This window comes from Manihot esculenta, chromosome 15 (genome assembly GCF_001659605.2).
Source record: "Manihot esculenta cultivar AM560-2 chromosome 15, M.esculenta_v8, whole genome shotgun sequence".
Classification (NCBI taxonomy): domain Eukaryota; kingdom Viridiplantae; phylum Streptophyta; class Magnoliopsida; order Malpighiales; family Euphorbiaceae; genus Manihot; species Manihot esculenta.
The window spans coordinates 11,230,951-11,469,512 of NC_035175.2; the positions used below are offsets into that span (position 1 = coordinate 11,230,951).

At 33.0% G+C, this 238,562-nt stretch overlaps 25 protein-coding genes and 1 long non-coding RNA gene across 44 annotated transcripts in view; 12 read left to right on the top strand and 14 right to left on the bottom strand.

Moving 5' to 3' along the window:
- Nucleotides 1-7,207, top strand: part of LOC110601765 (IAA-alanine resistance protein 1) — an 8,581-nt gene extending 1,374 nt beyond the window's left edge. The window contains exons 2-11 of the mRNA XM_021739054.2: nt 182-265; nt 451-500; nt 2,111-2,162; nt 3,879-3,998; nt 4,565-4,830; nt 5,319-5,471; nt 5,681-5,788; nt 6,554-6,655; nt 6,747-6,791; nt 6,870-7,207. Coding sequence (XP_021594746.1) covers nt 182-265; nt 451-500; nt 2,111-2,162; nt 3,879-3,998; nt 4,565-4,830; nt 5,319-5,471; nt 5,681-5,788; nt 6,554-6,655; nt 6,747-6,791; nt 6,870-7,022 — 1,133 coding nt within the window. The 3' untranslated portion in view covers nt 7,023-7,207. The remainder of the gene's footprint in view (nt 1-181; nt 266-450; nt 501-2,110; nt 2,163-3,878; nt 3,999-4,564; nt 4,831-5,318; nt 5,472-5,680; nt 5,789-6,553; nt 6,656-6,746; nt 6,792-6,869) is intronic.
- An 809-nt stretch (nt 7,208-8,016) lies between these two features.
- LOC110601766 lies at nt 8,017-9,503 on the bottom strand. The gene is made up of 3 exons (XM_021739055.2): nt 9,328-9,503; nt 8,979-9,173; nt 8,017-8,500 (listed from the first exon to the last, which is right to left on the bottom strand). Exons 1-3 carry the CDS (start codon nt 9,361-9,363, stop codon nt 8,243-8,245), a joined length of 489 nt encoding a protein of 162 aa, XP_021594747.1. The 5' UTR covers nt 9,364-9,503; the 3' UTR covers nt 8,017-8,242.
- An 11,602-nt stretch (nt 9,504-21,105) lies between these two features.
- Nucleotides 21,106-23,336, top strand: LOC110602649 (protein BASIC PENTACYSTEINE2). Of its 2 annotated transcripts, none has more exons than XM_021740220.2 (2): nt 21,106-21,320; nt 21,873-23,336. In XM_021740220.2, the coding sequence occupies exon 2, from the start codon at nt 22,185-22,187 to the stop codon at nt 23,022-23,024; it is 840 nt and encodes a 279-aa protein (XP_021595912.1). In that variant the 5' UTR covers nt 21,106-21,320; nt 21,873-22,184; the 3' UTR covers nt 23,025-23,336. The 2 variants fall into 2 exon arrangements, with proteins under 2 accessions (XP_021595912.1, XP_021595911.1); XM_021740219.2 differs by having other exon boundaries at nt 21,120-21,320; nt 22,181-23,336.
- A 2,897-nt stretch (nt 23,337-26,233) lies between these two features.
- Nucleotides 26,234-27,420, bottom strand: LOC110600822 (putative clathrin assembly protein At1g25240). Its single transcript, XM_021737710.2, has one exon. It carries the CDS (start codon nt 27,418-27,420, stop codon nt 26,290-26,292), a length of 1,131 nt encoding a protein of 376 aa, XP_021593402.1. The 3' UTR covers nt 26,234-26,289.
- Nucleotides 27,421-42,792: 15,372 nt separating this feature from the next.
- On the top strand, nt 42,793-45,428 carry LOC110600776 (zinc finger protein SHOOT GRAVITROPISM 5). The gene is made up of 3 exons (XM_021737642.2): nt 42,793-43,258; nt 43,364-43,763; nt 44,397-45,428. The coding sequence occupies exons 1-3, from the start codon at nt 43,150-43,152 to the stop codon at nt 45,145-45,147; spliced, it is 1,260 nt and encodes a 419-aa protein (XP_021593334.1). The 5' UTR covers nt 42,793-43,149; the 3' UTR covers nt 45,148-45,428.
- Nucleotides 45,429-48,420: 2,992 nt separating this feature from the next.
- On the bottom strand, nt 48,421-52,294 carry LOC110600881 (serine/threonine-protein kinase BRI1-like 2). Its single transcript, XM_021737791.2, has one exon. It carries the CDS (start codon nt 52,089-52,091, stop codon nt 48,684-48,686), a length of 3,408 nt encoding a protein of 1,135 aa, XP_021593483.1. The 5' UTR covers nt 52,092-52,294; the 3' UTR covers nt 48,421-48,683.
- A 10,066-nt stretch (nt 52,295-62,360) lies between these two features.
- Nucleotides 62,361-63,805, bottom strand: LOC110601062 (non-functional NADPH-dependent codeinone reductase 2). Its single transcript, XM_021738057.2, has 4 exons — nt 63,402-63,805; nt 63,053-63,296; nt 62,794-62,973; nt 62,361-62,710 (listed from the first exon to the last, which is right to left on the bottom strand). Exons 1-4 carry the CDS (start codon nt 63,716-63,718, stop codon nt 62,465-62,467), a joined length of 987 nt encoding a protein of 328 aa, XP_021593749.1. The 5' UTR covers nt 63,719-63,805; the 3' UTR covers nt 62,361-62,464.
- Nucleotides 63,806-70,559: 6,754 nt separating this feature from the next.
- On the bottom strand, nt 70,560-72,322 carry LOC110601148 (non-functional NADPH-dependent codeinone reductase 2). Its single transcript, XM_021738184.2, has 4 exons — nt 71,845-72,322; nt 71,496-71,739; nt 71,228-71,407; nt 70,560-70,914 (listed from the first exon to the last, which is right to left on the bottom strand). Exons 1-4 carry the CDS (start codon nt 72,159-72,161, stop codon nt 70,669-70,671), a joined length of 987 nt encoding a protein of 328 aa, XP_021593876.1. The 5' UTR covers nt 72,162-72,322; the 3' UTR covers nt 70,560-70,668.
- Nucleotides 72,323-84,268: 11,946 nt separating this feature from the next.
- On the bottom strand, nt 84,269-87,885 carry LOC110602116 (transmembrane 9 superfamily member 2). 2 transcript variants are annotated; one of them, XM_021739538.2, is made up of 7 exons: nt 87,678-87,885; nt 87,284-87,324; nt 86,281-86,866; nt 86,024-86,161; nt 85,780-85,936; nt 85,188-85,672; nt 84,269-84,829 (listed from the first exon to the last, which is right to left on the bottom strand). In XM_021739538.2, the coding sequence occupies exons 1-7, from the start codon at nt 87,824-87,826 to the stop codon at nt 84,610-84,612; spliced, it is 1,776 nt and encodes a 591-aa protein (XP_021595230.1). In that variant the 5' UTR covers nt 87,827-87,885; the 3' UTR covers nt 84,269-84,609. The 2 variants fall into 2 exon arrangements, with proteins under 2 accessions (XP_021595230.1, XP_021595231.1); XM_021739539.2 differs by lacking the exon at nt 87,284-87,324 and having other exon boundaries at nt 87,678-87,866.
- An 874-nt stretch (nt 87,886-88,759) lies between these two features.
- On the bottom strand, nt 88,760-91,995 carry LOC110602114 (transmembrane 9 superfamily member 2). The gene is made up of 7 exons (XM_021739537.2): nt 91,736-91,995; nt 91,443-91,483; nt 90,688-91,273; nt 90,464-90,601; nt 90,198-90,354; nt 89,604-90,088; nt 88,760-89,309 (listed from the first exon to the last, which is right to left on the bottom strand). The coding sequence occupies exons 1-7, from the start codon at nt 91,882-91,884 to the stop codon at nt 89,090-89,092; spliced, it is 1,776 nt and encodes a 591-aa protein (XP_021595229.1). The 5' UTR covers nt 91,885-91,995; the 3' UTR covers nt 88,760-89,089.
- Nucleotides 91,996-92,812: 817 nt separating this feature from the next.
- Nucleotides 92,813-96,932, bottom strand: LOC110602113 (transmembrane 9 superfamily member 3). The gene is made up of 7 exons (XM_021739536.2): nt 96,621-96,932; nt 96,244-96,284; nt 95,120-95,705; nt 94,902-95,039; nt 94,634-94,790; nt 94,038-94,522; nt 92,813-93,291 (listed from the first exon to the last, which is right to left on the bottom strand). The coding sequence occupies exons 1-7, from the start codon at nt 96,773-96,775 to the stop codon at nt 93,072-93,074; spliced, it is 1,782 nt and encodes a 593-aa protein (XP_021595228.1). The 5' UTR covers nt 96,776-96,932; the 3' UTR covers nt 92,813-93,071.
- An 18,781-nt stretch (nt 96,933-115,713) lies between these two features.
- On the top strand, nt 115,714-144,539 carry LOC110601711 (sodium/hydrogen exchanger 7). 7 transcript variants are annotated; one of them, XM_043950841.1, is made up of 23 exons: nt 115,716-116,167; nt 117,098-117,148; nt 117,250-117,341; nt 118,158-118,235; nt 118,316-118,473; nt 118,684-118,785; nt 118,863-118,980; nt 119,249-119,301; nt 119,376-119,441; nt 127,938-127,982; nt 133,418-133,491; nt 134,806-134,990; nt 135,214-135,261; nt 135,983-136,090; nt 136,430-136,658; nt 137,387-137,689; nt 139,823-139,920; nt 140,119-140,250; nt 140,348-140,566; nt 140,691-140,897; nt 142,019-142,310; nt 143,347-143,642; nt 144,071-144,539. In XM_043950841.1, exons 1-23 carry the CDS (start codon nt 115,960-115,962, stop codon nt 144,380-144,382), a joined length of 3,474 nt encoding a protein of 1,157 aa, XP_043806776.1. In that variant the 5' UTR covers nt 115,716-115,959; the 3' UTR covers nt 144,383-144,539. The 7 variants fall into 7 exon arrangements, with proteins under 7 accessions (XP_043806781.1, XP_043806776.1, XP_021594656.1 ...); XM_021738964.2 differs by having other exon boundaries at nt 133,418-133,473; XM_043950842.1 differs by having other exon boundaries at nt 118,863-118,956.
- Nucleotides 144,540-153,949: 9,410 nt separating this feature from the next.
- On the top strand, nt 153,950-158,509 carry LOC122721949 (uncharacterized mitochondrial protein AtMg00810-like). Its single transcript, XM_043951364.1, has 3 exons — nt 153,950-154,031; nt 157,994-158,319; nt 158,480-158,509. The coding sequence occupies exons 1-3, from the start codon at nt 153,950-153,952 to the stop codon at nt 158,507-158,509; spliced, it is 438 nt and encodes a 145-aa protein (XP_043807299.1).
- Nucleotides 158,510-160,985: 2,476 nt separating this feature from the next.
- On the bottom strand, nt 160,986-162,411 carry LOC110601339. Its single transcript, XM_021738436.2, has 5 exons — nt 162,251-162,411; nt 161,962-162,119; nt 161,792-161,876; nt 161,499-161,681; nt 160,986-161,427 (listed from the first exon to the last, which is right to left on the bottom strand). Exons 1-5 carry the CDS (start codon nt 162,351-162,353, stop codon nt 161,150-161,152), a joined length of 807 nt encoding a protein of 268 aa, XP_021594128.1. The 5' UTR covers nt 162,354-162,411; the 3' UTR covers nt 160,986-161,149.
- A 1,449-nt stretch (nt 162,412-163,860) lies between these two features.
- Nucleotides 163,861-164,822, bottom strand: LOC110601337 (non-specific lipid-transfer protein 4.1). Its single transcript, XM_021738434.2, has 2 exons — nt 164,411-164,822; nt 163,861-164,091 (listed from the first exon to the last, which is right to left on the bottom strand). Exons 1-2 carry the CDS (start codon nt 164,754-164,756, stop codon nt 164,075-164,077), a joined length of 363 nt encoding a protein of 120 aa, XP_021594126.1. The 5' UTR covers nt 164,757-164,822; the 3' UTR covers nt 163,861-164,074.
- Nucleotides 164,823-166,819: 1,997 nt separating this feature from the next.
- On the top strand, nt 166,820-171,416 carry LOC110601835 (protein NRT1/ PTR FAMILY 8.3). The gene is made up of 5 exons (XM_021739178.2): nt 166,820-167,085; nt 167,507-167,612; nt 167,696-167,913; nt 169,045-169,595; nt 170,352-171,416. The coding sequence occupies exons 1-5, from the start codon at nt 167,032-167,034 to the stop codon at nt 171,172-171,174; spliced, it is 1,752 nt and encodes a 583-aa protein (XP_021594870.1). The 5' UTR covers nt 166,820-167,031; the 3' UTR covers nt 171,175-171,416.
- Nucleotides 171,417-172,123: 707 nt separating this feature from the next.
- LOC110602554 (eukaryotic translation initiation factor 3 subunit I) lies at nt 172,124-177,558 on the top strand. Its single transcript, XM_021740103.2, has 8 exons — nt 172,124-172,428; nt 172,594-172,809; nt 173,812-173,939; nt 174,465-174,584; nt 174,709-174,798; nt 175,829-175,915; nt 176,008-176,087; nt 177,344-177,558. The coding sequence occupies exons 1-8, from the start codon at nt 172,245-172,247 to the stop codon at nt 177,417-177,419; spliced, it is 981 nt and encodes a 326-aa protein (XP_021595795.1). The 5' UTR covers nt 172,124-172,244; the 3' UTR covers nt 177,420-177,558.
- Nucleotides 177,559-178,224: 666 nt separating this feature from the next.
- Nucleotides 178,225-179,200, bottom strand: LOC110602007 (short-chain dehydrogenase reductase ATA1). The gene is made up of 2 exons (XM_021739436.2): nt 179,148-179,200; nt 178,225-179,029 (listed from the first exon to the last, which is right to left on the bottom strand). The coding sequence occupies exons 1-2, from the start codon at nt 179,198-179,200 to the stop codon at nt 178,225-178,227; spliced, it is 858 nt and encodes a 285-aa protein (XP_021595128.1).
- Nucleotides 179,201-180,000: 800 nt separating this feature from the next.
- LOC110600701 (NADH dehydrogenase [ubiquinone] 1 beta subcomplex subunit 7-like) lies at nt 180,001-184,249 on the top strand. Of its 2 annotated transcripts, none has more exons than XM_043951446.1 (2): nt 180,001-180,385; nt 184,066-184,249. In XM_043951446.1, the coding sequence occupies exon 1, from the start codon at nt 180,032-180,034 to the stop codon at nt 180,338-180,340; it is 309 nt and encodes a 102-aa protein (XP_043807381.1). In that variant the 5' UTR covers nt 180,001-180,031; the 3' UTR covers nt 180,341-180,385; nt 184,066-184,249. The 2 variants fall into 2 exon arrangements, with proteins under 2 accessions (XP_043807381.1, XP_043807382.1); XM_043951447.1 differs by having other exon boundaries at nt 180,032-180,385; nt 184,082-184,249.
- A 3,692-nt stretch (nt 184,250-187,941) lies between these two features.
- LOC110602728 lies at nt 187,942-188,361 on the bottom strand. The gene is made up of 2 exons (XR_006348838.1): nt 188,159-188,361; nt 187,942-188,051 (listed from the first exon to the last, which is right to left on the bottom strand). It is a non-coding gene; the product is annotated as an uncharacterized LOC110602728 (long non-coding RNA).
- Nucleotides 188,362-196,168: 7,807 nt separating this feature from the next.
- Nucleotides 196,169-199,980, top strand: LOC110600922 (myb family transcription factor MOF1). Its single transcript, XM_021737854.2, has 6 exons — nt 196,169-196,946; nt 197,063-197,139; nt 197,298-197,334; nt 197,897-198,017; nt 198,160-198,403; nt 199,571-199,980. Exons 1-6 carry the CDS (start codon nt 196,820-196,822, stop codon nt 199,865-199,867), a joined length of 903 nt encoding a protein of 300 aa, XP_021593546.1. The 5' UTR covers nt 196,169-196,819; the 3' UTR covers nt 199,868-199,980.
- Nucleotides 199,981-201,002: 1,022 nt separating this feature from the next.
- Nucleotides 201,003-205,004, bottom strand: LOC110600802. Of its 2 annotated transcripts, none has more exons than XM_021737686.2 (7): nt 204,670-205,004; nt 204,485-204,531; nt 203,352-203,499; nt 203,070-203,247; nt 202,170-202,299; nt 201,475-201,639; nt 201,003-201,374 (listed from the first exon to the last, which is right to left on the bottom strand). In XM_021737686.2, exons 1-7 carry the CDS (start codon nt 204,905-204,907, stop codon nt 201,210-201,212), a joined length of 1,071 nt encoding a protein of 356 aa, XP_021593378.1. In that variant the 5' UTR covers nt 204,908-205,004; the 3' UTR covers nt 201,003-201,209. The 2 variants fall into 2 exon arrangements, with proteins under 2 accessions (XP_021593378.1, XP_021593380.1); XM_021737688.2 differs by having other exon boundaries at nt 203,070-203,235; nt 204,670-205,003.
- Nucleotides 205,005-206,899: 1,895 nt separating this feature from the next.
- LOC110601526 (endonuclease V) lies at nt 206,900-214,149 on the top strand. Of its 5 annotated transcripts, XR_002485843.2 has the most exons (13): nt 206,901-207,276; nt 207,413-207,686; nt 207,918-207,980; nt 208,086-208,125; nt 209,061-209,125; nt 209,317-209,433; nt 209,994-210,122; nt 210,751-210,822; nt 212,189-212,242; nt 213,274-213,552; nt 213,674-213,739; nt 213,811-213,865; nt 213,956-214,149. XR_002485843.2 is itself a non-coding variant. In XM_021738691.2 (12 exons), exons 1-11 carry the CDS (start codon nt 207,182-207,184, stop codon nt 213,719-213,721), a joined length of 1,212 nt encoding a protein of 403 aa, XP_021594383.1. In that variant the 5' UTR covers nt 206,900-207,181; the 3' UTR covers nt 213,722-213,739; nt 213,811-214,149. The 5 variants fall into 5 exon arrangements, 4 of the variants coding, with proteins under 4 accessions (XP_021594383.1, XP_021594382.1, XP_043807077.1 ...); XM_021738691.2 differs by having other exon boundaries at nt 206,900-207,276; nt 209,085-209,125; nt 213,811-214,149; XM_021738690.2 differs by lacking the exon at nt 213,811-213,865.
- A 464-nt stretch (nt 214,150-214,613) lies between these two features.
- LOC110601527 (endonuclease V) lies at nt 214,614-217,143 on the top strand. Its single transcript, XM_021738692.2, has 9 exons — nt 214,614-214,775; nt 214,875-215,157; nt 215,263-215,325; nt 215,489-215,528; nt 215,931-215,995; nt 216,147-216,263; nt 216,370-216,498; nt 216,576-216,632; nt 216,778-217,143. The coding sequence occupies exons 1-9, from the start codon at nt 214,759-214,761 to the stop codon at nt 217,060-217,062; spliced, it is 1,056 nt and encodes a 351-aa protein (XP_021594384.1). The 5' UTR covers nt 214,614-214,758; the 3' UTR covers nt 217,063-217,143.
- A 3,881-nt stretch (nt 217,144-221,024) lies between these two features.
- On the top strand, nt 221,025-226,351 carry LOC110600836 (protein indeterminate-domain 5, chloroplastic). Of its 3 annotated transcripts, none has more exons than XR_006348857.1 (4): nt 221,025-221,671; nt 221,860-222,256; nt 224,005-225,257; nt 225,846-226,051. XR_006348857.1 is itself a non-coding variant. In XM_043951581.1 (3 exons), exons 1-3 carry the CDS (start codon nt 221,518-221,520, stop codon nt 225,197-225,199), a joined length of 1,746 nt encoding a protein of 581 aa, XP_043807516.1. In that variant the 5' UTR covers nt 221,025-221,517; the 3' UTR covers nt 225,200-225,667. The 3 variants fall into 3 exon arrangements, 1 of the variants encoding a protein (XP_043807516.1); XR_006348856.1 differs by lacking the exon at nt 225,846-226,051 and adding an exon at nt 226,084-226,351 and having other exon boundaries at nt 221,027-221,671; XM_043951581.1 differs by lacking the exon at nt 225,846-226,051 and having other exon boundaries at nt 224,005-225,667.
- A 2,905-nt stretch (nt 226,352-229,256) lies between these two features.
- Nucleotides 229,257-232,897, bottom strand: LOC110602325 (protein indeterminate-domain 5, chloroplastic). 3 transcript variants are annotated; one of them, XM_021739815.2, is made up of 4 exons: nt 232,513-232,897; nt 232,196-232,359; nt 231,647-232,043; nt 229,257-230,594 (listed from the first exon to the last, which is right to left on the bottom strand). In XM_021739815.2, the coding sequence occupies exons 2-4, from the start codon at nt 232,332-232,334 to the stop codon at nt 229,460-229,462; spliced, it is 1,671 nt and encodes a 556-aa protein (XP_021595507.1). In that variant the 5' UTR covers nt 232,335-232,359; nt 232,513-232,897; the 3' UTR covers nt 229,257-229,459. The 3 variants fall into 3 exon arrangements, with proteins under 3 accessions (XP_021595507.1, XP_021595506.1, XP_021595508.1); XM_021739814.2 differs by having other exon boundaries at nt 232,196-232,376; XM_021739816.2 differs by having other exon boundaries at nt 232,196-232,412.
- Nucleotides 232,898-238,562: the final 5,665 nt, after the last annotated feature.

A 238,562-nucleotide genomic window follows, 5' to 3' on the forward strand; every position in this document is an offset into this window, starting at 1 on the left:
CTTTCTTGTTGTCAAGCTGCTTGTGTGTTTCATTTGAAAAAATTTGCATCAGCTATGGTTAGTTTTTTGAATTTTTGAAGGGTATGTGATCCCAGTGTCTATCTAACTATCTTATCTGGTGGGTCACATTGACCATTTTGAATGCATGATTTTGCTGATTCTGATTGTTGTTTCTTTGTAGGTCTTTGGTTACATGCACTGGGATGCTCACTTTTGGTGAGCTTAGCTTCACTTATCTGCCTGATTATCTTGCCAGTCATGTTTAGTAAGTGATTTCATTGTGAGTACATACTTATGTTTCAAATTCCTGAGTTGGAAGATGTTTATTGAAAATTGTCTTTGCTTGCTCATATAAACGTTTCTCTAGTTAGCTGCATTTTTTAAAATTGTTGTAGCATACCTATTTTAATGGGAAAAGTCTGAAATTGTTGTTTTATGCATTTATTGCAGTACAAGGAAAACCATCAAAGGGAGTTGTTGATTCATTGGCTTTATTCGGGGTCAGATTCTTTAACCATGACCATTTAGTTTACTTTTTTATATGATTGATATCTCTTGATTTCTTGGAAAATCTACTCTGCCTTCATTGCCGAAGATATAAGCATAATTATTGATTTTTTTTTTTTATTTTGATGTATTTCTCTTGCACTTGTGCTGCACTTGTCCTCTTTCGTCCCTTGTGAACTTCTGGACCTTAACGGTGTGGATAGTTTATGTTAATTAGTCAATATCTGCCATGCTGGTTGTAATTCTGTTGCTTGCCTAAAATTCATCCTTGTCCGGTCATATTTATAAATCCTAATGCTGAATGTACTGAAAGTTTATTGATGCTTAAGTTCTTCCTTTCCCCAATGTGAATAATATGATATTTAAGTTGTGTTGTATTATGATATGATCAGAATCATAAGCCATATAGAAAGAAACTTATTTATATGTATTCCTATGATATGTGGAATGGGTGCTAAATCCAGCTGTCATGACAGTCATCCAATCTGAGAAATTGAAAGTTATGGCATGTGTTCACATAGTTATAGGTCTTTCTCTAGATTAAGCTGGATGATTGCTAAGGGTTAATGTTATATTTACCATGTTGAGATTGAGGCTTTGTTGAGTTTTTCATGCCTATTTACTCAGTTGCAGATATGTTTGGAAAGTTTACCCTCCTTTTAAATTTATATTATGAAAAGAAGTGTCAAAGCCACTGTTATTGTGCTATGAAAGAAACTATCAAGTTCTGCTGCTGTTAGTTCTTGAATCACCAGTGCCTTACAAGGACTGCTTAGTAATTGGTTAATCACATATTTTTTTGTATTATCTCTTACATCTGCCTTATTTGTGGTTTCCTTTTGGGCAAGGCAAAGGCAATTAAATCTCTTGCTATTTCCTGTGGTTTTTGGTAACATTCTGCGTGTATAGCTCATCCTACTTCCAGGTTCCTTTCTTTTTTTTTTCCTTTTTTTCTAAGATTGGTTTCTCACCTCATTAACCTTTAGTAACTTTTGGTTGCTCTGTTCTGCTTGGCTAGCTAATCCTATTTCCAAGCTCTCTCTGAGACTCTTTTAACTGAAGATTGGGTTTTTCACCTCATTAACTAATTAAATGTGGCAGACTTCTTTCTCTCTCTCTCTTTTTAATAGTTATTCTTTGAATGGATGCACTTAGCTTCAAACAACAACTTTTCTCCTTCTACTGTATGACTAAGGTGCTAATTTTTCTTTTGGGCTAGGCAGATAGTTGACTTTTTTTTCCTGGGGTGGGGGTTAGGGTCGCAAATTATAGTAGCCAAGACCTCGTAGCCCTGTATTAGTTCCTAAAGCTTTCTTTTGAGCACAAGATACTATAGTCCTTGGCTGCAAATACATTATTTTGTGTATTGAAGTATATGATGGAAGAAAAGTGGTTTAACTTCAATTTTTCACTGATGGTTTCATTACAATTGAATAAAGGTTTTCCATTTCCCTATTTTGTTCAATTTTACATTTCTAGTTATATTGCATTTTCAAGTGGGCTTAGTTGCAGTTTCTGCTATTACATGGATGTTTCCCTTTTCTTCTTTAGTTCTATATTATGGTTCCATTAATTTTGATAAGTTTTCCTTTACCATTTATAGGCAGGAGCTATGTTAGGGGATGCTTTTCTTCATCAGTTACCACATGCCTTTGGTATGATATTAATCAATTGCCATTCTTTCTTTTACTTTTAATGCTATCCTGTATTTGTTACCTTAACTCATATTTTTACAACATAAAAATCATTATCCACTTGACTTTCTTTATCATAATAGGAACATTTGATATGTTTTCCATTGCCTTAAGAATGAAGGGTGGGAGTACCCACATTTCCTAGGAAGCCAAATGGCTACTGAAAGTATTTTACTCTCTTTGCCCCCTCCAGCCAGGAGTTCTATAGATCCCCTTCAATAATCAAATTCAGTGAGGGAAAGATGGCAATGCACTTAATCCATTTTTTTCCAACGACCTATACAAAGAATTCACCTCATATTCTTACAACAAAAAAGTCCTCATGTCCATTGCCTAAAGAATGAAGAACGGGTGTACCCACATTTCCAAGGAAGCCAAATGGCTACTGAAAGTATTTTACTCACTTTGCTCCCTCCAGCCAGGAGGAGCATTTTGTATGAATTCTGAGATCCCCTTCAAAAATCAAATCAAGTGATGGAAAGATGGCAATGCACTTAATCTATTTATTTCCAGCAACCTATACAAAGAATTCACCTCATATTTTTACAACATAAGAATTCTTATCTACTTGACTTTCTTTATCATAATTGGAGCATTTGATATGATTTCCATTGCCTTAAGAATGAAGACCGGGTGTACCACATTCCCTAGGAAGCCAAATGGCTACTGAAAGTATTTTACTCACTTTGCTCCCTCCAGCCAGGAGGAGCATTTTGTATGAATTCTGAGATCCCCTTCAATAATCAAATCAAGTGAGGGAAAGATGGCAATGCACTTAATCTATTTGTTTCCAGCAACCTATACAAAGAATTCACCTCATATTTTTACAACATAAGAATCCTTATCTACTTGACTTTCTTTATCATAAGAGGAGCATTTGATATGATTTCCATTGCCTTAAGAATGAAGACCGGGTGCACGCACATTCCCTAGGAAGGCAAATGGCTACTGAAAGTATTTTACTCACTTTGCTCCCTCCAGCCAGGACTGTGAATTCTAAGATCCCCTTCAATAATCAAATCAAGTGAGGGAAAGGTGCCAATGCACTTAATCCATTTGCTTCCAGCAACCTATACAAAGAATTCACCATGAAAGTTGTATTGAATTGATATGGTACCTTTAGATTTGTTGTTTGCTTGTAAACTATTAGATATTTGTATCAATGTACTTGTTGCTAGCACAAACTTATCAGTAGCTCTGTTGGGAATGTCAGAGTGGCAAGAGCTGACTGCAAAGACTGACACTATGTTGCGAGTTAACTCATCATGCAGATGTTGGATGTCATGGAATTGAATTGAAAGTGGAGTTTTTGTAAGAATGTAGCAGCACACCCCTTTTTCTTGCTTTTCAACAGTTCATTTCTATTCCCTCTGAAATTCTCAGATAATCTTCTCCTGAATTTTCAGTCCCAAATCTAAATTCTTTTCTTATAAAAGCGATACTCTTTCCCATCTATTTAACATTGCAAGTTGACATTTCATAGTTTTCATTAAATGGCATCTCTTTACAATGTCGGCTTCATGGATAGGTACTTGAAATGTGAGACCAAGGGAGTACCACTTTTTGACTTGATTTATGAAAGTTAACTGGAACTTCTGATACAGCATTTATTTTCAAAGTGCCAGGGATTAATTAATGCCATTAGTTGGTGATAAATTATTAAATCATGTTTTGTAGGTGGTGATCACTCTCACTCTCACGACCATGGTGCTGACCATTCTCATCATGCTCATGTTGGAGATGGGCACTCACATGCCCATTCTTTGAAAGATCTTTCTGTTGGGTTGTCTGTGTTGGGTAAGTTTCCAGATATTTATGCAATACTCTTGACTAGTGTCAGCTTTTCTTGATCAAATACAGTAATACACAGATACAGATCAGACATAACCAATCCCATTGGCTTAATATCCAGGAGTTATAAAGGACAGCCTAAATTTCCCTATTTCTTAGATGATGTGGGACAGATTCTTCTGATTTCTTTAACACCTTAACTGAACCAAAACACTAATTGAAAGTTTGGTTTGGTACAGTTTGGTTCTTTCAGTAACAGTTGTTTTTCAGTTCCTGTATGGTTCTTCAGTTTAGTTTGAGACCTCCAGGGACCATGTACTGCCCTATTTATGAGATATTTACCTGTGTTTAAGTGCTAACCATAAAGAGCAGGAAACATTTTGTTAAATTAGTCATATACAACTTGTTTAACTTTTTCCATTGCTTTCATTGTGGAGATTTGCAGTATAATCTCTTCATTCACCTTGGTAGCTGTTAGGTTTTGTTGATCTTGTGTTCTCATTATCATCAGGGATTCTGCAGATTGGGTTACAACACCTTGAATTCTTATTGTGGTATATTGGTTCTCGCAGCTGGCATTATACTTTTTCTTCTTGTAGAGAAGCTGGTTAGATATGTTGAAGATAACTCTGATGGAGCTTGGGCACACAGTCATGGCCATCACCACCACCGCCACCATCATCATAAGAGCAATAAGAAATTGAAAGATGATGATGATGTTAACAATGTGATGCAGTCACAAACTCCCAAAGACACTGAAGGAAAAGTGTTGGATGAAGTTTCAGATAACTCTTTGAATGGGGATAATTTGACTGGAAATGAATCTCTTCTTCGGAAGGTAATCTGAGGATTAGTGTACTGATTTGTTCTGCAACTTTAGGCAGTCAGTGATCAACCAGATTTCTAACAATACTACCTAATCCCAAAATTAAGGCCAGAGGGTCAAGAAGTATGGTTTACGTGGTCTGCCCACAATGCATAAAGTGAAACATAAAATCTTCTTATTTGTGAGGTTGTGGTTGTGGTTTTTCCTTCAAGGGTATTTTAATACCAACGAAAGCAACATTGATTTCCTGTGTTATTCATTATTTTCTTTTTGGGGGGTGGGGGTGTGAGGGGTACAGTGCAGGAACCTGCCTGAACTTGGAGGTTAGCTTATCTCATTACTGGATATAAATTTATTGATATCTAGATGGATATGAAAATGGAACCTTGTTTTATGCATCCTTTCAAAGACAGTTTACCCTAAAAATGATATAACCAACCCATAGTTTAGAGTTATTTGATTGCTTATGTGGATTTGGGTTAATATGCATTTTCCTGCAGAGAAAGTCTACTCTTGACGGCAAGGATGGCATATCCGATGCCAATGCTACTGATGGCTCTACCAGTGCTGAAAAATCCTTGAACAAAGAGGAAGTTGCTCAGGCACCATCAAACCTGGTGTTTGGCTATCTCAATTTGTTTTCTGATGGTGTTGTATGTGTACCTGCTATTTCTTTAATTTTGTCCTTTTTGTTTTCCTTTGACCTCTCCTGTCATTGCTCCTTCCCAAAGAATCTTGAGTTGTTAAAATACTGTCTCAATTTCTTTCTTTTTTTTTTTAAAAAAAAAAAAAACAAATAAACAAAACAAAACCAAGAGGAGAATGTGCTTTAATTTTTTATGGTTTGCATGTTACCTTGCAGCACAATTTTACTGATGGAATGGCTTTAGGAAGTGCATTTCTGCTTTATGGATCTATTGGAGGATGGTCTAGAACCTTATTTTTGCTTGCACATGAACTTCCTCAGGAGGTATGTTTTCTTCCTTATTTAATCAATATAGTTTTTGAAGGATCCTTTCTTGACAATTTAATTTATGATGTTGGCCTCACTTTCAGGCATATATTTGTTTTTTATCTATTTATTTTGTCCTCTTCCTTTTGGCAAATTTAGATATCTACGAAACAACCTTACCATTGTTTGGCTATATTTCATTTCCTTAACTTCATTCTTTCTTGAGTATTGTCCCTCTCTCTCCTTTTTCTTCTTGTTAACATAGATCTTTCTCAGTCAAGCTTGTCTTATGCAAGATGGACAGAAACCAGGGTGAATTTTCCCTTATTTGATGTTTCTTCCATGCATTTCGTTGTGTCTCTTAAGAACTTGTCATTGGATTGTCACTGAGTTGAAGCAAAGATCACTTCCTGTTATCTGCCAAAATTTGGGATTTAATGGTGAAAATTATGTTAATGCACATATGCATGTTTTGAATTGATTATGCATGACAGATATTAGGGGTATTGGCTCAGGAAACCAATTGGCTTTGTGTTCATACAACATGGGAGATTAATGACTATCAACTCTCTTTGCCGTCTTATAGGGATACTATATTGTAATTTTGAGCACAAGTTGCAACAGTGTAATATTGATCAAAGCTAGTTATTTCTCCGGCAAACGATGCATTTTTTTTGTGCCTCCCCCCTCCTCCTCTCTCTCTCTTTCTCCTCTTATGATTCTCCTTTTACTTGGGAGATTGTATGCGCAGAAGTTTATAGCTTAGTTTATCCTTCTCTGCAGGTGGGAGATTTTGGAATTCTTGTAAGATCTGGTTTTAGTGTAACTAAAGCCCTTTTTTTCAACTTCCTCTCTGCATTATTGGCTCTAGCAGGAACTGCATTGGTAAGTGTTAACGCCATAGTGTTTGTTTCCTAATTTCAAACAATGAAGAAAACAGGGAAAAATAAAATGAAAATTACTGCTTCTGTTCTAGGCTTTACTCTGGGGACAAGCTCCAGGACAATCATCTTTGATCGAGGTGAGTCCTCTACGTTGAACAATTCCATTTTGACTCTGATAATTTCAAGGCTACACAAAGATTTCCTCTTTGCTACAGGGATTCACAGCTGGCGGCTTCATATACATTTCTGTTGCTGGGGTGCTTGCAGAAATGAACAACAGCAGCTCAACTTTTAGGAGTTCAGTAGTCCATATAATTTCACTCGTACTGGGCATGGCTGTTGCTCTTTGTATCTCACTTGTAGAATGATAATTTTATTTAGATGTGTAATTCTAGCCCAAGTCAAATGCAAATCAGATTCATCTCCATTTCTAGCCATACAAATGACCCCATTGGTACTCTTGTAGAATGAAAAATATTTTTGATCTGTTCAATCATAGGAAAAGTTGAATTCTGAAGGTACAAAGATCATCTAATATCATTTTGATGTGGCCTAAATTTTGAATTTTTGTTATTTAATCCAAGCTTTATAACTTGGATAGAAAAACTTTGACTTCAGGCCCTCCCAACAAGCATCATGATAGCAGAGGTGGAGCTGCAACAAGTTGATATGCAAGTTGTCAAGTCTCTCCCTCTCTTTCTCTAGAGAGGACAGAAAGAGGAGGTGAAATCATGATCTCTCTCTCTATCTCTCTTTCAATACAAAGAGATCTTTAACTTTTTCGAAGTGTAACTGAGAAATAGTCTGTGATGCTATATTGAACAAGTAATGATTGGAGAAGCCGACTGTCTCCGCTTTTGATAAAGTGAATATGCTTTTGGTCCGTGCAGCTCAGGACTGGCAATTTTGGGGAGACTGCTTTGAAAGAAAGAATTGGCTTCTCTTTCGGCACATTACCTTATATTAACGGCTTATATTCTCTGTCTCACTATTGCTTTCTCCCACCCAGTTTGAAATGCTTCCATCTCTTTGGTCTTAAAAGAAAAAGCTGCTCCTTATTTCAGCCATTTCAATCATATTTTCTTTCCGTGTCCCCAAATTAATCAAGAATATTGTTCTCTTCATATTATTCATTAATGGCACCAGTAAAACTTTTTCTATTTCAGGGGTTGAACATTTATCTCATAATAGAAGAATTTGAGTTCTTTTTTCTTTTGTAAAATTCAATCTTAATTTGAACAAGGAATATATGCATGTGAGTGATGCAGAAGAGTTTCCTTTCCCGTAAAGAAGGAAAGAAAAGGGCTTGTAGACCATTATTTCTATCAGATATCTTGTCACTCGGGAAACCAACAGGAAATGTGAAGAAACTCAGGTAGGAATTGGATGATATTACACAGAATATTACATATTTCATATTCCAAAATGCTAATACGATATATGTCCTTGCTATATCTAAAGGATTCTTTTATCTATTGAAGCTGCATAATCTAATCAACAAGAAGAATTCTCATCACTCCATAATGGATTCATAAGAAACGCTAGATAGATGAGAAACATGGATTTCAATTACAGTTTTATCTTTTTGCTAACTCTCAAACTCATCAAACTGTTGAAGCATTTGAAAGATGGTAACATTCTGAGTGGGAAGAGTAGGAAGAGGAGGCATTCTTGTTAAAGATGTTACCATATGATTTCCATGGCTAAGAGTGTGATGCCTTTTTCGCACTGCTGTAAGTGGAGGTTCTGCAGCCACAATAACAACCCCTTCTTTGTTCACCATTGCTGGAACCTCTGCTCTCTTCCTCAAGCTTTCACCCTCTCTCTCCTCGCGCATGCTTCCATCCTTCAAAACCATTTTTATTTTGTCAAGATTGAAGTAGTTGAATACACTATACAGTCTATGCAGCAGCTTAATGTAGCCAAGTGAAAAATCATCAGAAAATTAGCCATTGAAGAAGCTTTTAGATACAGAGTTTTCACTCAGTCCATGGAAATATATATATCAGAGAACTAATCCATGTTGAACAAAATTTTCAACATTTCGTTTATCTCAGAAGTTTAATTTTTTTTCAAGCATTATTATGCTTAAATTCATTCGCACTTCCATTTTATTTCTACTTTTTGTTTCTTGACAAAAAGAACTAATAAATCTGCTAGCTACAAATTAAATTTCTTCCATGCTCTGCTTTCCCTGGCATTATAGTTGGTATTCAATCTGATGAATGTCGAACTCATCAAGAATGTAAATGCATAAAAGCGGCTGATATACAATGGTGGAACTTTACCAGGTCGTATAAATTAAGACAAAATAAAATTCTTACATTGACAACAGAAGAGGTTGGAATGGGACATCTGACAGGGCGATCTTCGTCCTGGGGCTCCATTGGGTGCTCAACAGGCCAGAATTCTACATCAAATTCAACTGCATGATGATGGTGGTGGTGTATATCCATTTCGCCACCTCTCCTCTGCCTGCTACTCTCATCTACAACTGGAACTTCACTTTCTGTCTCATCCTAAGAAAACCCAAAATTACACTTGCATTAATTAATCAGAATCAGGGAAAATTAATTAGACTCAAGAAAAGAAAACTCTGACCCAAAATCCTCCACTTCACCATTTACCAATTTTGTGAAAAATAGAGGAAGAAAGAAAAGAAGGGACACTTACAAAATCATGCTCCCCATCCCCACATGACAAACCCATAGAGATAAATGCACATACGCTAATGCCAGAAACACAGAAAATCTAACTTTGTCCCAATATGTGTGTGTGAGAGAGAGATAGAGATAGAGACAGGGAGAGGGAGTGCATGAAAAGATGAAAAAATCAATAAATAAAAAAGAGAGAAACACATAAAAGGGAAAGAGAGAGCATGAAAAGGAGTAGTACCCAGGAGAGGAGAGGAGAGGAGAGGTGGCGATGTGGGATCAACTAAATAGTGAAAGACGAAGAAAGATTCCCACCCATTTCCTTTACTTGTTTAATTTTCATAACCTTTCTCTTTCTTTATTAGGTCTCTGTACCTTTGGTTTCTCTATGGAGGAGAGACAAATAGCTCATTTTCACTTTCTTGCTTTTGAGAAGAGTGGGGACATAGCTTGGTTGAAAAATCTTAACAATCTGCCACTTTTTTGCTTTTCTTGGATTTGCAGAGGATGGGAAGATAGAGAAAGAAGCCTTCGAGGCATGCATGAGGTGTTGTTGAGCAAAGATAAATCAGCAGACAACTGCATAGAGGAAAAGCAAAAGCTTAGGAAGGAAGAAAGAAACCTCAGCGCCTGAGGCTCCCTAGCTAAGACAGCGGAAAGCACCAGACATCTAATTTCCTTCAGCCGCTTTACCGTAGCCGTTTGTTCACTTCTGTTATATTTTTTTATTGAATATAATTGTTATATAGGGTAAATTGATTTAATTATATTATTCTATTAAAATGAATTAGAATAGCAGCAGTAAAATAAAGAGAGAAGAGAGAACGGAAAGAGTCGAGTGCTCCTTTTGCGGGTTCCGTGAAGCGGATACTTGAGTTTTGTTTGCGGCATGGTTTTATTTTCTTAATTTTGTGGGATTCAATAGTACGTGGATATGGTTTTCCTGTTTGTCTGTGTAGTTTGTGATCTAGTTTTGTGTTCTCTGCAGCGATGCTCGATTGTGTTCAAAAGAATGTGGGTTGATGATTATTGGATACCAAAAATTGATAATGGGTCTAGTGGTTCTTTTAGATGACTTTATGACTATCGCAAATAAAATAGTCATGCCCAGCTTTTCCTTTTCAGAATAGTGGATAGATAAGTGTTTTGAGGTTTCTAACTTATTTGTCAATTTTAAAATGTGAATATAATCTGTATATAATTATATATGTTAAAATGTGAATATAATCTGTATATAATTATATGAGATTACAGGATCATAATCTAATTGATTGACAAATAATTATTAGAAGTTGTCTTAACAAGATCTTGCAATCTATTAAGGATAAAGACTAACTATAACAGTTTTATCTATTTTTAAGTATTTGAGTTATAGTTGTATACTTATCTTATATTTAGTTAGTTGTAGATATTAAGGATAAAGACTAACTATAACAGTTTTATCTATTTTTAGTATTTGAGTTATAGCTGTATACTTATTTTTAGTATTTGAGTTATAGCTGTATACTTATTTTTAGTATTTGAGTTATAGCTGTATACTTATTTTTAGTATTTGAGTTATAGCTGTATACTTATATTGTATTTAGTTAGAGACATTATATAAGCTTCTGTAATACGTTCAGTAAATAATACAAAAACCTTTTTCTCTATATGGTATCAGAGCCGCAATCTGCTCTCACGAGTTTTCTGATCCAATTTTCTTAAACTTTAATTAATGGCTTCGTCATCTATTACTATTATTCAATTAAATGCTCCAACGCATTTTCCTATTAAACTTACTCAGGAGAATTTTCCTGTTTGGAGAAAACAGATCCAATCAACCTTAATTGGTCTTGATTTACTTGATTTTATTGATGGTTCACGGGTTGCACCATCACAATTTCTTTCTGAAAAAGACAAAACAGCCAACCCAGCTTTCGCCTTATGGTTTCGACAAGATCAAATCTTGATCAGTGCTCTTTTAGGAAGTTGTTCCGATACTATTCAACCCTTGATTTCTTCAGCCAATACTGCCAAAGAAGCATGGGATCGGCTTCACCAGAGTTTTGCTAATGTTTCTCGTTCTAGAATTTTGTCCTTAAAGACTAAATTAGCACAGAACTCTAAGGGAACCAAACCGATTGCTGTTTTTCTCAATGAGATGAGGGCTATTGCAGATGAGCTTGCTCTTACCCAGAATCCGGTGAGTGATGATGATTTAATTGTTTATATTATCACGCGATTGGGAGATGATTACAGTCCCATAGTTGCTGCGTTAAAAGTTCGTGAAACCCCAATAACCTTTTCTGATCTCTTTGAAAAACTTACTGATCATGAACGATCCTTACAAGAAAAAGATTCCACAACTGTTTCAGCTACGTCACAAGTGATTGCTACTGTCAATTACACTCAACGTTCTAGAGGGCGTTCACAAAATCAGAATGGCAATTATAATCGATCTCCACAAAACTACAATTATTCTGGAAATCGACGTGGTGGTCGTGGTTCTTACTCTGGTGGTCGAGGTCGAGGTTCTTATCGACCTGATGTGGTATGTCAATTTTGTGAATATACTGGGCATACTACTGCTGAATGTCGCAAATTGGCTCGCTTTCTTAAGGAGAATAATATGTCTTTGAAGACTGATACCTCTCATTCTTTAGCACCGATACCTGCAGTTAATGTTACTTCTGCTATGGCTGCTTCTTCTCCACAACAATGGTTATTTGATAGCGGAGCTTCTCATCATGTTGTGTCGAATCCAGCTTCTTTGCAAAGCTATTCTGACTATGGAGGTCCTGAGGAAGTACAACTTGGTGATGGTAAAACGCTTGCTGTATCACATACTGGTTTTGTGCAAATTCCTGCTTACTCTAAGAATTTATCATTGCCTAATGTGTTATGTGTGCCTAATCTGCGCAAGAATTTGGTTTCAATTGCTAAGTTATGTCGCACTAATCATGTTTCTGTGGAATTTTTTCCATCTTATTTTGTTGTGAAGGATCTGTACACGGGGGCGTCTCTGCTACGGGGAGAGAACATTGATGATATATACTGTGCAAGTTTTTCCAGAGTTAATTCTCAACGTCCTCAGCTGAATGTTACTACTCGGTGTCTGTCTTTGCTTTCTGAATGGCATCACAAGCTTGGTCATCCCAACAATAAAGTCTTTTTGTTAGTACTTCGAAATATTGGTCTTCAGTCTATGTCTAACTATGTTTCTAGTTTTCATTGTACTTCCTGCTCTATGAGCAAGAGTCATAAATTACCATTTTCTGAGAATTCTCTTGTTAGTAATAAGCCTTTGCAACTTGTTTATTCCGATGTTTGGGGTCCTACACAAAAATCTATTGATGGCTATGAGTATTACGTTACATTTATTGATCACTATTCTAAGTATGTTTGGCTATATCCCATGAAGAAGAAATCTGATACTCATGATTTGTTTATCCACTTTCAGAAATTGGTTGAAAATTATTTTCACACTAAAATTGTTTCTGTGTTTACTGATAATGGTGGGGAGTATCAAAAGCTTAAGCATCATTTTTTGTCTTGTGGTATTTCACATTATACAACACCTCCACATACGCCAGAGCATAATGGTACTGCTGAACGTCGTCATCGCTCAATAGTTGAAACAGGTCTTGCTATGTTACAATTTTCGTCTTTACCTTCTAATTATTGGTCTCATGCTTTCCAGGCTGCTGTTTATTTGCTCAATCGGTTGCCTTCGTCCGCTATTTCGTTTCAAACACCTTTCTCTAGATTGTTTGGTATGTCTCATAATTTTAAGCGATTAAAATCTTTTGGTTGTCTTTGTTTTCCATGGCTAAGGCCATATAATAATTCTAAACTTCAGTGTCGTTCATTGCCTTGTATTTTTCTTGGATATTCTCCAACTCAATCTGCATATAAATGTTATGATCCAAAGGCTAATCGTTTGTATTTGTCTCGTCATGTTCAATTTGTTGAGCATATTTTTCCATCTGAAACTTGCACTAGTTCTCATCAATTTACAGATTATTTTCGAGATGCTTCTTGTACAGGTTCGGCACAACAACAAAATTCATCACCTGTTGCACCAACTGCAGTTGCTTCGGTTCCATTGGCAATTTCTATTCCAAGTGATTCTGATTTGTTGGTTTCGAGTACTGGTTCAGAATCTATTACAGCATTATCAGCAGAATCTGATCAATCTGCCATGCCATTAATTAGTACTGAGACTCAACAAGTTGAACCTTTGATGACTGAATCTTCTACTGATGATTTAGATTTGCCACTACCGATTGTTTCACAAGACTCAGTTCCAGCTCCTGTACAACGGCAGCAGCGACAAAGGAAGCCTAACTCAAAGTATTTTAATTCTTCCTTTGTTAATCTTACAACTAAATATCCTTTACAGGATACACTTGAGCCAAGAACAGTTAAACAAGCTCTGGCAAGTTCACTTTGGCGGCAGGCGATGGATTCAGAGTACAATGCTCTTTTGCAAAATAAAACTTGGGAGCTGGTTCCGAGAGACAAACATCATCTTATTAGTTGCAAATGGGTGTTTCAGATTAAGCGTAAACCGGATGGTACTATTGATAAGTACAAGGCACGTTTGGTTGCCAAAGGATTTCTTCAGGAACCTGGGCGTGATTATTTTGATACATTTAGTCCGGTTACAAAACCGGTCACAATTCGGGTAGTTCTTACTCTTGCAATTTCTAAAGGATGGCAGTTAAGGCAATTGGATGTAAATAATGCCTTTTTACATGGCACACTTTATGAAGATGTCTACATGCAGCAACCTCCAGGATATGTGCAACCTGAGTTTTCTGATTATGTTTGCAAACTGAAGAAGTCTCTTTATGGTTTGAAACAGGCTCCACGAGCTTGGTATCTTGAACTTACTTCTTTTTTGCTCAAACTTGGTTTTCGCAAATCAAATGCTGATGCGTCCTTGTTTATTTTTTCCTCCAATGGGATTACTGCATATTTTCTAGTATATGTTGATGATATTGTACTTACAGGTAATAACAATCATTTTCTGAATACCTGTGTACAGAAGCTCTCTGCTCAGTTCTCTATCAAAGATTTGGGAATATTAAATCATTTTTTGGGGGTTGAAGTAATTTCTACAGCTGCAGGATTATTTCTTTCACAACATCGACATATTGCTAATTTGTTAGACCGATTTGATATGGCTGGAGCTAAAGAGGTGAATACTCCTATGTCTACAGGAGACAAGCTGATCTTAAATGATGGTTCTAGTTCGACTGATTCCACCGTATATCGCCAAATTATTGGATCTCTTCAATATTTGGCAATTACGCGTCCTGATGTTTCCTTTGCAGTGAATCGGCTGTCACAGTTTATGCATGCACCGACGCAAACTCATCTTCAAGCACTGAAACGTGTTTTGCGATATCTCAAAGGAACCATACATTATGGCTTATTTCTCAATCGAAATTCCACTCATACTCTGTCTGCCTTCTCTGATTCTGATTGGGGTGGTGCCCTTGATAATGGGAGGTCTACAACTGCTTATGTTCTATATCTTGGTTCTAATATTATCTCTTGGAAATCTAGTCGGCAAAAGACTGTCTCACGATCTTCTACAGAGGCTGAGTACAAAGCCTTAGCCAATGCTGCAGCAGAGGTATTTTGGGTTCAAAGTTTATTACAAGATTTGGGAGCACCAATATCACAACCACCAGTCCTTCATTGTGATAATCTTGGTGCGACTTACTTCTGCGCCAATCCAATTTATCATACTAGGATGAAACATCTTGCACTGGATTACCATTTTGTTCGCGAGAAAATTAATGCTGGACAGTTAAGGGTTCTTCACATAAGTTCAAAAGATCAAGTTGCTGATGTGCTTACAAAGGCTTTGGGAAGAACTCAGTTTTGTTACTTTAGAACCAAGATTGGAGTCTCCAATGGCGCCTCAATCTTGCGGGGGCGTATTAAGGATAAAGACTAACTATAACAGTTTTATCTATTTTTAAGTATTTGAGTTATAGTTGTATACTTATCTTATATTTAGTTAGTTGTAGATATTAAGGATAAAGACTAACTATAACAGTTTTATCTATTTTTAGTATTTGAGTTATAGCTGTATACTTATATTGTATTTAGTTAGAGACATTATATAAGCTTCTGTAATACGTTCAGTAAATAATACAAAAACCCTTTTCTCTATACAATCTATATATATATCAACTTACTTCAATAGAAAAATATATTGAAATTGTCCAATTATTCATTATCTTATTATATGGTATCAGAGCCTTTTCTGTATAGATTTAATTTTTTCTCTTTCGTCAAGTTTTAAATTTTTGGGGGTTTAGAACTCCTGTTCTTTTGTGTTATCCATCTAGAGTAATATTTATCTCTCACTGTCTACCTAGAGAGGACGCCAAAGTCGCCGCTCCCTTGTCAAATCTGTAATTCGTTTACCGTTTGAGTGTTGAGTAGAGGCGTTTTTTGATACTGTTCAATGAGTTAGATTTTGTTATTTTCCTTTAATTCGTTTCAATGTATAGGAGTATAGGGTTTTAGTTGAAATGATTTCTGACAGTAAGACCCATATTATTAAAATTATTCCAACGTCTTTAATAGCGGCTAAGACAGACAAAACGCGTCTTATTTCCTCTTCATATAAATGGCTCATTGATTCGGTTGTCACAGATCACATGACAGATAATCATCATATTTTTACTAGCTTTCGATCTCATACAGCACCTTCTCCTGTTATTATAATCGATGGGTCAACCTATAATATTGAGGGTTATGGGACTGTTAAACCTACTCTTTCTATTACCCTATCATCTGTGCTAAATTTACCTAATCTTGCCTTTAATTTAATCTCTATGAGTAAACTTACCAAAAACCTAAATTGTTGTGTTTTCTTTTTTTTTTTTCTGATTATTGTCTCATTCAGAATTTTGTGATGAAGCAAATTATTGGCAAAGGACATGCATTTGGGGGTCTCTACATTTTGGATGCATGGATGTCTCAGTCTGTTGCCTACTCCAGTGTTGTGTCTCCGTTTGAAGCACATTGTCGGTTGGGACACCCTTCTTTACCGGTTTTGAAGAAGTTATGCCCTCAATTTCATGAGGTAACTTTATTGGAATGTGAGTCATGTCATTTTGTAAAATATCATCGAAACTCTTTAAGTCCTAGAGTCAATAAACGAGCTGAGTCTGCTTTTGAATTAATTCATTTAGATGTTTGGGGCCCATGTCCAGTTAAATCTAAGACTGGATTCAGATATTTTATCATTTTTGTGGATGATTACTCTAGAATAACTTGGATTTATTTTATGAAGTATCATTCATAAGTATTTTCTCATTTTTCTGCCTTTTGTGCTAAAATCAAGACTCAATTTAATGTTTCTATAAAAATTTTACAGAGTGACAATGCTAAAAAATATATGTCAGAATCATTCCAGGCTTATATGACTCAACATGGTATTTTTCATCAATCGTCATGTGTTGATACACCTACTCAAAATGTGGTAGCTAAAAGAAAGAATCGACATCTCCTTGAAACTGCTAGAGCTCTATTGTTTCAAATGCAAGTTCCTTAGCAATTTTGGACCGATGTTGTCTCTACTGCATGCTTTCTCATTAATCGCATGCCCTCCGCAGTACTAAACGGTAATACTCCTTATAATGTCCTCTTTTCTAAGAAGCAATTATTTTCTCTCGAACCAGAACTGTTTGGCAGTACTTGCTATGTTCGGGATATTAGACCTCATGTGACTAAACTTGATCCTAAAGCTTTAAAGTGCATTTTTTTGGGATATTCTCGCCTTAAGAAGGGGTATCGGTATTATTCTCCAAACCTCAACAGGTATCTAGTCTCAACAGATATAGTCTTTTCCAAACAAGTTCCTTTTTATCCTGTTGCACAAACCTCTCCTGATCAAGAGGATGATGATGAGTGGCTCATCTATAGAATCATATCTGATGGTGGGACCTCTTCGAGTATGCCTTCTGCTATACAATCTGATGATAACATTCCTCCTAATACTTAGCCTCCTGTTAAACCGTCAGTTGTTCAAGTTTACTCTCGGAGACCAGTACCTGATAATAAATGTCCTGTACCAGAATCTTCTTCGCCATCAGATCCACCACCAAGCGACCTTGACCTCCCCATTAGTCTTTGTAAAGGTAAACGACAGTGTAAATTTATCTATTCTGTTGCTAACTTTCTGTATTATGATCACCTGTCTCCTTCTTCTACCTCCTTAATTGTCTCTCTAGATTCCATTTCTTTGCTTAAGATAGTTAAAGAGGTCCTGACTCATTCTGGATGGCGTGATGCAATGTTTGAGGAGATCAAGACTCTAAATAAAAATCATACTTCAAAACTAGTTGATTTACCCTCTAGCAAGAAGGTTGTGGGCTGTAAATGGGTTTTTGCGATCAAAGTCAATCCAGATGGCTCCATAGTGAGGCTTAAGGGGCGTCTAGCGAGGCTTAAGGCCTGTCTTATCGCCAAAGGTTATGCCCAAACCTATGGCGTTGACTATTCTAACACTTTTTCTCTTGTGGCAAAAATAACCTCAGTTTGCTTATTCATCTCCCTAACTACTTCTCAGCATTGGCCTTTACACCAATTAGATATCAATAATGCATTTTTACATGGTGATCTCCAAGAGGAAGTATATATGGAGCTACCACCAGGGTTTGTTACTCAGAAGGAGTGTGGAAAAGTATGCCATTTGAAGAAATCTTTGTATGGTTTGAAGCAAAGTCCCTGTGCATGGTTTGGCAAGTTTAGTGAGGTTGTTCAAAAATTTAGGTTGAAAAAAAGCAAGTGTGACCATTCAGTCTTCTATAGAAATTCAGATACTAGTATTATTCTCCTTCTTGTATATATTGATGATATTGTCATTACATGGAATGATAGTACAGAGATCTCTTCTCTTAAAAACTACTTGCATGCGAGTTTTCATACCAAAGACTTGAGTCAGCTTAAGTATTTCTTAAGAGTCGAAGTCTTGAGGAGTAAAAGGGAAATTTTTCTGTCTCAAATGAAGTATGTCCTTGACTTATTTACAGAATCTAGGAAAATGGGAACTAAACCATGTAGCACATCAATGATTCCTAATATATGTCTTATAAAAGATGACGGAGACCCTTATAATGATCCAAAGAGGTACAGGAGGTTGGTTGGAAAGCTGAATTATCTTATGGTGATGACTCGGCTAGATATTATTTTTGCAGTAAGTGTTATAAGTTAGTTCATGTTTGCACCTACGGTGAAACATTGGACCGCTCTAGAACAAATTCTATGTAATCTAAAAGGGACTCATGGACTCGGTATACTCTACAGAGATCATGGGCATACTGCACGAGTGTTTTTCTGATACTGACTGGATGAGATCCAAAAGTAATAGAAGGTCGACTACAGGCTACTGTGTATTTGTTGGAGGAAACCGAGTGTCTTAGAAAAGTAAGAAACAAAATGTGGTATCCAGTGCCGAGTCAGAAGGTCATAACTCAATCCACTTGTGAGATTATGTGGATAAATCATCTGCTGAAGCAAGTTAGTATGGATGTTGCGTCACCCACAAAATTTTGATGTGATAATCAGGCTGCTCTTCACATTGCTTCAAATCCAGTATACCGTGAACGAACTGAGCATATTGAAGTTGATTATCATTTCATCTGTGAGAAGATTCAAGAAAATTTAATCTCCACCAGTTATGTGAAGACAGGAAAGCAACTGAGTGATCTATTCACCAAAACTTTAAATGGGTCTCGAATAAAATATCTTTATAACAAGTTAGACATGATAAATATCTATAATCCAACTTGAGGAAAAATGTTAGAGTATGAACATAATCTGTACATAATTATAAGAGATTACATAATTATAGACTAATTGATTGATAGAGGATTACTAAGAGTTATCTTAATAAGACTTTATAATCTATATATATACCCACATACTTTAATAAAAAAATATATTGAAAATTTTTTATCTTATTACGGTCGACATTTGGACTGTTTTGATTTATTAGCCTCTAACTTTAACGACTTGTGTTTTTTTGACATGCATAACTTCTATTTGTCCGTTGTCCTTTTATGAGTGTAATAAGCAGTTTAGGATAAGTTGATTTCATCATTTCTAGCAACGATGTGCAGAGTGCATGCTTGGCGTTGCTTGATAGAATAGCTAGCTAGTTGTGCTTACAATGGTGCTAGGATTAACGGTGTCATTCTAGGTTGGACTTGTATGTTGTGTGGGTCTTTAAAATGGTAGTTTGTTTTGCTTATTTTATTGTATTATTTTTGAAATTATAGCTCATTTGATCTTTTAATGCAATAGTTTATTTATATAATAAAATAATAAAATTATTTTAAATTATTTTAAATTTATTAATCAATATAAAAATGCATATTTAACATTTGTAGTCTGCTATAAATTTTTTAAAAAAAAGTTTCTGACATCTAAAACTCTAAAAAAAATTGTCAATGGATATTTTTATAATTAAATAAGAAGTTAAGTTTTTTTTTAAAAAAAAAAAATTTGTTTCAAAAAATTATTTCCTATATTTAAAAATTTTATTAACACCATACATAAATTTATTAATATGCTTTATTTTTTTAACACTACAATTAAATAATGTAAAATAAATATATCCTTAAAAATATTTTTTCACAATAAATTATTTTTTAAGAAATAGTTGAAATCTCAAAATAATTAATAAAAAGTTAATATATTTGAAAAAACAAAAAATTAATGCAGAACAGATTAATGAAAAATATTTAGTGTATAAATACGTGGATATTCCACATTAAGGAAATAACTTTACCCTGAGTTTTCTATAAATAATTTTGTCAATATCAATTACTGTATTTAGATTTTTTTTATTCAAAATAAATAATTTTGTCAATATCAATTACTATATTTAGATTTTTTTTTTAATGCACTTATTTCATTAGCTCATTTGATAGAGCACTAATTTAATTTCAATAAAAAAATAAACATTATTAATTGATTATAAAAATTATATTTCCATAGTTTGAATACTTTATTTTAATGATTTTATTTTAATTCAAAATGCTACCCCATATTTTTAATAAATAAACATATATATTAAAATTATAAATGTAGCACGAATATCTCTGTAAATTAATTGGTATATATTTTATTAGTAAAAATTTGAGTCGGAATCAGTTAATACGAATGAAGGAGCCCAAAGGCCTAAAACGTACAACTAGGCTTAAACATATAATCTCCGCACCCAGAAGCTTGACTCTATTGGTCTGAGCCCAAATCCGAGAGGCCCACATATTACGGAAATTACAAAAAGAAAAACTAAGATATGATGATAGGTTTTTTTTTTTAAATAAGGATCGAATGTTGAAAAGTAAAATTTGAAATCTCTTAAATTTATTTAGATATATTTATTATCAGATTAAATTTATAAATACATATAATGATAAGTTGGATGGTTAAAAAAGCATTTTTGTCTATATTAATAGAATTTTTATCACTCATGGATAATGTTAAAAAAATAAAATAAAAGGTGAAATATTAAGAAAAAAGGTAAAAATTAAAAAAAAAACATTTTTATTTTTATTAGAAAGGAAAAGGAAAGCAGGAGCCAAGTCTTGAAAAAGGAAGAATAAAATAAAGTGGGTACCCTCAAAATTGGAAAGGAAAGAAGAATAATATATAGAAGGGGATATCATATGCCCAACAAAATAAAACCTCTCTCTCTCTCTCTCTCTGGAGTCTCTTACTCTTAGATTTTGTTTATTTTATTTATTTATTTCTCTTTCTATTAATATTTAAAAAAAAAAAAAAAAACACTTTTACGAAAAAAATATATATTCTTCCCTTCATAGATGCACATTTTTGTTCTCTCTCTCATTCTTAGGGCTTTCTCTCTCCTCTCTCCTCTTCTCTCATTCTCTATCTGTCTTTCTCTCTCAGGTTTCTCTCTCCTCTCTCCTCTCTCTCTCTCCCTTTCTCTCTCCAGAAGGGCAAAACCCTAAAGAGCCGTTTACACCCCCACAAGTAAGTTTTCTCTTTCCTCTCTCTTTCTAAAATTTGAATATATGGGTCCTGTACTTATTATAAACTTGCCTTATTTACACATACATGTCTATGCATCTGCATTTTTTTTGTTTGTTTAATTTAAATTGCTAATGTCTATTCCTGATTTCGCTCCAGATCGCTGAGATCTGCTGTTCTTTTCAAAATTAATTTTTTTGGAACCCTAAGTCATTGAAATGCTTTCTATTTTCAAAATTTCAGTATTCTAGATCTGATAATGGATTTCTGGTTTGGTGCCGGTCAAAATGCTGGATGTTGCTTGGAGCTTTGAATATCAAAAAATTATTATTATTATTATTATTTTGTCATTGGGTACTTAGGGATTTAACTTCTGTTGATGAGAATCTTAGAGTTCCTCTATTTAGATCTGAAAATAATTGAGTTCTTATTACAGTCAGTATTGGTTTGGATATGAATGTGAAATTAGAAAATGTGATTCAGGTTGTACTTCCTCTCTTTTTTTATAGCGGATAACAAGCCCATGATTTGGCATTTTTGCTTCTTTATATGCAGATGCCCTCTTCCCGGATCTATTTGCATTTGAATTTGTTCTGCTGAAAATTTGGATGGATCTGTCTTGGTTCTAGCACTATTTCGTTGCACAATGTTTATTATGTTTATTTTAGTTTTGAAGTTATTGCTTTATTTATAATTTTATAGCTTTTTAGTGCTCTTTGATAGCTGCAGTCATTAGGATTGCAATGTACATATTGTTCCAAGATTTGATGAAAATTTAAGTTTCAGATAGCAACTATACAATGAGTCGATCTAAAACACAGAAAAAGTCTAATCCCTCCTGTTGTGTTTTCATAACTGTGTAGTTTCATGGATGATGATGCACTAAACATGCGCAATTGGGGTTATTATGAACCGACCTTTAAAGGGCATCTTGGTCTGCAGCTCATGTCGAGCATGGCAGACCGTGACACAAAGCATTTCCTACCCGGGCGTGATCCTAATAACATAATGGTTGGTGCCAATGGAGCTTTTCATCCGCGTGATTGTGTGGTTTCAGATGCCTCTGTCCCTATGCACTATGTAAGAGACGGTTGGATAAGCCAGAGAGAGAAGTTTTTGAATATGTTACCTCCAAATCCTAATTATGCTGTTCTCCCAGAAGCATCTGGAGCTCACTCCATGCAAGTTCTACAACCACCCAATTCATCAAGGGATGAGAAGGTGGGCAGGATTGAGGAGCCAACCGTAAACAAGGAAGGTAATCAGTTGAAGAAAAGACAAGGTGGGGGTGCCCCAAAAACACCAAAAGCCAAGAAACCTAGGAAGCCAAAAGATAGTAGTAATAATGCAGTTCAGCGTGCGAAACCAGCTAAGAAAAGTATGGATGTTGTCATAAATGGGATTGATATGGACATTTCTGGTATTCCTATTCCAGTTTGCTCTTGTACTGGAACTCCTCAGCAATGTTATCGATGGGGCTGTGGTGGCTGGCAGTCTGCTTGTTGCACTACCAATGTATCAATGTACCCCTTGCCAATGAGCACTAAAAGACGTGGTGCAAGGATAGCCGGAAGGAAAATGAGCCAGGGTGCATTTAAGAAGGTATTGGAGAAACTTGCTGCTGAAGGTTATAACTTTGTTAACCCAATTGATTTGAGGACTCACTGGGCAAAACACGGTACCAACAAGTTTGTCACTATCAGGTAGATTTACGTTGCTGGCACGATGGTGGGGCTCGCATTGCATTTGGTCTGTTTCTCTTGTATATATCTGTGGCCTTTTGCAGAGATCTATCTGGTTCATTGTAGTTCATGAATCTTCACAGATATGATACATGTTTCTGAGAGTCAAACTTCTGCTCTTTTTCAGAATTGTTAATTTTTCAGTTCTGTTTGTGTTATAAAGGCAACTACTAACTTCTCGCCACTGGGATGTAGGATGCAGATGAATTTATTTTTTGTTGGATTTTGGATAACCTCTTTTTCACCCTTAAATTGAATCTTGCAAAGATTGGTAAAATCAATGCTCCTCATATCTTATATTTCTGTATTTCACATTGGTGGTAATTTTTTTATTCATTTCAATAGGTTCTTATGACTGTTTTAAGGGCTGTTTTTTAATATTTGCTTTATCATTAATGTTGCATAATCATGTAAGGGTGATGGTCGCAGAGATGCCAAAATAGGTGTGTCAGAATTCAGATAATTTGGAGTTTTATTTCTCAAATAATAATGCTATTTTTCTCAAATCATGTAAGCTTAGTATTTGTTTCAAGTCTATTTTATCAAGAATGACAGTTGCCCGAAAGTCCAAATGCAGACTCCATATATATACATGTGCAGTTATGTACATTTTGTTTCATGTGTATTTCTGAGCCTGGTTTATGTGATTATTTATTTATTTATTGTAATTGGTGCGTGCATCTGCTTTCTGGATAACATCGTCTTATTCATTTATGCAGCACAATGATTGGGCATGATATAGATACAATTAGGTTTAGACAAACTTGGGAATTCCTGAACTCATGGTCTGCTAACTTATCTTCCCTAGTTATTTTTTGTATTTGATGTTTGCTTTCATTGAAGTTTGCAGTGTCGCTGTTCTAGAGATTTATTCTGATGCATTTGTGCTCGAGCTTCATTAAACTAGTATATTCGGATTTTGGGGTAGTTGTCATGCCATGCTTAGATTATTTCTTTTTGGACCATTTTGGTTCTGTTTTTGGTAGATTGATCATGTAAGCTTTGTTCTTCATCTTGACAGAAGATTTTTCATAGTGAAGGAAAATGTTTGTTAGTGAAAGGTTTTTTCTTCTCTTTTTTTCCCTCCCTTTTATTCTCCCTTTTGCCCTCTACCTTTTTGTTTTTCTCTTAGAATTGAGGGGTATGTGCAGAGTTTTTGGGTATTAGGTTGTTAGTCATCCGTTAGTTGGCAACGGATTGGTGTGTATCTATTGATTCCTTGTTATACTGCATCACTCATGGATGACCTTATGTGTTCACAAGTGTCCTAGGAGGAATTGTACTCTTGCGTATATTTTTCGAGTCACAATTTGATTAAGATGCAAGAGAATGAGAATTATGTTTGCATTAGAGTTTTGGGCCTGCTGATAGATCTTTCATATTCAACACCTGCTCCATATTCATTTGGTCTGCTGAATAAATTTTTGAACAACTTCAGCTCAAAAGTTGGGAAATTAGTGTCTAAAGCTATATACATACGCACACACATTAGGGTTATTTATTATTGATTTATTGATTATACATGTATATATTTATTTATCTTATTTATTTATTTTAACAATAAACAAAAATGGTATAAAAATAAAAATGATATATTTAAATAATAAAGTAAATGATCATATAATAAATTAATAATTATATACTTGGTTTTAATTGTGGCAATGTAGAGGTTGTTTCCAACATAGAAGTTCCTCTGGAAATGGATGACACATGGTTTGAACTCCACAATTAAGCTTGGTTTGTGTTTGTTTTATATGATTGTCATCTATGGTTTTTGGTTCTCTGGGCCTTTCTGCCCTCTTTTTTGAATTGCAATTCTATAGTCAAAATTTTCACTGTGGCATGCCATCAAGGTAGCTTTAATGAACTAATAGCATTTATCTAGAATTGTGGATTGTTTATGTTCGCCAGTGTTTACAACATTATAGCTCATTGCTAATAATCCAGAGTGAAAATAACTTTTTTTAAAAAAAATTTTAAATTTACTCATTCCATACATAATTAGGCTCGAGTAAGTAATTTGTTTAGTTTCGCCCTTCTTCATATATATGAATTGCAAATTTATTGCATTAAAGCCTATAGGCAAGAGTTACGGAGACGGGCCCAAGACCTGAATCACAGACTCCTATGAAGACGAAGGCTGCAAGAAGACTACCTCCCTGAGCCATGCATGATTGGATAAACTGTATCAGGGCTTAGAAGACAGTCCCATATAAAGAAATTTATTTATGTCTGCTAGAAGAGGAGCTTTGAAGAACATAATAGTATTTGAAAATAGTTTGGTTCATTTCATAAATATAAAAATTTCATTACTTAATAAAGAGAGAAAAACAACTTTAGTTCTAAGAAATGTATGTTGTACTTGAATTTGATGTTGCAACTTTGCATGCGACACTAATAATTCGCCATGAAATAAAGTCATTTATCCATCAGTATCTACACTGATTCTTCAATTAACAATGAAAATTACTCTTAAATTAATATATCTTTTCATTTCAAATTATAAGAATTCGAGTGTAACGATTAATAATAAAATTATTTATTTATTAATAATATTTCATCATTATAATTTTTTAATGATTCAATTTAATACAAATAAAATTTAATTTCAATTGGATGGGTAGGAGATATCTGTTATATATATATATACACGTTACAATTCTTGAATGAATGAAGGGCAAGGGAAATTAAACCTTAAGACCAGAGGCTATGGTCTCTCTTGCTCTCAATATAGCTATGGCTTAAAATCAACGTTTGCTTGGATCTGGGTTGCCTTTTTTAACCTCTTTTACGACTTATTTTCGTCACATCTTAAGGAGAACATGGATAGTGTTGAAAAAGTTTGTGCCATATTATAGAGTATATGGACTCGGCAGCCTTTGATGTTATACAGACATATTATAAAGCATGCCTAATTAAAGAAGATATAATGGAATCATATCCGATTTCAAATACAAATAAATATCTAATTTTTCGTAAATTAAATTATATTTATATCGGGACAGTGCGTTTCATTTATAAGAATTTAACTATTGATCTCACTTAATAAAAGAAAAATATGGAATCATTATCTTAATAATCATTTACAAATTCCATCACTCTTTTACAAGTAAATTAAAAGTGATAATCCATTTCCTATCTTCAACAAAAAAAGTAATCCATTGATGAAGAAGCACTCACTAAACTCATGAGGTTGCAAGTCTCCCAATACAAAATTGCAATTCCAAGAACTAGAAACTAATTAAATCTGGAATTTCTTGTCTACAAACAGGCGAAAGAGATTCCGAACTACAATTTGAAGGGTTTCCTGTTCTAAAATCGAAGAGTTCATTCTCTTGAATTCTATACATGAAATTATCTTCATCAAAAACCTCCCATTTGTCTGTAATTATCGTCTGCAATCCATTGGGTTTCTTATCTTCAACAATGGCACAAGCATCTTCCCTTATCACCATAGCTTTATCATCATGCAAGTAATCATAATAATTCTCTTGAGCTTTATCAGAAACTTCATTAATTATACGTTCAAGATTTCTGATATCTTTTTCTGGTATATGATTGACTTTTGGGACTTCCATAGCGTGAAAGACGCCAAAATTCCTGCATAATTGAAGATAGAGAGCAAGATCCTCAACTTGAATCATTGCCTTTTGAAGAACTTTAAGTGCCATGCTTGCTTCAGGCTTCCCAGCTGAGTAAATTCCCAACGGAATCTTATCAATCCCATTACAAATTCTGCTATAAACATCAAATACTTCGATGATAACACAATCCATGGCTTCAAGTATCAGGGTTTTTCTCATGTTATTGGCTTCTGGTTTGATTTGAAGCAGCATATCAAGCAAATATTGCCAGTTTTGTAGCTGGAGAAGCTCCTGCACTAATGGTTCTTCATTTTGCTTCGGTTGCTCGTACAAGTGTACAGATCTTTGATCCAGATAAGCAAAATAACTGCGAACAAAGGCATTGAATCCCCACATTTCGCTGTTTTTCGAGTCTCCATCGATGAAATGTGATAAATTAAATGGTAACCTTCCAATTCTTTGCACGGCTGGTGTCTTGCAAGAGAAAATGTCATGCAGTAACATCAAACCCTTGAGAGCCACAACCCAACTCTGCGTCTTCTCCATACGGCTACTTAGAGCTCGAAGCAAAGGCTTTAAGGTCACTGGGGAGCTACGAATCCATGCAAAGACTATCTGGGCATTCTTGTAATCGACGTGGCTGTCATTATGATTGGTTGCCTTAATGATTGCCGTTTCGAGATCAGGGTTCCGATAAACTGACCGGCGAGAGAGGCCAGCGAGGAGTATGCTTCTCTGGTCCTTGAGGGCACCGGCTGCCCTCCTCCAGAGCTTCATTCGTGCTTTCTTCCCCAAGAGTTGGTGATTGAAGGGCCTTTTCTATTTAGAATATGGATGCTTGCTATTTCTGAACTGTTCAAACATAACTTAACCTGAAAAAAGAAAACTTTCTTAACCGGCCAAAACCTTCGAGTTTCACAACCGTTAATTAATTATTTGATTTTTTTAAAATTAATTCTTGTTTTGTGGACAACAATTCCTGCCAATGTTATTTCTCACAGATTCTATGAGTTGGTTTCTTTGACTTTGTCATTTGCTGTCCTCTAATTTAGGACAGCATTAATGATTATACACTTTTCTCTTCATCTAATGTCAACTCCATTTCACATTAATCCTAAGTTTATTTGCAAGGTTAGTAATTTCAGTTTTGAAGTACTCAATGTGAAGAAAAAAAAAACTTACCTAAAATGGATTAACATGGATTGAAGGTATAAAATTATAATAAAGTTTAAATAAAAATTATAAAATTATATGTATTTATAAATGGGATTTTTTTTTTCAAGTGTTAAGTGGGATATAATCCCATAAATTCAGTAGCTCCAACCCCTCCATTGTCTCTTGTGGGTGTGCTAAAGGCCTCAATTTATGGACCTTGTGAGAATTTTTCCTCATTGCTCTATGTTAACAAACCCTCATGGGCCTTCTTTCAGCTGACCCAAAACCAACCATTTTATCCGTTTCTTCCTCCGATCAGTCCGTAAAGCATGGGTTAGGTCAAGCAATGGCTACTCTAAAATATGAAAATTTCTTAAATGCACCTGGTATGTATGTCCTTGATTAATAAAATTTCTTAAAAGCATGGGTTGGGTTATAGTTTTGATGAAAAAAGGTAAGAACTTTTAAGATGTGACAACGCAACCTACAAATGGTTTAGGTGGTAAGTTTGTGTTAATGTACCAACTCCATCTCTTCACAACCCTTTACTTTTTGTGGCCTCACAACCTTTCCTATCAAAATTATTTTCTTAAAAAATTTACAAAAACTGATAAGGAAAAAAATTAATTATATTTATCACTAAACTTTAGTGATGATTTTCTATTAATTCTTATAAAAATATAAATTAATTTGTTAAAATTATAAAATGTATTTAGAGTAGGTACGTTTTTTCTCAATTATTTAGATGTTACATCTACTTTTCACTATTTAAAAAAGATTTTGCATAGAAGTAAAAAAATATCAAAATATTTTAAATGATTGATTAAATTTAATAGTTTAATATTCTGTAATATGGAAATTTAATGTTTAAAATTTTTAATTTTTTTATTATACAATTAAAATTATATTAAAAATTACCAAAAATCAAATTCATATACAATAAAAATTTACTCATCACAAACAAAAGAAAAAAAAAATACAAACAAGAAAAACCAGCAGACTGAAGATGTAACGACCCGAAAATCGGACCGCTACCGGCGCTAGGATCCAGGTCGGCATAAGGCCGCCGGGACCCTTAGCACCGGTAGCGGTCTGATTTTCGGGTCGTTACAGAATGGTATTAGAGCCCTAGGTTCATAGGATCGGACCTAGAGTGTTGGGCTCATAGATGTTCTAGAAGGTCAAGCACAATAGGAAAGATCATGTCCACTAGGATAGGATGTGGAGTCCTGTCTTGTATGATGATGTGAAATGCCATGATTATATACATGTGCATTGATGCTATGATATGAATGATGTATATGTGATGAGGGTTCATGTGTGCCCACATGAACCATATGATGCTAATGTTTGTATGATGTGTACTGTTTTTCAGAAAACAGGATGAGAGGAACTCGTCGATCTGCACGATTGACTGGAGTGCCACCTGAGGATGAGGGCACGAGCGCCCGTCCTCCTACATTGCCTAGGGCAATGTCTTGTAGAGCCAACAGAGAAAGAGTGTCAAGGGACCCTAGAAGGTCTTTTGATGCTAGCAGAAGGGGAACTGATAGAGGAGGAAGTTCGGCAGATGTGAGGGAGGTTATGGAAGAGGATCAGAGGAGGGATGGGAACCTGGATGTTAGCATGGAGGAAGAAGGGACAGGGGAGTCTCAGGGAGGCGTTCAGGCCTCGGGGTATGGTTTTCCACCCCACTATCCACCCTTCCCACAGGGTTCAGGGTATCCGATGGGAGGCACATCGGATTTCTCCAGTTTTAACCCCTATCCTACCTACATGCCTTATCCACCTTTCTATCCACCTTACACACAGTACCCAGCTTATCCACCCTCACCCTTCTATCCAAACCCGGCAAACCCCACCTTGGAGAATGCTGCACCCCCACCTCCACCACCTACAGAACCAGCAGCCCCAGTTACTCAACCTCCCAGACCTAGCTCAGCTGATGGGAGCAAGGTAAAGATGACAGATTACCTCAAGCTGGATGCTCCCAAATACAAGTCAGGGGATGACCCCTTTGAGTATCTGAGAGTAGTGAAGACAATAACTGATGAGCTAGGGGCAAGTGACAGCAGGGCCATTCAGATGGCAGTTCACCTTAAAGTGCAAGAAGGCACGGGAATGGTTCAAGTGTTATGTGGACCCGAGGCTAGACGGTATGACATGGGAGGAATTCGCGAATGAATTCGCGGGATGGGCTTTTCCAGACAGTTCCAGAGAACTGAAGATGATTGAGTTTGAGCAACTGAGGCAGTCAAAGCACATGGGTGTAGAGGAGTTCATGGATAAATTCTTGGAGCTATTGCCTTTTTCAGGGCAAGCTCTAGATACAGATACGAAGAAAGCCAAGAGGTATGTTATGAAGCTGCATTCCAGGTACTCCTCGTTGATTCAGTCAGCTGAGAGAGGAAGTTTCCACACTGTGGTGGATATGGCTCGAAGGATGGAGGCGAGTGCTATAGTTGAGGGGTCAGTGAAGCAGTCAGTGACCCAGTCTTCAGGGGTTAAGACCCCAGGCAGAGGAGGACCAGGTTTCTCTTCTCAGAGCTCAAGTAAGAAGAGGTGGGATAACACCACCAAGAAGCCGAAGAAGAATAAGTTTTGGAATAAGCTGAAATCCGGTCTGGGATTTGGCGGTGGCTCGAGCTCAGGCTCAGATGGTACTGAATGCCAGAGATGTGGAAGGCCGCACAGGGGAGTGTGTCGAGCTGGGACTAATACATGTTTCAGATGTGGACAGGAGGGACACATAGCTCGGGAGTGTCCTAGAGCGCCTTTTATGGGCCAGCCCCAGCAGACAGCTTCTGGTAGTGTGGCACAGCCAGCAGTTCTAGCCACAACTCAGGGCAGTGGCAGAGGTAGAGGGAGAGGGGCAGCCTCTTCTTCTGGTTCCCGAGGTGAAGGTCCATCAGCTCCAGCCAGGATCTTCACCATGACTCAGCAGGAGGCTAACACATCCAACACCGTGGTGTCAGGTAATCTTGTCATTGGGTGTTCTGATGTGTATGCATTAATGGACCCGGGTGCATCTCATTCATTTATTGCTCCGAGAGCCATAGAGAGGTTGGGTCTGATAGTCTCTGGGTTAGAGTGTCCCCTATGGGTCAGTGGACCCAAGTGTGACCCGTCAGTGGCAGTGTCAGTCTGCCAGTATAGTCCAGTTTTTATTGAGGGAAGATGCCTCTCCGCCGACCTTGTGGTTCTAGATTTGACAGACTTTGACGTCATTCTAGGGATGGATTGGCTATCTACCCATGGTGCTACCTTGGACTGCAGGGACAAGGTAGTCAGGTTCAGAGATCAAAACGGGTCAGAGGTCGTCTTCAGAGGAGACAAGAGGGGCACACCTAGAGGTCTGATATCAGCTCTTCAGGCTCGTAGGTTGCTTAGGAAGGGATGTCAGGGGTATTTGGCTCATGTGAGAGAGCTTAGCAGTCAGGTCAGGGAGCCAGCCTCAGTGCCAGTTGTCAAAGAGTTTCAGGACGTCTTTCCTAATGAGCTTCCAGGTTTACCACCTGCTAGGGAGATAGAGTTCGAGATAGAGTTGGTGCCTGGAACTAGACCGATCTCTATCCCTCCCTACAGGATGGCCCCAGCCGAGTTGAAGGAGTTGAAAGAGCAATTGCAAGAGCTGGTAGAGAAGGGCTTCATCCGACAGAGTACCTCACCTTGGGGTGCTCCGGTCTTGTTTGTGAGAAAGAAGGATGGATCCCTCAGACTTTGTATCGACTACAGGCAGTTGAACAAAGTCACTACCAAAAATAGGTACCCTTTGCCAAGGATCGATGATCTATTCGACCAGCTAGCAGGAGCGGGTTGTTTCTCCAAAATAGATCTGAGATCGGGGTACCATCAGCTAAGGATAAGAGATGAAGATGTGCCGAAGACAGCTTTCAGGACTAGATATGGGCATTTTGAGTTCCTTGTAATGCCGTTCGGGTTAACCAACGCCCCTGCAGCATTCATGGACCTCATGAACAGAGTATTTAGCAAATACCTGGATCACTTTGTTATTGTCTTCATAGATGATATCTTGGTGTATTCCAGGAATGCAGAGGAGCATGCCCATCATCTGCGTTTGGTCTTGCAGACTTTGAGGGAACATGGCTTGTATGCCAAGTTCTCTAAATGTGAGTTCTGGCTGAGGAGCATTTCGTTCTTGGGGCATGTAGTGTCAGAGAATGGGATTGAGGTGGATCCCAAGAAGACAGAAACTGTGGCTAACTGGCCTAGACCCACTTCAGTGACAGAGATTAGAAGTTTCTTGGGTTTGGCAGGTTACTACAGGAGGTTCGTTCAGGACTTCTCTAAGATTGCAGCTCCTCTGACCAGACTAACCAGGAAGAATCAGAAGTTTGTGTGGACCGACCAGTGCGAAGAGAGTTTTGAAGAGCTTAAGAAGAGGTTAACTTCAGCACCAGTGTTAGCTCTGCCATCCAGTGATGAAGACTTTACAGTCTTTTGTGATGCGTCCCGTGTGGGACTGGGTTGTGTACTAATGCAGAATGAGAGGGTGATCGCTTATGCTTCTAGGCAGCTGAAGAAGCATGAGTTGAATTACCCCACACATGACCTGGAGATGGCAGCAGTAATCTTTGCACTCAAGATGTGGAGGCACTACCTCTATGGGGTTAAATGTGAGATCTTCACAGATCATAAAAGCCTGCAGTACATCCTGAGTCAAAGAGATTTGAATTTGAGACAGAAGAGATGGGTGGAGCTGCTGAGTGACTATGATTGCAAGATTCAGTATCATCCGGGTAAGGCGAATGTCGTGGCAGACGCCCTAAGCCGGAAGTCATTGGGCAGTTTATCCCACATATCGGCAGAGAGGAGGCCAGTGGTGAAGGAGTTTTACAAGCTCATTGAGGAAGGTCTACAGATGGAGTTGTCTGGTATAGGTGCCTTGGTGGCCCATATGAGAGTGGCACCCGTGTTTCTGGAGCAGGTGGCTCAGAAACAGCATGAGGACCCGGAGTTAGTGAAGATTGCCAGGACTGTTCAGTCAGACAATGACAGTGAGTTCAGATTTGACAGCAAGGGGATCCTCCGCTATGGGAGCAGACTATGTGTACTAGATGACATTGGGCTAAAAGGAGACATTATGAGAGAGGCTCATAATGCAAGATACAGCATTCACCCCGGAGCCACCAAGATGTATCAAGATTTGAAGAAGGTTTATTGGTGGCCAGCTATGAAGAAAGAAGTGGCACAGTTTGTGTCAGCCTGCGAAGTGTGTCAGAGGGTGAAGCTGGAACATCAGAAGCCGGCTGGAATGCTTAACCCGCTACCTATTCCAGAATGGAAATGGGAAAATATAGCTTTGGACTTCGTAGTGGGGTTACCGGCGACGTCCAATAGATTAGACTCCATATGGGTGATTGTGGACAGACTCACCAAATCTGCTCACTTCATCCCTGTCAGGAGTGGCTATTCTGTGGACAAGTTGGCACAGGTGTATGTCGATGAGATCGTCAGGCTGCATGGGGTTCCTGTTTCTATAGTGTCAGATAGAGGGCCCCAGTTCACCTCCAGGTTTTGGCGGAGTCTGCAGAATGCCATGGGTACTAGGTTGGATTTCAGTACTGCCTTCCACCCACAGACGGACGGACAATCAGAAAGGACCATCCAGACCATAGAGGATATGCTCAGAATGTGTGTGCTGGACTTTGGCGGTTCTTGGAGGCAGCATCTACCTTTGGTGGAGTTTGCCTACAATAACAGCCATCATGCTAGCATCGGGATGGCTCCATATGAAGCTTTATACGGAAGGAAGTGCAGATCACCTGTTTGCTGGGAAGAGGTTGGAGAAAAGGCCTTGGCAGGGCCTGAACTTGTTGAGATCACCAGCAGGGTAGTACCCATAATCAGAGAAAGGATCAAGACTGCTGCTAGCAGACAGAAGAGTTATGCAGACATCCGCAGACGGCAGTTAGAGTTTCAGGAGGGGGATCTGGTATTGCTCAAGGTGTCTCCTATGAAAGGAGTGGTTCGCTTTGGGAAGAAAGGTAAACTAGCCCCACGATACATCGGACCCTTTGAAATCTTGCAAAAGATTGGGAATGTGTCGTACAAGCTGGATTTACCTGCTTCAATGGAAAGAATCCATCCGGTTTTCCATGTTTCGATGTTGAGGAAGTTTGTGTCAGATCCGAGCAAGGTTCTTAATGAGCCTGATGTGGAGGTCCAAGAGGATCTCACCTATGTTGAACAGCCAGTACGGATCATAGACACCCAGATCAGAAAGTTAAGGAACAAGGAAATCCCGATGGTGAAAGTCCTGTGGAACCACCACAACTTGGAGGAATGCACTTGGGAGACACGGGAGTCTATGCTCCAGCAGTACCCTCATCTCTTTTAAGGTTAGATCTCTATGTGTTTATGTGTATGTATGTATGTTATGTTTTATGCCATGCTTTGTGTGCTAGTTGAGGAACATTCGGGGACGAATGTTCTTAAGGGGGGGAGAATGTAATACCCGGCTAGACTCCGGTATCGGAATTCCTACCGTCCGGTGGAATCTCGGATGTCGGAAGCCTCTAGTAGGGTAGAATCATGTTTTCATAAAATGTTTTAAGGTATTTCATGGTTTTAAGTAAAGTGGAAATGAGTTTTTGCACGAAAACAACCTTGAAGGAAAACTCAGGTTCGGCCGCCGAATCTCAAGTTCGGCCGCCGAACATGCATGCCTTCGGGAGCGCTTTTAGGCTCCCGAAAGCATAAGTGAGGAAAGTCCAGGTTCGGCCCCCGAACCTCAAGTTCGGCCGCCGAACATGGCATGCATGCGGAGGCACGTTCGGCCCCCGAACGTGGCCTGGCCAGCCACTATAAAAGGGTCCCTTAGCCGAAAATGGGCGAGCTTTCTCCCCATTTCCGGCCAAGGTGAGCTCTCCGCCGCCCCTCACCGATCTTGAGTTCTTTCCTTCCCATCTTACTCGATTTTCATGAGTTTTTATCTGGTTTTGAAGATTTTCAAGCTTTGAGCAAAGTTTTGGAGCTTTGAGGTTCAAGAACTCAAAACCTCCCATCTCCGAGTTTAGGACGCCTCTCCCTCGATCTACAAGAGGTAAGAGCCGATCTTAAGCTCATTTTATGTTTAAAGTAAGTTTTATGCAAGATCTATGGGTAAAATGCATGTTTAGCTCATAGTTAGGTTTATGGGTTTTATATGTGTTTTTGAGCAATGTGAGTTGCTTGTGTGTTGTAGTTGGGGTTTTTGATGATTTGATGCCCCTAGGAGCTTGTATGTTTGCTTGTGAATGCTTGGGAATGTTGTAGAATAGGTTTATGCATGATTGGTTAGTTTTGGAGGCACAAATGCATAAGGGAGCCAAGTTTCTGCCCTTTGGCAGAAACCAGGTTCGGCAGCCGAAGGAACTTTCGGCCGCCGAACATGGCTGGGGAGGCAGGCCTTTCGGCTGCCGAAGTTGCCCCCGAAAGGAGACTTTCGTCTCTGCCTGGCACTTTCGGCCGCCGAACATGCATGAGTTTCGCCTCTGTCTGGGAGTTTCGGCCGTCGAAGGTGCCGCCGAACCTGCCTGACTTTCGGCTCTGGAGGGACTTTCGGCCGCCGAACCTGCCGCCGAAAGTGCCCTGTCTAGCCCTTTCTTGCATGTTTTTCTATGATTATTCTATGATGTTTTAGGGGGTTTCTGGGGGATAGTTTAGAGTTATGTTCATGTATGTTTGGTCCCTCATTTGAGTCCACCTGTGTAGGTTCGGACCCGAGGAACCGAGGACCCCAGCAGTGAGTCTGTTGGCCCAGTGTCTGGTCAGAGCTATCCAGAGGTGAGTGGAATATCTCATTATGTTTTAAAGCAAATGATGAACTTTTTAGCATGATTCACGCATCATGAATGCCATGTGATGAATTAGGTTGTTTGCATTAGAATTCACGAATATGTTGCATTGCATATGTTAAATGTTGATGTGGATGAATGTTGGATGATCCATAGCCCTCGACCTATGATATGACGATATGATATGTACGGTATGGAAAGTAAGACCAGTGGGACCCATTCTACGTTCGCTGGCACTATGTAAGGGAAAGACCAGGACCCATTCTACGTTCTGGCACAGTTGGACACTGTTATGTTATGATATGTAAGGGAAAGACCAGGACCCATTCTACGTTCTGGCACAGTTGGACCATGTAGAGGGCTATTGGTGACAAGTTCATCCTTGATGTGATTAGCTGTGATGTGATGCATACCATGATTCATATGATTTAAATGTTTTTATTATTCTGCTCACTGGGCTCTAGTAGCTCACCCCTCTCCCATTTCCCCAGGTTTGCAGGTACAGGGTAGGCCAGGAGGTTTACAAGAGTAATGAAGTCGTGTATGTAATAGTTAGTGTGGACATGATAGACGTATGAATGTTATGTAAAAGTACAGTTTCAGTCTTGTATTGATATTGAGGATTAGATATTGTGCTTGACATTGTGTATGAGGTATCCCTTTTATTACATGATCAAAATGTTTTATAATGTTTATGAAAGCCAACTCATCTCATGTTGTATCGCCCGTTGGGGTATTGATGAGATTCCACAGAGGGATCATGATTATGATCATGACTATGTACATGTATGTTCAGGTTGAGTTGGATGTTTGAAGGAAAAGTTTTAAATTTTTATGTTTGTTGTTGATCATGTATGGGATTATACAGGTTTACAGGTTTCATGATAGGCTTGCTACGGGTCCCGGCGGCCTTATGCCGACCTGGATCCTAGCGCCGGTAGCGGTCCAATTTTCGGGTCGTTACAAAAGAGGAGACCAGAGGCTGAATCCTCTCCCAACAAAATAGCATACTCTCGCACTCGCCTTGCTCTTTCTCCCTTCAAATCTTTAATTGTTATCCATTTAATTAAAAAAAATTAATAATATTCAATATATAATGATGAAAACTTATCTGAATAATATATTAGAATATATAAATATTGATTCATTAATTTATTTCAAAATTAACATTTTTTTTTAAAATAATTTTATTGAATAGATATGAGCAAAACAGAGAGCTGGTGCTTTGATAAAGTTTGACAGAATGCTCAAAAAGCTCTTCTAGCTTCTTAGTGGACCTCCAACTCGGACCCTCTGCCATCAATTAATGAAAAAGCATGAAATGATATATAAAAGATATAAATATATATAAGGAACAAAGTCTAATAATGTAACAATTGAAATTATAAAAATTTGTAATAAATATAGTACAAAGAATTTTAACTTTTTATAAGATAAGATTGTATTAGCTAAAATTGAAAAACATCTAAATAAATAAAAAAAATTAAATTTCATATAATAAAATTATTTTTTTTTATAAAAATGCAAAAGAAAAAGATATATATGATCTAAAAGCGTAAGGACAAAGATCACATAAATATTATGGAAAATCTTGAATAATTTAAAATTTAAATAAACTATTTGGATTTTGTGATTTAATTTTGATTGCTCTCTATTTATATACATAAAGATTTTATATAAATTTGTAAATTGTGGACTATTGTAAATGAATTTGGAGATCGACCATTGTTGATTAATACTTAAATTTAATTATTTTTAGTGGAATAAGTTAAAATATAAAATAAATATTAAAGATTAAGAAAAAAAAAAAAAAAAAGGAAGATCGACCTTGTGGTGAATGGCGACAGGGAAATCTAAACATTCCCACGTACTCACACGCACATAATTTGTCTTATCACAACTAACAAACATTACACGCTCTCACACAACTGTGTTTTTTCACATCTACATCTAGGGTGAGCATTCGGTCGATTCGGTTTAAAATCGAATCAAATCGAATAAACTGAAAACCAAAATATGAGTGTTTATAAAAATCGAATCGAACTGATTTTGGTCAGAAATCGAATCGAACCGAACCGGTCTGATTCGGTTCGGTTCGATTTGATCGGTTTCGATTTTTAATAATTTTTTTTTATTTTTTACACTTTATTTTTAATATTTTAAAATTTAATTAAAATATTTTAATTTTAATATGATTTAATTTCTATATATTATTGAAAAACATATTATTATTACTAATCGTTTCGGTTTGGTTTTTTTGGTTTTTTTCTGATCAAAACCGAACCGAACCAAAATAACCGAAATTTTTGAAATTAAAAACCGAACCGAACTGAAATATATAAAAAACCGAACTAAATTTTCAAATCGATTCGATTCAATCGATTTTTTCAGTTTGAACCGAATACTGCTCACTCCTATCTACACCTACTTCAGCAGTCTGTTCCTTTTTTATTTTTCATTACTTTTTTTTTTAATTTTTTAAATTTTAGTCGGACTTGAATTTACTATCCATAAATTATATTCGCCTAATAATAGTGCTTCTTGCGTTAGAAATCATCTCTGTATGCTAAAATAAAATTTGATGCAAATGGTCTTAGTAATTAGTTCATTTTAAAATATTATTTTTATTATTATTTAATGTTTATTTATTTATACTAATTTTTAAAAATTGAACGAGTAATTATTAAAAAGTTATCATCCCTTGACTTTTAATATTTTACAATAATTTTTGACGTTTATTTTTATTTTTATAAATTTACAACCCAACTCTTAATATTTAAATCACCATTTATTATATTTTTTTAATGGTTCTCTTGTATTATTTTTTATTATTTTAAATTTAACAATTAATTTGATAATAATTTATTTTTTAAATATTATATAAATAATTAATAACTAATAAAATAATAAGCTATTAAAATAATTAATATGCTAAATAAATCCATAAACTTATTAATTAAATACCACTAACTAAAGTTTATTTTTACTTATAAAATTTATTGGTGGAAAGAAAACTAATTAAACATATAAAATTTGAAAATTCATTTTCAATTTTATAATATAATAATTTTGAAATTCGGAGATGTAGACTACCGTATATACAATTATCTAAATTTTAAGGATTATCGTTATGCCACTTTAATCGTTTTACTTTGATTAAAAAATTTATTAGACATGATCGTCTCTATTTAAAATGATATCGCTCTTTATTTGATAAAATTTTATTAATACAATCAGTAATTTTGATTTAAAAAACAAATCACTTCTTAATTAATTATCTATTTTCTACTTCTAATTAATAATTAATTAATGAAGTCCACCACTTAAAGTTACTTGATGTTTACGCTTATAAAATCTTCAGCTGTCTTAAGAAATAAGCCTTCTGGATTTCTCTGTTTCACGAAATTTCCATGGCAACTTCAATTATTGCAAAGTTTGTCCCTTCTATTATCATCCTTATATTATGATTTGTGTTGATAGCTAACCAAAAGGTCCAATTATTCAATATTTATTTAATTTAAGGCTGTATTTCACATATAGCAATAAGGCAATGGAGATGGAATGATTGCCACGTGTATATGTTTAATTAATAAATTAATTGATGTTTGTTGACATGGAATTGCTGAGCACCAATGCTTCTTATTAGATATGTTGATTCTATAACACATCATCACCATGCATCATTTTCTTTCGTACCCATAAATTCTAGTCATCTGAAAATAAGCATTAACAAATTAATCTGATCATAAGTGTATCTAAATCAATATGAGAGGTCTCAAAACATCTGAAAAGAAATATGGAAATAAAATTTTAAATTTCATATACATAGTAGATGAATGAGATGATGAAAGGAATTAAATGATATACAAGTGAAATAGCAATGGCAAGCTTTTTCTTGACTACAGCATTAAAATCATTCAACATGTTGTTTGGATTTAGTTGTTGGATGAAGTACGTAAATAACACAGCTGCACAAATAACCAACAAACATATATACAAACCAGATAAATGAGATGGGTCCATGCATTAAAATCATATAACCAAAATGGTGGATTCGAATCATGGAAAAAGGATTTTCTTTTTCCCGAGAAAAACAAGGAAAAGTTTCAGATATTGCCATAAGCCTCAATCAGTATCTCTATCTCATCTCTCTATATAGCTTGCTAGCTTTTTTTGCATTTTGTAGAGATGAAGGTCCTCTCTGAAGGATATTTTAGGGTATATTTGTCCCTAAGATATGGACCAAACTTTCAAACTGTACTTTATTGACTTGGTAATAACTCGATTCTTAGCATTTTTGTCTTACTTTTATTATTTTCTTTTCCTTTTCCTCTTTCTTTCCTTTCTCTTTTTTTCCTTTTGGGTTAACTTTTTCTTTTTTTCTTGCTTGTTTATTTTAATTATTAGGTTAGGGCACGTTGCCTTTTCAGAACCCTGACAGAACCCACCAAACAACTTGTCACTAATATTTTCTTTCTATTTTCTTTCTCTTTCATTTGCCATGTACAAAAAGAAAACCACAAAAATCTCTACAAAACAAAAATGAAAGTTCCATGAAGGTAAGAGAAAACAAACAATGTGCAATAAACAAACAAACAAACAAATCTTCTCTGCTTTAAAAGTAAGTGAAATGTTGTTTGAGGGAAAGAGTGATATGTTTCCTACATTTCTTTCTTTTTTTCTTTTAATGAATTTGTGGATTTTTTCCCTCTATTTATAGATTCCCACTTTGTTTTTCTTTTCTTTTCTTTGGATGCCAACAACCCTAAACCAGACAAAGGCCACAATTTTCAGTGAAATATCATGAGGGGCCATTACTTGCCATCATGAAATTATTGAAGGACACTGATTATATATTTCTTTCTTTTTTATTTTACATTACAATTTTTTGTTTCTTGTCTTTTGCTTAGCTTCAATGATACGTTTTTTTTTTTTTCTCAAATTTCAAGTACATAGTTTCAAGTTTAGAATACAAGTTCTTGAAGTTATTTCATTTGGGAAGCTACTGCTTGGTTTGGAAAAATCTTTCTCAAGATTTATATATCACACAAACCTAAAGACTAAACATTATTTCAAGAATAAAAAAACAGAAAGAAAAGAGAGAATATTGTGAAGATTTGTGTTAACTTTGTCACACTGTTGCTTACGAGTTTTCCAAGAGTAAAGAACTAAAGTTATTCTGGAATCAAAGGCAGCTTTAGCCAAAAGTCAACAAAATGCATTTTAAAAAAAAAAGAAAGAAAAAAAGTAAATGTTTTTGAATGCTAAAAATAAATAATAATATAATTAAAAGTAATTAATTAGATTAAGCAAAAGATAATTAGATTTGGAGTCCTGGACAATTGGGAAGGATGATTGCTATCTACTTGCTTTTTGGATGCAGCATGTTTTGAGAATCCCATCTTCCCTTGCTTTCCAACTCAACCAACAAGTGTTTAGGCATCTTCCCATTTTTGTCATCATTATCCTATTCAATTATTTATATAAAAAATTATCCTCTTGGAATAATTTATGGGTTTTTTTTTTTCTTTTCTTTTATTTCTTAATTTGTTTTTCTTCTGTTTTATTAATTTTTAAGGTTTATTTGTTTCAGCTGAGAACTGACTGAAGTGCTCCCTGGTCAAACTCGATGCTTGTGTAAATGTTACAATCACATCAATCTTGACTGCTTATATATGTCTGAACATATACAAATTATATTATTTATTTCTATATTTTTATTTAATTTTAATTAGCTCCTGCATTATGAATCTCGCTCCCATGGATCCCACATATCGACTAACTTGATTTATGGTAACAGTGTCTCATCAATGAAATAGAAGTTTCTTTCAAATATCAGAATTTTTGACGTTGCTTTTCCCCTTTTGATTGCAAGATTTTAAATTTTTTTTTTTATTTTTCTTATATAATGCCTAAATATATTTTTTGCTAATTGTATTTTTGTACCTTTAAAAACTTGAAATTCTAAAGTTGGCCCCGTTTCCACACACATCCATATGGACATCTGTGTTAATTATAAATTCTCGTAGCTTACAGTATCAAAAATTCTCATCATGGCTGTATAAAATTAAGAGGGTTGATGGAAATTTCAAAATCGATCTCTCGTTATTTCAAAATCGAGTGAAATGTCTTTGAATCGAACGAGCTAAACACTCCAGACATGAAGTTTAAAAGTAAATTGAGGTTTGGGGGAGAAGTAGCTGTGGAGATGGGTGTCCAGGTAAGAACAGGAGGAGGACAGGTGGATGGGGATATGGATAGAGGATTAACGAAGAGAGATTGGATGGTAATAGGGATTTGGTTAGGATGAAAAGAAGATAAAAGGGGAGCTTTTTAGAAGATGCATTAGTTGGTTAAAGAGTAGATAAAGGTGGAGAAGCAGATATAATTAGATCACGTGAAGGAATATTGGGTGCTGTTTCAAGAACTCATAGTTTTGATACCTGGTAAAATTATGAGAATTGACAGAAAAAATATAATTGTTTTACTATTACTATTACTATTACTTGCAAACTGAAATTCCAAAGGGAGTCCAACATGACTTTGAATCTTTTTGAGAATTCAATTCTTTCTTGAGCTAAAAGCCTAAAGCCCAAGGACAAAAAATTCAAGCCCAAAGGACAAAATTTTCATACAGGCAATGAATGCATTTCCCTGTAATGAACAAAGCATTTAAAGAGTTTCCCTTAAATTCGAAGACCTAGTCATGCAATTATCAAAGCGGCAACATTTGGTTGTAACCAGGAAGGGTTAAAAATTCCCATTGTTTAAATGATTACTACACCTATTGAAAGAGACTCAACCCTCTCTCTCCCATTACAAAAAGCTTATTTTGAAAAACCCTTTTTTTACAATCCCTTTTACTATGCTATCATTAAATCAGGCTTACTTTTAAGTAAGAATTTTTCATTAATTTTATAAAAAAAAATTTATAACTTGCTCAATGGGGAGAAGGATTATGTAAGAGGAGAGAGTGAGGTCACGTGTAAGGAAGGGGAGTCTGGCCTGCATCTATTCATGCAAATTACAGTGTGATATGAATGATGAATGTTTGTTTTCTTGTGAAGCAGTGGAGGGATGTTTTTTTGTTTCTGTCCAAATGCTGTGTGTGGGCTCAAAGTTTCAAGCAATTGGGATTGGGTCAGCCTCTCTCTCTCTCTCTTGATCTCACACACACACAGAGATAGGATACTGTAGAGAGAGAGAGCTTTATATAGAAGAGACTTTGCGTCTAACCTTTACTTGCACAAGGTGAAGGGTGAGGGGTCAATGAAAATACAAAGCCAAACAAAGCCCATGGCCAAATACAAAAGCTAAAAAGCTTAAAAGCTTAAAGAAAGTTGATTGCAGAAAGCAAGAGCTTTTCTTTCTCTCTTTCTTTGTCTTAAAAGCTTTGTTTCTCTCTCTCTATCTCTCTCTACCCATTTCCTTCTTTCAGTAAAGCTGAAAACCCCACTACACCAAAAACTTCACCACCTGTACAGGGTAAAGATTGATTTCTTTCACTTCATCAATAACAACATATAATCCTCCAAATCCCCACAATCCATCTATGCTGGATAACACTACTTCAAGCCTTCCATCTCCTTCTTCTGATCCCTTCCCCGCCTTCGATAATGGAGTCGCCAACAAAAGGAAAAGAAAACCTGCAGGAACACCAGGTACCATGCTCCCACAAAAACAAAAATTTCCCCATTTATTCAATTTTATTTTCCCTTTTATGTTTATTTAAATTCTTGAGTTTTTATTTTCTATGGTTAATATAGATCCAGATGCAGAGGTTGTTTCTCTATCTCCCAGGACCTTGCTGGAATCAGACAGATATGTTTGTGAGATCTGCAACCAAGGATTTCAAAGGGACCAGAACCTACAAATGCATAGGAGAAGACACAAAGTGCCATGGAAGTTGTTGAAGAGGGAGACACAAGAGGTGAAGAAGAGAGTTTATGTATGCCCAGAACCAAGCTGCTTGCACCATGACCCTTGCCACGCTTTAGGCGATCTTGTTGGGATAAAGAAACACTTTAGAAGGAAACACAGCAATCACAAGCAGTGGGTTTGTGAGAAATGTTCTAAAGGTTATGCTGTCCAATCTGATTACAAAGCTCACCTTAAGACTTGTGGCACAAGGGGTCACTCTTGCGACTGTGGCCGTGTCTTTTCCAGGTAAAGTTTTTAGCTTCCTTTTCCGAGTCTAGATTAATTAATTAGATTCTCAACAAACCCTAAAAATCCCCATGAAAGTCATGCTCTCGTTTTCAATAAATTTTTCAGTTTAATTTATTCTTGTTGTTCTTCTCAATGATCCCACATAGAAATTCAAGCTCTTATTCGTTTTTAATAAAGAAAAAAACAGGAGTTAGACGGATATTTTAAACCCAACAATCATTTCCGGTGGTGGATGACGATTTCTTGCTTGCCCATGTATGTGATCCATGGGCAGCGTATCACTCATTCTAGAGAGAGTTTCCATTGGCTAAATAGAAGCAATACCCAATTACCCGTGACTTAAACCCAAGACAAAAAAAAAAAAAAGGAAAAGTCATTTCCATACACAGACCCCATTGCATTTTTAAAACCCATTTTATATTTAATGGGAGGAAACCTAGTCCACGGTACAGATCCTTAATCAATATTATAATACGTTTTTGTTTCTTGGCAACCCTACATGAGGAAACCCTTAATTGCGTCCTCCACTTGGCTGTAATCACCAACCAAGAATCCAAAAATATACTCACGTAATCTGATACTTATAATAATGATAATCCCTTTGAATCATTCTATTTTTTGTCTTTCCAGAGTGGAGAGTTTCATCGAACACCAAGACGCTTGCACAGTAAGACGACCTCAGCCTGAGCTACAGGCGTTGCAGCCGGCCTGCTCTTCTAGGACTGCTTCTAGCACAAGCCCTTCAAGTGATGGCAATTTTAACATCGCCCCATTACCAGGACTGCCGCCAAAACCAGCTGAACCTGTTTTCTTATACTCAGCATCTGATAGAAATGATGCTTCTACTTCTAGTCGGCAAGAACACAATCTTGAACTTCAACTCCTACCATCATCCATCACTCGCTTATCACAAAATGCTGATGACCCTACAAATTTGAAGCTTTCAATAGGGTCAAGTGGCCGGAGCGAAAAGAATGAATCAAACCAGCTTAGTTTGGAAGCAAGTAGAGAGAAAAGTGGCGGTGATCCTACACTGGAAGTTGCAAAACTGAAAGAATTTGCAAATGAGCAGATGAAGTTAGCTATGGCTGAAAAGTCCTACGCTGAGGAGGCTAGACAACAAGCAAAAAGACAACTCGAGATGGCTGAACTGGAATTCGCAAATGCAAAGAGAATAAGACAACAAGCTCAAGCTGAACTTGAAAAGGCTCAAGTTTTAAGAGAACAAGCCACAAAGAAAATCAGTTCTACGATAATGCAAATCACTTGCCAAGCTTGCAAGCAACAATTTCAAGCACCAGCAGTGGCTGCACAGGCAGATGAGACCTCCCTTGCCATGAGTTACATGTCCTCGGCAACAACTGAAGGGGAAGGAGAGTGATCATATAATAAAATCCAAGTTCATTTTGTCGTCATCATGCAGCTGGGTTAAAGCTTAAACACATATCGGGAGCCTTATATTTAAGCAAAACCTTTAAGCTTTTGATTTGGTTTTGGTTGTTGATTTAGATTTGCTCTGCCCATATCAACTAGGTGTTTTGAACCATTGTTGTGGTGTTATTAATCAATTTGGAGTGGTGCAAAGGTTCTTGTACTGATTTAAAGGAATATATATCTATTTATATAATAATAATATTTATATATATTCTCATTTGTTTCAAAGAAAAGCAGACACCATGATTGGTTCTTGTAGTACCTGTGAGGTGCATTATTTACATGAAGATTCCCAGAAGAAAACTGAAACCATACTCAATTATATTCATACTGATCAGACCATACTCAATTATAGTCAAAACAAGTAATTTGAATTCCTTTTTAACTTTTTTTCCCCTCTTTTTTAATGAGAGACAATAGCATCTAATGATATCTTTCTTAGGACATAATAAGCTTGAATGGTTTTTCATGTTTCTTTTGCTCTAGCTACCATGATTGAAAGGTTTGTGTTTGCCCTTTAATCACTACTTCCTTCAAGAACTTATCTCGCAAGATATAAATTATTTGCTCGACATGATGGGTCATTTCTCAATAATAATAAAAAAGAAAAGTAGAAGTGTTTTGATATTCGCAATTATTAATCTATTAACCCAATAACACGATAATTTTTCATAAGTGAAAAGCTTTTGTCGGTTGATCCTGCAATAATTTTTTGAGTAAAGGATGCATTGAGATTGGTCATGTGACCGTTGGTTTTGAATATATTTTATTTGCTTGACATTTGGGTTATGTCATAGATTAAGAATTGTGTCAACAAAAAAGTGTAATCATGAGGGACAGAGGGAGGAGAGCTGACTTTAAAATTATATATATATATCAAGGGAAGCTGTCTACAATTCACATACAGCTTTGCTCTTTAGCTTTAAGGAATAAAAAATTTTATTAAGTAAAACAAAGGAAGGTTCAAAGATTAGACTAAGACATGCACTGTGTCTGCATGCTAAGCAAGTGTGCATGACAAATGGATTAAGCTTCTCATCTATGGAGGATTTTGGTTTAATATAGAAAGCAAGAAGGGGACCATGTCGCTAGAAAATAGGAAGAACAATTCAAAGGTTGCTGACCCTTATTTCAACCATAATTCAATATCATGAGAGAGAGAGGGAGAGAGAGAGAGGGAATGTCGTTTTCATTGCATTTGTGTCTCCTTTAAATGCTTATAAAAATGCCATGTTTTTCAGTGCCACAGTTGAAATGGTTATGGACAGGGACTCGTCCCTCTCAACACATAAACAACACACAAACTCCCTCGCGGCCTCACACACACACACACACAACACAACACAAGCTTTATCAGAATTTGTGCAGTATCAGCAGTGAGAAGAGAAGAGAGAGGCACAGTACTATTGTCATTAATGGAGAAAGAGCCCTCCATGCTTATTGACTCTCAGTTTTAGACTCTATTTTGCAGTGGTTAATAACAGGGTTTCCTCTTTTAAACTTCATTTTTGTTTATTTGTTTGCAGGATGATTTTTTTTTTTTGGGCTTTCGCAATTGAAACCAAAGCTATAGGATTTTTTAGTGAAGAAGAGATGGATCGATGCACCAAAATGATTTTGTGTCTTTCATTTTTCTTTCCAATATTGCTTCCTTTATTGGGACCACGTGCTCCTCTTTCCCCAGCTTTTAATGCAGCTTCCTTTTTTTGTCCGCTCTTCCCTGTATGCATCTGTGGATGGCATTTTTGTTATTTTCACTTTTATCAGGGCTTCATTTTCTCTCCTTTTTCATTTTTTATTTTTTTTTAAAATAAAAAAAATAGAGGAGTAAAATCTGAAATTTCTCAAAAATTATAAGCAAGCAAAATACATAAACATGAATTCTTTAAAAAATGTATAATATAATGCTAATGAGTATTTTTAATTATAATTTTTTGAAATATTTAATATTATGATTTAAATTCAATAAAGTTGAAGAAAATTTTCATTTTATAAAATATTAACTTTTTGGAGGCTTTACAGCTTAAATCTATATCATTATTATTATAAAATTATAAAGATTTTCTTTTTGAAATCTATAAAATTATAAAGATTGAACAAATACTTTTACTAGAATTAGATGAAAAATACAAATAAAATAAATAAAAATATTAAAAATATAAATATATAATCAATAAGCATATTTGAGTCTCCTAAACTATTTAATTTAAAAAAAAAATGGGAAATGGGTGATCATCCATTGAGGATTTGAAATTAATCTAGGTTAAAGTATACAAATTCTGCCAAAAAAAAAATCCGAAAAAAGAAGAAGAAGAAAATAATGATAAGATAGGCTACAAAGTAAAGAGAAAAAGTGAGTGAAGAGGTCCTAATCTTCATTGAAAGCATAGAAAATCTCTTCCACATGGAATGCAATAGTGGCAAAGAGATGGAAAGAGACTCTACCCTACCCTTCCACGAAGATGCTTCCATGAATTCATCCTCCTTGTCATTTCTTCTCCATTGCAATGATGCTTCTTCTCCATCAATTCATTAGACACACATGCATAATTTATTAGACACACACACACACACACACACCTCTCACCCACACCATACATTTTCTTAAATATATTCATAAAAAATAGATATCAAAATAAAAATTTCTGATATTCATTATAATATATATTAATGTTAACCGTTTTACTTTTAATATTATTAGATTTAGAGTTAGTAAATTTAATCATGAACAGTTGTTCTAATTTTATACTCAATAAAAAAGATTTGTACCCAACTCAAAACTCTAAATCGAACCAACCACCTACCCAGCCCAAAGCACTAAACCCATCAAGCGAAGGTTGGTTATCACTTTTCGGGGCTCCACCCATAACCGTTGAGAGAATCCGGCCCATCTTTTTTTTCTTTTTACCATGGGGGTTTTTGGTAATGTCGTGTTGATATAAACACCCGTAACTACATGTACAACAACAGATCAATAATGACAAAATATTTCTTTTTCTTTTTATTAGATAAAAATTTGAGAAAATAATTAAATGAAAAATAAAGTGAACTTTAGAAAACAATAGGATGAGTATCCGAAGGATTGATAAGAAAACAAGTCCATAATGAGCTAGTTGTGGACCGTCTTGGATTGGGCCAATTCAACCCACTTCTGTGGATAGCTAGTTGTGGCCGTCCAAGCAGTCTGATTAATTGTGAATAAAATTTCAGGAATGATCAATTAAGAAAAAATACGAGAGAATCAATGTGCTCATATGTACATTTCAGAAAGTTATACAACAATAGTAATAAAGAGCTATATTCCTGAAACATTGCTTAATTTCGGAGAAACTCTTGAACGTACTCATTGCTTAATTTGCTGTTAGGAACTGATCAACAAAGCAAAAATGAAAAAAGAAAAAAAAAAATTGCAATTTAGATACAGGAGAGCTCTTAAAAACTTAGCATAAAAATCATGGACAACCTCATCTTCTTACACTTTCTTCAACCGCTGTTGCTGCTTCCATTGGCTGATCCAGGCATCAGCTCTCTTAACATGGCCACCACTTGCAACATGTTTGGCCTTTTTGAAGGGAAATCATCAACACATTGCAATGTGATCTCCAAGTACCTAACCATTTCTTTAACTTCTTCTGCTTCAGCTTCATCAGTTACTTTAGTGACAGAGAGCAATTCTGGGTCTATCACTTCCATTTGTTTCCCTTCACTTACCTTCATTTTCACCCAACCCACTAAGTTTGTGTCTCCAAAATCATCCTTATCTGTTGGGCGCTTTCCTGTCAGGAGTTCCAACAGAACAACCCCAAATGAATACACATCTCCTTTTGCAGTGCACCTGAAGCTTTGGTAGTACTCCGGGGGGACATAGCCAGGTGTTCCAGCCAGTGTGCTTACGCTGAGGTGAGTGTCGAGTGCGTTTATGAGCCTTGCCATTCCAAAATCTGAAACTCTTGCTTCCAATTCATGGTCCAGGAGCACATTGCTTGATTTCATGTCTCGGTGAATGATGTGTGGGATGCAATTGTGGTGTAGAAAACAGAGTCCCTTGGCTGCGCCTCTTGCAATCTTTTTCCTTTCATCCCAAGTTAGAATTCGCCTGTCTCTCGTCCTCACTTTTCCATGGAGCATTTCATCTAGGCTTCCAAATTCCATGAACTCATATACGAGTAGTCTCTCTTCACCAATCTTGCAGTAGCCCAGCAGAGGGACAAGGTTCTTATGCTTTATCTTCCCTAGAGTTTCCATTTCAGCCATGAATTCTCGATCACCCTGGCAGCTTAATCTTATGAGCTTCTTGATTGCAACACTTGAGCCATCCTTCAATGTGGCTTTGAACACCTCTCCGAACCCACCACAGCCAATAAGACTTGCTTGAGAGAAGCCATTTGTAGCCTCAATGAGTTGGGAGAACTTGAGCTTCCTTAGCTGTCTCTGGAAAGTAGCTACGTTGATGCTCAGTGGCTCCTTCTCTTTATCAATCTTCCATGTTGTGGCTGCATGGGATGCCTGCAAGCTATTAAGCATCTTCACTTCCTCTGCTTCCTTGTGCTTCACTCGCATTGCTACAGCCCACACAATTAAAATGCATAGAGATGCGACGGAAATAAGGATTCCTAAAACAATGCTATTAGCCCCTGATGCGGCTGATTTCTTCCGGCCTCCTCTGTCACCATCCGTTGTCGGACTTGATGTTGCTTGGCCATTCCCGCCGTGGCAATCCGGCAATGGAACCCCACAAAGTCCGGGATTGTGTGAATACTGTGAAGCAGGAAGTGTACTTAGTTGCCCTCTCTGTGGAATTTCCCCTGTTAAATCATTATAGGACAGATCAATTTGCACCAAGAAAGACAAGTTGGAAAATGAATCAGGAATTTGGCCTTGTAATCTGTTATGTGATGCATCAAAAACTCCCAAATTCTTGAGCTGACCAAGCGATGGAGGAATCTCTCCTGATAGCTGGTTGTGAGCTAACACAAGAACCTGCAAAGCTATCATTTCCCCCATTTCATCTGGGATCTTCCCTCGAAGCTGGTTGTTTGAAAGATCCAGATACTCCAGTGTTTGGTATTGTGTAAAAAGGCTCAGGACTGGCCCTGTATACAATCTTGTGAAATCACAAGTCTTCAGTGTTGGGACCAGCATAAATCTTTCTGGTCTGATACCAGCAAATTCCAATAAACCTCCAACTCCTTCACATGAATTACCCACATTTCTTACAAACACCAAAGTGTTCCCGGACGGAATTACTCCTGGTGTTTTCGCTCCAGGCTGCCGGCCAAGTCTAGGCGGAATTTCACCAGTAAGCCTATTGCTGCCCAGGTCTAACCAAACCAAGCTGTTGCAGTTTCCAAGCTCATTTGGTATCTCTCCACTCAAGGTGTTATTTCCAAGCTGAAGAACAGCTAACCGTGACAAAAGGCCAAATTCCTTTGGGATTTTTCCTGAGATCCTATTGCTTGTGAGAGATATCCACTCAAGATTGCTGCAACTGAATAATTCAACAGGAATTTCACCAGTAAGGTGATTGTTATTGAGAATGAGATCTTTGAGGTTTGTGCATTTCCCCAATTCTGGTGGAATTCTCCCTTCTAAGCCATTATACCAAGCTATAAGCTGCTCAAGATTCTCAAGCTTCCCAAGCTCATGAGGGATGGAACCGTTGAGGAAGTTTATACTAAAATCAAGAGTCTTTAGCTTGGAACATTGTGATAATTGAGCAGGGATTTGTCCGGTTATGAGATTATCTGGCATTCTGAGCTCCTCAAGAGAAGCTGCACCTGGACATATGTCTGGCGGGATAGAACCAGAAAATCTATTGGAACTAAAATCCACAATTCTTAAATTTTTGCAGTATGAAATGGAAGCAGGAAATGATCCAGAAATGAGGTTGAAACTCAGCAGCAACACCTCTAATGAATTAAGATTTTGAAGGACAGTATCTGGAAAAGGACCTGAGATATTATTGTTGGACAAATCAAGAAGTTGCAGAAAAGAACAAGAAGAGAAAGTTCCAGGTATAGATCCTGAAATGTTGTTGAAAGAAAGCTTAAGTTCCAGAAGTGAACCACACGCATTTGCCAACTCAGAAGGGATCCAACCTGTGAGATGGTTATGGGAGATATCCAATCTCTGTAAGCTGCTGAGTTCACCAAAAGATCTTGGGATCTCTCCTGTAAGCATATTGGTGGACAAATTCAATGTCTTTAGATTTGTACAATTTGCAAGTGATGCAGGAATGTAATCCATTAAATGGTTTCCAGATAGATCAAGTTGCGACAAGGAGTTGCAAGAGTTGTCAATTTTCAGACCCGAAATCGACCCTGTAAAATTGTTGTAGGAAAGGTCAAGGTTCTGTAGTTTATCAGAGTTGGACAAGAGATCATCGGGTAAAAAACCTGTTAAATTATTATGAGAAAGATTCACGTAAACTAGATTCGGGTTCTGCGAGAAAAAATTCTGGGGAACCACACCTACAAGTCCAGCAGAAGATAACTCTAGATATTGCAGGGCATATGGGAGATGAAGCAGAGAAGTTGAATTTACAGTAAACAGATTTGAAGATAATTTTAAGGAAGATAACATATCAAGAGAAGTTAAAGGATCAAAAGATATAAACCCGACAAGATTACTCCCAGAAAGATCAAGCTGAGTGACTCTTCCAAGAGAGCAAGTGACTCCATACCAGGCACATGGACTCCTATTAAGCTGCCAACCAGACAAAACTCCATTTGGGTCCTTTTGGATCAGCTTCTTGAACAAAAATAAGCCAGCAGCATCGGTCTTAATCGAAGTACCAACGCCTTGCTCGGCTGTAGAAACCGAAGCCAATACAGCAAAGAGAAGAAGTGAAAGTAAAAGATGATGGAAATGCTGAACTGGTCTGCTCTCCATTGAAGAAAGAAGATGGAAGCAATAGAGAGAACTGAGAGGAGAAAGAGATAGTGGTGAATATGATGAGAATTTGGTGATGTTGCAAAGATTACAAAGAGAAGAAGAGCTTTTTCAAAAGGAATTTCTTCTTCTTTTTTTTTATATCTATTACGAAGGACAGCAGGAGGGAAAGTGGGGATAATTAACAGGAGAAGAGAATATGGAATTTTCACTGCCCAAGCAAGTAATTGATTTTTAACCATTGAATTTCATATTATGTCGGAGTGAAAAAGCTTCTGAACTACTGATAATATTTTTTATATTTTAGAATATTACACAAGACAGAGAGAGAGAGGGGAGAATGGGAATTTGATAATTGGTCAAAAGGGTGAGGTGGCAAAAAACAGAACACAAGTGTTTGATCCGAGAGTCAGTGAAGCGTGAGAGAATGTTTGCTGGTAGATACAGTGTTGTGTAGGTGACTTTACATTTCAGAATTCAGATAACCATCTGGACCATAATCATTGCCTCTTCTTTATTTAATATTTTTTCTCCACTTCTTTTTATTCGATGGAGGCTGTGTATAGATTTTGATATAAAATATATTCATTAATTATAATAAATCTTACATAAATTCAATCAGAATCATTGACAAATTGAATATATACATATATATATTTAATCTGGAGATTAAATAAAATATTTTATCGTTTCTCTATTCCTAGTCAAGAAATCTTAGAGGACGATTTTTTTAATGGAGCAATCGATATAGTTAATAAATTTTATCTGATTGTTTGGTTGATTTAATTTGATTTAATCTTATTTAATTTAGATTAATTTGATTTATTTATTTGAGTCTTTAAATTTTTTAAAAATTTTCTTATATTGTCTTATAAACCTTATTAAATATTATGAACAAAGTATTGATAAAAAAAAAAACTTTCATTTTTTTTTTATGTTTAAATAGGTGGAAGAAAAAATGAATGGAGGAAAATAAAAATAAGAAAGCAATGTTTAGGAAAGCAAGCAAACTTTTATTAATGTGTTTTTTTAAGAAAATATTGAAAGGAAAGCTGTTTTATATAGAAATTATAATTTTAACACTAAATAAAAAAGGAAATATAGCAAATATGGAGATAAATCTGTAATTTTAAAATTATTTTCCTCTTATTTTTCTTTAATTTAAAGAGAAAATAGAAGTGAATTAAAATTTATTTTCCTTTTAATATTTTCTCTTCAATAGATCGAAATGAAATTTTAAATTTATAAATTCATCGATATTAAATTGTTATATTTTTTAAAATTTATATGATATATTAAAATTTGGTCTTATTTTACAACAAGAAAAAAATTTTCAATTTGATAAGTATATCTTTCTAAGGAAAAAAATACACAACAAAACTTTGTACTAACTCCAACTAATATATAAATTCATATTTATTAAACGTTGGTTATTTCATAAAATGCATTTTTTATAAAAATATTTTTTCACATATCTTACATTTGAAATACTTTAAAAAATTAATTAATAGAAGACTTTCTAATAAAATTAGTTTATTTCTTTAAAAAAAAGTGTTTCTTTAAGTAAACAGAAGTTTTTTTTTTAATTTAAAATGTTTTATTAGCACTGTTATATATAAATTCAATAGATTCTTTATCTTTAATATTACCACTAAATAATAGAAAATAAATTATATTTTTAAAAAAAATATCGCTGAAAATATTTGTTTTTATTCCTATCCATATAAAAAAAAAAAAATCCACCTCTCTATTTCAATCATGAGTTAGCATATTATACCACACTTGAGTAATATTTAAGTAAATTATTTTCTCTTATTGGACCAATCCCTAGTTTTTTTTATATATAAAAAAATTCCAATTGGAGTATAACATAATTTACATCTAGACTTCCACTTACCAAAACCTCGTCTGCAGGCAATAATGACTCTAGCTAACTGATGTTGGGATTTTCTTTTATTTTTTAATATTCTCAATATTTCCCTCTAATTAACTAGGTTTCAACACCTTTGAAGAAAAAAAAAAGTTTTATGCAGTATCAAGTTTTATAATTTATGAAAAATCAAATTTCTTTTTTTACATCCTTAAGAATACAAGTCAAATATATGTTTTTTTTAAAGCAAATTTTAAAGATATATATTCTGATTAACTTTGTAGCCTAAAGCCTAAGGTAAAAGCAATAAATCTGGAGATTAACAACACTAATAAAAGGGTCAATATCAATCAATCATATAGTTGTTGAGACATTTATCTTAATTTTAGGGTAAGTGAGAGTCCCAGCAGGCCGACGATCATTATTATCTGTGAGTGCACAGTCCAACTTCACCACCAAAAGTTTTTTTTTTTTTTTTTAAAGTAAAGGAAAAAGGCAATCACAAATTTCTTCAACTCCTTCCTCCAGCTTAATTTCTTTCTTTCTTTCTCTGCACTGCAAACTAAGAGAATCACAGGCACACCCAAGACCAAGTAGCTAGAACTAGAAGAGACCTGAGCTTCATTATTTGTCATGATTATTTAGGATTGCATTTTTTGACCGTTAGCAAAAGTTTTGTCATTATTAGGTTTATTATTAGTGCTCAATTTCATAATTACCATTGATGGGTCCATGAGAGAGAGATGGCCATTTTGCTCTTTAGAGGATAAGCTTTTCTTTTCTTTTCTTTTCTTTTCTTTTCTTTTTTTTTCAAGAGATCAATATGATACCCTTTTATACATACCCATTTCGAAATGCTTATGATATCTCTTTTTTAATTACTTCCACTCCTTACTAAAACTTTTTATTTCATATAATATAATTTGCAAATTCATTCCTTTCAAAAAACTAAAAAACGCCATAAATGAAACTTTATAGAGTTCATTTTTTTTATTGTGGAGTTAACCATTTTACCTAGCTTGCCTTTTGATCATAGAAAGAAGCAAGCTTGTTTCCCTTGCCTAATGCACACGCATGGGCTCAATTCAAATCAATTTAGTTCGAACGTCTAATCCTTTGATGATTTACTGTTAATCCTCACACGTAAAATTATTCTAATCATCGAGTACTTGGGCTGCCACACTTCATGAAAATTTTAACCTAACTAGCTTAATAATATGCAAGAAAAATAAATTATTTCAAAGTTTGAACTGCGTGCTCATAAACATATTATTCAGCTGGTCCTACCAAGATTTTCTTATAGAAAGCCCAATATCTTGATGATATAAACTAGGCAAAAGTGGCTAAAAGTTGACTACTAGATGTAAGCATTTTAAGCTATTGTAAATGTGTGCATGAATACTAAAAATTAGAGAACTGCTAAACAGTCAAAAGGGCTAGCTACCGATTAGAATTGATATTGGATCGTGGAATAATATTTCCATAATTTAGGGTTTTGTTTTAGGTTTCTTTTACAGAAATGGGGCGTGACTTTTAATGCTGAAAAGGTTGTAAATAGCATAGAAGAGGCGAGAACTAGGAAGACCAGATTGTCGTTCATGGCACGCCAAAGGGGACCCGACACTTTTACATCACTTCCCACTAATGAGATTTTTATGCAGAATCCAAATGATTGGTAGTCACCTCAAAACATGCATTCCCTTTCCTCTCTCTCTCCCCCTCTATGCCAACTCCAATTCCTCTCCTGTGTGTGAAGATTCGCACAGAAATCAAATTAATGTGAGTTATTTCAAGAAATGAAAGTATTCACAGCTTGGCGTTCATTGACCTTTTCTTGCTGGAGTAGATTTGCCATGCATGGACGTGTGGTTGAATTTTGTGGGTTTACTAGCTTCAAGTTAAACCGTCACATTAAAATAAATCCCTTATGAGCTTGGTTTATCTGAAGAATTGTGACTTTACTTGCATCTTTCGTCCATAACGATATTTTAAGATTTAAATATCGATATTTTAACTGTAATTATAAAATTATTATTTAATATATTAAGATAATAGTTTGAAAATAATTTAAAATTATTATAATTTTTATTTACTACAGATGAATTCATATTTTAAGATTGATGTGGTTTGAAATTGGAAAATCTCCAATTCGAGCTATTATTTTGAAACCTTTTTTTCAAAATTATTTTGTAACTTTGAAATATAATTGTTGTAAAAAAAAAAAAAAAGGCAGAGGGTTGCGTTGCTCAAAAGCCCATCTCAGGCAACCCTGATTCAATTACAGAATCTCAGAAAGCAGCTCATAATAATCTTTCTGGGCTTTTGGTTTGTGTATGTAGAGTTAGCCATTTGTTCTTTCCCTTCCTGGATTGGGCCATCTGCTCTTAACACTCTGGAGAAAATTTTACCTAAGACTTTTAAAAGTCCGTAAATTTTAAAAAATCTATTTGTTTCATTTTAAAATAATAAATTTAAAAACAGTATTTTTTAATACAATAAATTTTTTTATTATTTCCATAGATTAATTTTTTTTGATATAAAACTATTTTCTTATTATAAATATGTTTTATTTTATGTTGGATAATCATTAGGAAAACAATATAATGATTGAGAAAATGATATTTCAAAAATATGATGAAAGCATGAAAGAAAAAAAAAAAGAAAAAAGTATATAAAATGAGAGAAAATATAAAAATAGCAAACGATAAAAAAAAAGTGAGAAAATAGATGAAATGGAAAAAAAAAAGAAAATAAAAGTGATAGAAAAAGGAAGAAAATAATATAAAAGAAAAAAAGAAAAATAACAGAAATAATGAAAAATACAAATCAGATTACAGAAACGGGAAAACCTAAGATATAGAAGAATTCAGTAAATTTAGATTTTTATACATGATGTTAACGGAAAATTAAAATAATTTTAAATATATATAAAATATAATATTATTTTTAAAAATTTTAAAAATTGAAATACATAATATTTGTGTTATAGATTTTCTAAATTTATATAAAAAAATATATATTTATGTAAATTAATTATTTTATCAAAATTACTAAATTAATAAAAATAATATATGAGTTTTTTAAAAAAATAAAAAATATTAACATTTTAAAATATAAAATAATAATGGCTTTTCATAAATAATAGAATAAAATATTATTTTTATTTAATAATAATGTTATTTATAGGTAAATTTTAATATATTAACTCAATAACACTCACAAACATAATTCGGTGGAAAGTATATCTAGTAAATCTGATATCTCAAGTTTTACTCCACCGATCCTCAATTCCCATTTTAAAAAAAATATTAACTCATATAAAAATATTAACTCATATAAAAATATTCTTATATATTTGAAACTTTAATTTTCATTAATTTTGTATATTTTTCACAAAATAATTACTTTGAAAATAGGTATTATTTTATATAAATTTATAATAAAAATGTAATATCTGTAAAATTTTATTTTATTTTTATAATAAAATAAATCTACTTTAGTTTAGACTTTAATTGATTTTTTTTCTTATTCTCAGAAAATCAAAATTATTTTTTTAATAGAAAGGAAGTAAATTATTAATTTTTAAATCAATTAAGTTACTTTTAATAAAATTCACATTTTAAAAAATAATTGATTTTATGGATTTGTTAATGATAATTTGTTAAAATGGGTGATGATATGTTTGAGTGTGGATATTGAATTACAGGTTTTTGTTTGATTGAGTACTTGAACTTTTATTTTTATGTTTTAGATTTTATTTAATAACAAATAAGAAATAATTTTAAAATTAGAGAAAAGTAATATTTTTATTATAAAATATATTATTTTATTAAGATATGGAACATTTGGACTTACTAAGAAAGATTTAGGGTTAATTTGTTCAAGAAAATTTTAAATCTTTTGAATAAGTACCAATTATTTCATGCGATATCTTTACAAATCCTCCCAATTGTTAGTACATGTACTATTAGATATTCTTTGATTTGAGAGGTGGGAAATAATATTTATTTATTTATATAACACTAATTTATACCTCTTATTTAAAATAAAATTTTATAAAAATTTAATTTAATTTTTGTATTTAAAATAAAAGAATTTATTTTGATAAATTATAAAATTTTTATTTTATAAAATAATATAAATTCTTTTATTCAAAAAATAAATCGAAAAATCTAAGGTAACAAGCAAAGCACAGGGAAGTCATTGAGCTGTCTTGTCCATGATTATTTAGGTGATGTGTATCCAAAAATAAGTACTGAATTATTGTTGGAGTTTTCTGCTATTTAAAGAACAAACGTCAGCATTGCTTTTTAGTCTGTCGGTTGAAGCATTATTCTAAGTGGGAGTAATAAGAATTTGCTTCAAATTAAAAATAATTTATCAAATCCATTTAAAAGTTTAATTTTGATTTAGACTTGGATTTATTGAATATTTGATGAAAATTTTATATTTAATTATAATAATAATTTAAATTTTTAAATAAAATTACTATTTCATTTTTATAATAAAAAAATTTCACTATTTAATTTTTTAATTTAAAAAATATTAAATTTTTTTAATATTTTAAAAAATATATTGGTGAATTTTTTATTAATTTTAACTATTAAATATTATATTAAATATTATAAAAAATCTGAAATATTTTTTATATAGAAAAATTAATTAATAAATGTTTTAAAATTTTAAGAGATTAATTAATAAATATTTTAAAATTATAAAAATTAAATAATAAAATTAATTGAATGACTAAATAATAAATTTTTTAAAATATTAAAAGTATTTTAATATATTTTTAAAATTAAAGAATTAATTAATGAGTTTTTACCTAACATAAAAACTTAGTATTTTTAATTTTTAATTGAATAACAAGATATCAATTTTTAAATTTATTAGGATTATTATCAATTTTTAAGATAATTTATTGTCTTTCCTTATCAGCAAGTACAAGCCATACACCAAAACAACATTGTTCTTCTTATGCCATTTTCTTCTTCTCCTCTTTTCTCTCTGCTGCTCCCATGGTTTCTCCCCATCCTGCATGGATCCTTCTTCGTCTTCTCCTCTTATTTGCTTCTTTGTCTTCATTACAACTCAACAAGCAAAACACTGTCACCGCTGCCAAAAGGCAGCCGCCCAAACCATAAAAACACTCTTGGCCTCTTCTTTTCTTGGCTCTCTCTGTTCTTTTTTCTGTCTTGTTTTTTTGTAAGGTTAATTAAGAGGCTACTATTTTACATATTATCATTTACCCTACTTTTGCGGATTAATAATTAAGTGAACGCGTGGAAACAAGACGGAGGTGGGGCAGGATCATTTGTGAGTGGGGCTTGGCTGACTCATTTTCATTGATGCTTGAATTTGAGTGGCACTTCAACTTTATATCAACTAGAAAGTTAACTCAGTTAAGAAAACAAAAATTTGAGACAAAGGCATCCACATAGCATCCTTATCTACCTTTAAAAAAATCTACAAACAAAAATATGAGAAAAAGGCATCCACGTAACATTCTTATCAACTTTTAAAAAAATTTACAATTTAATACTTATATTATAAAAAAATTTATTAATTATTCTCTTAACTTTAAAAATATATTATAACATTTTAAAATTTTTTAAAAATTTATTTATTAAATATTTTACTATTCTTAACATTTTAAAAATTTATTAACTAATTTTATTTATTAAATATTTTACTATTTAATTGAAATGATAATTATAAATACCACATCAGTAAAATTAAGAATTAAAATTGAGTTTATTTATATTATTATCGATTCATTTATGACACGTAGTACTTATATTGTGTTATGTATTGATTTGCTAATCTAATTTAATACGTTTACGACACATTGTGTTACATATGGAACTATAATCCATCAAATCATTTTAATCCACTGACTTACAGTTATATTATTAAAAAATATATTATCTAATATAAATATTAATTTTTTATATTTTATTTATTAAAAATTATTTAATATCTGTATTTATATAATATTATAATATTTTATAATTTTTTAAAATATTAATTTGTTAAATATTAAAATCTCATTTTTAACAACTTGTAATTTAATATATTATTAAATTTATGAATATGAAAAATAAATATGTATTAATATAGTATTTTAAAATATTAAATAATATTGAATCGTGATAATAGAGTTATTGTGTCAAACATGATAATAAATTTATTCGTATCATATTAAATTGGATAAATTGTATCGTATCATATTAACTCAATACGATTAAATTTTTATATAAAATATTTAATAAGAGAGCTATATTAATATTTAAATTTTTAACATAATTTATTAATCGCATTATGTATTTGTATCGCTTTCTATTGTATTTATATTAAATTCATGTCAATACAAATATGAGGGATAAATTTAAATTATCATTCATATTATTTAATAATTATAATTTTTAAAAATATTATTATTTATTTTTTAATTTTATAAAAAATCTATTACTTAGTCACTATCTAAGATGCAGAAGGCATGACCCCCACCCTTCTAAAAATCGGCAACTGGAAGGCATCGACCCCCACCCCTCTTAAAATCCCTCATATATGAATGTGTATATTTACTTTATCTTTTAATAATATAAAATAATGTAAATTATTTGATTTTTTTTGTCATTCTATATTTAATAAGTTTTATAATATTTATATTTATCTAATTATACTTTAAGTTACTATAGTAGTTTTAAAATATATAAGATTAATTCTTTTAAAATATATAAGCAATGAGTGTAATTAATTTATTTTTAAAATTAATTTTATATATAACATTAGTTTTAAAAATTTTATTTCATGAATTTCATTTTTTTTAGTTATTCAAATGATCAACTATATATATATATAATCAAGTCATTTTATAATTTATTTTTCAATACATTAAAATATTAAAATATTATTTATAAATTAGGAGTATTTTTATATATGTGCTACTTACAAAAATTTAAATATAAATATTTTGATGTAAATCTCAAATTTTTATATATTATTAAAATATTTTGGGCAAAATTTTATAAATAAACTAGTTAAGTTTAAAAAAATAAATTATTTTTAAATATAAATTAATTTTATATTTTAATTTAAATATTTAAATTTAAATTTATATTATTTAAATATTTCAATATTCACGCGACTTTACTATTCATAAATAGTAATTTATCTATTACTTTTTACTGTAGATAAATAGTTTATCTGCCGCATTCTTTTACTGTTTTTATTTTTAACTGTTCATAAATAGTAATATATCTGCCACCGAATTTTACTGTATCTTTATTTTAGTCTGAAAATGAAGATAAAGAGGTGTTCCGTATTTTCTTTCCCTTTCATTTTTCTTTTTTTTATTTTTTTTTACTTTATCAATTTTACTTTTAATTTTTATTACTGAAAATATTTCATAGCAGCCATCTTTATTGCTGGCACAGTAGAAAAACGTTAAATTTTTATTGGAGGATGACGAAGTTTAATTTAAATATTTAAATATTTATATTTTATATTTTAATTTAAATATTTAAATTTTAATTTATATTATTTAAATATTTAAATATATTATTTAAATATTTATATTTTATATTTTATATTTTAATTTAAATATTTAAATTTTTTAAAAAAATATTTAATATTTATATTTAAATATAATTTTAATAAATTTTTAAAATTAAAATATAAAAATTTAAGTAGCGTAACATATATAATTTTTTAATATTTTTAAATATAAATTAATTTTATATACAAGAATAATATTTATTTATAACTATAATTAATTAATATATTTAATTTTTAAAATAATAATAATTTAAAGATTAATTTTATTTTATAATAATAATTATAAAAACTTTATAATAAATATATTATTTTTAATTATCTTATATATATATATATATATTTACTAATAAAATATAATTTATAATTATTGAAATTGTGTGTGCATAATTAAATTGGATTGGCTTTCAAATTTTAATTTTAAAAATTAACTAAAATAATAGTCAAAGTGCAAATGCTAAATAAACTAATTCAAAATTTAAATATTTAAACTCAAATATAAAATGACAAAAATGTTCTGACTGTTTCAGTACGTCTTATTATGATTGATCATCGATCACGTGCGTACTTTATGACCGGCTCTAATGCACGTCATTCTTTTGTTCACACTGATATTTAAAAGCGGTTATTATTTATTGATATTTAGCGGTTGACAATAATTAATTGTATTTTTTTACATTTTTTTATTTGTTATAAATTTATAAATTTAGTACTTAATAGTTAAATTTTCACTATTGTTATCACTTTTTTTTATCATTTATTTAATTTTATGTGTTATTTTCATTTAACTGTTAATTCAATGATTGGGAGTTCCTTGAGATCAAAACAAAGAGGCCTGAAGATTAAAACAAAGGGAGAATACATTTATTTTGCCACTAATTGGGAGTTCCTTGAGATACAATACATAATTAAACATTAAAGATAATTCCCAATAATTATTATCTGGCTAAACATTAACTGAAGATAAATCAATCTCTTCATCCCAAAGCTCTTCAGTAGTTTTGTAAGGACCATCGTCGGAGATGAATTCGAGAGCTGGAAATCCTTTGCGCTGGGGAAGTTCATTGATCTTCTGTAAATCATCTTCACTTAGTTCCAAATCAAATATGCTAAAATTTTCTTTCATCCTCTCCTTGTTGAAGCTCTTCACTAGCACACTTACTCCTTGCTCATAAGCCCATGTCAAGCACACCTTCATATTCAATAATTAGCTAGCGACAGTTTGCTAATTAGTTTTTTTTTTTTTTTTAATTAAAAGTATAAAAGATTTTGTACCTGGGCTGTAGTTTTTCCTTTAGCCTCAGCAATCTCTTTGAGCACCTTACAGTCCAAGACTAGGTTTGTACCCCATAGGGTTCCTGTGGCTCCTAGGGGAGAGTAAGCACTGATATGGATACCCTTTTGCTCGCAGAAGTCTCTCAGCTTCTTTTGCTGCCAAAGTGGGTTCATCTCCACCTTCGCCAACAAAATCATCCATTAATATATTCTTAGTCAAATAACCACAGCAATCAAGAACATAAAGAAACTCACTGACTTGATTAACAGCAGGTGGAATCTTTGCAGTAGCTAACAGTGTCTCAAGCTTCTTGCACGAGAAGTTGCTGACTCCAATGGATTTTGTGAGGCCAAGCTTTAGACACTCTTCCATACCTTCCCATACAGATTTGACATCAAATGGAACAAGGTCTTTTTTCTTGACAGGCAGCTCATATTCGTCTGACTTCAAGCTCACAGGAAAGTGAATCAGGTACAGGTCGAGGTAATCCAAACTAAGATTCCTGCATAAAAATCAAAAACCTTAGTAGCACATATAACATAAACTTGATATTTCTAAAAGAAGAAGGAGGAGGAGGAGGAAGAATTGCTGGACTGGTGATAATTACTTGAGCGTTTTACGTAATGCAGGGAGGACAGAGTCATGATGAGAGTCACAGCACCAAAGCTTGGAAGTGATGAAGAGCTCATCCCTGGACTTTACAAGGCCAAGCTGCAAGGCATCTGATATTGCTTCGCCGAGGGGTTGCTCAGATTGGTAAAGAGCAGCAGAATCAAAGTGGCGATAGCCCAGTTTTATCGCATGGAGAATGGAGTCTTTCATGGTCTCAGATGAAGCACCAAAAGGGTACTCAGCTGTTCCATAACCTAAAAGAGGAATGGTTTTGCCACTTGAAAGAAGGACGGATCGTGGAATGCTCTCCATTTTCTCTTAGCCTTAAGCTACTCTCTTTTTTTTTTTTTTTTTTCCGAATAACTAAAGCTTCTCTCCTGCGAGTTTCTTTTCTCTGCATGTCCATTTATATTCACGATGCAATCATTGTACGTGCGAATTTTCTTCTTGTTACACAGTGGAGCAGGGCTGGACCTAAAAAATATCTCAATAATTATATATAATTTTAATCCCACACTTAAAAATAAAATTTTACCCGTTACTTTTAAAATTTATATTGTGAAAAGATATTATTTTTATTATTGTTTTTATTTAAAAATAAAATTTTATTCTATTACTCCTAAAATTTTATCATGAATAGACATAATTTTTAACATTATACTATCTTAAAAATAAAATTTTACTCTCGTTTATTAAACTATTAATTATTATAATCTAATACTAATATTTATTTTTTTATTGGATTTGATAAATTAATAGTTATTTTATACCCTTTAAACTCGTATATTGAATAAATTATCTCCTCCTCTAAAATTAAATCTTAGAATTTGCCTTATGATAAATTAATTTAATTATAATTTAAAAAATAAATATTGTTGGCATCATGAATTTTTGGAGAATGGTTTCTTGTTATACCCATCTCGATGAGATTGGTAGTAGGGGCTACCATTGTCTCGTGCCCCTAGCTCTACTAGTAGTTGGCTCCTTCAGCCTCTCTATCTTTTGATCTATATTATACTATCTTCTCTCATTGGCCTTTTCTCTAGGTGGTAGTTTCTCTCCAACTCTTCATTTTCTGACTTTTCTGCCGACTCAGAAGAATAACTTTCAGCTCCATCGTGACCTTTTTGACCTTTCTGCTGACTTAGAACGATAGAGCTGAAAGCTATTCTTCTGAGTCAGCAGAAAGGTCAGAAAGTAAAGAGTTCGAGAGAAACTATGACATGGAGAAAAGGCCAAGGAGAGAAGAGGTAGATGTAGATCAAAAGCTGGAGAGGTTGAAGGAGCAACTACTAGCAGAGCTAGGGGCACGAGACAATAGCAACCCCTGTTACCAATCTCATCTCTATTCGTGAGATGGGTATAACAAGAAACCATCCCAAAAAATTCATGATGCCAACAATAGCCGCGTGTGATGGCATGGAGAACCCTTGGGAACACGTCCTGAACTATAAGACGTTCATGGAGATGGAATTCAAAAAGATCAACTTGAAATAGATACTGCTCCCATTGAAGATGATTGAATCGGACGATGAGGATGTCAATCATGTGCAACCACCAGTCTCTGTAACTTCTCCAATCCCACAAAGGAGATCTGAAAGAGTCAGACAATCCTCTACTAGTGTTAGTTGGCTACGCGAATGCAGATATGGACGATGATGTTGACTCGAGAAAGTCTACATCAGAATATTTGCTTACATTTGCAGGGGAGCTGTGTCATGGCAATCAAGATTACAAAAGTGTATTGCTCTTTCCACTACTGAAGTAGAATTTATTGCAGCAAGTAAAGCATGTAAAGAGTTGCTATGGATAAAAAGTTTTTAAATGAACTTGGACTCTAGCAGAAAAAATATCAATTATTTTATAATAGTTTTAGTGTTATTCACATCGGGAAGAATGCCTCCTTTCATTCAAAATCGAAATATATTGACGTGAAATATCATTGAGTTAGAAGTGTATTGGCGATAAAATAATTACTCCTTGAAAAGATCCATACAAATCCATACAAAAGAAAATGGATAAGACATCATAATTAAGATTCTACTAAAGAAAAAGTTTGCGCACCGTCAATTAGCAGCTGGAATGGTAAAGTCCCTCCATGTAGTCAAGAGGGAGAGAATTATTAGGTGAGTCCTCCAACATGAAGAACGCACACTAAATGATTATCAATTAAAAATAAAAATAAAAGAAAAAATTTCAACCACAAATAAAAAATCATTAACGGGCCACCTCTTTCATCAAATGGAAAAAATCTCCTCTGAATGTTGCCTTAAATGCTTAGGGAATATTTTTGCCTAGGTAATAGCACAAGACATAAAAATGCATCGGTTGAAGAGCTTCAATAATTTGGAGAGCTTTGAGTGTTTGTTTTTTTTCAAAACTTATAGTTTTGAAAGAGAAATAGTTTATTTGGAAAGTGATAAAATTAGTGAAAAAAATGTTTTAAATTTTTAAAAAATTATTTGAGTGATTATTTTTGAATAGATCTTATTTGTATTTATTATTTTTATAATAAAAAAATTATTTAAATTTCAACTCGTGAACTAATTTAAAATTAAAAGTGAATACTTAAAATTATTATATAATATTTATTTACTTTTTTATAATATTTTATTTTTATTATTTCAAAAGCGATGTTATACCACCAATGGCATCATTAATTATAACAGTTAGAGTAAAAATCACCGCAGAATACCAGTTTTAATTTAAATTAAAAAATAGGAAAACATTTCGCATGGTATGCCATAGGCATAAAATTGCAATTTTGTATCTTAAATTTAAATTTGGCCACAATTACGATTTATTTAAAAGATTGAAACAATAAATCTAAAAATTAAAATGTTTAAATTAAAATCTAAAAGTACATAAATATTGAAATTTTTATGCAATTAATTTAAATACATTCTTATATCTAGGTACTATGTTTATACAATATTATTAAATGAATTAACAGTAGAATACAAATTTAGAAAAAAAACAGTAGATTAAAATTAATTCAATTATTATACTTATTATATCATTTTTTTTAAAAAATAAAATTATTAGAAATTAATTTATTTTTTTTGCCATTGTACTGGAAATGTTAACCTAATTAACATAGGCAACTCATCTTCAACGGCTTAAATGCGATTGTTCAATAAATTCTGCGTCAGGTTATGAAACTAATTACGATTTTTTTAAAATAAAAAACGCAAAATTCTCGAGTACGAATAGATTTTATATAAATTAAATATAATTTTTAATAATTATATATATATATAATATAATTTTTTTCTTTATTTTAAATTAATATAAAAGTTAAAATAAAATTATTATAAAAATAAATATATTTTTTATAAAAAATAATGATAATTTAAATATATTTTTATTTTCAAATTAAAAATAATTTTCTATATTATTCATGAACATACTTTCTAATTTTTATGGAGAATAAAATAATATATATTAGGAAAAAATCAAGATAAAAAACAAAAAATATTTTTTGTAACTAAATAATGTTTCAGTTTTATTAGATTAACGTTATTATGTTGGAACTGGTTAAATGTATATTAAACAATTGTTAAATATTTTTCATTTTAATAGATAAAAAATATTTATTATATTAATTATTATTTTTTAATTAATCTTTCTCTAGAAACCCATTTTGCTACTTTTAAAAGAATAAATTTACAAATACAAAAACAAGTATAAAAATTTTGTACCTGAGCAATAGATTTTGCTTTGGCATCAGCAATCTCTTTGAGCACCTTACAGTCCAAGACTAGGTTTGTACCCCACAGAGTTCCTTTGCCTCCTAAAGGAGAGTACACACTCACATGTATACCCTTTCTCCCGCAGAAGTCTCTCAGCTTTTTTTGCTGCCAAAGTGGGTTCATTTCCACCTTCACCAACAAAATCATCCATAAATCTTTGATTTGTTTTTCAAGTCAAATAATAAATACAGTGAAGAACAAAAAGAAAATCACTCACTTGATTGACAGCAGGAGGAATATTTGCAGTAGCTAACAAGGTCTCAAGCTTCTTGCACGAAAAGTTGCTGACTCCAAAGGTTAGTGACTTTCGGATCTGGAAAGATTTTCGGCTGCCGAACCCTGCCCCCGAAAGTGCCTGACTTTCGGATCTGTAGGGATCTTCGGCTGCCGAACCTGCCATCGAAAGTCCCCTGTCCAGCCTTCCTTTTTTAGTTTTCTATGCATGTTTTGATGATGTTTTAGGGGGTTTTTGGGGAGATGTTTAGAGTTTTTATAGAGTCGTTTGGTCCCTCATTTGAGTCCACCTGTGTAGGATCGGACCTGAGGAACCGAGATGATCAGCAGTGAGATAGCTGCTTCAGAGTTAGTTCAGAGTCAGCCAGAGCCCAGAGGTGAGTAGAACATAACTTCTTTTATTTTTCAAAGTAATCAAACTTTTAAGTATGTTCATGCATCATGATATGTATTAAGCTGTTTGCATTAGATTTCACGAATATGCTGCATTGCATTATTTGTTGTTGATGTGGATGGACAACAGGACGACCCATTAGCCCTCTAGATGTTATGTTATGTAATGAAAGACTAGGGCTGCCATTCTACGCCCCTGGTACAGAGTACAGGAAAGACCAGGTGTGGCCTGTACTACGCCCCTGGCACACAACTTATGTTATGTAATAGAAGTCCTGAGGAGCTCCACCGAGGGCCGGGCACAGAATAAAGGGATTTTTGGGTCAGTTCATCCGTGATGTGAATTGTTTGTGTTGTGACGCATTTCATGAAAGCATATATTTAATTAACCGTTTTTACTGTTATGCTTTCTGGGCTTTAATAGCTCACCCATTTCCCCTAACCCCCAGGTTATAGGGTCAGAGATAGCTCAAGAAGTCAGCAAGGGTAAAGGCTATGTATATATAATAGATTAGTAGTTGATATGTAATGTAAAATGATATAACGTAATGTAAAGTAGAGTGATGTTTTATGGATTAGTATTGTGCTTGACCCTACAGTAGTGGTAATCCCTTTTGTACATGATCTGTATGTAATGTTTTTAATGATATTATCTAATGAACCAAGCTTGATATATGAAATGTGGACCCAACTAGAGCATTTGATGAGAGCTCTAGTATAGGGTTTTATGTTTACAGTTATGATGCATGCACAGGTCAAGTTTGGTGTATGAAAAGTTTAAAATTTTTATGCAAATGTATGATCATGTATGAGATTTTATCAGGTACACAGGATGTATAGTAGGCTTGCTACGGGTCCCAACGACTTTAAGTCGATTTGGATCTTAGTGCAGGTAGCGGTCCGATTTCGGATCGTTACACAACTACTGCTTGAAAAGATTCATACAGAAGAAAATGGATCAGACATAATAACTAAAATTTTACTAAGGAAAAAGTTTGAGTACTATCGACTAGCGGCTGGAATGGTAGAGCCCTCTATATAGTTGGGAGGGGAGAATTGTTAGGTGAGTCCCTCCAATATGAAGGGCTACACTAATGATTATCAATTAAAAATGAAAAAAAAGGAAAAATTTCAACCACAAATCAAAAACCATGGCCATCTCTTTCTCCAAATATCTCCCCTTGATTTTGCATTAAATGGTTGGGCGATATTTTTGCCTAGGTAAGAGCACAAGGCATCAAACTTTCACCAAATAGAAAAAATCTCCTCTTATTTTGCATTAAATGGTTGGACGATATTTTTGCCTACATAAGAGCACAAGGCATCAAAAAGCATCATTTGAAGAGTTTCAATAATTGGAGAGCTTTGAGTGCTTTTTTTTCTTCAAAACTTATAATTTTGAGAGGGGATAGTTTATTTGAAAAGTGAAAAAAATATTTTAGATTTTTAAAAAACAATTTAAGTACCATTAGTTTTGGATAGATCTCACTTGTAATCCTTTTTTATACCTACTATTTATAAAAATAAAAAATTATTTAAATTTTGGTTTGTGAACATAGTTTAAAATTAAAAGTGAACCACTTAAAATTATTGTACACCATTTATTTATTTTTTATAATATTTTTTTTTTTTTGAAATAGGGGTTGGGAGAGTCGAATCTTAGACCTCTCAAACCTACAAAGATGCACTTTCCACCAGACTAAGACTCGAAGTGCATTTTTTATAATATTTTATTTTTACTATTTTAAAAGCGATGTAATCCCATTAATAGTATCATTAATTATAACAGTTAGAGTTAATGATAATAGTTAGAGTAAAAATCACAGCAGAATACCGGTTTTAATTTAGATTAAAAAATAGGAAAACATTTCGCATGGCATGTCATAGGTATAAAATTGCAATTTCGTATCTTAAATTTAAATTTGGCCACAATTACGATTTATTTAAAAGATTGAAACAATAAATCTAAAAATTAAAATGTTTAAATTAAAATCTAAAAGTACATAAATATTGAAATTTTTATGCAATTAATTTAAATACATACTTATATCTAGGTACTATGTTTATACAATATTATTAAATGAAATAACAGTAGAATACAAATTTAGGGAAAAAAAAACAGGAGATTAAAATTAATTCTCGAGTACGAATAGATTTTATATAAATTAAATATAATTTTTAATAATTATATATATATATATTTAAATATATATAATTTTTTTCTTTATTTTAAATTAATATAAAAATTAAAGTGAAAATTATTATAAAAAATAATGAAGAATTTAAATATATTTTTATTTTTCAAATTGAAAATAATTTTCAATATTATTCATGAACATACTTTCTAATTTTTATGGAGAATAAAATAATATATATTAAGTAAAATTGAAGATAAAAAACAAAAAAAAATATTTTTTATAACTAAATGCACTCTTAATTACTGTAATGTTTCAGTTTTATTAGATTAACGTTATTATGTTGGAACTGGTTAAATGTATATTAAATAATTGTTAAATATTTTTCATTTTAATAGATAAAAAATATTTATTATTTTCATCATAAAAGGCTGTACGTAGATTTTCACCAAGAGGCCAGACAATGGAAACTCTGTATAATTTTCATCTTGTACAGAAACAGAAGCAAAATGACGTAAACGAGACATTGTTGCATATTCCAAACAAATCATGTACATCTTCCCCCACCAATCAAAAAGAACAGGAGGAGATAGTGTTACTGATTTGTTTTTCATCGGATCAACAGAAAAACTTAAACAATGGAAAAAAAAAATATTTATTTATTCACTTATTTGGCCAGTAACTGGAAGTTCCTTGAGATAGATTTAACATTAAGCAAAAAAGATAATTCCGAAAAATAATAATTTGGCTAAATATTGTCTGAAGATAAATCAATCTCTTCATCCCAAAGCTCTTCAACAGTTTTGTAAGGACCTTCGTGGGAGATGAATTCAAGACCTGGAAACCCTTTACGCTGTGGAAGTTGACTGATCTTGTGTAGTTCTTCTTGACTCAGTTTCCAATCAAATATGTCAACATTTTCTTTCATCCTCTCCTTGTTGAAGCTCTTCACTAGCACACTTACCTCTTGCTCATACGCCCATCTCAAGCACACCTTCATATTCAGTCAGTTTACTTAGGTTTTCGATTTTTTTGTTTTTTGAATTCCTAATATAATTTGATAAAGAAAAGCTCACAACAATCTTTTAGGCTTTAATTGTGTTGATGGATTTTGCCCTTTGATCTTTTCTTTGTGGGAGAAAAATTTATAATATAATTCAAAATCATATGAACGTATGTTTTGTAGAATTTATAATAAGATAAAAGTTTTAGATATTTCTAATTCAAAATCTTTCTCTAGAAACCCATTTTGCTACTTTTAAAAGAATAAATTTACAAATACAAAAACAAGCATAAAAATTTTGTACCTGAGCAATAGATTTTGCTTTGGCATCAGCAATCTCTTTTAGCACCTTACAGTCCAAGACTAGGTTTGTACCCCACAGAGTTCCTTTGCCTCCTAAAGGAGAGTACACACTCACATGTATACCCTTTCTCCCGCAGAAGTCTCTCAGCTTTTTTTGCTGCCAAAGTGGGTTCATTTCCACCTTCACCAACAAAATCATCCATAAATCTTTGATTTGTTTTTCAAGTCAAATAATAAATACAGTGAAGAACAAAAAGAAAATCACTCACTTGATTGACAGCAGGAGGAATATTTGCAGTAGCTAACAAGGTCTCAAGCTTCTTGCACGAAAAGTTGCTGACTCCAATGGATTTTGTGAGGCCAAGCTTTAGACACTCTTCCATAGCTTCCCATACAGACTTGGCATCAAATGGAACAAGGTCATTCTTCTTCACAGGCAGCTCATATTCGCCTGGCTTCACGCTCACAGGCCAGTGAATCAGGTACAGGTCGAGGTAATCCAACTTAAGATTCCTGCAAAAAAATCAAAAACCTTAGTCGCACATATAACATAAACTTGATATTTCTAAAAGAAGAAGGAGGAGGAGGAGGAAGAATTGCTAGATTGGTGATTATTACTTGAGCGTTTTACGTAATGCAGGGAGGACACAGTCATGATGAGCGTCACTGCACCAAAGCTTGGAAGTGATGAAGAGCTCATCCCTGGACTTTACAAGGCCAAGCTGCAAGGCCTCTGATATTGCTTCGGCGAGGGGTTGCTCAGATTGGTAAAGAGCAGCAGAATCAAAGTGGCGATAGCCCAGTTTTATTGCATGGAGAATGGAGTCTTTCATGGTCTCAGATGAAGCACCAAAAGGGAATTCAGCTGTTCCAAAACCTACGAGAGGAATGGTTTTGTCAGTTGAACCAAGTTTCGCCTTTGGAATGCTCCCCATTTTCTCTGGCCTAGTCTCCTGACGCCTACTGGCTTCTTTTCTTTTGCTTGTGTACTTATATAAAACCAAAAATTCTCAATATATTAATTTAATTCGAATTATAATATAAAGTTGCAATAAATAAAGAAAATTAATTGTCATTTTAATTTCCCTAACACCTTCTTCTTCCACGCCCTAATGCTCTTATCCGCTGTCGCTATACAACAATATCATTATCATCATAGTTGTTAAAATCGCAAGACAAATTAAATTTCAATTTCGTGGTTTTAACAAATGCAACTGATTTAGGGTGGCAGATAAATTAAAGCAAGACAGTCAAAGTCGCTGTTCAAAAAAGAAAAGAAAGTCAAAGTCGTTCGCCAAGAATGATTGCCGTCCGGCGTCCGCTTAATTTGAATATTCTTCAAATCTTCAGCACGACCAGTCAACGGACTCTTCACTTGTCCAGCAAAAGGCCTATAGCTTTCGACAACGAAAAATATTTGGAAGTCCGCTTGATTTAATACCAGAAAAATAATAATAATAATTGTGAAATTAAATATTTATATTTAAATTATACACTATTTTATTTATTTTATATAAATCTCATATAAATATTTGATTTAATATTTTTAAAATAAAATAAAATTATCTTAAAAAAATAAAATTAAATTATACTAAAACCCATGGATATTTATAAAGCATTTACATATATAATTTAAAATAAGTTAAATTAAAAAAAAATTTACGCTTGTATATTTAATTAATAAAATTAAATAAAATATTATTTATTTAAATCAAATCTTTAAGTCGATGGTTTACTATAAAATTAAATAAAATTTTATTTATTTAAATTTATTTATCTATATTAATTATATTTTCTTAAATCTTGTGGAGATAAAAGTAAATTTATTCTTATGGATTAGAATAAGTAACTTTTTATTAAAAAATCTAACAATTCATAAAAATAAATTTCACATTAAAATTATTTGTATTTTTCACATTAAATAAAAATATAATTAAAAAAATTATTTTATTTTATTTTTTCTAATATACCATTTATTTATATTACTCTATTATCTATTAATAAATTATTATTGTAAAAAAGTGACATACAATTAATAATATAAAAAAGAAAAATAAATTTATAAGTCAAAAGATTATTTACATCTTCTTCGAATATCATTTCAAGAAAATGAATGCATCCTATAATAATAACGAAACGGATCTAAATTGTCATTAAAAATAAAAAAATTTAATAAATTTAAAATTCTCATTATATATATAATATAAATTTAAAATTTTAATAATTTAAATTTATTTAGAGATAAAATATTTGTGTTTAAATTTTAAAAGTGATTTATAATTAATAATTCGTAATTAAGTTTCGAATCCAAAATTTTTTATTATAAAAAAAATCCACTCGAGGAATTCGATGTGATGTAATTGTATGAATGCTCTAATTACATAAAGAAGCACGGGACACGGAATAACAACGCAAGAACCGTTACGTTTGGCCCCACTTGCCTCAAAATATCAAGACCACCAATAGTGAGCATTCCAAGGCTCAACAGCTCCAAAAATCCTCCTTTTGCACAGCTGTATTTTCATTTAAATCCAATTAATTTTTTTTTAAATAAAATAAAAATCTTATCACGTGGAGAAGATACGTTTGATCTGATTTTTTTTTATTTAAGAATTAAAAAATAATATTTAATTGTGGACATGGCACAATTCTGCAGGTAAATTAAATGTTTTTTAAGGGTCACCGAAAGCGATGCAGAAAGCACTGACCGCAGACAATTCTTAATGGATCTCAAGCATTTTTTATTCACTCCTATGAATTATGAAGCTCTGACACGAGTTGATTTTCTGTCCATTCCGAAAAATTAGGGGCGTAAATCTACGGAGCTTAAATTTAAAATGCTTAAATTGACTCAAAATTTTATACAGATTCCAATATGATTTCAAATTCAATATTAGATTGAAATTAAATTATATTTCATTAAATTTAAATTTTATTTAAATAAATTATTTAAAAAGTTTGTGTTTGAGTTTGAATTTGAGTGTGATTCGAAAGTTGATAAGATATTTTTATAATATTTTTATTGTCATGAATTATTAATTATTAATAATATAAATACCGTGAAAATAAAAAGAGTTCACATTGCAAGAATATTTAAAAGATATTAATTAAAACAATATAAATAAAGTAAAAACAAATAACTTTCATCAAATAACGCAAAGAAACTAAACTTAAAAATAAACTCAATTATTAATTATTATTAATCATCTTTTTTAGGAATAGTTTAATATAACACGATGTCCCTTTCTACGATAGGTAAGATGTCATTTTCTCATTGGACAAAGACATTCTCTTCAATTGGGTAGAGTGGCTCCTCTCAATGGGCAAAGCAAAATATAATATTATCTTAAATATTTACTCCGTTATATTTACGACTCATATATTTTTTATTAGAGTGAAAAATCTAAATAAATAAATTATAAATTATTATATTTTTTTAATAATTTATAATTTTAAATATTATTATTTTTTTGAAAAACATAATTAAAATAAATATAATTCTAAATTTATAAAATATTAATTAATATAAATATTTAGACGAATCACAAATCATTCAAACTCATGAGTTTATTTAACAAATTTATAAATGATTCTGATGACCGTCGGGTTTTCTCTATCCTGGGTGAGGTCGGACCCAAGAGGAGAACAGTGGCCCAAAACCCATCAAGCCCTTCTTAGGCTGACCAACTCAGCATCTCAGGCCTCGACCTAGACACGCCGGGCCGGATGGATTACCTGCGAGCTCAGACCCAGCAGGAAGAAGCCCAGCTCGGTGATGTGATGTAAGGGAGAGGAGTTGGTCCAGTCACTTCGCAGCCCTGCCCGCACGAGCGCCGAGAGAATTAAATAGCCGCCTGGCGTGGAGAGAGGGTCTGACACGTCCGTACATACGGGATTGAGTGACATAGACATGTAGCAAAATAGCAAGAACAAGAGGGGCAGGTAAAAAAGGGGGTCTTCTCTTTCCTTCCCTTCTTCCTTCTTTTTCCGGGACTCCATTTTTTTTTATTTTTCTCTCGGCAATTCTTGCCTATCCATACTACTCTAGTTCATAAAATCTGACTTGAACGTCGAATGGTCTCCACCGGGGCATCCCCGGTAGACCCCTGACTATCTTTCTTCATTTTGCATATTTCTTCTTCGAATCAAGTATTGCGGGACCCATATGATGGACAAAAAAAAAACCAGATCTATCAAATGGAATAGGAGGAAAACCATATTTATCAATTGGCGCCGTCTGTGGGAACGAAAGAGATTTTACTATCTCTAAAGTTTCTAAATTCACCTATTGAGATCCACAAGAAAGTATGAAAGTTTGTGCGAAAATAAAGCTAGAGGTTTACACTAACCCAGCTGAAAAAAAAAAAAGATTCATTATGTTCAAGAATATTTTGATAGTTTTTCAGATAGTTTATTTTAATGTTTATTAAATTTTATTACTATTAACTTTTCTTTAAAATTTGGATAAGTGAAACTTCAAATCGAAATACTTGTCTATCAGTATAAAATTTTAATATTTTCTATAAAAAGAAAAAAAAGAATGAGTGATATACATATTTTTTAAAATTGTGAGGTCGGCCGTATGTATGTTGTAAAGGTTAAACTGACATTTCAGCTATAAAGTTCAAGATAGCAAGTTAGAGAGAAAATTAATAAAAAAAGGGGGGGATTCGCGAGGAAAAATAAAGCAGGTTGGATAAATTAGACAGTTCTGGACAACAAATAGGCGAGGTCGGACAACACAACAAATGATGAAAAATAGGTCGGTGGAAGAACTTGAGATAAAGGTCAATGAAAGAGCTTGGTCGGACTCCTTAACAAGTCAGAGGAAGAATCTGACCTGACAACCCCTGATAGGTCAGTGGAAAGGCTCAAGCTAAAGATCGATGAAAGAGCTCGGGCTAGTCACTTTCGGAAGATCAATAAAACGAATCGAGCAGGATGACCTCGATGGACCAACAGAGCAAGTTGGCAAAGGAACTCAACAGGTCAACTAGCTTGCGAGCTCAACTAGAGCAGGTCCCAATTAATCGTGGTCGGCAACACATACTCCAACTGGTCGGACCAACTGGATAACCTCTTAGTGATAAGAGCATACTAGAATTTCAGTAGAACAGACGAGCTGATTTAGGAGAACCTTTGCTAAACATGTGGGTCAAAAGTTGAAGACGAGCTGCATGTCGGCGGACTGAAAGATGATCCAAGTTAATGGGCAGTTGGATTCGCAGAGGTCGAAGTCAGGATTACCTCTTGAAGAACCAAATATTGGAGTGCAACTTTGAAAAATTGGGCGAGGTCGATGATGGAGAATCCAAGAAGCCAGATCGAGTCTTAGAAAGAGATTAGTTGAGGTTGGCTAACCATGTTAGAGGGCTCCAAAAGCTTGTAAAGCCATAAATTACACAGAGCTGGTCACGCATGGCCTCAGGAAGAGGACAACAAATCAAGCAATTCCAGTGAAGCTGGAAGGCTACAGTGGGACAAAACTACAGAAGATCACGAGTGAGGAGCTCGGACTATAGCAGGTCGGCCAAATACCAAAATTATCAATTTTTCAAGATTGAGTTTGATGGGATTGGAGTAAAGTGACGCGTCAACACAATCCATGCAAAAGTGGTCGACGTGGCTCTTAATCACTGGGAGGTAAGTGCCCAAATTCTTTACAAATATTACAACAATGCCATTTTAAATGATTTTCTAAAATTAGCTTACACACAATCCACTCCTACTGCAAGCAATTAATCACAACTGGACAAACTTCAAAATCGAGAGTTCTTTACACTACTTTCATTGTGTTTATCGTTTTGTAGTCATTATTGATTACAGAATTATAAAGTGTAAATAATACTTAAACTTTTTACAATATTTTACATGTTCAAGCATAATATTTTATAAGTTGAAAATTGAAATATAAAATTAAGTGTCTTGCGTGATATATTATTTATTGATGAATATTATTAAATTAACAACGAGCATCCTCGTTATATACGCTCTGTGCAACCTCTTGTTTTGCAGAAAAAATTCTGAATCCTAAGTGAAGACCTCAGTGAGGTAGGTGACCGAGCTCCCAAAGTGACCCCGGCGCCACAAAACCGGCTAGGATGATGAAGTGACAGTAAGGCCAAAGAGCCTGAATCTTGTTCAAGACCTCAGTGAGGTAGGTGACCGGGCTCCCAAAGTGACCTCGACACCACAAAACTGGCTGGGATGATGAAGCGACAGTAAGGCCAAAGAGTCTGAATCTTGTTCAAGACCTCAGTGAGGTAGGTGACCGATCTCGAAAAATGACCCCCGGCACCACAAAACCGGCTGAGATGATGAAGCGACAGTAAGGCCAAAGAGCCTGAATCTTATTCAAGACCTCAGTGAGGTAGGTGACCGGGATCCCAAAGTGATCCCGGCACACAAAACCGGCTGAGATGACGAAGCGACAATAAGGCCAATGAGCCTGAATCCCATGCAAGGCTAGAGAGTCTAGAAGCGACAGTAAGGCCTAAGAGCCTGAATCTTATTCAAGACCTCAATGAGGTAGGTGATCGGGCTCCCAAAGTGACTCTGGAACCACAAAATAAGCTGGGATGATGAAACGACAGTAAGGCCTAAGAGCCTGAATCTTGTGCAAGACCTCAGTGAGGTAGGTGACCGACCTCGAAAAATGATCCCTAGCACCACAAAATCGGTTGAGATGATGAAGCGACAGTAAGAGCAATGAGCCTAAATCCTATACAAGGCTAAAGAGCCTGGAAGTGACAGTAAGGCCTAAGAGCCTGAATCTTGAGCAAGCCCTCAGTGAGGTAGATAACTGGCCTCGAAAAATGACCGTCAGCACCACAAAATCGAGCTGAGAGGATGAAGGGAACTATTCTTTCGCCTTTTATTAATAAAAAATACTGTATACTCTTAGCAAAACAGCAGCATACGATGACAACACGCAAAAACAACACATAAGAACACAGTTCCGACCTCACATAAAAAAATTGGGGCATGGGACCATAAATGAAAAGTTAAACTCCGACCTCCCAAAGGAGCTCGAGTCATAAGGTAGAGACTTTTACCTCACACAACAGCCCAAAAGCACTAAAGCGCCATGCTGACCTTAAGAGGGTGCTGGAACAGAAATAAAAAATCTAAATCCAACCTCTCGAAAGAGCTCGGATTACAGGGTAATAAGACCTCGATATTGCAAAATAGCCACCATATAACAAAATTAAACTAAGGCGCTCCAATGCCCATACCATGTAGCAATGTGATCTACTAAAGGCCAATGCAAGGCTCACGGCGCCAAAGCGCCATGTCGATCTCAAAAAAATGAGCTCGGTACTGGTAAAACTAATAGGAAGACCAAATTAAAGCGAGGCGAATCCTAAGCAAAATGCATACCAAGATAGAGAATCAAACAAAGGACCAGGGGCAATCATAAGAGGCACTGACCTTGAGAATTAACTGTTGGCACTAAACCAACTCGACTAGCCTAGAGAGAGGTCTAAGCAGCAAAGAACCCACAAAATGCTCGAGGGTAGACAGCCCAGAAAACACTCGGGGGCAAAAAATCCAACTAACCGAGACATACTCGAGAACCAAATGCTCAGATAAAGAATCAAGAAGACAAGAGCAACGTAAAAGGCCGAATAAACCATTCTGAATGACTGGATGGGGCAGTAGAAAGCCTTGACTCATTAGGATACAAAAGAATCGAATCGCAGTATAGTCAAGTCCAAAACAGATAGTACGACCTCTTCAATCCAGGGTCGATCTCCCCAGAAGCTTGGAGGGGCCTTATGTCTGTACCGGCAAGGCTATAAGCCTATAAAAGAAAAGTTAAAGCCGAACAAACAATCAGTTAGACTAAAACATAACCCGTATAAGACTTGACAAGAAAGCAAGAAATTAAGTCTGACTTCACAAAAGAGCTTGGGGCACCAAAGTAAAGAAAATGAAATTTCGAACTCTTGAGCTCATAGCACAAGCAGCATCACGGGTTATAGGCATAAAAGCCTAAGCAAAGAACAAAAATCCGAGCTCCCGAACTCGCAGTACGGACGGACTCACAACAAGTAAACAATCAAGCTGAATAAAGCTAAGTGTAGAAGAAACAACAGAGAGCCGAGCTCCCTATATGAAAAGGCCCGCCAATGCGAAACGCATAAAGGGATAAACGAAAGCGAAAGGTCGTGCTCACAGCTTGGATTAACCCACAGTAAACAAACACTTAGCAAAGATGATCCAAGAAGAGGAAGACGACAAAAGGCCAAGCTCCCTATCCCAGTGGAGCACACAACTTAGACCGCACTGACCGCCAGAAGGTTACATCTAGAGGGACAAGATGTCCGAGCTCGTAACAAGAACAAGATTTAAAATCGTCTAAAGCGAGGCACTCATGCAAATAAGACATTCCTCTAGGTATTATATATCCGAGCTCGTAGCACTGACGAAGTCATGAGCCAAAAACAGAAATGCCCTCATGAGAATAAGAAAAACTCGCAAGTCAGAAGCTTAACCAGACTCCGAGCTCTTAGCCTGAGTCAGTTCGACTAGCAAAGTCCCAGTAGAGCTAGCCTGGTTCATCAATTAAGTAAAATTGACAAAGCCAGAAGACAATTTGAGTAAAAAATAATAATGAGGTACAGGCCGAGGTGAAATATCATTCATCATCAAATACACATCTCCAGATCGCCATATATTCAAACATCAAAGTAGAAAGACAAACAAATAAAAAGGCAAGGAAAGGACGTTTTTCACAGGAGCTGTTCTCGGGCCACGCGGTCATATATAGAATCTTAGATTTACCCCCTCGCCACTCATGTAATAACTGCCGAGGAGGTAAAGGGGCAATTGATGACCGCCGGGCTTCCTCTACCCTGGGTTAGGCCGGGCCCAAGAGGAGAACAGTGGCCCAAAACCCATCAAGCCCTCCTTAGGCTGACCAACTCAGCATCTCAGGTCTCGACCCAGACACGCCGAGCCAGATGGGTTACCCGCAAGTCTAGACCCAGCAGGAAGAAGTCCAGCCCGGTGATGTGATGTGAGGGAGAGGAGCTGGTCCAGTCACTTCGTAGCCCTGCCCGCACGCACGCCAAGAGAATTAAATAGCCGCCTGGCGTGGAGAGGGGGTCTGACACGTCCGTACGTACAGGACTGAGTGACATAGATAGGTAGCACAATAGCAGGAACAGGAAGAGCAGGTAAAAAAGAGGGTCTTCTCTTTCCTTCCCTTCTTCCTTCTTCTTTCGAGACTCCATTTTTCTTTATTTTTCTCTCGACAATTATTGCCTATCCATACTACTATAGTTCATAAAATCTGACTTGAACGTCTTGACTATCTTTCTTCATTTTGCAAATTTCTTTTTCGAATCAAGTATTAAGGAATCCATATGATGGATCAAAAAGAAAATCAAATCTATCAAATGGAGCAGGAGGAAAATCAGATTTATCAGATTCTATCATTAAATTTGTTTAATAAATTTAATCACATGTTGACTCTAATTTAATAAACAATACAAAAATCTGTCGGAATAGTAATGGATATTAGTAACGGAATTTATAACGGATTAGTAACGGATTTTATATTCCGTTACTAATTTTTATTATTTAGTAACGGATTAACAATCCGTTACTAAATCTGTTACTTAATAAAATTATTTATAAATTTAATAACGGATTTTGAGATCCGTTATAAATCCGTTACTAAATTAGTTAAAAATTAGTAACGGATCTCAATCCGTTAATAAATTTGTTACTAAATCGATTATTAAATAAATTAATTAAATAAATAAAATAGTAACGGATTTAATAACGGAATGCAATCTATTATATAATTAGTAACGGATTTAGTTTTAATCCGTTACTATTTTTTTAATAAAAAAATTGATTTTTTATTTTTTAAATTTCAAATTTTCTTTTCAAGTTAGTAACGGATATAATCTGTCACTAAATCCGTTATTGATTCAAAAATTAGTAACGGCTTGTATAATCCGTTACTAAATTTTAGAAAATAAAATACCGCACTTTTATTTTAAATTTCCGCATTTTTTTTTAATTTAGTAACGGATTAAATCCGTTACTAAATCCGTTACTAATCTAAAAATTAGTAACGGATTAAGAAATCCGTTACTAAAATTTGGAGAATAATACCGCCTTTTTATTTTTATTTGCCCGCGTTTTTTTTTAAATTTAGTAACGGATTTAATCCGTTACTAAATGCGTTACTAATTCGCGTATTTATACACTCACCCATTTTGTCTCCCTTCACTTCATTCATTTTCTTTCTCCCCATTTTATTTCCCTTCATTTCATTTATTTTCTTTCTCCTCTTCTCTCCTCATTTCTTCATTTCTCCCTGATCTTATTTTTTTTCTTAATTATTAACTCCATTTTTTTTCATTTTCTTTCATTTCCTTCAATTTTCTCTATAATTTTCTTTCATTATTGACCTTCCTTTTATCACTTGATTTTTATTTTATTTTCTCTCATATTTTTTTCTTTCAATTTCTTCTATTTTCTTTCATTTTCTCTTCCTCTTTCTATCATTTTCCCTTCCTTTTTCTTTCATTATTTATTCATTTACTTTTTTTTCTCTCATATATATACTCTAACCTTTTTTTTACATTCTTTTGTATATCTTCATTTTCTCTTTATTTTTCTTTATTTTTTTCTTCATCTTTCTCTCATTTTCTTTCTTTTTTCTATTTTTTTCTTCCTTTTTTCTCATTTCCTTTAATTTTCCCTTTTTTCTTATTTGCTCTTCATTTTTATCATTATTTTCTTTTATTTTCTTTCTTTTGTTATTTTCTCTTTTATATCTCATTTTTTTTATTCTCTCACATTTTTTCTTTTTTTAAATTTTATCATGTAATTTTATAATAATTTTCTCATAAAATTAATAAAATTTAAAATATTAAAGTTAATATTTAATATAAAATACAATGAAAAAATTAATAGTTTACCATAATTAAATTATTATCTAATGTAAAATATAATGAAATAAATTAATTTCATTTCAAAAAAATGAAATAAAATAATAATTTAATATAATTTTTTAAATATTTTTTAAAATTAACAATAGATTTAATAACGAAATATAAATTTAATATATAAATATTTTTATTTTTATTTTATCAAATTAGTAACGGATTTCTATCCATTACTAAATTTAATAATAAATACAATTTATTTATATATTTTTAATTTTTTTAAATTAGTAACGAATTTAAAATCTGTTACGAAATTTCATTACAAATCCGTTACTAAATCAGTAACGGATTGCTAATCGGTTACTATTGCATTAGCAACGAGATTCATAGTAACGAATGTAAATCCGTTACTAATCCGTTACTAAACTGGTTAGTAACGGATTTTTCATTGATTAGTAATGAAAAAATCCGTTACTAATCCGAAAAAATTGAAACAAATTTATTTTATAAATGAGTGTACAATATATTTAATAAATTTATTACGTATCTGTTTATAAATTTAAAAAAGTAAATATTATTAAATTCAAATTCAATCTTTTTCATAAAATTAAGTTTCGAATAATTTAGAAATAATATAATTTATCAAAAGCTTTTAAAATAATATTTTGTAATTTAATATAATTTAAACATTAATGTTTAAAGCGTGAATAAGTAAATTATAAAAAAATTACTTAATTTTTATTAATCAGTGCTAAAATAAAAGTTGGCATTGCAGAATGGGACATGTAATAAATTTTAAATTTTTTTATTAAAATGCACATTTTCAATAAAAAAATCAAAATTATACGCGATTATATTTAATTATAATTAAAGAAATATGTAGCTAATAGTAAAAAATGATTTTGTATCAAATCAATTGATTTCACACCCTACTTTCGGCATTCGATCATTGAGGGTGTGGGCCTAATTTTTATTTGATTAATGCTTAATTTTGGTTAGGTTTTGAACTTTGTATCAACTTGAAGCAACTCAGGAATTTATGTGAGAGAAATTGTATTGTTAAACCCATATAATCTCAAGTGTTGAAAGAGACTAGCAGTGCCAGAGGAAGATGGTGACTCCTCCAATCTCATGTTGAATATTTTATTTTTATATATATAAAAAAAACTCCTCCAATGAGTTTTTTCTGGTATGGAGTTGGAGTCGTCTTTTGTGTATGGAGTTGGTTTATCATATATGCAAGTGAGTTTTGAAGCTCCAGTCCTCACTTCATCCCCTGTTGGGTGGCTTTCGACGCTGATGGATGCGTATAATCATATTCAATTTACTTGAAATTTAAAATCAATAATTTTAAATATTAAAAATCTTAAAAGAAAAAAAAAAGTTACTTATAATAAAATTTCCATATTTAATGAAATAATTAATATGATAATATACCAATGTCATAAGTAATTATAAATATAAATAGCTATTAATTTTAACTTTAAAATAAATTAATTCCTATCAAAATATAGAAAAAAAGAAAAAAAATCAAAATTCCTAAATAAAAGAAAAACATTTATATTACAGAGTGAGAGTATTTCTTGTCCTTTGCTTTTTTTAATTAAAATAAAAAAATGAAAAGAAAAAAATTCAAGATGACAAACCAAGCATCTTCAGCCTGGAAATACAAACCTATCTTAAACAAAAATATCAAATTTAACCCAAATTAAAAAAATTGAAATCACAGAACTATGTCTGCATCTCATAACATAATCCTAAACCTAAAAGAGAACTACGGAGAATGGATTGGAATGCTGAGTGATTCAGTATAGCAATGCAGCATCCATAGAAATTCGAGACGCACGTCTTCCTTCTCTTAAATTGTTTCAAGTTCTATTATAATTAAAATAATAAAATACTTTTAAAAATTTAATATTTCTATTTTGATTAAATATTTAAAATATAAAAATTAATATTTTATTAATAATAAAAAAAATTATTAGGACACAGCTAATTTGAATTGTATCTAAACTTTTAGATTTATTTTCTAAGGAAAATGATAATCTGAAGTTATTTTGATTCGCACAAAAGTTTAGAAGCAATCAAATTCTGATTACACTGGAGTATGGGAACTAGATAAAAGAGTCCAATAACAAAATGAATTTTCCTTGTTGACATTGATAAGTAATCTGAAAAATAGGTTCCATTTTCCAGGAAAGTGAAAGAAGTCGGTTCTATCAACTAAAGGTACATGCATTTTCACATTTTTATGTATGATAATTACATATACCCAGAATGTCGCGGTACCAAAAAAAACACTAAGCCAACAAGTAACCGAAATCTCAAAAAAAATAGAACAATAAAATAATAAAAACCCAAAGATTGGGTTCTTTCACTTCTTTCAGACAGCCAATGCAGTTTCCAGCCTAGCTTCTAAGAAAAATCAATGATCTTTTTTCTGACAAAATTGATGGAAAGAAATGAGAACCAACTACTCACATTTAATCGACCAGTAAATGTGGCGAACAAAGAGAAGGGAGGCACGGAATCCCACTGTTCCAAGCATAAGAAAGAAGCCATAGCATATGCATGCCATGTATCCAAAGAAGAAAGAAGTTTGCATGAAGCCAGACATATCTGACCGTGCATAGTAGTAATACAAGCAGTAAGCATAGATAAATAACCCAGTTGATCCACCACATAGAAAAGACCTGTGAACATCAAAATTAAGTTCCTCAAAAAGCGGCACTTCAAAGATAACAAATGAGAACATTCCGAGTTATATCCATGCATGCTTCTACATTACTCTTCAGCAAAATTTTTGTGCCAAAAAAGGACAAATATCAACCAACAAATGAGAAGTTGATGAAGCTGAAGTTTAAAACACAACTATAACTAACACTTCAGAACTAAACCATGACAAGAACGGATGAATATGAAGATGGGGAAATTTATACAGCAAAGGTTAGGCTAAATAAAGAACTACTACACAAAATCATAATGTTTGTTGAATCTTTGAATATATCAATTTAATAGTGAAGCATAATTTTTACGCGATAATTTATGTACCTCCACCACCATTCATGATCTTCAGCAGCAAGTTGGAAGTACGTCAATGCCACAGTTATGAAACCCGTGACAGTTAGAAGAATAATGAAGACGATAAACAGGATGCTATAGATGGTGTAAATCCTGTGACCCCAGACACTTGCAAATATGTAGTAAAGCTCAATGTAGATAGCACTAAAAGGCAGAAAACCTGCCATTGCCATCTGAGGAAGAGCACACCTGTACCATGGCAACTGTGGGATCTCTCGAGGATATTTTGTGGTTCGACAAGGGGCTTGAAACTCACCCTTGCTATTTTTCCCAGCAATGCCACCCAATACAAGTAATGGAGACGTTACCAATGTCCATATAAGGAATATCACCACAATAGTGCCAAAAGGCAATGCAGCAGTTGCGCTGTAAATTATGGCAACAGTGTTAAGGAAGCAGAATGTGAGGAACAGAGGTCCACAGAAAAGGCATCCTGTTAACAAAAGATTCCTCACCTGTCAACCCAGAAAAAAGGAACTTGGTTCAGTTTTTAAAAAAATCTAGCTATTGAAAGAATCACATTAAAGCAACTCCAGTGCAAACGAATGCCATATAAGCATACCCAGTTCTTTCCTTCCAGCTGACAATAGAAAGAGGTTGCAGTATATCCAGCAATTCCAGAAGTAAGCGCATAAATAACCACTAGTGCAGTAAATAGAGCTCCTCGATTATATGGATAAAATACGCCGACCAAGGCTAGCATAAAAATAAAAATGGTGCTGGATGGACATAAAATTAGATGATGGACATTAAAGAATATAGCCAAGGACATGCTATAGAATGTAATCTGTAAATGGGTTCCTTACAGTGTAAACAACTGGGTGCCAGAACCAAGGGCAGCAGCAAACAAAGATTTGTATGTTGGGTACCTAAATACATCACCATGGATGTACTTCCATCCAGTCTCTTCCCGGTCATCAGCAGCTTCCTCATCTTGTGCATACCTTGAAAAAATACACATGATAAATAAGAACTAGATTAATAAATATCTATCTCAAATAAAAAAACTAGATTAATAAATATAAATAGGGACTATATCAGAAAGTCTTCAAATAAATATTACTTCATGAAGTCATTCTTCAAGACCCGCATGAGAATTGTAGTGAGAAAACCGGTCAAAAGGAGAACAGTTACACAAGAGTTTATAATTGAGAACCAATGGATTTCCAAGTGATGTGGCGATGAAGAAGACAAGGAATACTTCTCCATCCTCTTCTCAAAGGGAATATCCGTTTGCTTCCACTTCACAGTATAAAGGAACTCCGCAACAATTTCCTTGTCCTCTGTCAGATCCAACAGTGAATGAGGATCCATATGGGCACTTACTTCAATCACACGGTCCTTATTATAAAGAACATCGAATTGGATATGCTTGTGAAGGAAGTATTTGTATTCACTTCGGTCAGCCTTGCCTTCCCTGTCAACTTTTCCTATGAAACCCCAAATTGGCAAATCGTCATAGTACATTTGAAAGTAATAGTCTTTGTCAACTGCAGATCGGAACCGAGCAACTTCTTCCTTTCTAAGCTTCTTCCGACAAACAACTGCTGTGTCTTTCTCATCTCTAAAGTTGAGTTTGTAAGGCGCGCTGACGAGACGATCTCCATTCAACACCTCACCAAGGGCTTCTGTTTTCTCTTTCAGGTGTTCTGCCATTAAAATTTACGCAACCATGAAAAGAAGAAATTGGCAAAATTCTCGCATCCTAATATAATTTCATCCTAAAGGTTCAAAATTTCTTAATACGCACTCTTTTCAGTTCAAAAATTTATTACAGAACATGCCAACAAATATAATGCCCATTGCGTTCAAATTAATTGAGCCTAACAACCTATAGAAGATATCAGAATTTGTAACCCTCTTCTGTTTCTTCCTACCTTTTCTTTTTACAGGTACGAAGTACTATGTCCACTCTTAACTTAAACAAGCAGCTTGCTTAACAAGTTGCAATTGGAAAGATTTCTTTGGGAATAAACACAATGCAGCATATATTACAAAAACATTTACAAATAAAAACACAATTCATATCTATATATGAAGGGGAAGCACAAGGCAGAGATAAGAACCTGGAACACAGAAGGGCAGATCAAAATAGCGATACGTTTCACTGGAATTTCAGACAATAAACAATACAAAATTATTCAACAAAAAAGTGATAGCAAGAAAAATAAGCAGAATAAGCACAATCTTGCAATACACTTAAATTATGTGTCCCCAAAAATAAAGAAATGAAATCGCCGTATTCAGCATTGATCTCCAGAAAATATTAGCTTAAGGAAAAGTTTGGCATTGTCATTTCTATTAATTTTCCAAAACTGAAAAGCCCTTTGCTCGTTGTGTCTCATTTCTAACTTCTAGTTTTCATGGACAAATACTGAATATATCCAAATAAGACCTTACTGAAAACTGAAAATGCGAGATCGAAGAGACAGATCTAGCAAATGAAATTGATCGAATTACCTGGGATTGTGAAATGGGCCGACCTTATTGGCATAGAGGGGAACAGAATCGCCATCCTTGTAACGGTGATCGGAGGCGTCCGATATCACTTGAGTTACAGAACAGGCAATTAAAAGCGCGAGAAGAAGAATTATTGAAGAAATTTTCATGCTTGTCCGTTCGAATGAACTAAGAACAAACTATATGCATATGTCTTGTGAGCAGCAAGGCATCAACAGTCTCTTCTTTTTTTTGTTACAGTAAATTTATTTTAAAAAAATTACTTTTGTAAAAAAAAAAAAATTAAAGTTACATGTATAATAAATAATTAAAAATTACATAATAAAATGCGGATTAGATCAAACAATTTATCAACAAAATTTAATTGATCTCTATTTTTAAACTAATTATTATTGAATGAGTATTTATTTCTTTATTGGTCGGGATTCGAATTTTAAGGCCAAACTGTCGATGAATAGTCTTCTCATTTATAAATTCTCTAATTTTAGTATAAATAATTATTTTTTTCTACCAAAACAAATTATAAATAATTTATTTTAATTAAATTTAAAAAAAAATATAACAAAAATTATAATAACTAGCACGTATAAAAATATATTAATGTTATATATATATATATATTAATTTTTTAATTCAACCTAAAAATAAAGATTATGATGACAAATGATAAATAAACGAATCAACATGAAAATACTATGGTAAAATTTATTAATTTATTTTTTTATTTAAAAAATATATTAAAATATTTTTATTTTTAAAAAATTTATTAATTAATTTATCAATTAATTTTAAATATTATAAAATTATTGATTTTAACGATTAAATATTATAAAACTATTTAAAATACTCGCAATATGAAAAAATTAATTAATATTTTTTTAAATATAAAAAATTAATTAACAAATTTTTTAAAATATTAAAATATTTTAATTTATTTTTTAAAATAGAAAAACCAATCAATCAATTTTCTCCAAATTTTCAATGAAATTTTAATAAACATTTGATTGTATTATATTGCATTGCAGCATACCAAACGTATTTTATAATTTGCCTTATTATTATGCATTCATAGAGTCCATAACTATTCTGGAATGATCACATTAGAAACTTGGTGAACAGTTCATTCTGTATTTTACATGAAGAAGAGCTAAACCGAAAAATTAAATATACTTTCAAAAGCACAAAGAGGGATGATGTTACTCTTACAAACTTTATGGTATATGAAACAGTACAAGAATTTTTAACTCTTTATATGTGTCAATAAACCCCACACTTCTCATAAGGTTCTTATGCTGCCATGGCTGAGGTTTTAGTTTCCTTCATTCTCTTCAGATAGCCAATTTAAGTCTTCCTGCCTAGCTTCTAACAAAAATGGACCTGTGTATGGAAACAAATGAGGAAGAACTGGAATACTACTCGCACTTAATCGACCTGTATATGTGACGAATAAAGAACAGCGAGGCACGGAAACCCACTGTCCCGAGCATGAGAAAGAAGCCATAGCATATGCAGGCCATGTACCCAAAGAAGAAAGAGGTTTGCATGAAGCCAGACATATCAGAGCGCGCATGGTAGTAGTACAAGCAATAAGCATAGATAAACAGACCAGTTGAACCACCACAGAGAAAAGATCTGTGACAATCAAAATCAAGATTAGTCCAGAAAAATATCATACACAGGATATTATGTGAAAGAATAACAAGTTGACCACTGCTATCTCAAATTATGCATATACAGAAAGCAGCATGCAAGAAGTTTAAGACATTAAATAGCAAGCAGCATGCAAGAAAATGTATGATTTTCTTTATGAAAGAGCATCAACACATAAATTCTGAAAATCATAAAAGAGTGCTGAAAAGTTTGTCATATTCACTTTTTATGCAAAGGTACAACAAAGGCATGAAAATAGAACAGGAAAACTTGTACCTCCACCACCATTCATGATCTTCAGCAGCAAGTTGGAAGTATGTCAATGCCACAGTTATGAATGCAGTGACAATCAGAAGAATAATGAAAACAATAAACAGGATGCTGTAAATAGTATAAATCCTGTGGCCCCAAACACTTGCAAAAATGTAGTAAAGCTCAATGTAAATGGCACTAAAAGGCAGAAAACCAGCCATTGCCATCTGAGGAAGAGCACTCCTGTACCAAGGCAATTGTGGGATCTCTCGAGGATATTTTGTGGTACGGCAAGGAGCTTGAAACTCAGCCTTGCTGTTTTTCCCAGCAATGCCACCCAAGACAAGCAACGGGGATGTTACTAATGTCCATATGAGGACTATTACTACAATAGTGCCAAAAGGCAATGCTGCAGTAGCACTGTAAACAATGGCTACAGTGTTAAGGAAGCAGAATGTGATGAATAGAGGCCCACAGAAAAGGCATCCTGTCAACAAAAGATTCCTCACCTGTAAACATGGAGAACAGACAACTTAGTTCACTTTGAAGAGTCTCACTTTTGAAGAGAACCATTAAATGGTATTCTAAAGCAAACAAAAATCTATTATATAAACATACCCAATTATTTCCTTCCAGCTGGCAATAGAAAGAGCTTGCTGTATATCCGGCAATTCCAGATGTTAGTGCATATATGACTACCAGTGCAGTAAATAGAGCTCCTCGGTTATATGGATAAAATACACCAACAAGTGCAAGAACAAAAATGAACACAGTGCTGCACATAAAAAGAATTAAATAATCATGTTAACACCATAGCAGGAACCTAGCAACACAGTACAGTGCGCATCATGCTTTAGAATATATGTGGTAAATGAGTTCCTTACAGAGTAAATAGCTGGGTCCCAGACCCAAGGGCTGCAGCAAATAATGATTTGTATTTTGGGTATCTAAAGACATCACCGTGGATGTACTTCCATCCAGTCTCTTCCTGATCATCAGCTGCTTCCTCATCTTGTGCATACCTTGAAGAAATTAACATTTTTAATATGAGAAAAAGCAACCTCTAAACATATAGGTTAATTACTGCTCAGTGACAAATAAGTCTTACTTCACGAAATCATTTTTCAAGACCCGCATGAGAATTGTTGCCAGAAAACCGGTTAATAGAAGAACTGTCACACACGAGTTTATAATAGAGAACCAATGAATTTCCAAGTGATGCGGCAATGAAGAAGACAATGAGTACTTCTCCATTCTCTTCTCAAAGGGAGTATCTGTTTCCTTCCACTTCACAGTATAAAGGAACTCCGCATCAACTTCCTTTTCCTCAGTCAGATCCAGCAGCGAATGTGGATCCATCCGGACACTAACTTCAATCACACGGTCCTTATTGTACAGAACATCAAATTGAATATGCTTGTAAAGCAAGTATTTGTACTCACTCGGATCAGCCTTGCCTTCTTTGTCAACCTTTCCTATGAAACCCCAGATGGGCAGATCATCATAGTACATTTGAAAGTAATAGTCTTTGTCAATTGCAGATCTGAACCGAGCAACTTCTTCCTTTGTAAGCGTCTTCTTACAAACAACTGCTGATGTCTTCTCATCTCTGAAGTTGAGTTTGTAAAGAGCACTGACCAGCCGGTCTCCATTCAACACCTCACCAAGAGCTTCTTTTTTCTCTTTGACGTGATCTGCCATTGAGATTTACCCAATAATCAAAAGGGAGAAAGAACAGAACTTTAGGCTCAGCGAATAAACTGAAGCAAAATTTAAAGATATATTTTTAACTTATTAGTAACCAAAGTGCAGATAATGAAATAAAACAAAAAATCTAAAATGTAAGCAGTTTGAATTAAGAACCTGGTACACAGAAAGGCAGATCGAAATAGCGATATGTTTCACTGGAAAAAAAAATGAACACAAAACAATTAGTTAAGTAAAAAATGCAGAGTTCACTCCTAGATAGAAAGTAAAATCAACTAAACACATGGCCTCAATTCAAGAATAACACAGAACAATTCAACAGAACTCCTATTATCTGTTCAGAATTTGAAACCAGTTTCAACAGTATCACATGAGATCACAAGAGGTCTTAAGAATTCCAAGAAAAAAAATTGAAAATGTGAAACGGAAAATGCTAGATCTAAAATCACCTGGGGTTGTGAAAGGGGCCAACTTTATTGGCATAGAGGGGAACATGGTCGCCTTCCTTGTAGCGGTGATCGGAGGCGTCAGAGCTCACATGGGTCACAGAGGAAGCAATCAAAACCGCGAAAATGAGGAAGATTAAAAGCTCATTCATGTTGGTTGCAGAATATGGTTTTCTCCGTTGGATTCTGCAGAAGTGAAAACGGAGAAAAGGTGAGGAGGGGAGGGGAGGGGAGAGGTGCGGAGCGGTCAGGTCAACTATAAGACTATTATGTAGTTGAGATCTGATATTATTCTGGTGAGATATATCATTAATTTCCTCTTTTTTCTTTTTGGGTGGGAACTATAATTTAATTTAATTCCTGTAACTTGATGAAAACTTACATGCTAATATCTAAGCATTTACTTCTTATAAAATCATCATATTATTTTTTAGAAATTAATTTATTCTACGTATTTAATTTTAAAATTTATAAACTTATAGCGATTGAATTGTAAATGAAATTAAAAAATTTACTTATTTAGATTTTATTAATTTTAAGAACCGATGGATTGTAACTCATCGGGTGTGTTGGAGTTATCATCAGAATTGTTTAGTTTCAATTTCAAGTTTTAATAAGAGGAATTTGTAAATAAAAAAAAAAAGCTAAATTGTCATTTGCTTTTTTTAATAAAATAATTTACTTTTAGTTTTAATTAGTTGGATGCATCTAACTTTTTTTGTGGAATTTTCTTATCTTTCACTCTTTCATTAAAATAATTATTATCGGCAATTCTATTATTATTTAATTTGATCACCTCCAACATTTTAATAATAATATTATTATTATTATTATAAAAAAATAAAAATAAAAAATATTTGAGAAATTAAACAAAAAAAATAGGATGATGAGGGATTTCATTCAAAATTCCAATTTCATTGCCTGCCCAAAAATTTAGAACACATTTCCTCCTAAGAAATAAGAATCAATAGAATTGCAAAGGTTGAATTCAGTTAAATATCAATATGTTTTTGCTTAAGCTAGTATATTTGATTTTCATTTTAAAACCTACTTGAGTCCATACAAGAAGAGAGAAGTAAATTGTACAAACTGCAACAGAACAAAGCATTTTTCATTTTGTGTAGCCTGAATCTGATGATGGTCCTTAGAATTCCTACAACGTAATGCTAAGCCAATGCATTTCAGAGATCTGAGGAGACCCCTTGAGACATGCATGCCCAGGGTAAAAGGCCTACTTTAACTTTTGATACTCAATACAATCTCCAACCTAAATTCCAACAAATCATAGACATTTTTCTCATATGGTGTTCACTGAAACAAAATCGAGAAACGGCCCACTCTACTCACACTTGATCGACTTGTATATGTGGCGAACAAAGAACAGCGACGCCCGGAAACCCACCATCCCTAGCATGAGAAAGAAGCCATAGCATATGCAGGCCATGTACCCAAAGAAGAAGGAGGTTTGCATGAAACCAGACATATCAGATCGTGCATAGTAGTAGTACAAGCAATAAGCATATATAAAAAGCCCAGTCGATCCCCCACATAGAAAAGACCTGTGACAATCGAAACCGAGTTCAGTCCAAAGAATTCCTGGAGATACTCCAGCTTTAATAGAGAAGCTCAAAATTATATAGGAAAATTGATAGTCAAACATAAATAAGCACATAATAGATAATTGAAGATTGTAAATTGATAATCAAGCACGCTATTGTCTGAATACTGAATGTCCCTTTTGCCAGTAAGTAGCAGTCTTATCTAAGAATATTGATCTACAAGCATTACAAATAGATTTAGAAACACAAGGATCCAAAGAGATAGCTTAATTGATGATGAAAAGTTGTTTTAAGATGAACTTGAGATACCTATTGAAAAGAGTAATATTCCAAATAGTCCGTAAAAAGTAGTTGGAGCTCCTTCCTTTCGGAGTTCAAATCTTTACTCAAATTTTGAAGCAAAAATTAAATTTCATGTTCTCTATCCAAACACAATCTCAAAGTTTCTCTATTGCTTATCATTGAGTTAATAGAAAGTTTGACAACCAGACCACTACTCCTATACATGAATCTTTCTGACTAGCAAATTTTGATATAAGAAAAAATCTATTAAACTCAAATCAACAAGCTGATCCAGTTTTAGCATCTCTAACTAACACTTCAAGAACTGAACCACAATAAATGTCGATATATGAGAAGATGAAGAATGTTAAAGGGCAGGAGGAAAGGATAGCCCAACATTGACCATATTTAGTTATTATGCAAAATACCAATAGGATGAAAACAGAAAAGGAAAACTAGTGTACCTCCACCACCATTCATGATCTTCAGCAGCAAGTTGAAAGTATGTCAAAGCCACAGTTATGAAAGCAGTGACAATCAGAAGAATAATGAAGACAATAAACAGGATGCTGTAAATGGTGTAAATCCTGTGTCCCCAGACACTGGCAAAAATGTAGTATAGCTCAATGTAGATAGCACTAAAAGGCAGAAAACCTGCCATTGCCATTTGAGGAAGAGTACTCCTGTACCAAGGCAATTGTGGGATCTCTCGAGGATATTTTGTGGTGCGGACGGGGGCTTGAAATTCAGATTTGCTATTTTTTCCAGCGATACCGCCCAACACAAGTAATGGTGATGTTACTAATGTCCATATAAGGAGTATCACAACAATGGTTCCGAAAGGCAATGCTGCAGTCGCACTGTAAATAATGGCAACAGTGTTAAGGAAGCAGAACGTGAGGAAAAGAGGCCCACAGAAAAGGCATCCTGTCAGCAAAAGATTCCTCACCTGCAAACAGGGAAAATAAACAACTCAGTTGACTGAGAAGTTTGAGCCTTGCTTTTGAAAGATACTATTAAAGGGTAGTCGTAACAAAAAACAAAATCTATATAAACTTACCCAGTTGTTTCCTTCCAACTGACAATAGAAAGAGGTTGCTGTATATCCCGCAACGCCAGACGTCAGAGCATATATGACCACCAGTGCAGTAAACAAAGCTCCACGATTGTATGGATAAAATACACCAACCAGGGCAAGAAGGAAAATAAATACAGTGCTGGAAGCAGATAAGAAGTGTTAAACACCAGACAATAGTCTTGTAGACAAAAGCTAGAAACATAAAGTGAGCATCATGCTTCAGAATAGATGAGGTAAATAAGTTCCTTACAGAGTGAACAGCTGGGTGCCAGACCCAAGGGCTGCAGCAAACAAAGATTTGTACTTTGGGAATCTAAATACATCACCATGAATGTACTTCCATCCGGTCTCTTCCTGATCATCAGCTGCCTCCTCATCTTGTGCATACCTTTAAGAAATAAGTACACAAAATCAGAAGGTACCTATAGAAATTGGTAATAATTGGCACAACTTAGAAACAGAGTTTACTTCACGAAATCATTCTTCAAGACCCGCATAAGAATGGTAGCAAGAAAACCGGTGAGAAGAAGAACTGTCACACATGAATTTATAATGGAGAACCAATGAATTTCCAAGTGATGTGGCTGTGAAGAAGACAGAGAGTACTTTTCCATTCTCTTCTCAAAGGGAGTATCTGTTTCCTTCCACTTCACAGTATACAGGAACTCAGTTTCAACTTCCTTGTCCTCCGTCAGATCCAGCAGTGAATGGGGATCCATCCGGACACTCACTTCAATTACACGATCCTTATTGTAAAGAACATCAAATTGGATATGCTTGTAGAGGAAGTATTTGTACTCACTCGGGTCAGTCTTGCCTTCCTTATCAACCTTTCCTATGAAGCCCCAGATGGGTAGATCATCATAGTACATTTGGAAGTAATAGTCTTTGTCAATAGCAGATCTGAACCGAGCGACTTCCTCCTTTGTAAGTGTCTTCCTACAAACAACTGCTGAGGTTTTCTCATCTCTAAAGTTTAGTTTATATGGAGCACTCACTAAACGATCCCCATTCAACACCTCACCAAGAGCTTCTTTTTTCTCCTTCAGATGATCTGCCATTTAAAATGGACTAAATGAACAAATAACATATATATTTTCTGTTCAACACCTCAAGGCTTCTTAAGTAGTTTTGATTCATCAAGTATGAAATGCAGAAAGACTTCCAACTTATTAGCAACCAAGTTGAGCAAATGAAACAGATTCCACAAAGGGTAAACTATAATTTAGCCCTTGTAGTTTAGCAAAGCCTATGTATTAATTCCTGTATTTTTAGAAGTTAGCTATTTAGTACTTGTAATTTTTTTTAAAAAAAATTAGTTAAATCACGCTGTTGTATTATTTATTTAAAGACTAACTTGTTATATTTATTTAAACTACAAGGACTACATTATTGAACTGCACAAAATTGTAAGGACTAAATTGTAAATGAAACAAAGAAATCCTAGCTGTATTTCTCACGGAAATGACTAATTTGTTGGTTTTTCAGAATTACAAGGACTAAATAGCTAACTTTTAAAGATAAAGGGTATGCGTTGATTTTACTAAACTACACGAGTAATCGTAATCCAATACTCAAGTTAAGATAAGAACCTGGAACGCAGAAGGGCAGATCGAAAAAGCGATACGTTTCACTGAAAAATCAGCCAATTAACAGAACAGAATCAATAACAACTCAAAAGTGCGGGAAAAATTATTAAATCAAAATTGGAAATAAAGAAACATTGCAAATAAAATTAGCATCACATATGGACACATTTAGCACATACTTCTATTCAATTTCCATAATTTACATCCCAAATATACGCTGTGCATCACATTCTGTAAATCACATGTTCTTAACCCAATATTCAACGTCCATTCAAACAGGGCCATATGAATTCAAACGCAAAATCAAGAACCCAGATCCAACAAATCAATAAGACAGATCCAGGAAAGGGAGGAGGAAAGAGGGCAAATGATCGAATTACCTGGGGTTGTGAAAAGGGCCGACCTTGTTGGCATAGAGAGGGACAGAGTCACCCTCCTTATAGCGGTGGTCGGAGGCGTCCGATCTGACATGGGTCAAAGAAGAGCCAACTAAAACGGCGAGGAGGAGGAGGAGAGTGGGTAAAGGATTGTTCATGGCTATTAGTTTAGCTTCGGTTCTCTTGGTTCTTCTGGAAGTGCGAAGACGGAGGATCTACTATTAAGCGAAGAACACGGACGTTATTTACCATCACCTGAAAATTACTTTAAGTAAGGTCTGCTTTAGCTTTGAAGCTCTACCTATTTCAATTCTTGACAAAATCAGTGGAAAATGGAAAATTTAATTATTAAAATAACATTCCCTCCATCCATAGACTTACCTTCCCTCTTGTTACCTAATTAAGATTTAAATAGGGAATAATTAGTACACCTAACGAACTAAAATATTTTTATTTTTATTCCATTAACTAAAAAAATAAATTCATTAATTTTTTTATTAATTTATTAATTAAAATTAAAAAAATATATATTTTTATTTTAACTAATTAGAGGGACTTTTAATTTTAAAATTATATTAAAATGTCATTATATTTTTAATTTATTAATTAAAAAATACATTTTATTAATTTTTATTATTAATTTATTAATTAAAATTAAAAAATATGTATATATTCAAAATTACCTTTTATTAAATAATTAACTCACTACTCGTTAATTAGATCACGATTATATACATTGTCAATATTTTATTATTAATTATAAATCTATATTTTTTGAAAGAAATATAAAAGGAAATACTTAAAAATATAAATACCGATCAAATGAGATGAATAGTAAATTTTATTCGAGTAGAGTAATCGAAAATAAAAAAATTTTTAAAAATAAATTCAATTAAATCTTTATATTTTTTTTTCAAGAGTCATTTACGTTTAATTTAATTTAATTTTATTTAATTTTTTTATTAATTCGGCTCATATACTTTTATTCAAAAAGTCAAATAAGTTTTGGTTTGATATAATTTTTTTAATAATAAAATATTATTTTTATTTTAATTTATTATTTTAATTAATATGAAAATATTTAAAAAATACATTGAAATAATAAATAATTATAAAAATTATAAAAATAATATTTTATTATTAAAAATATTATTATTTTATGGCTGGATTCATTTGATTTTTAAATAGAAGTATATGGGCTTAACTGGTAAAAAATAATAATAATAAATTAAACTTATATAGCTTTTATACTTTAATTTAATTAAATTTATATTCAAAAATTTTTATTTTTAATTAATAAACTAAAAACAAAATAGATAAAAACTAATAAGTATTCTTTTTAACTACCAGCATTATATAATTATTTAAAATAAATTTAATGATAAAAATAAATATAAATTAATGAATATTTTTTTAATTAACAGAATAAAATTATAAAAATATTTTAATGTAATTTTAAATTTATAAAAATATTTTAATTAATTAAAATAAATTATAAAAATATGACGGTAATTATTTTATTTAAATAATTTATATTAATAAATTATTTTTAAATTAATAAATATTTTTATAGCAAATTAATGAAGTATTACTTATCAATACCTTAAATAAAAATATTTTTAATTAATTAATATTTTTGGAAATTAGTGACGATGTAATTTGAGAGGACTTTTTTAAGCTTATTACACGGAGAGTAAGGGAAATATCCTAAAATTTATATTTTTTAATAAATATTTTTAGTGATAATCCAGCTATTGATGCTTGGAGTTACCATTTAAAAAAATAATAAAAATTTTGAAGTATAAATTAATTTTTTAATAATAATAAATATTGAGTTTTTTATTAAAAAACGTGTATTTGACCAAAGCCAGGTGGCAAAACGTTAAAATGCTAAATTAGTAATATTATTACTTTTGTCAGTAATAAAGAAAACTTTAAGATTTTATCTAAGAGAATCAACTAGGTCGGAGATGCGACATGTCAAAACCGACACACCCTCTTTTTCAGCGGTAACAGATTTTTTCTTTTTATTTAAAAAAATTATTATTTGATTTATATAATGAAAAAATGTGTAATTGCTCTTTAAATTTTAAAAAATATATTAAAATATTTTAAAAATTTATTAATTAATTTCTCTTTCTAACAGTTAAATATTAAATAATTTTTTATAAATTTAAAATATCAATTAATAAATTTTTTAAATTATAAAAAATAATAAAATATTTAATAATAAAAATTAATAAAATAATTAACTAATAAATTTTTTAAAATATCAGATATTTTAATATATTTTTTAAATTTGAGAGATCAAAATTTTTTATATTATAAAAATTAAAATTTTATAAAATTTAATAATTTTTAAATTTAATAATTTTTTATCAAAATTATTTGAAATTTAATTTTTAACTTCAAATAAGAAAATTATTTTAAAAAAACTCAATTAAAATAAAATTTTACCAAAATTTTTATTTTAAATAGAATTACTAGTTTTTAAATATTTAGAATTGACGATAAAAATAAATTATTTTCTATAAAATATCATATTAATAAAATTCTAATAAGAAATAAGAATCCAATGGAATTTTAGAAATTATGAAAATAAAAGATTTCTAATATAATAATAAATTTAAATTTATTATTTTTTATTAATATACTAATAATGAAAATATTTACTCGCATTATAATCCCTATTTCACGTTTTATTTACAATTATTATTGAAATAATAGACCTTAAGTCTAAATTAATAAGTAAAGAATTAAAATTAACTATTTTTTTTTCCCAAGGCAAGGTGATTCATTAAATTAAAACTATTATTGATAGGTCTATGTCCACATATAAAAGCATTCAAAGAAAGAAGCCCAAACTCAGCCCAAGAGGCCCACAGCTTGACCCGGAAGAGAAGAATACAGTTCCTCTCTTCAACTACATTGGTCACTTAGGACCACTAAACACAGTAAAGGTGAATCTCTCGCTACTAAAGCCCACAAGGAAACACATTAAAGATCGGGGAGATCAAACAAGAACCTTATGGCTAGAGCCACATCCGAAAAGAAGAAGGTGACCTATGTAGAGACATAAACCAAACCACTGAAAACGAAGCAACCAAAATGTAAACAAGAGAGTACGCTTTGTCCGCAAATTGTAGTATTAAGGGAGACTTCAAAAGGTTAAAAGTTACGGGAGGAAAGGCACGCTTCTCAGTGACTCTATTGCGCCTTTTGATGATAAAACTTTGCGAGCTACGACCCATTAAACATCGTTGGTCTAAGCCAAAGAAGATCAACCAGTCAAAGTTTTATTGCATGCAAAACAACTACATCTAAAATGACCAAAAGAAGACATATATATATATATATATATAGGAAAAGGGAAAAAAAAAAAAAAAAAAAAAAAAAAAAAAAAACAGATCTATCAACTTAAAACCAAAGAAAATCAAGGAAAAAAATTATTTATAATAACTATCAAAAAATCCAATTGGATCTGCCATTCAACATAAATATTTACAAAAAATCATTTGCAAGAGAGATTCACTATCCGGGTAGGAAGGAGGTGAAACCAATAGTCACGGTGGAAATGAGGAAATTAATTCTAAAAATTGAAAAATTGAGAAAAAATTCTTTCTCTAAACAAATTGAGAGATGATAGTAGTGGTATGTATTTTTCAAACCGAATTAATTTAGAGTGAAAAAGTAAACTCAATATTTAACCATATTTATAGTCTTACTCTATAAAACAACATTTACTTTCATGATAATATATATATATATTTTTTTTTCATTTTATAGTCTTACTTTTACAATAATATATATATATAACTAAAATGAAATTGTGTTGCGATTGATCAATCTGTAAAAAAGAAAATATAAACTGGTTGGTGTTTACGGTAGCCATTTTAACGTTCAAGTTAGTAAACTAAAGATAAGGGTGAATATTTGTGTACTTGTTTATAACCCTTATCCGACCATCCTCAAACAAGATTTAAATAATCTTTTTAAAATATTATTACGGAGTTAACACCCGACTAAGCACCTAGCATCTTCTACTTTTTGCCATAAAATAACTTTAATATTTTTAATGGGATTTATTCTCCACCTTGTGACTTGTACGGCGGATACCTACCTCGTGGTTATGAAAAAAATAACTTCAAAAAATAATAACCCGAACTTAACACTTGGTCATAATAACGACTTAAAGGATTTTATTAATCGAGACTGATATCTGGGCGTTAGCTTGGCGGATACCCGCTTTGTGACGCTTTTTGGCAGAAATTTGACTTTGTTTTTGGGATTAACACTCGAAAACTCGCATAGCGATTACTCGCCTTATGGCGTTCTTTGGCAAAAACGTGCCTCTGTCTTTTAGGACTAACACCCGAAAAGACTCATCTAGCGGTTATCTGCCTTGTAGCGTTCTTTGGTAGAAACTTGCTTTTGTCATTTGGGATTAACACTCGAAAGACTCGTCTGGCGGTTATTTGCCTTGTGGCATTCTTTGGCAGAAACTTACCTCTATCTTTGGGACTAACGCCCGAAGACTCGCCTAGCGGTTATCCGCCTTATGGCGTTCTTTGGCAGAAACTTGCCTTTGTCTTTTGGGACTAGCACCCAAAAGATTCGTCTGGCAGTTATCCGCCTTGTGGTATTCTTTGACAAAAACTTGCCTCTGTCGTTGGGACTAACGCTCAAAAACTCGTCTGGCGGTTACCCGCCTTATGGCGCTTTTTGATAGAAAATTACCTCTATCTTTTGGGACTAACGCCCAAAAACTCGCCTGGCGGTTACCCATCCTGTGACACTTATCTTTTGAGACTAACATATCCAAAGACTCGCCTAGGAGTTATTCACCTTGTGGAGCTTTTTGGTAAAAACCCGTATTTGTCTTTTGGTACTAACAGCCAAAGACTCCTCTGGTGCTTACCTACCTTGTAGTGCTTTTCGACAGAAACTCGCCTCACCTTTGTCTTTTGGGACTAGCACCCAAAAACTCGCCTGGCGGTTACTTGTCTTGTGGAATTTTTTATGAAACGAGACTAACACTAGGTTGCATGGCTTGGTGCATACCCACCTTGTGGCTTGACATAAAATGTCTTAGGTAGCGGGACTAACATCCAATTGTGTGGCCTGGCGCATATTCATCTTGTGGCTTTGGCATAAAATGCCTTAGGTAGAGAGACTAATACTTGAATTATGGGCCTGACGAATACCCGTCTTGTGGCTTTAGTATAAAATGTCTTGTTTAGCGAGACTAACACCAGAATTATGGCTTGACAGATATCCACCTTGTGGCCTGGCATAAAATATCTTGTTTAGCGAGACTAACTTTCAGATGTATACTTGTCCTGTGGCCTAACATAAGATGCCTTACAAAATTTTTATAAAATGAGACTAACACCTGATTGTGTGGCCTAGCGAATACCCACTTTGTGGCCTTGGTATGAAATATCTTGTTTAACAGGACTAACACCCGGATTACGGCCTGGCGGATACCCACCTTGTGGCTTAGCATAAAATGCCTTGTCTAGCAGAACTAGCACTCGGATTATGGCCTAGCAGATACTCACCTTAAAGTCCGGCATAAAATTTATTATTTAGTGGGACTAACACCCGGATCGTGGCATGGCAGATACCCGCTTTGTAGCCTTTCATAAAATAACTTGTTTAGCGGGACTAACACCCGTATTATAGTCTAGCATATAATGTTTTTTTAGCGGGACTAAAACATCAATACCTACCTTGTAGTCTGGCATAAAATGTCTTGTTTGCCAAGACTAACACTCGAATTATGACTTGACAGATACCCGCCTTATGGTCTGGCATAAAATGGCTTGTTTAGTGGGACTAATACCCGGATTATGGCTTGGCGGATATCCACCTTGTGGCCTTCTTCTTGTCTGCACATATCCTTGCCTCTCTGACTTTTGGTTTTGCTTTTGACTCGTCCTGTTGTCCTCTCTCAATGTGTGAACTTCATCATCCAACCTGATATACTTTTGGGTTTTATCTATTAGCTGCTAGTATGTAGAAGTTGGATTCTTGATTAGGGAATCCCTAAACTTAGTGTTGTGCGTTTCTTTTTTCAATATTTTGTATACTATGTCATGATTTAATTCTTCAATCTGTATTGCTTCTGTGTTAAAACGTGAGATAAAGCTCCTTAAAGACTCACCCTCTCTTTGGTGGATCTTTCGCAAGTCGGATGAGAGTTTTTCAGAAGGTATACAAGTAATAAACCTGGATTTAAATAACATAACAAATTGTGTAAAGTTCTAAATTGAACGTGGGCTTAGATGTTGGTACCATTTCTAAGCCAAACCTATGAGTGTTGACGGAAACACTCGGCAGAACACAAAGTCATTGACATCTTGGAGTTACATTGCTATTCTAAAGATCGTCATGTGACTTTTGATATATATTGTTTCGTCGTATTTGTCCAAATTTAGCAGTTTAAACTTGACGGAGAATGTCTCTGCTAGATCTCTTCTGATAGGATCAAGGCATCGTCCAGCTCATAATCCTCCTCCTACTCCTTCTGGTACCTTTGCATAGCTCGTATTAGCTTCCAGTCGACATCCTTTGGAGTCTCGTCTGATGACTCCTCTTCCTCCAACTTTGCCTTCCCCTTGGATTGCATTTGAATTGTTTATGTCCGAGTCCTTGAGGTGTCGATTGAAATTTTCTCTCTTATCCTGGGAACCATGAAGTAGGCCTCCTCCCGAGCTTTGTACTGCTCGATAGTGGTCTGTACCCTTTTTATGTATGAAATCATCTTCTTATTATTTAAATTGCTCAAATCAGTTTCATTGACCATTAATGGGATGTTTTATCTACTATCAGGCATGGAGAAAATGATTACGCCCTTGTTGGCAGCGACCGTAAATTGTCAGCCATTTTAGAAAATATAAAAAATAAATAAATATTTTTTTTAAGAGAATGAGAATAAGAGATCGGTTTCTACTCCAATTGAACGGAGAAAATTCAATAGATTTTTCGGCAACGAAACCAAATGATGTGGCTGAAATGAAATAGTGCTGCGATTGGTCAATTTACAAAAAAAAAAAGTGAAGTGGTTGGTGTCTATGGCAACCATTTCGATATTCAAGTCAGTAAATTGAAAATAAGGGCGAATGTAATACAATGCTTTGAACTTAACAATATTTGTATAATAATTGTGCATATTAATCTCAGTATTCATATGTTTTTATACTATAAAAAGATAGAGTTAGTAATCACATCTTCTAAAAATCTGACTAGTACCTGCTAGTGGATATGAGATCCCACGATTATAGGTGTAGTGGAAATCTAATAGATTGTATCCGCTAATAATAACATATCATGGAGTTTCGCCTTATAGTTGAGAGAGCGAGTATTAACAAAGAGTTGAGACTTGAAATATCTAGATTTCCTTTTCCCTCAATGGAAATAAGTATCATTTGATCAGGCTCTTATCATATAACTCTATTTTCGAGTGTAAGTACACAACCTATTTTAAATGATTATTATGTTATATTATATATATATATATATATATAATTAAGATGCAAATATTAAATAAAATTAAACCAATTCATATAAATTACCCTGTATTTGTAACAACTAAATTAAAATGAGATGAAATAAATAGAAACCTTAATTATAATTCAACACATAATAACATGTTGGTATGTAGGCATAAATAATATAATCAATGATCTGGAACATCATGTGCAACTCACCAAATATACTCAATAACAAATTAATTTGTTAATTAAATTAAACAATTCATATAAATAATTAACATAATATTTATAATAAGTACAATTAAAATAAGGCCACATCAATGAAAACAACATCATAATTTAACATATCATAATGTATGTCAATATGCAAATATAAATAATATAATCATCGAATGCAACCTACCTAATATATATGCCTCAAAAAAAAAATTATTTTTATATAGGTGATAAATGAAATCAGCCTTTTGTATTATTATTATTTTTTTTTTTTACATTTTGATCAAGGACGGCTAATCTTGTATTCCAAGTCAATTTATTTGTGCATAAACAAAATATAAAAAAAAAAATATTTTTTTATCTTAATCTCAAACTCAAGATTAAGTGATAATCCTTTATACATTTAACTATATTTGAAATGGCTAGTTAATACCGAGTCACCATCCCCTAAAATTTTCAATTTTTAGCTAGTAATAAATTGAATATGAACATGTCTAGTGGACTTTTATATTTGACTTTCTTCAAATGAAGTTTTATCGCCAAAAATACCGAATCAAATATGTAAACCCATATTCTAAAAGCTTAAAATTTATTTTTACATTATTACGTGATCATGTGTTCCACCACCTAGGTTAACAAAGTAATCCATTTTTTTTTTTCTAGTTTGCGATACGTATCAAATTCTAATTTAGTATCTCAAAGCTAATAATTAAAATAATTAAAATATATCAAAAGAGAATACATTTATTCGTTAAAACATTTTTTATTTTATTAGTTGAAAAATATTTATTATATTTTATTTTTTAATTATTTATATTTTAATTAATAAATTAGAGAATGTTAAATAATTATATATTTAAATAAGTGTCGGTAACATTCTTTTATTATTATAAAATTATCATTTTTTTAAATATAAATTAAAAATTAAAAAAATAAAATTTAAAATTTTTCAAATTTACTCACATATTTTATCACCGAAGTAACTGTGGGAGTGGAAAAATTACCAAGCTTATTAACCTTGATTTTAATAATTTTCTCGTAAGCCCAAAGGTCATGATTAGCTGTTGAAGGATTGAATCTAGGGCACATGAGTGGTCCGCAGCCTTTGTTCTTGTCTTCCTCAAATTATGATTAGCACTATATCAAATTTTGGTGTCATTCACACATTTTGCGAGGGTGCTCGTGCTCCAAATGACCCTCGTTGCAGTATTTGTTTTTTTAATATAACAAAAAAGACAAGCAGTCGATAAGAAGCATTGTTTTTGCAAAATTTTACAGAGGCACTATCTTTACTAGGGTTCTATATGGTTTTTCAAATTTAAATCGAATTGAAAGTTATTTTAAATATAAAGAATAACATTAAATTAAATTTATTTTATGATTTTAATTTAATTTTAATTCTTTATTAAAAATTATTTTAAAATGACACCGAAAATTAATTTATATATAATTTTTAAGTATATTATATATTATAAACATAATTATATATATATACTAATATTATACATAACACATGCCTATATATTATAATTATGGATAAATTTACATATTATTTTTATCTTTTATTGATCAATATTTTTTAATTTATTTAGTTTTAAAATATTAAATTATTTTATTATTCTTAATTACAAATATATTACAATATCTATAATATATTTAATTATTAGTTTCATATCTATTTTATAATTAAATATTATATTATAAAAAATAATTAAAATATATATTAAATAATATATTTATATTATTATTTTCATGATTAATTAAATTTATGTATATACGCCTCACATAAATTATAAATAATTTAAAAGTGTATTATGTATATAATGTAATTATTAATAACTAACATACATAAATGGCATTAAGTATGATTTTTTATAGAAAAATTATATAAATTTATTTTAAAAATCAAAATTAAAATTATATTAAATTGAATTGAAACTCAAGCACTGAAAATTATACCAAATTAAAATTAAACCAATAAAGAATCAGATCAAAACCGTAACAAACTAAACCGAAAATGGAGTGGCACGTTTACCACCATTACTTTATTGCAACCAATACTATGAAAAAGCCTTTATTTATTTATTCATTTTTTCCTCCAAAGGAATAAAGCCATTATCACGTGCTGCATGAAGCTGGTGATTGGTTGACGAGTATAACAATACTTTATTACTTTTTTGGCGGAAAGCAAGAGCATTTTGTGTCTCGCTGTCAATTACAAGATAGCCATCTTCATGTGCTTTATGTAATATTTTATTCATTTACAAGGTATGCCATCAATTATTTGCCAATAGAATTTTGATTTTCGTTTGAGCTGAGGAAGGTTTGGTCATGGTTTCGGCGCTATGTTTCTTTCCACCGTGAGCCTGGTCTTAGAGTTTTTGTGTTTTTTTTTTTTTTTAATCGTTGATTATTTTTAGGACTTATTTTTTTGGAGATTAAATGCTAGAGCTTGTGTGTTATCTCTAATTTACTTGATTGACATTTATCGGACTAGTTATATATCGGTAATAATTAGTGTCGAAACTTTGTATTTGGCTTTAAAGTGGCTCTAGATAAAGAATGTTAGAAATTAATCTGTTGTTCGGAGATTCTAATTGACGAGATATACGATGATCCAGACCAGTCTCATTTCTTATTGTATGACTGTTTTAGGTAGTTTATCTTCTTTGCCTTCAGTTGGGTTATTGTTTTTGATTTTTATTTGGCTTGATGCTTAATCAAGAATAGGGGTCAGCATTTGGTCGGTTCGGTTCAAAATCGAACCTGTAACAGCCCGGAAACCGGTACACCTCTTGTAACGGCCCCAAACTGCTCGGCACTAGGATCCAGATCGGCTTAAGACCGCCGGGACCCGTAGTAAGCCTCTAGACATCCTGAACTCTAGGTATAATCCCATACATGATCAGCATTTTCATAAAAACTTAAGCTTTTTCAGAAAGCCTTTAAACTTTTTCTTTATTTCAGCTTGACCTATGTATAGAAACATAGAACTTCATACTAGATGAGTCATCAAGCTAGCTGTAAAAACATATCCGCTTTGGGTCAAGGGATTGAGACCCTTTCTTCCCTCACGGCCATACATACTTCAAACCATTAAAACATTTCATATAACTTGAAAACATTCTTAAAACATTTCTTTAACTTTCATATTGATCATGCAAAACCAAGGGATTTACCAACACTAGGCAAAACACAACTCTATACTATACATCTCACATACTTCTCTTAGCTTGGCTCTATCTCTTATAACATACTCATTACTCTTTCCATTCATCATATTCTTTATATACATAAGGACCATACATCAAGTCCATCTATCATGTCCATATATCATCATTATCATCATTATCATCATGTCCACTACTAAGCTAAACAAGCATACAAAACATTCACAGCATTACATAACATATCATCTCTTTAACAACTTCCTTACATAACATCCACTATAACCATAAACATACACATCAAGCCTTACTCAAACGTAAACAAAACATAGCTAAGCTATTACAACCAAACATGGCAACCCATGCTTTAACCTCTTCTTTCCCATAGCTCTATCTGACTTACTTTGGCTCTGCAAAACTGGGGTTAAGGGAATGGGGTGAGCTACAAGAGCCCAGTGAGTAGAAACAGAGAAAAACAGTTCATTAATTATGATTTCATTTTATTCTTCATTATTTTTTTTTTATTCTTTCTTTTATTTCATGCTTTCATGAAATGCGTCATATCACAACGAATACACATCAAACATTTCTTCCCCGCTTGAGTTCACGCTAGCAATCTCTTCCTCTTGCGGGTGATTTTAGAGGGTTCTCGAAACGTCCTTCCCCTCAGGGTTAGACATGACCCCAACATTCCCTCTGTCAAAATTTGGCCCCGAAGGAGCTCTCATAGGGCTTTCCTACATGTACTTGCCCGACTGACAAAGACTCATTGACAAACTTGTGGGCTATTGAGGGTCGCCTTGGTCCACCCATCACATCATATACACAGCAATTTATGCAATGCGTCATATTCGTGAAACTAGTGCAATAATCCTATTACATATAAACATGATGCATGCATATGCTTTAGGCAATTGAATTCCTTAAAATAAAAGATGCATTAGACATTTGATTTCTTAAAATAAAAGATTAGGTTTAGTTCTACTCACTTCCTGGCAGACGCTGACTGACTCTGCAACTGCTAGCACTACTGGCCTCCTCGGTCCCTCGGGTCCGATCCTACACAGGTGGACTCGAATGAGGTGCCAAACATACTCTAAACAACTCATAAACATACCCCCAAAAACCCCTCTAAACATCACTAAAACATGCATAGGAAACACCCAAGAAACGGCTGGACAGGGCACTTTCGGCGGCACCTTCGGCGGCCGAAAGTTCCTTCCAGAGACGAAACTCGGGTAAGTTCGGCGGCAGGTTCGGCGGCCGAAACTCCTGGACAGAAACGAAAGTCCCTCCTTCGGGGGCACGTTCGGCAGCCGAAAGACTGCCTCCCATGCAGGTTCGGCGGCCGAAACTCCTTTCGGCGGCCGAACCTGGTCCCCTCTGGACGACAGGTCCGATTCTGCCAAGCCAAAAACCAAGCTCAATACACCCAAATCCTTACATACTCTCTCCCGAACATGCATACTCACTCCCACATGCATCAACTAGCTTAAACCTTCAACAATACATCCTAAAAGCATACATATAACATACATTGGCACAAAACCCACATAATCCTTAAACATGCATTTCTACCCAAACTCAAACATCAAACTCTATAAAACTTACTTAAAACTTCATGAAACATAAGGGAAACAAGGATCTACACTAACCTCTTGGAGATCGAGGGTTGGTGTGACCCGAACCTTGGAGATGTGGAGGAAACTAGCTCCGGGGTCTCCAAGCTCCAAATCCTTGATCCAAGCTTAAAACTCTTCAAAACCAAGAATGAAACTCATAAAAACCATAGAAGATTGAAGGAAAACGTGAAATCGACCAAGGGAGGACATGAACTCACCTTGGCACGAGAATGGGGAGGAAAACTAGCCCATTTTCGGTCTGAGGCCTTTTATAGGCGACCGGCTGAGTCACATTCGGCGGCCAAACCAGCACCCTAAAGTCCCCCATGTTCGGCGGCCGAACTTGAGGTTCGGCAGCCGAACCTGGTTTCTGCCCAACTCAACTTTCGGAAGCCAAAAGTCCATCCGAAACCATCTCATGTTCGGCGGCCGAACATCACCTTCGGCGGCCGAACATCACCTTCGGCGGCCGAACATCACCTTCGGCGGCCGAACCTGGGTTCTTCCTCCTTGGCCTTCTTCTCTTCAAAACTCAATCCATTTTCATTTAAAACCATGAAATCATGTGAAAACATTTTAGAAAACACATTCTACCCTTCTAGAGAGATCCAACACCCTAGATTCCGCCGGAAGGCAGGAATCCCGATGCCGGGTTCTAGCCGGGTATTACAGAACCGAACCGAATAAATCGAAAACTAAAATTTTAGTGTTTATGAAAATCGAACCAAACCGATTTTGATCAGAAACCGAATCGAACTGAATTGGTCTGATTCGGTTCGATTCGGTTCGGTTTGATCGGTTTCGATTTTTAATAATTTTTTTATTTTTTACACTTTATTTTTAATATTTTAAAATTTAATTAAAATATTTTAATTTTAATATGATTTAATTTCTCTATATTATTGAAAAAACATATTATTATCACTAATCGATTCGGTTCGGTTTTTTCAGTTTTTTTCTGATCAAAACCGAACCGAACAGAAATAACTGAAATTTCTGAAATTAAAAACCGAACTAAATTTTTAAATCGATTCGATTCGATCGATTTTTTCGATTTGAACCGAATACTGCTCACCCTTAATCAAGAATGGCCTTGAGTAGTGGTTTAAAAGATTGGGAGGGTGAAGATAAAATCATAACTAAATGAGCTTTCATGGTGTCTCTGACGACCAAAATAATGTTTAGAGAGGCTACTAGAATCGCTTGCCAAATCCAATCAAGGGAAGCATTATCTCTTAGTTCTCTAGAAATTGAGCCATAAAAGTAGGGCGAGAAGTTCTTTGAGAGACCTATAATCTTTTTTTATAGATTTGCAAGACACATGTAAAAATAAAAATGCAAAACATAAAGGAGGCTGCCCATCTCGAAGGAAGTCTAAAATAGAGGAAACTACAACAAATATAAAACCCAAACCCTCCTTATTAATATCCACTGGCTCTGCAATGAAATCAAACTTAAAGCTATTCTTTTTAGACTCCATCTAAGTGTGAAGGAAAAAATCCATTTTCAGACAAGAAAGGAAGTATAGTACTTGCCCCAAAGGACAAAAAGGGATGGACAAGCTTCAGGGAGAAAATAAAGAGAATAAAGAGAAACATTATCCAAGATAAAGTTAACTTAGGTTTTTTCTACTTCTACTTCCTTAAGCTTTGAGGAGTAAAAAAAATTGTAACACCCTATTAGTATGTATTTTATTAAAGTATACGCTCATTTAATTTAAAGTTCACATCCTATTTAAAATTAAATAAAATATAATCTATATAATAAAACTCGCGTATTAATATGATAAATTAAATATATAAATGAATTTATCCGATGCAAAAATCTTCCTTTATTGAGCACAACATGCACAAATAAGATTGAAAGCTACTGAGGTGACAATTCAGGATTTGGGAAAAAGAAAAGGTGACAAATCAGGATACGACACTCATCATTTAATGTAAAATAAATATACACATGCTTTCAAAACTTAGATCACCCCTTTATTTTTTTTTTCAAATTACTTAGTGTATTTTTTAATCACTGCGTATTCTCCATTTACAATATTTTATTATTACTATTATTATTTTTCAAATTGATTATCATTCCCATGATGCTACAAAATTGTTGTAAAATTAGTTTAGATTTCAAAAAAAATTATAGTCATTAAAGATTTTATGGTCGTCGGAGATTTCATAATAATTAGAGATTTTATGGTCGTTAAATATTTTATGATAATTAAAAATTTTATGGTTATTAAAGATTTTATTTCAAAATTCTTATAACTATATATAGCGGTCAAATTTTTCACAATAAATAACTTTCGTCTTTATAAAGATAAGTACTTTCAATTTTCTTCTTTATTCTTTATTTTCTGTGTATTATTTGCTGGGTTATAAATCAGAAATAAATTATTATTGTTCTGATCCTGGAAAATATATTCCAAAAAAATCTGTTTAATATGAAAAATTACAAAATAAATCCTTAAGAACAGTATTCAACACGACTCAGATTTCATTGACTTACCCAATATTTCCAACAAAAACAAATTTGCTTTGGCATTATTAGAGCACAAATCACCATCCATGCAAGATTAAAACACTTAATTATCTCTAACCCAGTTTTCTATTTGTTTTAAATTATAGTCCAATTTTTTTTTTAATATAATAAATAATTATTATATTATTGATATATTCCTATTTCATAATATTAAGAAAATTAAATATATCAATTTCAAAAATAAATTAATACTATAAATTATTTAATTTTAATGGAACAATATTAATATAGAGTATACTAAAAGAATTAAATAAAATATGTTACTTTAACTAAACTAATTATATACATATATTTTTAATTTATATAAAAATATAAATAAATTTATATTTTGGGACGATGTTGCTTATTGTATCACACTTGATAAGGCTAGATGCGAAAGTGGATCATTTTATTTATATTATTGTTGTTGATTGACTTAAACATAAATTTGGAATTATTATGTATTAAATTTTACTATTTCTGTATTATAATTTTTGTTATTTTTTAATTATTTTAAAATTATTATTTATTTTTTTATTATAATAATATATAAATTAATTATTATAATCACTACAAAAAAGTTCTGATTTACCAACGGATTTTACTAACGGATGAAAATCCGTTAGTAATTTTAACGGATTTACTAACGGATTTAAAAATCCGTTCGTAAATCTTAATATAAAAAATTTTATGTAAAAATTTATCAACGGATTTAAAATCCGTTGATAAACCGTTAGTAATACTAACGGATTACTAACCGATGAATATTTATTAGTAATTTTAACGGATTTATTAACGGATTTTCAAGTAAATTTTAATATAAAAAATTTTATGTAAAAATTTACCAACGGATTTCAAATCCGTTGGTAAACCGTTAGTAATACTAACGGATTAATAACGGATAAATATCCGTTAGTAATACTAACGGATTTACTAACAGATTTAAAAATCCGTTAGTAATTTTTGGAGGGAAAAAGCACTCTCTTTTTTTTTTTTTCAGAATTTACTAACGGATTTGAATCCGTTAGTAATTTTTGGAGGGAAAAAGCCCGTTTTTTTTTTTCCAGAATTTACTAACGGATTTGAATCCGTTAGTAAATCCGTTAGTTATCTACTTTTATAAATATAATACAAACTTTTCTCCTATTATCATTCATTCATTTTATCATTTTTACTTCTTCAATTTTCTTTCCCTTTCTCTCATTTTCTTTCTTTTTCTATTACTTTCTTTCATTTCACATTCTTATCTCATTTTTTTTTCTATTATTTTCCTTTCATCTCTTATCATTTTTTATCTCATTCTCTTCCCTCTTCAATTATTTTCTTTATTTTCCTCCATAATTTTCCTTTCACTTTCTCTATTTTATTTTCATTATTTTCTTCCTTTTCTTCTCTTATTCTTAATTTTCTCTACAATTATCATTCATATTATTTCCTCTCATATTATTTTCTTCTATCATTTTCTTTTTATCTATACTTTTTCTATTATTTTCTTCTCTAATCATTTCCTCTTTTTTTCTCATTTTTCTATCATCTTTTTACTCTACTCTCATTCTTCCTTCTTTTTCATAATTTTTATTTTTCTATCATTTTTTTTTCTTTTTTTTCTTTCTTTTTTTTATCATTTTCTCTCATCTACTTTTCTCTTATTTCTACTTTCTATATATTTCTAATAAATATTGGACATAAATTACAAACTTAGTAACAATAATAATATAATTTTAAATCTTATCGAATTAATAAAAAATAATATTAATAATGAAATTTATTATTTAATTGAAATAATAAATAAAAAATAGTATTAATAATAAAATTTATTATTTAATTGAAATAATAATTATTTTAAAAGTATTTAAATTTTCAATAGATTTACTAACGGATTTACCAACGGATTTAAAATCGGTTAGTAAATTATTTTTCTCTCAATTTACTAACGGATTTAAAATCCGTTAGTATTACTAACGGAAATTCCGTTAGTAAATCCGTTAGTAATACTAACGGACTTCAAAACCGTTGGTAAAAATTTACCAACGAGCTTTTTAACAACGGATCGTAATCCGTTAGTAATCCGTTGGTAATTCGTTTACCAACGGATTTTTACAGGATTACCAACGGAAAAATCCGTTGGTAATTTTGAAAATTTTTGTAGTGAATTTTATTTTTAAAAATTACTCAAAACATTTATAAGTATTTAATAAAATTTAATTATTTAGGATGAATATAATTAAAAATTAATAAAAATTATATTTTTTAATGTGTAAAAAGAGAATAAAAATTATAGAATGAATGAAATATTAATTTTGTGGAACATAAAGCTGCAAGGGTGAAAATTATAAAAATTAAAATTTTTAATTTAAGAATTTTTTATTTTAAAACTTTATTTATTTATAAAAAATAATTTATATTTAAAAAGTATTTTTCAATAAAATAAAGTAAAAATTTTACATAATTTTACAAGTATTTATTTAAATTCTTGTTTTTTTTAAATGAATCATATCAAAACATACAGTTAATGATATGACCAGGCATATTAAAGAAAATTTTAATAAAAAATAATATTTTTATCTCAAATTATATGTGCAAATCACTTTTATTATTAGAATATTTGTATTATTTTTTATTAAAATTAAATATTGTAAAAATAATGATTAATTTTTATAATTTAATGAAATTATTTTTTGGTCTTTTAAAAATATACTACATAATTTTTATTTATTTTAAAACAGTTAACTATTTAATTTTTTTTCTTTATTTCACCAATTAACATATATAGAAAATTTTAAATCGAAATAATTATTTGAATTGAATTAATTTAAAATTTTAATTTAATTTTATATTTTTTTTTGATTTAACTTGATTTAATTGGCTGGTTGTAATTATCCTTAAACTATGAAATAAAGAATTATACACAACTCACCTACACAGAAATATCTACAACGATTCTCTTTTTCAATAAGAAATGAAAATATGCTCCATATAATTTGATTAAATAGTTGATAAGCTTTTTAGTGTTATTATATAGTTTTATACCGATTATGAGTTAGAGATAAGTGAATTTAAATTCCTGACATTCGCCATAAAGTAAATTAGTCTTTTCAGACCTATAAATTTAAAAAATTTAAAGTTATTTTGATTTAATAAATTTTATTTTTAATTAGAAAAATTTTAAAAATTCAAATTAAAATAATTATTATAATATTATGTGATTTTGATAATATAAAAAATTAAACTCAAATAAAAGTTAAAATATTGTAATTAAATTTTAAAATATTAAAAATAAAATATAAAAAATAAAAAATCTATTAAAATATCTAATCAAACCGATTCGAATATATACGTGACATGATTAAAATGCCATTGATTTAATTAGTAATTTTTATAATTTTAAGATAAAACTATTTTTACTATAATTTTGAAATCACCACCCTTTAATAATTAAATGGTTGGTTCCTTCATACTTTATTTTTTAAAAAGAGGGACAGTTTTACTAAAACAGATATTTCTTATATTAATTAATTAATCCGATAATTATTTGTATGTATTTTAAGAATAAAGTCAACATGCATATATAAGATGAAAGCTATTGAGGTGACAAATCAGCATCTCATTTGGATCATCTCTCTTTTCTTTAATTTTTTTTAATATAATTTTTTTTTCAGAATAAATTATTTTTAATATAGTTGCTATGATATCCCAAGTTTGATATTATTCACTATTATATTTCTGAATTTTAATAATTACATTAAAAGTTCCTAACTTTTAATTTCGTTTATTAAGTAGCCCTCCAATCTACTAAAATATAAAGCCAAATACAGCCCTTTTGTTTCTTGGAAATGAATTTTGAAATTTCTTCCATGGCTATGGCTAAATTTGATAAAGAAAGAAAGAGAGGGAGAGGAAAAAAGAAGAGAGTATAAATGCTAGACGGGTATTTTAGTCTTTTTATTATTAATATACAGGGATAAAATAATGATAATGTAAATGTTAGGGACCTTAGGGTAATTTATTGTAAAATTTATTATTTTAATTATATTTTATTTATTTATGTGGAAATAAACATAAACTTTATGCAGCAGACATTGTAATAATCCAGCAAATCAACTGCTCAGATGAATGAGGTGGCGTCAAATTTTTAAACAGCCAAACCAAGTAGCAGACACTGGCGAAATTTCCATCTTCACCCGCTCTCTTCCATCTGCTTCTACTCCATTTTCTCTCTACCCGACCAGATACTCCATTATCGACCCAGAGCTGAGCTCAAACTTCAGCTTTTTTGGTTACTTAACCCTCTGTGAGAGGGGAACCTTCTTCAGTTGAAAACTCAATGGCGACTGTGATCGAGGGCCAGTTTCCGTACAGGATTTTGGCTCAGAATAGCTCTTCTCCTTCTTCTACTTCTAATCCAGTAGATGCCGTCATTTTCTTCGGATTATGTTTGGTGCTTGGGATTGCTTCCAGGCATGTTCTGCGTGGTACTAGAGTTCCTTATACTGTTGCTCTGCTCGTCATCGGAATTGCTCTTGGATCCTTAGGTTTAACTATATCCATTTTCTCCTTATTCCTTCATTTTCTTAATTATTTTGAAATACTAATTTTAACGAAATGATTTGGTTTAATAGCTTAATTCTTTTCCCTTTTTTTTTGCCATTCTCTAAATATTTCGTTGTTGAAGTTAAAAACTGTACTAACTTATGCTGATCATACTTCCTATAGAGTTTTTGTTTTAAAATATGAATCAAATTAACTTGTGATCAATCAAGTGTAGAGACGAGTGCTTTCTTGGTTTTCTCCTTTGAATTTTGCATTTCCTGATTTATAATTTGTACTTTCCCTCTTTCTCCAATAGAATGCTAGCCAATATGATGTTTTTATTGCTGAAGCAATTCTTCTGTCTTTTTATTCATAATGTCTTGTAACTTATTTGCTTTGAAAATGATGATCATGAGTCATTTGAATGGAATAAAACTCCAAGGAAAAAGCTACCGAAGGAAATAAAGAAGGATCAACAAAATAAACAACTTTGGCAATTTGACAGTATCGGAATGTACTTTCCAACAGCCTAGATGCTAATATTCAACTAGAAGTTTTAGGCAACAAGAACAATTACAGAGTATGGAAAAGCAATCCTTGATTCCTTGTAGAAATAAGAAAATTTTTATAATGAACCTATTACCAGAAAACATTTCTTGTTTTCTTTAATTTAAAATCTCAAAATAAAATCCTTTAGTAGTAACATATACAAGAACGTTCCAAGTGATAGTGATAGTTAGATAGAATTGACTGCTCGCGTGTGGGTTTGAGTGTGTTTGTGTCATTTTTCAAGTTAGATGGAAATCTCCGTCTGACCAAATTTTATTTGTCTTTGTAATTTCATCCGCTGTTTGTCTTGAGCGCTTATTAATATGTTTGCCATCAATAATAACTTGGTAGACCATAAATCTCATGGAAGGATTTATGTGCAGAATATGGTACAAGTCATGGATTGGGGAAGATTGGGGACAGCATTCGAATTTGTAAGTTCAGTATGCGGTTTTTTATTTACTTATTCTTTTATACACTTTAGCTTGCCAAGCATGGCTAACTATAAAAATCAACTGCTGTCGTTCATGTGCAGGGGCACACATTGATCCTGACCTTTTGTTGGCTGTTTTCCTTCCTGCCCTTCTTTTTGAGAGTTCTTTTTCAATGGAAATGCACCAAATCAAGGTCTTTTGTTAACTTTCTTTTCCAGTGTGTCCCAATTCTGGTTTAACACTAACTCAATTGGCCATAAATATTAAATAAAGCATTGAAGTATGGACTTTAAGACAAAACATCTCACTAAACATGGAGTCCAAGTGTTGTTAAGGATCTCTATCACCTTTATATCTCTGACTTATTTCCTTCATCCTTTAATGTGCAAGAAACTGGTTAAACTTCCAAATCAATTATTATTGTGCCACTGTTACAGAAAACCCCATCCTTTTTTTCTTCTTTGGTTACCGAATTGGAAAATGGCCATGCTCTGCCAGTAGCCATGACCACCTGCTTGACGAAAAAGTTAAGCAGAATGTGCAGTTAATGAAGGTATAAACAGTTCAGAATGGTTTTGGTGAAATGTACATATTTAGTTTGGAGAGCTGCTGATTTGTTTTGTATTTGGTGTTTTTCAAATGAGGCACATGCAACTTGGGGAAGTTGAGCTTTCCTGGTAAGAGATAGAAGGCTTACTTTCCTTAGATGCATGGTCTCTTAGTTTTCTACTCTCTTTCTATTCTTTGTTTTTCTCCATTTTTTTTTATAATATATTCATATGTATTTATCTGAGGTTCTTTCTCTCCAGATCAATAAATATTATTAGTTTTATTTTGGTATTTTATTTACTTGTTTGACACTGCATTATGATTTGAAACCTTAATAGAAAAATCAGTGAAATTTATCCTATATACTCCTAAGAGGTGGAACTTTATGCTAGTCATCAGGTGAAAAATTTTAGTTTTATTGCACTTCTGAGTGACCAATGCTTTTGCCAATTTTCTATAGAGATGTATGGCACAAATGCTTCTACTTGCTGGTCCAGGAGTTCTAATCTCAACATTCTGTCTTGGGTCTGCTCTGAAGGTATCTTACAAGTTACAAGACTGCAAACTATTTTATAAGCTATAATCCCATAATAAAATTTGCACCTATAACACCTGCAGCTTGCTTTTCCATATAACTGGAGCTGGAAAACGTCATTGTTGCTGGGTGGACTTTTGAGTGCTACTGATCCTGTGGCTGTTGTTGCTCTGTTGAAAGAGCTTGGTGCAAGCAAAAAATTGAGTACAATAATTGAGGGCGAATCCTTGATGAATGATGGGTATTTGACTCATACTGATTTTTCTTTGTTTTATTGTCTGACAGATTGCAGATTAGTTGGGATTCTGAGTAGGTGAAATCAGTCCAAGCATATATATATAAATATCCATATATATATGTGTGTATATATATATATCCCAAGATAATCAGTCTTAACATGTCATTTTGTATCTTTGTTCTTCTCTGAGTGCACTTTATTTTATATGTCCAGGACAGCAATTGTGGTATATCAGTTATTTTACCGGATGGTCCTTGGAGAGAGCTCCAACTGGGGCGGAATAGTAAAATTTCTGGCGAAAGTCTCTCTTGGAGCGTAGGTATCTGCTACTTCTACTCAATATTGATAGGCTACTTTTCTGTGGTATGTGAGATTCTTTTTTCTTGGTCCAGTGTGGGCATTGGTCTTGCTTTTGGAATTACATCTGTTCTGTGGCTTGGATATATTTTCAATGACATGGTGATAGAGATTGCATTGACACTTGCTGTGAGCTACATTGCTTACTTTACTGTATGTCTATCTCTAACTAATTTAAAATTTTTTTTGTTCACCATGTGTGATTCATGAAATCAGAATTTCAATTAGTATATTTGTGAAATAATTCTGATACCATTATTAACTTCCCTCATTGTGCTTACAAATTACTGCGCCACATAGTTTCTCTCAAACTCAATTGAAGTGCAGTTGAAAACAGCTTATACAATTTTCTAGCCTTTTGTTATAAATCAATTTCTTCCTTGAGTGTATGACAATATTTGTAATCATTTTTTTGTGATAGGCGCAAGAGGGTGCTGATGTTTCTGGCGTTTTGGCAGTGATGACTTTGGGAATGTAAGTTGATAAAGTATCAACACTTCCTCTGCGACTTGGAGAAGTGACATAATGAAATATTACACTTTGGACAGGTTTTATTCTGCAGCTGCTAGGACTGCTTTCAAGGGTGACGGTCAACAGAGCTTGCATCACTTTTGGTACGTTAAATGCCTCTGTTTTAAGTGAGGAAATAGCCTCTAGTTACGGACAGAAAGGTGAAAGTAACCTAGCAGAATCTTTGTGATTGTTAAATTTGGGCCAGGCCCAAGGGGGAGGAGTGCCTATGGCCCATATAAGGGGCACATTACCCCTTTCCACAAGGATGTGGGATTCAACAGTAATCATTAAAATGAAAATGGAGAAAGAGAAAGGTTAGCTTCTAAATATTTAAAATCTTTGTTTAAGAGGATTGGCTTTTCACAAGGACAGAATAGGCTTGAGGTTTGCATCATTTTAATGCTAATTTGAGGGTTACGTATTGCTTGCTAAGGGTGTGCACGGTTCTTGGTTCTCCCGAACCGAGCTGAAAAGAACTGACATTGTAGGAAAATTTTTTATTCTTTTCTATCATCAATCCAATGAGCTAAAGCCAGAACCAATTTTATACATATAATTTTTTCAATATCTTTTAGTTACATTATACAATTTCAATATAATAATGTGGTGTCTATGTGTGTATATATGTATATATATGTACAATTACAATTATGTGTTTATATAATTTATGTTGAATCCCACATCGATTGTGGAAAGGGTAATGTGCCCTTATATGGGCCATAGGCAATCCTCCTCCTTGAGCTAGCTTTTGGGGTGAGTTAGGCTTGACCCAAATTTAACATGGTATTAGAGCCTCCCTATCCGATGTTGGGCGCCCCATAAATGTGCCACGCACCAGTAAGAATTCTGGGCGTGAGGGGGTGGATGTGAGGGGTGGACGTGAGGGGGTGTGTTGAATCCCACATCGATTGTGGAAAGGGGTAATGTGCCCTTATATGGGCCATAGGCAATCCTCCTCCTTGAGCTAGCTTTTGGGGTGAGTTAGACTTGGCCCAAATTTAACAATTTATAATAAATCTAATGCAGTATGGGAAGAAGAATGCCTTAATACAGTTTAGGAATTTTGTTGATTAGGAAGATTTATAGTTCATTATTTAGGAAGTCTCGTACTTTATTACTATTATTTAGGAAGCTTATTTCATTTAATGTTCTTAATTAGATTGAATTAGGGTTTTGTTGTCCTAATTTAATTAGATTTATAAGCTTTATAAGTAAGGCTAATTAATTTTATTTAATAGCTTTAGATTATAATAATTACTTGATAATAATACAATTTAGAATTGTTTCTCTTCTAAGGATTTGTTCCTTATTTTACCTTTATTCCTTTCTGGTGCCACATTAATTTGGTATTGGAGCACAACATCCAACGGCCTTAGAGTTGGCACTAGAAGGCTCATTGGCCCCTAGCACAAAAAATTGGATACTTGGTATCAACCATACACAGATTTTCCTATGGACTGGATTTCCAACCTGACCGAGATATGACCAGAAACTCAAAATCTGGCATCTGATCCTCCTCGGAGGCTCTCCTTATGCTGGTGACCTCACTTCCACTAGGGAACAATCCAACGGTAACACCACTAGAGCCAATTGGACTAGACCCAGCCCTACTCCAGACTGGCCTAAAACCGACTGTTTCCAACTTCTTGACCTCCATTGCACCTCTCTAATGGCTGAAAACCTTGTCCCAAGTGCCGGTACTCAATAGGGTCAAATTTGCAGTAAACTCAGTTGAGCTGGCCAACATTACCATGATTGAAGTCCCATCAGATTTGGTTCTGGCAACGTAATCATCTGCCATGTTAGCATGGCTCACCTGCAATATCATGAGCGTCTCAACAATAAACCGCACCTTCCTGTTCCATGTCAGCTGCCACTTCACATGGCCACATATCAGCATGTCAATCAGACAAATTTGAGTCTGTCTTTGCTAATTTCAATTTTTAAATGGGTTTTGGCACAAAAACAACTCTTAAAGGTGAAAATTTTTGGGTAGATTTTTCAATGAGGTATGCTTCTTTAATTTCAATGGTTATGTTGTGGGCTGATATTGGTGAGGTACTATTAGATGAACCACTACTGTTCAAAACATACAAGCTGAAATCGGTGGCTATAATGAAATAGCTTGATGAAATATGTTATTTCATGATTTATTGGTGGTTCTTACTTTGCTCCTTGTTGTTTATTTAATGAGTATTGAGATATCCAACAAATCTTAAAATTTGGGGAGAAAGCACTTGAAGAGTGTAAGAATGAGTATCAGATTCAAGAGACCCATTAATAAGCTAACGAGAGAGAAATGGAAGAATTAAAAGCATAGAAAGAAGCTCTCCTTTGAATTGAGAGAATAGTTGGATGCAAAAAAATATATTGAAAATTGTAGAAAGATAATATTTGTTGTATATGACAATAGAGATTACAATCTATTTATACATGAGAGACGGTATCTAAACAGGAAGGAAAATCAAACCTATGATTATAAAATCCCTAAGATTAAGCAACTAACCCATCTATCAATATTTACTTCTTATATTAACATATTTACTTCCTATAACCTATAACACTCCCCCTCAAGTTGGAGCATAAATGTTAATTATGTCCAACTTGTTACATATATACTCAACTCGAGTTCCATTTAGAGTTTTAGTGAAGATATCTCCTAATTGTTATCCAGTTCGGATATGTCCTGTTGATATTATCTTTTGTTGAACCTTTTCACGAATAAAATGACAATCAATCTCGATGTGTTTAGTCCTCTCGTGAAATACTGGATTGGAGGCAATGTGGATAGCTGCTTGATTATCACACCACAACTTAGCAGGCACCGAATTTGAGAACCCAACTTCTTCCAATAGTTGACGTACCCACAAGATTTCACAAACGGCTTGTGCCATGACTCGATATTCAGATTCAGCACTAGAACGGAAGACCACATTTTGCTTCTTACTTTTTCATGAGACCAAGTTACCTCCCACAAAAATACAATACTCAGTAGTTGACCTCCTATCAACCTTCGAGTCTGCCCAATCAGCATCAGAAAAGCATTCAATATTTGAGTATCCATGGTTACCATAGAATAGGCTTCGCCCTAGGGCCCCTTTAAGGTAACAAAGAATTTGTCCCAAAGCATTTGTCCCAAAGCATCCCACTGGGCAACAGTAGGAGAGGACATAAACTGACTTACCACACTCACTGAATATGCAATATCGGGATGAGTCACCGTCAAATAATTCAGCTTACCAACTAATCTTCTATACCTTTCAGGATCTGCAAATGGCTCACTATCTTTTATGGTAAGTTGAAGGTTAGGGGTCATTAGGGCACTACAAGGCTTAGCACCCAATTTTTCTGTTCCTGCTAACAAATCAAGAACATATTTTATTTGAGATAAGAAGATGCCTTTCTTATACTGCATAACTTCGATTCCCAAGAAATATTTCAATGAACCCAAATCCTTTGTATGAAACTGTGTTTTAAGAAATTCTTTTAGGGATGCGATGCCAGCAATGTCACTTCCTGTGATAACGATATCATCCACATATACTACAAGCAGAATTACTCCACTATCAGAATTTCTATAAAACATTGAGTGATCACATTTACTCATCTTCATTCCAAACTATTGGACCACCTCACTAAACCTGGCAAACCATGCACGAGGACTCTGTTTTAAGCCATAAAGGGATTTTCGAAGTCTACAAACCTTGCCTGACTCCCCCTGAGCAACAAAACCAGGTGGTTGCTCAATATAGACCTCCTCTTGAAGATCACTATAAAGAAAAGCATTTTTAATATCCAGTTGATGCAAAGGCCAATCATGTGTAGCTGCCAAGGAAATAAACAATCGAGCAAATGCGAGCTTGGCAATTGGAGAAAATGTATCAGAATAGTCAACTCCATAAGTTTGTGCATAATCTTTGGCCACTAAACGGGCCTTGAGGCGAGCAACGGATCCATCAGGATTTACTTTCACTGCAAACACCCATTTGCACCCAATAGCCCGCTTTCCTGGGGGCAAGGACATTAACTCCCAAGTACCATTAGTGTCAAGAGCCATCATTTCCTCTTCCATTGCAATATGCCAACCAGGATGGGACAAAGCCTCAATAACAGTTTTGGGAACTGAAATAGAATCTAAAGCAGTGGCAAAACAACGAGAAGAAGAGGATAATTGATCATAAGAGACAGACTGAAATAGGATAAGTGCAAGTACGTTTACCTTTGCGAAGAGCAATGGGCAAATCCAAATCAGACAGTGAAGGATCAGTGGGAGCAGGATCTGTCGACGAAGAAGCGGGTAGCGGAGCGGAGTCAGAATTCTCTAAGCATCTGGAATACACATGAAAGATGGGAGGGCAACCTGGCACATGAGCGAAAGGTGTAGGAGTAGTCTGAGGAGACAGAGAGCGAACAGTGTATAACAAAAGGTCATCTTCCTCCCCTTGGGTGTTATAAACAGATGATGGCGGAAAAAACGGAGTGGACTCAAAGAATGTTACATCTGCAGACACAAGATACCGATTGAGATCAGGAGAAAAACAACGATACCCTTTCTGACGTCGAGAGTAGCCAAGGAAGACACATTTGAGTGATTTGGGATCCAATTTAGTAACCTGTGGACGAAAATCATGAACAAAACAAGTACACCCAAAGATACGTGGCTCAATAGGAAATAAAGATTTAGTGGGAAATAAAATATTATAAGGGATATCACCATGAAGGATGGAGGAAGGCATGCGATTAATAAAAAAACAAACAGTGGATATAGCATTAGCCCAAAAACATTTAGGTACTTTCATTTGGAATAAGAGGGCTCTGACTACTTCAAGAAGATGTCGATTTTTTCTTTCAGCAACTCCATTTTGTGAAGGAGTGTCAACACAAGAGGACTAATGAAGAATCTCTTTTTGTAACAAATAAGATTGAAATTCCCCAGAGAGATACTCTTTAGCATTATCACTTTGCAATATACGAATGGGAATATTGAATTGGGTTTGGATTTCAGCATAAAATGCACAAAAGATATAAAATAATTCTGAACGACTCTTCATTAAAAATAACCAAGTTGTACGAGAGAAGTCATCAACAAAATTAACAAAGTACTTAAAGCTAGACTTAGACACAGTAGGACAAGGATCCCAAACATCTGAATATACTAACTCAAAGGGGGACGAAGCCTGTTTATTGACTCGAGATACTGAAGGCAAACGATGATGTTTGATAAATTGACAAAACTCACAATCTAAAACAGACAAAGAATGAAACTGTGGATATAACTTCTTCAAAGCCGAGAGAGAAGGATGCCCCAAATGACAATGAACGTCAAAAGGTGTTAAACACGTGGAACATGCAAGTGATCTAGGTAGTTGCTGATCCAAAACGTATAGACCCTCTGACTCACGCCCTCTACCAATAATCTGCTTCGTCGAAAGATCCTGAAAAATACAGTGATCAGGAAAGAATGAGACACAACAATTCAATGCACGAGTGAGTTTACTAACAGAAAGCAAATTAAATGCAAACTTAGGGAGACATAACACAGAGGATACAGAAAGAGAAGGGGTTAAGTTGACATGACCAGAACTCATGACAAAAGATTTAGTACCATCAATAAGAGTAACATAAGAAGTCGATGCATGAGACTCAAGATTGGACAAAAGGGTAGAATCACCTGACATATGATCGGTAGTACCAGAATCAATAACCCATTTGGAGGATGAAGACACAAGACATACAGTAGAGTTACTTGGCTCGACAATTGCAGTGATAGAGGAGGAACTAGAGGATTTCAGAGATGCCTGGTATTGGGTGAATTGTGCATACTCATTTGCAGATATCAAAATCCCCTGATCTAAAGGGGCCTCAACTGCCATATGCGCCATTTGTGTGCGCTGATTCTTATTCTGTAGTTTTTGACATGTCTTTTTAGTATGTCCAGGTTCGCTGCAGTAATAACAAATGATTCCTCCTGAGTCAGAAGTAGAACCTATTTTCCCAGAACGCTGAGATCTTTTACCACCATTAAAACCTCCCCTTTGCCTACTTCTATTATTTTGTCTGCCACTGTCATTGCCGCTAATAAGGGCACTAGTGGGGTGTGAAGGAATTGGAGATTCTGTATGCAATATCCTAGTGAACATATCATGTAACAATGATATTTTAGAGTCAGAAAGAATATGAGATTTAGCTGTCTCAAACTCTGGAGGGAGACCTGCAAGAAAGCTCATAACAGCCATTTGCTCTCGCTGAGCTTGTTGAGTTTTTACATTTGTACTAAAGGGCATCAATACATTAAGTTCTTCATAAACTCTTTTAAAATCCATAAAATAGAATGTCAAAGTTCTATCATTTTTCTCGGCTCGGTAAAACGCTTTACACACATCATAAATACGGGAAATATTCCCTTTGCCAGAATACAGAAATTCCAAATACTCCATTAATTTTTTAACAAATTCACAGTGATTAATAAGATTAATCACCTCACTATAAATAAAATTTCGAATCTGCAGAAACAAACGAGCATCATCCCTCATCCAATCTCTACGAGTTTCATCAGTTGGAGGATCCTTGGTAAGATGATCATCCATTGCAATACTTCGTAAATAAATACGGATAGTTTTACTCCAATCTAAAAAATTAGATCCATTTAATTTGTGTTCCTTGATTTTAGTCATCACAGGAATCACATCAGTTACGGTGGTTTTAACTTCAGCCATCAGGACAACCAACCCAAAACAATCAAAATAACAAAGGATCAGAAGAACAGTACCCGTGAACAGTACCGATGAACAGTACCCAAATATGAACAGTACCAAAAAACACTTCCACCCAACACCCGAACGGCAAACAAACCTCAGATCTGACAAGGGGTCGGTGTGGCGACTCCAGCGATGGTGAGATCCAAATGTTACCCTTTATGGATAACCCAAATGAACAGAGCTCTAAATCTCCAAAAAAATTTTAAAACTTGACGAGAGAGAAAAGAAAAAAAAATCTCTATGAGAATGGCTCTGATACCATGTAGAAGGATAATATTTGTTGTATATCACAATAGAGATTACAATCTATTTATACATGAGAGACGGTATCTAAACAGGAAAGAAAATCAAGCCTATGATTATACAATCACTAAGATTAAGCAACTAACCTATCTATCAATATTTACTTCCTATATTAACATATTTACTTCCTATAACCTATAACAAAAATAAAGGGAGAAGTCTTGAAAATGAAAGACAAAAAATAGAAAAATAACAAGATCAGCTTGAAAAGCAACTTGAAGTTGAAGAAGTATTTGAAGTGCAGTTTGAAAAATCTGAAATTGAAGAATTCAAATATTTGATTGTTGTTTTCACATGTTGAAGAGCCTATTTTAGAGCCAGAAATTGATACATCCAATCAAGTTGTGTAGACTTCGATGGAGACTAAAAAAAATGAAGTAGTTCCTACTGAAACAAAGAGCCCTTGACTTTTTGTTCGGATTGATTTTATTTGCTCTGACGTTTTTGTGGATGCAAAGGAAAGTACAACATTCTTCATTTTGATGTTGTCTTCCAAGGAGACAAGAATGTTTGTTCTCCTCGCTTAGTTTCTGATCCTTCAGAGCTTCAAAACTTCTGGTTGAGTTTTCACCAACCACGGGGAATAATGCAGTATAGAAAGATGAAGATCCTAATACTATTTAGGGATTTTGTTTATTGTAAAATTAGGAAGATTTGTATTTCATTTATTTAGGAAGCCTATTATTATGTTGGAAGCTTATTAAAAATTTATTATTTGTAATTAGATTTGAATTACAGTCTCCTAATCCTAATTTGGCTAGGATTATAAGCTCTATAAACAGGGCTAATTTCTATTATTTAGTAGTTTTGAATTATGATAATTACTTGGTAATAATACAATTGAGAATTAGTTCTCCTCATTTTGCCTTTGCCATTTCTCAAAGCCTATCTGGTGCTACATCAAAGCCTATTGAGACCCTATGCCATTTCTCATTCTTTTTTCTTTGAAATAATTTTGATTACAAATGTATTTAAATCAATTATATTGTAATGAACTTTAGTTAGACTTTATACATAAGTCAAGATTTCTAATCATTATATCATAATAATAAGATACCTATTGTTGTGAAACAATTATTATAAATCTTGGACACATGTTAAATTTCATTATTAAATGATTTTACTAAAATTAATTTAATAATTAAATTTATCATGTGATGGAACTAAATAAATTAGTTGAAAATAAAACTATAAACTGAATGTGTTATAAGTTTTGCTATAATTCAATGAAACATATGAATCGATATGCATCTAGATATGTAGCTGTGCAACTACCGCAATCCTTCTCCTTTCTCCATGCTTGAGAGGCGTTCTGTTGCTGCTAAGATAAAGGATAATTCTGCAGAGGATGTTGTAAATAGCTGAAAAATGTGTTCGGTAGCAAACTTAAAATATAAGTTGTACACTTTGGCTCTGAAAGCATGTTTGAGACACATAAACACTATGTTTTCTCTTGTTAACCCGTGGACTTAATTTTTCAATCAAGGGTGTGATAAATAGCTATTAGCTAATCCATTTGCATAATTTTTTTCCCAGGGAAATGGTTGCATATATTGCAAATACACTAATTTTCATCTTGAGGTAAAGCTATTAAATTGGCATTATTTAACTGTTAACTGTTTGTCCTGTTATGTATGCTTAGATCAAATTCAAAGTTTATGCTTTATTTTATTATTAATTAATTGTTAATGACAACATTTTTAAGAAGGGAAAAACACTGAAGAGAAAAAAGACAACATTAATAAACTTGTAAATGAGAAGTCTGAGATGAAATGGTTCTTGCTAAGATTGAGGCTTTATCGCTATAGGCACATTTGCTTTCCATATTGGTATATCACAATTGATTATTTGTGCTTGAGACAGTAACTCCCAGATCATATAAGAAAGGAACCAAATGGGATGCTAATCAAATCAAGAAAAGGTGCAAAAGTTCTCTTTTGTTCCAATCGTGATGAAATTGGGATTTTATCTTAGATGTTTAACTTTTTTAGAACCAAGAAATTCCCATGAAGTAGGTGACATCATATGCACTTGGCTTTTATTCCAGCTTAGAATGGACTTTTATCCATAACAAAATGTTACAACAATCCAATATTTAATTATGAAAAAAGCCATTTGTTAAATGGCTTACCTTTAAAGCTCGACTCTTATCCTTTGTGGGATGATGATTAGGTCTTAAATAAATTCAAATTTTATCAATTGAAAGAAAACAAAATATAAAACTTTAGGAATTTTTGATTGTATTCCAATTGAATTGACATTTACAAGGTTTGAGTATTTATATACAAAGAATAAACTTAAATTAAGAATATTTAAAATCCCTTAAATAAGTCTAATTAGGATCCCAAAGATTTGAATCCTCCTAATTAGGAACCTTCTATATCAGTCAACACTCTTCCTCAAGTTCGTGCATAGATATCACACATGCCCGACTTGCAAACTAACGTATGATAGGTCTTGTTGCTGAGCCCTTTGCTAAACACATCAGCTACCTGTCATCGGAAGTCACATGATTTAACCTTAAGACACCATTTATCAACTTTTCTTTAATAGAGTGTCAATCAATCTTTATATGCTTCGTTTGGTCATATTGAACCGAATTGTGAGCTATACTGATGGCAACTTTGTTGTTACAGTACAAGAGGAGTTTGTCCCTCTCAATAGTTTCAATTCCTTCAACAATCTCTGCAACAATAGAAGTTCACAAACATCTTGTGCCATCGCTCTATATTCTGTCTCAGCACTTGATTGAGCAACAACATTTTGCTTTTTGCTTCTTCAAATGATAAGGTTTCCTTCTACAAGTGTACTGTAACCACTAGTCGACCTTCTATCATCAAGAGATTCAGCCCAATCTGCATCTGTGAATGAATGTATGTGAAGATGACTGTATTTAGAAAATAGGAGACTTTTTTTAAGAGCAGACTTCAAGTATCACAAAATGCGAAAAATAGCTTGTATGATGCGAGACTCATGAGGATCATGCATAAACTGATTGACTAAGTTGGCTGCATATGTTATATCTAGTCGAGTATGCGAAAGATAAATCAGTCTGCCTACCAACCTCTGATATCTGCCCATATCCACTGATTCACCAATCCCTCGTTGTAACTTGTGATTGCTCTCAATGGGAGTTTCTGCTGGTTTGCAACCTAACGTACCAATTTCTTTTAAAAAATCAAGAATGTATTTTCGTTGAGAAATAAAAATTCCCTTCTTTGACATGACAACCTCGATTTTCAGGAAATATTGCAGTTTTTCTAGATATTTAATTTTAAACTCCTAAGACAAAAGCTTTTTCAACCAAGTCATCTCTTCAATGTCAACCCTTGTCATTACTATGCCATCAACACAGACTATAAGAGGAGTAATTTTACTATTGTGATGTTCGATAAATAGGGTATGGTCAGCATTGCTCTATTGATAGTCAAAGGAAATCATAGCTCTATTGAATGGATCAAACCAAGCTTAGGGTGATTGCTTCAATCAATACAAAACCTTCTTTAGTCTACACATCTTTCCTTGTATTTTTTTCATCAGCAAATACAGAAAGAATTTTCATATACATTTCCTCCTCTAAGTCTTCGTGGAGGAATGCATTTTTCATATCAAATTATTATAGATCCTGGTCAAGATTGACAACGCAAGATAGACAACGCAAGATAGCAATACTATGATTGAGTTCATTTTGGCAATAGGATAAATGTCTTCTGATAATCCACTTCATAGGTTTGAATACATCCCTTGGTCACTAGTCTAGCCTTGAATCTTTCAATTGATTCATCTGCTTTGTATTTCACAGTGAATACCCATTTGCAGCTAATAAGTTTTTTCCTAGGTGGGAGAGTGACAAGTTTCCAGGTTTCATTTTTGCCAGTGTTTTTATTTCTTCAATCATTGCTCCCTTCCATTTAGGATCTGCAAGAGCTTCCTTCTAATCTTGTAGAATAGATACGGAGGAAATAGACAAGGCAAAAGTTTTATAGGATGGAGATAAAGAATCATAAGAGAGAAAGTTAGAAATAGAGTGTTTTGTGCAAGATCTAACTCATTTCTTTTGAATAATTGGTTTATTTAGATCATCAAAAGGCTCAAGGTTTAGGGATGACTCACCAGATGGAGAAGAAAAAGATTCATGACACTGAGTAGGTTACATAATAGCCTTTTCTGCTTCTGTTTTGTCTCTTAATGAATATCTCTTTAAATCTAGTTTATTCAAACGCCAAATTTGATCACCAATAGTCTCCCCTTATATAGTAGTCTCCTCTAGAGTAAAACATTCTAAAGTTACAGGACTAGAAATCATCTGTTCTCTCTTATTGCCCTCTTCCTGAAGAGGTGATGGGGTAGTACTGAAGTAAGGTTCAGTCTCTCTAAATGTAACATCCATATTGACAAAGTATGTTATAGATGGAGGGTGGTAACACTTGTAACCCTTCTGCGTGGGAGAGTACCCAACAAACACACATTTAATAACTCTTGGATCGAGCTTCCCACCTGTCCTAGTATAAACAAAACACGTACATCCAAACACCTTTGGTGGAACAATATAAGCATTTTTCTCTTGTAGCACCTGTAAAGGACTTTTAAAGGTAAGAGTATTGAAAGGCATTCTATTAATGAGATAAGCTGCGGCTAAGACTGCACCTCCCCAATAGGTTTTTGGAAAGTTCATGGTGAAAAAGAGAGATTGGGCTACTTCCAATAGGTGTCTTTTTTTTTTTCAGCAATACCATTTTGGACATTAGTGCAAGGACAATTAGTTTGATGTAGTATCCCATTAGACTCTAGATAAGCAAAAAAAGGGCCATCCATGTACTTTGTACCATTATCAGTTCTCAAAACTTTTATCTTAATATCAAATTGAATACAAATCATCTTATGAAATGATTAAAAGCAAGAAATCACATTACTCTTTGCTTTTATCAAATAAATCCAAGTCATGCGAGTGCAACAATCAATAAAAATAACAAATCAACGATTATCAGATAGTGAGACCGTTTGAGTAGGTCCCCAAATATCAGAATGGATAGTCACAAAAGAGATCGTACTCCCATTATTACTGGAGGGATAAGAGGTTCTTGTATGCTTAGCATACTCACAAGTATCACAAACTAAAGAACCACATTGAGCCTTGAAAAGTAAATCAGGATAAAATTTGTCAAAAACAAAGAAGGATGGGTGTCCTAACCGTCAATGCCACTGTATGATTTCCTAGTTGATATCCTGATTTCTTCCAAAAAGAGCCCGAGGTGAATTTAAACTCAGATTCCCTTTCAACATATATAAGCCATCGTGTAGTTTACCATTACCAATATTTTTTCCAGTTTAAAGGTCCTGAATAACACAATAGTCAGGAAAAAATTGAATTTTACAGTTAAGTGCTTTGGTGAGAGCACTAACAGATAAAAGATTAACAGGAAAATAAGAAACATGAAGAACAGAGGATAGCTTGATATTTGGAGTACAGACAATAGAACCGGTTCCAGATATAGGAGTAGAAGAACAGATATAGAAGTAGAAGAACCATCTGTTATTCTGACAGTGTCTTGTTGTAGACATGGATGATAATTAAGGAAGCTTTCGGAAGAGTCCGTCATATGTCTATTTGCACCAAAATCAATAATCTATGAAGCAGAATAAAGAGACGAAACAAAGGTATTATTAGAAGTCCTTAGATTACCCACACAAGTCATTGTCATTTTAAGAAAAAATCACTATTTTTCTGTAAAAAACAGTGAAAAATTATTATTACTGAAGAAAGAAAGAATTATTGTTTACTGGCGAAAAAGGCACGGGTCCAGCAGTTCAGAAGTGCGACTTGAAGTCGAGTCTGCCAGAAAGGATCACTGCTGGAAAAACCATCGGAAAATGTCTCATACGCCTGAAAAAGGTGAAACAAGTCACGGGTCCACACAGATCGGAGGCACGAATTGAAGCGAGTTTGCCGGAAAGGATCATCGTTGAAAAAGACCACCGGAAAAAGTCACACACGCCAGTGCGTGGGAAAGACGCAAAATCTTGCAAGGGCGCGTGAGCTTCACGCATGTGGCTTTTTGGCGTCGGAGCTGGCCGGCTGGCCGGCAATGGTTCGGCGATCCTGCCGATGGCGGTAGTGAGATGAAAGAAGGTTCCTAGATAGAGTAGTACCAAAAAGGTAGATCTAAAGTTTTAGAAATCCTAAAAAAAAAAAATAAATTTAAACCTTAAAATATGGAAAAAAGCTCTGAAATGAAGAAGAGTTTTGGGAGGAATTTTTGATTCTATTCCAATTAAATTGATCTTTATATGGTTTGAGTATTTATGTACAAAAAATTAACTTAAATTAGGAATATTTATAATAAGAATAAAATCTTTTAAATCAAGCCTAATTAGGTTCTCAAAAATTTGAATTCTCCTAATTAGGAACCTTCTACATGTTGGTCAACACTTTAAAATCTCTTTTGATGCATCTTAATAGTCGATGGACTTATCAAAGGAAAAATCAACTTGGTAAATTTAGCATATGGAAAGAATGAAGATTCACATTGTTTCCATACTCATTTGTGATGTAGTAGTAACACCTAGGTAGTTGATCTAGTTGGAAATTTGTGTGGATATTCATATACTTCAATTGATATTTTAGTTATTCTTTTTCCTTTTTTGTTGAAATATAGAAATAAGCTTGATTTGGAGTTAGTATAGTCTTTACATCATATCAAAATGCAAAACTTTGTATATTCATTGGAGCAAAAGGCTCAAGAAAGTAAACAGTTATATATATATTATGTTCCACTTAGCAATTGTGTGGACGTTATCCTTAGATGTTCCTTTCTTTTCAATGTTATATCATTTTTATGTAGGTAATTCATCAGCTAACAACAAATAGAGAGGAAAGGAAATTATTTGATTATTTTGCTCTTGATGGTTTTTTTCCATGTTTTTCTCATTAAAAAATGCATTTAAGTGCCTTATTACATTGTTGATTCATAATGAATTTTGAATTCATTAAATTTCTTTTCTCTTTTGCTTTGCAGTGGTGTTGTTATAGCTGAAAGTGTTCTCGACAGTGACAATATTTTTCATAACCATGGTAATCACTTTTTAAATGGTAAACTACAATTAAATCCCTGTAGTTTAGTGAAACCTGCACACTAATCCCTGTATTTTTAGAAGCCAGTTATTTAGTCCTTGTAATTTTAAAAGCAAAGAACAAATTAGTCCCTGTACAACATGATTTATTTATTCCCTATACAATTTAGTCCCTTAATTTCATACATTTCAATAATTTAGTTCCTGTAGTTTAAATACATACAATAAATTGGTCCTTAAAAATTTATATGATAATGGTGATTTAACTTATTCTTTATGGTAGAGATTATTTTTTTTTAATTGCAAGGACAAAATATTTGGTCTTTAAAAATATAGGGAAAACTATGTAGGTTTCACTAAATTGTAGTTTACCCCTTTTTAAATACCAATATCTATGTGTGCTTATACTAAGTATAGTTTCTTTTACAAAGTTCACTTCCATAATGGGATTTGTTTTAGAACATGTTTAACAATCTGCCTATTGTAGCTAATTTATTGGGTTATGGATTGGATTATGTAGATTGGATTGATGTTCATTAGTAGAAAAATGGTTCAGGACTTTTTAGTTTGATTAGTTTTCCATTTTACGAAGTATGTTTATGGGCCCTAGCACAAAAATTATTGAGTGAAGGACTGAAGGCCTCTTCATGAACATGTGGAATGTACATAGATTCAAGGTCTTTAAACCATCTAACGACTTATTGAAGGATGCATAATCCAACAGAGATGTCTTGTTGTTAAATCCATCAAGGCGAAACATCTAGGCCAGTAATATAATTGATTTTATCTCGTATCTCGAATTAGTATTGCTAGAATGTTTTGTGTTCAAGTAGATATGAAGTAGAGATTTCCATATATGAAAAATATGCACATAATTTACAATGTTGAGCATAAACATTTAATGACATACTTTAATATATAATATTTATATGTGATATTTTATGTAATAGGAATTCATTTATGGTGAATATTTATTATTATATATGAAAAAATATAAAATATTTATTTTCAATATAAAATTTAAATTAAGGGACTATATGTTTTATTAATATAAAATTTTAGGGACTATATTATAATTTATTGTTAATTTTTTCAAATTCGATTTAGTTCTCTTGGCTATGATTATGACAAATTGAAAATGTTTGGCTTTATTATCCAAAATTTAAAGTTTTGGATGTAAATGTAAATTGACGTAAATGTTCGGGTTGCCTTTCCCCTATCGTTGATGTGGTGAATGTTCTACAATAACCATGGATTCTCTCTATGTTTTCTAAATGTTCAAAAACTTGCTTTTCTTAAGATATCTATATGACACTTGTTGTTTCTGTTTCAGGAAATTCATGGGGCTACCTGTTTCTTCTATATGTTTTCGTGCAAGTCTCTCGGTTTATAGTAGTTGGAGTTTTGTTTCCATTTTTAAAATACTTTGGCTATGGTTTAGATTGGAAGGAAGCTACTATTCTCATATGGTCAGGTTTGCGGGGAGCTGTTGCATTGTCACTCTCGTTATCTGTTAAGGCAAGTAATCACGGATTAGGTAGTCTGTAGGCTAAGATTCTTATAACTTTTCTCAGCTCATTTTGAGTGGTTAGATTTTTTGGTTCATATGAACATAACTACTACATCATATTTATGCCTCTGCTTTTAACATATTTTGTTGGGCCGTTGTTCTATGGTTAAGTGTTTTCTTTGTAGCCATATTTTGCTGCTGACAATTATTTTCCTAAATTTTATGTGTCAGCGCACCAGTGATAGCTCAACTGTTCTCACTTCTGAAACGGGAACCCTGGTAAGTTCTAGCAACATCCACTTTTTTATTTAATTTTTTCCACTTGGAATATAAGTATTAATTTGTAATGGTCAGCTGCTTGCTTCCGGTGCGGAAGCCGTCCCATATCGGAAGATGATGGTAATTTGGAATTGTATATAATAGTTAGCACAAAACTATTAAATAATTTGGATTAACCATTTTGAGTCAAGTGGAAAGTGGGTCCAAAAGTTTGGGCCCGGCTGTTTCAATTAGTATCAGAACCACCCTGGGTCAGACAAATTGTGTGGAGCTAGTAGGTTTGCGAGGAAAGGGCTACCCGTGAGAGACGAGGTGGAGCCGTTAGAGGTACTAGCGAACCACAATACCCGAGGGTCCAGTCCTGATTAGCAATTGTAATCGATTCAGTTGCGACGAGGACGTTGCAAATTTAGCGGGACCGAGTGTAACGGTCAGCTGCTTGCTTCCGGTGCGGAAGCCGTCCCACATCAGAAGATAATGGAAAATTGTAATTGTATATAATAGTTAGCACGAAACTACTAAATAACTTAGATTAACCATTTTGGGCCAAGTGAAAAATGGGTCCAAAAATTATTTGGGCCAGTTTGGGCCCGGCTATTTCATAATTGCATTCCAAATATTTTATAATTTGATGATACTTGATAGTAGAACAATTTCACATATACCTTCCAGTTAACACATGCTTATTAACTGACTAATGTTTTCTTCACCATTTTGACAGTTTGTTTTCTTCACCGGAGGAATCGTATTTCTGACACTTGTTGTGAATGGATCAACTACACAGTTTCTTTTGCATCTTCTAGATATGGATAAGCTATCATCTGCCAAGGTGAGGTTTATGGTGGCACCCAGAACATAACAAATTTTCAATTCTTTAGATGAAGTATTTTACTTTGCAGAAATGTCTTGGTGACGTAGCATGTTTACCTTTTCTTAAATAAAAAAATTGCATAATGGCTGTCTGATATTTTCATAACTGATTTACTTAGAATTTTGCTAGTAATTGAGGTATCGGAAGTTGTCTTTGTTGAGTGACAAGTGGACAATATCTTATATTGTAAATAAGGATATCTTTGCTTATAATTTACCATGTAAATTGTGCAATCTACATTCTCCTTCATAGCACTATCTACTTCATTCATTTGTGAGATTTATTTTTCTTCTACAGAAACGTATATTGGAGTACACAAAGTATGAAATGTTGAATAAAGCATTGGCAGCTTTTCGTGATCTTGGAGATGATGAGGAACTTGGACCTGCTGACTGGCCAACTGTTAAAAGATATATTGCAAGCTTAAATAATTTAGAAGGATGCGTAGACCCTAGAAACAGAACTGAATCTAACACTAATCTAGACCCGACAAATTTGAAAGATATCCGTGTACGCCTTCTAAATGGTAAGTCTGTTTTCTTTGTTGCTTCTGTACTTTCTTCTTCTTCTTCTTCTCTCTCTCTCTCTCTCTCTCTCTCTTGTACTTGTGCTCCTTTCATGGCTGGGATCAATGAGTTTAAGGTTGAGAAAATTGTATTCTGTGTATAACCATATTCATGGTTTAAGGTCCTGTGATTCCTCAATATAATGAAATTTAGGAAACAACTTAGATTTGGGCTATTCAGGTTTTTGGTATTTCGCTTTATTATTAGGATTAGGATTATTTCTATATATAAGCATTATTTTGGATTTTGCACATTGAGAACTAATATAGTATTGGAAGTGTTGTTTCTTCCATTGTGTGTTCCACTTTCATGTGGTTCTACATCAACTACCAAACGTACCCTAAATAGTCGACATACCTAAAATCTCTAACAAATGCTCTGCAGCCTGCTACACCCAGGCACCGCTGCCTCAGAACTGCTCTCTCCCTCATTTTTCCTCCCTTTACTGGGCATGTATCTACTTGGAATTTGATGTTTCACTAACAATCTAGAACTTCCATTGCATTGAGTGTTTTCTTTAAATGACACCTCATAGCTAAAATATCTGTTGTAAGTTAAAGACCGAAATTCTCCTCTTTTCAAGTGCTTTGTATTTTAGTAAAAAAAAGTGCATTGTATTTTGGAATTTGCAACTTTCTATATCTGTAAAAGGCCAATTTGCTGATGGGGAGATGTTTTCATGTACTAGGTGTTCAAGCTGCTTACTGGGGAATGCTTGATGAGGGAAGGATAACACAAATGACTGCAAATATTTTGATGCAATCTGTAGATGAAGCAATTGACATGGCTGCTACTGGGCCTTTATGTGATTGGAAGGGCTTAAAAGCTAATGTTCATTTCCCAAATTATTACAGGTTGCTTCAGGCGAGCATTTGCCCACGCAAACTGGTTACCTATTTTATTGTAGGGAGACTGGAATCTGCTTGCTACATTTGTGCTGCATTTCTACGTGCCCACAGAATTGCACGAAGACAACTGCATGAGTTTGTAGGTAAATACTTTGGTTTAGGTTTTTTCCCCTTATCCAGTGGACAAAAATCATTAGTTTTGGTTTCTCCTTTAGATGGATTCTGCAGATTTCTTTTTCATTCATGAAATATCATTCTTAAAAAATTTCTTGCAACTGGGAACTATGAATTGCCTATGCTATTATGATGTAATGCAAGTATATTCAGCATTTATTTCTTATTGCTGCCCCTGCTTCACAAAACTAAATTGCTGTAAGAAAATTGGACCTCCCGCAATTATTATGATTGCATTTTGATACTTTTCCTTTTAGGGACTTAAATGCTTCAAATTTAGATGATTTTAGTATTTGAAATTGCATGCAACTCACTGCTTCTGCAGCAAGAGTTTTTGATGCCAGAAGCGCTATTTGATATTGAGGTCATTTCTTTTCTCCGAGGCACTTTATAGATTTTTCAGATCCCTGTATTTGTATAGGAGCCTTGTGGCTACCATTACTAATGATTCTGGAGCTTCAAATTCTCCTGGATTTCTTTTTTTTTTTTTTGGCATGATTCAGTTGATGGAGACAGGACACAACTTCTCTTTATCTTCTGGTGTCCAAATACAACATTTGATTAGATAAGACCAGGAATGGATCTAGAAATTTTTTAGTGGGGGCATTATATATACATGTAATTAGAAACATTTTGTAGATCAATTAATCATGAAATAAGACATAAGACATATAGTATGGTCTGTGTATTTTGCATGTGAATTGCACGTATTTTTATTTTTGATATTTCATAATTCGAATCTAAACAAAATATAACTATATATTTATACCCTTCCTCATTTGGTATGTTTAGTGTATTTATGTGTGTATATGTGTTGGATAATTTGACATAAGATTTTTGGATTTGATATTAATATAATCTATTTTAATAAAATGTTTTATCATATATGAAATTATACTTTATAAATAAATTTTGATCCATAAATTCATTTGATAACTCATTTAAAATGATTTAAGCAACTTATTTATAAAACATATCAAATTTACTTTCACTAAATTTTCCCTAAACTTTTTATTTAGATTACGTTTGCTTACTAGGAGATATTTTCTGCATTTTCTAGTGTTCATGGCATTCAGGAGAAGTCTATCACCAAAAAATATTTTCCCAGTCAAAGGGAAAATTAAGTCATTTTTAAGGAAATCGAGTTAATCTTTCAAAAGAGGAAGCTATTTTATGGAATTTGAGAATATTATTAACACCACTAGATTTTTTATACATGAATTTATTAATATTTTTTATTTTTTAATATTACAACCAAACAATGGAATAAGATATTTTTTTGGAAAACAATTTTCTTAGAAAATATTTTTCATATACAAGTTTTTTTTTATTTGTGAAACAAACAAAGCCATATAAATATATACATATATATATACACACACACACGTATACATATGTATAATTTCATGGCTCTTCAATAAAATCGGAGTTATTATGATTTTAAGTTTAATATTTCAATAATTTTATTTTATTTTTAAGTGGATAATATTAACTAGAATACATATTTTATTTGAAGGTAAAATATATATTCTTAAAAAATGGGCAAACATAAATTATTACATAAATAATTTAAATATTTTGTAAAGAAAATTGTGGGAGCAGTGGGGGCAAGTGCCCCATTTGCCCCCTCTCTCTATCCGTCCATGGATGAGACATTAGAGTTTCTGGTCCATCAATGTTGTGGTTATCATCTTTTGAGATCCACAGAAAAAATAATTTTTTCTTTAAAACAAATCTGATAATTCTTGGGAGAGAGAATTTGATTAGTTTGTTGATAGTCGCAAAGTATGTGCGAAGATAGTGTAGGTTAAATGAGATTTAACTGAATCTGCTTAAATAATTTGGTTGGGTTGATGATTCTTGCTTTTCTCTTGCACTTAATCTACAGTAGCATTTTGGCCCCTGGAAAACATCCTCTTAATCTATAAAAAATGTTCTCCATGTCAATAACTTAAAATACTTCTGGTATTAATGGTGATGTTAATTTAATATGCTTCTGATAGCTATTAGCCGGATAATTTCTTTTTTCTCTTTACTGAAACATTGGATTTTAGTCTTTTTTAACAAATTTATGAGAGGTTTGATTTTCTCATGCACTTCAGGAGACAGTGAACTCGCTTCTATAGTCATTAATGAAAGTGAGGCAGAAGGAGAAGATGCTAGAGAATTCTTGGAAGATGTTCGTGTTACATTTCCTGAGGTTTGCCAATTCAACTACCCCTGTATTTTGTTCACTTAGACTGGACTCTTAGTGGTATAAGTGGGTTGAGGTCCATTTGGGATGTGATTTTCATACCTTTTTTTGTCCCTATTTCAGCTAATCAGAGCAATTTCATTTTGCAATGATACATATATTTTCTAATTTAGAATAAGAATTAACTATTAAGCAAATTTTCAGGTTTTGCGTGTTGTGAAAACTAGACAAGTAACTTATTCAGTGCTGAACCATTTAATAGATTATGTCCAAAACCTTGAGATGGTTGGCCTGTTGGAAGAAAAGGAGATGCTTCATCTTCATGATGCTGTCCAGGTACTTGTGCTTTGTAATTATAATCTATAGTCTTTAAACATTGTGTTGCATTTCTCGCATATGTAACAAAAGAATTTATTTTACTAATTTGTTGCAGACTGACTTGAAAAGGCTTCTAAGGAATCCTCCTTTAGTAAAGATTCCCAAAATAACTGATCTGATTAGCATCCATCCCTTGTTGGGGGCCCTTCCTCCTACAGTACGTGAACCACTTGAAGGTTCCACCAAAGGAACAATGAAATCACGCGGTGTACCACTTTACAAAGAGGGCGCAAAGCCAAATGGAGTTTGGCTTATTTCTAATGGTGTTGTCAAGGTAAATGAGCAAGCTAGCTACAAGAAATGTGTTTCTTCCTTTTATTTCTCTCCTTTTTCAGTTAAAAATAAAACAATTTGATTGCATTGGGGCATGTCATAAATGTCAAATTGTTGTTTGGCAGTGGAGGAATAACAGCATAAGGAACAGGCATTCTCTGCATCCAACTTTTACACATGGGAGCACACTGGGCATATATGAAGTGCTAGTTGGGAAGGCTTACATCTGTGACATGGTAACAGATTCTGTGGTACTCTGTTTTTTTGTTGAAAGTGAGAAAATACTTTCAGCAGCAAGGTCGGACGCCAAAGTAGAAGACTTCCTGTGGAAGGTATTTTTTTTTAATAGGAAAAATAATCTTTTTTCAAGTGAAGCAAAAGAGAAAATGCAACGAGGATAAGGACTGCTATAAATCAGCAAACAATGACAAACAACAGAAACATTCCTTAAAAGACTTCTAAGCAGCATTTCTATGCAACTAAACTGGATAACTTTTCTTTGGAAAAAAAAAAAAAAAAACTGGATAACTTTTCAAGACATCCCTTAAAATCCCCTCAATCTGAAGCTCACGGAAAAGTTAAACAACCACCTTTTCCCACAGCAAATTAGAAGACAACAACTTGTTTTGAAATGTCAGCATCTCTTTCCATCTAAATCTTCATATAACTCATAAAGACGTCACTTAAAAAGCCCCTGAAGCTGAAGCCCATGGAAAAGTTAAAAAACCGCCTTTTCCCACAGCAAACTAAAAGACAAAAACTGGTTTTTGAAAAGTGAGCATCTCTTTCCATCTAAATAAATCTTCATATACCTGCACGAAAAAACATAGTTACAGAGAACTTTTCATCTGCTCTACTACCAATTCCTTGTCACTTTAAGCCAGTAAAAGGCTAAGAAACCCAGTTGTCCTCAAATGAATAACAAGGTCGTCCAAATTACTTATGGCCTCTTGCAATGCAAATGTGAATATGGCTCACTGTGCTTACAATGACACACCAATCAGGGGCAAATCGTACTATGCCTGCTTTTTTATTCAAGTAATGACACACCAATCAGGGGAAAATTGTACTATGCCTACTTTCTTTTTCAAGTCATTACTATTCATCTTGTTAAAACTGCAAGTTGAAAAAAAAATGCTAAGCTCTAGTGGTACCATAATATTCCAAACTTTATTAGCTGAGAAATAAGAGCAGTCATGAGAAGAGTAAACAAATTGAGTGTTCCTTCAGGTGTAATAATGTTAGATATATGAGCATCTATGTCTCTATTGATCAAATTACTCAACATTTCTGACTGTCCAAAGGTTCTGAAGTTTCCAACTGATGTGGTTGGTTGCTTTTTAATGCCTGGTTAACATATATCTAGGTAAAATGACTAAATAAATATGGGATACAACTGTTGTCTATTGTTCAATAGCTCAAGCTATTTTGTGCACTCTGTTTTATTTTTCAGGAAAGTGCTATTGTACTGGCCAAAATTTTGCTTCCTCAAATATTTGAGAAAATGGAAATGCAAGATTTGAGAGCTCTTGTTTCAGACTGGTCAATGATAAATATACACTTAAGGGGAGAAATTATAGAAATTCCTCAACATTGCATTGGCTTCCTCTTAGAAGGATTTGTAAGAGCCCATGTTTTTCAAGAAGAATTGATTGTATCACCTGCAGCACTCTTGCCTCTGCATGGAAATCAAAGCTTTGGAAATGCACATGGGAGTCAAAGCATTCAAAATGAAGAAATAAATGGTAACTTAAATTCTGAACTTCAAAGGGAAAAAAAAAAGAGGAGGCTGAATAGGACTCTCTCTTTATTTTTCTATAGTCTCCTCTTATCTTTCACCATGTCTAATAGTTATGCTATACTATTTTACTACTGGATGGAAGCAGTGTCTTAACAGGGTGATGTGGTGTTTATACACGCTGCTCCTGCATATTTCCATATCATATACATCCAAGTTTATGTTACCTAATGGATGATTACTGTTTAAGACTATTTGCTGTTTGTCTTTTCAAATTTGCTTTTGGTAGTTAGTGAATTCATGAAATAAAATGAGGAAGAGGAGAATAAGATGGCTAAATTTAAAAGCACTACCAAGTTAGGTTTGGTTCTCGAGATGGTGATAGGCCACATTGAACTGCTTGGGTTAAATCCCAACACCTTACCCAATCAGATTGAGGTTGTGTTAAAGGTCAACCTGTGTGTTGACTTGTGCAGTTTTATTTTGGATTCCTTGGTTTTTGTAATTCTTGGGATTTTTCAGCTAATACTCAAAATTGTATGGAGTCACCTGGGTTTCCCTAGCCCACTCAACTCAAAAAAAATGTTTGGACCATTTTGAGTTCGGAGTGCGTTAGGTTCAGGCTTTAACCCAGCTTTTGAGCAGATTAGGCTTGTAATTAGAAATTCCAGAATTGTTGAAGAGTTATAGACATTTTTAGGAAAGCCAAGGAGATAAGGATAGGAATATGACAATTAACAAAAACTATCTGCACATGCTCTGGGTCAACTTTTTGGAAACATATAGATCCAAAAATAATGGTCAACTCATTTTCAATTTTCATGATAGAAACTTGATGAGTTATTGACTGAAGATGTAGATGTTCCTTTTGGTTCTTGTCACTGTTCCAATTACTTGTTGCTATTTTGACAAGGAAGCAAAATGAACTACTTATCAGATGCATTTTGATTTTATTTATTGCGCTGTCAACTAAGTTCTTTTGTCTACAGTGAACCATGATGAATGAGAGATCAAAGTCAGGTCATTAAAACTTTTAAATGCAGGTGCCAGGGCAGCCAGTTTATCTCATCAAAGATCCTGTTATCAAGTTGAGGCGAGAGCAAGAGTGATAATGTTTGATATGGCAGCTTTTGAAGCTGATAGGGCTCTTGTGAGAAGGTCATCTTCTTTGGTACCACATACAGGTGATCATCCCCATAGACCTCTAAGCAGAGAACATGGTCTTATGAGCTGGCCTGAAAATTTCTACAAGGAAAAAATGGAAAAGCAGAAACTTGAAAGTGGACAAGCAAATAGTTTGCCTGCAAGAGCAATGCAGCTGAGCATTTTTGGCAGCATGGTATGGTTGATTTACTTCTGTTTGCTTGGATTTGTTGGGAAGTACCCTTGTAGGATAATTACTCTAAAACACATTGAACAAATTTGGAGGTTTTATATTAGACTTTATAGTTAATGCGTAGAGACCTTTTTTCCTATTGAATTCAATAAATTATAGGTATTTCCTTTTGGGGAAAAGTTAAAAGAGTCTACTCTGGTCAGTGAAACGGTGATAAAGTTAACCCATTGGTATCAGTTTGCTAATTGTCATTAAAATACACTCCCCCCCCCCCTCCCCCCATGGTGAACCTATGAAATATGGAAATAGAAATCCTTGCTTGTGGCTATTACAAAATAATTTACTTTTTGACAAAACAAAATATCGTAAATTTTCACTTTGGTACATCTTTTTTCTTTTGAACTTACTGCATTATCTTTTCATTTCACAAGGTTGACGTTCAAGGGAAAGCCCACCGTTCTTCAAGCAGTCTGTTCAACCGATCACAAAGCATGTTATTCTCAAGGGTTGCATCACTTAATGGCCGTCCGCTTGTCAGCGTTAGATCAGAAGGATCTACTACTTTAAGAAAGAACCTTCGGGTGGAAAAGTTTTCACGGACTGTACCAGCTCCCCCACAGCAGAGGACAGACACAGATGAGAGCCATGTCTTGGATTATTCTAGTGATGACTCTGGGGCTGAAGATGATCACATAATAAGAATTGACTCACCAAGTAACCTTTCTTTCCGCCAGGCTACCTAAATTTGCTTTCTCAAATGTCTCCATTGTAGATATATTGTGTCCACATGTTCCTACGTTAAACATCTGATACAAAGGTATGTCATTATTTAAAATTTCCAAACTTTTCCTTTGCTTCCATCATCTATGATAGAATCAGTTACCTTGTTTTGATTGTTTAGTTAAGGCATTATAATGTTGAGGAATACATGGAGCATCTATCTCACTGACCAAAATTAGTGAAAACACAAATGCAGTTACTAGATTTTCATGAGAATATATTTACGAGTAGAAAATTCTTAAGTGATGGATTTCTCGACTCCATGTCAATGTTATTTGTAGATTTGCAAATATTCTTGATCTACTGTTCAATAGATAGGCTAGGGTCAACTTGAGACATAAAAGAAAGACAAAATGAAAAATGAAAAATAAAAAAGGTGTGCCATGTTTGTTTCTAGCAATTGAAAAAATAAGGAGTCATTTCCTACAAATAGAATTACACGACAAAATACTCAAAGCAAACAATAATAAGGATTTGATAAGACAAGGAATAGAAGAAAGATGTCAAGAAAGAAAATAACAACCATGACTGTCTACCTCGGGCCTTACATCAAGCCTATTCTTAAAGAAGGTTGAAATAATATTATAATTAAATCTATTTAATAAAAAATTGATTAAATTAAAATTAAAAATAAAAATTGTTTAAAAACCAAATTAGAACAAATGGATTTAATTGAATTTTATCCTCTTTATAAAGAAAAGATTTAAAAAGTTTCAACCTTTAAATTTAATCAAATCTAAAATGAAAACTGAGAGATCATGCGATTCTAATTCAATTAAAATTATTGATCGCCACTCCTAACCTAATAGAATACCGCCAGCAATCAATTGATTACAATGGACTTTTTCTAATAAGAATTTGACTTATTTTACGTAAAATTGGTACTTTTTTTTATCCAATCGAATTTAATTTTTTACATAAGCTTAACAAAAAAGAATTGAAGTTTACGCGAAATTAAGCCAATTGATTATAATACTCATAAGGATTATCAAGAGATAATGATAAATGTTTATCATTTTAAGGCTTAATAATTCATCATTATATGAAATAATATAAAAGATATTAATTTAACTTTCTGCTATTTATTTTATGAGGCCAATTGGGTAATAGAAAGGCGCAATGTTTGTGTGTTTTTTATATTTTAATATAAATATTTTAATTTTAGATTTATTGTGTTGATATTTTCATTTAGGTGCAATTTTAATTAATTTTTAAAATTAATATATGAAATTCAATTTAATGTATATATATAATAAATAAATTATTATGTTTATAAAAATTGAATTTCAAAACTAAAATTTTAGATATTTTAAAATTTATCTAAAATAACAATAAAAAAATTGAAACAGTAAATCCAAAAATTAAAAAACTTGTCATGTAAAAATTGGATTTTCTTAAGTCCAGTAGCATTTTTTAAAAGGTGAATTGTCCATTCTTATAAAGAAATAATACTTTCTTTTATTTATGTAAAAAGAAAAAAGAAATGGCTTACTTTGTCCCTAGTACTTATAAAGAAATAACACTTTCTTTCTTTTATTTATTTATGTAACCAATTGATTTTTTTAAATGTCTCAAAAAATATTTTTAGTCAAACAAATGAAATTTAACATAAATAGTGTAGGAAAATTTAATAAATTAAATGTTAATGATGTTAAAAATTATTTTATATCATTTTAAAATGAGTTATAAATTCATTTATGATTTAATACTTATTAATAATATAGTTTACAAGTAGCAAATATTTTTATTAAAATAAATTACATTAATAAAAATACATTAAAACCATATCCAAAAATCTTATGTCAAATTAATTATCTGCCATATATACATACATAGATGTAAATACCAAACATACAAAAATAATAAGAAAATATAAATTATAGTCATATTTTGTTTAAATTCAATTTATGAAACATTAAAAATTTTAAAAAAAAAATTCACATGCAAAACAGATAAGTCCTATAATATATTTTAAGTTTATTCATTAACAAAAATTTCTAGATCCAAACTCTAATTAGAATCATAGATGATATTTACCCATTTCTAAATGCAATATCCTCAAAAAACAATACAAAAATATAATGAAGGAAAATAAAAATAGTGGAAAAGCTTTTTTTTCCTTCTATTATCTAAGTATCACAGTGAGAAAATAATTTTTTAACAACAAAATATTTATTTTACTCTTTATATTTATATTTATAATAATAAATTTATTTTCTTTCTAAATTCAAAAGAATATAAATGGTAACTTTTATTTGTATTTCTCACTCTTATTTTCTTTTAATCCAAATAAAATAAAAAGAATTTTATTTTATTTTTTCTCCCATCCAAACAGCAAAAAAAAAATTTATAAGAATTCAAAATATTTATTTTTTCTGAAAAAAAAAACAATTTTTTTAATTTAAAAGTCTTTATTTAAAAAATAATTCTTATATAATTTTAAAAAATTTATTTAAATTCTTCTCTAATAAAAAAGAATGACGGTAAATAAAGGGAACGGGCAAAAGCTGACCGGGCTGAAGCCAAGGCGTGTGAGAAAAATAAAGACCCATTCAAAAGAAAAGAAAAGAAAAGAAAAGAAAAGGGCAGCGACAGACTTAAATACAACTACGCAGGAACAGTAACCCGCGCACAGGAGACTCGGGTTTGTCGGATATTGAAACTTGAGCAGTCCAGTTCTTGAGTGTTGGTGATGTCAAGAACGAGTCGTTTATAATCGAGGATCTGCGCCACACGGCTTCTGGGTCTTACTCGGTGGTCCCGCGGTTCCCACGCTTCCATTTATATAACATACCGACTTCCTCTTCGCTTCCACCACCGCCCAACACAACTAGAAAATTCTTCAAATTTTTCTTTTGTTGTTTCTCGCCACCTCCGCAGCCGCCGCTTCACATGGCTGCTGCGCCTATTCCAAATGGTAAGCCATCACTTCGGCCAGGGCTGGCTCCTCGCTGGATTCCTAAACGAGGCCGAGTGCTCAAGAGTTCTGTAAAACGAATGTTTTCTTTACTTGGTCTCTGCTTGGGCAAACAGAGAAGCACTTCAGTTGTTTTTCCTTGTTGACATGGTTAATGGCTGCGCATGCTTCGAGTTTCGATCATTTCTTCAGATTTTAAGTTTACCCACTTCTTCAATTTTGTCATTTTCTTCAAGTCTTTTTACACTTATTGATTTGGATCATGATTCTGTTTCAATGGCGATCGAATTGTGAACTAACAATGGGTGTCTTTTAATTTTATAGGATGAAAGGAATCTCTGTTTCCTCTCACTTTTTAATTATTAAAGCCAAAAACTTCTTTTTTTTGTTGGGTAACCTTCTTGGTTCAGAGTCCAGTCGCCTTCAAGCAATTTTTGCAAATTTGCATCTTCCTCTGTTGCATGGGTTTTCAGTTTGAAGGAACTCTCATTTCCTTTCTACCTGAATTCTAACGTCTAATTCTGACAGCTAACTTTGAGAAAAGGAAAAAAGAGAAATCTGACAGCTAAAACTGAAAATATACAAATTGATAGTGATTTTCTGGTAACCTGTCTGTGCATTATCCGTATGCTTTATTTGCTGCTCACATATCACAGCACTTGAAAATTGATATCCAGAATGGAGATTGGATTACAATTAATTCAATAACTTTTGTTTAATTTCTGTTCTGAAGATAAGACTTTATTAATGAAAAAGACTCTTAAAAGATTTATGAATCCATAACTAAGTATGTGTATATATACATAGATAGCTACATACCAAAGGTTTACAGAAGAAGAATTCAGAAAATACAGGTCAAAGTCTTGAGTCTTTTAAGGTCTTCTTACTAGTCAATCACAACAGCAATAATAAGAATACACGAGGGTTGGTGGTCATAGTGGAGCCGACGAGGCCAAATATATCCCTAATAATTACTATATATATTTTATTACAAAAAATTTAAATTTATTAAAATTATTTATAAAAAATTAATTAATTAATTTATTTTATTTTTCTCTCTAATAATAATATAATATATTTACTATAACTATATGTTTAATTATATTAACAAAATTTTTTATTAATAGATAAGAATTATTTATATTTAAATCATATGTTTTATTTTTTCAATTTAAGTTGAAATCTCTCTCTTCTTATTATAATGGGATTGCATCTGCCAAAAGATGCTCTCTACAAAAAGTAAAAATACTCTAATAGGTAAAAATTATTAGACTTTTTAATACGAATCTAATTAAAAAATTTATTTAATTTAAAATAATATATATAGAGAGGAAATCTACTCCATCTAATAAATAATTATTCACCTATTAAAAATATTTTTGCTCCCCTAATTAGAAAAGTCTTTAATCCTACTGTCGATTTTATGGTAGAAATTTTGGCATTGTTTTAATAATTTATACATGCCAACAAACCCAAATTCACAATAGCCCAATACAGTAACCCAACTCAAACCTATCTGTAAATGGAATTTAAATCTCAAATCAATAAAATTCTGAGAAAAAAAAAATAAAGGAAGATGCAAAATATTTAGAATTAATAATTGAAATTCACGACGGTTGGGTCACTGACACTCAATCCGTAGTCGAACTTTTATAGAAAAGTCAAGCTCAAAATCCATCAGAGTTCGATACGCAAGTTGACCTATTGACGCGTAACTCAGTCCCTCAATATACAAGCTGGCCCATTAGCGCGTAACTCAATCCACAAATCAAACTGACAGGAGGTCCGGACTCATCAAAGAGAAATCCAGCTCGTCTGATGTGATGAGAAATAGAGAAACAGGTCCAGTTACACTACGATTCTATCGGTACGGGTGCCGGAGGGAAATTAAATAGCCACTAACTATAGTGAGAAAGTCTATATGTACGATTCTATATGATAGCGACAAATAGTATTATTAGTATTATAATAGAATTACATTATTAAAAAATAAAAAAAAAGAAAAAAAAAAAAGAGCGTGAACCATTACAACATTACATCGGACTAAGTATAAATCAGTTTGGATTCGATTTTTCAATTAAACTCAATTAATGGTAGCTCCACCCTGACTTTACCTTCATTGCCAGCTCTTTTATCTCCCTTTATCCGCATATTCTTATTGATCAATTGCTCAAAATTTACTATTATTATAAAATAAAACCAAATGTCTTTTATATATTTTGATAATTAAGATAATTGATTATTTTAAAATTATGAAAACATTAATTAAAAGATTAAAAACCAACTTATTGTACTCATTTTTATAATATTTTGAAGTTTATATGTGCCTCTAATTATCATAATTATGAGTGATGTGGACAAAAATTTAAATTTGTCTTAGCTTCTATTATAATTGCATCAAATTTCTGTATATTCTAAAATTAATTAAATATATAATTATAAATTCTGCAGACAGTTGGATATACTTTTATATATTCTGCACGTCCAATTCGCCATTTTTAGAATAAAATATATAAAGCAATCACTCTCACTCTTATAATTTAGAATCAACTTACCTTAATTTTATTATTTTAAAAAGCAAGCAAAGGAAATTGAAACAAAATTCTGCTATGAACATTTTATACTGAGAATATATTTGAAAATAACAGAAAGAGACGAAGAAAATTTAATATCATAATGAATTTAATTAGAAGAATTAGGGTGCGAGGATGTGACACCGCCTTTGAATTATGTATCTAAAATTGTAAGTTCTCATATTTAAATTTCAGATTAATCGTATTTTAATAAAAAAAATACGTATTAAATGTTAAAAACAAATACATTTTCTGTAATGAATTTTTCTAAACCTAGATTATACAGCAGAAAGAATAAAACTATGTACAAGCTAAAATCATTCCAGGGTCTTACTTAACTTGTGTATTTGAAGAATATTTGCAACATCAACATACATCCAGAAGCCATGATTCAAGCTCCCTATATGCATCCACAGCCTGGTCCATCCACACAAGTCCTTGGCTGTGTTTCTGCAAATCAACAGCTGCATCCATTGATACATCCAAGTTATTATTTTCTAGATCTGCAGCCAAAAACTTTTCACTTATCGTCTGTGGTCTATCAGGAGATGGTGAGGACGAAACTGTGGATCTTCCATTTCCAGTTAGCTCTTGAACAAGCCTCTTGAAGCTTGAGATGTCAGTGATGTAAACCTTAGGCCTCAACACGCCATGCAAACTCTGGATTACTTGCTTCTTCTCAATATTTTTGGCTATTTTCATCATTCGTGGACTTATTTTCTTCCCCATGATTATTTCAGAACCTCAAGTTTCTGTATCTCTGGATCATAAGCTATATATGCATATACTCTAATGAAAAAGATCAAACGAAAAAGATGCTGAAAATGATGCGGATATTGCTGTGGTTTCAGAATAAGAGTCCTCACCTACCAGGATCTATATGAACGTTTTGCAGATGGAGATGTTAGTGACAAAAGTTGCTGGTTTCGGGTATCAAATGTGTAATTAAATAATATATAAGATGATAAGGTAATGAGTCAGAAGAGCAATGGGGGTTTGCAATGTATTGTTCAAATTTTTGTCTGCTTCTTGTTTGTTTTTCTTTCTCTATGCAAGACAGAAAGAAATGATGTTGGTTAACTTCATACTTAAATGGCAGGTAATAATATTTTATTAGTTAACTGTTGATTTTCGTAATTGAAAATTAGTGCAACTCTTATATTTAATTTTGGATCCATTAATTCGAATCAAGTGTAGATGATAAATTCTTTGCATAATCAACAGACAAGAGATATTTTTCTAAATGCATGAATCAAATATTTAGGTATGCTAATTAGAGGATTATTAGGAGTTATCTTAATAAAATCTTGTAATCTGTATATATATCTACTTACTTCAATGGAAAAAATACTGAAATTGCCCAATTATTCTTTATCTTATTATATGGTATCAGAGTCATTTCTGTAGAGATTTAATTTTTTTCTCTTCTATCAAGTTTTAAATGTTTGGAAACTCAGGGCTCCTGTTCTTTTATATTATCCATTTAGGATAATATTTGTCTCTCATCGTCCATTTAGGGAGAACGGCGAAGTTGCCTTGCAGTCTCTTTGTCAGATCTGTGGTTTGTTTGCCGTTTGGGTATTGAGTGGAGGCATTTTTTTGATACTGTTAACTGGGTTAGATTTTGTTATCTTCCTTGTTTGAAGGTATAAGGGTATAGGGTTTTGGTTGAAATGGTTTTTGACTATAAGACCCATATTATTAAAATTATCCCAATGTTTTCAGTAGCGGCTGACACAGGTAAAACGTGTCTTATTTCCTCTTCATATAAATGGATCATTGATTCTGGTGTCACGGATCACATGACTTGTAATCCTCATATTTTTACTAGCTTTTGATCTTATAAAGCACATTCTTCTGTTATTATAGCTGATGGGTCAACCTATAATGTTGAGGGTTCTGAGACCGTTAAACCTACTTCTTCTATTATTCTATCATCTATCTTAAGTTTACTTAATCTTTGCCTTTAATTTAATTTCTGTGAGTAAACTTACCAAAAACCTAATTTGTTGTGTTTCTTTTTTTCCTGATCATTGTCTCATTCAGGATCTTGTGACGAAGCAGATTATTGGTAAAGGACATGTAACTAGGGGTCTCTACATTTTGGATGCATGAGTGCCTCAATGAAACAAGCCGACCTAAACTGGCCCAAATAACTTTTAGACCCATTTTCCACTTAGTCCAAAATGGTTAACCCAAATTATTTAGTAGTTTCATGGTAGCTATTATATACAATTCAGAATTTTTGCAATTCGCCGATGTGGGACGGAAAGCAGGTGAATCTCACACTCTCCCCTCCTAAATTTGCGATATCCTTGTCGCAACTAAATCGTATACAATTGCTAAGTCAGGACCGGACCCTTAGGTATTGTGGTTCGCTAATATCTCGGGCGGCTCCACCTCATCTCACACGGATAGCCCTTTCCTTGCAGACCCACTAGCTCTGCACAATTTTTCTGATCCAGGGTGACTCTGATACCAATTGAAACGGACCGGTCTAAACTGACCCAAATAACTTTTGAATCCACTTTCCACTTGGTCCAAAATGGTTAACCCAAGTTATTTAGTAGTTTTGTGCTAGCTATTATATACAATTCAGAATTTCCGTAATCTGCCGATATAGGACGGGAAGCAGGTGAATCTCACACTCAGTTTGTTGTCTGCTCCAGTGTCGTGTTTCCATTTGAAGCACATTATCGGTTGGGACACCATTCTTTATCGGTTTTGAAGAAGCTATGCCCTCAATTTCATAAAGTATCTTTACTGGAATGTGAGTCATGTCATTTTGCAAAATATCATCGAAACTCTAAGTCCTACAGTCAATAAATGAGCTAAGTTTGCTTTTGAATTAGTTTATTCAGATGTTTGGGACCCATGCCCTGTTGGATCTAAGACTGGATTCACATATTTTATCTCTTTTGTGGATGATTACTTTAGAATGACTTGGATTTATTTTATGAAGCAACGTTCGGAAGTGCTTTCTTATTTTTCTGCCTTCTGTGCTGAAATCAAGAATCAATTTAATATTTTTGTGCAAATTTTGCGGAGCAACAATGCTAAAGAATATATGTCAGAATCATTTTAGGCTTATATGACTCAACATGGTATTGTTCACCAATCGTCATGTGTTGATACACTCATTCAAAATGGAGTAGCTGAAAGGAAGAATCGACATCTCCTTAAGACCGCTAGAGCTCTGTTGTTTCAAATGTAAGTTTCTAAGCAATTTTGGGCTGATGTTGTCTCTACTGCATACTTTCTCATTAATCGCATGCCCTCCGCAGTACTAAATGGTAATACTCCTTATAATGTCCTCTTTCCTAAGAAGCTACTATTTCCTCTTGAAATACGACTGTTTGTTAGTACTTGCTATGTTCGAGATGTCAGACCTTATGTGACTAAATTTAATCCTAAAACTTTCAAGTGTGTTTTTTTGGGATATTCTCGCCTTCAAAAGGGGTATCGGTGTTACTCTCCAAACCTCAACAAATATCTGGTCTCAACAGATGTAGTCTTTTCCGAACAAGTTCCTTTTTATCCTGTTGCACAGATCTCTCCTAATCAAGAGGATGATGATGAGTGGCTCATCTATAGAATCATATCTGATGGTGGGACCTCTTTGAGTATGCGTTCTGCTATACAATCTGATGGTAACATTCCTCCTAATACTCAGCCTCCTATTAAACCGCCAGTTATTCAAGTTTACTCTCGGAGACTAGTACCTGATGATACATGTCTTGCACCATAATCTTTTTCGCCATCAGATCCACCACCGAGTGACATTGACCTCCCCATTAGTCTTCATAAAGTTAAATGGCAGTGTAAATCTATTTATTTTGTTGCTAACTTTCTGTCTTATGATCACCTGTCTCCTTCTTCTACCTCCTTAATTGTTTCTCTAGATTTCATTTCCTTGCCTAAGGTAGTTAAAGAGGCATTGACTCATTCTGAATAGCGTGATGCAATGTTTCAGGAGATCAAGGCTCTAGATGAAAATCATACTTGGGAACTAGTTGATTTTACCCTCTAGCAAGAAGGTTATGGGTTGTAAATGGATTTTTGCCGTCAAAGTCAATCCAGATGGCTCCATAGCGAGGCTTAAGGCCTGTCTTGTTGCCAAAGGTTATGCCCAAACCTATAGCATTTACTATTTTGACACTTTTTCTCTTGTAGCAAAAATGACCTCAGTTCGCTTGTTCATCTCCCTAGCTGCTTCTCAGCATTGATGATACGGATCCAATAGGGCAAATTTCTAACAATGGTGTGGAGCAAACTTATGTCATTCAAATGGATCTAAAAGGAGTTCAAAATCATATTCATATGATCCATATATATTTGGGGCGTGCTTCAACTCATATGGGACAGATTTGGTGCAACACTTGCAATCATAGGCTTAGGGAGCCTAATCAAACCTATGGGCTAAAACTACACAAAGGGAAGCCTAAAGTGAAGATCAAGTAAGGTTTTTGTGAAGATTCAGCTTTGTTATGATGGGCTTGCTATGTTTTATTATTTGAACACTTATTTTATTTTAGCTTTGTTTGGGCTTGTATTCTGGCCATATTTTATCTTTTAAGTTTTAGAGTGTTGGGCCATGTTTTGGGCTTATGTTTTAATACTTATGTGTTATTTTAGTATATGATTGGGCTTGGGCCTTATGTGTTTAAGTCAGGCCCAAGAAGAGTGTCTTAGGGTTTTAATTGTTTTTCTCCTTACTATATAAGGATAAGAAACAATTGTAAGAGACAGCTTTGAAATCAAATTATCAGAATTATTTTCATGCCGTTGGCGTGTATTGCTTTGAGTGAGAGTGAGGATTTGCTTTCATCAATTGCACCAGGAATCTCGATTAACTTATCAACTATTTGTTGTGGCGTTTGTCAGATTCTCATCTAAATCCTTCAATCATTGGTGTTTCAGCTTCTCTAAGTGTGGGGTGCCATAGGAGGTGGGTTTATCAGATCTTTGGATTCCATATCTACTTGTGCGTGTGGGTTTGAGGCTTGTGCCATAGGGTTCCGCGTCAGTTGGTATCAGAGCCAAAGTGAGGTAAATTCTTATTTATCTCAGGATCTAGAGTTTTTTTTTCTGAGTTTTCCTTTTCTTCGTTATTGATTTCTGTGAGTTTCCTTTCCTTCGTTATTGAGTTTTCCTTTTTTTCTGAGTTTTTTTTTCTGAGTTTTCCTTTTCTTCTTGCATCACAAAAAAAAAAAAAATCGCAATACAAAAAAAAAAAAAAAAAAAAAAAACGAAAAAAAAAAAATCCCTTTGCCTTATCTTGTTCTGGCAGAAATTGTGATTGTATCTATATTTCCGTACCTATCTCAATTGATTGCTATAGTTTGTGGGAATCAATTTGGAAATTTGAAATTTGAATTGGGTTGAATCCAGATTAGAGACAAAAGAAATCTGCCTATTGAATTTTATTTGATTTTTTTTTTTTTTTCTGTCTCTATTTGTGGGTCTTGATACTTGCCTTTTTGGGTAGATTTTAATAGATCCATATTTAATTTACTTTGAAGTGAATTAAATTCAAAATTTTCCAGATTCGTTTTTATTTGAATTCTAAGTTTCCTTTTTGGTTTAAGCTTGTTTTTATTTCCTTGACATTGCTGGAGTATTATTTGCTTGTGTCTATACTCTAGGTGATATTTTCAAGTAGCACAAAACCTAGTTCGTGTGTTACTTTCCAAATTGTTAGTGTCTTCTTTCTAGTTTTTGCGCTCTTCGTTCTTTCTTTAGGTTTTCTTTTTTTTTTTGTTTCATTAAACGCACCTTGTGGTTAGTTGGTTGACCTTAGTTTCTGAAGTGCAATTGAAGAATCAGCAAAAGAGTGGTAGGATGAGTAAAGATCAGAATGTCTCACCAGCGTCCACTTCTACAAGAATACCTCAAAGAACTCATAATTGCAATAATGACTATGATGATTCGGATGTGTTTGTTAATAATGTGTTGCTTGCTGCACATTGTGAGATGCTTGTTGCTAGGCGTGCTCTGAATATGCAGGTTAAGGAAGAAAGCCTGAAACAGCGGGAAAACATATTTCACACTAGGTGTTTGGTTAATGGAAAAGTGTGTACTGTCATTATTGATGGAGGTAGTTGTGCAAATGTGGCTAGTGTGTATATGGTGGAGAAATTGGGCTTGGCTTCTATTAAACACCCTAAGCCATACAGATTGCAATGGTTGAACGACTGTGGTGAGGTTAGAGTTACACGCCAGGTGGTTATACCATTTTCTATTGGTAGGTATAAGGATGAGATCTTGTGCGATGTGGTACCTATGCAGGCAAGCCATATATTGTTGGGTAGGCCGTGGCAATATGATAGAAAGGTGCAACATGATGGGCTCAATAACAAGTACTCCTTCACTCATGAAGGACAGAAGCTTATACTCGCTCCTTTATCACCTCAAGAGGTATATGCCGATCACATAAAAATGCTGGAGAGGGAGAGGGAGGCTTCGGCCTTGGCTACAAAGGTGAGTGAGAGCTTGAGTTCTGTGGAAAAAATGAGAGAAAAGAGTGAGTTTGAGGGTAACGAGGCTGGAAAAGAATCAAGACTAGTTCAAGGAGGGAAGATGGAGAAAGAAAAGGAGAAAGAAGAGGCTAAAGTTCCAATGTCAACTTCCATAGAGATTGAAATTGAAAATTCCATTAATGAACTTATAGAAGAGGTTGTGAATGATGGTGGACATGGGGAGCACATGATTGATGAGGTGGAGGAGGTGAATAAGACTGTTTTGGAAGTTGTAGAGGAGAATGGGTCACATCCACATGATCTTTCTATGACTAATATTTTTATGTCTAGTTCATTTGTTCTTGATGTGCAGGTTGTTGATGAAAACATCCATGATGAAAGTTTTATACTATTTCCACCTATTCAAAAGGAGGTCTTTGAAGATACATGGGTGCCTAAAGCTTTCCTTCTTGACATAAATATCAGCAAGATTCGAGGACGAATCTTTTCTAAAGAAAGAGGGAATGATACGGATCCAATAGGGCAAATTTCTAACAATGGTGTGGAGCAAACTTATGTCATTCAAATGGATCTAAAAGGAGTTCAAAATCATATTCATATGATCCATATATATTTGGGGCGTGCTTCAACTCATATGGGACAGATTTGGTGCAACACTTGCAATCATAGGCTTAGGGAGCCTAATCAAACCTATGGGCTAAAACTACACAAAGGGAAGCCTAAAGTGAAGATCAAGTAAGGTTTTTGTGAAGATTCAGCTTTGTTATGATGGGCTTGCTATGTTTTATTATTTGAACACTTATTTTATTTTAGCTTTGTTTGGGCTTGTATTCTGGCCATATTTTATCTTTTAAGTTTTAGAGTGTTGGGCCATGTTTTGGGCTTATGTTTTAATACTTATGTGTTATTTTAGTATATGATTGGGCTTGGGCCTTATGTGTTTAAGTCAGGCCCAAGAAGAGTGTCTTAGGGTTTTAATTGTTTTTCTCCTTACTATATAAGGATAAGAAACAATTGTAAGAGACAGCTTTGAAATCAAATTATCAGAATTATTTTCATGCCGTTGGCGTGTATTGCTTTGAGTGAGAGTGAGGATTTGCTTTCATCAATTGCACCAGGAATCTCGATTAACTTATCAACTATTTGTTGTGGCGTTTGTCAGATTCTCATCTAAATCCTTCAATCATTGGTGTTTCAGCTTCTCTAAGTGTGGGGTGCCATAGGAGGTGGGTTTATCAGATCTTTGGATTCCATATCTACTTGTGCGTGTGGGTTTGAGGCTTGTGCCATAGGGTTCCGCGTCAATTGACCTTTACACCAATTAGATATAAAAGAATACATTTTTACATGGTGAACTCTAAGAGGAGGTGTATATAGAGCAACCACCAGGGTTTGTTGTTCAGGGGAAGTATGGAAAAGTCTGTCATTTGAAGAAATCTTTGTATGGTTTGAAGTAGAGTCCCCGTGCATGGTTTGCCAAGTTCAGTGAAGTTGTTCAAAATTTTGGATTGAAAAAAAGCAAGTGTGACCATTCAGTCTTTTATAGAAATTCAGATACTGGTATTATTCTTCTTGTTGTATATGTTGATAATATTGTTATTACAGGGAATGATAGTACATGGATCTCTTCTCTCAAAAACTACGAGCATGCGAGTTTTCATACCAAAGACTTGGGTCAGCTTAAATATTTCTTAGGAATCGAAACCTTGAGAAGTAAAAGTGGAATTTTCCTGTCTCAAAGGAAATATGCCATTGCCTTACTTGTAAAAACTGAGAAGATGGGAGCTAAACCATGTAGCACACTAATGATTTCTAATATATGTCTTGCAAAAGATGACGGAGACCCTTATGATGATTCAGAGAGGTATAGGAGGTTAGTTGGAAAGTTGAACTACCTTATGGTGATGACTCAGCCAGATATTGCTTTTGCAGTAAGTGTTGTAAGCCAGTTCATGTCTGCACCTACGATGAAACATTGGACCGCTCTAGAATAAATTCTATATTATTTAAAAGGGACTCCTAAACTCAGTATACTCTACAAAGATCATGGGCATACAGCACTTGAGTGTTTTTCTGATGCTGATTGGGCAGGATTCAAAAGTGATAGAAGGTCGACTATAGACTACTGTATATTTGTTGGAGGAAACCTAGTGTTTTGAAAAAATAAGAAGTAAAATATGGTATCCAAATCCAGTGCCGAGTCAGAATACAAGGCTATAGTTCAATCCACTTGTGAGATTCTATGGATAAATCATCTGTTGAAAGAAGTTGGTATGAATATTGCGTTACCTGCGAAACTTTAGTGTGATAATCAGATTACTCTTCATATTACTTCCAATCCAGTATACCATGAACGAACTAAACATATTGAAGTTGATTGTCATTTAATCCGTGAGAAGATTGAAGAAAATTTAATCTTCACCAGTTATGTAAAACAGTAGAGCAACTGAGTGATCTACTCACTAAAACTTTAAATAAGTTTCGAATAAAATATTTTTCTAACAAGTTGAGTATGATAAATATCTATAATTCAATTTAAGGAGAGTGTTAGAGTGTGAATATAATCTGTACATAATTATGGGAGATTACATAATCATAAGCTAATTGATTGATAAAAAATTATTAAGAGTTGTCTAAACAAAATCTTATAATCTCTAAACAAAATCTTATAATCTGTATATATACCAATTTATTTTAATAAAAAAATATTTAGGGTATGGTTGTGGATTCATCCATGAATTCATTCAAGAAATATACAATTAAGAAGGTTAATTTTTATTTAAACTCAATATTATAAATATGAGGAATTCCTCTATATAAAACAAAACAATTTGAATCATAAAGAAGGTTTGAAATTTAAATTAAGCAGGCGATTAGCAATTAACTAATAGGGGCCTACCTGATCAAATTTTTGCAATAAACACAAGCATCCCATATAAAAAAGGTCAAAAGCTTCTTCACCTAAACAACAATAACCATTTTCACAAGGAGGAGACAAAAGCACAAAGCTTCCCTTTAATATTTGTCGCAACCCCACCAAGTTTTCAACCACGTAGATAGTCGCAGCACATGCTAACACATATTTTTTGCCCTCCAGCTGTTTGTTGTCTATCCCCTAAACTATGCTGCCCTGCCTCAAATCAATCACTACCACAAATTTTCCTGACAGGAATCTTGTGCTTCGATCAATGGGTATTAGAGGGTGGAGATCTAGATTGTAATGACTGTTGAAAGATTTATGGGCCCCAAGATGTTTGATATTATCTTGGAGCAAGTGACTTTTGAACATGGTGGGTGTTGACCATTACACAAGATGACACGATAGGAGAAGAAAAATGTTCATATTTGATAAATGATTGAAACAATCTATGAATTTTAGGAGCTATGTGTCTCCTAAACTCTCTGGTTCTGAAACTTATAATCTAGTATATATAGTAGATTTGGAATTAGAACTCGTGATGGGTATGGAGAACTAGGTACACGGGTCAGACTGTATATGCACCAGGGCATGCATGCATAGTACAGAGAATTCTGCACTGGCCATGGTCGTGCAAGATCGGAGATATATAATTTAAGATTAAGGGAGTGTAATATAATGGAAGATTATTGAATTACAGGATGAGCACTTGGATGTCAGGTGATTTTAAACTTGAGACATATAATACCTGAAGAACCTAATTCAACTTGAGATTCAGACACTACTTGGGATGCGTGTTAAGGTTTTAGAGTTTTAGATATTAAAACGGTAATTTTTTAATTATAAAATTTTTTAAATATAATATTAAAAAAATAATATAAATTAGTAGTAAATAAAGAATCGAGTCAACAGTATGTAATTCTCTTATAATTATTTATTTTGAGATATCATCGGAAACATATTGATATTTTTTTCTAACATAAACTATTTTATTCATAAGATTTTTTTTAGAAAAGTAATTAGTTGGCTACCAATAAAAATTGTACCTAGCAGGCTATCATAGATTTGAAGTGTTGCTGTGTTGTGTCTCTATTCTTTGTAGGCTATTCTCTGTCTATATGTGACGTGAGGATCACTATAACAATTGTATTAATGTGAATGTACAATTACGATTTTGCTCATTAAGTAGTTTGTTTATAAACTTTCATATTTAGTTCTTATTTATCGTGACTGTTGTGAAATTTATAAATATATGTTATTTTAGAATTTCGATATTAGCTGATATAATTTTAACTATTGAGACTGTTTGAAATTGCAGATAATACGAACATAAATTTATTGAAAAAAAATAAACTAACTTATAAATTATTAAATAACTTAATTAACTATTTTGAATAAGTCTGAAAATAAATCTAAAAGTTATTGGGATAGACCGCCAGCTTTATTTGCTGAAGTGATTTGAGGGCCGTGCCTCTTCCTGCAGTTATTGCCTTTTGCTAGCTAACCTTATCAGGACCATTGTACAACTATAAGCATGCAACATTATAGGACTGATGTCTCCGCCAGACAAACATTGCTACTCCATATATGTATTTTGAACTTTTTCTTTTCTCCTTCCACTCTCTCTTTCCATTTTTTTCTCTTTTTCTTTCCTACACAATTCCATTTGAGTTCACATCATAAAAAATGAGTATAGATTCAATAAACAGTGATTATACCTCTTGGGAACTAACCATTTTGCAAACATGGAATCTTCTTTTCCCTCTATACAATTTAACCAGATCATAGAGAAAGAACTATGCAGGGTAAAAATGAGTACAATATATAAGTATATGGCTGGCTTTTTAACCTTTGGTTCTGATAATGGTGATTGTGCCTCTTCCTTGTGTGTGGATTCTTGTAAGGGCCACTACAGCTTTCCCTGAAAGGCCTGTTCCTTCAGCCGACACACATGGCCTACAAGCAAAGTCACCGACCGGATGCCTTACAGGCCTTGTTGGTGGCATTGAGATTCTCTCATTGATATCGCTTATGGTAAAGTCACCTTCAACTCCTCCAGGCTTCACCAGTGCAAATGGATACACCACCCGTGTTATCACCCTCTTTTTTCTGTTACCCTCACCTGAAAACCCCCATTAGTTATTAACAAATAATATGTAATCATACTTAAGGAAAATTAGTGATAATTAATACCAGGATGATGCAGGTCATCCTTGTCAAAAATGGACTTGGTTTTAGCCGAGCCTGTGTAGTAAGAAGATGAAGAATCAAGAGTTTCAGGGGCCTCTGATATTTTCTTTTCTGGTGTTTTCATCTCTGTAATAACAGTTGCCTCCTCCTCGCTCATATTGCTCATGGACTTGCTTATGGGTTCATCTACATTTAAGAATAGTGATTAATTATTCCATAGGATTCATCAAAGTAGGACATGGGTTATTTATGCAATGAGTTTGAGAAATTATATAAACTATATAAAAAAGAATCACCTGAAACTCCATGAATAGTACTGGTAGTGTGGCTCGTGCAACTAAAATTCTCAGAATCCCACTCGCAGTTCTCATTCCAGTAGCTCTGTGCAATGATATCAGAACCAATCATTAGAAAAGATAATGAAGACACTTACCTATTAATTAGAATTCAGAAGTTCTGTAATTACATGATGATGATCCTCTGATAATTTGGTTCGATCGTCAGTGTAGGACGGCAAGCGTCGTCGTTTAGAACTTGCATTAAATTCAACCAAAGCATCTTCTAAATACCCAGTAGAGAAATCAGACTCAAGATATGAGAAAAACGGTGAAGCTCCATCCATCACTGCAAATACATTGAAAAGGATAAGGTTTTCTCTAAATCTACCCACCGAGCCACAAGAACGAAGAGCCCATAACAGACAAGAACAGTGTAAAGACAAAGTAATTAAAGAAAGGAAAAAAGACAAATGTCACCTAAAGACATGGTGTCTGCATGGAGAATTCCAAGGTTTTGAAGATCCCAGCAAGCACCTAAGGAAGACGTGCCATGAAAATAGCTAGAAGCAAAATAAGCCATGGAGTGAAGAGGCTTAGTGATTAAAATCTTGACGACTCATGCACTAAAATAATGGAGGCAAGTGCTATTTATGCAGTGAGTTGGGAAAAAGAAGGGGTGAGAAAATGTATGACTTTTATTGAAGAAGCAGTCAACCAATCACTTTTGAAAAATTAATTTGTTTAAAATTATTTATCATTTTAAAAAAATTACAAGTATTAATTTATTTATTTTTTAATTTAATTCTTATCTCTAGTAAATATAATAATTATTTTTATAATTTTTTAAAAAAATTTTATTATTTATTTATCTCTTAATTATTCCATTTTACCATTAATAGATTAACAGAGGAAAAAATTATTAAATTGAAGAATTAGGTAAGATAAAGAGTAATTTAATCAAATTAAAAGTTATTTTGTTATCAGGTAAGTGATTTAATCATTTTCTTAATTATCATAAAATAGACCAGGGAGTAATTATTAAATTAAATATTTACATTAAACTAGACATAAATTAATTAAAATTGAAATATTTAATATATAAATATAAATATAAAAATTTAAAATAATAATTGGCAAATTTATCTTTATATAACTTCAAAATTTTTATAATTCTATTTTAATAATAAGGTTTAGAGGATGTGTGTGTTGGGATGTGGGAAAATGGGGTGGTTATCATGTGGGGGGCCAAATAATTGCTAAGGTTATGATGCCATGTTGTTTGGTGCATGTAAAGAGGAAAGGAAAAGAAAAGAAAAGAAAAGAAAAGAAAAAAGAAATTTGGTTGGCGAGGAGAAAGCGAATGGGACCATAGATTTATGCATATTCAAATTTCAGCATTTTATTTCTTTTCAGCTTTTACCTTCTTATACTTTCCACAATTCTTCACATTGGTGGGGTGGTGTGGGGTTAATCATAACACTTATCTCCAATTCCAAATTTTCTTTTTCTTTTTTCTCTAAGAAAATATTTCTCATAGAATTTTTTATTATGATAATTAAGAAAATGATTAATAATAACTTTATAAAACTTAATTAATTAAGTACTTCACTCATATAAGTGGAAAATGGAATTTAAGAAACTAGAATAATTAGCTATTATTCCAATTAAAATTCTTATGTACTATAGCTTTTCCCCTTGGTGAATTTTTTTTGAATTTTTTTACAAAACATTGTCAACCACAATTTTATATTTCTCATAATTATCAAAATAAACTCAACTAATATATTTCATTTCATTACTTTATCGCATGATTAAATATCTTTTTCTTATTTGGTCTTGAAAATTCTTTTTTATTCAAGAAGGAAAAAAAAAACTTAACTAAATATATTGAATTTCTTTTATTGCCCTTCAATTTTTTGTCGAGGATATTCCTTGAATTTACCCATTTAAATTTGTATTAAAATTTTGAAATTGGGTTCTAACAGAAACCCTTAGGGGAATGATTTTATGCCTTGAGAGTTTTAGAGGGTGATGAATGCCTAAAGGTACTACGGATAATAAAAAGCCAAAGCACAATTCAAAGAGTACCAAGCAACAAAAAGAAGCAAATAAGGCATAGCAATAAACTTCTACTCATAACAACAGCAAAGCATTGTCACACCAACTGCTGCCATTGTGAAGCACAACTGCACCCTTAATGGCAACTCTTATTTAACAAACACACACTCCAAGCTCAACTCTCACATGGGAATGGGATTTTCTTCTCTCCTCAGCTTTTATTCTCCTCTATCAATTGGAGTCTCATGGGACAGTGTAACCTGTCATCAGAGAAGCAAAAGTCATACAACGGCTGAATTATAAAATTTCTCTGATATTTTGACATTTGAGTTAGCAATAGCCTGCACACTTGAAGCTCTGGCTAAAAGTAAAAAAGAAAAGCTCTAAGAAAATGAATACTATTTTTTTAATTTTTAATTATGGAATAACTTAGTTCTAATTATTTTAGAATTTGAAAATTGAATTAGTGAGTAGATAAGGATAAAATTGAAAGCATAATATATTTTTTAATAAAAAATATGAAAAGGTATATATATATTTACTAAAAAATTTAAATTAATGAGAAGTATAATTACTTACTTCCACACTTCTTTCCAGCGGGTCTATTCTTAATGTTGCATCGCTTGGGAATTGTGATAGCAATTCCAGGCTTGATTCCAGCTTGTTTTGCCAAAGGTGACAACAAAACAGCGCAAAGACATTTGGGGGCAGTGTTAATCAAGGCACCAACTTTGGCACAGCAAGCAGGAGGCACGCTAGCTCTCACATTCCCGGCTGCTGTCAAGCAAGGGCTCAAGCTCGCCGCCGCAGACCCAATTGGAGTTTTCCCACACTCTCCTGCCGCATCAACACCGCCTAGAAAACCATTTGAAGCTATTAAAATGACCAACAAGGCAGCAATGCAAGCTCTCATTTTGCACATCATCTTCGCTGGCTCACTACTTGAAAACAACTACAACTCACTCTACTTGATCACTTGCCCAAGTGACAAAAATGTATCACACATTTATACATGTCCATAATATTAATATTCAGGGGGAAAAATTAAAAAAAAAAGGTATCTGTTAGTGGGGTGGTTGTCTTGTGGAAACGTGGAGGAAGAATGTGGAATTGTGCACTAGGTTTTCAAGATAGAATGATTTGATTCATTTGAATTATATAGAATGTTCCCACAAGAGATTCACAATAGCTTCAATCAATGATATATTATGTGTTTAATTTATGAGAAAAAATATTTATTTAGATCGATTCACGTGAATTTAATACATATGAATATAATCGTTTTATAAAAAAATTATATAAATTTATATTTATATATTTTGGAGTGATAGAGTTATTTTAAAATTTTTAAAGTTTTTAAATTCATAATTAAATTTAATATATTGGGTTTTCTTTATTTTTTACTTTTGAACACTTTGTATTGTTTGAGAGAATGAAGAAAGGTTTGGAAGGTAGGTGAGCTGAAAAGCAAGTGTGAACCAAAGATTTTTAGCATAGGATGGGATGTTTAGTATGTTTATAGTCTATGATTTTCTCCACTATGCATGCTTTTGATATATGACAAATTTGCGTGAGGCATATGCAATCTATGTGTCATATGATAACTCCAAGTAAAATTTATACCTACAATCTTCTGTCTTTTTTTCAATAAAAAATTTTAAAAAATAGAGCCTCGAGCTTAAGTCCAACTTAAATTTATTAAGTGATCGATGTGTATAACATTTACACATTTTTACCATTTATGATTAAGTCAATAAATATTTAAATTAAAATTATAATTTATTAAATACCTAAATTTATAAAATTATATTAATTAATTGATAATTCGTAAAAAAAAATCATAAATAATTATGAATTTGTTTAACTTTTTAAATACCTAAATTTACAAAATGGGTTGATCCTGATTCTTCCTATGTTGCTCTCAGAGAGAGGGCATATTAGAGACGTGATAAGACGCCGAGTGGGTGCATTCAATCTCTCAAGGCCAAAGACGAGCTAGAGCTCTGCTTCGCCTGTGGTTGTGCTGTTTCGACTTCTGGGTCCAGCAATGCTTTAACAGTTGTTCTTCATCCATTAGTCTTGGCTTGTTTGCAGGTTGTTGTGGTTTGGAGCTTAGGCAAACTAGCCACACAATTCAGCTACCAGCTTTAGGGTTGCATGCGGAGGAGATCCCTGGTTTTGCTTCTCCATATGGATGGCAGATAAATTCCATCACGTATAATCTGTAACTTTTTCTTAGTTCAGCCATGGAGTGCTAGGGTCTGAATGTTTTGGGCTTGATCTCTTCCTCTGTGGGGCCTATTATTTATATCTTGAACCTTTTGTACTGGCCCTTGATTATGTGTTGTAAACCTGGCCACTTTAATGAAATCATATTTAACTTGGGCTAAAAATTAAAAGAAAGCTATGAATATTGAATACAAAATTTGAAGCCAGGTTATTGCCACCGCTGTACAGTCTTGGCTTTCTGGAAAAATTTGGCCTTGTAAGGTTTCTTTTGGCAGCCAGTTGTTTTTAACTTGTTATCTTTGGATTTGCCTCTAAAGAAGTTTCTTCTTGCTCACGGTGCTCTCCTCACCCTTCTTGTTCTCAGCGATGATGGTTTTGGGACGGTATGGGTGTGGGCTATGGGCAATGGGCCAAAGCTTGGGGTTTGTTTGGATATTATTCTTTTGGGGCACTTAGCCCATTAATTGTATTCAGCTTAAAAATAATAAGAATAATGAAGAAAATAAATTAATATATATAAAAATAAATTTTATAATATACATATTTTAAGTGATATTGATTTCATATGTAAATATTCTTTTGGATTTTTATTAATATTATATATTTTATATAATATAATTAATTTATAAAAAAAATAAACTATAACATTTTTGTCATGTTAATTTATTTTTAGTAAAATAATTATTATTTTATTTTAAGCGAACTAATTATGGAAGTCATCATAATTTATATATACATAAATAAATAACCTGGACACAAAATGGCTACACATTCCATGAGCAAGTTGGCAAATTGACCCTTAACTTTGTTCACCATTATACGTCACCACTTCTCTCCTCGGCCTACCCTTTTCTTTTCTTTTTTTTGAAGTATCTCCGCTTCTGTCTGCTCTGATTGATCGACGCAAAGTATCCTCTTGTTTAATAATAGAATCTTTAAGGCACGCGGAGACAGAAAGAGAGGAATCTGACATGGGTTCGGTGGAGGAACGGACATCGCTTTTGGAGGACGGGCCCCTGGAACAGGTCTACCTTTTTCTTGTACTTGATTCTGTTTTGCCAAATTTCTGTTTTCTATGTTGATTTTTGTATTTACGCAAATTGGTATGATATAAAATCTTAAAATCGGCTGAAAAGAACAAGAGGTACAGAGTAGTAATTTCTCAAGATATGAAATTTATTTATGGGTTTTTATGGGTTTTACGGATTTTGAAATCTGCCTTGGTCACTGTGAATAGCCAAGTTTTCTTTCTTTTCTTTTTCTTTTTGGAGGAAGGGGGCTTTAGGTTTTGCTTCTTGAATGTCGTTTCCCTTATGAAGTTTGAAGCTCTTGTCTGGCTTTTGTTCTTCTAACATTTTAGAATTGTTTGTTTCTGCTTTAGGTAGTCTAGTTTCCTTCACTATTTTTTCATGTTTAATTATATGAGCTTCCTTATTTTATATTTAGGACAAAAGCAATGATGTCTACACTGGTGATGGCTCTGTTGACCTTCATGGCAATCCTGTCCGTAAGGAGAAGACAGGAAATTGGAAAGCATGTCCTTTCATTTTGGGTATGTTATATTTTTAAGTCTTCAGGCTGCTATCTTGCATACGGTACCCACCATATTCTTGACGATTGTCATATAACATACAGGTACTGAATGTTGTGAACGTTTGGCCTATTATGGGATTGCCACTAATCTTGTTACTTATCTTACCAATAAGTTGCACGAAGGAAATGTTTCTGCGGCTAGAAATGTTACCACCTGGGCAGGCACTTGCTATATTACGCCCCTCATTGGAGCTGTCATAGCAGATGCTTATTGGGGAAGATATTGGACAATAGCGGCTTTCTCCACCATCTATTTAATTGTATATTATTAACTAAACTCTCTGTTTCTTTTTCCTAAAATGCATTTTCGTGCCTTGGCCACTTCTGTCTCATTCATCCTCACATTGCTCAATAGGAGAGAGTTAAACCTGAGGATTGTATAATTTATAGTTGGGTTTGAGTCTCTTGTACTTCCTTTAACTTTGCTTTGAGGCTGACATGCATATTATTCTCTTCAAGTTTTCTGGTAAACATTGTGGTTGGTTGATGAAATCATCTTCACCATAAAAAGAAATATGAAAAAAAAACCCTCCTGTTTTCTAGTTCATATGAGTATTGCTAATGATCAGTGGAAACCAACATGTGGTATTCTTCTGGAATTTTACCTTCTAAGGGCTACATAATGCTTCATTACAAAAATGGATGAACGAAGTTGAAGGTTTTTGTTTGAATTCCGGTCCATCTGTTGAATTCAATTATTGCATGAGTTCTATCAGTTCTTAAGATTTTAGCAAAGGTGTGACTTCTAACCTTATAGCATAGCAATCTAAGTGCCATGGGCAGAAGGGATAGGCAGGATGTTGGCTCACCTGGATAACAATATTGCTTTAAAACAATTCTGAAAAAGAAAGGAGAATAATTCTTTTTGTGATTTATGTGATTCAATTTTTAAGTATTTCATTTGTAACCTAGCGTTGGACTACTAGAATAAGTATGGTCTAAAGTATTCTAAAATATTAGATACAAATCTATTACGGTGATTGATATGTTGTGGTAAACATAATACTGATGGCAAAATGTTCATGTAATTGGGTTTTGGACTAGGGTGTACCAGATTTACAAATTAAAATCTTGTGTTGTTAAAAGAACATGGGGAAATGAACAGACACTGATTTGATGGCCTGCTTGCGAAGTGCAAACTATAGTTTGTATTTCTGTTATCTTTTCTGGTTGGGGTATATATATTTATTGTTTTGACTGTTGCACCAACCTGAGAATTTGAATCAACTTGTAAGGAAAGTTGGATGAATATGAACTCTTTGAATTGTGATAGACTTGGGATGTTTTTTGCTATGTTTTTCCTTTTCTTTATTGATTACTGCTGCCTGGATGTATTTTTTATGATATCTTAGGAAGTAGAACGTAGGATAACTGAAGTATTAATTGTGTAGGGAATGTGTACCTTGACACTCTCAGCATCAGTTCCGGCATTAAAGCCAGCTGAATGTGTGGGTTCTCTATGCCCTTCTGCAAGTCCAGCTCAATATGCAGTGTTCTTCTTTGGGCTCTATCTGATTGCACTTGGGACAGGTGGTATCAAGCCATGTGTTTCTTCCTTTGGGGCTGACCAATTTGACGACACTGATCCTAAAGAAAGGGTGAAGAAGGGATCTTTCTTCAACTGGTTTTATTTTTCTATCAACATTGGTGCTCTTATATCAAGTAGTCTATTAGTTTATATTCAAGACAATGCTGGGTGGGGCCTGGGATTTGGAATTCCTGCATTATTTATGGGCATTGCTCTTGCAAGCTTCTTTTCAGGCACACCCCTCTATAGATTTCAGAGGCCAGGGGGAAGTCCTATTACAAGGATGTGCCAGGTTTTGGTTGCATCATTCCATAAGAGGAATCTGGAGGTCCCCAGAGATAGTAGTCTCCTATATGAAACACAAGCCTCTGTGATTGAAGGGAGCAGAAAACTAGAACATAGCAATGAACTGACGTAATTTTCTTCATCATTCTTCATTAGTTATTCTACTTTGCTCCATATCGAACTCATTTAAGCTCATTGAGATGACAAGCTTTCTTGAACTTCTATGCAGAGTACATCTTTACTCATGAATTAGTGAGGCTTATGCAGGCCTCCACCGTGAAGTTTCCTATTCTTTCATGAGTTCCTTGTTAAATTTTGTTCGTTATGTCACTTTTAACCTGTGGTATATCGAAGTAATTTAATTTTGGATTCATGCATATATGTAAGTAAGGACTAGATGGTTGCAGGAGTTATTCAATTGTGCATATTATCTTGTAAAAGGCTTCGTATCTATTTAGTTGCAGATAATTATGGAAATTTCTGCTCTGATAATTGTTAGCAGATAATTATGGATATATATTATATTGTCTTTTTTATGTTAATCTGTTTTTTGGAAGGTCTTTTCACAAATTACCATAGATTTTGACCTCTTACGGTTAATCCTTAGCTGTTTAATTTGGTAGAAAAATTGGAGAATAAAAATAGTACTTCTGGAATCTCTTCTACTTTCTAGATTTATTAACCTAATATGTAAAATGGTTACCGGAAAACATGCTATCTTATCCTTCTCCTTAATAATTGGTCCTGTATTCATGTGTTTGTTTGAGATTAATTTAAATCGCTATGGTTAGACAGACATTTTCCTGTTTGTGCAAGTTTCGTTAGTTGTCAGCCATTAATTAATGTCTTCAAGCAATTCTAAAGTTAAATTGTTTTTCTTTGCAGTTGCCTTGATAAAGCTGCTGTAATTTCAGATGCTGAGGCCAAAAGTAATGTCTTTTCCAATCAGTGGAGGCTTTGCACAGTGACACAGGTGGAGGAATTGAAGATTTTGGTCCGCATGTTTCCAATCTGGGCAACAGGAATTGTCTTTTCTGCTGTCTATGCCCAAATGTCTACAATGTTTGTGGAACAAGGGATGCTAATGGACACAACCATTGGTTCTTTCACCATTCCTCCTGCCTCTTTGTCAACATTTGATGTTATCAGTGTTATTTGCTGGGTGCCAATCTACGATGGGATAATTGTTCCGATCGCAAGGAAGTTCACTGGAAAAGGAAGGGGCTTCTCTGAGTTGCAGCGGATGGGAATTGGTCTTTTCATTTCAGTTTTATCCATGTGTGCTGCTGCTTTGGTAGAGATAAGGCGTCTGCAGCTCGTTAAAGAGCTTGGATTGGTTGATGAGGATGCTGCTGTGCCTCTCAGTATCTTTTGGCAAATCCCCCAATATATGTTAGTTGGTGCCGCTGAGGTCTTTACATTTATTGGGCAGCTTGAATTTTTCTACGAGCAATCTCCAGACGCCATGAGGAGTTTATGCAGCGCATTGTCGCTTCTGACTACATCTTTGGGCAATTACCTGAGCTCTTTTATTCTGACAATGGTAACGTACTTCACAACTGCAGGTGGGAAGCCAGGATGGATTCCCGACAACTTGAACAAGGGCCATCTTGATTATTATTTCTGGCTCTTAGCTGGATTGAGCGTCTTAAACATGTTCGTCTACGTTGTCTGTGCCAAAAAATACAAACAGAAGAAGGCTTCTTAAGGTTGTTACAATGGATGTTCTCATATACACATGCAGAAAGGAAGTTAGTTGCAATTGATTTGTACATAAAAGAATCATGTATCACAACTATGACTATATGATCTCCTTCAATGCTCGAAGGGAATGTGTAACATATTTGTTAATTTGCTTGCAGTATAAAATGTTTTTACTGATGCATTTGATTGACCATCAAAGCGTTCACTTCTTATTTAGTGCTACCTTTGGTGGGATTTAGGTTGTTTGGTTTAGTTGTCTGAGCGTGGAATGTTAGTCTTATCAGGACAGGAACGCTGCATTTGATCTAGAGACATGCCCTTTCTTAAACACCAAGTCTTCCCTACTAGCTACATTTTGAGGCTGATTGCAGTTTTTGATTTGGTAACAGGGAAGGATGGCCAAGCCTAGATTGCTCTTTAATCTTCATACGGTGAGCTCCTTCAGCAAGATATACTTGCTTTATTTGAGAGAAAGACGAAAAAAATAATATTTTTTAAAGTTTTTTTTAAAGGTTTTTAGACTTTTAAATCTTAATAGACTTTTTTTATTATTATTTGAAAGGAAGGAAAATTTATCAAAGTTATTTTCTAGAGAAATTTCTTAATGCACTGATTTAGTAAATAGAATAATCAATTTTTTAAACCTTACTCTGAAAAATTAAGTGTTTTTTCAAGTATAATTTAATAGGTTAAATGCATATTTTTTTAATCTTAATAGATTAACGGTTAAAACTAAAAAAATTAATTAATTAAATTTTTAAAATTTTAAAATATTTTAAAATATATTTTAAAATAAAAAAAATAATTAATAAATTTCTACGTAATATAAAAATTAAGCAGTAAAATCGGTCATGCAAATATTTAATGGGCCAAGGCCTTTAAATGAGCTGGATAGGCCAGTGGGTCCATTCTCTCCCCCTAACCGCCAATGTCATAGAAATTTCATATGACATATTTGCTATTCCTGCCCTTTTGATTCTCTTTAAACCCTAGCTCTGTTTGTGCTGGTGAAGGAGAGAACTCGAGAGAACTTTCCTCTTTGTGATTCGGATTTCATATCGGAATCAGCTAAAGATGAGACCGATTTTGATGAAAGGGCATGAAAGGCCCTTAACTTTTTTGAAGTATAACAGAGAAGGTGATCTCTTGTTTTCCTGCGCTAAAGACCATACTCCCACCGTCTGGTTCGCTGACAACGGCGAGCGTTTGGGTACTTACCGCGGCCACAATGGTGCAGTTTGGTGCTGCGATGTCTCGAGCAAGTTCTCTTCTCTCTATATATATCCCTTTTTTTTCCCAGCTGTCTGTTGATTTTTACTCATAATTTATTGATATGGTGTTGCATTGATTGGAATCATGTGAAATTATGCATCTTCTTGTCCTAGTCAAAAACCAATAATTTTTTTTGTTTTGAAAACATCAGGAGATTCGATGCGGCTTATTACTGGAAGTGCAGATCAGACAGCAAAGCTGTGGGATGTTCAAACTGGAACTCAATTGTACTCCTTTAATTTTGATTCACCTGCCAGGGCTGTGGACTTATCTGTTGGAGATAAACTTGCCGTCATCACCACTGATCCCTTCATGGAATTGCCATCTGCCATTCATGTAAAACGCATTGCAAGAGATCCCAGTGACCGTAAGTTTTACATGCTGTTTTTTTGTTTCTTATGGTGATGGATATGCTTTTGCATTTCATATTGTTCAAATTCACTTAAATTTACTATGGTTCCACCTCGTTAACCATGCGTTATGTATGCAAACAAGTGTTGATAGAATGGATGAACCATTTTTTTCCCTCTCTCACATTCTTACCCCTTCTATTTCAGTTATTTTGAATTAGCCATACAAGCAAGAAAATGAAGAGTGAAATGCATCTCTGCGTTCACTTGTTCAAGTTGTTTCATTAATAACTTGTATGCAGATAAATTAATTATAACTTCCTTCTCCTATCTTATAGAAACTTCAATTGCATATATAATGATCTTCAAATCATATAATGACAATATAGTACTTTCAAAGCATTAATTTGGTCATCATAGTTTGGCTTTTCAATGCATCAATGCAAAGTGTTTTCCGTCTTTGGTCTTTTCATTCTCAACTGAATTTTATAACATTTATTTTAATTGTTTGATTATTTGCATTGCTAGTCATGATTTGATAGAAATTCACTTTAGATTCCAGATTCTTTCATCTCCTGGATAGATTCTTCTTTCTTAGAATCATTGTTTAAGATTATTTTAAAAACAAACCTCTATATGAATGTAAGTGTGTGCGTGATTGGGGGATTCTGATTTTTGTTTGAAGATGCGGCAAGGGTATGGAGTTATAAAGTTATTGTGTCAGCATTAATAGCATCAACGAAGAGATATTTATGATGCAACTTGTTCAGTTACATTACAGAGGCCATTCTTATATTTCATAACTTCTTTTTTATCCACGCTAACTTGGGCATTATGCACTCGCGCAAACATGAATTACTGTATTTGTATATATGAATTTATTTAATATAATGTAGATGCTAAAATTGTTCTTGTTATTGAATTTTCACATGCATTATATCGTGCTCCTTGTTGTTTATACTAGGGAAACTTTATATATAGTTTTGTGCCTATCTAAACTTGTTGTTGCATGTTTTCAGAGACCGGTGAATCTGTGCTTATTCTCAAAGGACCGCAAGGAAGAATTAACAGAGCTGTTTGGGGACCCCTTAACCGGACTATCATAAGCGCTGGAGAGGATGCTGTAATTCGCATATGGGATTCTGAGGTAACTGGCTATTTAATTGCATAATTAATTTTTGCAATGATTTAGAATGGGTGTGGCGCTATTAAACTCTGCAGAGAGATGAATCTTAAAAAGATTGTTTGGTGGATTCTTGAAAATTAGTTTGTTAATAGATTTGCAGACTTGGTATAGAGAGGTGGAACTGGTGTGTGAACAGTATGTTGGGGTTTTCTTGTGGTTTAACCACTATTGTTGGATAGCTTGCAAGGTTTCTGAAGTTCATTAGAAGTGAAATCTGAATTTTTTGTTGTAAAAAGAAAAAATACATGGGTGTAACTAGGGTCAATTAGCTCATGCTCATAAAGTCGAAAATTACTGAATGATTAATGCGTACAACTTAAGAAAACTCTTATTGAAAATAATGTATTTCTATTGCAAATAAACTTCTTTAAAAGAAAAAAAACAAGTAAGCTAATTCTCGACAAGGAGCCTATAGTTTAAAGTTGGAGGTCAAGAATTTGGTTGAGGTTTTGAGTTTAAAGTTGCATTCTTCTTTCAAACTTGCAGACTGGAAAGCTTTTGAAAGAGTCAGATCGGGAAATTGGTCATAAGAAGACAATAACATCACTTGTAAAGTCTTCTGATGGTTCTCACTTCATCACTGGTTCTCTAGATAAGTCTGCTAAGGTAGTGTTCTGCTGCATATATTTTTTAAATTTATTAATTCTTACTGATCATTCTAATATTTCTCATCTACAACATGGAGTTCAGCGGGCCCTTCTAATATTAATTGTATGTCTGCAATTTTTAGCTATGGGACATCAGAACATTGACACTCATCAAGACCTATGTGACAGAACGTCCAGTCAATGCTGTTACAATGTCCCCTCTTCTTGATCATGTAAGTGTAAATGTACTGTTGACTATTTTACTGTTATAATGGAATTTTTTTTTTATTTAAGACAGGTGGCATAACAGAATTATGCTGATCATGAAAGTTTTAAAAAATTTATATCTGAAAGGCAATGGCCCCCTCCCCCCTTTCCTCTTTGTGCCTTCATTTCCTTATGCTATATCTACTATTTTGTTAGTGAGTTTCACCTTTTTCTCTTGGTAAAGATTGTGATGAGTGTTAACTTGTCTCAATGATGAAAAATGGTTTGTCTGTTGAAGTAGTTGCTATGTTGGAGTGCATATGTTGTTACAGTTTGGAATTTGAAGTCATTTATTTGAAGATGAGAATATTGATGTGGAACTGGTCTCCAACAAAGTTAAATTTTTTTTTTTAAAAAAAATGATCCATTTAGCCGACTACTAGTTGGGTTAAATGCTTGAAGTTCAAAATAGGCATTTAAGTCAAAGTGATCTGAAGATTTCTGCCTTCTGCAATTTTGAGATTGAAGTAGTCACGTTAACTCAAAGTGGCTTCAAAGTCAAATTTGTGGATATATCTATGCGTAAGTGGATGCTAAAATGACAGAAAGATTGATGGGCAGCCTCAAGGTTATTACAGTGGCATCGTATGTGGTTTGCCCCTGGGGATTTGACTATGCCTCTGGAAAAAAAAAAAAAGAATGCTTTATAGAGGGGAAGTGTAAATCAAAAACTCTCCTAATGATTTGCTTGCTTAGGCATTTAAGCTTGTGGATGAGGACCAGTATTTAGTGCAAGGATAAGGGGCTGTGCCTGATCCAAACAGGTTGAGGTTCCTGGCCCTACGACGGCCCCATAGTGCACCTATGCCAAAGGGTAGGGGATCTTTGGATTCACTGAATGGCTCGTATGGTGATTAAATTGGCTGAAGTCAAATGAGTGTAGAACTGTAGATGATGTAAAAGCTGATTAAATGCCGCATGCATTGTGTTGCTCCATTTCTTTTTTTCTGTTCCTTCTTGTAATTTTTCTTAACAAACTGCCCTTTTGCTCCACAGGTTGTGCTTGGAGGTGGTCAAGATGCTTCTGCTGTCACTACCACTGATCACCGTGCTGGGAAGTTTGAAGCCAAATTTTACGACAAGGTTATCTTTCATGCTGATGGTGTTTTTTTATGATGTGAGGATCTATGATTGTTCAATGTGTTGAACATATATTCCTGTCTTTCCTTCTTCAGATTCTTCAAGAAGAAATTGGAGGTGTTAAAGGTCATTTTGGACCTATAAATGCTTTGGCTTTCAACCCTGATGGGAAAAGGTTAGTTTCCTTTACCTTGGTTAAAATTCATAAATTGGTGTGTTCAGTTTCAGAATCAGATACTCCTTTTTCTATTCTTCAGCGTAGCCAACAAACCCTCGTGTATAGTTGAAAATTGATCTCTAAACTTAATTTTTTATTGTACTAAAAAATTGTCCCTCTTTTTCTTCCCCATCAATGATTCGTGCCTGCAAGACTATATGGTTAGATATGCATAAATTAACTGCAATTTACATCCATGCAATAAACTAAGTTTGCATATTATGCCAATGTATTTTGAATATAATCAGTGAGGTTTATGCAAAGTGGTTGTGTCAGGTCTAGTACTGTTGGCAGCAATAATGCACCAATTTATTTAAATATTGCAAAACAGTCCGTTTAGTATGCCTTGAGGCTTTGTTTGTGCATAGTTATTCTAGGTCAAAAATTGTGGCCTGAATGAACAAACAATAAGAATTATCAGTAGTACAAGGAGTCATTGACCAACATGTGTCTTGTTGAGTGGGAAATTAGGAAAAAAAAATTATTTTGGATATTAGTGAATACTAATATTCATGTTGGTTTCTTTATGATCATGTTCTCTATTTATTTTGTTGGTCTTGTTTACTTTTATTGATTATTTACCCCGCATAATAAACAATGAGATGCTATTCATTACTCAACACGATTAGATAACTTGCATAGGATGGGCAAATTGTATTAAGTGGTTAATTTAGAAGTGTTTTATTTGTTCAGTTATCAACTCTCAACTGATTAGTCAAGGTCCTAATTTTTTCTCTTCTAATTCAATTTCAGAACTTTTGGTCCGACTCATTCATATTGTGTGGTAGTAGTCATAAGCAACAAGAGTAATTAAGTTTGATACAGCTGGTGTTGATTTTTGGTTTGTTTCTGTTTATTGCTATTGTTTGTTCTATGGAATCTTTTCAGAATGCGTGTGAAATTTGAAGTGAAATGCGTAATTATGCAGTGTTCTAGTTTACAACCAATCATGCATTAAATTAACCATTTTTGGAGTAAAAATAGTTGTAGCCGGTGCCTAGAGTGAAACAATACATTAAATAAACATGGCTACTGTTGCATGATATCCTTTGGTAGAAATATTAGCACCATCAAACGTAAAAACCAAAATTGAAGCATACAACAATGAATTTTTACCTGTATGTTAATCTTGAACCATTCTTTTCCTAAATGATGTCAAAATTTTAACTTACTGTTAAATGTTTTACTAATATTTTGAACTTGTGGTTTTGTAGTTTCTCAAGTGGAGGTGAAGATGGGTACGTGAGGTTACATCACTTTGATCCAGATTACTTCAATATTAAGATTTAGATTTGGCATAAGTTATCTGTATTGGAAAAGGAATCATTTTCGTAGAGCATGGGAAGGAATTTTGGTATTTATGTCGGAGGAAGTAATATAACGAAATACTCTATTTATGCAATATATAACCATTTTCGTTGTGTAAGAATTCCATGCTTAATTTTTCTACTATTTTACAAGCTTTGATATGGTCTGTCTACAACATCAATGAAGGGGATTTCCTACTTATTAGCCACAATGCTTGTACTCATCAAGTAGTTTTAGAGGATTCCTATTGTTTACCCGTTGTATATACAGTTTTCCCGATGAAATAACCCATGCCAAAAAGACTTTTCAGATCATTTAAAGAGAGAAAGAAAGAAAATTCAAGAGAATCAAGAGTGGTTTTGCCACTATTGGCTACAAAACTGCATTACAATCAAATGAATTTAAGGTTTGTTTTTATTCAAGAAATGAAAAGGATGAGGAGTGAGTGATCTGTATCAGATAGTTATGGATTAATACTGGATGTCAGCCAGGGTTTATATTTAATAGCGATCATATTCATGCATTTGACCTCTCAACCAAAAACTGCCAGGCCGGGATAAGCTGTGGAGCTTTATATGGATCACATTACTAGAAGCTGCATTCCTTGGTCAGAAGGATATATCTTTCAAAACCTTACGACGTCGTTCTCTGTAAATGCTATCACATTTGAAGATTACAGTTACGATCCTTAATTTGCAATTCTAGGCAAGGCATTGCAAAAGAAAGTAATAAAACTACTCAATTGTTCTTATTCATCACATTGCTGTTTCATATTCCTCTATATACTTCATTTTGACAACCGATAAATGAAAGCCATGTTATTATTAGCAGATGTATATCCTCCATCAATGACAAGATTGTGTGCTGTTATAAATCCTGATTCTTCACTTGCCAGAAACAATGCAGCCTGAGCCACATCTTCTACACTAGCATATCTCCCCCGCAAAAGACTTCCCCTTTCTCCAATAATCTTCCCCACTTCTTCAGGCTGCATGTCCTCTTTCCCCAGTATCCTTCTGTATGCACTAACAAGCATTTCCGAAGGGACCCCATGTGGCGAAATGCAGTTGACTCGAATTCCATGGACTCCTAATTCACAGGCAGTGCTCTTCATCAATCCAATGATGGCACCTTTTGACAATGTGTAAGGATGTGATCCCAGGCCTCCTACTACAGCTGCAGAGCTCGCCGTGCATATGATGCAGCCTCCGTTTTGACCTTCTATCATGACCTTCGACGCGTGCTTGATCCCGTGTAGATTACCATTCACATTTACTGAGAAGACTTGCTTTGTTTTCTCCATGTCAAGATTGGTGATGCTCCCATCAGGACCTGAAACACCAGCATTGTTGAACATGATGTCCAATTTGCCTTTCCAAGCCAGTGCAAGATTGATAGCTGATTCTACATCATCTTCTTTAGAAACATCACAGTGGATGTATTTGCCTCCTATTGAATAAGCTAGGCTGGTTCCCAGGTCATCAAGGATATCAGCAATCACCACATTAGCCCCATTTTCTGCAAATAGTATTGCTGTGGCTGCTCCAATCCCTCTTGCTCCACCAGTTATAACAGCAACTTTGCCCCTCAACCTATTAAAATTCAATCATCTGGGTACAGTTTATTTACTAAACTACAACTGATTCACATTATAAAAACTCTTATCTTACAAGTTCACAGGACCACAGACAATGAATTTGGTGGACAAACCTGTTTGCTGGTGACTTGCGGGCATCATCATGCATATGAATATGCGACTCCATCGCAGTTTGGGGTGATGTCTGTTTGCAGCTTGAAGGTGATCATATATAAGGGAGGTTCAAAGGCTATGAAGATGGAAGAATGTTTGATTGAAGTTTGTGTTTGGTTTAATATATGAAAGAAACAAAGTAATGCACTTTGAGAGGCTCATAATTTATACATAAATGCTTTTTTCATTCCTTGCAACAACCTCTTAACCTAATAGCTTTTACATTATCTAATTCTCAACAACATTTGCCTGTAATTTGAGGATGAAATGTGAAAAAAAACCATAAGTATTATAATAATTAAATATAAATTAATCATATTATTGATATTTTATTTTAAAAAATTAAAATTTATGACAGTATTATTAACCATAATTTAAATTTATTGCGATTTAAATTTTTATAAAATGTTAAATTAATTTTTTACGGTTTTATTATAAAATAAAATTATAATAAACTAAAAAAAAAGGAAATAACAATAATTGGACAAAAATTATAAATTTTTGTTGTATTACAGTTTTTGAAGTGCAAATTTTTTCTAAAAAAAACTTGATACTTCGCTTTTGGTAATTATTTTTTATGATAATTGACAGTTTTTATTTTTTTTCCAAGATAATTGACAGTTTTGTTGGACCAAATATTGGGGTAATTATCCAAACGGCAGAGGTGAAACCCAAACGACAACTACTCTGAAACCCAAAGATCATTTTCATCTTCCGCCCGATTACGCCCCACAAGAAGCCGAAGACCACAACCAGAAGCACAACCGATTGTGCTAATAGCAGTGTAGTGTGAAATTCTCTGCCTTTGTAACCCAAAAGACAGCGGCGAGTTTGCAAGCCAATCATGGAAGTAGAGGGATCATCGAAGCCAATGATAGCAACGCAGGCAGAGATGGTGGAGGCGAGGGTGCCCATCTCCTACAGAGACCAGTGCGCTCATCTGCTGATCCCGCTCAATAAGTGCCGCCAAGCGGAGTTCTATCTTCCATGGAAGTGTGAGAATGAGCGTCACGTTTATGAGAAGTGCGAGTACGAGCTTGTCATGGAGAGAATGCTCAAAATGCAAAAGGTCCGCGAGGAGGAGGCCAAACTCAAGCAGGCCCAGAAGCAGGGAATCCCCATCCCTCTTATCCCCAAAACTGCCAATGCCTAGCTTTTGCAACACATCAAGTTCCTTCCTTCTTTTTCTTCTTTCGTGGTAGGTGTTCTTCTTGGATTTTTGTTTGTGGGTCTGTTTGGTTAATCTGGTTTTTTGTGATCTTTGGTTTGGATGTTAAAAATTTAGGGACTTCATGTTTTGCTCTTAGTTATAATTTTTCAGAATTTCAGGTCTTTGTCGTCTAGGTTTGATTGAGAGAGTAATACTTAGCGTTTTTTGTATGAATTTTCTAATTAACTAGATTTTTTACGAGTTGCTTAGTGAGTTTACCATTCAATTGAATTTCTGTTCGTGGGTTATTTGGATTTGAATCCTAATTGTGGAGCTTGTTGAAATCCACCTTTTCATTTTGGAGATTTTGTTCCGAGATTCTACTGCTGGGCTATTGCTCGAGGGTTTATTAATTGATGGCTGTTTGCTTGAAATGATGTTTAGGTATGGTACTTGTGTAAGAATCCACAAGTATTTTTTGTGGGTTTAATTTGAGTCCAGGAATTTATGTTCTTTTGGATGTTGCATTGATAGTTTTTTGTCTTTTCTTCTGAAGGGATGCGTTTAACTGAAAATTTTGATTTCAAATTCTAAAGTCTGTTTCTGTCTGTTCAGTAATTTTATGCAGGTTTATTTTATTGGGGTTTTTTTTTTATGAACGAGTCCAGCTGCACTTTTTACTCAAATTTCGGTTAAGGTTCCAGCTTTGGGAAATTTATATATTTATGATCATGATGGTTCCTTTGCAAATTGCAAAATTATTGTGGACTTTTTTGAGAATGCATTGGAAACTTGTGGTTGCAAGGACTATTGTCTGTGTATTGGCTTGTACAATGGAACTACTCCCATATGTCTTTACAGAGTGATCCAAAATAACGAGGTAACAACAAGAAATTTGTTTGTTACCTTCAAATAACTTTGTAGTGTACTCTTCAATTGACTTCTTGTTTTGCATAAGATAATGAACCTTCTCATATAATCAGAAAGTGAAAATTGCTTCGATAGCCTATATATTTATGATCAAGCTGGACTATTGTGTGGATGATAATTGCTTTGTTGTGCACGTTGCTTTTCAACTCTTACGCTATTGAACCGCAGTTGTCTCAAAATTAAAGCTTTACAGATAAATCCTATCAATTTTCTGCTATATGCTTTTATTTGAAAATAATTCTCCAAACTGGTTTTCCAATCCAAATTATCATCCACTTGTAACTTTCTGTGAAAATCAGCCACTTCAACTTTGACTCCTCCATTCAAATCAGTGGCATTCGTAACTGCTCTTCCAATATGCCTCTTGTCGCTCAATCAATGGGTCCAGCTTGATGAAAGGGGCTGTCCTCTAATTTCTCCTCAACCCTCAAGACCACCTTAAATCTGGAGATGGTCATGGTCATATCACCTTCCAGATTCTCTATCCAGGCTCCCACTGGTTCCTGATGGTTCGAGGCTTGCACAACTCTGGTCAAGGCCCCAATCATTCTTCGCATGTTTGCAACTCCATTTGTTGGGGCTGGTTGCCTCTATCTCAACTTTTGCCTCTGCTAACCACTGTTTCCTAGCATACAATTCTAGTAGCAATGCAGGTTTTTCAGCTCTGATACCACTTGATGTGGTGCAGAAGGTTAAGATAATTGGGTCTCAACAATTGGGCTAAAACAAAGGTTAATTGTTGTTGGAACAAAGCAATAATAGTTTACAGAAAACCACTTGGTAAATTTCTGAATTGAAGAAAAAAAAATTATATATATATACACACACACACTGATATATTTGCTATTAGCATAAATCTCATTCAAAAGGAAAACTAAACCTACTTAGTAAAAGAAATGGACAAGAATCCTAAATGAAGATGGAAAAGAAAAATAAATAAAATCCATGACTGAATTGGAAAAACTGAATGGGACTTCAGATTTTGCTGCATCAGCTAGGTTGAAATTGCTGATATAGATCAGCTAGTTGGAAGTCATAATGCTTTTTTCAATGCTTAATATGATTCATACTATTGCTCAAATTCTTGAAACATATAAATATATTTTGTCGGAAGCTATCTTCTTTCTTATTTAGCTGAAGAATCCCTTTGTCTTCGCATTATTAAATGCTTAGTGATTAGTGAAATAATTATTGAGACCTGAGTGATGGATGAAATTATTGAAAGTCAATGCCTTTTTCTTGGAAGAGGCAAAAATGGAAGTGCAGTAACTGTGATTACTGGCATGAAAACTGTATCACACTTCAGACAATGGTACTTGGACTTCAATCATTGTATTGCTATGTTTTATGGTAACTAGTTAATGTTCTTCTCTGAGCCTGAACTACAAATAGAAGAGGAAGAGGAATTCTTTACTGTTTCTTTGTTTTGCTTACAATTGGGAAATGGGAGCTAGGAGAAGAATTGAGTTGATGCCTTTTAGCTTTCTTTTAGGGCTCATCTCTGTAACTTATCCTTCGCTATGGGTTGGATGTTATGGATTATGTTCTCAGACACAAGATGTACATTTTTCTGACCTGGATTATGTTGCTGTATTAGTTTTTTTCCCATGATATAGTATCTGTATGCTTTATGTGTATTCAAGCTTGATTTTCTGAGATTAGACTAGAGACAGATTGGGGGGAATGAAGTTTCTTCATGTAATTGAAAAGAATGCAGAAAGTTAAAGAATTCTTCTGTCAGATTTTCCCCCCTTTTTCTTTTGGATGAAGCTGGTGTTCTAGGGTTAGCAAATGAAACTAATGCTAATATAAAAGTTGTACCAACCAATTTGTATTTTTTATTGCAGCCTTATATTAATAGCTTAATAAGGAACATTGTAACTAGCACTTTAAGTTCCCTTAGCCCTTGCCTTTCCCCAAGTTACAGTGAAACAGATGCCCGTTTTGGTTATACAAATTATCTCATGATTTCTAATGCCTCAATAGATCACTACAATTGTTGGTAGTAACGAGCTTATTCATCAGTTTGGTTTATTTCCTACCATGTGAAAGCTGCTTTATTTTCCAAAGCTCAAATAATTTATGCCCATGAGTTCTTTTGAGTTTAAATCAAAGGCCATTTTGTTCTTCATGGAATCAAAATCCTTGCATGTAATTTGAACGAAGGATTGCATTTTGATGGGGAAACAAAGATGAAATGGAATATGGAAAAAGAAAAGATGTGTTATTTCCATTTCTGCATCTTTGTTCTTCATAATTAATGATCTTGAAATTTCAGTCATTGTTTTGCAATTATTCTTTCATTGCAAATTTCATTGTTCTTGAACTGTGTTATATGTGCATGCTTGCATGTGTAAGATCATGAGTCTTCTTCAGTTGTAGTTGGTAGTAGCTTAGTTGCTTGCAGCAGTCATATGATTGTTAATGAAGTTCTTGAAATTTGGGAGCAGCACAGGTGAAGGCATTATCCATTGCACAACTATAGTTTTTTGTTTAACATAGAGGAAACCATTTTAAATTAATTAGAACATGTGCAGCTGAAAGACATGCACATGCTGCTGTGGGGATGGGCAGATGGGTAAAATGCATGTAGTTGATGCTAGTCACGATGGATGTGTTGCCAAGTACAACTCTTCTCTCAGCTTTTTCCTGGAAGCTTAGCCATTGATTGGAAAGCTACTCTTTGCATCCAATTGTGGTCCATAATGCAGTGATTTATGTTTTGCTTTAGTTGTGTTCTGGTTCGCAGTTTTATTTTTGTTGCTGCCATGACATTGATTCAAGTTTTTGACATGCAGCTTTCAAAATTCGCAGAGAGATGGATCATCCAGCGCCCCTGACCATTGACGGTGGAAAATGGAAGTAATTTGGGAGTGTTTATAATTACACAAGACACAAGTAACAGACTCCTTAATACTTTAATGGAGTTTCATCAACTGTGCAACGTTGTTTTATGTTTATGGAATAAAATCATTTCTGCCACACTCATTTTTTGTTACTGCACAATAAATCAATGTGTATACGCAGAGTACTTCTAACCTACGCCTGGGTGTATAAATCCAATCAATAAAATAACTTTCAATCATAGTAAGTTTTTCATTGATTGGGTGTTTGTACAGCTCAGCGAAAGCAACAATTTTCCACACATTAGTTGCTTACATCAGACAATGTAGGTTTTTAAGATTCCATCAAGTCCACCTAAAAGCCAACGTGTGAAAGAAATTGATGTGGTTTACAGTTAAGCATATGAGCTTGGGCTTAGGTATAAATAAATGTAGCTATTTCAAAGTTTTCACACCCAACTCACCATATACAAACAACTTTGCACGTGCCTTTGCTTTTGGTTTTGGTTTTGGTGCAGTCCTGATAGACTTGGTGCCGCCTTCCTGCTTTATAGCATCATTAGCTTCTAAAGCTCTCGGAGCATCTTAAGCTAAACAACAACTTTGGATTCATTCTTTTGACTTTTTGGAATCAATCTTTACATTCACCCAATTGATACTGTTATTATTATTATTATTATTATAAAGTTTACAAATGTGGGAGGGAATAAAACATGATTATGACATTATTGGACATATCAAATTGGGTAATTGTAATAACCATTTCCTGCATTGTCTTCATCTCCTTGTTAGGTATTTTTAATTAGAAACTTTTTGGCTTCAATTTTCTATAAAAAAGAATCAATTAAATTAAAAAAATATTAATTATTTTTTATTATAAACAAAAAAAATAATTAAATTGAATATATAATCGTAACAAAATCACCATTTAGGAGTACTTTCTCTTTCCAATTTGGTTTATATGATACTCCAAAATGGGTTTACTCTAAGCTAAAAGAACTATTTTTATATAGTTTTGTATGTGTTAATTAGCAGAAGAGATAATTATGATTAAATATAAAGACAAAGCATATTCAAAAATAAATATGGAATTCTTTGACAAAAAATAAAATAAAAAAACATGGAATTATAAGAATAAAAAAAAAAGATGGGTGATGCCATTCTCTCCACATTGTTGACTGAAACTTTTTCTTCTGAAATTAAATAATTTATGTGAGAATTTCTTTTCTTTCTTTCTATTTTTTTATTATTATTACCACCATACTGAATCAGGGGATACTTTCTTCTAATTTTTTAAATTTAATATATTTTTTTTTCAATGAAAAAATATTTGTCCATGATCAAACAGGAGATTTGAATTGAACATATTGTAAAATTAATTTGTGACTTATTAATTATATGTGTGTGTGACAGGTGTTTAGAAACTTTTTTTAAAAAATATATTAATAATAATAAAGAAATGATGTTGAGAACAATATCGAGGTTACCTAACCCTTTGATTTTGTGTAATTTGGTAGAAAAATGTAACGTGCAAAATGAGTATGAACTTTGTCCAATAGCCATGTCTCATGCACCTTAATTAATTAATTAATAAAAAGAAAATGTCACCACTCATGAAATTCTAATTAGTCTTTTATATATTCCAAGATTTTAATAATTAAATTTTATAAAAGCTGAGTAAAAAGTTAATAAATAAAAAATCAAAATGCCATTTTTTGTTAAATTATATATTTGATGAAATTTGTTTTTTATTAAAAAAGAAGAAGAAGAAGAGGAGGTTGAAAGGGACATTGGTGGATGCCAACTTAAAGGAATTTTGGTGAAGTTGGGCATAAAATGCTCAAATTGAAGAGTAGAAAAGGTCAAATGAAATTAAAAGACTTAATTAAAATTTCTAAAGCAGAAATTGTCCTTTACATGTGAGGGGATGTTGACACATTTAATTATATTAATAATGAATTAATGTTCATATCACCTTTTTGTTTTTAGTCTTTGAAAATTAATGCAGTGTTCCAATTATTAGGAGTTTGACGAGTGATTCAGAGTTTTTTTTTTTTAAATAAGATTAAAAATTTAATTATTATAAATACGAATTTAAGAAATTACTTATTTTTTATACCCATAAAATTGTTCTAATTTTGAAATTAAATTATTTATTAAAATTCATTTTTTTTTTAATGTGGAGGTGGGGTAGAAGAGAAAGGTAAACATATGTAATCCAGTAAATTGGATGATGAGGGGGAGATGTCTCTTCAATCAATAAAAGCAAACACAATTATTCAAACTTTTCTACCTAATTCAATACCTTGAGTTGAGAAAGTCAAAATGGTGGGTACCTTTCTTCAATCATTATTCATTCTCTAGCTAACTTATATGAATGAATTTTTTTCCCTTTTCTTCCATCAAATCAAACCCCTCTATCATGTTTTCCCCCATTCTTCATTCCATCATTCTATGTAGCTTTCATTCATGCTTAATTAATTTACATTTAATTTATAATTCAAAACATATTTTAAAAAAATTATAATATCCAATATAAATATGATTTAATCTTAAATCAATAAATTGAGAATATATATAATTATACGAGATAAAATTTAATTATAAAAATTAAAATTTATTTATTTTTAATTAAATTTAGTCAAATTGACAATCTTTTCATATATACTCTTGAAAAACCAGTCAAAAAAGAAACTTTTGAATTCAATTTCTCTATTTAATAATATAGAAGTTATAGAAGGAAGAGAATTGTCTTTGTTATGATATTGTGTCTCATTTGACCCTAAGGATCCAATTCTTCTTTAACTTTTCCACTACCCAAAACTGGCAATTGTCATATATGAAAGGTCTTCAATGCACGAGAAAAAGCAATATAAGGAATACAGTGGATGTTCTACATGTTCAAAATTTTAATTGGATTTCACAATTTGGTCAAAAAAATAAAAGGGTATGCACATAAGATTTGGTCAACATGTTTGTTATATACAGTTTCTTATAGAGTCTATAACTAGCAAATTAAATATATGCAAGGATTAAAAAGTTAAATTTATTTCTAAACTATAAAATAGAGATTCAAAATGTTAACAGATCTAAAAAGTGGTGGGTGAATTGTAATGTCCCTTTCAAGGGTTACTGTTTGTTGGATTTATTGTGTGTGGGTGAGCTTGAGTCTAGGCAAAGTTGTGGAAATGGTGGAGCTAAGCTGGCTGCTGCTTTTACCTCACTTATTTTTTTTGACTCAAAATGGTTTTGCTACTAAATTTCAAACTTTAATTAGTGTACCACTTCATGTTACCAAAACACCTCACGTGGCCTCAACTTTGCTCACCCACAAATAATCTCAGTTTTTTTTTTTTTTTTTAATATTCCAATAATATTTATGAATTATAAAAATTAAATAATTATGTTTTATAGAAATGTAATAATTAAAAAAGTTAAAAAATGAAATATGAAAAGACGAGACCTAAGAAAAGAGAGAATGAGAGAATACGGATGAAGAAGTGATTAGGCATCTCTTACTAATGAGAATATGCAGAGAGCATTCACCACCATCTCGTAGCTCTTAGCTCCACCACACGCATACTCACGTAGTCTACGTCACTTCTCTCTCTCTCTCTGTTTTCAGATCGGCGATATGACGAGACTCCTCATAAAAGACAACTCCAGTATCTGCCAATTCAACCATGGAAATTGCAAATTCAAATAGAAAGAAGAAGCAGCCACCGTTTTCCTTCATTGGGATCAAAGCAGATTTTGCAATCCCATTCTCAAATTTTGCTCTGCACACTGCACACTTCTCGAACAACTCGGAAATTTTTATTTATTTGTTGATTGTTTTAATAAAATAAATAAAAAAAAAAAATTAGCTGCACGCACACGCCAAAAAGTACTCGATCGGCGACCTCGAAGCCGCCCCGTCCAATTTATCCCTGATTTTCACCCTGAAGAAAACAAAAATCTGTTGGATTTTTGCAGCTGCAAAAATTTCAGAAATCAGAAAAACAATAAATAGGGTTTTTGGAAGCAGCTTTGGATTTTTACTCTATACCTATCTATTGAATCATTCCATTTGTGCAGGAATTTCCATCATTCCTTTTTCTCTGCCATTTCCCATCATCGTCATTATTGCATCCCAGATTTTTCCTATTTTTCATTTAATACCCACTGGCTCCTCCTTTTTTATCTGACTCCTTGCCTCCTCCTCCTCGGCCTCCAACCCCTTCCCCTTTTCTTTAATACCCATTGGCTCCTCATTTTCTCTTATTGGAAGTTTTGAACTTAAATTTAAGTATTTAACATTTTTAAAATTTGTTTTCTGTAATTGATAAATTATTAATAAAATTTTTGCAATGTTATTTTAATTGTAAATAATAATAATAATAATAATAATAATAATAATAATAAAATATTCATCAAATTAAATTTATAGTTCATAAGGTATTAAATTATAATTTATATATTATGTATAGAAATTGATTAATTAAGTTGCTTCTGGTCATTAAATTATAGGTAATTAATTAAAAATGAAAATAAATTCTTAAATTTTTATAAAAACATTCATCAAATTAAATTTAAATTTTTTAAAATATATATATATATATATTATTGGTTTATTATTTGACAAAAACTCACACCCAGTGAGAGGGCAAAGGAGGAAGGAAGAAGCAAAGCGAAGAGTGACACGTTGACGGAAGTCCCATCGGGGGCACATGGAAAGAGGGGAAGGCCTTGACCCATCTCCCCCCGCTGATGGGATTGATTTCGTTGTTAGGCCAAGTCAAAACAAGCCGCAATAAACCAGCTTTCTACCGTTCAATTCGTTCTATCGGGGGTAAAGGGTAAAACGGTAACTTTATAAAATTTCATTTGTTGATTGTCTTTGCCATCGTATCGGTGGTTAATAATATATTAGTTATTTAATAAATTTATAGTTATTTAATTTGAGTTGCTCTTTTCTACTTTCATAATTTGATCAACCCTTGCCTTCTAATTAAGTGATACCTCAATCTTGATATTATGATTTAATGTTTATTCATCTAAATTAATAAAATAATTAATGGTTTTAATTTTAAAAGGTTCATAATAATTTGTCTGAAATATCTTTTAGATGGTTATATATTTTTATGTATTAATATTAAATTATTTAAAAAATTAATAAGAGTTTATATAAAAAATAAAAGTTAATATTATTTTTAAAATTTTCTGGTTTATATAACTCTATCCTTATTAAATAAAATTAATAAAAACTTTCATATATTAATATTAAATTACTTAAAAATTAATGAAAGTATATATATATAAAATATTATTATTTTTATATCGATAAATTTTTACTTTATACTGTTATTGTACATCAATTTCGCTAAAGGAATATGAATTTTTTAGAATTAACATATTATAATACATTTAGAAATAACTAATTTTAAAAAATAATTATCACTTTTAAAAATATTTAAAAAAAAAAAAAGAAAATGAGTTATATATTACCACACAAAATCAAGACAAATGCTTATTTTTGTATATATCTGATGTGTTAATTATAATATTATATTTTTATTGTTATTTTTAAAAAATTAGAGTGTAAATATAATTATTTTTTTGTTTATAGTTTTATGAATTTTATTGTTATAAATTGATTTATATATGTATAAGTAATAATTAGTTTAGTTAATTATATAATTTAAATTTTTATTTATAATATTATAATTTTAATATTTTATTATAGAATTAAATCATACTATGTATTTTTATAATAAAAATAAAAATATTAAAATATTTGTGTAATATAATTTTTATTATATTTAAAAACAATGAAACAGGTATAAAAACATATAAGATAATACTATTATATATAAGTGTACATGCGAGTGTGTTAAATTTATATAAAAATTTTATAATTAATTAAATTAAGTTAATTTGAATTTTTTAAAAAAATTAAATTATCTATTTAATAAAATTATAAAGATATTATTTCATATTAAAATAATATTAAAAATTAAATTAATTTTTAAATATTATTTTAAACTCAATAATAAAATTAAAACAATATCAAAGTAATTTTAGTGAAAAAAATAATAATGTTTTTTTAAATAATTAATCTATCCTTTATTTTTATATAAAATTAAAAATTAAAGAGATAAATATAATTTTAAATTGAAAAGATAATTTTTATTATTTTCTTTCCAATTTAAAGAGAAAATAATCAAAAGTAAAATAAGCTATATTTTCTCTCTCTCTTATTTCTCTTCACTTTCTAAATAAAAAAATTATCATTTTGAAGTTATTTTCTCCCTATATTTTTTTCCATCCAACTTTTTCTTGAATAAACAACAATTTATAAAAGAGAACATAATCTTAAAAAAAAAAAAAAGCACATGAGACAAATAGTTACTGAAGAATCCAGGCCCAATAGTCTAATCAATCATATCACAAGTGCATAACACAGAAGCCAAACCCTATACACCTGCCACATCAGATCACTACTTGCACCCAAAGTAAACGCAATCGCTTCGAAACCCAAAAACATTTTTTTTTTCCTTTAGAGAGAGAGTATTCATTCAATCACGCGCATGATCGGAGTGTGGGAATGCATTTTCATTTCCCACTTGGAGTTTGGCAGCAGAAGGGTAAAAAGGGGAAAAAGGAAATACGCGTGGGGAGAGGAAGCGTAGAAGTGCGCGTATCCCAAGAAGAGAGCGTACAACAGAACAGAGCAATGATAATTCCCTATAAGGCGACAGAAAATATGGATATTCTTTGAGAAGAGAGAGAGTTGTACCTGCGAACGGTACTGCCCTCTGCTATTTTAGTAAATGCGATTTGCCTTCGCCTCGCTCACCGCAGTTGATGCTCCTTTTTTATTATTATTTCCGGTGAATCAGGTTGTGTTATTTCGAAAAATTATTTTTTAATTAACGAGATATAATATAATTAATAAATTTAAAAATTTTATTTTTAAAATTTAAAATTTTTATTTTTAAATATAGTTTCGTTAAAATTAAAAGTATTTTATAAAAATTTTTTTGTTAAAGTCAATAATTTTTATTTAATTAAAAAATAAATATTATTTTAAAAATATTATTATCAATAATAAAATAAAATATTATTATTTAGTGAATATAATATAAAAAAATTTATTATTTATTTTTTTAATTTTAAAAAAATATTAAAATATTTTTAATATTTTAAAAAAATTACTGATTAATTTATATATTAATTTTATTACTATTTAGTTTTTATAGTTTAAAAAAAATTATTAATTAATTTTTTAAATTATTAAAAAATTTATTAATTAATCTATTTATATAAAGAATATTTTAAATTTTTTTATAATATTTAATGATTAAAATTAACAGAAAAATTAATTGATAAACTTTTTAAAATATTAAAAATATTTCTTTTTAATTAAAAGTTATTAAAGATATTGTAATAAATTTTTCAAATGGCACACCAGATTCAATAGTAAACGATATCATAAAAATAATTTTTATTATATTTTAATTTTTTATTTTTAATAATTTAAATTTTATATATTTAAATTTTTTATCTTTACTGAATTTAAATTTTAAATTTATTAAAATTTTTATTTATTTATTGAGACTGTGTTGAGATTTTTTTTTTGAATTTTGATTAAATTAAAATTTAAAAATTAAAGTGTTGAATTTAAGAAATAGAAGAACAAATCTATTAATTATATAATATTTTAGAGGTAAAAACATATTTTTTCTTTTAATTTTTTGAAAGAGACCTACAAATTTATAAAAATTAAATTTTAAAAACTAAAATATTTAAATTTTAAAAATAATAATTCAGTTATTTTTTCTGTTACTAACAGGCATTTTTAACTAGGGGTGTAAATGAACCAAACTGTTCGTGAGCTATTCGAGATTCGATTCGATAAAAACTCGACCGAGCTCGACTCGATTTGTAAACGAGCCAAGTTCGAGCTTAATTTTTAGGCTCGTTTGGTAAACGAGTCAAACTTGAGCTCCATAGTATTCGACTCGTAAACTCGGCTCGTTTATGAGTTCATGAGCAGATTCGCGAATAGATTCGTGAACAGTCGCGTTAAGCAAACTGAAATTACTATCATAAGAGAAATAAACTCAAACTCTGCATATACTTTAATGAGCCAAATCTAAATTTTTTAAAATTCAGCTCTATATAGTTTAGTTACACCCTTAAACTTGCATATATTTTAATCATTGAGATTTAAAAACTCATCTTTATAAGTTTACATACTAATTTGTAGATATACTTATTTAACTAAAATTATTTTAGTTTTAAACTTATTAGTTTTAAACTAAAATTCATTATACATGTAAATAAATTAAATTACTCGTGAACTATTCGAGACTCAGCTCGATTAAAGCTCGACTCAGCTCGATAAAGTTCGACTCGTCTAAGCTCGTTTGCTAAACGAGCCAAACTTGAACTTCTTAATACTCGGCTCGAGTTTGATATGAGTAAAGCTCGAATTCGGCTCGAGTTCGAAAAAATTTTAATGAACCAAGGTTGAGCTCTTCAAAGCTCGGCTCGGCTCGGTTCGTTTACACCCCTATTTTTAACGAAATGATATTTAATTTTACTTTAATGAAATAATATTTAATTTTACTGAAATTAAAATTTAAAGATAAAAATATTAAATTTTAAAAATAAAAAAATCAACCCATTAATTATATTATATCTCATAAATTAAAAAATAATTTTCTCTTTCTTAAATTTAATCTATCATTTATTTCAAAAAAAATCAATTAATCATTCATTTTTAAATTTTTTAAAAATAGAGCTACAGAAACTATAAAGTATTTTTCCAAAGATGTAACCTTATTAATCAGCCCTCGAGTTAAAGTTTTCAATAAAATAGGAAAAATTATTTTTTAGTCCCTGAAATTTAATGTAATTAATACTTTTGTCCCTCTATTTTGGCGACCCAACACTTAAGTATTTCACTTTTTTTTCCGTCTAAATTCGTAGTCCTTCCGTCCATTTAAACCATTTGGTCAAAGAGTCAAAGGTGAGAGGTGATAATTTTTTCCAAAAATAACCTTCTCTCATTGTGAAATCCCTATTTTTTTTCTCATTCATGTTTTATCCGGTTGCAGAAAGGGTAGGAAAAAGAAGAAGAAAAAGAAGTTGCAGAAAGGGTAGGAAGAAGAAGAAGAATAAAAAGAAATTGCAGAAAGAATAGGAAGAATAAGAAGAAGTTGCAGAAAGGGTAGGAAGAAGAAGAAGAAATTACAGAAAGGGTAGGAAGAAGAAAGGGTAGGAAGAAGAAGAAGAAGTTGCAGAAAGGGTAGGAAGAAGAATAAGAAGTTGCAGAAAGGGTAGGAAGAAGAACAAGAAAGGGTAGGAAGAAGAAGAAGTTGCAGAAAGGGTAGGAAGAAAAAGAAGAAAGAAGAAGAAGAAGAAGAAAGGGTAGGAAAAAGAAGAAGAAAAAGAAGTTGCAGAAAGGGTAGGAAGAAGAAGAAGAAGAAAAAGAAATTGCAGAAAGAATAGGAAGAATAAGAAGAAGTTGCAGAAAGGGTAGGAAGAAGAAGAAGAAATTACAGAAAGGGTAGGAAGAAGAAAGGGTAGGAAGAAGAAAGGGTAGGAAGAAGAAGAAGAAGTTGCAGAAAGGGTAGGAAGAAGAATAAGAAGTTGCAGAAAGGGTAGGAAGAAGAACAATAAAGGGTAGGAAGAAGAACAAGAAAGGGTAGGAAGAAGAAGAAGTTGCAGAAAGGGTAGGAAGAAAAAGAAGAAAGAAGAAGAAGAAGAAGAAGAAGTTGCTGAAAGGGTTGGAAGAAGAAGAAGAAGAAGAGGCATTTGGATTTGGGTTTTGTGATTTTGAAATAGCGGGATTTTTAGTGATGGTTAATTTTATCAATTCATATGTCCCAAACGGCTATTTTAGACGGAAGGACTACGAATTTAAACAAAAAAAAGTGAGGGACTTAAGTGTTGGGTCGCTAAAATAGAGGGACATAAGTATTAATTACGTTAAATCTCAGGGACTAAAAAATAATTTTTCCAATAAAATAATTAAAAGACAAAAGCTTGAAAAAATTTGTATTATTAGAATTTGGATCATCCATGACTTGTGGAGAGGACTATAGATCATGAGAATAAGAACAAAGATATCATATGTTCCCCTTTTTTAATATTTTATTTATTATGTAAAAAATAGTAGAAATTAGCTAAAAACTATTAAAAACGAATTAACTTTGTTGCTAAAATTAGCACGTGTGTAATAAATAAATAAATAAACTAAAGTTATTCAATTAATAATTTATTAATTATTAAGATAAAATCATAAAAGTCAAATAGCTAATAGTATAAGTTGAATATATTATTAGAATTTTTAGGCAAAGTTTGAATTAACTAATTAATTATGAGTTTTACATATTTTTATATTATCATATTATCAAAATCAGGAGTTGAATTATATTTATTTTACTAAATTTCATTCAATCTCTTTAAATTCATTTTAAAATAAATAAAATCATGCTTTATTTGAATTATTTTTTATAAAATAATTACTTTATAAAATGCATAGATAAAATATTAAGATATTAAATTTATTAATTGTTAAATTAAATATTTACGATGAAATTTACATAAATTAATTAAATGAATTTATTCTTATGAAGATTGACACGAGTATTTCAAAGAGTAGGCACCGTCAATACAGACCTGTGTATGGTCGCGCCCGCAATTCTTCTGTTCTAAGCCTACAACTCTAACTTAGCTCTGCCACTTTTTTCTTTCTTTAAAAAAAAAAATAATAAAAGAAGAAAAATTAAACGTGATTGATTTGCTTAGAAATTTCATAATCCGAATTCTTCCCCAGTGACGTGATCTTCTTTCTCACCATCTCACCGTCGATTAAATCCAGGGATACAACGAAATGGACGGTGTGGATTTCAGTAGCAGATTATATATATTATTCTCGTGGGTTTGGCTTTCGTGTCTCTTTCTGCCAGAATTTGGTTGACTTATAAAGCCTTGACGTGATCATGAGGCACGCCAGGCCTTGACTGTGTCTCACGAGTGCGCATCACGCGCTCTGTTAATTAACCGTCTCCCTTCGCAGTAATTATTTTATATTTTACAGCGTAAAAATATTAATCAATAGGTAACCAAACTTCACCAACATATTAAAATCTCCATTATAACCGGAAATTTATAGTAAAAATTAGCTTAACAACCATATTAATTACAATAATAAATTAATATTAAGAGAATTATTTATTTATATTTTAAAATCACAATTAAAAAGTTATTTATTTTATAAAATTAAATCCTTTAATTCATTTGTGAAGTGAATGTATGTTTGAAATTATAAAAATAAATAATTAATTAATTATAGTAATTACATGGAAAATAATTTATCCAATTTTGAATTGTATCGTTTTTCTTTAAAATAAATATAATATTATTTTTATTTCCAAATACTATTGTTGGAATTGAATTTACTGAAAAGAAAAACATGGTTATCAATTTACACAGTGGAAGCGTGGCCCATTCAACAAAATGACAAATGTAATCTTTTTCATTTGAATAATACAATTCTATCCTTGTTTTTATTTTTGGTATTAATGTTATGGAATTTTTAAAATCCGAATATTGATAATTTCGTCCTTTTCATAAATAGATAAATACAATATTTACAAAAATATTAAATTTTTATAATTAATTTCTCAATTAAGCCCAAATGATAACCGACTTTATCTTATTTATATTAAAAATAATAAAATAATAATTAATGAAAGATTATTTTTAAAATAAAATTAAATATATTATAATAATATGTTCCTATTATATATATAAAAGGAAAATAGATAAAGACAAAAATGATTTGAAGTGGAGATAAAGAGAGGATTGGATGAAATTGATAGGGGCAAGTTGGTCATTAAGAAAAAAGGAGGGCCCCGTGGATTTGGCAGAGTGAAGACAAGAGAAGGAGGGGGAGCGACAGCGAGGCCGTGTTCGAAATTAGATGCAAAAAATAGAAAAGTAAAAAAATAAAAAGAGTTGGATGGGCATTTTGTGATCATGACGACGTTGGCGTATTATAATATAAGATGATTTTGTCTTCCATTTTCATAGTTAGAGAGATAGAAAGCAAAGGTCAAAGGAAAGCAGTTGGCTGGTGTGGGGCGAGGGTTGCTGGTGCTGGATGGTGTTTATATTAGAGCATGGCATGGCGTAGGGGTATGATTTTCGGCGAAGAAGAAGAGAAACAAGATTAGAAACTCGTGATTATAAGAATTCTCTTTAATTCTCTCTTTCTCTGCACCATCTGCGAAAGAGAGAGGGTAGAAACAGAACTCTGAACCAGAAGCAGCAGGCAGGGTATTATCAGTCCTCCTTAAGGAATTTACAGCAACGTCTCTTCATTTTCTCGTGATCTCTCCTCTCTCTCTCTCTATCAAAACCCAAAAAAGAGAAAGTTCCCTTCTTTGCTTTGATACACTTCAGAATCGACACTCTCCTTTGAGCCTCCTTCGCATGTTCTTGTTATATATACCTCAGCTCCACACTTCCAACAAGGTTTTGTGCAACGACGAGGACTCCATCAACCGCATTTTAGAGGGTAGAGTTTATTAAAGGAGAGGTGTTTTAAGAGGACCCAGTTGGTGAAACGTCGTTTTGAGGTGAAAAGGAGAGATCTTTTAGGTACTCAGTTGGATTTTGAAAGGATTATAGGAGGTGGAGACGAGAACAACACATGGGGAGTTGTGGGAGAAGTGGGACTGTGAGGCAGTATATAAGATCAAAGGTTCCTCGCTTGAGATGGACTCCTGAGCTGCATCATTGCTTTGTTCATGCTATTGAAAGGCTTGGTGGTCAAGACAGTAAGTATCGGATTATATGCTTGGTTTTTTCATCTACTGTTTCTGCGTCTACAAGGTTTCTATATGTTCGGTTTGTTCAGTTTCTTTGGTTATGTGATTGTTTTTTCTCTTTGTAGAAGCCACGCCTAAACTCGTTCTTCAGTTGATGGATGTGAAGGGACTCACCATTTCACATGTGAAGAGCCATCTCCAGGTTGCCCTTAATTTCTTTCGCCTTCTCCTTTTGATGCCGCCCCCCATCTCTTGCGTCTTCTTCTCGATTCGTGTTCGAGTTTCTAGTCTGCTCCAGATGTTTACACACCCTCACTTAACTCGTTTTTTGCTAACTTAGTTTTCCTTTGGTTTGCGTAGATGTATCGAAGCATGAGGAGTGATCTGGGCAAACAAGGTATATATTTGCACATGTGCATATTGACTGAGAAATATATTTAGGGCACTATATATATTTCAACCACCGTAGCCTCAAGCCTCTTTCATGTTTCATATCTTCATCAGGTTCTGAATCATCCATCGTTGTTTGCGTAAATGCATTAATGGCAGGCTTTATATGATACTTTCCTCTAATGGTTTTTATCGGGATTTCAAAGTCAAAAGATTTTGAACTGGGTTTCACATGAAAACGTATGTTTTGGAAAAGAGTATGAGCCTCACTTCATTTATTATCCCTTCATTTCTGCTTGAGTTTATGCCAAAAGAGTCAAGAACATAATAATCCTGCATCGCTTTTCAAATCTTCTAATATTAGCATTTCTGATGAAACCCACAACCCCAATTTGCCACTCTAGCTGTTCTTGATGTTCTGTGTATATATCAAGCCATGTTAAATGCCATTGAAGATACACATGTGCCATGTTAAAAGCTATCTACAAAGTGTACTCGTGGAAGGCTCATCACTTCTTTCACTTGACGTTTATTTTTTAATGCCTTTGTTTGGTCGCTCTCTGTGACAGATAAGAGCTCTACCCATCAAAGGAGACAATCTTTTGAGGACCATGATGGATGTGTCGATGAAATAAAACCCATTGAAGAATCAGATTCTCACTTCATCTACAGTACTATCCCTTCAAAAAGGTCAGCTTAGCTTTTCCAAATATCAGAAAACTTGGATAGTCCAAGAACGAAATAAAACAAGATTTGCACTGTTGCATGATCTTTTCCTTTCATCTCTTACTTTTGTTTCAAGTTCTTTTTGTTTGATCTCTCTTTTCTGCAGAGCAAGAATCGAGACCAGGAGTTCAATCTCTGATCAAAACCTGCAATGCAGCCAAGGAATATGTGAGACAGTCACGAATCCGTACTCTCTTGATGATTATATGAGAATGAAAGAGGGTAATGGTGGTGGTTTCAGATGGGAACAGACCCATTCTAAGCCCGAACCCACAGCCTTTTCTCTGCCACATGATCTTTGCAGCCTCAACACCTTCAATTATGCAGTGGAAGAATCTGATTTCCTCAAGGTACACTATAAAAACCCTCTCTCTCTCTCACAGGTCGGCCAGCTTTTTTACTGGGGTGGAGTGTAATATTGGTTTTTAGTTTTCACCTTTTCAAAGTTTCGAACTTTCAACCAAGTCCTTGTAAAAAGAAGCCTGTTTTGCAGTTTCCAGTTAATCACTCGCATGACCAGCAGTGGTGTGAATTATCCATGCTTTTCAAGTCAACCTCTATGGTTGCAAAGTGTTCCCATTTTTGCAGCTTTAATATTTGTTAAAGTGTTCTCCTGCTACGGCTAGGACTTGGAATTTGGACACTTTCTCACTGGATATGTTTCTTTTTTTCACCTTTGCACGGTAGAATACTGCTTTTTTTATTAGCCTAACTTGTTTCTTTACTGGGTTAAGTAGGCCATTCATCACTCACAAAGTCTACTTTAACAGCTATTCATTAAGAAAATTTCTACACATGACACCCTTTTAGCTGAGGCAGCTCATTTTTCATCTTTTGTTCAGTTAGTGCATTTAAGTTTACATATGCATATTCACATTCATATTGACAAATGAGTCCTTGGTGCATACCTTCAACCAAAAAAAAAAAAAGAAGAAAAAACTCTTTCGTGCACGCTCCACTTGGCCCGGGGGATATAGCTCAGCCGGTAGGGCTTGCAATTGGATCCGACAATCAGCTTCCTCTCAGATTACTTCTTTGAGCCTTAGCATCCCTACTAACTAGTAATTACTAAACCTGATTTTGAAGGGTTTTCCTAATTTTCATGACCCAGTTTTGAATTTTCATAACCCACCTACCAGAAATGATTGAATGGGTAGAAAATCTTGTGTTCTGTGGTCCAGTGTCACTATTGTAAATGGGGGACCTTTGATGGGGAAGACATGAGGGAAATTCAAAATAGTTCTTAATTTATCATTGCATACGATGCACACAGTACTTCTGCGGTCTAGATCCTATAGATCTTAATAATAGTACAGCTTCTCTTTTATTGAATTATTGGCCTGCTTCATCTTTACTTTGTACGTAGCAGCCCCAAGTCTATTCTTTCTATATACTAAAAATTTTGAATTATCAACTCTACAATCAGTTCTTCACAGTCCCAGTTCATTTTTATATCATTAGAAGGATATGAGCATATAGTAAGAAAATTAATTTTCTGTTCCCATTTTGCATTGCAGATTGCCAAGCAAGAGCAAGGAAAGTGCAAACTGGAATCACATATATGGAAACCTGAGGCTACTAGAAGCAGAAGACGTAGAAGAGAAGATGAAGAAGAGGGCCGCGGTGGCAGCGGCAGCGGCTGCTGTGAGTTGTCATTATCACTGTCGTTGCCTTGTCCATCGTCATGTACGAGTGAGATGAGCGAGGCATTCTCGTCGTATGTCTCTAGGTCCATTTTCAAAGATTGTTCTGGGTCTGCATCAGGAAAACGTAGTGTCAACTTAGATCTATCTATTGCTCTTTGTGGTACTTAATGTAAAGAAAATTCATCTGTTTTTGTAGAAGACTAGAAGTTTTGTAATTTTTCTGTAATCTTTGAACTATTTCTTAGTCCATTAATTAATTTTTAGTCCTCTTTTAGATTTTACCCGTTCTCATTCTTTTTCTTTTTTTTTTCTGTTTTTTTTTTTTTTGCTTTGAACATCTTTGGCCATTCCTATTCGTTGGAACCCATTTGGTTTAGTATATGATCCACTATTGTACTTAGTCGCAGAAAATATTGCATTGCATGTGTTAAAAAGAGAAGGCGATTTGGGTAGTTGTTTCAACAATTTAATCCTTCAGTTTCAATTTTTATAGCAAATTATTCTTTAAATATATCAAAACAATTGTGATTTAAATTTATTTTTTACGATGGAGAGTAATTTATTGATTTTTTATAATTATAAATATTAAATAGTTTTTATAAAAATACAGAAAGTAATATATAATATTTCACCATGGAGATAAAATTATTATTATAAAGATATGGGGCTGCCACTATATTTTTTCATAATGTGCATAGAACTCCATATTTATAATGGAATATGTACAAAGCATATATGAAACATTATCAATAATAAAATCACTCCTAAAATCAATCTTATGATTTTTCTTATAATCATGAGATTCTCATAAATCACTCCTAATGGTTTTTCTTTTTAAGGGAAAATCTCATTAAATACGCTCAATTTTAGAACCCTAGGAACAAATTAGAGAAATTTAAGAACATAAAATGTGGAAACTTACCTTAAATTTTCATTAAAAATCCCATGCGATGATCTTTCTAAGCCCAAATTTCATTCAACTAAACTAAAATATACTTCTTTTTGAAAAAAAATAAAAAGATAATGTTTAGGCTTAATTATCAACCATACTGAATTTCATTAACTAGATGTCAAAGCTATAGTTCATAATTTCAAATGAAAATCTTAACTTCTCAGTTTGGAGAACAAAGTTTTATCATGGTTAGCCTGTATTCCTCAGAAGCTATAGAAGCTTCATTATTTTGATGAGCTTCGAGCCGTTTAATGCAGTATCTGGAATTGAAAAAGGGGGAAAATGTAGGTTTCTCATATGGAAGACGAAATTTAGAGCCTAAGCGAATAAAAACTAATAATAATAAAAAGATAACCAAAAATTAAAACTTTCCTGAGAAAGAAAATTCTCTTGGGTTTTACTCACTAGCGCTACAACTAGTCCACCTTACTTTCTACAATAAAATGCCTAATATTGGGATGAAAAGAGAAAAGCAAAGAAAGATAATAAATGACCACGTACAAAGAATGGTGTGTGCATTTGCATTCATGATTGCTCTCAATTCTTCTGCAACCAAAACTACCTTCTAACTCCTTCATTCTTTGCTTTGCCATCAGGAACGAGGGGCTTAATGCACAGTCGTGGCTTTACACTGACAAGGTTTTGAGGAAGAACAGAGACAGCAGCAAGTAATGACCCGTTGGGCACTCTTGAAAGAGGCAGCAGCTCAACAAGAATGGAAAGCTGACAGATATATATGATAAGTGAGAACATGGTAGAAATAAGACAGAAAAACAAATATATATATTTTTTGACATCTGTTAATTGGTGAGAAGATTCTTGCCTCTGGAGACTTGAGATCAACAGATGAATCTGGTACAGCTTCTTTAACTACAGAAGCCACAATTTCAAAGCATTTATTTCGGTCCAACAAAGAACACATATTAGAATCCTTCACATGCTTTGTTTGCGTTTCTTCAATACCTCTTCTGTTATAACCAACTGCAAACTACAGATCAAAGGATTAACTACAGTAAATGGATACAAGTGCAGCCAAGAAACAGTAAAAATATTTTCCCAATTTCTCAAATGTAAATATCTGCAGGTAAAGGGTGGGGGGTGGGGGTGGTTGAGGGCACATGAAGGATATGGACACCAAAATTGAAGTTCCCGTTGCTTTTCTCATTTGACATCAATATAGTTCAGGTTTTGATTAAAGAAGTCAGTCAAATGATACAAGAGTGAGTAAATCTTTTTATGCCCATCTTTTTGTCCTGCTTTCCTCCACCCCCGTTCTTTCCCCTTAGGAGGCAGCCGCAGCTGTCTTATGAGCAAATCAATAGAATGTCAGAGGTACTCATGTATAGTTTGGTTCATTCATAATGAACAATGAAAGCCTTAGACTTCTCAGATCAAATCAGAAGGCAGGATGAACAGTTCAATTAACTTGTATAAGGCCTACTGATTCCGTAATTACATTTACAGGTACAGTGCAGCACTGCTTATCCATCTGCAGTCATAACAAACTAAAACTTGTACCTTTGTAGGATGTGCAAGTTTGTTCTGTTTGTCATTCACGAATTGAAGGACAAGCTTTGATACAACTGTTCGCAGTTCCTTCTCATCCAAAAGACATGTAGCTTGGATCGGGAAAATGCGATGACACCAACTGCATCAATGAATTACCAGTTTAAATTAGATCTAATAAATTTAATCAAAGGACAATATATTCCCCAGACTCTGAATTGAGAAAACTAAACATCAGCAATCTACTGCAATTAGTGACTTCTATACGGTACAATCCAGGATCAAGAAATTTAAAAGTTGTAATGATTTGATCATTTGCATTTTTCTTGGCATTTTCCTATTCAAGAAACTAGCATTATTATTTCAGGAGTTCGTTAATCTACAAATTTATTTAATTTTCTTTCCATTTAGCTCTGATCTTAAAATTGGAATTGCTAATTCAAATAGCACAAGGAAAAATCTCTTCTCTAAAAATACCAATGTCAATGTGGCATACTATTTTCTTAAGCTTCATTTAATGAAATATGAGCTTCAAGGTGTTATTCAAGTATATAATCAAAACCATGATATACGATAGAAGGTGTTAGTATCTCATGAAATGCAATAAAATGCAATGCACAAAAACAGAAAAATGGTTCATGACATGATAAACAAGCTAACAAGTCATCTCTGCTCAAAGACTTGAAGGAAACAACAGATAATCTAATTGATTAGTTGTAATAATATCTGTGGAAGAGATGAGTTTGCAATAGTAGTAGATGAATGCCTACAAAAAGAAGTAGAAAACCAAAATATTGAAAATATTGTTTAACTGTTACCAATTGAAGAAAATGAGGCACACAGAGAAAATAAAGTGAAGCCTTGGTAAGAGAAGTAATAATTTAATAACAAACAGTTGTACTGGCAACTTACAGAGGTGACCTTAGACTCCCAGATTCTACACACTGAAAAATATTTGACACTATGGCTACAGGGTCGGGAGAATTTTCTCTGGCAAATGTCAGGAGAAGCAAACCACTCCTCGTCAACTTGACCAGGGAAAGAACAGAACCTTTTTCTTCTATTGAATCCATATTTCCTGAAAGCCCATCTATCATTAGGAAATACACATAATATCACAAATGGGAAAAATCCAAAACTTCACAAAGATTTGATTCATAGTCATAGTTATTTGCTTGGACAGAAAACTTTTACCTGTGTCCTCACTAGTGCTCTTTCTTTCCATGCCTTCAGCACTTATTCCACCTATTTCATCAATCTGTGTTTTCCTTCTCTTAGTGCTTTGGCTTGCATCAGAGCTTTCCAAACATTCAGTGTTTGCATAATTATAGGAACCAATATACTACAAGAGAATTCAAAATCGAACTATTAGTATGACAGAAAAATATATTTTGAATATGTGACACTCTTAAGTTCAAGTTATATCATAGATGAAACTCGAACAGAATAGCTTGAAAGGTGTACTCAAGTCCTCCATAATTTGTCGAGCAAAATGCCCAGGGAGGCCTTCCTCCTCTAATCAAGTTAAAAATATACCAACATCTTTTCCTATGAAGTCAGTCCAAATTCCAAATTTATGTGGACGAAAATGTTAAACTGCAGCTTCTATAAAATGATAAAGATATCTTTTCAAATAATCAGTTTTGAAATGAGAAAGCAGAAGACTGACAGATTCTGGAAGTTCATTAAAGTTATCAGCACCTTTGTAAAATCAAATACTCAGGATTGCCTTCTGGAGGAAAACCTAGATAAGTCATATCTTCATTCTACCAAAGAAGTGAGACCACTATCAGACAGGTTGATTTCAACCTTGAAAAGCTCCTGATAACTTTTCAATAAACATGGTGCACTGGAAACTTGGATACTTACACAAGCCACCAAACAAGAATTGTATGGTATCAGTATCATATGCAAATAATGGGAAACTAGTATAATAACAAAGTCTAAGAATTCTTGAAGTAGATGGATGCATCATGCATTCCTATAAGTCCTGATAATCCTAGGCATCCCCCTCAAAAAAAAAAAAAAAAAAGAAAGGAGAAAGCACAACAAAAAACCTTTGTCCCGATGAGATATAAAAGCAGAGATAAAGAAGGCCAAATAGATATGAATAACTTAATGATCATCAACTACACTTTCCCTTAAGACAAAATACACTTCTGTGATGGTATTTGATAAATAGCTTGAACCCTGGTCTCAAAATTGGATACCTCCCAAAACAAGCACGTATGCGCCATCACACAAAAAGTGAAACATAATATCATCACAAGTTCACAATCATTGGAAGGAAAAGTTCAAATCCCAGACGCAAGAACAGTGAGACAGACCTTGTCAAGAATGGACATTACTTCTTTGGTCGCACTTTTCTCCCTCTCTGGTAAGAAAACAACAGAAAAAAAAAAATAGAAGCAAGTCAACTTGGAATAAGAAACGCATGATCACATGTCAATAGAATGAAGATATCGAATCTCGTTAGCTATAGAAGAGTAAGTAGCAAGGAAGTAGAGCGCACTGATGGAGCAAGTAACAAGGAATCCAGAGTAAGAGCGCTGAAGTAACGCAGACGGAGCGTTGTAATCGAAGCGAGGTAAGTTTATGACGGCTGCGTGCTGCTCCCATGGCTTCATTCTTTTTGAATCGCTCTGTTTCTCTTTAAGCTCTTCTTCCACTGTTGGTTCTTCATCTTCATTTTCATTTTCTGGTTTCAATTCTTCCTCTACTTTCTGGCTTTCTTCTTTTTCTCCGGCCATGTCACAGTCCTCGGAGAGCTTCCAAAACCCTTCGCTGCGGCGAAGAAGGAAGAGGTATTGCAGTAGAGGCTTTTGGGCTTAGGATAACTAAAGCCCAATCCACTTGGAGAACCTTTGCTTCATGTCATTGCCCTGAAAATCCTTAATCTGGACGGTCGGGTATCCGTTTCTAACCCGGTCACTGAATCAAGTCAAAATTAAGATATTTTTTATGATTTAATATAATTTTAATACAGTAAGGTTTTGTTTTCCTTTAAAAATATATATTTTATTTTGTAAATTTGAATAAAAAGATATCATATGTTTATAAAGTAATTTTATAAAATAAATTAAGAAATATATATATTTACATACTCATAAATTTTATTTATTATATGTTTTAAACTTACTGGTTTTATTTATTTAAACATTTCTTAAAATATTTATTTAAGTATTATTGACATAAATTCTGAATAAAAAATATAACCTTTTAATAAAAATTATAACATTAATATATTTAAATAAAATTAACCTTTTTTTCTAGCAAAAAATTAACTTTTCTTTCAATAATTTTTTTTAAGGCCATCATAAAACTTTTACTTTTTAAGTTTATTGTAATTTCAACTATATTATTATTTTTTTAATTAAATCATGATGTTTGAAATTATTTTAAATGTTATTTTTTAAATCATTAAAAATTAATAAAATTATTATATTTTGATATATAAATTTATCACGTCAATAAAATTTAAAATTAAATATAAAAAATTTTATATTTTTATTATAATTTCATTTTATATTTTTTAATTAAACTATATATTTAAATATTTAATCAAATGCATCCTACTTAACTTGTATTGTTGATAATTTTATAAATTAATAAAACTATCAAGTCAATACTTTTCCTTACTAATTACATTTAAAAATTTTATTAATATTATTATTAAAAAATTTATTATTTAATTTTTATAATATGAAAAAATTTATTAATTAATCATTTAATTTTAAAAAATATATTAAAATATCATTGATGTCTAATAATTAATCATATTTTTAAAAAAATTATAAATTAAACCCTATATATCAAAAATAATTTTAATTTTTTATTATATTTAACAGATAAAATTAATAAAAAATTAACTAATAAATTTTTAAAAAAATCAGAATGTTTAATAAAATTTTTGAAAATGAGACACCAAGTTTCTATACTATTGAGATAAAAATAATAATTTCCTCTTATCATTATTATTTAAAGATTTTATTAATAATTTCAAAATAACAAATTATTTTGATATTATTTTAATTAAAATCATCCTCATTTTATTTATTTATTTTTTTAAATAGGAGTTAAGGGAGTCGAACCTTAGACCTTTCAAGGCTACAGGATGCACTTTCCACTAGGCTAAACCTTGGAGTGCAATCATCCTCATTTTATTGAACATGTTTATATGATTACCGTTTAATATTATTTTTAAAACTATTATTAAATATATCAGTTATAGAATATTAATAACTAATTTAAAATAATATTTAATATAACTTAATTTTAAAAATATTAAAATAATTCCATTTCAAAAAAAAATATTAAAATAATAAAATATTTTTTTGCAAAATTTTTAATAATATTTTTTTAATAAATTATCATTGAACTTTCTAAATATAATTAGAATTAAACACTTTTCTTAATTATGTAAATAATCAGAGTGGTTCTCAAAAAATTGATAAAATCTAAGTTAGAATTTGATTAATATAATAAATAATCACAAAAAATCTATAGAAAGATTAATAATTCTAACATAAAATTTTAAATTATATTATTTCTACCTTAAAATTTATAATGTAATATGGTAACATATCGATAATAGTAATTATGTTAATCTATAATGTACAAATAACAGTAATGGTAGGTTATATTTGTAATAATTTTAAAAAATTAAAAAATGCCATTTTTTTTTTCTAATTTTGAGAAAAAGGAAAATTTGTAGTTTTTTCGCTCTTACAAAACAAATCAATGAAGAAAAGGAGTTGTGGCTTCGGCATACTTCAAATAATGGGTCCTTGGAATTTCCGGGAACTAAATAGGAAAGCAAATGAGTAATTTCCCTTTTTCTCTTTTGGTTGAAAAGTGACATACCAACTTCAATAGCAAGAAATCAGAAGTCTGGATATGATAGTTTGCTTTATACGGGAAGTGGGTACTGTTTATTGCCTGTTCTTGTTGATTTTGAAGATCACAGAAGAGCAGAAATTGCAATTCCACAGCAATTGAGCAAATAGTGTATAAACTAATCTTTTATGGAAGGCATGTGCGGAGGAGGAGGAGGAGCATCATCATCGTCATCAGCATCAACGTCGACCTCAACATCGGACATTTTGCAGAGTTGGATAAAGTACGTAACTATGGTTATATAATCTCTTCAATCAATTCTATCAAGAAAAAAATGAGGTTATGTTGTTGCGCTCGCTTTTAATTGCTGCAAAGTCGAACCCAATTGCCTATCATTACCCACATGGGTCATTTTGCAGGATTCAGCGTTCGCTTGAGCCGAGGTTAATAACTGAGGATGATTTCACATGGAAGCTACCCATACATGGAAGCACATCCACCGGTGAAGAAGATGATCAAGCGGTCTTGAAGTATGTTGGTGGTGTTGATGTGAGCTGCGTGAAAGAAGACCAATCAATTGCATGCGGGACACTCGTCGTTTTGGATTTTCGCACTAGCAAAGTTGTGTACCAAGAGTCTGCTTATGTCCCGGTTGATGTTCCTTATATTGCTGGCTTCCTTGCATTCAGAGAGGTTCCCAATTTCTATTAGTTTTATCTCTTTTTGATTCTTCCCAAATGGAGAGAGCAGCTTTTGTTTTCTTTGGACACGCTTTACTCTTTTTATTTCGTGATGTGCATACAATTATATGGTTTAATGCAACTTTCTATCTGTGGTGCAATTCAAATGCAAATGGTTTCAAAGTGCCGAGAGTAATCCTGTCTCTTGTCTCTGATGCATTCTGCTGCTCTTCTCCTAATTCAGGCTCCAGTACTTTTACAGCTTCTTGAAAAGATGAGAAACAATAACAATCCATACTACCCTCAGGTATTCATTACAGTCCCATTCTACTTCTTTTTTCTATTCCCATTCCGTAGACTAGAGCATCTGATACATTTCATCTAATTTGAGACCCTTCATGTGGTTGAACAGTTACTTATGGTTGACGGTAATGGGATACTTCATCCTGAAGGCAAGTGTCTTTTCCTTAAGTCTCCATGAAACATTCAATTCCTCATTATGCTTCGTATATGTAATCTCAATATATGAAAGTGAAATGTGCAACTGAGCCAATCCCCAGTTGGTATTCATTAACATTTTGTATTTTAGTCATGCTTTTGATCAGATTAACTATTATGTTCAAACTTAATTATTTTGCAATAACTATACATTAGTAATTTACTGTCTGAATATATGCATATAAAAGAATTTATAAGTTTTTAACTTCCTTCTACTTTAATTGGTAGAAGGGTAGTCCATATACAATTCAAGGTGTCATTGTGGTTGATATGGAACAGCAATTGGTGTACTGCAGATTTACTGTTGACTTGAGTCGAGTCTGCCCACCCCCCCAAAAAAAACCCCAAAGTCTGCCCTTTTGGACTTTCCAAGTTCAATTTACCGCAGCAACTAAACTGACCTTAACATACTGGTATCGGCATCAAAAGAGGTGTTTTGGGGATATTGAAACTAAGAAAATCATGCTATGGTTTCAAACATGTGAAGTTATTTAAAACAATGGCAAAGAGCACCAGATGAAGTGCCAGCTTTTGTTTGATCTACCTTGCAAAGAAAAAGAGAAAATATCTTTTCATTATACCAGAAAAGGCAAAAAGAGAATGAGATCATTATCCCTGTGCTTCATATCATGTTGCATGAAAAGGTTAAAAAACAGTCTTTTTATGAAAATAAACAATGTTTTATTGCTTTTGTTTTATATCTATTTATGAATAACAGTATATGTACATGTAATCATGTCTGTAGGTGTCTAGAACTCTAGATATGTTGTCTGCATCAAAAAATTTCAGGATTTTCCTCTGAACCTACTTATAATGCTTCGATTAAAGTTCTTACCTAGACTTTTCTCTTTGGAATAATATCTATAAACCATAAAAGTTCCTTATGTAGGCTTTGGCATGGCTTGTCATCTAGGTGTTCTGGCCAATCTTCCCACCATTGGGATTGGAAAGAAAGTGAGTTCTGATTTTAATAGTCACTTTTGTTTTAGTAAACAGCCAAGTTCCCAAGTTTTGTATTGCATTCTCTGCTGATTTGGGAATCAAAAAATTTCAATTACCCTTTCCTTCTCAAGACTGATTCCCTAATTATCCTTTTCATTTTTAAGGCTTAATCTTGACAAATTTGCACTTTCAATACATGTTAGCTGCATCACATAGATGGTCTTACTGAATCTGGAGTGAGAAAATGTCTTCAAGCCAAACAAAGAAGTGGTGAAAATTTTATTATTTTGAAAGGACGCTCTGGGCGCATACGTGGAGCGGTAAGATAAGCTTTAGCACTTGCTTTAGCAAAAGTGTTTCAAGTCTCCTTATAAATCACATAATATATGCGTGTATCTGTGTGTGAGAGAGAGAGAGAGAGTTCTTTTACTATTGAACTGCTATATTGTTTTTAGGGAAATTGAAATCTTCCCAGTTAAGTAATTCAATCTTATATACATCAACTTTTTCTGGGATTGACCATTTCTATGTAATTCCTACTTCTTGTCTATGTAGTATGTATCCTTCAAATCAATTATGTCTTTAATTTTTCACTTTGCTGGAGCCACTAATCTGAGAAGTTCTTTTCAATGATTATCGATTGTAGTTACTTTCTGGTCACACTATCACATATGAAAACTTGCATATAGCATCCAGCTTGGCTCTAAGCATCTGTGATTGCCACAGATATGACATTAACATTTAAAGAGAGTTGATAAATGCTATGGAGGCATCTGCTTTTTTGTATGCAATGATTTCTCTTCTTCAGAAGTTTTCTTCACAACACTGTGCTTCAAATTAACTGTACTATTTTTAATAATATTTTTGGTTTCTTTAACAGGCAATGAGGTCAACTGAGGGCTCTGTGAAACCTATATTTATTTCAATTGGTCATCGTATATCGCTTGATACTGCTATTGAAATTGTTAAAATGACTTGCAAGTTTCGTGTGCCAGAGCCTATCCGGCAGGTAAAACTTCAACTTTCAACATCAGTTCATTCATTTGTTTCCTTTCAATTGAATGCTTTGGATTTATATAAGTCTACTGTCTGTGTTGATCATCTTTAGAGTGATTTTACTGTCAGCTGGGTTGTTTTGGTTGTTCATCCTCTTGTTAAATAAACATGCTAGTGGTTCTTTAAAAGTTCTAATAATTCTGTTGGTATTTAACTTCTCTAGCTTATCCTAGTACTTTTTGGTTCACTTGTCAAACACGTAAATATGGAACCATTAAAATATAAGCTCTGACATTGAGTATCTACAACTCTCTAATACATATCTTTGACCTCCTCATCCTTTTTCTTTCTTGAATAAAAGCAAACCTGAATTCATTTGATTGTGATACGCTTAGCAGTCAATTGTGGTTAGTCCCCCTTTTCTTAATTATTTTATAACCTATTGAAGGTTTTTTCTAGTTTAGTGTTTTGAAAAGTTGTAACGGCATGGGTAATTTGGTTCAGAAAACTGTAAATAATGGATAATAAGTAGGAATAATCTCTGCCTTTTCCGTGTAGCTAGTCACTCGAACAGCTACGTGCTCTTAATTTTTGGAAATTTGGTGGTTGATCCTTCTATTACTGTTTTGTTTTAAACACAGGCTGATAAAAGATCCAGGGTTTACGTCCAGAAGCCTCAACAAATGTTGAAACAATTTGATTGTTTGAATCAGGTAAATTGGTTTTATTCTATTGTCTGTTTATGTATTTTATTTTTTAAGTAATCTTGACTTCCATTTGATGTAATAATAACAAGAGATCTTTGATTTTCCAATTTTATCCAGAGTCTTATCATTTCTAATTGGTCATTAATTGGGTAATGAAAATGGAACATCAATGAATTGTACAGGATATTCCTCTTTAGGGAGTTGGAAAGAATGACAACTTCTTAGAGGCAGCTGCCTACAGAGCTTCTGTGAGATCTGGAGGATTATGCTTAATGAGGGACTTTAAGTGCTCAACTATATCGTTGTGCCAAACTAATTAAAATTGTCCTGATGGACATTTTCCCCATTCTGTTCTCTTTATAGCCAAAATTTTTGAAAGACCTTGTGAAACTATACCATTTTCACTTACTTTGGTCCACATCAATATCATACTTATCTTTCCTCTTCTTCATTTTGTATACTTAACTTTATGTTGGTATGTCCATAGATTATCTGTGGCACAGTCAAACTCTATCCAATGACCATCTTTGATTTTACTCTAAACAGGTGTTACCTTTCTAGTTTCTAGGATTATTGCTTGTTGCTTATCTCGACATTTTCATATGATCATGTCGTGGTTGTGCTGTTTCTTTCCCAATAGCCATTTTCATAGAGCATATCTTGACTAGTTATCGTTGTAGCCTTTTGGGGATTTTTTTTATTATGATAATGTGGATGATATCCTCCTCCATGTCATTGCCCTATATTTTTGTTATGGGCGTTATCCTCCTTAATATACCCCTTATTTTGTATGATATGACCAAGTGCCAAAATTTATTACTATGAGGCACTATTAGTCTATCCAATTCAACAACTAGGTTCTCCATTCCTGGCATTGCTGAAGTTGCAGTGCCTAGGCTCTACCTCAATTTTTCTAGGCTTTGAAATGCTTTGGAACTGGGATAATCATAAATCTTGGATTGCAAATAAGAGAGAGGTGGGAAGTGAGAAGGTGAAGAGAGGGGGGAGAGAAGTTAACTAAGCAAAAACAAAATTACTATAGGATATGCTTCAGTCCATGTCAGTGTTTGCTGGAGAAATAGCTATTTGGCCAGAATGATTTGCTGTTACTAAAATCTATCTCTAATGTTTTTAAGCTACAGGTTGATGTTATGGACTTTAATGTGCATTAAGGCTAAGTTCAGGGATGATGTGGAAGTATTCGGATCCTTTTGCATGTATTTTAAGGGATGTATTCTTTTAAAATATTAATCTGGATCCAATTGAAGAGAAAGGTCTTCAGTTCCCTTAATCTAAAGAGATGGAAGTGGTTAGTGATCCTTGGCCTCATGTTGATCTGTAACTAGTGTTAATTTATTTGCTATATATGCAGGAACCAAGTATATCTTGGAAAACTATCACTGGCAATCATCTCTTCAATAACTTGGTAAGTTCTGTGTCACGAGGTTTCATATTTTCTTAGATGCACTGGAAATCTTTAAAGATGAACTTAATGGACCCATGATTGATTGGTTCTAGATATTCAGGAAATCCTCAGCAAGCCACTTCCACTTGGAAATTTTCTTCCTACTTGGCATCCAGTTTTTGATTTGAGGCTTGAGGATTTCTTGATATCTAAAGCTTTTTAATACAGTTTACTGATAACTTCAACTGACAAAGTTTTCGGCTGCCTTCTTGCACTGGAAGCATGCCTCTTGTGCACTTTCTTTCACCACTTACAAGGCTTACGCATGATTAGGGCTGTAATTAAATAAGTTACTTGTGAACTAGTTAAGGCTTGGCTAAAAGTTCAGCTTGGCTTGGTTTGTTTCTAAATGAACTAAATTTGAGCTTGTTAAGGCTTCCTAGCTCGTTTTTTAAAAGGTTTGTGATCTGACCCATTAATATGCTCATTTAATAAAATTATTTATAAATTTATTATCTTAACCCTATATTTACTAGGGTTATCAATAAGTTAAGCAGCTTGGTGAGCTTTTCAAGCTTCAGAATGGTAAAAGCTTGGTTTGACTTGGCTTGTTTCCTTAACGGGCCAAGCTCTAGTCTTCTAAAATTTTGCTTGAGTTCAGAGTTCAATTCATCGAAAGAATTTTGATAACCAAGTTTGAACTCTTCAAAACTAAGTGCGGGTCCTTTACATCCCTATATGTGATACTACCATTTCATTCACCTAGTGCCATAGGCTTTACCTTCCATGCTTCTATGGACCTGCTTCTTCATATCCTTTGTTAGAACCACCTAGTGTCGTGTAGATAGATGTAAAAGGAACATTATGCTGAACAATGTGGACGCATAAGTCACTAACTTTGACTTCCTAGGTTTAAGTTAGGTCAAGCATGTTGTATTTGAACTGAACTTGTCGTTCTAAATCAATCTACACGTTTTTAAAAAAAATTATTGTAAATTGTTTCAATTTTAGCTAATTATTTAATCTCTCTCTCTCTGCGTGTGTTTTGGCAGAAAGAGAACAATAACCAAGTGAATAGCTCAGTTGAAATGGGGCAAGGTACAGTCAAAGGAAGAGGTAGAGGTCAAGGGAGGGGAGGGGGACTAGGAAATGGTAAATGGCAAGTTAAAGGACAAGTTGAAAAGGGAGGGAAAGGCCAGAGAGAACAAGAAACAGGACATGCCCATGAAAGAGGGGAAGGACAGTCAAATAGGAGAGAATATGGTTATGGCAGGGGCAGAGGCAGGGGCAGGGGCGGTGGAAGAGAGACAGCACAAGGTAGAGGAAGAGGGGTAAGAATTCTTTGCCACTTTGAAAAAGAAAAAAAAAAACAATATTATTAACTTAAATCTTTAAAATTTTTCACCTCGTGGGCTTAGGGATCTTTGAAAATGGCTTTGGTTTATACTGCAGTTCAAATGGGGAAACAATTGTGAGTATGCATGGATACGAAAGGAGTAGTATCATGCACGATAGAAGGTAAACATGCTAACATTATGTTTGGACACATGCTACTATTAAGGAACAGTTCTTAATAATGATTTATGCAGATTAATGCCTAATTGAAATGCTGTTGTTTTTGGATTCGAGCCTGAACTGCCAAGAGTAATTCAAAGAAGAAAGATAGTTCCCTGCGAAAGACCAACAACGCTCTTTCTGTTTGGTGTTAATCTAGCTCCCTGGCATATTTTGCAGATTTTTCCCACTTGCTGTTATAAAGGAGATTACCATACATTAGATTCTCGGAAAACAGTTTGATTGTGTGCTGTAATATATTGGGCGGTGAGTTTGGCAATGCAAGTCTCTTGAATTGCAAGGACTTTAGAGTCTGAAATGTAAATTGCAAAAACTTTGGGATCCGAAAAAATAAAATGCTTAAGCTTGAGTAACAAGTAAATAGCATAATGGTGGTATGTTTTCCCGGTATGAAAAATAATTAAATCACTTAAATTACAATAAAATAACATTTAATTTGATTAAATTATCTTTATTTCATATAATTACTCTAATCTTAATAAATTTCCCTACTAATAGAAAATTTTAAATAATTAAAAATAAAAAAGTAAATGACAAAACAATTTTTAAGAAATTATAAAAGTAACTATGGTGTTTGAATTAAAAAATTAATACCTTTTATAAATAATTATATTTTTATACAAATTAAATATTAAAAATTATGATGAAAATGTTAAGATAGTAACCTATAATTAATAACGATAAAGTTACAAGCATCTAAGAATATTTTGTTTAGCTTTAATATAGTAGTAATATCTTGGAATTTAATAAAAAAATATTTGAAAAATATATGAGATTACTTAATTAGAAAGGCACTTGGAAAAAAAAGGGGGGGGGGGGGGGGGGGAAGGTAAAGTTCTCAGTAGCTGGAAAGTCAAAAGTTAAGACAGTGACATTTTTATGCAGATTGATTTATCGCAAGTGCTCTGCTAGATTATGAATACAAGTAGCGTGCAGGAGATCACAATCAGCAACATCATAAGATGCCCAGTTGGCTAGAGTTCGTTTCATCTCTGAAATCTCGACCTTTCTTGATTCATCCTCCTCTTTTAATCCAAAGCTAAAACAAAATCCATGTGGGTTGTTGTTGTTGTTGCAGGACTCAGCATTCGCTGAAAAGGAGACTGATCGACGAGGATGATTTCGAATGGAAACTACCCACATCATCAAGAAACAAAACCAGCGTTGAAGAACATGGTGGTCATCAATTGGTGTTGAAGTATGTGGGTGGAGTTGATGTTAGCTTCTTGAAAGAAGACCCATCTGTTGCCTGTGGGTCTCTCGTCGTTTTGGATCTTCAGAGTCTCCAAATTGTTTACCAGGATTATTCTCTTGTTCGTCTCCGAGTCCCTTATATCGCTGGCTTTCTTGCCTTCAGAGAGGTTCTCCTAATTTTTCTTTCACATTTACGAGAACCAGCTTTTGTTTTATTGATATAATTTTCTGATACCCTTTGTGATTTTTTCATCATTCTTCTCTCATTTTAGGTTCCAATACTTCTACCACTTATTGAGAAGATGAAGAACAATCAAAGTCCTTACTACCCACAGGTGAAGTGACTTTCTATTTTTTTCATGCATTAAATTAATTGTTATATTTTTTTTTTCTTGTATATTTTTTTAATTAATTATATTCTGCTGCTTGCTTTGTTTCCACCATGTTATAGAGATTAGAGTAGGCTGCATTTCACTATCTCATACTCTTTGCTCACAGGTGATAATGGTTGATGGCAATGGAATGCTTCATCCTAGAGGCAAGTCTCCTTTTGTACATTATCTCCATGGAACGACCTATTAATTTCTTCATAAATTATATCCTTAAAGAAACTATTTCTTTCCTTTTATTTGTAATTATTTCCATGATTTTTTTTTCTGTGAGCAGGCTAGCTTTTATATTTGAACTGGATTGCAATTCAATATAGATTATTTGCTTAATTTATTCTATTGGGGGACAATTTTTGAGCACTAGGATAAGAGTGATCATTTTGTTTAGCTTGGGTAGAAATAGAATGATGGAGTGAATTTACAATTTTACATTTTAAAATTTCTTTTAATGGTGAATTGGTTTCTTACCTATATATAATTAGAAACCTTTTTTTTCCCTATATATTCTCTTCTGGAAAATCAGTTAAAACTATAAAAGAATTCTTATACAGGTTTTGGCTTGGCTTGTCATCTGGGGGTTCTGGCTAATCTTCCCACCATTGGAGTTGGAAAGAATGTAAGTTCTGATTATGCTAATATTATTAAGACCTTGTCAAAATGTCAATTTCCTTCTGGTCTTCTGCTCATTTGGGATTCATAGGAATGTGATTGTTTCTTCTTTTCTGACTTGTTCCCAATTTTCCCTTCTTTTTGGGTATGTGTTTCAGCTGCATTATGTGGATGGTCTTAATGAAGAGGAAGTGACAAGACTTCTTCAAGCTGGAAGAAGAAGGGGTGAAGATTTTGTTAAATTGATGGGAAACTCTGGCTCCATATGGGGAGCAGTAAGAGATTCATATATATATACATATATATATATATAAACTATCTAGTTTTGCTCTATGCAGCCAGAAGTGTCTTCAAATCATTTCTGTATTTTCTTTTTAACAGGCAATGAGATCACCTAGAGGCTCACAAGATCCTATATATATTTCAGTTGGTCACCGAGTATCACTAGATACAGCCATCAACATTGCCAAAATAACTCGCCAGTATCATTTACCAGAGCCGGTCCGACAGGTGAAAATCTCATTGAATCAAGTTACAAAAGGTTTCTTGTGAACTCCTTGAAATTTATAATATTGAACTGAATGCAGGCTGATCTAAGATCAAGAGACTACATCCGTCAGCATAAATCAACTTTGTTAAATCTGGTAAGAGATGTAACACCTCAGACCCAACTGCTCCAAATTACTAGCGTTTTTAGTAATTGAGCTTAACTATAGCAATCTGGGTGTTTATATTGGCTGACTTGGCAACGCAATTAGTCTTGACTCGAATGTTATGTAATTAATGCAGGCAGATAGTTCCTGGAAAAGTAGAGCTGCAATTGATCTGTTCAACGACCTCGCCATTTCCGGTGTGCTTTGGTTTCCGGTATTCAAAGATGGACTAGAGAGCTTCTGTAGATGGCACTTAACAGATATGCACACAACTGATCAATGTGATATGTTCAGGAGTTTCTTAATCAAGCAAGTTTACTATGAGAACTTAGCTCTCACTGAGCAACAGCTCTTTGCCATGAGGCTCGAGGACTTTCTTATTTCCAATGGAAAAAGACTGCTCAAATTCTTGAACAACTGAGCAGATTTGAATTTAGTTATTTGGCTAACAAAGATAATTAAATTTTGAGCAGGTGATGAATGAAAAACTCTTCCATATCCATTACAGTTGTGTTGATGAGAATGGCTGCATAAGATATAATTCGCAGGAAAGCAATCAGGGCGAGCTGCTTGCTTGCATGTATTCATGTGTATGCGATCCAGCATGACTATCAGAATATCTCCACACCTGTATAACGGAGGAAAGAAAAATAGATCACGTAGCTGGAGTTGGGGGTCATACAAGCAAGGGTGTAACTAGAAAAGGCATGAGCAGTGATGGAAGCCAATAATTTCAGAGAATAATGCATTTCTGAGACATAGCTGACATCTGAAGGCTAAGCCAATATCTCAAGGAAATGGTTATGCGCTTTACATCCCTATCAATTTCTGCCAAATTCATCTAAGCTGCATACAGATCCACTGAATAATACATTTTCCATTTAGAAAAACGACTCGAATTTTATCAAAGACAGAATGAGACATAGTTTTACAAGCAAGAAAATGCGTGAGATGCGGAGCAACAAGATCAATATCTTGGATATGGACCAGCTTGAATTTCAATCAGCTAATTGCTGACTTCCTAACCAGGCCAGTCTGGACTGTGGAAGCAGTCATTATAAACTTTGTTCATACAATTATTTTTTCGTTATAATACCATTCACCTGGTTAATCATATTTCAGTGTCAAAATTTTGAAAAGATTGGGCATGTTTCTTAAACTGACGACTTTCCCTTCTGACAGTGAACATATTAAATGAGCTAGAACAAGGATAGTTCTCCCTTAAAATAATCCCCACCTTGGCAGCACCCTCTGTAGACCCATCCTCTGTACTGCATCCCCATAGCAGGGCTCCGCTTTTTTCGGGTAATAATGCTCAGCTTCCTGAAGTGCAGGAAAAATAAAGAATAAAATTATACCTATTATCAAACTCATCTTAATGTGTTAAAGGCAGCAACTTTATAATGTAGAATAGTTGATTACCAGCAACTTTCGGTGCTACCTTCATTACGATGGTCGTGAAAATCAGAAAGAGTCAGTCCTGGCATCTGATAAGCCAAAGTCATTTTCTTTCGCTTTATCATTGTTATCACAGGAAAAATTTATAAAACCCAAGAGGTTTGAAGATTTCAATTTTAAGGAGAGGAGATGAATGACAGGTCCATATCTTCTTTCTTTGATAACACCAACATGATATGACCAACCAAGAATAATAGGTCTTTGCACTTTGTTAACATAGAATCAAGAATACTAGATTCCTGTTTCCGAGAATTATCCAAATTGGTCCGAAACTATCCCCTGCAATTATCATTTCTGAGAACCTGATCAATGAACTAACATGAAAATTAGCAACCTCAGTTTAATGTGCAACGTAGATCAACTTCCAGTTCTGCTATGAAGATTTCAGTTGTAAGGAGAGGAGATGAATGGCTGGTTCATATATTATTTTCTTTGATAATGTCAACATGATCTGACCAACATGACCAACATGATCTGACCAATTATCCAAATTGGTCCAAAACAACATGAAACAATTTAAAGGAAAAATAAATATTATAAACTATGAAACTAAGACATGGCAGGAATCTTGGACTAACTTACTGAGACAACTCGAGCTTTTCTTGTCAACTTTGACCCAAATACCCCTGCAAAAAAGAAAAAAGAAAAAAAAAATCACTTTCCAAATACAACGTCTCCTTACCAAACAATTATCAGTATTTTAAAATGCACAAAATTAATTATTTCCATTCACAAAAACAATTATTAGTTAATTTAATCTCAAATTAATTAAATTTGAATATACAATTCTTTACTGAAGTGAAAGAGTCATCTTTACACCAAATTTACCTTTTAAGCAAATTTTAATAATTAAATAAATCCTAAAGGATATTTTAGTTATTAATTTTTTGGAATAAATATAATAAAGAAAATTCTCAAAAAATGCAATTAATTAATAAAAAATAATATTATTTAATATTATCATGCAAATAGGCATGTACAGGTCCACCATATATAGTTTATACTCACCAACCTTACTCTGTAACTGTTAGACAATTTTTTTTTTTGAGAAAAAAAAAATCGAAACCCTAATTTGATTGTATGAATTTTAGGGATCGTTGATTTTTCTGAAAATGAAATGGGCTTGAATAGTTGGATTTTTCTGGAAGGGAGAATTGAATCTGCTTAATCAGGTATGGCATTTCATTATGATTATTTTCTTAATTTTTTTTGCATGTCAGGTTTATTCAAGATAAAACTCAATTTGATTTATATTTTTTTTATAAATAGAATACAATAATCTAGATTAAAAAATTAATTAATTACACATAATATATAATTTGAACTGCTAATTTGGATTCTGTGAAATTTATTTATTTTTTTTAATTTCACACTTTTTTGGATATATTTATTTAGAAAATGCATTAACTATTAATATTAAATATTGTTGCAATTTTATTTATTTTTTTAAATATTTTATTTTATTTTTTATTAATACATAGCCATGCATGATGATTAATATGTTGAAATAATTAATTTCACTATTGTCAAAACGACTTCTCAAAATTATTTTTATTTTATATAATATATAAAAACAATAACTATTTACTGATTTTTTTTAAAAAATTTCAATTAGAGAAGGAAAAAAGAGGAAAGTGGAGGGTAATTAGGTAAAAGGAATAAAATTGTTGAAAGGGAAAATACAGAGTCGTCCTTGTTCCAACAGAATCCGTTAGGCGTTATTAGTCGTCTTATTGTTTGGATAACTGTCTGCCTCTTGACTTGTCTTTGTAATAATTATCTCTGCCTGGTCATATTAAATTATATGTTGTGTTATTTTCTATTAAATTTTATAAGAATAATATAAAATTATTTTAAATTTTCAGGAATTAATTTATTGAGAAAAATTATAATTGAAGTAACTAAAAATACTTGAAATAAGTATAACTAAACGAAATTATTACATGGGGATTGAAATGATCAACGACAGCGAAGTGCATGGTTATGGTTAAGCTGTCACTGTAATAAAGGAATGACAAGTATGATGCTAATAGGTATACCTTGTTGTTTGAGGAAGAAAAGATTAGTTGGCTCAAAGGATGAGAACTGTCAAAATGAGGAAAAATAAAACTAGGATTATTACAAAATAATAATAAATAAACTGTCTTAATCAAATATGACTAGAAATCAAATCAAATCAAATCCCACATAAAACCACACATTTCACTTTTTTTTTTTTTTTTTTTTTTAAGCTGAAGTATTACATATGTATTCTTGATTTAAGATTTTTGTCAATGACATAATTACCCTTCTATTATTATTATTATTATTATTATTATATGGTATCTTGATTCCTGATGTGATTGGAAACCTCTGCTGCATGTAGCTGAACCAACCAGATAGCCAAACACAACCTAATGTGTTGTTGACGCCTTTTTGCCCATTGCATGTCACTGAACCTGACTACTGTTAAATTCAAGTACCCTATTCCTCGAATTATTGTTGCCTAAATTTATGTTACTATTCATATTTTTACAAAGAAAAAAAATAATATATTAATTGAATTGATTGATTTATTTACTTTAAGCAAAAGGGTCAAGGTTTTTTTTTTAAAAAAAAAGAAAAAAACAGAGATCAAACTGTGTATCTGGGTTTTGGATAAATGAATTAAGAATTTGAAAGTGGGGATTTGGTATGGAAGATATTCATGTGGGGATGCATATATTATTTCAAATAAGTTTGAGTTTCAGTATAAATTTACAGTGAGGTCCACTCTGTGAGGGAGTGACGAAGGGAAGTTTGTCTGCAAGTGAATAAGAAGATACGAAATAAGAGAGAGAAAGAGAGAGAAAGGTGTAGCTGTTCATGCTACCCTCACTCACCATACCCATGTCGTTTTATGGCTATGGATTGGGTCCACCGACTCTCTCTCTCTCTCTCTCTCACTCACTCACAGAATTAAGCTTTCAATTTTTGCAAAAATATCAATTAACCCAGGAAACTTGAAAAGAGAGAGAGAGAGAGTAAAATGGTTTTTAATGGATATGTGTTAGCATATCTGCATGACACCAAAGCAAAGAAGAACCACAGTAGCCTCCCTTGTTCAAAATCTGGCGTTTAAAGCGAAGGCAACAGTAGAGAAAGTCTTGTGCTGTGCTTCCTCTTTCTTGATTATCTCTCTTCTTCTTGTTTTGCTTAATTGTTATTTTATTTTCTCTAGCTGCTTCAGGTTTCAGAGACTTTCCTTCTTAGGGTTCTCATTTAATCAGTATTCAAAATCTTGAAATGTGTTTTGTTGGCTTTTTGAGATGAGATATAAAGAGGAAATTGCATGTGGGGTTGTGTTGGTTTCTAGATTATAGATTGCATCGGGACAAGGGATTGGAGAACTAATAAAGAGCAGAAGAAGAAAGAAAGAAAGTGAAGTTGTTTCTTGAAGATGGCGGCTTCTTCTTCATCGGTGCCCTTCTTTGGAATTAGGGATGAAGATCATCAAAACCAGATGACACAACAGCATTCCTCAACACCAACTTCATCTTCTGCTCCAGCTCCACCACCTCAGAAGAAAAAGAGAAACCTACCTCGAACACCAAGCAAGTATCACCAATTTTATTTAAGATCTATCTAATATAATTAAGCAACAAAAGAAGACCTTTTTTTTTTGTAATTCCAATTTAGACTTTAGAGTTGAATTAGAAAATCCATTGTCTACCCAAAATTCATTCTTTGTAATTAATTCAGAATTTTCTAATAATTTGTTGTTTGGCATTTTTCATAACAGATCCAGACGCAGAGGTGATAGCACTATCTCCCAAGACCCTAATGGCAACAAATCGGTTCATATGTGAGGTATGCAACAAAGGGTTCCAAAGGGAGCAAAACCTACAGCTGCACAGAAGAGGACACAACCTGCCTTGGAAGCTTAAGCAGAAGACTACAAAAGAAGTGAAGAGGAAGGTCTACTTGTGCCCTGAGCCCACATGCGTCCACCATGATCCTTCTAGGGCTCTTGGTGACCTTACTGGTATCAAAAAGCACTACTCTAGAAAACATGGTGAGAAGAAATGGAAGTGTGAGAAGTGTTCTAAGAGATACGCTGTTCAATCTGATTGGAAAGCCCATTCTAAAACCTGCGGCACTAGAGAATACAGATGTGACTGCGGCACTCTCTTCTCAAGGTAAATTATCCTTTATCCATTAATGGTTCTCCATAATTCTTCTTCTTCTTCTTCTTCTTCTTCTTCCTCTTTGGTTTTAAACTAGCTCCATTCACAAACAAAAAGAAAGATGGAAACGGAAGGAAAGAAAGAGGCGTTATGAGTAGTGTAGTACTGTGGGCTGTTTTGTTTTAGGGGTAAGATTCCTCGAGTGGCAGGAGAGAAAAGTTTCCTTCCCTCGTTTCTTTATTCGTTTCCTTAAGTTTTCTTGCAAATGGGGTATTTCCTTTTTCTTGGGAAAATTGTTTTGGGCATCTTCATATATGAATTTTCACTACTATTGCTACTGTGGTGGAGATAGTGAATGAGCAGAAAACATGCTCCCACGTGAACAATCTCTGGAAACTGCAATGGGCATAGAGGTTTCTTTCAGTGAGGTGGAAAGAAAAGAAAAGAAAAGAAAAATAAAATAAAAAGATTAGAAATCAGTTCATATTTTCTTTCACCTCGGAACCACCGCCATTTTTGGTTGTTTATATTTTCTATTCACGTGTTGCTATGCCATGTAGAGCTTGCTGCTGTGTGTTGTTTACCATGTTTGTTCTCTTATGGGTTGGCTAGATGGGATCAGCTCTGTACTTTTGCAGGTACTCCTTTTTTATATAACGTAGGCCCTAAACAACCCTTCTTCTCTCCTTCTCTCTCTCCCCATCTCTGCAATTTTTAGAGCTTTTATGGTCTAATGGTAAGAGAATTGCAGTGGTGGATTGGGAGTCGATCATCAACATTGACCAGGATGTTCAAAAGAAAAATAAAGTGAAAATCTTGGGTGATGATTTTTTTTCTAGTTTTGGAACAATTCTATATTGGAAATCAAATGCATCATGAGCCTGCAAGTTTTCTTGCATTTAAATTACATGCATATATAATTAAAGTTACAATAAGTCCTGAAATGGACTTGTTGATTGACTTCTTTTCATGATGCTGAATACATTCTCTAGTTGCATTTATTGAGCTTGCAGTTCTTGAAATGGCATTTGATTCCTTGTTGATTGGTTAATGATTTTCAAACATCTGGTGAAATTCTTTCCTTCTCACCTACCTTCCATTATTATGTTTCTGTCTTCTATGGAAATTATAGTCTCACTCCTTTCCTTCACACTCTTCCCCACCTTCTTGCTTTTTTGCCCACTTTAAGTCCTCCATCTATTCTACACCAAATCATTCATCTCTCCATCTTTTTTTTTTACCTCTGAATGGCAACCCTAAATTTCTTCTCAGTGGAGCCAGCACAAACCACTGTCATTGCATTTTTGGACCACGTATATGTATGTATATATTGGGCCCTTCGTTCAACGATGGGACATGTCAATAGGGAAATGCATGCCAAAAACTTCACTGCAGCAACTAAAAATCTATAAATGGATTATATGTGTCTATCGTTCATGGAGATAGTAATCATTTTATTTAAAGCTTTATTTGAATTATACATGTTGTGGGATCAGAATAATACAGTTTTGTATAGGACATCACATGTGGTCTGAGGTAGTTGCCGTATTTTACGTATTTATTCAGTTTTCGACATTTCAAGATTATTTTTCAAAAGTCTATAATTTGATGTTGTAATAGATTGCAGTCTTGGATTCCTGTTTGAAGCCTTTTTTTTCAACTTCCCTTTTATTCTTCTTCTACCTTTAATTAATTAATATTATTTTATCTATGTGATAGTCATTCAGTTGATAGATTCTTTGGCCTAATGATTGTTGCAGGCGTGACAGTTTTATCACTCATAGGGCCTTCTGTGATGCGTTGGCTCAGGAGAGTGCTCGAAATCCTCCTTCCACCTTGAGCACCATTGCAAGTCATTTATATGGAGGTAGCAACATGAGCTTAGGCGTATCTCAAGTGGGTACTCAAATTTCATCAATGCAAGAACAATCTAGTGACATTTTACGACTTGGTGGAGGTGGCCGGAGTGGACAATTTGACCATCTCCTTCCCCCATCTATGGGTTCAACATCGTTTCGACAACCATCGCAGCAAATGCCTTCATCTGCTTTCTTTATGCAAGAACCAAACCAGAATTATCATGAGGAACACCAATCTCAACAAGGGCTGCTGCAAAATAAATCATTTCATCATGGATTGATGCAATTCGCTGATATTCATAGCACCACAAGCAACAACCCTCCTCCCCCTGCCTCCAATCTTTTCAACCTTAGCTTTATTTCCAGTAGCAGCAGTACAAGCAACATCGCTAACAGCAATTTACCACCTTCGGGACTGCTACTGTCCACTCATTTCAACGGCCATAATGGTGCCAGCGGAGACGGTGAAGGATCCAATATCTTCACAAACAACATAATAAGTGATTATCATCATCATCATCATCAAATGACGTCTGGTGTCCCTTCTCTCTTTAGCTCCTCAGTTCAAAATGATAAGATGTTTCCTCATATGTCTGCTACGGCATTGCTTCAAAAGGCAGCTCAAATGGGTTCAACTACAAGCACAAACAGTGCATCATTGCTGAGAAGCTTTGGTAGCTCTTCCTCAAGCGGAATTAAATCAAATAGGCAATTAGGTGCAGCTAACTTCGGAGGCGTTTTCAACGAAAATGACAACAATCTCCATGACCTAATGAACTCATTTGCAACTGGGAATTCATCCCTTTTCGCTTCTGGGCATGGACAAGAAAACTCTTACAGTGGAAACCCGGAGGAACCGAAGTTGCACCAGGGTCTGAACATGAGCATTGGAGGGTCTGATAGATTGACCAGGGACTTTCTCGGGGTCGGACAAATTGTTAGAAGCATGAGTGGAGGGTTTTCGCAAAGAGAAAAACATCAACAGCTGCAGCAGCCACCACAGCCTGGCATAGAAATGAGCTCCTCCTTGGATTCAGAGAGAAATATTACTGCGCAGACAAGCCAATCTTTTGGAGGAATTGGGGACTTTCAATGAAAAAGAAAAAAGTGAATGGATATAGCTGAGATGGAGAAACAGAGACGAGAAAGAGAAGGTACGGCCACATGAAAAAAATAATAACGAAAAAAAAGAAGGGACCCAGCTGTGACGTGTTAAATAATTAAAATTAAAAGTAAAATTCTCTATTTCATGGGTAATTGAGCCTTCTCATTGCTTTTACTGCTCATTTGGAGTAGGAGAAATTAATTAATTGGAAAAAAAAGGAAATAATTTATTAATTATCATAATGGTATTTTTAATATTCTCTGACTCTGACATAGTTCCTTTGAATGGGGACAGCCTCGAGCTAGTACATAAGAGTTGTTGTTTCATTTCTCGTCTTTTTGTTTTTATTTCTACTTTTCTTGTTTTAACCTTTTAACACACATACATGTATTTATACTTCTGCAAGACTTCACAAGTGCTGCTCTTAGGATGCTCAAACAAAATGTCTTTTCCCTTGTCTATTTCATTTTACTCTTGCAAATTATCTCTGTAAATAAGGGAAAAATGTTATTTTTTTCATTCCCTTTGCATGACTAATTACTTGGAAAATTGGGTAAATGGGGAAAATAATATTGTTGACATAGTGAAAGATTTTCTTTTTTCTTTGCTTTTTTATTTTCTTGTGCTTAAATTGCAGATGGCAGAAATTTGTACTACTTCCCAAAAGACAGGGCATTAGAAGCCCCACTTCCATGCAATAACAACTGTGATTGAGACACTTTCCACTGCTTTGCTGCATATATTATTCTTGTTCATGGGAAAATACTTTTTTTTTTTTCCCTGATATAATAATGATTTGGATGATTAATTACCAGCTTTGAATCTAAATTTCTACAAGACCCCATCATCTAATTATTTTCTGGGGTTCCTTGCAGTGTCTGCTTTGTTCCGTGGAAGACAGTGACTCAGAAATATTATCACAGCCATGGATCAGACAGCCGAATTCATCAGTTCAAGCTGTATCTTATCTTCATGCTTCCCTTCAATTGTACCTTGTGAATTTGATCAATCATATTTTGGATAGTGACTTTTAGCTGCAACCTTTTTCGCTGTCTGCTTTTTTGAATTGATGTTCTTCTTTTCTTTCTTTTTTCTTGTTGTTAATTTATTACAGTAATACAGAAAAGTTCAGAAGCTTTCATATATATATATTTATATATGCTGCATGGCTTAGATGGACTATGGAAATTAGCTGCTGTATGAGACAAGAAATGCATCATAATAATGATAACTTGCATGCTTGAGCATGAGAAGCTTGGTGACATGCAGCATTATGAGGACTTTAAGATGGATTGTAACACCAACGACACCGATCAACAGTATGATTTTTCAAGTCTTGAATTTTACATGAGCCACGAGATTGGAATAGTCCATTCTTTGAAGAAAATAATTGGAGGAGAAATTTAAACCCACTCAAATAATTCAAATAATTTTTAAATTCACCTTTCACACCAAATAATATAGAATTATAGAATTATAGATTTAAAGTTATTTGAGAAATAATTTATAATTAAAAATATCAAATTCAATTTAATTTGATATGACTCGTGACTAAAAATATATAAATTTAAAACTTAAGTTGAAACTAGTTTTATTTTTTATTTTCGATTAAAAAGAAAATTAAACGTGTACTCTATATATCTAATAATTTTTTTATCTTGAGTCGTTGTCTTCATTATCTGTAAACCACTTGACTTAGTTATTTTTTTATTATATAGTTATTAAATTAATAAAAAAATATTAAATTAATTAAATTTATTTAATTAGTATTTTTATATATTTTTTACGATATAACCATTTAACATATATACAATAATTATATTATGATTATTAATTATAATAAATTTTATATGGATTTTATTAAGATCGATGGTTAATATTTAATTAGTATACTAAGTGAGAGTTTACATCTTAAAAAGTTGTGAAATTTTGAAGTCGTGAAAGTTAAGAACATAGAGTCTGTAGGCTAATCTTCATCCAAAATCACTCAAGTTTTAATATATTTTTTAATTTTTTTTTATAACTCCTCAAACTTTAATTTATTTTCATTAAATCCTTTTTATCTATTATTATAAGTTTTTAAGTTAATATAAATAAAAAAAACCCCGAAAAATGGACAAATTCCTTTTCTTAGGAACACATACAAGATTCGTCACTACAAAAAGGATAATGGTAACCCCACCATTAACTATTTCATTTATTAACTACTTCATTTATGAATTTTTCCCTCTTCCTTATTATCTATTTTCCTTTTTTTTCTCTCTCTTTCCTCTTTTATTTTATTTTTTTTTATATATTTACTCATACAACTTATTGATTATATATTATTTAATTTTTATAATTTAATTAATATTTTTATATTTTATTTTTAAATCACACTAAAACATTTATTAATAATAAAAATATTAATTAGATACAATTTTTATTTTGAATATTAATAAATAATTTTTAGATATTAATTTAGATAATTTTATGGATGAAGTTTTAACATTTAAGCAGTTATATTGTGCATATTATTTATTAATTTATTTTAAATGTATAATATTTTTTATTAAAAATAAATTATTTAATGAATAAGTTTTTTAAATAGTTATTTACATAATTTTATATATATTTATAACAAAAAATAATTTTAGATAATTACTATTTTATCCTTGTGTAATAAAATTTTAATGTTTAAAATTTAAAAGTAATTTAAAATAATGAATTATAAAAAGTAGAACTATATATTATATATATTCCTTTGACTTTATTAAAAAAATTAAATAAGTGATTATTATTAGAAATGTAATGTTACTTTTAATTGTTTTTATTAATTAAATAAGGAGTATTGATTTAAGAAGAAAAATGAAAAAATTATTCTATCTTCAATTTTGTTACTCTTTTGTTATGGTATTTAATTGTAATAATTTTAAGTAACTCTAAATTTTTTTTTATTATTTTTTATATATTTTAAAATAAAATTGTATATTTTTTAGAGAGAACAAGAAAAGAGAGAAAATATATAATTTTTTATAGATAAAAAGAGAATAAAAGTATAAAATAAATAATAAAATAGAGAGTTTTTTTTTTAATTTATGTTAATATGAAAATTTATAATTATAGATAAGAAAGAATTTAATTAAAATTTAAAAATTTAAAAAATAATTTAAAATTTTTTTAAAAAAATTAAAATTTAGTAATCAAAATTATAATATACTAAAAATTAATGATTTTGGATAAAAATTACAGCAGAAAAAGAGTAAAAATTTTGAAAAAGTTGGTAAGGTGGTGAACTGAGATGAAACGCAAGAAAAGAGATGAAGTTTGAAATTAAAAATGAAAAAGAAAGAAGGTAGTCGACAGTTTCACAGTCACGGACTGATGATTGATTCCATGAAGAGAAAGAAAAGACAAGAATTACGACAAAGCTGCCACATAAGTTTCACTATAATTACAATAAGGAACAATTCTCTGCTGCTTTTTTTCTGCACACTAAATGCCCACACTGTCAGTCCTTCCAAGCTAAATGCCCACTCACAATCTTTCAAAAAGAATCCTAAAAACCCTAATTTTTATCATTAAATTCAAAAAAAAAAAAACCAACAGCCTCGTTGAACGTGAGAGAGCCTCAGGACAATGCATGTTTTCTTGAACGTAGTCAACATGGATAGGATAATTTGCAAATAATTATCAGAGAATGTCAACAACAGTGCCTGAAATTCTGCAATTACTTTTGGGTTTTTCAATTCTTAATTTTTTTTAGGGTTAGGTATTAGGTGAGCAAACAAATTCTTTCACAAATTATAAACAAATCAAACACTTTATTACCAGTTAATAAAATATGTCAATGTTATTACATGTCGAGCTGTTGGGTCGAAGTAGTTAAGAATTGAAAAGAAGATTCTTTAATAAGACTGAAGAGCTCAACGTGACCGAGTCAGTCACCAGGTGTTCTCGTGGACTTCTCAGTTCTAAAAGACTCCGATTCAACAAAACTCCACATGTTTTCAGTAGACGTGGGGATTTGTTTTTTAATTAATATATATAAATTCGATCAAGAGAGAGAGAGAGAATGGTTAAATTTGATTTCTACTGAAACTTAACACATGAGTACACACACAAAGATAGATTAATTGAAAGGATGGAAATTAAGTAATCCTTGAGGCAATTCTTTGCAACAAATTAAAACCCTAACGAAGAGAAACATACATTAATTCATACCTAAACTTCCACTTCTGCTTTGTTTGATTCTCAAGGGCTTTTTGGCCTTCAAAAAGGTTTATTATTTGAGCTTAAATTGATGCCATGTTGAGCTCCACCAATGCTTCTTACCATTTCTCCGACCCCAAGAAAATCTAAGGTCAGCTTATCTGATCCAACCCCAAGACTTTGTTGCAATTTTGCTTCCTCTACATTGCTAAAATTCGTGCTATTATGAAGTTGTTCCAATGAGATGCCGCTGCCTGTAAACCCACCGAAGCTGTTATCTTGCCCATGTCCGCCGCCGAAAATGGAAGAGCCGCCATTGGCAAGAGAATTCATCAATCCCTGAAGTTGGTTGTCATGTTCTATCTGCGTTCCTAGGCCACCATCCCCTACAGTTGCATTTCCAAAACTGTTGCTGCTAAAGTTAGCAGAAACAAGTGGTGATCTATCGGATTTAGTGCCGGTTGATGGAGAACCTCCAAGGCCTCTTAGAAGATTAGAGTTGTTGCTGCTAGTAGTTGAACCCATTTGAGCAGCTTTTTGAAGCAAAGCTGTGGCAGACATGTGTGGAGTGATGTTTTCTTGCTGCATTGAATTGCTATAAAGAGAAGGGATGCCAGCTGAGTCAACATGATGATCACCCATGTTGTTGGAGAAGAGACCTTGACCACCATTTCCGTTGTTGAATGGATTTGGATTCAAGAAGCTTGAATTCACCAAGTTGGTGGCTGTGGTGCTTGAGTTGGCATTGTCGCTGTTACTCATTCGGCTGGGGGCAGCAGCATTATTTGAAAAGAAGCCAAGATTGAAGAGATTGGTATGGGAGGAGTTGGTGGTGGTATTTTGAAGGTCATTGAGTTGTATTAGCCCATGTAAGGATTTATTTGGGAATGAACCTTGATTTGCATCTGACATGAAGAAGGCAGAAGAAGGCATTGATGGCAAGGACGAGGAGTTGGATGGAGGGATAATGTGCTCGAATTTCGCAGCCCCAGCGCTTCCCAGCCGCAACATATTACTAGTTGGGTGATTCTGATCTTGCAATGATGAAATTTGAGAACCCACTTGAGATAGGCCTAAGCTCATGTGGTTACTTCCATAGAGATGAGTACCTATGGTGCTTAAGTTGCTAGGATGCCGTGCGCTCTCCTGAGCCAATGCGTCACAGAAAGCTCTATGGGTGATGAAACTATCACGCCTGCAACAAATTATAATGACGAAGAACTTGATTATAATTTCGAATCTAAAAGATGATAATGATGATGAACATGAAGAAGGTAGAGTGAGGTACAAGGATAGTCTTCTATTATTTGAATATTAACAAAAATGATAACTGTTATTTTTCTCTATAAAAGCGAGGAAATTAATAAATCAATCAAAGTCCAAATGCCAATTCCAGAACTGGCTCTTCAATAAATGAAGAGCAAAATTATTTACTAGTTTGATGAAAAACCAGAAACTCAGAAGGTAGCTCATTTAAGAAACTAGCTTCTTCAATCCATATAAAACCCTCGTTTCCACTGGAGGAATATTTCCATAATCGTGAAAGTAATCATTAATAAAAGACCACTCTCAGGAATCTCTCCGATCAAGAAATAAGGCCGTGGAACATTCTCTCCGGCAACAAAATCAAAAGGAAGAGTGAGAGAGAGAAGGGGAGCATCTCAACCCCACAACCCTAACGTTATTCATGGGAAGAAGTAGCCGGGAGAGCTGAGCCAACTCAGAAGAGAACAAACCCATTAACGTTTAGCCAACTCACATGAGAACAAACCCAGTAACAATATCCTTCCTGACACCGTAACAACAACACGTGAATAGAGAAAAGAGATGAAGGGCGGTGTTATCGAGAAACGAAGATTTATAATTATCATTTTCTGGATACTGTTTTCTTTTCCTTTTTTTTTTTTAAATTAATTTTCCCACTTAATTTCTTCGTTTTTCTTGAGAAGAGACCTCCACTATCATGGCAGTTTCGCAGATTATTCACATGCAAGCAGTTCTTCCATATATGTATGAGTGAAAGAGAGAAAAGGAGCTGAGGAAAAAAAGAGAGCAAAAGATCTGAAAGAGAAGAAAGAAAAGCAGCCAGCCCCGTCCCCTTTTGCTAGCCTTTCTCGAGAACTCTGAGTCCCTAAATCTTTCTTTTAAACCTTTCTTGTCATCGTATTTTTGTCTACAGCCGTGGGGAATGAATGAATCCTATGACTAAATAATGGAGGCTGATTATTAATTAATTAGTTTAGTTACCTTGAGAAGAGAGTGCCACAGTCACATCTGTACTCTCTTGTGCCACAGGTCTTTGAATGGGCTTTCCAATCAGATTGAACGGCGTATCTCTTAGAGCACTTCTCACACTTCCATTTCTTCTCGCCATGTTTTCTAGAGTAGTGCTTTTTGATACCAGTAAGGTCACCGAGAGCCCTAGAAGGATCGTGGTGAACGCATGTGGGCTCAGGGCATAAATAGACCTTCCTCTTCACTTCTTTTGTAGTCTTCTGCTTTAGCTTCCAAGGCAGGTTGTGTCCTCTTCTGTGAAGCTGTAAGTTTTGCTCCCTTTGAAACCCTTTGTTGCATACTTCACATATGAACCTATTTGTTGCCATTAGGGTCTTGGGAGACAGCGCTATCACCTCTGCATCTGGATCTGCAATTAAAATCAATAAAAACCCATCATCCCCAGAAAAATTAGAAATAGGGTTTCATTAATGAGCAAAGTATTGTTAGTTTTTATCATCGGCAGTAGTTATTTGATGCATGAATTGATGAGATATTGGATGTAAAAGCATAGCTACTTGCTTGGTGTTCCAGGTTGATTTCTCTTTTTCTTTTGAGGAACAGTGGTTGGAGCAGCTGTGGATGAATTCTGTTGCATCATCTGGTTTTGATTTTCCTCCCTAGACCGAAAGAAAGAAGCGGATGATGAGGCGGCAGCCATCTTCAACAATCACTTCTCTTAGCTCCTTCAATACAAGCAAATCTAGAATTCAAAATTCAACCGAATTGTAAAAATCCGCTGTGTTTTAAACCCATGAAAAGAAACAAAAGAAGAAATGAAAAAGAAATTTTTTAAGGAAAACATGGAAAATAAAAAAATCTTGGAGTTGGATAGTTACCTAGAAAGAGTTCCAGATAGAAACCAGCAGGAACAAAGAGGGAAGATTTAAAACCCAGATAGAACCAAGAGAAAAGTATAAAAGGGGACAGCTACAATCCGGAGATGAAGAGAAGAAAACAAGCAATCTTTAGACGTATTTTGCTTCTCTTCTTTCTGAGAAGTTGTTGTTTTTATAATATATATATATACACACACACACAGAGGAAGATATAAAAAAAAAAAAAAAAAAAAAGAAAGAAAGAAGAAATTGATCCACTCGGTCTTAATTGTTCCTCAATCATTTATTGGGATGTACATGAGAGTTATGGACAACACATACATGACCACCATACACATAATCCTTTTCTCTCTGTAACTTCTGTATTTTCTGATGATTTTCCGTTGCATATAAATCTGCAAAAGTGTGAGAAAAGATAAAAATGGTGATGGAGTGTGAAGAGTAAAATTTAGTGGTCGGTCAGTGTTAGTGTGTCACTGTATAGGGCAGCCAAATGGTGTCGTATGCGGCGAGGATTGGGGGCCACCCCTCTTTCCCTCTGTAAGCCTTACCCTCTTCTTCCCATTTCTCCTTCTCTGATTTCGTATCTTCATGGTAGCAACAGGACAAGCCTCCCTTTCGTCACTCTCTATCTCTCTCATTTTATTAAAAAGATTTATTTACATTTACATATCATCATATCTACCAACTTACTTATAATAGGTTAAATTATATAAACCATTCTACTGTAAAAATATTTGAAAATTTTCTTTACAAATAATTCAGGTGCTAAAATTATTTTAAATTACCAAAATTTTGAATTTAAATATCAATATATCTAATTTATTCCGAAAGAAAGTCGTTTTTTTCCTATTTACTGTTATGTGCAAGTCATTTAATTTGCCCAAGTCTTAGAAAATGGGTTCAATCAAGGGTTAGGATCATTGAACATTTTCAGCTCTTTGATCTTGAAGATTTGAAGCTTCCTTTTCTTTTTTTTGAACCGAGAAAATTGAAAAAATAAAATCTGATTAAAAATATGTTTAAATGAAAAATGATGGCAATAATTGAAATATTCATTTGATTACTAAAGATAAACATTATGAGATGCCTATTTTTGGTGTTATATTCAATTAATAGTTGCTCAAATTTGAATTTCAATCAAACTCAATTACATTAAAAGAAAACTTCATAATTATCATGAACTACAAATGCTTTATAATACAATCATTTCATCTCCATTAATCAAATAGATATGAACAAACTTCAGAGACAATCTTTTTCTTGAATGAATGAAGTAATTATTGTCGTAAAGTTCAAACCTTGGCAATCATATTCATTTGTTAAACAGTGCAGCAAGAATTCATATGTTCATATTACTCTAGATTAATAGTATTCGGTTTAAACTGAAAAATCGACCGAAGTAAAATTAATTTTAAATTTTAAATTTATTCAGTTTTTATTTTGAAAAATTTTAATTATTTTAGTTCGATTCGATTTTGATTAGAAAAATCAGTAAAATCGAATTAATTAGTAACCATAGTATATTATTTTTGATAATATAAAAATTAAATCACAATCAAAGTTAAAATATTTTAATTAAATTTTAGAATACTAAAAACTAAAGTATAAAAAATAAAAAATTTATTAAAAAATTCAATCGATAAAAGTGAATTAAAACAAATTAAATTAAATTAATTTGATTAAATTAATTTTTTTAAAATATATCCAATTTTATTTTTATAAATATTAAAATTTTAATTTTTAATTTTTTGAATTCGATTCAATTTAAAATCGAACCGACCAAATATTTTAATACTACTCCACTACCACTAGGAAGTTTGAATTAGATTTTTTCACTCAGCAATATTGATTTTCACTTAGCACTGTGTAATCACTCTTCTTATTCTTCCCTTAGTTTCTATATGGGTAGATTCTCTCCTAATTCTGGTAGATTTAAAGAATTGAAAAATTACATTCTTAATTAAATGAATATTATGCTGGACCAATTTCCAATAATTATATAGAATTTCTATACCATGTTTACTTCTCAGGATAATCTGACATGATTTTGATGTGTAAGTAAATATCAATACGATTGCGTTTTAATTCTTTTCCTTTACAGACAATTTTTTAATATTAAGTATTATATATTTCTCTCCTTATATTTATGTATGTAAATAATCTTAGTGGTTGCAGTAGTTTACGACACATGCATGCATACAACAACTGGGAAATAGCTAATAGCAAGAAGCTGGTTGAGGACCAAGAATTCAGTAAGTGGGAGACAGATCAAGCTTTTAGACAGAAAAAAAAACAATTCAACCTTGAAGGAATGCTTCAAACAAACACTTTTCCATGAATCTTTTGTTTCCATGCAATTGTGTGATTTTGAGCCACAAAGGAACCTTCATTTAGTTGCTTTTTAACCCATCCCCCAAAAAGAGTTTAGATCTCATCATCTGCTTTTTTTTTTTAAAAAAAAAAATAATAATAAATATCAGTGGGTTTATTAATTATATAGGATGGAAAGAGACATGAATTGTTGGGTTGTGAAATCCAAATTCTGTGGTGTAGTTTCCTTTGTCTACCTCAAAGCCTTCTCTTTAATTTAAAAAAAAAAAAAATGAAATGCATGCATGGCTCATATATAATGGGACCACATCATTTAAAAAAAAGAAAAAAAGAGATAAGTTGCATGAGGAGAGTATTATTTCCAGGAGATGGGTGGGCCATGAGGAATATTTGATCTAATCCAATGGTGATGATGATTTTGTGAGTTGAGTCAAATACATATATTTAGCAATTCGATGAAGTTGATTTTGAAATTCCATTAGTCATATATAGTCAACCTGATTCTCGTCTAACAACCGCTTGATTATATTTGATTAATTAGCTACAGCCAATCAGGTAGGTCCAAGGCTTAATCACTTGTCTAATCTTTATGACTATGCTACACAAATTCATATTTTCTTACATATAAATTATTTATTTTTTAATATTATAATTAATAAGATTGAAAATTTTAAATTAAAATCTTTTCAGATTTGTCCAGGAAGCTACGCATCGTACGTATGTCTGAAAAAAAAGTGAAGCTTCTCTCAATTGCCGTAGCTTGAAGTATAAATATGGAAAAGGAAACTACACTTTCCATTTGTAGTTGTGATGTTTCCTTCGCAATTGCCAAACACCTACCGCCTACCTTCTCCATCACAGTTTTACAACACGAATCTTCCTCTATTAAAGCCCACTGCAACCCTAACCGCTTGCATTCAAGCCTTTCTTTACAACCCAATCCATTTGTACTTGGCTTTCCGATTAAAACAATTATTGAGAAAATTATTTTTTAAAAAATTATAAAAATATTCAACGATAATTTTAGATTAAATTTAGTAAAATTTAGTTGTAGAAACATAAAAAAAGTAAAAGATTTTATTTAAGAAAATAAAGAAATAGATTAAAAAAAAAAAGAAAAAGAAAAATGGGTTTATCTCAAGGCCAGAGGCTGTTACGCGGTTCGTAAGGATTCCCTGTGTCCCCCGACGGAGCAAGACAACGAGACCCAGAAAAAGTTGTAGAATATTATGTTGTATATAGCAAGCTATTAAAAAATTAATATAATTTATTAAAAAAAGTTTTTTTTTATTATATGTATTTTATCTAAAATTTAAATTTGAATGAATTGTGATTTTATTTAAAATTTTATCAAATGCAATTCCTTCTTTGTCTTCAAGGAAGGAGAAGTGGATCCCACTCCTCCACTGCAAGAATCGTTGCCGGCACCACAATAAGGACGCCACAAAAGACAACCTCCCTCCTTTCCTTGTCTCTTTAAATTCATTGCTTTTTTTTTTTCTTTTCATCCTCACACCATCCTTTTATGATAGTTTGATGAGTGTAAAATTATTATTTTAATATTATTAAATCAATATTTTCATAAATAATTTAAAGTTATAGAAAAGAATCAATTTTATTATTATTATATATAATAATATATTTTAATATATAATTTTATTTTATAGTAAATAATTTTAAAATTTTAACTATGTTTATATACATATATGAATCTAGATGCAGCAAAATTTTTGAATCCCATGAAATATGATTATATTAATCAAATAATGTTGATATGATGCCTAGAAATTGACTTGACTATGAGCAGAATATAGGTTACATGTAAAAAGGTATAAAAATGGACAGCAGAGGGGATAGAATTTTCCTTGAAGATGCAAAATGGTAGAAGAAATTAATAAAATTCCAGGGAAAAAAAAAAAAGGAAGAAAGACAAAATCTTAAGTTGTAAATATCCAAGGAGAAAGAACCCAAATCTAGAAAACCTGCAAATAAAATAAAATAAATAAATGCAGCAGCTTCAATTATATGGTAATAGCACTATCGCATTCCCCTTGGGTTGTCATTTTGTCAGTCGTCACGGGATCTATTTGCATTTATTGCTCTAAAATCTTTCATTTCTTGCAAAACCAATCTCTTTTGGGTTGGGCTAGATTTCTTCAAAGATTACAGCTGCTGCTGTCTTGGGTTAGATAGATTATGGCTCAGTTCGGCTGACTCATTAACTAACTTGGATTGGGTCACTCGTTTCCTGTCAGGGATCGGTCCCCTCCCAAACTCATCCCAGGTAATCCAAACTCAGACGTACATAAAAATAAGTAAATTACATTTTATCCTTATTATTTAGTGAAAATTACACTTTAATTTTTATATTTATACAAGTCATTCTAATTTTTAAAAAAAATCAACAAATGAACCCTTATCATAGGAAATATAATTTAATTTCTATAATTTTATGCATGCCAATAATTTAGTCATTGTAATTTAATGCCACAATAATATTTAGTCCAAACTCTTCTATTACATTAACTTTATTAATTTTTTTTAAGTTTTCCAAAGATTATACTTTAAATTACCTAGAATTAAATAAGGATTTAAAAAAATAATAAAAATTAATAAAGAGATTTCACTATATCATAAAGACTAAATTATAATTTGATATTAGAAAAATTTAATACCTTCTTGTATTAAAAAGAAAGAAGGCGGAGTATCGTGAACTAACATGAATTTGGATTTGTGATAGCTAAAAGTCTGAAAATCTTCTGATGGAATATGTGGGCGCATGCACCAGTTATTCAATGTTCTGCAGTAGTGAGCGTAATATGAGCTTTTTGCTCTTGTATGACGTATATAGCTGGTTAATCAAATTAATTAAACAAAAATTTTGGAAATTAAATGATCATTGTATATTATTAGAAAATGGAGACTTTCCTCACCTCAACTCAACTCACCTTCCTCAAGTGGATGTGAAAGTACCTAGGACATATAGCAATATTATTACAGTAAGAAGAAATTAACAAGGAAAGAAGAGTGAAAGGAACACTAACAACATGTGAACAGCCATGTGAATGATGGCGACATAGGAAGGACCCAGAAGGGGTCCCATATTAATACATATTGTTGAATAGAGAAATTCTCTTTTCTTTGTAGATGGAAGCTAAAATAAGAGACATTCTGCGACAACCTGCATGAGAAAAACCCTACTCTCAAGAGTAAGAGAGAGAGAGAGAGAGAAAGAGAGGTAAGTTTCCTAGTTGTACCATCAGAAAGAAAGATTACAAAGAAGGAATTCACGGGCACAAAAATGAAATCCATCTGAAGAGATTCCTCGATGCACATATCTTGACATACCAACTAACAACCTTTTTCTCTCTGCTTTTGATTGTGCACTCACACACACAAACTCTGCAAAATAACCATGCAGATTTTGCATTGTCACTACTCACTCTTCTTTGGAGTTTGGACAAAGACGGTTGCTTACCCACCAACCCATCTCAAGTAACGTTATTATTATCATCATTTTATATATAATCCTACTCCTGACATCTTCACTCTTCACAGTTCATTATTTGCACAATTCAGTTCAATTCCAATGTCACGGGGGACTTCACTTTATTCTCTATTCACTTTATGCTTATACAAATGGATAATTGTAAAATTTATATAAAAAACACTCAAACAAGGTAGGCTATGCTAAAATTAAATCATAAAACCATGCA

Bases quoted from the DNA above. Each gene is read 5' to 3' on its own strand.
- LOC110601711 (XM_043950841.1), top strand. From the start codon at position 115,960: ATGGCGACTGTGATCGAGGGCCAGTTTCCGTACAGGATTTTGGCTCAG. The intron at 118,786-118,862 runs GTAGGTATCTGC...TTCTTGGTCCAG, and splicing joins GCGAAAGTCTCTCTTGGAGC to TGTGGGCATTGGTCTTGCTT. The intron at 142,311-143,346 runs GTAACTTAAATT...TTTTAAATGCAG, and splicing joins TCAAAATGAAGAAATAAATG to GTGCCAGGGCAGCCAGTTTA.
- LOC110600776 (XM_021737642.2), top strand. From the start codon at position 43,150: ATGCTGGATAACACTACTTCAAGCCTTCCATCTCCTTCTTCTGATCCC. The intron at 43,259-43,363 runs GTACCATGCTCC...TGGTTAATATAG, and splicing joins AAAACCTGCAGGAACACCAG to ATCCAGATGCAGAGGTTGTT. The intron at 43,764-44,396 runs GTAAAGTTTTTA...TTGTCTTTCCAG, and splicing joins TGTGGCCGTGTCTTTTCCAG to AGTGGAGAGTTTCATCGAAC.
- LOC110600881 (XM_021737791.2), bottom strand. From the start codon at position 52,091: ATGGAGAGCAGACCAGTTCAGCATTTCCATCATCTTTTACTTTCACTT.
- LOC110601337 (XM_021738434.2), bottom strand. From the start codon at position 164,756: ATGATGTGCAAAATGAGAGCTTGCATTGCTGCCTTGTTGGTCATTTTA.
- LOC110602116 (XM_021739538.2), bottom strand. From the start codon at position 87,826: ATGAAAATTTCTTCAATAATTCTTCTTCTCGCGCTTTTAATTGCCTGT. The intron at 87,325-87,677 runs GTAATTCGATCA...CTGAAATTCCAG, and splicing joins GGCCCATTTCACAATCCCAG to TGAAACGTATCGCTATTTTG. The intron at 85,673-85,779 runs GTATGCTTATAT...CTGGGTTGACAG, and splicing joins AGCTGGAAGGAAAGAACTGG to GTGAGGAATCTTTTGTTAAC.
- LOC110602325 (XM_021739815.2), bottom strand. From the start codon at position 232,334: ATGGCTGCCGCCTCATCATCCGCTTCTTTCTTTCGGTCTAGGGAGGAA. The intron at 232,044-232,195 runs GCAAGTAGCTAT...TTTTAATTGCAG, and splicing joins AAATCAACCTGGAACACCAA to ATCCAGATGCAGAGGTGATA. The intron at 230,595-231,646 runs GTAACTAAACTA...AATTTGTTGCAG, and splicing joins TGTGGCACTCTCTTCTCAAG to GCGTGATAGTTTCATCACCC.
- LOC110602113 (XM_021739536.2), bottom strand. From the start codon at position 96,775: ATGAACAATCCTTTACCCACTCTCCTCCTCCTCCTCGCCGTTTTAGTT. The intron at 95,706-96,243 runs GTTCTTATCTTA...TTTAAATGGCAG, and splicing joins TCTGCCCTTCTGCGTTCCAG to ATCATCTGAAGGAGAAAAAA. The intron at 95,040-95,119 runs GTAAACTCTGTT...TATTTCTTAAAG, and splicing joins TTGAAGAATGATTTCGTGAA to GTATGCACAAGATGAGGAGG.
- LOC110600701 (XM_043951446.1), top strand. From the start codon at position 180,032: ATGGAAGTAGAGGGATCATCGAAGCCAATGATAGCAACGCAGGCAGAG.
- LOC110601062 (XM_021738057.2), bottom strand. From the start codon at position 63,718: ATGGAGAGCATTCCACGATCCGTCCTTCTTTCAAGTGGCAAAACCATT. The intron at 63,297-63,401 runs GTAATTATCACC...ATTTTTATGCAG, and splicing joins GCATTACGTAAAACGCTCAA to GAATCTTAGTTTGGATTACC. The intron at 62,711-62,793 runs GTACAAAATCTT...TTGAATATGAAG, and splicing joins AAGGAAAAACTACAGCCCAG to GTGTGCTTGACATGGGCTTA.
- LOC110601526 (XM_021738690.2), top strand. From the start codon at position 207,182: ATGGAAGGCATGTGCGGAGGAGGAGGAGGAGCATCATCATCGTCATCA. The intron at 207,277-207,412 runs GTACGTAACTAT...GTCATTTTGCAG, and splicing joins ATTTTGCAGAGTTGGATAAA to GATTCAGCGTTCGCTTGAGC. The intron at 209,126-209,316 runs GTGAGTTCTGAT...AATACATGTTAG, and splicing joins CCATTGGGATTGGAAAGAAA to CTGCATCACATAGATGGTCT.
- LOC110601835 (XM_021739178.2), top strand. From the start codon at position 167,032: ATGGGTTCGGTGGAGGAACGGACATCGCTTTTGGAGGACGGGCCCCTG. The intron at 167,086-167,506 runs GTCTACCTTTTT...TTTTATATTTAG, and splicing joins AGGACGGGCCCCTGGAACAG to GACAAAAGCAATGATGTCTA. The intron at 167,914-169,044 runs GTATATTATTAA...TTAATTGTGTAG, and splicing joins TCTCCACCATCTATTTAATT to GGAATGTGTACCTTGACACT.
- LOC110601148 (XM_021738184.2), bottom strand. From the start codon at position 72,161: ATGGGGAGCATTCCAAAGGCGAAACTTGGTTCAACTGACAAAACCATT. The intron at 71,740-71,844 runs GTAATAATCACC...ATTTTTTTGCAG, and splicing joins GCATTACGTAAAACGCTCAA to GAATCTTAAGTTGGATTACC. The intron at 70,915-71,227 runs GTACAAAATTTT...CTGAATATGAAG, and splicing joins AAGCAAAATCTATTGCTCAG to GTGTGCTTGAGATGGGCGTA.
- LOC110601766 (XM_021739055.2), bottom strand. From the start codon at position 9,363: ATGGGTTTGTCATGTGGGGATGGGGAGCATGATTTT. The intron at 9,174-9,327 runs GTAAGTGTCCCT...GGGTTTTCTTAG, and splicing joins GGGATGGGGAGCATGATTTT to GATGAGACAGAAAGTGAAGT. The intron at 8,501-8,978 runs GTAAGAATTTTA...ATGGTTTTGAAG, and splicing joins CAACCTCTTCTGTTGTCAAT to GATGGAAGCATGCGCGAGGA.
- LOC110602114 (XM_021739537.2), bottom strand. From the start codon at position 91,884: ATGAATGAGCTTTTAATCTTCCTCATTTTCGCGGTTTTGATTGCTTCC. The intron at 90,602-90,687 runs GTAAGACTTATT...AATTTCTTCAAG, and splicing joins TTGAAAAATGATTTCGTGAA to GTATGCACAAGATGAGGAAG. The intron at 89,310-89,603 runs GTACAAGTTTTC...TGATTGTCACAG, and splicing joins GATCATGAATGGTGGTGGAG to ATCTTTTCTCTGTGGTGGTT.
- LOC110600822 (XM_021737710.2), bottom strand. From the start codon at position 27,420: ATGAAGCTCTGGAGGAGGGCAGCCGGTGCCCTCAAGGACCAGAGAAGC.
- LOC110601339 (XM_021738436.2), bottom strand. From the start codon at position 162,353: ATGGCTTATTTTGCTTCTAGCTATTTTCATGGCACGTCTTCCTTAGGT. The intron at 161,682-161,791 runs GTGATTCTTTTT...TCTTAAATGTAG, and splicing joins TACTATTCATGGAGTTTCAG to ATGAACCCATAAGCAAGTCC. The intron at 161,428-161,498 runs GTATTAATTATC...GGGGGTTTTCAG, and splicing joins GGATGACCTGCATCATCCTG to GTGAGGGTAACAGAAAAAAG.
- LOC110602649 (XM_021740220.2), top strand. From the start codon at position 22,185: ATGGATGATGATGCACTAAACATGCGCAATTGGGGTTATTATGAACCG.
- LOC122721949 (XM_043951364.1), top strand. From the start codon at position 153,950: ATGGGTTGTAAATGGATTTTTGCCGTCAAAGTCAATCCAGATGGCTCC. The intron at 154,032-157,993 runs GTTATGCCCAAA...TTGTTATTACAG, and splicing joins GGCCTGTCTTGTTGCCAAAG to GGAATGATAGTACATGGATC. The intron at 158,320-158,479 runs GTAAGTGTTGTA...CTGATTGGGCAG, and splicing joins AGCCAGATATTGCTTTTGCA to GATTCAAAAGTGATAGAAGG.
- LOC110602554 (XM_021740103.2), top strand. From the start codon at position 172,245: ATGAGACCGATTTTGATGAAAGGGCATGAAAGGCCCTTAACTTTTTTG. The intron at 172,429-172,593 runs GCAAGTTCTCTT...TGAAAACATCAG, and splicing joins TTGGTGCTGCGATGTCTCGA to GAGATTCGATGCGGCTTATT. The intron at 174,585-174,708 runs GTAGTGTTCTGC...TGCAATTTTTAG, and splicing joins CTCTAGATAAGTCTGCTAAG to CTATGGGACATCAGAACATT.
- LOC110600802 (XM_021737686.2), bottom strand. From the start codon at position 204,907: ATGGCCGGAGAAAAAGAAGAAAGCCAGAAAGTAGAGGAAGAATTGAAA. The intron at 201,640-202,169 runs GTACAAGTTTTA...TTTGATCTGTAG, and splicing joins AACTTGCACATCCTACAAAG to TTTGCAGTTGGTTATAACAG. The intron at 201,375-201,474 runs GCAAGAATCTTC...TATATCTGTCAG, and splicing joins TTGATCTCAAGTCTCCAGAG to CTTTCCATTCTTGTTGAGCT.
- LOC110600922 (XM_021737854.2), top strand. From the start codon at position 196,820: ATGGGGAGTTGTGGGAGAAGTGGGACTGTGAGGCAGTATATAAGATCA. The intron at 196,947-197,062 runs GTAAGTATCGGA...TTCTCTTTGTAG, and splicing joins AAGGCTTGGTGGTCAAGACA to AAGCCACGCCTAAACTCGTT. The intron at 198,404-199,570 runs GTACACTATAAA...TTTGCATTGCAG, and splicing joins AAGAATCTGATTTCCTCAAG to ATTGCCAAGCAAGAGCAAGG.
- LOC110602007 (XM_021739436.2), bottom strand. From the start codon at position 179,200: ATGGAGTCGCATATTCATATGCATGATGATGCCCGCAAGTCACCAGCA. The intron at 179,030-179,147 runs GTTTGTCCACCA...GAATTTTAATAG, and splicing joins CGCAAGTCACCAGCAAACAG to GTTGAGGGGCAAAGTTGCTG.
- LOC110600836 (XM_043951581.1), top strand. From the start codon at position 221,518: ATGGCGGCTTCTTCTTCATCGGTGCCCTTCTTTGGAATTAGGGATGAA. The intron at 221,672-221,859 runs GCAAGTATCACC...TTTTCATAACAG, and splicing joins AAACCTACCTCGAACACCAA to ATCCAGACGCAGAGGTGATA. The intron at 222,257-224,004 runs GTAAATTATCCT...TGATTGTTGCAG, and splicing joins TGCGGCACTCTCTTCTCAAG to GCGTGACAGTTTTATCACTC.
- LOC110601527 (XM_021738692.2), top strand. The intron at 215,996-216,146 runs GTAAGTTCTGAT...TATGTGTTTCAG, and splicing joins CCATTGGAGTTGGAAAGAAT to CTGCATTATGTGGATGGTCT. The intron at 216,633-216,777 runs GTAAGAGATGTA...TAATTAATGCAG, and splicing joins AATCAACTTTGTTAAATCTG to GCAGATAGTTCCTGGAAAAG.